General features: G+C 40.5%; 1 protein-coding gene and 1 pseudogene across 5 annotated transcripts; both read right to left on the minus strand.

Annotated features, from left to right (window-relative positions):
- Positions 1–27,947: 27,947 nt before the first annotated feature.
- On the minus strand, positions 27,948–136,060 carry ZNF608 (zinc finger protein 608). 5 transcript variants are annotated; one of them, XM_055429067.2, is made up of 10 exons: positions 135,795–136,060; positions 131,373–132,467; positions 88,089–88,344; positions 39,988–40,075; positions 37,075–39,514; positions 34,723–35,140; positions 33,838–34,010; positions 32,321–32,474; positions 30,104–30,185; positions 27,948–29,530 (listed from the first exon to the last, which is right to left on the minus strand). In XM_055429067.2, the coding sequence occupies exons 2-10, from the start codon at positions 132,279–132,281 to the stop codon at positions 29,524–29,526; spliced, it is 4,527 nt and encodes a 1,508-aa protein (XP_055285042.1). In that variant the 5' UTR covers positions 132,282–132,467; positions 135,795–136,060; the 3' UTR covers positions 27,948–29,523. The 5 variants fall into 5 exon arrangements, with proteins under 5 accessions (XP_055285042.1, XP_055285043.1, XP_055285041.1 ...); XM_055429068.2 differs by lacking the exon at positions 135,795–136,060 and adding an exon at positions 133,466–134,400; XM_055429066.2 differs by lacking the exon at positions 135,795–136,060 and having other exon boundaries at positions 131,373–132,998.
- Positions 136,061–222,411: 86,351 nt separating this feature from the next.
- LOC129559302 (protein BTG3 pseudogene) lies at positions 222,412–223,713 on the minus strand (annotated as a pseudogene).
- Positions 223,714–288,358: the final 64,645 nt, after the last annotated feature.

Raw genomic sequence — 288,358 nt, forward strand, 5'->3', positions numbered from 1 at the left:
TATTACAGATGAATGGGATTTGACAAGTTCACAAACACTATGACAGACAATATGATAAATGCTTTAAGAGTACTCCACTCAATACTGTCTAATGGCCTATATGGGAAAAGCATCTAGAAAAGAGTAGATATATGTATAACTGAGTCACTTTGCTGTACACCTGAAATTAACTTAACATCGTGAATCAACTATACCCCAATAAATTAAAAAAAAAAAAAGTAAGAAGTAAAATTTTTACCACAATCCAGGTAACTATATGAGGTGATGGATGTATGAATTAGCTTCAACATGGTAATCATTTCACCATGTATATGACTATCAAATCATCATGTTGTATACCTTAATATATATAATTTTAATGTTTCAATTATACCTCAATAAAAGTGATGGGAAACTCCAAACATATAGCTCAATAGGTAAAGTAAACCATGGACTGAAATAAATTTTGAAAAGCAACAACAGCAAGAGTTTGACTGTGATCCAGAGTTGGAAGAAATTTCAAGCATTTGGGAGGAGAAGTCTGCCCAGGAATCAGGGGAGATTATAGGAGGGTTTGACTCTAAACATCTTGAAATCCCAGTAGAGTTTCGGTGGGATGATGAAGCAGGGGGTGGGGAGGAGGGAGCTGGACACAGTGTGAGCAAGGACACTGAAGAATATTTGGGGATCAAATCAGTATCACTAACTGGCATATAGAGAACTTGTCATAAAAGATAAGGATGGGAGAAAGTCTGGGGCCAGGGAATGAAGGACTTGAAATGTCATGATAAAGAATTTGGAATTTATTTTGTAAGTAATAAAGTCTAGAGAGGTTTTGATCAGGGAATGATATAATCAGCCAAGTCGGAGTCTGACACATGCTTCCACACTTCAATACCTTTTCTATAAAAATATGACTTTATCAAAATATCTTTATAAATAAAATAGCACATACTTAGAAAATGGGAATAAGCAATAGAAACACAATAAAGACTGAGAATTTAAATAGTACAACATCAACGCATAATATGGTCTCCAATTTGCCTTATCAGTGAGAGATGTCAATTTTCTCTCCTAAAAATCACAATATTTTTTCTTCACAGAGCACAGAACCAGCTAGTTCCATTTGTCTGTTTCTTTCCTGAGGCTACAGCATAGAGCAGACACAAGAATGTGAGGTAGACTGCACCAAAAACTGAAATTTTCATCCATAACTCCTGCAGTATCAATTGCCACAGCCTGGGGGAGGGATGGATTGGGAATTTGGGGTTAGTAGATGCAAATTATTACACACGGAAAAACAAACCGCAAGGTCTTACTGTATAGCATAGGGGACTATTCAAAGTCCTGTGATAAACCGTCATGGAAAGGAATGTGAAAGAGAATGTACATAACCATATAAATGAGTCACTCTGCTGCACATCAGAACTTGACACTGTAAATCAACTATGCTTCAATAAGAAATAAAAACAAAAATAAACTGGCACAGGTCCTTTGGAGATCAATTTGGCGTGTGTATTAAGAGCTATAGAATTCATATCCATTGACCCCAGTACACTCACTCTGGGTTTCTAGTCTAAGGACATTTTAAAAAATAAACAGAAAGTGTTATGGATTGATAGGCTTATTACAGTATTATATACATAGGTGAAAGAAAATAAACAGAAACAAATTTTTTAAAGAATAGGAAGAATCCTTACATGATAATGATGAAGACTGTAGGAACATCCAACAATGTTTCTGTGTTAAGTGTAAAACAATTAGACCCAACATATACATCATGATTACCAACTATGTAAAAAAAAATCATAAAAGAGATTGGGTGACAATAGATTTTAAAAAGCTAGGATACCAATTTGTGTTGGGATAATTTTATGAAAGATGTTTTTCCCCTCTATTTTGTCTTTCAAGGCACAGTTATGTTGTTGCAATTAACAAAGAGTAAAGGGGGGAGAAAAGGTTAAAAACAGAGCCATAAGAGAAAGCTAGTAGTGCCTTTAAGATCAGATGTTAAACAAGTAGCTGCTGCTAAGTCACTTCAGTCGTGTCCCCACAGACGGAAGCCCCCTAGGCTCCCCCATCCCCGGGATTCTCCAGGCAAGAACACTGGAGTGGGTTGCCATTTCCTTCTCCAATGTGTGAAAGTAGCAAGTGGCCCTAAATAGCTACTTTCCTGACAGAGCCCAGGGGGGCTCAGAGTGCTGTGCACATTCCCAGGAGGCTGCCAAAGCCACATAGCATAGGGTGAAAAAAGACTTTTACAAGGATTTTGTCCTCCTGGGTTCCTGCATGATAGAGCAATAAGAAGAGCAAGAACGGGAAGAAAGAGGTTGTGTGTGACATTTCACTGAGCAGTAGTTCTAATATACAGATCATCAAACAATGCCCTCTACATTCTATTCTCAAATGCTTATATAGTGTATAGTTTCTTTCTTCTTCCTCCCTGGGGAAGGAGAACTAGGAAGTTTAATAACAGGATACCCCTGATTTAGCACCATACATTTAGAAATAGAGCTATTTCACTCTCCTCGTAAGCAAATCAGCAAAAACAAAATGTTTTCTAATCACAACTGAGATCACGATAAAGACCTGCTTAAACATCTCATGTGGCATCATAGAATGTGCATTTAATTGTTGGCTACAGATAGTCAATGTTTTATCTCTACATGTCTCAGAATAATCTTATTTACAGAATTATTCATAATTCTACAAAATGTACAGCAACTGAAAGAACGAAAAAAAAAATAGAGCACCAACATATAAAACAAGGCAAATTAAATTCTTACTTCACAAAGATTTAAATATTATTCAATAATTAAAGAGATGCTTGGATTAAAACAATTTTAAAGGGAAAGGCTGACTCAAAGGCAATTAGTACTGTTAAATAAAAGTTTTGCTTTTGGGGACTTTCATTATTTACAAGATCTTTTTATCATTAATTTAAATTAGACATTTGACTAGCTTGCTACCATGTATGTTGTATAAGACAGAAACTAACATTTTTCTCTGCACCTATTTTTATGTGGAACCTATTCCCATCGGTGGGTGGCTCTTCTGATCTGGCCCTGGGTGCTGGAGTTATTTTGGGGATGTACAAACATCTTTAACCCTGTTCCTCCTGACTATTGTGAGGAAGCTATACAGGAAGAATGCAGGGTTTTGGCAGTATTTCACACTCTGTTCCAAGGAGAATGGAAAGGTTAAGAATGAAGAAAATTAAGCAGACAACCGTGTGTGGCCAAAAGAAAGGCTTGCTTTTCTGCAGAGGCGGCTTCCCTGACACAAATAGGAGAAAGGCCCGTGAATGAGACCATGTCAACTTCCTCTGCTTGCATAGGAATGCCAGCCTTCTTCCCTTTCGGAGAAATAAGTCATCCGTGCACCCGAGTTCAAGGCTGCTTTGTCAAATGATTCCGAAGTTCCAATGACAGCACGGTGACACAGGTCCAAGGGAAAGGGCCAAGCTGGCTTTTCGGGGCCTAGTCTGAGGGAATTCATAGGGTCCACTCTGCATGGAAATGAAGTCTGAACGTCACATTATCTACTAGTCAATAAACCTCTGGAAATGTGTGGCTGGATTTGGGAAGGGGAGCACTTTTTCAGGAATCTCAAGATGGTGTTCGGCTGGCTTTGGGGCTTATGGATACATTGTTAAATGTTCAAGGGAAGTGATCCTGGGTTTTGGCAGCGCCAGTATTCACAGTGGATGAGACTCAAGTCAAACTGTTTCACAGATGAAGTCTAAGTCAGAAAGAGTTTGCTAAATTGTACTTTAATCCATGGATTAGTACACTCGATTTCTTTTATGATTGCTTTTTCTCATAAATTATTTTGCTCTCCAGAAGTGATTCCAGTTAGGGAATACGACATCAATTCCCAGGGTAGGCATTAGCTCATGGTAGATGGAAAGGCTCAAGAACTTGATATTTTATAAACGAACGGGGCTCCTATAATCCGGATCTGAACATTACTCAATTGTTATATGGGCAAATAGGCCTCTAAGTTACTCAATATTAAACAATGAGCAATACGTTGCTATAGAAATTCCATATTAAAATCAGATGTGTATAAAAGTCCTCATTTTTATTTTTTTTTTCAGTGGGGGTGGTTATTGTTGCATGTGTGAAGTTTTTTTAAAGTCTCTTCAAAATAGAAAAACTTTAAAAGACCCTTAGCTGGTTGGCAGACTTGTAGCCATCTCTGTCAATGGCAGAAGTTATTCATAGGGTGATAGGGTATTATTCCAACAACACTCTCCCCACCTCAAAGGAAGGTTCTCAAGAAGTCAGGTATCTTTACAGATTGTTAATGGTATTCTTTAGGATTTCAGAACATAGAAATCTCAGTCCAGGTAATCTAATGATACAGTAGATGCTCTGTTAGTGTGTGTGGTGTTAGCCGCTCTTTATGATCCTATGGACTATAAGCCCACCAGACTCCTCCATCCATGGGATCTCCCAGGCAAGAATACTGGAGTGGGTTGCCATGATCCCTAAACAGCCAAATTCCCAGACTAGTTGATCTTTTCCAGCCCTGATTCTTGACACTGCACATAGATGGCCAACACAGCTCATCACTAATAGGCTCGTCTTAGACAAAATATCTGAGCACTTCTGCTCCAATCAGTTGTATAGTTATCAAGAGCATTTGGTCGTCAACCAGTGGACACAAATTACCTTTGTTATTATGATTATGTCATTTATTTACTATTTAGAATACACTGATAAAAGTGCCCAAAGAAAGAGATCTGTACTTTCTCGGAGTTTTCTTTTTTTTTTTAATGTCATCATTTATTTTAGTAAAACAAGAAGGAATGAGAATTTGAACAACAGCGATGGCAAAAGTGAGAGGCGTGTAGAGAGAAACTATGGAGCAGAAGTAAGAAACTCCTAAACATTTAGAAGCAGTTAACGAGACTCCAGAGTTTCAGTGTCGGTGGTAGGTAGCACTTGAAAAAGACACAGGGGAGTCTGAAAAAGAAGCTGGTGGAGTGGGAGGAAAGGGATTTAGGTTTCTGATTCCTCAAAGTTAGGACAGACAAAGACATCCAGGTCATTATGTGAAGGTCATTAGAAGGTAGTTAGAAATACAGGTGAGGGGTCATTAATAAAAGTACGGGTTTGGAAGTGGTAATGCAGACAGTAGTTAAAGTCCTGAGGATGGAATAAACCTGAAAGACAAAAGAGAAGAGTGACCTGAGCAGGGAATAAATCTAAGTTTTCAGGCAAAAGGAGGAGAAGAGCCACACAGGAGATAGAGGAATTCAAAAAAACAAGGATAAGAATTGTAAGGGGACAGGTCTTAGACTCCAAGGGAGTAGAAAGTTGGGGATGGACGAGACTGTCAAGGACAGATGCTTCAGAGAAATGCCATTTAACCTGTCAATCACCAGACTCTGCTCAAGGAAGCACCCTCAGGGGAAAGGTGAGGGCTGCAACTGGGATTTTTACACCTGGTTTCAAAATGTGAAGGACGGAGTATCTGGTGAGGAAGAAGGGGCAAGGGCAGTAGGAAGCTCAAGAAGTCTGAACAGAAGAGGGAGAAGCATTATGTCATAGGGCCTAAGATGGTTGAGTGGCTGAGATTTTTTTAGCTGATGGTGTTTATGGGAAGAAGGATGGTCGCATTAAAGACAATAAAGCTGGCAATATAAACCTGAGCGGAAGGTCCCCAAGGAGGCAGGAGAGAGAAGAGCAAGAGAGCAATAAAGGGCAGATTTGGCAAAAAAAACTGACCTTCTTTCTTGAAGGCAGGAGAGAGGCTTAAAGAGAGAGGGTGAAGAGAGGAGGAAAATGAAAATGAGGATTCACCACGGAAAGAAACTAATACTACAAAACATTGTTGGTTAATTTTTTTTCCACCTGGAGAAACATTAAACAGACAATCATGCTGTGCCATGCTAAGTCACTTCAGGCAGCCCACCAGGCTCCTCTGTCCAGGGGATTGTCCAGGCAAGAATACTGGAGTGGGTTGCCATTCCCTTCTCCAGGGGATCTTTCAGGCCCAGGGATCAAACCCCCATCTCTTAATTCTCCTGCATTGGCACGTGGGTTCTTAACCACTTAGCACCGCCTGGGAAGTCTGCAGACAATCTGGCAGACCCAAGAACAGACTGAATTAACAGTTTGAGTTTTTCTTCATGCTCTCGAGTCATGACTGCGTACAACAGACAGCCTTGATAGAGGTAAGGCATAGTCTTTTTGGGAATCCACTTTTCTGAACAGTTCCTCCCTCTATAATGCTCACGGCACCAGCCTGAATCCTTCAGCATACAGATTTTTCTATAGCAATGGTTGGTATTTCTAACTGAAGCCCCATCACATTATTTGAGTATTTGCTTCTCAAAAGCAAAGCCTTGTGATGAAGGGAAGACATTCCCAGCCCCCGATCAGAGGGGTTCCCCCGCAGGCCTTTCCTACCTGTTCACAGCCTCTTAAAAAGGTGCCATATTGAAACATGAAGCAGTTGGACTGGCTTTTTCTTTCTAGAAAAAGCTGAACAGCTTTTGAACAGCTGAGGCATTTAGAATTTAATGTGATAGGAATCAGTCTGGGTTATTTCAATCTTAGGCCGAAACATTTCAACTGCCTTGAGTAATCATATGAGTGGAGAGACTTTCTCCATTTCTGTTGAACATGAACACTTGTCCACACTAATCTTAGTGTGGTGGCAGGTAAATGCCTTGTATGATTCAAAGCGGGGTCTCCCAATGCCTTGCTATCTCATGATACAGCCACCATGTGGCTGCTCAAGGCCCAGATCCTCCCATTTCATTCTGCTGACAGGGCCATCGCAGTTTTACAAGTCACCTTTAGGTTGAAAATAATCCTCAGAGGAGATAACCACTAACACTTTATAAATGGATTGTATCAAATCTGTCTGCCTGTCTAGAACAATGAAGGACAGAAAGGCAAACGGTCTAGCCTTAGATAGGCCAGTGGGGAGTGCAGGCCTGGGAAGAAGCATCTCTAGATGGAGGAGCCTGGGTAGCCAGCCTGGTCTCCTGGAGCAGGCATAGGAGAATAACTACATGGGACAAGTGGGGCAAAGCTTCCTTAACTTACCAAGGGACCCCCAAAGACTTGTACCTCAGGCCCATTTAGAAGAAACATACTTAAGGTCACCTGGGTTGTAACCCACCATGGTGCTCCAATCTGGCGACACCCTACCCCCGATTCCTGCTAGTGTTCTGTTCTCTGTGTAAGTTCAGACAGGACCAAGTCATGAGATAAAGGGGATTAGAATACTAGGTGGACAATCAGACTAGATGAGGCTTTTAAAACTCTTCTAATATCAAGATCTGTGAGTCTATAAAACACTGCTGGAAGTATGTTGTCTGAAGCTTAGAATTCAAGGGTGTTTGATTAGATACTAAGCAGAGTGTTTCTGAGACCAAATCTCACGTTCCTTCTACTATGCCTACAGCCTGTCTCATGTGGTGTGGTTTCCTCGCTAAGTCGTGTCTGACTCTTGTGACCCCATGGATTATAGCCCACCAGGCTCCTCCGTCCATGGGATTCTCCAAACAAGAATACTGGAGTGGGTTGCCATTTCCTCCTCCAGGGGGATCTTCCTGACCCAGGGATCGAACCCGGGTGTCCTGCATTGCAGGCAGACGCTTTACTGATTGAGCTACATAGTAGCCCTGCCTATCTCATATTCTGAGTTAAATATCGACACTTCTTGATTGATTCCACCAAGTCATTCACTTTCAGTAGTGAAAGTCATGAGCTATGTGACAAGGACATTTTAGCCCTTAGTAAACAATCTTTTATCAAATAAGGACATTTTTATGTCCATTCTATTCATAGAAAGAATTTCAACTGATTAAAATGTGATAAATTCTTAAAGCATTTTAAATACCAAATATTGAAATACAGTACTGTTTGTTTTATATGTTAAAACAGATTTAAAAGCAAAAATACAATGGGTTTTCTTAAAAACGAATTTGATACTCTAAAATATGACCAACAGGATTAATCTTATATATTCAAATAGGATCCTTAAAAAAATATTAACTCTACAATAGTTAGAATTCCTATTCATGTCACCGCTGCAGATCTTTTTTTACTCTGGTGTTTAAATGTTTATGAAAGTAAAATAGATTCCAATGAAATATGGTGATAGACTTGCTAGCAATTATATGATCATATATTTTTCAAAAATCATATTCTCTGATTCAGAGCAAGCTAAGTAGGCTGACTGTTACTCTTTCCTTAGAGTAAGAGGAAAAAAGTAGATGTTTACTCCTACATCAATTGAAACTATTTATAAGAAATCTGTCGGAGAAGGCAATGGCAAGCCACTCCAGTACTCTTGCCTAGAAAATCCCATGTACGGAGGAGCCTGGTGGGCTGCAGTCCGTGGGGTCGCTACGAGTCAGACATGACTGAGCGACTTCACTTTCACTTTTCACTTTCACACATTGGAGAAGGAAATGGCAACCCACTCCAGTGTTCTTGCCTGGAGAATCCCAGGGACGGGGGAGCCTGGTGGGCTTCCGTCTATGGGGTCACACAGAGTCGGACACAACTGAAGTGACTTAGCAGCAGCAGCGTAAGAAATCTATAGGAAAAAAAAAACAAACTGAACTTCATGAAACTATTTGGCTATTTTTCTCCATGAGGTTTGAGTCCCACAAGCATGCTTCTCCAATTGTATGAGTCTTCCTGCAAAAAGAGGCTAATTATGAGTTATGTGAGGTTTTAATGGCTCCTCTGTAGGAACTGCTAAGAATAACAAGGCTCTGCCCTGCCTTTAGTTCTTGGATCACGTCCTGCTCTGGAACCTCGCAGACCTTCAGTGCCTCAGGCTGCGGCTGTGGCATTCAGACTGGACCACCTATAGGTAGCGCACAGGTGGTGTCCAGCTCTATCTAGCCTTTTATAAATAAGCTCAATATGCTGAGCTTTTAGATTAAGAAAGTGATAACACTTTTGACCTGTCATTACCTCCTCCAACAGTTAAGGAAGTATACTGCTTTGCATGCTAAACTACACCATCCATTAGCAACACATATTATTATAAGCTGGGTCCATGGACTATATAAACATCTACACCAGAGAAGGAGGGGAGCTTAGTTCCTAAAGCTGTTCATTTCTTTCAGTTATTCACCAACCTTTTCTGCAAAGATAGGTTCCAGATGAATCCCAGAGTTGGGAAAATCATGCCAAACACTTCAAAATTCTGAACACGCTTCAAAGTAACTACTGCTGTCCTGTGATATTTTTTGACTTAGTATCTTGGGAAATTCTTTTCCGTGGACCTACATTTGATTTTATAACAGACATCAATAGGGAAATGGAATTTGCTTTGCAGAATTCACTTTATAGCCAAATTTACCGGCATGCACCTACGTCATAAACTGAGATATGAAATTTGTTTAATGTTCGTTTCTATCATCTCTATATCTACTCACCTCTCTGGGGCTTCCTCCATGTAGAATCTGACAGGAGAAAACCGAGTAGAGGAGAACCTGGTTAATTCAACAAATATGACCGAACTTGCAGGAGAGAGCTCAACATAACATTTAAAACCATCTCGAAGAACTTTCCAGAAAGACTGAATCACTTAGTTGCCGTCCCGTTCCTAACCTTTCCCACCTAAAAAATTAAACTACCTAATTAAGAAAGTACTGTTCTCATTGTGCCATTCTCATCCCTGTCTTACAGATTGGGAGACAATGGCTTTGCGCTGCTCCTTGATTTTCACAAGATCACAAAGTTAACAGGTGTGGTAATAATCTTAAAAGAACGGTTCTTTCATGTCTTTAATCCCAAATTCCACTTTTTGTCCCCCCACTAAACTGCACGGTCTTATTTGCTCAGTCTAACAATACAGTGATCATTTTCTTTCTTGTGGTTCCATTTTCCTTCTTATGGAATTTTTTTTTCTCATTTCTTCACCCAACTGAACATAAAATAGTTTAATGAATTCAAAATCTTCAAAATTGAGCTATCTTTTCCGTAATTGTCTCTAAATTCTCCGATTAGAAATAAGATGCTGACCTATCATTATTTCAGGTCAGAGCAGTCTTTAAGCCAAACTGCAAAACTCAGGCTGTACGCGTGGTGGGGGGCAGAGAGAGAAATAATGAGGGAACTAACCAGACATCCAGGTGGGATCTTTAGGGAGGACTCGGCACAACATCTCCTCTTGAGGGGCAGGGAGGAGACCATGAGCAACAGAGTCATTTATTTGAGCTTCAGATTATTCACTTTTCTAACTAATCAATAATTGTTATAATTAAAATTGATAGCTGCAAATAACATGACAGAGGGCTGCTGCCAGAATACTGATTGTGTCTTTGGCTTGGAAAGATAGGCAGCAGCGTGGAACACTTATTTTCCAATTTGCTTTTAGCTGTGTGCAAATTGCTTTCGCTGTATCCAGCTGATTTAGACCTTGCCTGGAGGTGCACTAGATTAATTGGGAGCCTCACATTCATTGCTTACAGAATGGACTCTGTAATTGGCGAAATTTGTTAGTGCCAGTTATAAAATAACTATATAGTTCTGCTTTTAGCTGTCCTCTCCTTACTCCTTCCATGAGAGGGGAGGGAAAACAATTAGAAACCCTCTGACGATAAACATGGGCATTTTTACATAAGGACTAAAAGGCATGGATCTACAGTCAATATTTTATACAAGCAAACATTAATGTGAATACGATATTGATTTTTTCAAACCCTGAAAAAGTACTTGAGCATATGAAATAATTTTTTTAATCTTTGTTGTGTCTGAACCTTAGATAAGAGAACCCACTTTGTTCAAACTATGAGCAGATTTTTCAAATTGCCTCTTTGTTCTCTCTCCTCACTTCACTAAGTTAAAAAGCAGCAGCACTTTTTCTTACTCACTGCCAAATGGAAGAAATAAGAAAGATCCAGGCCACAGCTGGGTGCCCTCCAGGTTATCTTGTTTCTTCTACTCTCCTCTTCAGGTCCCAGGGTACCAAAAGGGCATCTCCACTGCCCAGTGCAAATATCAGAAAAAACTCCATGCACATGAGAGTCATTTTGGGCAGGAAGGCAATTTTTTCCTTCTTTTTTTCCAGAGCAAAGCTTGGTAGGCCAAGAACAAAGTAGAAACTATAATACCTGTTAGAAAAACAAACATTTTTTAGCCCTTAAAAATATTTTATGTCACCCAGACTTAAGCATGCAAAACCGTCCCTTCCACTTCTTAAATGACATTCAGTTTATTGCTATACATGCCAAATTGTGGGCTTCCCAGGTGGCTCACTGGTAAAGAATCTGCCTGCCAATGCAGGAGATTGGGTCAGGAAGATCCCCTGGAGGAGGAAATGGCAACCTACTCCAGAATTCTCGCCTTGGAAATCCCAGGGACAGAGGAGCCTGGTGGGCTACAGTCCATGGGGGTCGAAAAGAGTTGGACACGACTGAGCAAACACACACGCATGCACACTAAATTGTACAAAGTCCATTCCCACACATACTCAAAAACCATATACATATCCATAAAGCAGAGATGTCAGCCAGGACTCTGCCACCCAGGTGACAAAATCCCGACTTCAACTGCTGCTGCTGCTACTAAGTCTCTCCAGTCGTGTCTGACTCTGTGCGACCCCATAGACGGCAGCCCACCAGGCTCCCCCGTCCCTGGGATTCTCCAGGCAAGAACACTGGAGTGGCTTGTCATTTCCTTTTCCATTGCATGAGAGTGAAAAGGGAAAGTGAAGTCACTCAATCATCAGCGACCCCATGGACTGCAGCCCACCAGGCTCCTCCGTCCATGGGATTTCCCAGGCAAGAGTACTGGAGTGGGTTGCCATTTCCTTCTCCCCCGATTTCAACAGATTGGGGGGAGGGGTGTTTATTGTTTCAGATAAATGAAGAAGTACAGAAGAAGGCTGCTTTAGATACTGCTAGATTCAGGGGCTCAAAAAGGTATCATGACTGTTTACCTCCATCCCAAGGCTCAACTTTACTTCCTGTCAGCTGCACTTCCAGGAGAGCCCTCACCACATGGAAGACCCTGTCCGACTCAGATTTATATTCTATCTATTCAGCAACTACCGAAAAGAAAGGGCTTCTTGCCCAGTAGTTCTGGCATATTCTCAGGCCTAAATTTCACTGGCCCATTGTTGAGGAACCTGCTCATTCCTGAACCAGTCACGATGGCCTGGTGGGCTACAGTCCATGGGGCCACAAAGAGTCGGAGCTGACTGAGCGACTAACACACACACACACACACACACAACACACACACACAACACACACACACACCACACACACACACACACACACCACACACACACACACACACCACACACACACACACACACACACCACACACACACACACACACCACACACACACACACACCACACACACACACACACAACACACACACACACACACACACACAATGGCCAAGAGGGCAGAATATGCTGATTAGCCACACCTGAGCCCCGGGCTCTGCCTACAGAGTGAGGGCTCCCCAAAGGGAAGAGGTAAAGGGCCCAAAGCAGGGGAAATGGATGCCAGGCAGAAACAACAAATGACTGCAATACTCAACAGACAAAGTGGTCGTGAACTATGAGTGTTTCTACTAACGCATCTTAAACTTCGTTCATTTATATCTTTGGGATTTAACTAAAACTAAAGATCTTTTCCTTCAGAAAAAGGTCTAACGTGATCACGTTAAGCAAAATGTTGCCTGCTACTTCAGGAGGGTTCATGCACCCCTAGAGCTTAGCTGATAGCATGGAAATGAGAACATCTTTCTGAGGTTAACCGGCACTTCCAGAAGTAGATGCATTTCATAGATAAGTACCATTTAAGGCTTTCTTTTCCCTTCCAAGTCTGTTGTTGTTTTTTCTTTCCAAGCAATTTTGTTTGTGCAGAATTCCCCTTATGCAGCTATTCGTTATCTTTGTTGTGGATAAACTCTGAAAATCCAAACTGTGCCAAATGACTATTTTGTCCAGATGATAGACTGTCAAGGACCAAGCTTTCAGTCAGATGACGCACACAGTGGCCACAAGAGTGACGGCAGCCCTTCTTAATTTGGCACAAGAAAATGAGTGTTCCAAGCTAAGGCTGTGCAGGGAGTCTAATTTAAGGGCTCAGCATGAAGACATGGGCTGCCAAAAATAAAAATGTTCTTTCATCTTCTTTTATCGTGTAGGCCTATATGTGACTACCAAGGAGGAAACATTACACATAACCAGGCAACTTTTTTCATGATTATGATTAGAGAGAGAAGTTGTCTAAACATTAAAGTGACCACTCAAAACAAAATAATTCATAAAGTTCACCTCACAAATGTGAATTTGAATATTTAAACTAAAATAATTCTCACAGTCTAAAAAATTAGTTAACTTCACATTAGAGGGGGAAAAAAAGACACTTTGAGCAAAGACAAAAAAGATTTTCCAAGCAAATGAAAAATTTTAAAAATGCAAGTTTACCTCTATTGACATAGAAATATGTACTAATATATGAGATGGAAATACGACAAGATTGTTTACTCTAAGAGCTATTCTAGGACTTTCCTGGTAGTACAATGGATAATGAATAAGAATCTGCCTGCTGATGCAGGGGACACGGGTTTGATCCCTGGTCTGGGAAGATTCCACATGCTGCGGAGCAACTAAGCCCACGCTCTAGGGCCACAGGCCACAGCTACGGAGCCCGTGTGCCTTGACTACTGAAGCCCATGCACCCTAGAGCCCGTGTTCCTCAAAAAAAGAAGCCACCGCAATGAGAAGCCTGCCCATTGCAAGGAAGAGTAGCCCCAGCTCACCGAAACTAGGGAAAACCAGCACATAGCAACGAAGACCCAGAACAGCCAAAAATAAATAAAAAGAAACTGCTTATGGGATATAATTGGGAAAACAAAGAACTATTCTAAATCTGCTGGTAGTTTCTGGATCCATCAGTTACTGCCTGTCCCGAGATGCTGAGCAGGAAAAAAAAAGAGCCTTTCTATTACTCTGGGCGTTCACTAAACCTAACTTCTCATTAAATTCATTTCTTGCTAAATATATAAATCACTGTATGTCCTCTGTCTCTGAGGGTCCTGAGTTACTTTTCCACAATGACAGCCATAATGCAGATGAGCCCATTGTTTATTTCCACATGACCATCACAATTGAGTTTCCTAAAATGATGAAACTATGATTGCAAAAGGAAATAAAACCTTTACTGAAAGCTTTACATCACAATTGATATGTCCTATTTTTAACTCAGAAATATGAAGCACCATGGGACAGTACTTGGCCTATCATTAATAAAGACGTTTGTTTCCTACTCCATTTGAGCATTTTCCTCATTAAATATATAAGAAGATGCACATGATGTTATGCTAAAATAAAATATTAGACACAAATAACTAACGACAAACATTGTATAATAAATTTGAAAGCAGTTAACATCACTGTGAATACTGTATAACTAGCTAATAAACATTCTCCCTTAATGTTCTATATATTAAATTAACTAGAGATGAATCGTGTAGAGATAGTGAAGTGAAGGCAAGAGAAGTAGAAATAGACAGACACCATACCACAAATTCTTGGTAAGAGAAATGACAGCTTATGTTTAAAGTGATTCATGTCCATCACTTTAAAAATGTCATGGTTCACAATTATATTAATTAAAAATACAGTCCCTTCCTCCTCTAGGCCACTTCTCCCCACTTCCCGTTCATCCCACTGTTAGCAATGTGAGAGCCTGCTTTCCAGATGTTCTATCCAAATACAAACACACTGCACAGAAATGCACACGTACATACGCACAAATACACAACACACAGATACAGAAACATCTACTCGCTTATTTACGAAAGAGCTTGTACTCCTACAATCCTATATATAACATCCAGCAAAGTAATTTAACAAACATGCTGTGGCCATCATAGCATGTGGATACATACAGACTTCATTCTTTTCAAGGTACCATGTTGCGGTTCTACCATTACTAGACCACAGGGATGGATGTTTAAATAGTTTTCGGTCATTTAAAACGATACAGTGAACACATTCATATAGTGTCTTCGTGCAACCAAGTGAGAATGGCTGTAGGCTAAATTCCCCCAAAGGAAGTTACTATGTGCATTTTCAATTTTGACAAACAGTGCCAGATTGGCCCCAAATATTTCTCACTACCAGTGCAGGAACTCTGACCCACACACTCACCAACATTTAACCTTTGCTGTATTAATTGTAAAAAATAATCTGTCGTCCCTGTAATGTGCTATATGACCATCTTTTGATATATCTATTAGTCATTTTGTTCCTTTTCTGTCAACAGGTTGCTTATATCTTTTGTCCATCTTTTCTATGAGGTTTTTGGCTGAATGCTTTTAAAAATACACTGAGTAAAAAATTGGCCCTCTTATATATAAAACAGATAATCAACAAGGACTTACTATACAGTACAGGGAACTCAATATTCTGTAATAACTTATATGGGGAAGAATCTGAAAAGAATGGATATATATAGATGTAAACTGAATCACTTTGCTGTACACCTGAAACTAACGTAATATTGTAAACCAACTATACTCCAATATAAAATAAAAAACTGAATTAAAAAATAAAATTAAATTAAACCAAGACAAGTGCTATAGGACCTTTAAAAAATTGGCCCTTTGCCTGAGGTATATATTGGAAATATTTCCTCAGTCTCTTTTTTGTTATTTGACTTTATATATGATGTTATTCCCCAAATGGAACTTAAAATTTTTAATGTAACCAAATTATCAATCTTTCCCTTTATGGCTTCTGAATTTGATGTTATATACAGAAGCATCACTCCCACTCCAAAAATATAAATCAATTATCCATGTTTTCTTTTAGTACCATGATGCTTTCACTAAATGTTTGATCCTTCTGGAATTTATTTTGTTATAAAAAGTTATATTGGATTTCTGGCTATTTTTCCATACAGCCAACCTGTCATTCTGAGGTATATTTAAGGCAGTAACATAGAACGTTTGCTGGTCAAACAATGTTTGACTACAAATAAAGATGAAATTACTTGTATGTGTTCATGTATTAATCTTACTTTTAAAAATATTAATAGTATACTAATTTCATGTTTTATGTTTCTTTAAGAAACTGCAATTTACAAATAAACAACATCCAATTGTACATCCTGTGTTACAGAAACATGAGAAAGAAATAACCTCCAAATTCTCTTCAGCAAGAGACTCCTTACATACTACTCCACAAAAACATTTTTAAATGACTTTTTCGGTAGAGCTAAAATTGCCATTTTAGGGTTATAGACCAATTGAAACTGCTGTACTCTTTTTGCTTTACTAAGAAACACTGCAATATTTTCATCCAAGTGGTAAATATATGAGTATTCTGCCCCGGCTATAATCCAGATCACAGAAATGGCGCAATTAAAGTGCCTTACATCATCCCACCCAAAATTCATTCAAACAGGCAGAAGGAAATACATGAAGAATGATTGAGTAGGACATCTTTGGGAGTTAAGTCAGGCTTATGGCAAAGACTGAATGATGAGTCAAAAGCAGCGACGCCTCTAAACAATCCTAAAGGTACTGCTTTATCTCCTCCTACCTTGCAAACTTTCCCCATTCAACCACCAACTAGAGCCTGACTGTATCTGTTCTCCAAGAGGATTCTCGTCCATTCTGTGCCCAGCACGTCCCTTTGCATCCTGGGGTGGCTGTCTCACCCTGCATGTTCTTGTCCCCCTTGTCACCAGGACGAGATGGACATAGCTGGTAGACGAACAAGTGAAATTAATATCTATGAGCCACCTCACCCAATAACCCGGTTCTCAGCATTTTCATACTATACACATATACAAAGAATCTGATGGCCCCTGCTTCTATATTTCCTATCTCCTTTCTTTCTTAAAATCCTCCATGCATATGATGAAGTTGTAAGCACAAGTAAACAGACAGCTCCTCCTAGTCCAGAGTAAAAAGCAACTGCCTACAGTAGCTTATAAGACTGTTACAGTAAACCCCCTCCCCACCCAAACACACACACAGCCACCTCTTGGACTTACTGGGATGAGCATTTGCCTTATTGAGAATATTCAGTTCTGCGGTAGAAGACAAGAAAACAAATGAGGTGGATGCAAATCATTAGGTGTGTTAAGCATAGATAATTAAATTATTATCTAACATACCTGGGAGATATGTTAGATAAAGCAAGTGGAGCATATATGTGTGAACCTAGATAGAAAGGAATGTAAGAACCAAATGAGTAATAAATATTTATGATACACTACATATACCTAAGGCACAGGAGGCACTGAATAGTCACGGTATCCTAAATATACATGAGGACATAAAAGCACCCAATATCTGTGAGGTCCGACTTGAGCCACTTGTTGGTGATGCCTGTGCAAGGCCCTACCTGCCCTCTATCCTGGCCGTGAGATAAAGCCCTTAAGTGCTCCTCAGGCTAACGCTACAGATCTCAGCCAGGATCTCCAACAGAGCAAGCTGTGCCAACTGCAGGCATTCTCCTCCTCACCCCCAACCTGGGGTCCTCGTAACAGCACAGTGGCGGAGATGGACATTGCACAGAAACAGGACAAAGCAACGTTGTGTAACATGGGATTCAGGAAATGCGGCCCTTCCTCTGCCTGTACCCCAGCCTGTGTAGCAATCCACTCCATTCTCTTCCACTTACTGTACGGTTTGGTTTAAATTGCTCTCATAAACTGTGTGATTTGTGTATCTTAAATCTGTTAGCTTTCAACAGAAAGCTAGGGGATAGCTTGCCGGACTGTGTACTAGGGGGCTACCATTGCAAAGCTGTATCCATACAATGTGGTTGACCACTGTGCTCATTTGAGCACTGGCCATGCTGTTCTCCTTCCTTTCCCTTAAATACCCCAAGCACATTCGGACCCCAGGACCATTGCATGTGCTCTTCCCACTGCCTGAAACACTATTCTACAGACAACATGACTAGGTCCCTTGTTTCCTTTATGTGTCTCTTCCCTGAAACTCCCACATAAAATCACATTTTCTGGCAACAATTCGCGAACACCAACTGGGTCCTACGATTTGATTTTGACACTGACTGGAGTCAGGGCAAACACAATGGGTTAAGGGCTCAGTCCCACAAAACTGCTCCCACACCAGATGCCAGCTGTACATGGGGTCCCTAAGCTCCCTGCGTTTCTGCCCAGTCAACTATGAATTTAGGGGTTCCCGTGAAAATTTTCCCCAACAAGTGGGTTCAATGATTTGCTGGAATGAGTCACAGAACTTGGGAAAGCATTACACTTATGATTACAGTTTTATCATAAAGGATAGAAGGAACAGTCAAATGGGAGAGAGGCACAGAAAAAGATACGGGGGGGAGACAGATGGTCCAGAGCTCCCATTTCCTCCAGGCACGCCACCTCCTCGGACAGAGATGTGTTAACCAACCAAGTAGCTCCCTGGACCCTGTGTTGAAGAGTTTCTATTTATTACATGAAAGTGTTAGTCACTCAGTTGTGTCCAACTGTTTGTGATCCCATGGACTGTACCCCACCAAGCTCCTCTGTCCATGGGATTCTCCAGGCAAGAATACTGGAGTAGGTTGCTATTCCCTTCTTCAGGGGATCTTCCCAACCCAGGGACTGAACCCAGGTCTCCTGCATTGCAGGCAGATTCTTTACTGCCTGAGCCACCAGGGAAGCCCTAAGTTTATTACATACTCATGACTTAACCAAGTTCTAGCAAATCATTGGCCATTGTGATTGAACGCAATCTCTGGTCCTTCTTCCCTCTAAAGGTTCCAACCCTCTAACCACACAGTTGGGTCCTCTGCTGACCAGCCCCATTGCCAAAGCTAACTCAGGGCCTGCCAAGAGTCACTTCATTAATGTAAATTCAGGTGTAGTCAAAATGGGCTCTTTATGAATAACAAAACACACTCCTAGCACAGGAAATTCCAAGGGTTTTAGGAGCTCTGTGCCAGGAACCTGGGCAAAAACAAAAACGTCTATTTTTCTTATACCACAAAATTAGAAATATCCTTCTTCCTAGGTCCTCCCTGTGCTCGTTGCCCTATTTATCATTAGCAGCAGCAGCAGCACCCAACATGTGGGATATATCCGTTTGTGTATTTGTACATGGTCATGTCCTCCCACTGGAATGTAAACTCCACGAGGGCAGGATTTGCTCTTTTTTCCCTGCTGTTCTATCTCCAGCATCCGGAACAGTTTTTAGGCTAAAACAGGCACATGGGTGAGTGGATGTCATGTCAGGATAGAGTAGAGATGCCATCACCTCATCTTCTTCCTTGAGAACGTGCTTGAGCCACAGGAAAGCTGGGAAGGACAGTCCTGGGTTCAGTACGACTCTGCCCTGCCTCTCGCAAGTCTGGCCAGCCACATTTGGCTGTGAAAGAAACAGAAATCCATTGCACCTGGCATAGGACTCTGGAGTGGGAACCGAAAGGCTGTCTTCATTAAATGGTGGTGAAAAGTGGGCCAATGAGGTCCCCACTAGTCACAAGTCACATTCAGTAACAGGAGCAGGGAAGCCGCAAGGAGGTGGAGACAGTCAGTCTGTCAACAGAGGCAGGAGAACAGGACAGCTGCGCCCAGAGAAGCAGGGGGGAGAGATGACGCGACACTGGAGAGAGGCTTAGGGGTTTTCTAGACATCACTGTGACCTGCCAATTCCCTCCCTATCCTTGGGCATTATGAGAGTTGTCAGCTTTCAATAAACCCTCTTTGTAACTAAGCTGGTTTGAATGGTTCTTGGCCACAAATGTTCCTTGGCCACAGGGCGAAGATGGCACAGGTGTAGGGCTGGCCCAGAGAAGCCGAACCTAGGAGCCAGCTTAGCCATCTGTTCCCCTTCCCGTCCCATTAGCAGGGCAAGTTATCCTAACTGCAGTACCTTCCTGACCCTACCCAAGTCGGGCCACATTGATCCTCTCTCCTGGGAACCTGGACTTAGAACAGAGATGCCAGACAGGACTGCCAGCAAGGCAAGCCCTGTGTTTGGAGAACCGCAGATAGCCAGTGGGCAGCGGGAGAAAGAATGAGATAAAGAAAGAGCAGAGCGAGAGTGGTGATGAGAGAGACAGCAGGGGGACGGGGGTGGGTGGGGTGTGGGGAGGGGAAGGGACAGAGAGGGAGGCGAGAGAAAGGGAGAAGTTGCCCAGGTGCCTGAAGATGGTCCACGCCCCAGCGCCAGCCCCCATGACACCTGTATATCCCTTCCACCCTTCCCCCACAAGACCTCTCTGCCCTACATTACATTTGCCTATTTTGCTTGTTAGCTTGAACAAGTTTGTACTACTTGCAGCTTACAAATCCTTGACTAAGGCAAGGTGGCATTAGTCGGCAGGGGTACCCAGGTGAGCCTGCCAAGCATGGAGGGAGCCTCAGGCCCTCGGAGCCCTCACAAGGAGTGGGACAGACATGCGTGGCCTTCTGGGAGAACATTGCATTTATGTTCAGCGCAAGTTCATCGGCTTCCATCACTAGACGACGAGAGGGAAGTCCCTTCAGCTGACCCTGGGGACGCTGCTTGGTTGCCTACATGACTTGAGCCTGCCTCCTCCACCAGAGTCAGTCACAGGAACACTGCTGGGCCCCAAGACTACCACACGGGGATTTTAGAAGTCGCCTGGGGCCCCTTGAGATACTTACCATTACAGGTAGCGGGGCTCTCTTGGGCTGCAGGGCACTTTCTGCCTCTGACCCTGTCACTCAATGACTGGACAACCAAAGCTCCAGGTGAGGGGCAGAAATGAGTCGCCCCAACTCCCCACCTCTGGGCACGTCTGGTTGTGTGGTCAGAGGGCCTCCTGAAGCTGGGGGCCTCTCATCCTGCTTCAGCCCCAGCCTGGGGGCAGCACGGACCAGGAGACAGTCTGGTCCCCCAGGTGCTGCCATCCTTTATTATTTGTCCCTGTATCTCATCACCAAGGGTACAGTGGGGGTTCTGGGGTGGGCGGCAGATACACAGGTACCTGGGGACTTCTGAGGCTGAGCACAACACACTGGAAGGTTTACGAGCTTCGGTCAGAGTCCCCAGAGCAAACGCTCGTCTGTGTACCAGATCTTCGCAGTTGGCCAAAGGTCCATAGGGCCCTCTGTGCCCAGCTCCGTAGACTCCTGGCTGATGCACAGAAGGAAGGGCTGTGCCACGCTGCTGAAGGGCTGAGAGCCCAGCGTCTGAGCCTTCAACTGCCTGGGAAACACCAGGCCCTTAGGAGGAGCTCAGAAGATGTTTCCCAAATGAATTCTACCTCCTATACTGTTCAGCCACTTTCAAAATGCCTTCTCTGGAAGGAATTTAGTCACTAGATCTGCGAGTGCAGCTAGCCCATCCCCCATCAAGTCAGGGTGTCCATCCTCCAAGGGTAAGCCGGTTAGCTCATGCACACTGGAGCTCAGGGAGGGTTGGTGGCGGGTCAGAACACTGAGGCTATTCCTTTGTCTTCTTCCTCACCAAGCATTCTACTCTCTGCAAGAGGAGAGGTGGGCGGAGGCAAAGAGGATCATGCCTCATGCAGTACCTGACCACCTAGGACCACTGGACCACCTCGGAGTTACCACCTACTCCTGCCCTCCCAGCAAGCACAGGACTCTCTTCAGAAGCAGACAAGGCTCCTTCTCAACCTAAATTCTTCAGTAACCCTAAGTCAAAGACTCCAAGCTCCAGCCTGATTTCTCTTTCTCAAAGAACCTTCCTTTTTCTTGGAAGGGTTAAAAGTCACCCTGTGTCAGGGGGCTAATGAGCTTTCCCTTGGAACACCAGTGCCTGAGGCATGCCCTTTCTAACCCGCCAGTTCCCTTACCATCTCTCTCTCCACCCTCACTGTGTCCCTGTTCCAGTAAGAATGGTCCTGAGCTCCTCATTTCTCTCTGGCGTACAGTCGGCTTGCCTGGGGACAAAGTAGGTCCCTGTCCCCAAGGAACTTGGGCAGGAAAAAAGGACAACGTAACTCTGTGTGTGTGTGTGTGTTAGGGGTGTGTGTGTGTGTGTGTTAGGGGTGTGTGTGTGTGTGTGTGTGTGTGTGTGTGTTAGGGGTGGCAGTGAAGACAGGCACCTATTTTTGCCACCAGTAGAGCCCTAACTTGGCAGGTTTCTAAGTCCTTTTTCTTGTTTGGGATGTTTAGTGTAGCCCGTAACCCGAGTTCCTCAATTCTGTCCAACCACCAGACTCTCTAGGGGAGATTCAGTTACTCCCAAGGGTGCCTCTGAGTTCTGCTTAAGTACAAACAACCACCTGCCTCATCCTGCCCACCCGCACCCATCCTGTATGCAGACCCACACCTTGGAAGAGCCAGAGAGGATGCCAGGAGAACTTATCAAGTGCCACTGGGGCTCAGGAAACGTTCATTCTCAGACAACACATTTACCCCCTCCTCCTTTCCCCTCACAGAACTCCGGTTCTAAACCATATCACCCCACCGTGCCCATGCATGATCCCAGGGCCCATTCTAACCCTTCTTAGCCTCAGAAGGTTTTGACAATCTCATCTTCTTGTCCATGATGATTTAGGAGAATGTGACCCAGTTCTGTCCAAGGAGACATGGGGGGATGTCTGTCAGAGGCATTCAGAAAAGGTTTCTTCCCTCCTAAGAGAGAGACAGACTCAGTCGTGTCCCCTGGACATTGTTGCCTCTGGATGGGGCTCCTCGAACTCTCAAGGCCATCAGAGGAGGGACAAAACAGGACAAAGCAAAGAGTGGTGCAGAGAAGCAGAACCAGCAGTATGGAGGGCTCTGCTTGGAGCTCACCCCGCTCTCTGCTTCAAGTTATGGAAAAAAAAAAGAAAAACTTGTGGTTTAAAGGCCGTCTGAGCCATGGTTTCTATCACACGAAGCTGAAAATATCCAACTTCACAACCATTCTACTAGAGATGCCCTCCTCTCCACGACTGTGCTAAGAGGTCACCCCTGCTAGGCGAGGGACTGGACCTCTCTTCCACTGGCTAATAATCAGTCTAGAAATAGATCCTGCAAAATTTGAGATCTGATCTAGAAGCAGGGGGTGGGTGGTTGGACTACCTTCTCTGGAGAGTGAAGGGGAGATGGGACCACCTTCTGTTTCCAACCTGTGGCCCTTTAATGACTGTATGGTGCCCAGGGTGCCCTTGGGCCCCTGACCCCTGCCACCCTTATTAGGAAGAATTTTTGAATCAAATAGCATGACCAGCTCCCAGCACATACCATTTGGAATAAAGGCCTGCTGAGGCCAAGAAAAATTCTAAGCAGTTTTTTTTAAGGCTTCTACAACATTAAAATAAAGTAATTCCAATAAAGGATTACAGAAATTATAGTTAAATGTTTACATTCTGCAAATGTAAATATGTTTCACATATCCCCACTCCCTAATAAAATGTACTAGAAAAGGATCTGGTTATGGGAAGTGAGTTTAAAAGTTGTGGTTTTAAGGTCTTCCTTTTCTAATCTTTCAAAAGCCCTCTGGGACAGTAAGTACATCATTTGGAGCTGATTAAAGGTCTGAATTGGAGATCCTTCATGAGACTCTATGATGGTCTCTTCCAGAATCAAAAAATCATCCACGTTCCCCGGCAACCAGTCAGCCAAGCACCCATTGCCGCCAAGCCCAGCTCTTTCATTCTGAGCTTCTAGTTACCAGATGTAGGTGGCAGAGGATTCAAGGTGGCAAAGGCCATCATGACAGCCAGAAAAAAGATAAGATTTTTGACAATTTCTGCCAGCTGTGTGCTGAGGACCCTGCAGGCTTCCAGGATTTGGGTCTGGGTTGCCTCCCTGGCTCCAGAAGACTCCATAGGCATTTGTCTCATAGCAAACTAGAGACAAAGGCTGTGCTTCTCTCACTGGGCTCTCTGAAAGTAATACATAGGCTAGCTTTTGTTAAGGGCTTCCCTGATAGCTCAGTTGGTAAAGAATCCACCTGTAACGCAGGAGACCCCAGTTCAATTCCTGGGTCAGAAAGGTCTGCTGGAGAAGGGATAGGCTACCCACTCCAGTATTCTTGGGCTTCCTTTGTGACTCAGTTGGTAAAGAATCTGCCTGCAATGTGGGAGACCTGGGTTTGACCCCTGGGTTGGGAAGATCCCCTGTAGAAGGGAAAGGTTACCCACTCCAGAATTCTGGCTTGGATAATTCCACAGACTGTACAGTCCATGTGGTCGAAAGAGTCGGACATGACTGAGCGACTTTTTACAGCTTTTGTTAATTACATAGGGACTTTAGGATCCCTTTTCTGAAGCAGCACAACACAGTGGTCACAAAGCCAGATCATCGCTTACACAGTGATTTCTATCACAAGTTTTATGTCTGTGCCTAAATTTCTAGTAATTGGTTGTCATGAGCATTAAGTGAATTGTTTTATGTGATGTGTTTAGGAACAGTGTCTAACGCACACTAAATCCCACGTAAATGCTAGCTGCTATTATTCACTGTGTTACGACTTCTACCCAGGCGTAAAGGAAATTGCGTAGGGTGGATGGCAGGGAGAACAATCACCTTGCAGAGAAGTCTACTTCCTAATCCTTACAACCTGTGACTATGTTGAGTCACATGGCAAAGGGAAAACTAAGACTGCAAATGGAATTAAGGCTGCTAATCCACTGACCTCGAAATGAGGAGATTATCCTGGATTATCTGGGTGGACCCAATTTAATCAGGGATCCTTATAAGAGGGAGGCAGGAGAGGAATCAAAGCTGTGATGACACAAAGTTAAAAAAAAACTCCATAAATCAAAAGAAAGATGAGTCAATAAATAATGATTCTGGTTTCTCAACTTTTCTGACTAAAGGAATAATGGTTGCTTTAAAATACTGAAGGTAAATAAAATAACTTCTAAATTTTCTAATAATGGGAAGCACAGTTCCATGTTAAGTCTCCTGGCTTGACAATGAGGGGTTTCTGACACCCTTGAAAGATACAAGGTCATGGATCTCAGTTCCTCAGAGGGATGCCAAACTTACTTTGTGTGTTAACTTTGACCCATTTTTAGCAGCTGCCTGGAGAGCCTGGGCTGAGAATTCGGTGGGATCTGACCCATGTGAAGCTGGGGAGCTGGAATGATTAGTCATTTTTGCTATGGACTCGGGTAAGGAGTCTGGCCCCATGTGTGCCTGCTGCTCATGGTTCCATGAGAATGACCACAGGTGGGTCAGGCCACCACACGCCTGACCATAAACTTGGACTGTGAACAGGACCACATTCGTGGGCATCGTCTGGGTCTTGTGTTCATGATGGCCCTGGAGAGCTTTATTCCCTCTCAATTTCCAGGTCTGTCATGTTTCCTTTCATTTTATTTTCAAATGTCTAAGTTAAAAAAAAAAATCTTCACCAAAATGTATAGTGCATCTGGAAAGCTCCCTAAGTTTATTTTTGTACATGAATCAAATGGCACTCCTTGTGGGAAGGAAATCTGAGTTCAATCCCAGCAACCACTTAAGAATGACTCCTTTCTCCAGATTTTCTAACTGGAATGTCTTCATTCCAGGGTAAAATAATATGTATTTTAGAGAGCTAGTGTGAGGATTTTTAACAACATACATAAAGTGCATTTTCCAATTTGAGGTGCTGTGAGTCAAATTCAGCCCTCAGACATGGGTTTTAGATGGAATTCATTTTTAGTCTATAAAATCTACTAATTATTAGGTTAACACCTAGATTATCCAACTCTGTTTTTAGAAGATCGGGCCCATGTTAGTCAAATGAGCACCCCCACTACACTTCCATGAGATTACCAGGCATCACAGCTGGCTTTTATATCTTCTAAAGAAACAAAAAACAAGAAAGCACAGTTGTCTATCTGTGGGACAGGAGGTGGGCAGGAGATCTGAATTTCACATGACCAGCTGGCTGTCACAGCCTGGGGAAGGGTGGTTAGAAGTTGCTACTGGCATCCGGTGGGTAGAGCCTAGCTCAACACCCTACAATGTACACAGTTCAGCCCCTACCCTCAGCCCCTAACAAAGAACATGTCCCCTAACTGTCCAAAATGTCCATAGTGCCAAGGCTGGGAACCCCTGCTTTAGAGAGTGATTCCATTAAGAAAAATAAAAAAGAAACTATGATGGAGGCATTGCTAATAGTGGGTTTCACTCTGTTTTCTCTCCTAAAGTTAACTGAAAGCAAACAACATTTATGACTCAAGCTGCACCAGGAAGCAGGGAATGGATGACTGTGGTTAGTGACAAAAACAGTAATAAATGGCTTTGCCTGTCTTGTCTCTTTCAGAGTCAGGGAGGGAATGAAATGACCAGTAATTATCATTTAAACTGCTGTTTTATCCTGTATCAATCAGAGCTATTCATTCTGGTTACTCTCAGACCCTTGGGCTGAAACCACACTAAATCAGGGTCACAGTCAGGGTGAATACATAAGGCCAGCCTTTTTACTCAGTAAGTGCTAATGACCTGGGCTGAACATCAATGGCAAGTTTCCATGAAAAAGCCATCTGAGATCCTAATCTAGGAACAAATGGTTCTATACAGAGCCTATTACCTTGTTTTTAATATTCTGTATTCGCTGGGACCACAGCTGTAAACAACTCTTCAGTCTCATTTCTCCATGAAGTTAATTTGCACTGTGTTAGCACTGAAGGCTTTTTGCATATGTTCAGGACAAGTTGATATGAGCAGGCCTGGAATGAATAATGTTTAGTAAAATCAATAAACCCTATTATTAGTCACTAAGGGGAATGATTTTATGTCTATAAAAGTAAAACAATTAGAACCGTATTAATGGCAGATTCATCATAGTAATATAATAGAGCCAAGTAGGCTTGTCTTTTGGGAATCTTTAATTTACCACTCAGTACTGACTATGTACTCAGCCAGAGAAATGGCACACATAATATAAACAAGCTCTGGCCTTTGGCGATTCATGGTGTCGTCAGCCCGGACAACACTGTAACAGTAAAGGGAAAAAACAAAACTTCATTCAGTGATTAATGGAAACCAGTCACCAATAATGCTCCGGTAAGAGCCTGGGGGGAGAGTCTATTCAAGTTGCAATGTGCCTTTGGTCATATACCTCTTTGTATTTATCAGGACTCCTCAGCACTCGTGTTTATTACAGTAGAAGAGTTAAGTATGGTCTGATGTCCATGTTTATATCCTATCTATTTAGGCACCTAACTAGAAGTATAACTAAAAGCCTATGTAAGAAGCATATAATATCTACTCCTGTGTAGCTCAGGTGAGATGAGCGTCCGTATGATTTTTATTATTACTAAAGGCAGGAAAATCACCAGGAATCCACAGTATTCCCCAGCCACCACCACGGGGAACATCATAATGCAGCTGGTGAAGATGTAAGTTGACCTTAGTTCTGGTTCTATGTCGACAGTGAACTGTTCAGTCAGTTCCAGAACTGAGGCAACATGTATGCAACCAAAAGTCACACTTCAAATGATATTGTGAACAGAGAAAACATACTTGTTTAACTGAAATAAGACAGATTACATTAGGTCTTCAAGGATGCTTCAAGATGTGGTCTAAGAACTGAAAAAATTTGATAACTTTAGAGAATGAGGAAAAATAGGTGAAATCCTCTGAAGCATAGGGAAAAACACCCATAAAAAATACTGGATAATATGCATTACAAAAACCATTTTCAGGTGACTTCTAAAAATAGAGCAAGTATTTTTGATTGCAAATATCTATTCATTTGTGAAGCAAAGGCCCTTCGGTAGAACTAACCGAAATACACCAAGACAAAATCTGTCAGCTGAGGAATCCAAGGGATAGAACCATCATTAGCAATTACAGTAGAATCATTAAAACTTACAGCTGGGATGAAGCATCAACCAATCCAAACACATGATGCACAACCCCACTTTTAGGGCTCCGGCTTCGCTTTTGCATCTCACTGCAGTGCTTTCCCCCGGAGATGCACATGGCTGCTTCCTCATCTCCTTGAGAGAGACTCTCCCAATCACTCTATCTGTAAACACCCACAGATCCCTCATGCCCACTCCCAGACTTTGTTTTTCTCCAGGGCATTTATCAACCATCTAACATACTCCGCATATTACTTACATACTTTATTATGCTTACCCGGACCTACTAGAAAATACAAATAGGAATTTTTGTCTGCTTTGTTCATGGCTGTAACCCAGCACCTGTACAGTGCCTGGGATAAGGTAGGTGCTCAGACAATATTTGCTGAGAAGAAGGGAGAGAGAAAGGGAAGGAGGGAAGCAAAGAAAGGGAAAAAGGTGAGGAGGCAGTCAATTCTGTATATTCAGCATAATGTATGCCAGCAAAACAATTTAATGACAAGTCAAGCAAATGGCTAGCTGACTAACTTTTCATACATTTTACCTACTGTCCACATGTCCACAAGACTAACATCTTTGGAATTATCATTCCATACCACAGAAACCTGAAATTTGTAGTGATTCTACATATCATGTTTAGAGTCAATACCCAATAAAGATACATATACACACTGAATTAAATCCACTGTTTGGCTGTTAAACTTGGGTATCATATAAGAAAAGTTAGTATCTCTGTACTCTATCTTAACACACTGGACCTTCATAGATATTAAGGAACTGTTTTTTGAAAATAAGAATTATTATCAGCCAGCTAGAAATAATATGAGACAGACAAGAAGCCATTATATATATATAAAAAAAAACCTTTTTAATTCTGATTGCCAAATTATTTAAGGCAGGTATAAAAAAGGAAAGCATTCAATATACATTTTACATAAAATAAACTAGATTACAGCATAAAACAAGTAACCAGGCAATGGCGTTAAAGTCTCTCTCTTCTAAAACTGGATAATTGTAAACATTAAAAAAAAAAAAACAAAAACAAAACTGCAGGACTATTCAAGTAATAGAACAATCACAGATGTCTCTGGTATGCAGGCTATTGGGTTATTTGCCATTCAAGATTATCAAAAATGACACCTCATTATTCACAGATGCTCATTATTTCCCCACTTTAATCTTTACATTATATACAACACAGTTTTTGTGGTACTGGCAACCCCATGCCTTCCAAAAGTATTTTTTCCACAATACACAAGTACAAACAGTGACTACAGGAACATTTTACACTGATGCGTCTTAACAGGAGCCACCATATAGACATCTAAATTGTACCAAAGTGTCATCATCACAGTTAGCCTTTCTGAGGGGTTTATGGGAAGTATATGAAGGATATGCAAGGTTCAGGCACACTGATACATAACATTATTTATTTACAATTGAAAAGCAAAAAAGAAAAGAAAAGAAAGTAAGCAGCCTTCTGAGGCTAACACTTTCCAACTTGACAAATACATTTTTTATCTCCTTTACTGAGTGGTTTGCGACTTGGCAGCAGACCCTGTGTGTGCGAGCCTGGTTACTGATACAAAAAGTAAAGAATATATATATATATATATGTATATATACATATATGTATACGTATATATATATAAAACAGAAGTTTAATTACAGCAACATTTGTTACTCTGTGATAAAATCTGTAATTTACAAAAATGAAATGACTGGTTTTTGCCTGCCATTAAGGCATTTCAAATTAACACCATGGAACTGATGTCTGTATAAAGCGCTTCCCCATGTGATCCAGTCACATGACAACGTACATTTCCAATCTTGTTATTCTCTGCAAGAGAAAAGAAAACCTTAGCAAATGTTCCATCCACATTTGACACTGAAAATAAGAAAACTGTAAGACCAACAGACTTATTTTAATTCTGTTCAATTCAAGGAATTCAATCCCAGAGAAAGTGAATGAACACAAGGGTAATGATATACAACATGAAAAATAAATTATTTTGTTTTAAAACAACCTGAGCAGTAACTGAAAATATCAAAGAACAAACACTGCTTTAGCACTGAGAGTAAATTCCTTCAGTTGCAACTTCATTTTTAAACAAAATAAAACAAAGGGAGTTATAGTGCATTGTTTCAACAAAGCATTGAAGACAACTTAAGAAAGTTTCAACTGTTTAAGAAACAGATCAGTTAATTACTAATGTGCATTACAGCTGTAAAAATGAGGTTCACGGTATAGCAGCTGCATCTGAAACACGGTGACATAATAAGTACATCCACTACAACAATATCAAACCCTGAGGAGCTAAGTTTTTGGTCTAAAAAGAGCCTACACTTGTTTCCTCCCACCCATTACGATGTCTCTATCTAGAAAACTGATTCAAAACATGACGCTATTTACCTTCTTTGTGCAGGAAACATTCCTGATGCAGATGCCTGTGCAGCCACCTGCTGAGAGGCAACGAGGGCAGCAGAGGTCAAGCCTAATGGGGGAAAAATGCAGGGTTTCTGTAATTTTCAGAAAGGTTAAGAGTAGATGCAGGTCCAATGGTGAAAGGTTGCAGACCAGTGAGTAGCAATCTGGCCTTTGTAAACACACACACACATGAAATGTTTCATGTAGCAAGGACAGACTACAAACTGCTCGGTCTAACCAGAATCCATCTCTTCACTGAATACTCTGTGGTTTTCTTAATAGCTATTCAAAGAGAATACAGCATTCCATCTCTCTGGCTCTGCAGGGTGCTAAATGGTTTGCACACATTTCTGAATAGGAAGCCCAGGAGAAATAATAGGTACCAGGTAACAACAGGAATCAAAAGTCACAGTGAATTATAGCAGCGACACGCTATTTGCTTAGAATACAATACTTTCATAATAACTTTTATCACTTTAACGTTTTCCCCAGTGACTGAACACAATGCATCCCATAAGGTACATGGAATCACTGAATGGAACTTAGAAACAGTCTTAACTTTCACCCTGCAAGAGCAGGGGAGCAGTAAGAGAATATAATAGATCCAAATGGCATCAAGTTGCCTAACAGGAAATTCTTTTAAATTCTATAGAAAACAATCATGGAGAAAAGGTAGAGGAAATAAAAGTAAACCCTGAAGAAATGACTCCTTCTATGTTCTCTAGGGTTTCTTTAACACCACTATTTGACACCAATACTGCAAGGAGATCCAACCAGTCCAATCTAAAGGAGATCAATCCTGGATGTTCATTGGAGGGACTGATGCTAAAGCTGAAACTGCAATACTTTGGCCACCTCATGTGACGAGTTGACTCACTGGAAAAGACTGATGCTGGGAAAGGTTGGGGGCGGGAGGAGAAGGGGACGACGGAGAATGAGATGGCTGGATGGCATCACCGACTCTGTGGACATGAGTTTGAGTGAACTCCGGGAGTTGGTGATGGACAGGGAGGCCTGGCGTGCTGTAATTCATGGGGTCGCGGAGAGTAGGACACGACTGAGCGACTGAACTGAACTGAACATGGAATGAATAAATTAAAATGACCCTTTCACATTTGGACAGCACTTCCTACTTTTGGAAATACCTTCAAACGTATCATCCCGTATTCAGACAGCAGAGTAAGAAGGAACCTGGCAAGCAGATACTTGTCCACAGTTCAATCTGTGTCCTTCCAAAATTCCTATGTGGAAGCCTTAACCCCCAAAGTGACTGAATTTGGACCTACACGGGAAGTAATTAAGGTTAAATGAGGTCCTAGGGGTAAGGCCCTGATCTTGTAGGATTAGTGTCCTTTAAGAAGAGATAGTAACTCTCTTCCCCCCACCTCCTGGTCCCCCAAGAAGTCACAGAAACACATAAGCAAGATGGTGACCATCTGCAAGCCAAGAGGAGAGCTCTCTCACCAGAAATCAACCATGCTGGCACCCTGGTATCAGACTATCAGACTCCATGAGGAAATTCATTTCTGTTGTTTAAAGCCATAAAGACTATGGTACTTTGTTACTGCAGTCAAAGCTAAGACAGCAAGGTCCTAGCAAGTGGTCTACTGGTAAAGATATTGCCACTCCTTGCCCAGGCCATGAGCTGACAAAGCTAGGAGAAACAATCTACTAAAACACCACAAAGTGTTCGCGGTTCCTCATGTCAGTGCGATGGTTTTTAAAAATGTTTCTCCTCTTTACTACAAGTCTCAGCAGCAAAGGGCTGGAAGTCTCAGGATTAGGTTATAAAAAGTGTCAACCCTGACCACATGACTCCCATTACTTCCTTGGGAAAAGGGGCAACTTGCAGGCCTGAAGAGATCAAGGGAAGTCATTTCACCAGAGCCTCCCACCATCCCTCCCTGAAGCAGCTATCTGATCTTCTGATATATTCAGTGCCCCAGACACTGCCCACCACCAATAACATCAATAAGGGACAATTATTAAGTGGTAGCCGCTTCACGTCTCATTAGAACACAGAGATGTGGGAATAGCCTTAGCTGTGTCCCAAGGATATACCAGGAAAGAAGTGTTAAAATCCCACCTCAGAGCTAATTAACTCAAAGTTCAACCTTTTCATTTGAAGACAAGAAAGGCAGTTTTGGCAACTGTTTCTCAAAGCAGGATGAACAAAGGCACAAGGAGAATGGAGCTGCTGACCTTGGAAAGGGTCATACTGCCCAGGGATGAGTGGGTACCCCATGCCCACGTGGGTGTGGTGGTGAGTATGCAGGTGTCGCTGGCCAAAGGGGGAGTGGCGGTCCCTCTCCCTCTCAGCTTCCCGCTCCCGCTCAGCTGAGGCCTTTTCCACAGGCTGCAAAAGAAAAGACAGAGATTCCCCTCTTAATCCCTTGAGCAACAATTTGGAGGGGTGTAGTAAACCTCCTTGGTCCCTTCAGCAGTGGGTGCTCCTAATATTAAAAAAGCAAATACACAGACTCTTAGAAAATCTTTATTAATGGCAAATCATTTCAAAAGATGTGCATTTCAATTGGAATTAAGCCTACACTATAGTCCCGCTCTGCGCCAAAGCAATATCAATGTTTTCCTCAAATGACTGAAATAAAAGGGTCTCTCTATTCCTATTCATAATTGCAGGTTTAGAACCGACCCAATTTCTTCCTAAAAACAAGTTTCACATAGGGATTAAGGAGAAAAAGGTATTGCAGAGACTTCTTTAAGGTCAAGTTTTCTGATGACTCTTCTATTTTAACTACATTTTGTGAGGAGAATATATCTCACAATTTTAAACCTATCTCTTTATATTGGGCTCCACTGAAAACATATATCCTAATATTATGTATTACATCAATGTCAAGCACATGAAACTGTTGCCCTGTGCCTCTGGAAGAATTCCAAAATCTCTCCATCTTTGAACACTCAGAGAAGCTCCAGTCCTCTAAAATCGTAATTTGATTGAGGATCCTGTGTTTCTGAGACATTTTTCACCCATTTGAACTTAATCAGCCTTTCACTAAAGCTCTTTTTCTTATTTGAAAAAAAAACTTTATACTAAAAGGAGTGCTCACAGTTAAAGATGCATAAATCTTTTTTTTTTTTTAAGCTTCTTTAGAGTTTCAGGTAGACACACTCAGATACACATCACAAAGCCTATATTTAATCTTTCCAACCTTCTTTTTTCTAGACTAGAACTACCACATCCTTTGTATTTTCTCTCTTCCCAATAGTCTCTGGGACTTTCTTTGCAGGGGGTGGGGAAGCAGAGCCATCTTTCACAAAGATGTATGTCTGAATCACTTTAGCAGTTACAGGGATGTGTGGAGGAGTCAATGTCGAAGCAGAATGGATGCAGTCACCACTCTTTAGCCAAGTGACTCAGCAGAACACGAATGCATCAGAAGTATTTTGCACCGAAGGTTGGTTCCTATGAATTTAAATGTCTGGCTAACTAGCATCCTCCTGGGTAAGCAAGGTAACAGATTTTCCAACAGAAGAGGCTGCTACTACCATACATGCTTTAACATTTTTTCCCCTCGTGTGTGAAAGCATCTTATTTTAAACATGCCATTCTTTCCTTATTAGAAAAAAAAAAAAAAAACAGCAGTCTTAAATTACAGCTGGGTTCCAAAACCATTTATATTTCAAGACTGTTCTCTAGCTTGTCCCCTTTCCCCCTAAAACATAGTGCTTTTAAGTGACAACAAAAGGAAGCTTACAGCAGGAGACTTGCTGCGGTATTGGCTGGCATGCTGCTGGAGCAAATCCAGCGCTTTTGATTCAGGGGCTGTTTTCGCGTTGATGCTAGGGCTGGTATTGACTTTCTCTGCCTCTTCTCTCCCTGACATCTTCCCATAAACAGGATAATGAAATCCTGGAGAGAGATAGGCCCCTGCAGACACACAACAAATGCCACATCAAGTTACGAACGACATCTTTAAATAAAAACAACAAACCATTTGGGTTACATGAATTTGGGACAAGAGTCGGAGATCTTAAAATAGGGACTATTCCATTAAGAATGGGCTGCTGCTGCTGCTAAGTCACTTCAGTCATGTCCGACTCTGTGTGACCCCATAGACGGAAGCCCACCAGGCTCCCCCGTCCCTGGGATTCTCCAGGCAAGAACACTGGAGTGGGTTGCCATTTCCTTCTCCAAAGAATGGGCTATATCGTCTTTAAACTGTATCGAGGTTCTCCGATTCTCTTCTCCCAGTTAACCCATCCTGATGATTGGAGGTTCTAAAAGAGAACGAGCTTACAGCCATTTCATCTGTTTACGTGTGCAATTAAATCAAAAGAACAGTAACTGTAATGATTATGACAGTAAGTGTTCAGAATATATTCTCAGGCCATAAAGTATCTGTCAGTCTCATAGCTACAGCAGACCATCAGATCCTATGGAAACTACAGCTAGTTTGACATTTCATCTGAAAAAAAATCTTCCATTAATTCCGTTTCACCTTAGGGACGTCTTTAAATAGCATTAAAAACAAGCCAAACAATGTCACTCTTGAAGCCTCTAATTTATCCAGAGTTTTAAAACAGCTAGTACTTGAACACAGCCTCTTCCCTCCAATACAGTGAGAACCCACGACACGTACCAGGGTAACTGTGCATTAGGACGGGAGAAACAGCCCGGTATGCAGGGTGGCTGGGGTCATACATCTGCGGGTAAGGATACGCATGCAAGTACTGTATGTAGGACTGATGCTGGCTCATGGGCGAGGAGACAGCCACTCTTGTTCCCCGAGAGTCCTTCCAGTTCACGGGAGTCTTCCGATCATCGTTTTTCAGTTTGCCCTCATCCAAGGACTGAGAATCAGGACGTTTGGCCTCTTTGGGTTCCTCCTTGATGCTTGTTAACGATACAGGAAGGCTGGGCACACCACTCTCTTTGTTGGGGGTTTTTCTGGGACTATCCTCTTTTAATTTCTTTTCTCTATCAAGTTCTTCTGACTTTTGTGGATCCAGGTATTTGGGTTGGTATACATAATGATGCCATGTCCTTGTATCTGGATCCTGGTTTTGGAAAAAAGACTTATTAAAATTAAATTAACATTTTTAAGAAAAACTCATTCATCACCATGACAGCACTATTACTGTTACTTCTAATACTGAGGTAACATTTATTTATATGCTTACACTGTGAGCTTTACTGCCTCCTCTTACGAAGGAATGATGTCTAAGGCGGGCATGATTAATAATCTCTTTCACAGAAGACAAAAGCAAAGCTCTTAAAACTCAAGTAATATCAGGGTCAGACTGTTGCCCAGTTTGTGGAGCTGGGCTTCAAAACTTAGCTTGGCTGGAATTCAGAGCTGGGGTGTTAACGTCAATTCTTAACATTAAATAACACCCTCAGACATACTCAATCTAACTCTCATTTTCCCCTTACTATCTTACATAGGTAAAAAGAATATCAAAAACTCAAGCTGATAATAATAAGTTTTACTTACTGTTTAAGTTTTAATATAGCTTAAGTAATTATATCAATTAACATCATTTAGAGGGGAAAACTCTTGGTTTCCTAATATACTCTCTTTATCTACTGCAGCCAACGCTGAATATACACCAGATCGTTTCATTAATCAAAACAAAATTAAAAATTAATACCACACATTATGGCTTTACTACTAGGAAACAAAGCATCCATAACACACCCCCCCCCCCGAAATTGTACAGTTCTAATGCAGCCCTGTGATATCACAGCCTGATTCGACTCCAGAAGTAGAGAAACTGAGGGTCTTTAAAATGGTTTTTGTGGCTCCCCTGCAACCCATCCCATTCATTCTACAAACCCACTGGGTGCTTAGGGTTAAGGCCCAACTTTGGGGCAGAAATAAGCATGAAGAAAGGATTCTGTTGCTCTGATTCACCAGGACCTCTATATGCTCCCTCTAAGTGAGGGCTGGGGAAGTATCACAATTAATACTTCTAGGACTACAGTTGAGTCAGGATGTCTGAATTGTGACAGAAAATGCTAGCACATGTGTGGTTTCAAGGTGACTGATTTTCAGGTGTTGGCATGTTCAGCCTCAGGCTGGCCCACTGCGGGGCCCTGGGATGACTGCCTGAGGCCCACCCCCCTATCTCCTCACTCACCTCACAAGCAAGAGGCACTGAGCCCTGCTTTGAGGCCCTTAACATAGAGCATAAAACAGAAGTCCAGACACCCCAAGATACTCCAAGCTTCATTAAAAAGAAAAGTAGGAAATGTGAATTTAAGGACCCTGTCTTAATATTCCCAGAAGATGCCAAAATAAATTTGGAAATGTAAAAGAACAATTATTTGAGTTCTCAGACTCAGAATCTTGGAGTTAGAAGGGACCTCAGCCACCACAGGGTAGAATTTCCTCACTCTGGACTCAGTAAGACAATAAGGGACTTCATCAGAGTCAGTTAGTGGCTGCTGCTGCTGCTGCTAAGTCACTTCAGTCGTGTCCGACTCTGTGTGACCCCATAGACGGAAGCCCACCAGGCTCCCCCGTCCCTGGGATTCTCCAGGCAAGAACACTGGAGTGGGTTGCCATTTCCTTCTCCAATGTGTGAAAGGGAAAAGTGAAAGTGAAGTTGCTCAGTCGTGTCCGACCTTTAGCGACCCCACGGACTGCAGCCTACCAGGCTCCTCCATCCATGGGATTTTCTAGGCAAGAGTACTGGAGTGGCTTGCCATTGCCTTCTCCCAGTTAGTGGCAGGGAACATGAATCTGCAAAGCACATGGCCAAGATTCTTTTTACTACACAACATGACAAGGAAATAGTCAGTAATGTACATTTCAAAGGTACATAAGAAATCCTGAGAGAATCACTTAAAACACTTTTCAAGAGAAGAGAAATACAGCCTAAGGAACACTTGGTTGATTTCCTGTGAAGAACTCTAACCAGATCAAGGCCAGCCATGTACAAGTCTCAGGCTGCGCTCTCCCTATGGGGGCCACGCTCCCCAATCTTACTTGTTTAAATCTCGAGGTTGGGTCTACACCTGTCTGCTTCATAGAGTCCATGACAGATTTCATTTCTACAGCCTCCTTAATAAGCTGGTGGTTTTCCATCTGCTTAGCTTTGAAGCTGTCGGCCTGAAGCTGCTGCTGGTGACTGGAGAGAAGCTGCGATTTACCTGTCTCCTCAGTTTTATTAGGCACTGACGGCCCTAGTTTAGAATGGTTTTTGTTAGGCTCCGGAGTAGAGGGAGCTTTTGAGACTGTGGCCGATGGCATGTTTTTCTGTTTACTGTCCTCCTTGCCCAGCTCTTTCAAAGGGAGCTCGTTTTTCCTCTCACAGTCTCCTCTCCCAGTCTGGGCCATTTTCTGCTCTGCGAGCCTCTGGTCCTCATAGTACTTCTCATACTGCTGCCTATAGGCAGGGCTGGTGGCCATCAGAGACTTCTGATCCATATAGAGCCCGTAGGCATACTGGCCGTAATATAGTGATTGAGCCAGGGCCGGGTGTCTCTGGGTGATCACCGACTGGTGCTGAGGCTGTAAGGATGCAGGGTTATGGTCCACTTTCTTAGCCTCGAGCTGCTCTGCCTTGTCTTTCTTATCCGCCTCTTCCTCAGACTCCTTCTTGATCTTCATTCCCTGTGTGCTCCCGCCATTCCCAGCTACAGGGGCGCCCACCTGCCCAGGGTGCATGTAACTGGGAGAATAATAAGGATCGTAGCCATGGTAATAGGGAGAGTGGGACTCTTTCATTTGAGATGATTGTGCTGTCGTTGAAGAATGTCCTTTCACAGCGCCATCCTTACTAGAGAGTATATCTGATGGGGAACTGGTCTTCGACCTCATGCCCTCTGACCTGCTGTCAGAACCACCGTCATCAGCAGCGTCGGAGATGTCTGAGTAGGCAGGGCTGCTCGTCTTGGCAGCAGAACTCTCGGCCCCATTCTGGGTCAGCACGTGCAGCGGGGCCATGGGCGCCTGTCCGTTCACCAAAGTGCTGCATTCCATCCTTGAGGCACTCCCGATGGAAGGGCTGGGAGCGTTGTCTGTAAAAGTGTAAACCTTATCAGCCTCGGCTTTGATACTAGCCATCCTACTCTCTTGAGACTCGGACAGTCCATTTGCCAGCCCTTCATTCTTGCTGAGGTGGTCCTTTAAAAAATGTCCGGATAAATCCTTCCCAGTCCCCTTGGCATCCTCTAGTTTGCCCAGCTTTGCATCCATTTTCGGGCTCCCCGTCTCTTTCCCTTCCTTGTCCTTCAGCTTTCGCTTCTCCTTTTTCTTTTTGTCCTTGAGCGACACGAGGGCTGGGTTCACGGTGATGGGCTCCCCCATAATTGTGGGCTTTGGCTGAATGGGTTTTAACGGAGGACTCTTTGGTGTGGCCTGAACAACTGTGGTCAGTCCGGGTATGGTCCCCGTAGTGGTACTTGGAAAGGCTGCAGTGGGGATAGCGATTAGCTGCGGGGGTGTGGGAGCCGGGGCAGGGGCAATGGGCCGGGCGGTTTTAAGTTTAGAGAGGTTTTTGTCCATTTTGCAATTGTTGGCTTTTTTGCCCTTTTCTTTCTCTCCCAAAGTTTTCTTGTCAACTAATCCTTCTGCTTCCAGTTTGGGCATTTCCACAGTCAAACTGCCGTCCACTGCTGAGCAGCTGTCTAAGGTGGCTGTCATGTTGGAGATGACTGGAAGATTACTGAGGTCATTGTTAAGACCCTTCTTTTTGCCAGTCTTCCCAGCCTTCGACCCAATAACAGAACCTGGGCCGTTGCTCAGGAGCTCTCTCTTTCCCTTGGGAGTGCCGGGGGGGTTCCCTGAGCCAGGGGACACTGGCGCCTTCACCTGCTCGTAAGTTGATACAGTTGTGCTTGGCTCGCTGCATTCCAGCGCCACATTGCTCAAGGCCTCCTCGCAGTCTGAGATCTTGTCCTCACTATCTGGTTCGAACTCCAGCTTGTTCTCCGGGTCTAAGTGGGCATGAGCCTGGTGGTACCTGAGGCCGTTGATGTGCTTGTACTTTTTGTTGCAGTTTGGGTGGGGACAATCAATCAACACGGGAGAAGAACAGCCCTGGTCCAAAAAAGCTGTCTCTGGTTTCCCTTGAGGGGTGGTGGGAGTGCTTCTGGAATTTGTGCGGACACGCTTCCCGGGCTTACTGTCCTCGGAGCTGGAGTTCAGGTCTAGCTCCATCGGAGGCTTGTTCTTCCTTTTGTTGGTGGAGGAGGGGCTGGCTTTGATGTCCTCAGCAGCACAGTTGGGGGGCGTCCTCCGCCCGCTGGCATTGAGGCTGCCCCGCCTCCCCTTCCCATTGGCGCCCCCTCTGTTCTTGCTCTGCAGCCCTCGGGACTCTGTGAAGCTGGCCTCTGAGCCCGGGGCAGCTGCGGTAGACCTCGCTCTTTTCCCTCGGCCTCGGCCCCCTCTCATCTCCAGGTCGCTGGTTGGTGACTCGCAGAACCTAGGGAAGCAAGTAACAGCCATCAAAACGAGCATTTTCAAAGAAGCCAGGTGAAATCACAAGGCATGCAATGTAGTCAACACCCCAGCAGCTTGAGGGCTGGGCCCAGATGAGGAAAAGACACCCAATTCTCCCACTGACTATTTCAATACCTATGACAGATTAGGCTACCAATGGCTTATGTTCTTCCTCAGAAAACCAGCTCAGGTAGCTTAGTTTCCAATGCAGTTCAAATTCCCATGCTGACAAGAAGAAAACAAAGGAGAGAGAGGAGGGGCAGGAAGTAGCAATCACCCTAAAAACAAGCAATGTGGCACCTGCATTTTATTGTGTTCAATCCTGAATTGCTCATTGCTCTTTTGTTTGGTTTCAATTACAAACTGACTTTCAAGTATTATTAATCTCTCTGTAGAGAAGAAGAAGAGGAAGGAGGAGAGAAAGATAGAGGCTGAAATCAAAGGCCCCGTGCCTACCTGGGAGGGGCCCAGTCGTGCTTGGTGCAGTCCAATAAGGTCCCTACGTAAGTCTTGTTCCTCCACGTGACATTGACCACTAGGACACCTGCAGGAGTGGGGAACGAAGAAGGACCAAGGTTAGCACAAATTACCCTATTTCCAGTTCATTTATTATTACTATTCTTTTTACCAGCAAAGCTCTATTCTCACTTGCTTTCAAAAGCTGTGGTTTGCATTCTTCCTCTTTCTGGTTTCAGTGACCTCAAGCAAAAACCCACAGGAAATCGTGAGTGTGTGTGTGTTCATGAGCATACTTGTGTGGTACAAAAGGGTAAGGCTGTGTGTGAGAGGGTAATCAAGATACTGCTGACAGAAGGAAATGGTTTTTGCCATGTCCTGCTGTAAAACAGCAACACTCACCTCTTAATTTTTCTATTATTACACATAATTGCTTTCGTTTGGCAAGCAGCCAACAAAAACTAAGCGCCAGTTACCAGTGCTTAAAACAGAAAGTGACTGAAAGGAATCGGTTTTGTTTCCAATTCAACAATATAAAATAATGGTGATTTTTATTTAGGGAAAAAAATGATGTGCATGCAAGAGGGAGCTTGGAGTTCAGATAGGAGACAATCAGCTATGATTTATTTTTCCTAATCCTCTCCTCTCTGGCTTTGTGAGACAAGAATCAGCCTTAGCATGGTATCTATTTCACTGTTTGGTCTTGTTTCATATTAAGGACTCCTAAAATAGCCCTCTTAAGAAAATATATGTACACAATACGTTTGCTCTTGGGGTTATCTTTAGAATCAACTTTAGTAAGCATTTGCCACAGAGGATAAGGGAAAAAAAAAAACCCCTCAAAACCAACACACTTGTTTCCTGCAAGCCATTCTGCTTTTCCCAACTGCTTTGCAGACAGACAATTTAATTTAGCACTGCATCTGTGAATTACTAAACTTAAGTGCACTTAGTATATACCAAATGTCAGAGGGAAACAAAATATAACATCCTCTTTATTTCTCTAGTGCCTTTAAAAAAAAAAAGCATTTCTTTAAAAGCACACATTAAAAGGAGGTAGATTTTGCTTTTGAGACATATATAAACTATTAGGGTAAAGAAATAAAGTAAGTGTGTCTTAGTTTCTATAAACCACCAGTCTCCCTTCTTCCTTGGAAACACCAAAAGACAATACTCAAAGTCTATTTCTAGCTGGTTTGCACACTTGTTCACTGCCATTTGAATTCTGCAGAGAACTTGAACTCTTTGTGGTAAGGGACACCTCACAAGGTAAGACTCATTTCCTTGGGAATGTCTTTAATAGCAGGTAAAATATTTGGATAGTTGGGACTCAAGTATTGGGGAAGAAAGGATTTCTTTCAAAAGTCCCAAAAATAGATTTAAAAATTGTTTTCCATATGGTCTGTGTTACTATTACTTAGGTGACAGCTGAATTTACTCACTGTATCAATGGGGGGGGGGAGGGGGGAAGTTACCTGAAGGAAAGTAAGCATTTCCTCAAATCATAGTTGATTCCATTCTAATTCCTTCACAGGAGAAAAAAAAAAACACCTCTCAAGTCATTAAGTATAAAAATGTTTATTTAGATGAGAGTCAATGGTAATTAGGCATTTGGTAAAAATGTGCACAAGATGGAACAATTGGAGGAAAGGATTCTTTATGAGCACAGCCCCTCAGGAAAAGGGAGGGGGTGGAGACAAGGAGAAGGGGAAGACGGAGCTGGTTTTCTCATCATCTGCTCTCTGGGGCACTGTGTGTGGTGTCAAAGACCTTTGCAGCTGCTTAAAATTCTTTAGCATGTCAGCTATATTTACAGTGCAGGAATATATCTGTATTGCCAGAAGGTTACTGCATTTTAGCTTTAGATGCAATAGGCTGAATCACTGCGTTCCCGAGTCCCTGATGTAGCACAAATGTATAATTAAAATTGCTTGAAAGGAAACATGAAAGAAACAACAAACCCTCCATTCTTACAGTAATAAAATTAAAAACAGGAAAAGTCTGCACAGACACTTAACATTTGTCTGCAGTGAAAGGCTTTTGTTATTGCTTTTCCCCTAAGGGTTTCGCGTTTCCAGCAAATGCTGGCCGTGGATTGGCCGGCGCCTGCTGGGAACGCCAGCGTCTGATTGGCTGAGCCGAGGGCAGCCGCCTGGAGCGACGGCTGGGGATAAAGGAGTATCGCCGGGGGAAGAGGCGGCGGCCCGGCTGCCGCAGCGCTGGGCCGTCCACGAGGCGGGGGCACGCTCCCCAAGCCAGGGTTCTCCTGGGGACAGAGGGCTGCCCAGCTCCGTAAATCAATGCGGGCTGGTCCGTGTGATGAAAGGCTACTGTCCACGTGACCGCGCTGTTTCCCACCACGACCCACCAGCCTGCACACCACCCTCAGCATCGAATTCCTGGTCTTGGAACAGGACAAAGGGAAACCTGGGAGCCAGAGAGAAGGACGGGACCCCAACATGCAGTAGTTAATCACTGAGTATGTGGGGTTATGGGGTGAAGCTATCACAGGCGAAACAACTTCCACACTGCAAAACTATTCCCATCGCCTGATACTATTTCTAGACACCACACTGATCTAAGTACAATTAACAATCACCATTATTAGCACTTGGTGTGGGAATAAATTTCTTTTTTAAAAATGTCCATTTTCAACCTAAAAGGGCCTCAATAAGTTAGGTTAATTTTCCTAGAATCCCTCCATATTTTAAAAGAGACTCAAAATAAATGCTCTAATCCCAGGAAGATCTGAATAGTTTCTCTAATTAAATACGTGTGTTTGGTCTATTTTTCCCTTATATGCACAATCCACTTCACAATGTCATGGAATATTTATGTCAGCCTAGAATTTACGTGCGGAATACAGGCATGCACATGTTTATGCAGCCCAATCTGCTCTGTATGGGAATGAGGGCTTAAGGAACGCTTCTCATATAAACTACAAAGCGTACTGTTTCTTTGTCAGGAAGTCTATGTTCAGACAACATCCTATTGTGAGGGGCCAAGTACAAAGGTAGTGTTGAGCTCTAAAAAAACATATAAAGGACTTATCTTTTTGAAGTCACGACATCTTGAACACTTTCTAACCCGTGGTGATACAAAACAGACTATACTTTTGTGAAAATGAGTCCTTTTAAAAGTTCAAATTATAAATCTGGGCATGGTTATTTTTCTCACATAAACTAAAAATAAATGTACATTTATTCCAAAAGAGTTAATTTTACTGCACATTTATTCTTTCAAACATCTTGCCAACTTGTCAGGTGCTGGGGACACTGTACAAGTCCTTTTCATCTTTATCTTCTCAAGTATCCCACCAGATTTATCATCTTCCCTTCCTACCCACATAGGGCTACCTTGGTGGGAAAGATGTAAACAATCTGCCTGCAATGCAGGAAACCTGGGTTGGGAAGATCCCCTGGAGAAGGGAATGGCTACAACTCCAGTATTCTTTCCTGGAGAATCCCATAGACAGAGGAACCTGGTGGGCTGCAGTCTATGGAATCCCAAAGAGTTGGACACAACTGAGCAGCTAACACTTTTACTTTCACTTTTCCCACCCACAGACTGTCGGGCATGATTTTTCTCAAAATGCTAATAATGCCTGCCCTGTAATACTTTATATTTGAAAAATATCTTAAGATTATTACCAATGAAGAAAAAATAAAGCTGAAAAGAGCAACTGGTGGTTTGGGTGTGCTTCACACATAGTTTTCTTCCTAGTATTAAAAGTATGTCTTAGGTCCTAATGCACAATCTGAGCTGCCTCCCCCACAAAGCATTACCACTACAAGACACTTTAATAAGAAGGTGATCTGCCTTCTATAACATGAGCCCCTTCCCTACCTCTACAAGCCAAAAAATCCCTGAGATCCCATAAGGATTCCACATTCACGGTGTTCTATTATCTCCTCTTGTCAATACTTAGCAGTTAAGTGATCCCAGAGAGATGGTCAGGCCCATTAAGCATTTATTGTACATCTACAGGGTATATACAAGACTAGGAATCTATTTAGTGCTATGGAATCAGTCACAGACTGCCTGTAACTCCATCCATACTTTATACTTTTAAAAGTCTGCAAACAGAACATAAGCATACCTGCTATTTCAGAAGTGGAAGTATAGTTAGCCAATTACCCATACTAGAAAATAGGTCCCTTAACCGATCTTACTCAGCTAGACCCAGCATGAGACTTTCACAGTAACTGCCCTGCCTAAAGTTCCTGTTCAGAGGGAAGTCTTAGGCAACTAGGCTCCTAGACCAGTAATCCTAACCCTGGCCTCATCTGACTGCTCTAGGTAACTGAAGCAGAGATAACTAAACAAGGACTTGCTTTGGAAATCTGAGCTAGTGATATGGAAAGTGAAGTTGATAATAAGAGTAGAAGCCTATAGGTCACAAGGTACTGAAGGGTGAAAGGCCAATGGGTGGTACAAGGCCCTCATATTTGTGTGTCCCTTTTCCCTCGTGCTTCAACTCTAAAGGGGCAGGGGATAGGAGTTGGAGAAGCTCTGACTGGTATCTAGGGCTGTTCCATTACTTTTTAGTCATCTTGTTAGAAAGACGCTCCTGGTCCTGAACTAAAATCTGTCTTTGAACACCCAGGTCCTGGCTGTGCCTTCTGATACCCTACAGATAGTCCCCTTGGCAGCCTTTCACCCACGCAGGACAATGATCATGTCAACACTCCCTTCAGCTCCTGTTGCCTTCTTTTCTTCCCCTCTAGCATAAACGAGTTTCTTCAATCATTCTTGATACCACATTTTTAACTGCCCTGGGGGGAAAAAATACTTTAACGATGGACTCATCCAAATTCCCAAAGCAAGTTACGGCCTCTAATAAATTAGAACCAGAGATTGGGCTTCCTAGGTAGGGCTGGTGGTAAAGAACCCACCTGCCAGAGAAAGAAACATAAGAGACACAGGTTCGGTCCTTACGTTGAGAAGATCCCCTGGAGGAGGGCATGGCAATCCACTCCAGGTGAATCCCATGGACAGCGGGGACTGGCTACAGTTCACAGGGTCGCAAAGAGTCAGACACTACTGAAGTGACTCAACACACAGAGACCAAGTCTAACGTTAGCTCTTCCATGAATTCTCTCCAGACACAAAGGCCTTGCACACCATTAAAAAATGGCTACTTCCTCCTGAGTCCCCACTACGTTCCATCCAAATGCTCTCCCCAGTGGATGCCCCCACCCCAGAATCCATGGTTTCCCTCTGTGTCCACAGCTGGCAGCTTTTTCAGCCTCCCTATGGGTTAGATAGAGCCCTGTCCTTCAGTTCTGTAAAAGGCAAAGGAACTGATAGTTGCCACTGCCAGGATTAGCCCAGAAGAATCTCCCACGCACATTCTTCTGATTTCTTCACCTTCCTGGCTGGCTGGGACAGGCACCACGGTGACTCTGAAGGTCGCAAGAGGATGGTAGAGTCTGGTTTAGCCAGGAGCCTATGGCAAGAAGAACCCCCGTCCAATACAAACACTGAATTCAGCCCACACTAGATGAGCGGCAAATAAACTCTTACTGTTTGAATACTGCTGAGACGGTTTTAACTACATGGTCCCATTAACGACTTACTCCACTCATATACACAAGAGGCCTGTCTCTTCCAACCAGACTCCATTCCCTGAAAACAGGGGCAGTGTCCTGCACCTACCGTACCCGTGGGCACAGTGCCCAGCACGTGGAGGGAGTTCATTCAAGTCCCAGAGACTACTAGATGATGACTGAAGAAAATCTAGATCTGAATGCTACCCAGTGTCTTCTTTTCACAATTCCCATACTTTCTCAATAAGCATCATCTCCCACTAGTTTAAAGATGATGGGAACCCTCTGTGGAGACATTTTGCTCAGAAGATGTTATAAATATGGTTTATGAATTACTGTTTCTGGTATTTGTGAAGATGTTTCAAGAACTGGGCAAATGCCTGATTTCCCAGTGGATCAGCCAAAGTCTGTTTATATTACAATTTAAAGACTCTTGCAGAGTCTTTAAAGTCCCTCATCCCTGGGACAGAAGTCTGTTCCAAGCAGCACAAATGGCAAATTTGGTCTCTGACATCGTTTCTTGGCCCTCTTATTCTGAATGCCACATCTGGACAACCAGGGTGTGCACTGTGCCGAAAACAGAAATGTCACTGCAGTAACACCAAAGTGGAACCCTTTATGGCACCATCTTTTTAAGTTTATACACTTCTTTGCTTCTGTGTGTGTATGTATATGTGTGTGCGCGCATATATATATATATATATATATATATGTTTTTTTCTCCCCTAGGAGAAAACATGAGTGACAATAAAAATGTCACAATATGCTGTTTCCTAAGTTCAGAATAAAGTAAGTTCACATGTTCAGGATATGACATTACTCTTTTCAGACAGCGTGACTCCTGCACAAGGTAACATTTATCACCTCTCCTCTGTACTGAGTCCCCTCCCTCTCGTATTTTGTTGCGCTGGTTTTACTGTGTCCAACACGGGTACCATTTAAAAAGCTGAGTCTTGTCTAGTACACTTATTCGTTTTTCCAGCTTCAGAGCTCCCAGCCTTAGAGACAGGTCTTCTTCAAAGGTCGAAGTGGAGTTTATCACTCTTGGAAAGAAAGAAAGATAGCACTAAGTCATGTCCGACTCTTGTGATCCCATGAACTATGACCTGCCAGGCTCCTCTGTCCATGGGATTCTCCAGGCAAGAATACTGGAGTGGGTTGCCATTTCCTTCTTCAGGGGATCTTCCCAACCCCAGGAATTGAACCCAGGTCTCCCACACTGCAGGCAGATGCTTTACCAACTGAGCTACACAGGAAAGCAGACTTTGGGGGGGATTTTAAATTCACAGTAGGATTGCCAATGAGGCACCCAACAAAGAGCAGAGGGACTTTTTCCTATTACCTCTGCTAAGGATACACAGAGCATCAGGACCAGGAAAGTAAGTGTCATGTGGCCAGAAAATTCATTTTTTTTTTTTTAAAGAGCTCTACTGCTGGGCTGAATGTTTGAAGAGTCACTTTAACCACATCCTGTAATCAAACCATCTGGAACACAGTGCTGCGATTAGTCACCCTGAACACTGGGCTTTATCTGAACAAATAGTGGAGGCAATGGAGTTGGGAGATAGGGCAGCACTAACAAGGGGAAGTGTAATGAAACACTTTATACCCTAGTGTGCCGCCACCCCTGTCATAAACCCCAGAGACACACTGCTCTGGTGTTAACGTCCAGCTTTATGAAAGCACAGTGAGCTTAAAGATTAAAGGACTGAAGGGCTAAAAATTGCTGGTCTGGATAAATGTTCTCTGTTGAGGACTGGAAAATGTTGGCACCACTCTATCTATGTTAATTATAACCTCTCCGATGACAGTTCAGCATTCCTAGCAGGGTTTGGTGTTATTTTCAGGACATTAAGAACAAGGTTCATTTAGGGAAGAGACTTATGATTCTTTATTTGCCACAGGTTAATCTGAACACTGAGACAGTTCTTCTTGGTTCATCTAAAGCCCATCCATAAATAACAAGAAAAAAAATCCAAGACCTTAATCCAAATAAATATACTGAACCAATACCAAGAAGCAATTGCAAAATGCTGTTTCTAACCTACATTTTTAAAGACGGTATCTTCCTTACTTGACTAGCTTATCTCTTTAAAAAGTCCATTTGATCATCAGGATACAATCTATGGAAATCTTAAAAAAAAAAAACCTGAAAGGACTCCCCCCCACCCCCCGCCACCCAAAATACATATAATAAGCTCTAAAAAGAAGGGGGAAAAAAAAAACACTGGCTAGAGAAACCTTGTTTCCCCATGGGTCTTATGGTTTAATACACAAAAGAACACAGAGCCATTTCCATCACTGTCGCCTCCCCTGCAGCCTTTGTTCTGAGGCCTGATGAGCTGTATTGATTTGGGAAAATCATTGAGCTTCTTGGAAAACTAGACTCTCGCTTATTCACTGCCATCTATTTCTTTCCCGTGAAGACAGGTGGTCGATATCCAGTTGACTGGTCAGCGCAAAGAAGCTCTCACTGCTTTTCTTTTCTCGCTTCCCTAGAAACATTATCCTTCTCTACTTCTAGAAAACACAATGGCCTGTGAATAAGTCTTGTGGGTACAATGAGGGAGCAGGAATAAAGCTTTTGCAAGGCACCCCTGGTGAACACAGAAATACCACCCCACATATTTGCATGGAAGCTTGCACTGACTACGGATGATGACGGTATTTTCACTACCAAGAATTATGCAAGTTTCAGCACTCACGAAAATTTTTGAGAGCCCAAAATGTAATTCAAAAAAAAAAAAAATTCAAGATCAGTAGATCATTAGAGCTCAAATAATATTTACTCAAGAGGTGCTTTACTTCTTTTAATAATTAGTGCTTATGTTTCAGCAAGTTTCATAGTTTATAGGTGTCATTTTAAATATGATCAGTAACAACTACAAAAAAAATTACTTTTAAGTTAGGCAGACACACACATCCTAAAGTAACATTGCTAGTTTTAAATGTGTGTACACACACACACACTTAGATCAAACACAGCAGTCATTAACACCACAATATATAGCCTGTGCTCCTTAGGCAGTTTCGCTACTAGTTTCTGTGCCAAGTCCCAGCTTGGGGACAGACAGCAGGACAGGTTATGATGACACTGCTGGGACTGTGGGGGTGGGGAGAGGACAGATCCCTTAGCTTGCTTCAACAAGGACAGCAAGTCACAAACACTTAAGGAGGCTGTGTCAAAAATCACCCTTCATGTCCCAAGAAGATGCTTTTCAGACTGTGATCCATTAAGGCTCAGCCAAAACACAACAGGTAAAAGATAAAAGATGAAGGAGGGGGAGAGGCAGAAGGAGAAAGAAGAGATGGAACAGAAAAAACAGCCTCTGAGACAGACATTTAGAGCAATTTAAATGCACTAACTGAACAGGTACATGTGCAGAGTACATGCACACACTTACACACATATGTACACATTTGTACAAAGAGGTTTCCTTTCTCATCTTTGATGGAATGTTTCAGTAAGGTATCCCTCGAGGCTTGGTAACATGGAGGTAAGCAATAGCACCACTCTTTGAGTTTCTGGGGCAAAGTTCTTAACTTGAACTTCTCCTGCTCCTTTGCAGGCAGGCATTGGTTTATGTGAAATCAAGATGCACTTAAATGAATGACATCAAGTGCAAGCAGGTTTCTCGCACCCTCTCCTTTTCCGAGGCACAATTTCCTCATTAGAATAGGAGAATGATGTCTCATCTCTCCTCAGGCCTCCCCCTCCCTCTCTTTCTCCCTGGGAAGATGACGGTTCAATGCCAACGGTAACAGAATAGCCTTCCCTCCCCCAATCCAGTCTCACAAGCCTCAATTATTAGCTCATTGGGAAATAATTTCTTTTCTTTCTTTAAATAAAAGCATTTCAAAGTTTGAGGAAGGTATTTGATAAGTATTTACTGAAGGAGGCCTACAATAAGCCATGATAAGGATATGGTTGTTATTTTATTACCTCTTAAACACATCATTCCTTTAAGAGGGTTATTTTCGGAGACAGCTGTGCAGGAGGGGCCCTGGGCAGACAGCACACGGCCAGCATCCCCCACAGGAGGAGAAGGAAATAGCCTCTACACACTCCCACTTGCAGCCTCTCGGACCACTGAAGATAAGCAACTGAAAGAATGCAGGCCTTTCAAATCATCAGGCCCAGTCGTTTCCTGTACTTAATACTAATTACAGGATCTTTTCAGCCAACAACTTCTACAGCTAGGATCTCCACAATGCTGTTTCTGCAACTTGAAAAGTAGGGAGACAGACCAGCAAAACCAGACCAAAGACAGACTATCCTGAAGGCAGAACATTCCCCTCAACACTACTGCCCCTAAAGAGAGGTCTCTGGGGCTAAAGGGGAAGAAAGGGGCAGGAAGCCAGGAATTCAAAGGAGACCAGCCCGGTCCCCTGGCTCCTGATGCAGGCTGCAGTCTGTCTCTTACCCAGTGTTCCCCTGAGGCAGGAGCAGGAGAAGAAGGAGCAAGAGGGGAGGCAAAGTAATCACTGAGATGGATGAAACAGAAAGATGCAAAGGAAATAAAATCTAAGACTGAAAACACTCACATATTTGGGGAAGGGGGTAGGCTGGCCCAGGAAAGGGTTATGGAGGCATCAGTTCTCTCAAACCTTTCATCATCTGCCTACCTCCCAAACCTCTTGCAGATCAATCTTGGTGGGTGATGAGCAGATTTAAATGCTAGTGGATTGCTTGGCAGAATCTGTGTAACAACTGCAGATTTGGGGGCTGTATTTTAAAATACTTTCTTACCATCCCCAGTCTTTGAGATACAAGGAGATGGTGGGAACCAAGTGACAATTACACTCACATCAAAAAGCTGCTACTGATGCATGCATCTCCCTGGGACTGAAGAGCCAGTCTTCATATAAATTATGATGCTTTATTTAAAGCCAGAGCACTTATTTGCTTTTGTGCCAGCTCTGGGCCCTTTTCATCTGCAGCTCTACTGGGCCCAGGAGAGCACACATTCCTACAGCTCTGCTGGCTACCAGCTGTGTCCCCGTAAATCATAAAACCTCTGAACAAGCCATTCTTTACAAAGGCCAACAGCATTTACTGGAAATGATCACTCTGCTATTATTCCACTTGCTGAAATTTAAAATAGCAATTTACAACAGCAGCTGAAAAACAGGGAACTGCCTCTCTCAACTCTGTGTGTGTGTGTGTGTAAGTAAACAGGAAGGCTGTGTGTGTGTGTGTGTGTATAAGTAAACGGGAAGGCTCTGTGTAAGCAAATAGGAAGGCTCTGATTAATGTGTATGGCACACAAAGGGGTACTTTGAGTATTACCTAAAATTCACCATCTTTGCACAAATAAAAAGGAAACAAGGGATGTAGACGTCAGAGAAGGTAGAATCCACACCCTCACAATGAAAGGCAATGGGTGAGTGAGGACTCCGTCACCAGTGACCCTCCCTGTTCTCACCTGGACCTGGCCCTGCCCAGCAGGCAGCGTTGGAGGTAATTCACACCCTCTGCTAAGTAAAGCCACATAATTATGGCTCCGGTTCACAATGTAATTAAAAAAAAAAAAAAAGAAACCGAAGGAATTAAGTCTAATCAAGCTCAGAATGCAGTCAGTTTTACTGCAAGGACTGGACAAGGGGAAAAGAAAGAAAGGATAAGAGTCACTGGGGATCGAATAGAATAGCCTGAACTTCTGAAGAGATGGCTCTGGAGACAGACTCACCGGGCTCAAAGCTGCTTCGCCTTGAACTATACCTCTCAGAGCCTCCATTTCCCCATCTACAGAGTAGGAATAATATGAGTATCAAAGAACGTGTAATTTATAGAAAGCAGTTAACACGCTCACTGACACAAAACAGTCACACAGCAAATGAACTCTGGCTTCCTCACCTCTGGACTATTCCTGTAATTCAGGTGGAGGGAGATGTGAACATACTAAGCATCTCCCCAGAAATATAGCCAGCATCAAGCATGGCCTCTTGTGTCTCTTCCAGAGAAAGCGTTGTCAGACTCAGGCACCTGCACCAATTACCCTGTATTCCTGGTGACCAGGCTTATTGTACATGTGTTGTAGCTGTCTCTTAGAATCTTAGAGGCTGCAAGTTCCAATATTAAAGACTTGTATTATTTTTGATCAACAACAAGGTCCTACTGTATGGCACAGAGAACTATATTCAATATCATATGATAAATCATAATGGAAAAGAATATTTTTTTAAAAAAGAATGTATATATACGTAAACCAATCACTTTGCTGTGTAGCAGAAATTAACACAGCATTGTAAATCAACTGCACTTCATTTGTTTTAAAAAAGGAGTTTTATTATTTCTAGACCCGCCACCAATTTCAACCAGTAAAAAGTCATCCTTCCTACCATATCCATTATTTAAAGCAAACATTTCCTCATTTCACCACCCAACAATAATGCCACTACGAAATGCAATCTAAATCACTGAAGCCTCATCTCTGGACTGGGGGTAAGGAAACCTCACATCAAGTTTTCAAGAACAGTGAACTGAATCCCTGGACATCTGTCTAAATTATTAAAAATAAAAATCCTAGGTCCCCACCACCTGACAACAGAAACCAGGCCCAGCAGCAAGGTTCTTGGGGATGCAGAGAGAGGTTAAATGCAAACTCATCTTTCCGACCCCAGCTGAAAAGACCAGTTTTCACGATAATGGTCAGAGACTGTCTTCCCACCCTCCCCCACCCCACATTCCAAAGTTCTTATCTCTCAGGGAAGAAAACAGCCCCACAGAGTTACAAGTATTTCAATAACGTGCTTAGAGACCAGCTCTTTTCTGTAAACAAGCCTAATGAAGCGTGACTAATAGTGCTCTCCGAGAGCTGAGCACGGGAAAAGCGCCTTTGTTAGCACTTACTGGAGCAAGTCATCGTTTTGCTGGAGCAGAACAAAACTTGGCTGGTTATTGATTGACCAGCCTCGCTGGTGTCACTGCTTGGCTGTATGCTTCTATGTACCGTGTGTATAAACACACGTGTTAATGTGGATGCAGATGCTCTATACACACACTCATGCATACAGTCACACGCAGCCATCTCAGCTAACTTTGGGTGACATATCTTCTGCAAACCTGATGAAAGAGCCAAGGCATCTGACTGCAACCTAATTCCTGTATCCCTTCTAGCCCTTGATATTCCCTAACATTTTCTCTCCATGCAGTCAGTACCACAGACCTCAGGTTTACAGTCTGTAAACCAACACGCCCATGGACACTGTGCTGGTTTCCAAAGTTCTATGATTATATCCTAGAGGTGGTTCTCTTTTGCTTTTTAATAAATTCCAAATTACCAGTGTTTCCTTCCCCAATTCACCTACAGATTCTGAAATTTAGCCTCACATGATAAACGGTAAAGAAATATCCCATGAGGATTTGAATTCTCTTCTTTAGTTAAGTTTACCATTAAGCGTTATTCATACACACAGCAGTGATGTCAGCAGGATGATCTGACGTTGACCTGGACTTCTTTTTAGGACCAATAAGAATTTGTGTCAAAACGTGCTTTCCTTGTGACTCTGAGCACAAGTCTCCGTATAAATTATTGACTGCACTTTGGCCTCATCTGAAACATTAGCCCCGCAGGCTGATAAGTTCTGACCCCAGGTGGCACATCAAGCCTCTCTGAAGAGGCAGGAACGTTCCTGCTTTGCACTGGGGACTAAAGCGTGAGAGCCAATCCATCAAACGCTCTGACAGCCTTTACAGCCTCCGAGCATTAAGCCCAAGTCAACCTCCAAGACTCCCATTGTTCGCATTATTCTCCTCTTCTCCAGTCTGATGAAGTTAGGGTTAAGTCCAAGGCTTCAGCAAGAGAGAAAGGCTATTGTTAGTAACTCAGTCTTTATTGACTCTGACCTGCAGGGCAGCCAGTTTGAAGTCTTTTCCAGAAAGTAATGCACTGTTAATTGCTGCTCATCATCAGGGTGTGTTTTATACACCTCTTTCCACGGAAAGAAGACCTGACTCAACATTTCAACATCTTTCCAGGCTTCCTTGTAATTCTCCTGAGTGAAAACACTCTCTCTCTCTGTGTCTCTCCCTCCTTCCCCCTCTCCACCAAAATCTGATTTGTACCCACCTCATATCCTGAATCTCTAATTCTAATAACTGAAGCAAACATAGAATGTTTGGTGGGACAATGCTAACACTTGGGAGTTGGCATATGGAACGTTTTTTCTTTTTTTTTTTCACAGCAAGTATCTGTGGGAATTAGTACATAGGGCAGGAAAATGCTTAATGCAGAAATGAGGTGGAAACACATTATTTCCTTCTGATGTCCTTTGCTTAAGATAAAGATCTTTTCCAGCTAAAATGGGAAGTTGGATTTGTTAGCAGCTAGCAACTGCGTGGATGAGGGTGAAGGTACCGGATTCCACTCAGGTTCTAGGTTCTGTTTGAGGAATGTCGCACTCTAAAGCAGTTGCAGAATTACTGGTCCAAAGGCTTTCTCAGTTTTCTCTGAAAGAAAAACCAGGCAGATAAAAATAGGCCTCCCAGAAGAGAGGGGCCTGGTAAAAGGTAAGCACCAGGGTACCCAGGACTGTCCCTCAAATGCAATGGGTGCCCAGACCAGGCCAGCCACACAGCAAAGTCCCCTCAGACCTGCTAAAACTGTTGACCGACAGCCTGAGTCTGACTGGTGCCAGGAAGAAAATTACACGTTGACACTGAGGAAATCAAACTTCTTGAATACAGAGGAAAAAAAAAAAAAGCAGAAAATCCAAACAGCTTAGTGTTTTACTGAGCTTTTGATTTAGAGGTTCTGGGTCATGAAGTCTGACAACATTTAGCCACGAGACCGATTATGCTACTTTATTTCGTATATCCCAGTGTATGAATTAGTAACAGAAATTAGTGCGTGTTTTTCCAAATGAGTGAACAGAAAGCCATTTTTCATTGTGTGTTTGATAGTGTACTGACTCCAAGGTATGTGAATGTAATACCAGATTTGATAAGGTTTCCCAAGGGGTGCTAGTTAAGAAAACAAAGTTTCTTGGTGCTGCGGATTACATTTTCTGATGCCATTCAAGTTTAATATTAAAGAAAAAGAGAATTTGCTAATTCAACCAAGAATGCATGGTCAAAGCATTCGAGTATCAAATGATACTCAAAAGTATCATGGGCTACAAGGACCAAACATTTTATTTTGTAATGTACTCAAGACAAAACTGCATGTGTACCCTGTTCTTATATAAAAGGTCTTTCTATGTCTCAATGCCCAGAAATTAAGAGAAAAGATTCTGAGAGAAATCAACTAAAATATTCAAGTAGCTGCTATATATAAAAACAGACTCTGTCTTAAGAGTCAATAATATTAAAGCTGCAAAGGGGCCAAAATGAATTTGAGATTTGTTCACTGAATCTTGGTATAGTTGCATTTGGGGTCTCCTCTGAAGCTGCAAAGATGGCAATCCAAAACTATTAAAAGCAGCATTATTTTACACAACAGGCAGTTAACATTTGCGTACTGTCCCCAGGGGGTAAAGACAGAACATAAATATAAGAACATTGATTGAATGCTTTACTATGTGTAAATGACAAGAAGAAATGTTTTTTTACATAGAGTATCTCATTTATTTCTCAGCACCAGGTTCTTTTATTATCACTATTTTACTGATGAACAAATTAATAAGAAAATTTAACTGAATGACTTGCCCCCAGTCAGAGATTTGAAGACAGGCAGGTTGACTTTTGATACCATGCTTCTAAATGCATTGTATAAGTTTAAATAAACATAAGTTTATGAACAACACAATTTCATGAAGGAACTACACATGCATGGATGGGAATCCACAAGGTCACTGCACTGTAAGTGACAATCAGCAGTGGGCCTTCAGGCCTGCACATGCATCTTTTCCCAGCTCCACAGGAGACACCAGTCTTGGAAGCTTGAAAGTGACCATGGTGAGAATATGCAGCACAAAAAACAGCAAAGAATACACATGGGTGTTCTCTTCCTCCCAGCCCCCAACTCCCACCCCAGTAGTTAACTATTTATCAGTACCTCCCCCTGTTTGTCGCTCAGTCACATCCAACTCTTTGAGACCCCACAGACTGCAGCCCACCAGGTTCCTCTGTCCATGGGATCCTCCAGGCAAGAATACTGGAGTGGGTTGTCATTTCCTTCTCCAGGGGATCTTCCCGACCCAGGGATAGAACCTGGGTCTCTAGAATTGCAGGCATATTCTTTACCGTCTGGGCTACAGGGAAGTCCCATTTATCAGCACATCAATGCTTAAATGCTTAATTTGTTAAATTACTCATCTCTCTTATAAAGTACCTTGTCAGAGAAAATACTGGTCTGGGAAAAGCACAGAATCTGGAAACACTTCTATATTCAACCTATGTTTAACCGCTTAGATGGATCTATCCATAGTATAAAACTAGAACTCACTATAGACTACACTTCTAACTTCTTAGGATTTTAGACATCTTTAAAAGGAATTGCAATTCACACCCCCAGACTTCTACTTCTATTTAAGCACTCATATCTCATCAGTCATCAAGTCACGCCTACTTTGACTCCTATTCCCTCCCTTTCATCCATACCACAGTCCAGGCAGGCCTTGGTTACCGCCCCCACCCTGCCCCACTCACCACTTACTTCTCCCCTGCCTCACACCACAGAACACATTTAAACATCCCTGGCACACAATAATAAGTCACTTCATGCTTTGTTCCTATCTTTTGCCTAGGGAACCTGGACTTGCCTTAATCTTGGGAGTCCAAGTTCAGGCGCCTGAACTCAAGGAAGCCCTGAGGCTGCCTGACTGCATCTGAGAATACTTCTATCACAGAACTTACTGTCACATTTCAGATGCCTGATTTTTACCTGCCAACCTTTCAGAAAGGCCAAGCACTAGCTCTTTCAAAGTGCCTGGCAAAGAACAGGTACTCAATTAAGTGAGTTTTTGTTTTAAGGCAAGTGAAACAACAAAATGAATAAAAGCACAGAAGAACCCTCCTACACTGTAGGTGGGAATGTAAGTTTGTGGAGCCACTCCGGAAGTTCCTAAAAAACTAAAATACAGTTGCCATATGATCCAGCAGTCTGACTCCTAGGCATGTATCTGGACAAAACTCTAATTAAAAAAGGTACATGCAAGCCCTATGTTCATAGCAACATTATTCAAAATAGCCAAGACATGATAACAATCTTAATGTCCATTGACAGACGAACAGAAAAAGCAGATGTGGTACATATACACAGTGGAATACTACTCAGCCATAAAAAAGAATGAAATGGTGCCATTTGCAGCAACACGGATGCAACTAGAGATTATCGTACTAAGTGAAGAGAAAGACAAATACCATACGATACTACTTACATGTGGAATCTAAAATATGACACAAATGAACCTATCTATGAAACAGAAACAGAATCATGTACATAGAGAACAGATTAAAGGTTGTCCAGGGGGAGGGGGTTGGGGGAAGGCTGAGTGGGAGGTTGAGGTTAGCAGATATAGGCTGTTACATATGGAATGGATAAACCACAAGGTCCTACTATATAGTGCAGGGAACTATATTCAATATACTATAATAGACCATAACAAAAAAGAATATAAAAAAGAATGTATGTATATACATACATATGTATAACTGAATCATTTTGCTGTACAGCAGAAATTAACACAACATTGTAAATCAACTACACTTCAACAAAAAAAAAAATGAATAAAAGCATAAAGCAACCACTACATTATAACTATATACACAAATCAAAATATAAAAGTGAAAAACCATGAAACTGAGTATTCATCACCTGATTCTGATAATTACTAATTAAGGGAGCCCATTTCAGTTGATTTTTTCCATTTTTAAAATAACTTGATGATAATATAGATGTAAACAATTTGGCTTTATTTATCTATTTTTCATTAGAAAATTTTGTGAGCTAAGTATTCTTGTAAGTTAAACCAGGAACTTTCCTCTGTGATTTCAAAAGCCATTCACTTCTAATGAACTATTACAAAAGCAATTGATGAGGTACATTTGTTGCTCACATGATGCAGACACTCTCAACACGGACCATAACCCACCCAGTCCTGGCAGATCTAGATCTGCTAACCTCTCCCCTCGCTTCTTCAATTTAATGAACAGTCAGATCCAACAAATCTCCTCTCAGTAGCCTGCCACTGGTTCTTCTCCCAGACTCGGCTCCAAAGAGAGATTTGTCATTGCTTAAATAAATTTTACAGATGTAATAGATAAAGTAATAAAGAAAACAGAGCTTTTATAAAACAAAGTTGACAGAGCAGAAAGCTCTGTCTCTATAATGGGACGTACATTGGTGTGTTCTAGGCGGCTTGTGTGTACCAAAGGGAAACAGACAATGAAGCTTAGGAAGCATGAAATGACAGCCTTCTTTGCCTTTCAGGGAACATAAATTTTATTTGCTGAATGTAAATCTTAAAGCTGTGGCTTTCAATCTGCATGTGTGATCACTAGAAACTGATTTCAAGGAAATATACAATTATTTAACTTACTGCTCAGCAATGCAAATCCAGGGTCACACATTCATGGAAGACTCGGGTAATGTTTTGAGTGATGTTTTTCCAGGTGTGATCCTTGTTGGCACAGATGACATCACCTGCCCCTTGGTTAGCGTTACTGGAAGTGGTACAAGCATCATTTGTCCTCAACAAGGAGCCTATGACTTCTAATAGGGACTTGCCTGGTGCCAACTGAAACACAGAATGATGGTTTTCTTTCCCAGTGAACATATCCCTGTTTCCCCAATAACACAAATAGTTTCTTTTAAAGTGTTACGTCTTTAGGCAGTTTGGGAGATGTGCCTGCTTCTTCATACAAGGCAGATGGATACCAACCTCTTCCATATTCCTCACAATATAGTAAAGGCAGTTCCCTCTGCCCCAGAAGATTGGTAACTCACTTTGACTAGTCTCTACAATTCAAATGATCAACATATAAACTGGGTGTGCTCTGTGTGCTTTAATGGGCTTATCAGATTGTGGTGTTTAATACTGAATTCTAGTTAGTTAATTAAAGTAGCCTGATTTTATGTGAAGGCATATTTTTAATAGAAATCTTGTAAGCATATGTAAATCATGGTATGCAGGCAAATATTCTACGAAGTAGAACAACCAAAACAACTTATAAAAACTGCTATTCTAAAAAATGGACATAACAGCAACAATAGAAATGCTAGTGATTGACACATGAGTAAATACGGTCAAGGCAGATGCACAGGGTGTCATGAGGGGAGAGGCACGCAAACTTTTATTTACTTTAATATGAATCAGCAATTCAACTGAGAATGCATGTTACTTATAATCAATCCTTCAGGATCATTTTTCCTTAGGGTCCACTCACAATCCCCTCAGAAACTAAAAAAAGAAATTTACTGACGTGAGTTTGGGGGCTGGAAAGGGGGCAGTAAATCTTTACCCACGAAGCACTGTTCCCAATGACACCGGTTCTACCCCTCTTCCTGTAGGTTAAATTGCATACGACCCACAGGAAAGCTGTCTGACAAGCACTCAAAGTGGCCCCCTGGGAACGGGTGTTCATTCACTGCAGATCCCAAGAGCATGCACTCCCTGACCACGGCATCTCTCTCTGCTCATGGTCACCCAAGCGTGCTGGAAGGTCTTGCTGTCAAGACACCTGCTAGCCTGACGCAACTATCAGAAAGGACACTGATAACATTGACACTGCTCTCAGAAACGGTAAGAGACCCCACCGGAATGGGGGTCTTCCTATCTTCTAGGGAGAATCCCACGTTTTAGAGAATATGCTGGCAGGCTAATGAAGAACTCTACTGTCTTTGCCTACAACAAACATTACAACGCTCGGGACTGTACTTTTGTTTGCCTATACATTTAACAAGTGCACTTTGTGCTGAATAAATTTCAGGCACTATTCAAAATATCTTATAGAACCATATGACTCAGCAATCCCACTACTGGGCATATACCTTGTGAAAATCGTAACTCAAAAAAAAGATACATGTACCCCAATGTTCACTGCAGCACTATCTATAATAGCCAGGACATGGAAACAACCTACATCAATCAGCAGATGAATGGATAAAGATGATGTGGTGTACATATATAATGAAACAGTACTCAGCCATAAAAAGGAACAAAACTGAGGCATTTGTCGAGATACGGGTGGACCGAGAGTCTGTCATACAGAGTGAGGTAAGTCAAAAGGAAATACATACAGTATATTGATGTGTATATATGCTAAGTCGCTTCAGTCGTGTCCAAATCTGTGTGACCCCATAAACGGCAGCCCACCAGGCTCCCCCGTCCCTGGGATTCTCCAGGCAAGAACACTGGAGTGGGTTGCCATTTCCTTCTCCAATGCATGAAAGTGAAAAGTGAAAGCGAAGTCGTTCAGTTGTGTCCGACTCTTAGCGACCCCATGGACTGCAGCCCACCAGGCTCCTCCATCAATGGGATTTTCCAGACAAGAGTATTGGAGTGGGGTGCCATTGCCTTCTCCCATGGAATCTAGAAAAATGGTGCAAATGAACCTATTTGCAGGGCAGAAACAGGTGCAGCTGTAGAGAATGGACTCATGGACACAGGGGGAGGCGGGGTAGACAAATTGAAAGGGTGGAGAAGGAAATGGCAACCCACTCCAGTGTTCTTGCCTGGAGAATCCCAGGGAGGGGGGAGCCTGGTGGGCTTCCGTCTATGGGGTCGCACAGAGTCGGACACGACTGAAGTGACTTAGCAGCAGCAGCAGCAGCACTGACCTATATACACTGCTGCTGCTGCTAAGTCACTTCAGTTGTGTCCAACTCTGTGCAACCCCATAGACGGCAGCCCACCAGACTCCCCCGTCCCTGGGATTCTCCAGGCAAGAACACTGGAGTGGGTTGCCATTTCCTTCTCCAATGTGTGAAAGTGAAAACTGAAAGTGACTACAACATGTAAAACAAGATAGCTAGTGGGAAGCTGCTAAAAGCAGAGGGACCTCAGCTCAGTGATAACCTAGAGGGGCGGAATGGGGAGGGGGGTTCAAGAGGGAGGGCCAGTATATATATACTTATAGCTGATTCAATCTGTTGTACAGCAGAAACTAACACGACATTGTAAAGCAATTACACTACAATAAAACAAGAAAATGTCTTATGGATACTTAGTCATTTAAACCTCCTATAAAACACAATATGTTGGGGGGGAGGGCACGAGGGGGAGAGGCAGAGTATATTCATCTCCACTTGACAAAGGACAGACTGGGGCATAAAGCAGGCAGTGAGTTACTGCTCAAGGTCACGCAGGCAGTAAGCTGTGGAACTGAGAATTGGAACCCAGGGGGTCTGGCTCAGTTTGTGACAATGACCCAATGTCCCCATAAACACTGGGACAGAGGATGAACACCGACTCTCGAGTCAAGGGGTTTACCTTTTGCTCTAGTTTATTTTGGGCTTCCCTGCTGGCTCAAATGGTAAAGAATCTGCCTGCAATGCAGGAGACCCAGGTTCAATACCTGGGTTGGGAACGTCCCCTGAAGAAGGGAACGGTAACCCACTCCAGTAGTCTTGCCTGGAGAATCCCATGGACAGAGAAGCCTGGCGGGAGATAGTTCATGAGTCGCAAAGGGTTGGACGTGACTGAGCAACTGATACTTTCACTTCCCTTATTTATTTTATACAATAAGTATCATGATAGCATATCCTGAATTCTCGTAAAATAAGCAAATCAAAAAGTCATGCAATTTTCAAGCACAAAAGAAATCTTGAAGATCACTTATTCCAAACTTGCCCTCTGTATGGAGAAGGAAACTGAGACTCCAGAGACATTACATGTCTGATCCCAGCTTCCAGGACAAAGGAGAACAGAGCCAAAACCGTAACTGAGTCTCCACCATCCTTCCCTCCCAGTAATCCTCTGCATCTGCACACAAGCACTCAAGGTGAGCAGCAACAGGATGCCAGTCAACAGGCTCTCAGCGCTTCTCAAGTGAGCAAAGGCTCCCTTCAGGGCCCTCACACAGCTGAGTGGTCTGACCACCAGCCAAGAGCCACTGCAGGATTTTGCTCCAGTAAGACTAACACTCATCCAAGAGATTAGAAATTGCTTTGGAGGAGTGGGACAATCAAGAAAAGGACTCTGAAGTTTGGGCAAAGAAAAACCTGGAGCATGAGCAATAACCAGAGTCTTGTGGTAAGAGACTCCCCTTCTCATTTAATGAAGCCTAAACACATGTGCACACATGCTACCTGTTGAGTGAATGATGTCAAATATAACATTACAAAATAGAGTTTATCTAAACTTGTACTAAGAACCTTTTGTTCTACTTGCTTTATCACAGGGTTCAAAAGTAGCCAATGAAGACTGAAAGCCTGGTGCTGCATCCCAAGCATTTGCTGTCTTTGCTTTAGAAAAGGAGGTGTTCTCAGGATGGCTGGCAATCAGTCACTACACCTTCCTGGCCTGTGGAGATGGTATGCGGCCAAGACGTCTAGCAAGAATGGGTGGGCAACACACGGTACCTAAACCAGAGTGTTAGCGACAGTTAACTCCACAGAGCAGCACCATTCACAATAGCCAGGATACAGAAGCAACTCAAACGCCCCTGATCAGTCAGCCATAAAAAAAGACCAAAATTCTGCCCTCTGCAGCAACGTGGATGGACCTAAAGAATATTATGCTTAGTGAAATAAGGCAGACAAATTACTGTATGATATCACTTAAATGAGTGGATATGCAAAACAGAAACAGACTCACGAAAACTAGTGGTTACCCAAGAGGAGGGGGTAGAGTCTGGGTATGGGATTAAGAGACACCAACCACTGCACATAAAACACACAGGCAACAAAGATATGCTGTATAACACAGGGAATTACAGCCATTATCTTTTTGTAATAAGTTTTAATGGAGTATAATCTATAAAAACACTGAATCACTATGCTGTATACCTGAAACTAATGTAATGTTGTAAATCAACTACACCTCAGGTTTTTTGTTTTTTTTTTTTTAAAAAAAAAAGAATCAAGGTTCCAATTTTGGAGGAAATATAGGGCAAGTTTCTGATTGCACTACAGAGAAATCCGTCAATCTCTTCACACACACACACACCCACACACACCCAGCAAGATGATAGATATGGGTTTCAAACCCAGGCTAATCACATTCTATTCCCCTCCTCCCCTACCAGACTCCAAGGACAATACAAATCCCCTTGAGTGCTTATTAAAAATACTGATTCTTACCACTACTCATGCTCTAAGCATGTGAGGTGATTCTTACCAGGAAAACTAGGCTAACAGACTTTAAAGAAAAACGTTCATCAAACAAAAAAAGATATACATAAACCATGTTGAGTTTTACTAGGAAAGAAATGGGGCATAATGATTTTGATTAATTACTTTCTGACATTCTGAGGCAGGAGGTATTATGTTATTCCTTTGGGAAAAGTCACCAAGGAGCTTGGAATGAGGCTGAGAACTTTTTATCTGCCTGAGCCCTTTGACAGGAGTATTAATACAACAGCTTAACTCGGTTTAAAGCAAGAATTATTTCACCATCCACACTAATCTCTTCTGGCAAGAGGCAGAATTCTGCTATGGCTACTCACAAAGGATGATGGAGCCCAGCAATCCTTTCTTCACTGAGGGGAATTTGGGGCTTTTCAAAATATTAATATAAGCTCACTTATTAAGATAAAACGATGTGCTAAAAGTCCTGGAAATTCTCACACTGGAGCAGCTATCTACTTTTTTCTTTTCTTTTCTTCATAAAAACAATCTATAATTAAGGGTATCCATTTTCACTTCCTAGCCTCAAATATTAACATCATGATATGCTAATGCTACATACTGTATGCTCTTTAATCAGAGGTCAAAAAAGTGGACAGGTACTGTGCAGCTCAAAAATAAACTGCAGTTTAGAGGCAATGCCAAAAGCATTGTTATAGGCAGGATGCTTCTGCCAGAGATACAGTGTTAGTCGCTCAGTCGTGTCTGACTCTTTGCAATCCCATGGACTGTAGCCCGCCAGTCTCCTCAGTCCATGGGATTCTCCAGGCAAGAATACTGGAGTGGGCTGCCATTCCCTTCTCCAGGGGATCTTCCCAACCCAGGGATCGAACCCAGAGATATAGGCTTACCTGAGGTAGGTTTGACTGAGTGCAGCTTCGAACTCCCACCTACTCTCCCAACCTCAGAATTAGAGTTAAGCAGTACCCTTTTCATTAAGTATATCAAAGTCCTTTTCTTTGAAAAGGATGAGAGAGAGAGGGAGGGAGGGAAGAAAAGAGAATAGAGCAGGAAAGAAAGGAAAAAAGGCGGGGGGTGGGATGAAAAAAGAGAAAAGCAGCAAACAGGCTTGCCTTTCTATACTGCTCCACCACAAAAACCTCTTGTGAGGTCTTCAAAAATAACAATTCAGCAAAAAGTGACAGCAGAGCAACCACTGAGGCAACCCTTATAAGTCCTTTTCAAAAGGCTGCTTTCAGTGAATCAATTTTCAATGTTGTTTCAGTTATTCTCAGATAGAAAACTTTCTCCCTCCTCCTCTTCTCCTTTGGAAATTTGGTAACCATAGTTTCTGTATCCTGCTGAGACTTGATATGTAGAGCTGTATTCTACCTGCTATTAAGCTGCTGATAGCAGTGTTTCTGTTGCAATTTATGAGCAATGTCAGTTGAAGGCAGAGAGTATTGTACACACTATATTTTCCCAGCTGGAGATCTCCGTGAATGGAAAGCAAAAACATGAATACACATGCATTGTGAGCTTGAGGGAATAAAAAGGCAGGGGAAAAAAGTCAGCAGGCTAAAATCAGGTGGGTGGTCCTGATTATAAACCAAGTAGATAATAAAATATTCAAAGGAAGCTCTAACTAAACAGTCAGGAAATGGAGACACACAACATAGTGAGAAACCCCAAAAAAGTCTTTTTTTCTGCCTGTACGTCTCCCACTCGCTTCTTAGAATTGGTGATGCACCAAGACTCACCTGACTACCTGGGGTTTTCAAACAACCTGCCATAACCAAAAGGTCATTTGAAACCACGGAGACAAATCCCACTCTCACATCTGAGAACGACTTTAGCCTGTAGCTCGTACAATGGATCCAATTCCCAACCTTCTCTTCTAAATGCCTCAACTCACATGGTACCTCAAGAGTCAAACTTATCTCTTTCCCCTTAACCAAAAATATTTCAGAAGAAAACAGAAATTGGGTTTTATTTTTGTGATTAAGCAACAGACACGTTGGGCTTTTCTATCATGGAGCACACAATAAAGATAACAGAGCTCCTGAAGGCTCAATTCTACAGAGAAAGAAAGGATCCAATAATGATTCCAGACATTACCCAGGAAAATTATTTTTAAAAAACAGGAAAATACTTTTTTCCCTAAATGCTCTAGAGAAATACAACTTGAAATATTAATAATTAGCACCTTGATAGATAAACTTGATTGGCTTATATCAGTTGTTCCCATTAGAACTATGGGGGGAAAGTATTTATAATAACCATACTGTGCTCTGACCCCTAAATATCGTGATTCAGTTCATCTGTGTTCCAGGAATAGCACTTTTTAAAAAACACAATTCTAAGGACTTCCCTGGTAGTCCAGTGACTGATTCCGCAATCCTAATTCAGGGGACCCAGGGTTCAATCCTTGGTCAGGGAACTAGATCCCATGTGCCGCATCTAAGAGTTCACACGCCAAAACTAAAGATCTTGCAGGCTGCAACTAAGACCCAGCACAGCCTAATTAATTAATGGGGGAAAAAAAAACCCAACCAAACACGATTCTAGTATCCTTCCTTACATGAAAACAATCAATCTCAGAGGAATAAATCCAACTATGCCCTCAGTAACATTAGTAGGTGAGAATGACTTATAAAATAGGAAAAAATGCATACAAAATAAATAACCACGAAAAGCAAAAGGATCATTCACTTATTTTCACTGGAACATAGCTTAAGCTAACACTGGAGCAGATCTTCAATCAAGGTATTCAATCGTCTTCCTAATCAGAATTTAGTGTTTTTGATTGAAACATCTCTCTGTACCAACAATATAAAAATACCAAGTCTGTTGAATTTATCAAGCCCAGAGCTAAACCAGAAGAAGAGTAATTACCATTTAAATAGCAACATGAAGTTCTTTGAAGAACAGCCTTTTGATGTTAGCATCTTGAATACTAAATGGCAAAAAAATTTCAGATCTTAATGTTGTTCAGAGGAAACCCCCCTCCTGCACTAAATATATTTCCTAGAAGTTCTTTCATCAGAAAAAAGCGAGAACCCAACTCATTTATCATAGGCTCGTACTCAGTTCATGGTGACAGCAGGAAAGTCCTACTAAATTAAGGTGACTTTAAGAAGAAAAAAAAGGAAGGGGAAGTACAATGGACTGACTTCTAAAACGGCAGAAAAAATTTTAATGAGAGAGACTAGGCACAAGCAGCTAATAAATTTCTGGAGCCCCAATATCCAACAAAGGGGAACTGACTGTAGTATCTATATCCACACATCGTCTCACACCCCACCATCAACGTGAGTGAGCCCTCCTGTGCATCTTTCAAGTGGATTCTGCACAAAGTTGAGAATACTTGTCATTATTAAATTCTGTCTCTTAATTCACACGGGGAGGGATATCTTTTTCTACAAATGTATTGCAAATCTCTTACAAATGACTAGAAACACTAGGCAGTATGATGTATTACATACATCTCTCACTCTTAATTATTGTGCAATTGATTAAACAGTTGGTAGATAAAACAGGCTGCACATTATTCAGACATTGCGAAACATTCATATTTATCCTCCAACCAAAAGAGATGTTCATTTCCAGTGGCTCACACAATGCTAAGCAGGCAACAGATTTTAAGCAATTCTATTGAAGATTCTTCGCTTTTCATCTTTGCTTATTTGTTTTTAATATAATAGTATATTTGTGTTCAGCACTCAGTCGTGTCTGACTCTGCAACTCCATGGACTGTAGCCCACCAGGCTCCTCTGTCCATGGGATTCTCCAGGCAAAAATACTGGAGTGGGTTGTCATGCCCTCACCTGCCAGGGGATCTTCCCAATCCAGGGATTGAACCCAGGTCTCCTGAATTCAGGTCTCCTGGATTCTTTACTGTCTGAGCCACCAGGGAGGCCCAAGAGTATATTTGATTATCTCCAAAAGACCAAATCATATAAGTGAAATGGACATAACACAAACCAGACAACAGCACCAAACTTTAAAAAGATAGGGTGGGGCAGGGAGGAGAAGGTCATCACCTACAATCAGATTTTTCCCTTAGCTTTGGCTTTATTTATCCATGACATCCCTACTCATTATAATCAACACTTAAGAATCTGCCATATTCCTATGATCAAACATTCATCTCTGAAGAGGTTCTTTATTTCAGACTTATACAGCATCTAGTTTCTGGTTATTTAACTAAAAAAGGAGAGCAACTGTTCAATTAAATTACAAAACTGACACTTTTTCCTGCTTACATACATTTTCCTAAATCTTACAAACCTTTGCTTTCATTCTTCATAAGACAGTGAGTGCCTACAAAGCAGGTTTTACTGAGAGGCAAACCAAATCGATTATAAGCAAATCCATTCAGAACTATAATATGGTAATAGGCCATGTTTCCCAAACTTGCCTGATCATAATACCACCTGGGGAGCTTAGGGTTCCCAACCATTGCTCTGGAGATTCTGGGTGGAGGGGGTCTGCATTTTCTTATACAATCCAGGTACATCTTATTATCAAGCAAAGTTGCATAGATCTTTCTGGGTTTCGTGCTGTTCAGTGCTGAAGATTCCAAAATGCTGCACATTAGAATCAACTGAGTGGTCTTTTACACCACCACCCCCAAAGCCCACCCCAATTTAAATGAGAACCTCTGAGAGTGGGCTTCAAGCACAAGCATATTCAAATTTCCCCAGGTGATTCCAGTGGACAGCCATTTTTGTGAACTAATGATCTATTCTAGTTTACTGCTTCTCAGCAGCCAGCACTGATCAGAAAAACCTGTGGAAAGTTATAAATTAACAAAAAAAAAAAAAAAAACAATGCCTAGACTCCATCTTAAACCAACCGAGTCAGAATCTCTGGACAGGAGACGTGAGCCATGGCATTTCCCCAAAATTCCTAAGATGATTTTAATGTGCAGTCTAGGCTGAGAAAAACGGGTCTAGTAGATTCTAAAGTTAATAAAAAAAAAAAAATTTAAACAACTTAATAAAAGCTTGTATCCAAACACCTTTTCTCTGCGAAGCACATGACTTTGTTTGTCCAAGAGAACAACAAATTCCAAAGAAAACAGTCTCTCTTTTGAAGGAGAGCACAACTCAGCTGGTCAGATAAATAATACACTAAGTGAACAAACAAGAGAATATTATGAACTATTAGTAAGGGTAGCATTTCTAAAACTCTGAATATATAAAACTGTTGGGAGAGGGAAATAAAAATGTTTTTTGGAAGTGTCAGGTCATGTCAGCTACGTGCCCATGCCATTTAAAAGGCAGACTCTTGATGAGAATTACTAAGGCTGATCTGGAGTTATGCGTTTGAGATAAACAAGTCTTATGGTACCTTTCAACTCGGCTGGTCCTTTTGTCTTTAAAGAGCGTTTTTCTACAGGAAAATTCTGAAAACGTTCCCAATTCAAGTTCGAATATGACTATGGCAGTTTATATAATGTCAGCAATACATACAATAATAACACATCTTTTCCATTTTAAAAAAAGCAATTTTATATCTATTAATATTTTTATACTTGCTACATCTATAATCCCATTTTACAGATGAGAAAAATAAGTCCTAAGGAGCTTGCTGACTTGCTCAGAAGTCTCTTATCTCTACTAGAATATACTACATGCGACTATAACCATGCTTTACTCACAAATATCCTTAGTCGATCTGTTATTTAAGGAAAATTCATTTACTCAACCCAATTTTATGCCCCCCTTACATGTGCTGGGCACTACTTGGTGCTTGGAATACAGCAGTGAGCAAGACAGACTCCATCCACATACCAAGTGGGACAAAACACAGAATAACCAAACAAGCAGCTACAAGTTTAGGTACGAAGTCCCTGAAGATATAACGCAGTACAAGGGTTTAAGATGTGACAGCAGAGAAGTTAAGTTTAGGGATGGGAGTCAAGGAATGTTATTCTAGGAGTAAAATCTGAGCCAAAACCAGAAGGGCATTGAGAGCTGGCCATGCATGCTGCTGCTGCTAAGTCGCTTCAGTGGTGTCCAACTCTGTGCAACCCCATAGACGGCAGCCCATCAGGCTCCGCCATCCCTGGGATTCTCCAGGCAAGAATACTGGAGTGGGTTGCCATTTCCTTCTCCAATGAATAAAAGTGAAAAGTGAAAGTGAAGTCACTCAGTCATGTCTGACTCTTAGCGACCCCATGGACTGCAGCCTACCAGGCTCCTCCGTCCCTGGGATTTTCCAGGCAAGAGTACTGGAGTGGGGTGCCATTGCCTTGCATAAGACCTGGGAAAAGAAGGCTTTGGGCAAAGGAAAGCAAGGCCCCTGGGCAGCAAGATGAGGCTACAGAAGACACCCAGAGTTCTTTCTATTCAACACAGCATCTCTGGGAATACACACTTGAAGAGCGGTGCATATTTATGGAGGACCGAGTATGTTCTCAATTTTATGCGAAGTAGAAGAGATGCCATCAGAGGCCTTTGGTGAGGTCACTAGAGACTCATAACCAGAACACCTAGTGGCAAGTGCTAACAATAAATGCCCCACGATTCCAGGAAAGGGAGGTGAAGATAGCGCCCATAAATGAAGCAGGTATTTCTTGTTGGTTTTCTTCTCTTAACATTTGTCTTTCTGATCTTAAAATTCCATTTGACTCTTCAAGCTGCAGTTTTAACAAACATTAATGAAAGGCCTTTTGTAGCAACAAGGACTTTTATCTGGACCACTTTTAAGAGCATAGAAATAAAGCTACTGTTCTTTCATAATGTTGGGTAAATACAGGTCTTTCTTTGAAGTGTGTAATAAATGGTCATTTTATAATCTATAATACCCGGAATATTTTGTAGCATACCCTCTTAGCAAAACAAATCTTAAAAAAAAAATGAGCATACTGTATAAAGTTTGTTTTAAAACTGGCTTAGATACTAGGAGACATGTACAAGAAATGTTCACATGGAGAACATTTGAAACAGCAAAGAACGGGCCACAATCCAAAAGCCCATGGGCACAGGAATGGTTAAATAATAATGGTATATTCAAACAACTCGATATAGCAGTGAAAATGAACTAAATCTTAACGTTGAATGAAAACAGTAAGCTGAAAAAATATACTGTACATGATCCCACTTATATGAAGTTCGAAAACATGAAGAACAATGTATTAGCTAGAAGTTCAGAGGGATGAAGGAAGATGTAGGCATAAAAAACAAAATATTCAGAAAAGTGGTTTTGTATAGAGAAGCAGCAGCTGAGTGGGATAAAGGAAGGGGCCATCAGGGGTTTCCAAAATTCAAGGAGACCCTGATGCTGGGAAAGACTGAGGGCAGAAGGGGAAGGGGAGCGACAGAGAAAGACATGGTTGGATGGCATCACTGACTCAATGGACAGGAGTTTGAGCAAATTCCGAGAGATACTGAAGGACAGGGAAGCCTGGTATGCTGCAGTCCATGGGGCTGCAAGGAGTCAGACATGTTTCAGCAACTTAACAACAACAAAACTACATTCTATTTCTTCATCTCAGTGGCAGGACATATGATTTCATGTTGTTCTTTATACCTTACATATACATTTAAAACAGTATTTCCTATATATTTAACAAAACAAGTTTTTAAAATTGATTGAGCAAGGACTCAGGTCATCTTTGCCCAAATGCAGCTCTGGCTTATTTCACATTTGTATATAAACGCCTTGTTGGAAGTGTTAAGTTTAATATCCCTTCTTGAGTTATTCAGTGTGTTGATGAACATAGCCTGAAGAAAAGGAAAACACCTGAAAACCCAAGGCAAACAGTGAGTGGAAGCAGTTTTCCCTGAAAAGCCGTGGGACACTGGGGCCAGTCCCCCCTGACAACACAGGGCCGGTGTCCTGATCTACCCCAACCTGGCCCAGAAACTGTGTGGTCCACCTCAGTAACAAGCGCTACCAAAGGGGCCTTCAACAGGAAACCAAGGATTAATTTCCCTGAGGCTCAGAGGCAAGAACTTCCAAAAAAGGGAAAAATCAAACTATTACATATCCATGCAAATCAAAATTCACAGGCTGGTGGCAGGCAGCCAACCCTACTATTTCAGGTCTGCTCGCCCATCTGCTTGGCCTGTTAACTGTCGGAAAATACAAGCAAATCGCTTCTTCTGCAACTAATTCTCAATAGGGCTCCTAAAAACCAGACTCCATGATGCAAGTTTAATAAGACAGAACAGCTTATTATGATCAATAAAGCACAGCCTTCCCTCAGTCCCGGAGCCAAAACCGGCTCCAATGCCTCTTCACTGGACACGGAGTATGAACACCATCCCTCCCTAGCATCGTGGAAGGCCTGGTGCCAGACAAGGTTCCCACACCAGGAAGCAGCTCTGTCCTGATTCTCCTCCACACAAGAACCCAAAGGCCTTCTCATCCTGCAGATTTTATTAGCCCCAATATCGGGTAATTAATTTACTGCAGCCTCTTAATTCATAAATGGATCAAATAGAGCCCCACATGGCTTTTGGCAGCTAACCCTTACTAAATTATGGTGACTAGAAGTTTGTTCAAATGCAGCCCATAAGTCCAACGCAGCCCCCTCAGCTTGTAAAGTTCAATTAGAGAGTTCTTAGCTCATTGTGTGCCTTCGAGCTTCAAAGAAGGCATTATTCACACATTTTCCATTGCCAAAAAAGGAAAGCTGGCAATGAAGCAATTCCTAGAATGTTGATCCCAGTGTTACCAGGAAATGTTAAAAACGTCAACTCTCAGTACCCAAATGCCTCCACTTGAGGACAAAATCTCAGTGAACTGTGAAAGACTAAAATTAATCAAATTAACTACAGAAATCCATATAATAATGAAAGTTCTGACCAAGAGTGTACAAACATAACCATCCACTGGAGTTTCTTTTTCTATGGTCTCCTATTAATTACCACTGGTGTGTTCCTGTAAAAGCCTAAACAGGCTGAAGGCTTAACCAAGGGCCAGAAAGGACATCTTGAAAGTGCCACCCCTACCACAATGGGCTGTCATGTCAGTTCTAATGCTCGTATTTCCAACTGGGGGACAAAACCAGGCTGCAACCTGGTCAAGTTTGAATCTGACTCCGTTTGCTGAAGTTGCACCGTGATTGCCGGATGCGGGGGTTCTGGGATGCTGTCTACTTCAGGCAGGGCTGACAACAGCTCTACCCAGGAGAGTGGGCAACAACTTTCGCTCTGATGGTTCCCTTCCCAGCAGGTAAGTGACCGGACGCCAGCTGGCCTTCCCATGGGAGGTTCTGTGGTTGCCCTCAGATATGAAAACAGATTGGTGTGTTTTCCCAAGAGCACACCATTAACTCAGAAAAGTCCCAGGCAACAAATCTCCATAACTGTCTGCAAAAGAAGAATCTGGTGCTGCCAGCTCTGTAAACATCCAGCCTTTCCTATGGCCAAGCAGGAGACTTAGATGAAGGAGCAGGAAAACAATTCCACAGTGAGCTACTGCCATGGAGGCCAAGGCACTAAATCTTGACACTGAAAAAAAATTTGCAGCTTTGTCTGCATCAAGCTGACCCTCTGAAAAGAGGTTTCTTTTCACTCCAGTATTACAAACTATGCTCCTCGAAGATAACACTTTTAAGGATATAAAAATGTGTCCTGCAGCTTACCTCCTGTCACCTTATTGACTGGACCAGCAGAACCATGCAAAAACCCATACAAGATTTCTCTGAGAGTCAACATGGGCTTGAGCCACAGGAAGAGGGGACGGGGGACAGGGGTGGTTTTAAAGACATAGGCTAAACTCTTCTCAATATTCAGTCATAGCCTAAATGGGAAAAGGATCTAAGAAGGAGTAGATACACAGACATGTATAACTTACACACTCTGCTGTACACTTGAAACTAACACATCGTCATAAGTCAACTATACGCTAATAAAAATTATAAATAAATTTTAAAAAATAAAGTCATAGACTGACTTGACCTCCTTTCTTTTCACCATGCATTCATTCAGAAAACATTTATTTACTGGTTGCTTGCCCATGTGCTGGGAACTCGGGACACATGCACAAACCAGACAGACCAAAAACCTCCTCACAATAAAATACTGATGTAATATTTACAATCAACTTTTACAGTCTTTGTACTCGGTAAGGGAGATAAGTATCCTTCATTATACAAAAGTAGGTAGACTAAAGGGAAAAGCTCCTTTCTAGGCTAAGAAGAGAAACTTGAAAATGCAAGTAATTACATGCGGTGACTCAAGTGAGCAGAGTGCTTCCAGAGACACTTGGGGCCTGGTTCTACCACAGGACATGACCACGGGACCTTAGCTTTCATGCGGTGTCTTCAACACAGCTGTTCTTTGTAGAAGGACATGCTTACCAGGCCTGTCTCAACTTCAGAGTCTTAGAGGTGCAGATGTTAAAGGGTTAGTCAAAACCAGGGGGATAAGAGTTTTGCTACAAACACATGAAAGGAATTTCTGAAAAACCAGCTTGGTGAACAACCCCTGTTGCTAAATATAGATAAAAAGAACAGAGTTCAAGCCCAAAATAATGATCCAGCCAGGACCCATAAGAAGGCGGAAAGAGCTGGGGTTAGGGGAGAATCTGTCCATTCCAAAAGCTACTGAATTTCTTTTGTTTAGATAACAAACAGCAAAACAAAAACGACGGTTTGCTGTTTCATTTATATGCCGCTGTTTTAGGTTTCCAAACTTTGAATCTATCTGAAAACCAAGCATAATTAAAGCCCAGTTTGGGGGGAAAAAATAGACCAAGTAAGCCATGACAATAACAAATTAAATGACGTGATCTCTCTACAGAAGTGATCATTATAATGGCACAATACAAATCAACTGAAATTATCTCAGTTTCAGACCACAAAATAAATGGCAGCTGCCAAGAAATTCAATAAAGGAACTCAAGGCTCTTTAAGAGTTTTCTCATCTGTATGATGGCGCTAATACTGTAGTTACTATTAAAGAAAAAAAAAAACAGGAAGATGAGATTTTTTTTTTTTATACAATGGAGAGTGAAACCGTCACCCATTTTCCCCTGAACTGGGCACCCCAAAACCTAGTAGCCAAAAAATCAGAGAAGGCTTTTTTGGGGAAAATGATCAAATCAAGAGAAAAGGCAGCTGGGGAGTCCCCTAGAGAAACGATACACCCAGGTCTCCCTACACCATCACAAAGGTACACCCGAGCACGTGAAACTTCAAACCAGCTTCTCAGTGTATCATTCAGATGCTGCCAGCCAAGGAACATCAGGCACCCGAGAAAAATTTCCAACACCAAAGAAAGAGGCCAAAACAAACACAAACAAAAATGGAAATTAAATTAGAAACAACGCTAAGAGAAAAAGAGAAAAAAAAAAGAGGGAAAGGGTAATTACTATCTTTAAGGAAAATAAGCAAACACTGCATTCACAAAACTAGAATAAGAAGCTTTTAAATAAACAATTCCAGTAACAAAAAGAGCTTTTAGAAATGAAAATTATATGAGTACGATTTCTTCTTCAATGAAAAAACTGAAAGATAAAGTTGATAAAATCTCCCCAAATCAGAAAACATATAAAAACCTAATAAGCCAGAAATCTGAAAAAGGAGAGAAAAGATCAGAAAAGTAGAAGATTGACATAGGAGCTTCAAACTTTAAATAAAAGGAGCTCCAGAAACAGAAAGCATAGAAACAGATTTTACATCCTCTCCAAAGAAATACATCTACAAAACTTTCAACCCTACAGCGCCTGAGTTTCCAATGACAGGATCAAGTCCAGCACAACACATTAAAGAAGGGTGTCACGGAGAAATGTCAGAACGCTGGGGACAAAGAGAAGATGAAGGCTTGGAGTGTGGGAGAACGAACAGGTGTCACGCAGAAGGTCTCAAACAAGGATGGCGTGGAACATGTCAAAGACAACACTCAAAGTGATGGAACCACACCTTAACAGTCTTGAGAGAAAATTATTTTAACCAATTCTTCATTGAACCACTATATCAATCAGGTGAGGGAGAACGAAAACACGCTCAAACATCAAGTTGCAAAAATTTTACTTCCCATGAACCCTCTCTTAGGAAGCTATTGGGAGATGCGCTTCTCCAAGATGAAGGGACAAAAACAAGAGAAAAGGGTACAAAGACCCAGGAAACAGACTGTTTAACACAAGAGGTAAATGGGATAAATCCGCAGGAGGTACAAGAGAAAGCTCTGACTTGCCTACCTCTGCACAAGGCGTGAGCTATCAATCCAGAATGGAGCACAGCAGAAGACTCTACAGAGAGACTACTCCGAAAGATAAAACGTCTAGAAATGCTTGCTGTATGTCAACAAACTGAGAAGCAGTTTATAATTCTGGCATGATAGTTTGTGACGAATTAGTGAAGGGCACATAGAACGTTAAGCAAACAAAAAATAAGGTAATTATTACCCCAGGGAGAAAACTGGATAAGGAAAGAGAATCATACTACATGGCTCTGTTCTGATTAACATATACATAGCCATGATAACATTAACCCTGGCTACTGACCTAACCCAAAATTACTGTGGAGGGCCACTCCAAAAACTCTTGAGCACTCTGCATCAATACATTTTTAAGAATCTGCTAAACAGATAGGTATTAGAACCATTGCAGCCAAGAGAATAAAGGAGAATTTTTAATAAGAATATTACAGATGTTTCTTGATTTAGGCAACTGAGCCTTCCAGAAAATCTTAATAAGCACAGTATTTTGTATGAAGTATAAAATATTCTTTCCGTTTAGTTATCTTTGGGGGATTAAAAAGGCACACAGTAGCTCAACATGCATTTTTTCAGTCAGGTACTCTCACTCAAAATACTTTTCACTATTCAAGCAACCAAAACACAAAAAGAAGTTCACGTGCAACAGAAAAGGCTTTGGCTGTCTTCTTTGAAAACTGACCCTCTTTTGGGTTCTAACTAATCACATTATGCTTACCAATAGGCCCGGCACTTCTGCTATTCCTCGTCACTTTCCATTCATAATCAGAATGAAATAAACAGGGCAATGACATCAAACACGGAACCATAACAAGTTGAAGCCCCCATAATTTGTGGAGGGAATGAACAACACAAATTTCAGCTCCCGGACAAGTCCCTAATATTCCTTTTTGAACACCAGGCTTCTCGTTCTACTTTCCAAATACACAAAGGTTTACAGTAAGCAAATATACCCAAGATGAAGGTGGCTACTGCTTGGGCAAAAAAGCCTGATCACAAGTGGTCAGGGTGGGAGTCAAATGTGAAGAATGAGGGGCTTATCAATGAGCCAGAACCCAGACCCCAAGATTTTGGGTAAGCTAAATGACTCCTCAGAGGAGGAACCCATATGGTCCAGTCCACATCCTTCTGAAACCTTACACTCCTCCCACGCCATCACTGAAGCTACTGGAACTCTGGCCCTTTATCCTCCTTTTGACCCTGCCTTGATTTCCACCACAGTCGTAACTTTGCAGACTCTATTTCCCTCACTTTGAGAATATGAGGATAATGATGCTAACCACAGCTTCAAATACTTAATGGTCACATTCACTATATGTCATGCTTTGTTGAAATTCCATCCTTGGAAACGTGCTACTACAAGAAAAATGCAAGGTAGGCTGCATGATATTTAAGAAAGTACTTAATTCAAAAACCATATATAAAGTTGGAGAAGACTCTTACGAGTCCCTTGGACTGCAAGGAGATCAAATCAGTCAATCCTAAAGGAAATCAGTCATTAATATTCAATGGAAGGACTGATGCTGAAAATGAAACTCCAATACTTTGGCCACATGATGCAAAGAACTGAGTCCTTGGAAAAGACCCAGATGCTGGGAAAGATTGAGGGCAGGAGGAAAAGGGAACGACAGAGGATGAGATGGTTGGATGGCATCACCGACTTGATGGACATGAGTCTGAACAAGCTCCAGGAGTTGGTGATGGACAGGGAAGCCTGGCATGCTACAGTCCATGCGGTCACAGAGTTGAACATGACTGAGCGACTGAACTGACTGATATATAAAGTAAGATGTCCTAAAGGGTATACACTCCAGAAATTCTCCAGTAACTGGCTGAGGGTCTGAGGTTAATAGTCTCCTTCTGAACCACTGAAGATAAATGCGCAGTCAATATAATTTCAACTGGCTCACTGCATTTTGCTTCTTTGAAAACTAACCGCCCCTCCCCAACCAACTCTGTTCCTCTAATCCCCTAATTGGGTCATTTGTTCCACTACCAACTCAAAACTTCCTATTTTTTAGAACTCTCACTGAATGTATAATGCCTTTTAGTCACCCTACCGACCAGAGGTCTCAGCGAAGAAATGGAAACATGGCACTAGTGCTTTTGCAAAGAAGCCTGTCACAGCTCCGGTTTATGGCCTCCCAACCTGTCTGCCCTTGAGTATTCAAAGACTTCTTGAACTCAAACCACCTTTTGCATGCTTGTTTATTGCAGTCACCCCAGTTCCAGGTTCAGAGAGAACCCAGTGGATGCCACTGATCTCAATGCTGGTTCATCTGCTCTTACAGCATTCACCCTGTACAGGTTTGTCTTAACTAGAAAGCTTTTCATATTCTAAAGAACTACTGGGTCTTCTCCTGAAGCTGTAGAAAGTGGTGGAAAGCAGTCTTCCTTGGCTCTGTTCAAACGAGTCGGTCTCTGCTGCTACTCAGGAGAAATAAGACACATTCAGTGTTCTCCGCTGTCGGCTTGGGACTTCCTTCAAAAGTTGCCTGTCAACGTGGATATCAAGAAGACATCAACATGACAACATACAAACGGTGCAGATGTACAAGTGAGCCCCTGAAGGGCTGGCAGGAATAGGCTGCCCACTGAGCCAGAAGAACATGTGGTACCGCCTCTGACGCACCGCAAGTGCTGGGACTTTTTTTTTTTCCTTGTTAAGAAATATGGAGTTGAAAATGACATTTGGGGGTATTTTTGTAAAAATATTTGGTGAATATTAAATTCTTTAAAAACATTTCCCGCTATAAGCCGAACTGAGTTCCCACATTTCAGTCAAAACCTCAAACTGACAAGCAAATGTTTATTTTCCTTTTAGCATATTTTTAAAATAATTGGTTATATTCATGCAGACACACATCAACAAACACACACACAGACATAAAACTAGGCAAGGCTGATCATTTTAGGTAAGACTCTCTGGAAATCCAGAAAGAACCTACAGTCACTTTATTTAAACTGGACCTCAGGTTCTCTAGAAGTATAATAGGACTAATTATAGGAGTTTTCCACATAAATGAGATGCTAATTATATGTTGGCAGAGCAATATAAAGTTCCCTGGGCAAAAGTGTTTAATTGTTCAGGCTTGCCAAACATGTCATGTGTCATGTAGAGGAAACCATACTTCTTGCACCTGAGGACTGCAATACTACGAAAGTGTCTCAAAAATATATTTGAGTCAGAAGGCATCATTAGGAAATGAATATATATATATATATACACACACACACACACATACATATATATGTGTGTGTGTGTGTGTGTGTGTGTATATATATAGGTGTGGTGAGTATGTAATTGCTCGATTTACAACCCAGTTATAAGCAATTATCAAATGAGCAATAAGGGTCTTGCCTACCTAGCATCACTTTTTATCCACCCTCGCCTCGGGTCTACCCACTGTTACATCAGACTTTGCTGGATACCCTGCAGTTGTGCCCATGAGCTTAATTCCCCCAACTCTGCTGAGAAAGGCTTTTTTTTTTTTTGCAACCTACGCTATTCCTTCTCCCTACAGCTTATTTTGCTTTTGCCTGGGAAATATTAACCAAACTTATTTGAGAACAGAAGGCCTGGGTACATATGGGAATGCTTTTGTAGATATTACTTTTAAAAACTACCTCAATAGTTCTTCCTCCTGCAGCCTCTATACACAGAGGTGGCCAAGGGAAGAGGCCATGGGATGCCTGGAGATAGAGGGCAGGGCAGAGTCAGGGTGTGCCACAGAGAAATCCACAAACTGCTGGGATACAACATATGACAAATGTTAACATGTTACCAACAAACCATGCAGTACAAAGCTTTCTCTATAAAGACCCTATCCTTTGTCGATCTTTATTCTGAAGGATCAGAACCCAAAAGAAAGATGTTTGCAGAGACAGAAACACGAGTGATTTAAATTCCTCTCAGTTCAGAATGGATGCTTGACAGACTAATTTTCTCCCCTGGGTGTTTGAATTCCTCAGATCTAAAAGTCTCTTTAACTTCTTTCACTGGGGGAAAAAAAAGCTGTAAAATGTCATGCTAGACATAAGCAGGAGTGAAATCTAAAGCTCGGTACATCCAGAGAAAAGTCCGCCACCAGGCAGAGCTTCAGCTGCAAGCTCTCTTGGGAACACCACTTCACTTGCACACCTGCCTTCTCAGGCTGGACCATTTCAATATCTACTACATGAAGAAGGTCCTATTCTCTTTTCTGTGTACGACAGGACCCTGGATTATTGGCACTGCAAGCTACGCATTTTACTTAAAATATCATGCCTTTTGTCATCAAAATGTCACTGAGCCCAAAGTTGGGACAGGTAACCAAGGAGGGGCTCCACTGGGCTGTGAGCCAGTACCACCTGTTGGGAAAGTGGTTAAGCAGTTACTATCTGCTAGTGTATTAAAAATGCGTGTGTGCCTGGACTCAGCAATTCTCCTTGAAAACTGCTGCTAGCCCAGTAACCGCAAATCCATAAAGCAATACAAAAACTTCATGCACAAAGATGACAGTTATCTAAGGAGTTGAAGGCAGTGTAAATAGTTACCATGAGAGAAATTTAGATATTTTGTGTCCATTCCACATATTTTGTAGCAGTGAAAAATGCATTTTAGAAAGACGCATCTTAATAACATCAGAAATGCTTATCTTGTAATGTTAAGATTAAAAGAAGAGAAAGGAATATTCAAAAGTGTACTACTGAATGACCTCCATTTTGACATTTAACATTTTAACATTTAATAAAAGTGTTTATTAAAAAAACTAATCAACAAACTGAAGTCTTGTCTGAACAATGAGATCATAGATGACTTTTCTGTCTGTATTTTTTCTCCCCCAAATGTCTTAAAATGTATTTCTTTTAAAATAATAAAATCAAAACCATATTGAAGATATAAATGACTGAAGGGAAGAAGCACACCAAGTAGTTTGCTTCTCCTTTTTTGTGGAGATTAGTCTAATAATAGCAAAGCTGGAAGCTGAAATATAATAAAATATTGTCAGATTTTATAACAGCTTAAAAAAGTCACGAAGTAGATTTCTAGAATTTTATTTTCCAGATTGTGTAGGCCAAACTTAATTTAAAAGTAACATATTCCTAAGTAGAAAGCGACACTATTCAAACTTTAAACAGGTATCAAGACCAGATCACTTTGTTCTGTGAATTTATTCAACATTCAACAAATATGTATGGTGTATTACTCTGTGCCAGGCGCTGGGGATCCAACAGTGAACAAAACAGATGGGGTTTGTGCACGAAGGAAGCTTATGGCATAGTGGGGCTGAAAGGGATGGTTTGTATACAGCAATCCAGCTAAGGCTGATTCAATGACTCCTGCCAAAATGAGATGCTAGACCTACAGAGCATCTCCTATCACTCCATGCTTAAAAATAAAAACTTCAGCTATTATTATCAAATTTAATCCTTCTCTCCAAAGAGAATTTTATAAGATACACAGGAACTTTTGGGGCAGTGACAGAAATCCAGAACACCCAGGAGGTTTGAAGAGGCAAGGGCTCAAAGTCCAATCGCTGTGGGTTCAGATTCCCCCGCCAGGTGAATTCCCTTTCTAAGCCTCCTCTTTTAAAATATAATGAGTTAGGTCACTTTGGATTTTGTCCTAAGCACTGAAGGAAATCACTGGGAAAGCATGCCCAGGATGATGTCTGGCATAGAAAAAAGTGCTCAACAAAAAAGCCTTCCTCTTCTCCATGAAAGAGACATATTTACACATTAAAGACAACAAAAAATCAGGTACGGACAAAGAAGTAAAAGTCAGCAAAACAAGGGACTGGAGTAAGTGGGAGAGACTGCTAATGGGCATGGGGTTTCTTGGAGAGTAAAGAAAACATTCTAGAATTAACTGTGATAGCTGCACAACACTGCATACGCTAAAAAACCACTAACTTGTACACTTTAAATGGATGGATTGTACATTATGTGAATTATATCTCAATGAAACGGTTTTAAATCTATTTTTAAAAAGTCAATGGAACCTTTTAATACATATGCCCAGATGGGCCAACAGCTATTCTTTGCAACCCATGAGACTGAGTGAATTTTGTAATTAGAAAACAATATCTTCAGTTCCAAGTCACTATAAAGTTAAGACTCACATTTTCTTACCAACTCCTTCACAGGGAAAAGATACACAAGCATACTGGATAATACCACACACACAACTCTTGAAAGACAACTTCTTAAATCTTTTACTGTATATACCTCAGTCCTAAGAAAAGCTCAGTTTAAAATATTTTACATTCTGTATTTACATACAAGACTAAACTTAGATACAATATCAACCAATCAAAAGGGGAAAGAAAATGCCTTCAATACAGTGAGTTTGAAACTTACCACTTCATTACTTAACACCTAATGTCACCACCAAAATACATACTAAAATAACACAAAAGAACAAATGTTTGGTCCAAAGACATTATGTTAAATCTTACCTAATAGCCGCTTATTTGTCACACTGACACAAGGTGAACTGACTGTGTTATGGCTTTCCAGCAACACACAATCACTCATCATATCCAAATTTTCTCATTATATCATCAAGAAAGCATAAAGCAAAAAACCCAGGAAAATGGCCCACACAAGGCTTCCCTGCTCCCATCCTTACTCCCTCCTTCTGTCAGAACATCTCTACTGAGCATCTACTATGTGAAGACTTCGTCACCATCTTTACCTTCTGCAATTTTCTAAAAATATTAGTTTTAGTAATCTTTAAAAAAAAATGTGATATGAGCTTTGCAGTTGTTTACAATATACCCTATCAAACAATTTCACTTTATTAAAAATTTTTTCACCACTGTAAACAGAATAATCAGAGAAAATAAAGATGGTGTATGGTTCACCAAGGGTTTCCCCAGGTGGCTCAGCGATAGAGTGTGCATGCCAAGCAGGAGATCCAGGTTTGATCCCTGGGTTGGGAAGATCCCCTGGAGAAGGAAATGGCAATCCACTCCAGTATTCTTGCCTGGGAAATCCCATGGTCATAACCTGGCAGGCTACAAGTCCATGGTGTTGCAAAGAGTCGAACATGACTTAGCAACTAAACCACCACCATCATGATAAAGCAAATATATGGATGTGATTTTCTATTTGGGTGACCTTGTGCATGTGAAAATGAGCAGCGCTTGTACATTTTGGAAAGCGCATCCTTTGAGCTGCTCTACCACCAATGGTGACGTGTCTTAAGAAACAATCCACACTTTCATCAGCAACCCCTACAGCGAGATGGCCCGGGAAGGTGAGGGTATAAGTGGAAGTAACTAGTAGGTCTTTCAGCCCTCTGAGAAGTTTATGCTGAGGATCACATTTAGACCCTTTTTCTCATTTAGTGATTAAACAGCTATGCTCACCTACCAAACTCACACCCTGGGAGCTGTTTTACCTCCACTGAGAACAGTACTGACAGGGAACATGGCCGTCAGCCATCTTAAAGTTCCCCCTCACTGCACAGCTATAATCATCAACTGATACGGCAGGTAACGAAATGAAGAAGTGAGAGTGGCATCTTACTCCGCTTGTAAGTGAAAAACTGAATTTATAAAATCGCTGGGAACTATCTCAATAAACAGTAATGTTTCAACCATTAAGGTACTAGACCAACTCTATGTTCAGTTACTAAAAATACAAAGTAAGCTTGCATTAATACTTCATCTCATGAGTCAAAATTTAAAAAGAAGTGTTCTCTTTTCAAAAAGGTTGGTAAGTAAATACTTCAGAATACAAATAACAAGAGCAAACATTAGCTCCGTCGTCAATTATGTGGGATCATCTGCTTTTTAATAAATTAGACGGGATGGGAAGGGAGGAAGGTTCAGGATGGGAAACACATGTACACCCATGGCGGATTCACGTCAATGTATGGCAAAACCAATACAATATTGGAAAGTAAAAAAATAATTAATTAATTAAAAAAAAAAAAGAATTTCAAAGGAAAAAAAAAATTAGCTTGAGACCCCCTCCCCTGCACATAAAAATACTATCTTTTTTTGTGACTTAGGAGATGCAGAAAAAGCAGAAGAATTTAAGAACATCTCTGATGGTTTAAAAGAGAATCATTTACTTCTCTAATTAAAACATTAATTCCCAAGATCACTTTTCTTTCTTCAGAAAACACACAGAACATCAGGTGAAGGACCGGATATAAACAAGCATTCTTCCTCTCACACTAGGTGTTTTCTCATAAAAGAAAAGAAACTGAAGTCGCTCAGTCATGTCCGACTCTTTGTGACCCCGACCAGGCTCCCCCGTCCATGGAATTTTCCAGGCAAGAATACTGGAGTGGGTTGTCATTTCCTTCCTCAGGAGATCTTCCTGACCCAGGGATTGAACCCGGGTCTCCCACAGATGCTTTACCATCTGAGCCACCAGGGAAGTCTCTTTTCTCATAAGTCATAATTTTTATTCCTATTATCCCCTCTGAAAACTCCCAATGTTTTCTGAGTACAATCTTTCATTTGCTACTTTTTTTCAACTTTCCTTAACACTCTGGGTTTCTGAACTATTTCAAAAGTAACTCAGCAGACCACACAGAAATGAAGTCACAGAATCTGGCTTACTGGAGAAAGAAACTAAGGTCTGCCTCACTGTATTAATGACTTAGGATGAGTGATACACCAGCTAATTGTTCATTAAGCCCCTCAGAACCTCTGTGGGGTTCATGTTCAGGATCAAAGCTGGGCCCTCTTTCTCATTAGCACAGTCATTAAACAGCTATGCTCACCGGTCACTACAGCATCTTGATAGACATTATCCACCCTGTGAGGTACATGGGGCAGGTGTTTCTGTCCATTTCATACCTGAGAAAATGAGGTAATGATACATGTGACTTCCTTAAAGGGAAAAAAATCAAGCAGCGTGCAAAGGGCCAGGACATCCCCTCTTTCCCCCGAGACAATGGTTCTCATAATTGTTTACACATTAGAAACCCCTGGAGAGAGTTGGAAAAAAATACCAGTGGCAGGTCACCAAATTACCAGCCCAGACTAAGGAGATGCCTGGGCGTCAGTGTGGTTTAAAAGCTCTCCAGGTGATTCACAGGCACAAAGTTGAGAACCACTGATCTATAACCTACAGATGTTTAAAAGGCCTTCACTGACATCCAGTTTGCTTTCTCTCACTTCCTTTTTTTCAGGACAGAATGACAGAGCCATGGTAAACGACAGTCATAACAATGAACAGTGGACCCAACTGAACCAAGTATGTTCTCAGGGAGGGGGAAAAAAAAACAACAATCAGAAACAGGATTCAATAAGAATCAAAAGGAAAATACAGTCTCGGAATCTAAAAAAACCAAGCTCAACACACATGTATTTATACAAAATGCTGTACACACCATATTTTCTTTGTCCCCCCACCCCCCGCAACCCAAAAGAGCAAATTTTCAAACAAATAACTACACATTGGCACGTGTGTCCCAAATGTCAGGAATGAATGCTAAGGAAATTCTTTCTAACATCTGCGAGTGATTTTGTAGACCACGTCATTGCTCCTATGCATTCACCTTAAAGAAGAAAGATCAGAGTAGAGTAACTATACATCCAAATGCAGTAATAATTTTTCTCTCCTATTAAGCATGATCTGAAACCCACTAATTATTTCCAGAGGGAACTTCTCTCCTAACACTTTACTCCTGAGTACAGTTTCTGGCAGTAACACAAGCGGGAAAGTCTATGATTAAAAGAACCCTCCTCAAATGAAGAATTCCAAGCATAAGAAACCATAAGGTACCGAGTGGGGATGTCATATTTCAGTTCTGCTGCTCCAACCATCTTCCAATGAAATCACAAGAACACTAGATATTCCCCCAAAGCCTGCAAATGGGGCCTTTTAAAATTTCTAGGATCTTAGAACAAGCACATACAAACTTCACACATGGGTGAATGCACATAAGTTGGGGTTGTGAAAAACACTACCAGTGATACAGTATCTTCAAAATAAAAATACCAAGGAAGAGATTTTATTCAACTCAATCTATAACATTAGTCAAAGGCAACTGACAGTTTTACAAGTGCTTGACCTGAAGCTCTTTGTTAGTGAAACCTAGTACTAGAAAAAAATGAGGCTTACTTTCCCTTCACTTCTTCCCAAATCCATCTCTTTTAGCTCTGTCAAATAACTGGCTCCAAATGTGTTTGTTCTGCTTCTCTCTTTGTTTTTCCCAAAAGGGAAAAATTAATGGTCAAGTGGGTTTAATTTTTAAATTGGTACAAGAGTTTTAAACACACCGTACCAAAAAAAAAAAAAAGTGCAAATGGAATGCTCTTGAAAATAGTTACACATTAAACACACATCTTATGACCCAGGCCTCTACTAAGGCAAGTTCTTAAGTTCTATGGAGGTCAGAAGTTTAGTTTATTCAGCAAGAATAACTCTATTAACAGCTCCGTCTCCTTCTTGTCACCACAGTAAACATCCACACATTCCAAATCCTGGAAAATGTGAGGCAATTCAGAGGAGGCTGGAGCTGTGGAAGACTCCACTACTCTGCCTGAGAAGCTTCTAAAACTATCTCTCTGCCATCTGAAGGAAGTCACCCATGGGGATTCAGAGATCACAGAGGATCAGAGAAGGCACACTGGACTCAGGAGACGGATTTTCAGAGAACAGCAAGGAACTGGGGAGGCTTTATGCATATGACTTCTAAATAATGATGATGATGAAAGCCCTTTAAACGTATGCCCAGAGCATCAGAATTTCTAATTAACATATATACTATTGTTTTCAAACGCAGATTTTATTTTTTCTAAATAATCCCATCTTTTACTAAAGTGAAAGTGAAGTCACTCAGTTGTGTCCGACTTTTTGTGACCCCATGGACTGTAGTCTATCAGGCTTCTCCGTCCATGGGATTTTCCAGGCAAGGGCACCGGAGTGGGTTGCCATTTCCTTCTCCAGGGGATCTTCCCAACTCAGGGATCAAACCCAGGTCTCCCGCATTGCAGGCAGCCGGTTTACCCTCTGAGCCACCAGGGAAGCCCATCTTTTACTAAAAGCCAAGGTTAAAAGTAAAAAATCAGCAGACTCCTAAGCAAAGTGAGGGGGAAAAAAAAAACAAACCTAAACTTAGAGCTGTTTCAGAACCACAAAAACCTTCTGGATTTTTAATTTAATTTTACAGCATCTACCATGCAGGACAGTCACACTGCAGGAACCTGTCCTATCCCACATTGAAATAAATAAAATCATGACGCACTATAAACTGACAGGCGCTAAGTCACAGCTAGGAAAATGGAAAACAGTGCTTCACCCTAAGGAGTCAGTTATCCAAGTACAAGACAATCTGACTTTCAACTTGATGTAAATTAATCCTTACTCTTTTCAAATCGTTTTATACCTGAAAATCAGCACCTCCGTTAATTAATCTTAATAATGTCTTGAAGTCTTTTCTATGTTTTCTCATAGAGATGCCAGTCTGAAGCCCTTATCCATCACTTCTGCTCTAGGAGAAAAAAATCTAAGGGAAGATGAACCGAGCACAACCCAGAGGCAACGAAGGAGAAGCCAGCTCCCCACGTGGACCCCCTGCACTGGGCGGGGTCTGAACAGACAAGCAACATGACAGAGGTTTAATTCCAGCTCCTCTGACACCAATTCCTACCAATGTGGTGGCGCAGTACTGATTTAAGTCGCTTTCCAGCTTAAGGTACAGAGGGAGAAGACGCAAAACCTCCCACATTTCTAAAACCAAGAGTAAATTTTAACTGTCAGTTCTATTTGAGCAAATAAGACAGCTCTCCAGATCTGCTGCTTTCATTCCCTCTCACGGCTGCTTCCTACAGAATTCAATCTTGATTTTTCCTTACTGATACTATCTACCAATTTTTCTATCTAATGATGAAATCCATCCTACAAGAAGAGTAACTTCAATGTAATATGTAGAATTCAAAGATTTTCCTTAGAAGTTTTGTTTTTCCATCTTGAAACAGCCTGAGATATTTTTTGCCTTCTCACAGCTATGCTTACACCTGTCGCCTGATTTTCAGTCATTTTTACTCTCATTCCCTAGTTTGTCACCATTCTTAACCATTTTCTCCCAACCATTTCTTTCCCAACAATTACCCCCAATATATTGTCCTTTCCCATCCACTCAGCCTCTTCTGCATGTATTTTACTTCTCCTCCTTTGAGTTTCAGCCCCCAATTCGCCCCCTTGATACAAAGGAATCTACTGATTTTGCATCTCAGGTCCTTCTTGTTACCTTTATCCTTGCTCTGAACTCCTCTCCTGAAAGACAATGATACTGATAAGTGTCATCTCCTCACTCTTGACCAATCTAACTCAGAGGAAAACCGTTTCCCCTACGTTTTTTACTTTCCTCTGGTCCCCTGGTGTACCCTGGGGCATGCTTCTTCCCCATGGCAAGAAGCACTCCGCAATGGAGCAGTGGAGCTCTCTCCTTCATATTTAGTTTGTATTAATTATCTAGTGGCCTCTGTCAAGGACACTGGCCATATGAAACATACTATACTTGATGATCATGTACTATGAGATGTGGCCAGCCATGTCTGGATCCACTGTCAGTATGACACACATCTGATGTGTATTTCCAATAGGAATGAGAGATTCACCCAATCTATTTCTCTTGCACCTTGGGTCTCATGACTAATGGACAGCACTTGCCAGAAGCCCTGATGAATTAGGGGACCAGGAAGGTGCTAGGTCTCCAGCCACAGAAAAGAACTGACTGACTCAACTGCAGCTTACACCTTGGACCTTGGCTTCATTAACTCTGAGCAACAACAGGCCACCGTCAAATCACAGCAATGGCCCTTGCTAAATGTAGGAACACTGGCTCGATTCAGAAGGTAAATATAAGCCTTAACAACACAAAAACAACCACCTCAAGACAGATCAGTTGGCAAACCAAGAATAAAATGAACTTGAGATCTGTTGCCCGTTCTAATTTTCATGATACCTCCTAGGAGAAAGGGTGACCTTCAGCCTGCTTCTCAGAGTCCTTCCAAGTTAAAGCACTGAAAGCGGAGAACTACTTAGACACCAGACTGCTCCTGAATGAATGTAAAAGCAGCCATGAACCAAAAAGAGAAACACAGCTCTTATTTCAACAAAAATCAAGAGCGCATAGAAGCCACTTTTCTTTCCTCTCTGAATACCACAAAGCAAACTCCCATCACAAGTAGACACAGAGACATCACAGGGGAGAGGACACGGGGGAATAGATAAAAATAAATTGTATTTACCTTCTTCTGTTTCGTGCCACACGATCCCTTCCAAATTCACACTGGTTCCAGGTTCACAGGGCCCAAGACACTCTGGCTCTGTCACTACTCCAACTTCACACGTATTGACACCCACGGAACGAGTCCGAACCAAAAGCTGCTCAACCGGTGCTGCAATATTGGATGAAGATGGGGAAAAGTAGGAGGGCAGAAGCTGAGGTGTGAGGCTGCTGGCAATCGGCGGCGGTGGCGCTGGCACTGTAAACAGGGGGTCAACCTGAAAGACAGACAGGCTTACTGCAGTGGTGCTACGCGCTTGGAGCTCTCTTCAATGCAATCTGTTTACATCACTTCCAGAATACATCACCATTCCAAATTCTATTTGCAATTATAATACGCTTTGAGTGTTTTAATGGTGCCAAAATACAAAGTAGAAGAGAAATAAGCATTTTCATTTTTCACGACACACAAAGTAAACACTGGAGCTCTAACTTCTTGGGTTACAGACAGGCCTTTGGGGTCCTTATAAATTCACCAATTGATAATCTTTAGCCTCAGGAGATGTGAAGGAAATATGCTTTGCAAAATGAAGACTATTTCCCACTTGTCATGAAACTGTATTTTCAACATGACAACATTTTCCAATGGAGAAACTCTAATAAATATCCATACAGGCATCACTGGACAGTTAAGCATAAGAGATGGATTAAAATTATTTTCAAAGTACTTAACCATACATTAAACCATAATGAATTCAATCACTCCTAAAATAGATTTAACTTACTCTGCCGAACATATAAAATCATAAACTTGATTACACACACAGAAACTCAGAAACTGGATATTATTAGCATGTATTAGGCATCAACTTTTAACTAAGTGTTCTACTGCAAAGTTTGACAGCGTCCATAGAAATGAAGAAGTACCCATAAATGCATGTGCTCAACAGAATCTGAGCTCCTCCATGCACAAGTCCTTTAGTGCTTCAACTTGTAAAGATCCCTGAGGAGTTTGATCAGGACTCAGCAAGTCTATGTTCAGGAAAGAGAAATGCCAGCCAAAACGAGACCCTGTGGTGCAACTGCTCCCTCGCACCCCAATCCTGAGGACAACAGCAAAGGTGTCCTTCACCACAGAAAATGTAGGAGTCAGGCCATTAATGAAACCAAAAGCTACGTATGTACTAAGTAGGTAGGTCACCAACAGACTGATCCACTCCTTCCACCCATTGTAACAACTCTTATGACTGCTACACAATAGCTCTGGCCCTGCTGACCAGTTGTCACATGTGAAAAAGCCAAACGCACAGCATCTCTGCACAGGATTCCAGATCACCCGTGACCTCAGGCTGCACAGAGACGCCACTGACATACACGAGATGATGTCTTTATACGTCTTATCAGTTGGGCTGACACAGGAGATGTGTAAAAAGGACACAGAGAAAGCTCTTCTGGTAAAATTCCATCATAGTCTGTTCACATATTCTCAGTTAACATTTGCAAGAAATCAACATTTGATACAGACATAATAGTGCATAGTCTTTGTTCTTTTTTAAAAAAAACACACACAGAGTATTTTTCAAGAGAAGTCATATGAGGAAGTGAGCTTCTCCTTCAACAGCTGAAGCAGTCATCTGTGTGGGCTTCTTGTTCATATGACTGGAGGAACTATTTCTACAGTTTGCATTTCACTAAAATGATACAGCGACGTTTACTTGCCTGAGTGATCCAAGATGCGACAGAACAGCCCTTCATCCAACTGCACACTAAAGAAAGTTAATTTCCTGCTCTCCAAGCTGCCATAAAACTCCTTTTGCTCCATGCTTTTTATTGTTCTTCATTCTTGATCACAGAGCCCGAGAAAGGGAAGCATTTAACAGCCCCAAGCCCCAGATCTGGTGATTTATGCTTTTGTGTAAATGCAGCTTAATGTGGATCAAAGTTCACACTGATAGTTTCTATTTTAAAACTGAGCTGACAAATGAAGAAAGGGGTTCAGAGGAAGAAAATTTAAGGGAGGTGGGGGAAGCCAGTGCAAGCCTGTAGTCTTTATTACAACTAAAGGATTGAATGAGACTGAAGTCACTTTCTAGAATTTAAAAGAGGAAAAGAAAAAAAAAAAAGACCAAAGAAAATTATAAACCAGCTACTGCACATTTTTTTGCATGATTCCCAACAAACTCTTAATTTGTATAGTTAGTTGTAAATTGACTGTAATTTGGTGCGACACATACAAACGGAAAAAACAAAATGGAACAACATTCTCAAAATAGTCTTCATATCCTTGATCGACAGCACACATTAATTCTAAAAGAACAATTATAGCTTCAGTTAGATAAACAAGAAGACTGAATAAAATAAAAGAGGTGAGGTGTCTTGGAGAGTACCAACTCTCTAATTTTGAAGCTTAGGATGCTGTGGGAAAACATGCCCACAAGAAGTTGTAGGGATGGGGTGAGCGGACAACAGGACTTTGGCCCCACCTCCCACACTAAGTAAGCCTATGACTTGTAAGAGTCATTTAACCTCACTGAGGCCCATGTTCCTGAACTGGAAAATTTATTTTCTTGCCTTCTAATAGTGATGATGAATGCTATCACAACAGAATTTCTAGATTAAATCTCTATTTCAGGATAACTCTGCTTATGAATATATTTGCATGGAGATACATACATACTCACATACTTTTTAGGATATTTATGTAATTCCAAAGATGAAGTTTCTAAAGAATCTAGATGGCTTGATGGGAGAGGCCATGGTATCCTAGGCCTACTGGCAAGTTAACTGTGTTTATTTCCATTAACACAATTCAAAAGCAATGACAAGAGTTCAGCTGATGATATATATAGAAGGGACCTTGGAGCCCTGTGCACATTTGTTTTAAAATGAGAAAACTAAGATTCAGAGAAGTTTGACTATAAATATGAACAATAATCATAAAAAGTCCCCCAATGTAATAACAGTCTAAAACTCTTAAACTTGATATGGTTTTATAGGTTAAGCTCTTTGACTTACACAAGTGAATTTCTCTTCGTTTTTACACTGAACACGCTTCCTCAATGCAGTTCAAAACCCCCATTCCTTTAGGTCTCGATTATCATTATGAGAGTAGAAAACCAAACTTTTCTCCCTTGGGATTTCAGGATTTGGAGTGGAAAACAAACAAAGACCATCCATGAGGTATATACCGAGCGCCCTCCTCTCCCAGAGCTTACCAACTGGAAAAGGGGTGGGGAATTACGGCCACTCTCAGAGGAGTTTTAGTTGGCAGGTATGCCAGTTTTAAAAACATATTTTTTTTTTTTGCCAACACAAAAAATTAGAGGAAAGTCTGAATTTCCACTCTCTCGTAGGACAGATCATGCGCTATGTCGAGCCCACGTTGCTCATGGCATCAACTGACAGGGCTGAGCGTCCCTCAGCCTGCAGTGACCTGCCCAGGCATAAGTCACTGAGTTTGCATTTCCAGCTTTTCAAGACAACCACAGAATGTTCTAGCTAGGAGGTCATCTAACCCAGCTTACTCATTCTAGAGAAAACCAGGGCCCGTATCTGTGCAAGGGCAATAATTTATCTCTAGTGGCAGCCCAGGTAAACATAGAAGAGCAGCATCCTCTAAAAAGGACCTTTATAAAGGAGTTCAATATACACTGGGAGGTAAAAGAGGAATGGGGGAAATAATTTAGAGTTTGGTCATTTCTTTGCACTAGTGAACACTCCCAGTGTGACGTGTTCTTCCAAAAAAGAAATTGGTTCTTCTGTATTTCATGGTGTCTAATACACAACCACGTGACACTACAGACAAGGCAGGGTTTTGAAAGTTGCTTTTGCCTTATACAAAAGGCCAACTTCCACTGTCCCCTGATTTCTCAGGTCATTCGCTCCTACACTGAAACACAATTTCTTCACCCAGCGAGGCTCTTTAAGAGCAGCAACAGTTCCTACAAGAGTATCTGGAAAGGAGGCAATGTACACTTGGACTTGGGTAGTGACAAACCTCAGGTTGTTCTGGTTCAAATCCTGACCCTGGAGGTATTTGCTTGTGTGGGATTCTGAGCAAATGACCTGGCTATTCTAAGGTTCAGTGTCCGGATCTAAGAAATGGGAGTAAGAATAATGATTATCCGCATGGGGTTGCAGTGAAGACTCAGTGAGATAACTCATGCCCAGTGAAAGCTTGGTATAGCACTTAACTCAGTAAACAACGGCTTAGGAAAAGAAAAAAAAAGTCCCTAGTCTGATATTACAGTTCTCTAACCCTGCATGCACTCTTATAAAGCTCCTTTTTATATCCTACTATGTTTAACATAAATCTATAATCCTCTCCAAATGCATGGTTAAGTGCGGTTAAAGTGTGTTAAAAGTATAAGAAAAAGGGCTTAACCCTGAGAAGCTCAGCCTGAGGAAATACTGCTCCTTTCATACACTGGCATCTGGCAGTCGTCCACTGGCTTAATCCAGCCCCGTTTTACAGCAGGCCCTGATGAGTCCTCCACTTCTGCAGAATCTCCTTCCACTCATCTCTTGCTGGACCTCTTTTTTTTTGTGCTATGCTCCCCTCAAAGTTTCCTTTAATTCACCTCAAATTGATCACATGTCCACCCGATAAATAATTACTAACATACCTGCTATGTGCCAGGTGCGACTAGCAATAGAGTCGGCAAGACTGCAGCAATAATCAAATGGTCATACAAATCCAGCAACATTGCAAGTGTCGCTGAAGCACTTCGTGTAAGGGGCTATCCAGGGTGACCTGAGTGTGAAAACCAGCACGTGGAAGACAGTGCGGGGCAGAGATCAGCCTCTGTAGCTAGAGTCCGTGTCAACCTCTACCAACAGAACCCTGGGCATGCTGCCTGATCTTTCTGGGACTCAGTAGCTTCATCTGTAAAATGGAAACAACACCTGACTACTAAGGTGACTACTACCCAAGATCACGCAAAACGACATTAGCACAGGGCATGCGGTACAGAAGAGCCCTCAATAAATAAACACTACTGCCATCATCAATATGATTATTATTATCACAAACATACCTGAGACCTGAACTGAAAAGAAAATGCTAGGTGGTTTAGCCCTTTAAAAGCCAAATGCTAGGATTTGCTACTAAGAGTAGCAGTTATAGATACCTTTTGGGAGGGACATACCCTAAAAGAGTATTCATACCATCTTCCATTTAAAAATCGGTGGGGAATTATTAGTCAAATGACACCAATAACTGGAATAAAAGAGCAGGAGGGAGAACTGGCCGGTTTTAGCGATGGTTCCTTTGTCAAAGTTCTTTTCTGTTATCCTGACGGAACGCTGACGGGACCCTGATGTAATCTACTAGAGCCTGAAAGAGGAAAGCAGCCATCTCCAGTGGAAGAAAAAAAAAGACCCATAAGTCTAACAGCTGGTGGTGGCAGCCTGTCAAACTGAGGAAAGTTAATGTCAAGAACAGACGCGCGGCAGTCTCTCACTGTTATTTTTGCATGATTATTCCCAGGTGTTGTGCACGCTGAGCAGTAGCCTGGCTATTTATTACTCGAGAGAGCCTAAGAGCATGGGAGTGGGGGAGCAGAGAGGGGAGAGAGGGGCGGGGAAGAAACGGTTATTTACACAGATAGCGGCACTTAGGGTGAGTAATCAGAGGACCAGGGGGGAAAAACAGTCTGCAGAGAGATCCTGGCAATATTTTCTCTGTTCACCTTATTTCAAGAGCTTCCAGAGTGCCGACAAGCAAGGAAGGCCACAATGCTGGAGCGTGGCGGGCAGCAGCTTTGCACCACTTGGGCACGGACTGTGGCCCCTGGTGATCGTTTCCAGCACCTGGAAACTGACTAGTGAGGAGAGGTCGGCGAGGAGAGGTCGGCTGGGCAGGGCTGACCGGACAAAGGGACAGTCAGGTTGGCTCTACTGCGGGGACGGCTAGCACTGCCAGGCAGATGGGAAGTTCACCACCAGGAAACAGGCAAGCCTCAAGGAAAGATTCCTTCCTTCACCCCGGGGCAGGTCTGAACCTTCACTAGGGAACTTGCCTGGGTTTCTTCCATCTGTTGTCACAAATCTCCATGCTCATCTTGCTCTTAACCCCTCAATCCTGGGATTCTCGGGTCGCCAACAACCAAAGCGGGAATGGTGTTTTATTTTGTTCAGAGTCAATATTTTTACATTCTGTGAGCACACCAGGGCACGATTACTTAATGTTCACGTTTTCTCCATATACTGGTATTTGGCTGTTTTATGAGATTGCCCACAGTCACCTCTTTAATTTAAAAAGCATTAGACAGAGACGGCACTCCATGTAAGGGAAATCACAGCTCTTTAAAGGTGACCACTGGCGCAGTCCATCACTTTGCATTTTAACTATCCTTTCTGCCAGACATCGTTGCTTCATTAGTAAAGCAAGGGAAGCTTAAAAAATGGTTTCCTTAAGCACCAATCTTTTCCCCAAAATGATTCGTCAAGGGTGAATTTTCATCCTTGTCGGACAGAATTGGAACAACTGAATTTCAGTATTCCTAATTCTGTCTTTCCTACATGTAGTGCAGGCTTTTCCTTCTAGAAACTGTGATCAGGGCAAAGCACACTCTACAGCTTGCTGCCAAACAACAGGGGCAAACTCCTTCTAAGGGCCTACTGTACACCAGGCCCCAGATGTTTTCTATCTCCTCTGACACTCATAACATCCCCATTTTATAGAAACAGAAACTGAAGATCTCAGCGAATGAGCTACTTACCCAGACAGCTGAAATTCAAAGCCAAACCATTCTGACTTCAGAGTGTGTGGGCTTTCTTGTAAAACTAGTAACAATATCAGTCACTACTGTTTAACACTTATTACACAGGAGGGATGATACTGTGCATTCTCTCATTCAGTCTTCACAAGGTTGTGACTGAAAGTACTTAACAGATGAGGAATAAGGAACTTAAACTGAAAAGGTCACTTAGGGTCAGTGGCTGAGCCAGAATTTGAACTCACATTGATCAAACAGCAAAGAAACTCTTCTCAATGTAAAAGAGAACACAAGGTAGAAAGAAACCTACCTCCCCAGGTAATTTCTGACCCTTTTCTGCATGTTAAAAGCCATGCATCTGATTATTTTCTCAAGTCCTAGTTCAGGATGGTGCATCTTGGTGTGCCCAAGCAAATACCGCAATTCCTTCAGAAACCTCAACTACAAAACCTTGCAGAAACCATAGCTCAGGTTTTGTTTTTGCTGTTTTTATTGTTTTAAATTATCTGACTCCAAAAGCAACAACTATATACAATGACTGGGAATCATACTATTATTTTCACTTTCTCATTTCTAGGTATAAAGACCAGAGACCAAATAATAAGCCAAAGTTCTAGCTGCTCGCACACTTTTAAAGGCTTAGCCACTGAATAGGTAGGACTGGACCAGGGCTCCAGTTCCAAGGCCAGTGGGGTCAAGATGGATGCTTCCATTTCCAACCAGGACTCCAGCCCTGCTGAAGTCGCAGAATGCCAGCCCAGGGTCTCTGTGATGCTGCATGGGGGTGGTAGTCAAGGGAAGGTCACTAACTATTAAGTGTATTATTCAAGAAGCAACTCCATGTGCAGGTCACAAGGCAGAGGCACAGACAGGCCAGCCACAGGTGTAAACTATATTTTAAACAACAGTGACGATTTTAAACTTCATGCTCTAGCCATGACAATTTTTCAAAGCAAAAGACAAGGTACTGAGTATGGAAAGAGACAGTATAATTAAACTACCCTGGACTTGGTGTCTTAAGCTTTCTGGTTGTTTTGAAGCCAAACCAAAATCTCCCCTAGAAGGCCCTTCCCTAGCTGTGCCAGGTCCCATGGGAAAATGAAGCTGGTGGAGGTAGAGGGGACATAGGGACTCAGCCTTGGGTACTTTCCACCAACCACAGCAGTCGTTACACACTCAGCCTCATCTGTGTTCTTTGTGGGGGGAGGGCGGGGAACCATTCCTGTCTTATTCCTGAGCCATAGATTCTTCATCTGTTTTAAAAGTGTCGGTGACACTACTCAGCAACCGATTCCATTCCATTCCATTCCGTCGCTCAGTCGTGTCCAACTCTATGCGACCCCGTGGACTGTAGCCTACCAGGCTTCTCCGTCCATGGGATTCTCCAGGCAAGAATACTGGATTGGGTTACCGTTTCCTTCTCCAGGGGATCTTCCTGACCCAGAGATCGAACCCGGGTCTCCCGCATTGGAGGCAGACGCTTTAACCTCTGAGCCACCAGGGAAGCCCTAAGCATGCTTTAAATAACAGTAAATGACCAGTGTTTTCCTATCTTGTTCATAAGGCTTCTCTGATTTCCTCTCATCCTGCCTACTTCCAAATACACCTTTAAAAACAAAATTAAGCCACAAAGAAAGGAGGAGGTGGTAAAAGTACTTAAAAAAAAAAAAGTCTTCTTGGATTAATCCTTTCCCCTTTTTTTTGTACAAAACTAAACCCCTGTGTATACCTCAGATATGCAGATGACACGACCCTTATGGCAGAAAGAGAAGAAGAACTAAAGAGCCTCTTGATGAAAGTGAAAGAGTAAAGTGAAAAAGTTGACTTGAAGCTCAACATTCAGAAAATGAAGATCATGGCATCGGGTCCCATCACTTCATGGCAAATAGATGGGCAAACAGTGGAAACAGTGGCTGACTTTATTTTTGGGGGGCTCCAGAAATCACTGCAGATGGTGACTGCAGCCATGAAATTAAAAGACACTACTCCTTGGAAGAAAAGTTATGACCAACCTAGACAACATATTAAAAAGCAGAGACATTACTTTGCTGACAAGGGTTCATCTAGTCAAAGCTCTGGTTTTTCCCGTGGTCATGTATGGATATGAGAGTTGGACTATAAAGAAAGCTGAGCACCAAAGAATTGATGCTTTTGAACTGTGGTGTTGGAGAAGACTCTTGAGAGGCCCTTGGACTGCAAGGAGATCCAACCAGTCAATCCTAAAGGAAATTGGTCCTGAATATTCGTTGGAAGGACTGATGGTGAAGCTCAAACTCCAACACTCTGGCCACCTGATGCTAAGAACTGACTCATTTGAAAAGACCCTGATGCTGGGAAAGACTGAAGGCAGGAGAAGGGGATGACAGAGGATGAGATGGTTGAATGGGATCACCGACTCAATGGACATAAGTTTGTGTAAGCTCCAGGGGTTGGTGATGGACAAGGAAGCCTGGCATGCTGCAATCCACGGGGTCGCAAAGAGTCAGACATGAACGAGCAACTGAACTGAACTGAACTGAAACCCCTGTAAAGTTCCACATCAATCCCATTTCTTGCAATTAGATTTGGCCCTTGGTCCTGAAGAGTGGAATTTTTAAAAAAGAAGCCCTGAGGTAAAACTCTGGATTTTGCTTCACGTGGGTATACCTGCATCAGCGAGGAAATAAATTTCAAAACCCCTGATTATTGAGCATCTCCGCAGATAACTGGCCATTGAAGCACTGCCTGTTTTGCATGACCCCAATTTCTCCTCGAAATTAATAAAAGGTTGGAGGTGGTGGCTCAGTGGTAAAAAATTTGCCCATCAGTGCAGGAGATGTGGGTTCGATCCCCGGGTTGGGAAGATCCTCTGAAGGAGGAAATGGCAACCTGCTCCAGTATTCTTGCCTGGAAAATTCCATGGACAGAGAAGTCTGGTGGGCCACAGTCCATGGGGGTCACAAAGATTCAGACACGACAGCACAGCAGCACACAGCAACGTCAGGAGTCAAACAAGAGGCCACAGGTTATCCCAGTGAGGGCTGCTGTGCCCTCCACCAAGCTCTGTACCGTAACTCAGACTTCCAAAGTTCTCTCCTCACAGAACCTTCCCCACCCCCCCCAAAAAAGTTTCCCACAAGCCCAGAATTCCATTTTCCCTCCTGAGAACAGAGCAGACTTTAAAAGTCCAACAGGTCATTCTCCAGGGAGAACCTCTCTTCTAACAGTTTCCTACGTATGCATCCTTCTAGAAATTTAATCTATATAATAAAAAAATGCAGGGTGATGGGGAGGAGTCGGTTTTCATTTTATAGCCTCTGTGTTTGCATGAATTTTATCATGAACGTGTACTACTCTCACAAATTAAAAAAAAAAATTAATAAAAAGATGTTAAGCCATTCCACTCAGAATAAAAGGAAACACATGCTAATACAGAAGGGAGAAGGCACAGGATTGAGTCTATGATTTCAACTCCTTGCACAGAGGTCCTGAAATTAACACGCCAAGGTGGCACTGGGACCAACTCCGTGTAAAGGGAGGTGGTGGATTGACCCTGTGTCCTCCGCTTTACAAGGGTTGCTGACTGAAGCCCCCTCACCACTGGGGATGTTGTTTCCTCATCTAAAAAGTTTTTGCCAGATGCTGCCATTTGCCAAGTGTTTCTCCATGAGCCCTGGAGGGCCCTCGAGGCTGCGGGGGAGACTAGCAGTGGCCACAGAGCAGCTTGCGCTCAGCCTGGGTGGTCAGTTAGGCTCAGGGCATCGTGGGAGCGCCAAGGGGTGCGGTAGGGAGAGTGGAAGCTGGATCTGAAGGAACTGCAGGAGCGAGGCGGCTGGGTAAGGGTGGGAGACATGGACAGAGCTGAGCCACACTGGACAGTACAGTCAGTGTAGGAGCTTCGGGGGTCAGGAGGAAGACAGAACATTAAGGCTGGAGAAACAGAGGGCTCATGAAGAGCGCAGGTCAGACTGAGAATGTTGGGGGATGACTGCAAAGGTAGAAGAGCGTGCTGAGGATATTAAAGCAGGGGCATGGGAGGAGGGATCACACTGAAGCTGTGGGGGAATAGATATGAGACGGTTGAAACTGGAGGAAGGTGGGATGGAGGGCAGCTGAAGCCACCGGAGTCCTTCACAGAAGAGGCGGCAGATGTGGTGGGGGTGGGGAAGAGAGGAGCCTCAAATACCAGTCCCAGGTTTCTGTGTGAGCGGTCGAGGGCGTCGTTCCCTGGAATGGAGAGGATGGGTGGAGGGTGGTGGGCGATGTCTATCATGCGGATGGACAGAACGGTATACAGCTCAAGAGAATTATCCAGACTAGAGAGGGGTCACTGGTGGAGAGAAAGCGGTGAAGCCAGCAGAGGGGACAAGATGGCACAGGGAACCTGTGAAAAGTACGAATAGAAGGGGCCACAACATTTCTCCCTGACATCAATGTGGAGTAAGAGAGGAGGCGGCGTGGCTGTCGAGGTCGCAGCAAACCAGGAGAGCTGAGCGACCGCAGCTAAAGGAGAGAGGCTCCGAGGCCATGGTGGTCCCGGAGATCAGTCAAGGGAAGATATACTGTGGATCTCTGGGGAGCCGGTTGAGGGTCCCTCCCTTCCCTCTACCCACCAGAAGAGCAAGACTGCTAGCCTTTTAAAGGCAAGCCCTGAATTTCACCCTGACAGCTACCGGCAGCCCCAGAGAGTGGCCCCTACACCCTCTGGAACCTTCTGTTTCAATCCAAGTGAAGAAATAATGATGCGACACCATGGCTGCAGCCACCTTTCTTCCATCAGATGACTTGATCCGTGAGAACGCATAACCCCCACCCCTCCAAATGCCAGTTCCTGCAGCCCTTCTGTGTCACCAGCAGCCAAGAAAGCAATGAGGCCTGCACTTCAGGAGACTATCACAAAACCAGTAGTCATCTTGAATATGCTTTTTCAGACTGCCTCCACCTGATGTTTCCCTACCCAGAGTGATGTCCTACAGGGTCCAAGGCTCATTCCCTTGAGAATCGGTGCTGGACCCTAAATAGAGATAAACTCGCTCGTATTCCCTTCTATCTTCCTACACTGGTACCCTAAAATCATGTCCCCCTCATGCTGTGTTCCTGTTCCCAACCTGCAAATCCCGATTCCTCCCTTCCTCCCATGTGAATGCTTTGCCTTTCCAGTCTCCAGGGAATGAGCCTCTACAAAGGGAAGAATATCAGCAGTTTACCCTGCTTGGGATGGCTTTGGTCCACAGTCTAGTTCAAGGGTCAGCAAACAAAGGCCAGAGGGCCAAATGCAGCCCAACTGCCTATATCTTGTACACCCCCACAAACTAAGCACGTTTCTTACAAATGATATTTTACAATCAGTTTAATGATAGCAACCACCAACTCTGAAGCCACAGTAAGTGAAATGTTATCACCATCCCCCATAAAAAGAGAATTCCATTCTTCTAATCAGTAGACCTGTATTACAAAGTGCACTCAATTACTATCATTAGATTTTAATTTTTATCAACTGAAAAAAATCTGCAGAGACTGTTTCTTCTCCCTGGTCATTTCAGGACCTACATATTTGCATCTGGTTCCACAAAGTTAAAATATGTACTATGGACTCTCTACAGAAAAAGTTGGCTGGTCCCTGCTCTAGATTAATGGGAAATGCTGATCCTTCAAGTAGCTCGTTTAGGTTCACCAGTGGACTCCAATCAATGTTACCAGGGAGAGGAAGAGAGGACGGGATGGGAGGTGGGGGGGCGTTGAAAAAGAGCAGAAAGGAAGAGAAAAAAGAAAGCAGGAAAAAGTATAGGAATACGATGAAGTAAGCACACAGATTCATTTATGAATGAGGCAAAAAGAAAAAAAAAAAATTTAATGCACTACTAGGCTCAGCTCTCCCACCAAAAATCAGGAATCACAGCCCACAAAAGAGACAGGAGGTATACTTCACTTCTAACTTAAGCAGTCATGACTTTAAAAACTCAATAAATATTTATTGAGTATTTCTCTAATATGACAGCTTGGCACTAATATAAGGATAAGCAAGACAGCTAAGATTCCTACCTAGACAGAGCTTGCACACAAGTCAAGTTTTTTTGAAATAACATCATTGTTGATAAATTATACCTCTCTATTCCTATAAGAATGGAGGAATGTTAAAAATCCCACATAACTGTAACGTGGTTTTGATCACATTTTTAATCTTAAAAGCTAGGATATTTTAGCTTAACTTCCTCTTAAATGAATGAATGAGATGAAATTATCATTCTCAAATACATTTGGTTGGGAGCTAGAAATGAATCAAGCAATCCCAGAAATCTGAGTTCTCTATGCAAAAGCCTAGTAATGAATGGTTCAACTAAGACTGTCAGTTCCAGAAGCTATTTCTCAGAGTATCACAACAGACATGCCAAGCATCCCACTAACACTTCTAGACTCGGTAAGAGCTTACATATTACAGATAAGTCTCTGTGTTTAACTCTCAGATCATTTACAAACTAGTAGCATCATCTTTCATGCATTGGAGAAGGAAATGGCAACCCACTCCAGTGTTCTTGCCTGGAGAATCCCAGGGACGGGGGAGCCTGGTGGGCTGCCATCTATGGGGTTGCACATAGTCGGACACGACTGAAGTGACTTAGCAGCGGCAGCATCTTACAATTTCACTAAACTCTCCTAAGCCTCAGTTTCCTTACCTATAAAGCAGGAGTCATAGTATATAATGTTACCAACTTGTATTTAATATAATGGACACATGAAATGAGGTCACTCAAATCAAGCCCTTATCATCCCCATCTTGTAGTAAGCCTGCACACAGTATGAGCGGTCCCTGCCATCCTCATACACAGTTTCCATCAAAACCTCGAAAGCAATGTTTTCAGAACATGTTTAATGTGTCACATGCCTAAACCTACACATTAAAAACCTGCTCTTATGGTTTCTGGAAACCAAAGGATGGTTTTTCAAATAAAATGAAAAACTTCAAAACATCTGGAGATAAATCTATAGTTGAACATTTATAGTTACTTAGAATCAGGTATATGATTTGATTTTACTGGGGAGGAACAATGATTTTTCCTCTTCCAGAAAGTGGTGTCCTGGGAGGAATCTTAAGTCTAATAATGAAATCAGGATCAGTATTCACAAAATGGCATTAAGAATGCTTGCCTTAGGTATTTCACAGAGGGACTTCAAGAATCAAAATAAACTGAAAATGATCTCAAAAGAAAGAACACACACAAATAAGTATGGTCATCTATGTATACTCACTAACCCAGTTAACTCTATAGCCCCGAAAATGGAATGAAGGCTAGTGGGTCATGAGTGATAGGGTCACATTATCTTAGCATCCAACATCTGCCTCTTCAGAATATTTAATTTTACTGTGTGTTTTTATTTTGGGCGGGATTTTTTTTAATTTATTTATTTTAATTGGAGGCTAATTACTTTACAATATTGTGTTGGTTTTGCCATACATTGACATGAATCTGTCCCAGGTGTACATTTGTTCCCCATCTTGAACCCCCCTCCCCATCCCATCCCTCTGGTTCATCCCAGTGCACCAGCCACGAGCATCCTGTATCATGCGTCGAACCTGAACTGGCGATTCGTTTCACATATGATAATATACATGTTTCAATGCCATTCTCCCAAATCATCCCACCTTCCCCCTCTCCCACAGAGTCCAAAAGACTGCTCGATACATCTGTGTCTCTTTTGCTGTCTCGTATACAGGGTTATCGTTACCTTCTTTCTAAATCACATATATATGCATTAGTATACTGTATTCCCTGGAGAAGGAAACGGTAACCCACTCCAGTATTCTTGCCTGGATAATCCCATGGACGGAGAAGCCTGGTAGGCTACAGTCCACGGGGTCGCAAAGAGTCGGACATGACTGAGCGACGGAACGGAACGGAACGGATACTGTATTGGTGTTCTTCTTTCTGGCTTACTTCACTCTGTATAATAGGCTCCAGTTTCATCCACCTCATTAGAACTGATTCAAATGTATTCTTTTTAGTGGTTGAGTAAATAAATACTCCATTGTGTGTATGTACCACAGCTTCCTTATCCATTCGTCTGTAGGTGGACATCTAGGTTGCTTCCATGTCCTGGCTATTATAAACAGGGCTGCGATGAACATTGGACTACATATGTGTTCTATTCTTTACTGTCAGACCCCGTTCTTCCCATTTAGAAACACGGTGCGGAGTGCATCTCTTCCTCTCCTGCTAGTGCACAGGATACTCCTGCACAGTCCACTTGCAGTGCCCACCAGCCCTGCTCGAGGACATGATTTTTCCTGGTTCTGTTCTTTACTTACTTCATATCCTGTGCTTGATGGGAGTTTGTGAAATGCTGCTCCGACACTATTCAATTAGCATTTGTCTTTATAATGATGCCCTTGCTTACTGCATATGTCATATACAGCAGTAGTTTAAGGGGCTCTGTGGGACTGGAGAAACCACGCATTCAGGAGGCCTGTGTGCAGTTGGTAAGAGACCAGTTACATGCCTCATGAAGGCAGTCAGGAGACAGATCTGTAGGTTTGCTTCTCCACATTCTGACACCATGAGCTAATGGGAATAAGGGCTGCTGCTGCTGCTGCTGCTAAGTCACTTCAGTCGTGTCCGACTCTGTGTGATCCCATAGATGGAAGCCCACCAGGCTCCCCCATCCCTGGGATTCTCCAGGCAAGAACACTGGAGTGGGTTGCCATTTCCTTCTCCAATGTGTGAAAGTGAAAAATGAAAGTGAATCGCTCAGTCGTGTCCGACTCTTAGCGACCCCATGGACTGCAGCCCACCAGGCTCCTCCGTCCATGGGATTTTCCAGGCAAGAGTACTGGAGTGGCTTGGGTTAGGGGGTCTTATTGTGCTAATGGGCTTCCCAGGTGGCTCAATGGGTAAAGCAACTGCCTACAACACGGGAGACGCCAGAGATACGAGTTCGATTCCTGGGTTGGGAAGATCCCCTGGGGGACGGCATGGCAACCCACTCCGGTCTTCTTGCCTGGAGAATCCCATGGACAGAGGAGCCTGGCAGGTCACAAAGAGTCGCACACGACTGAAGCAACTGGGCACATGTGTTTTATTTCAGGATAGATTTCAGATGACTATAAGAAATTGCTAAGACTAATTTTCAGAGGCAATTTACTCTATCTCATACCTATCAAATAATACCTGCTTTAAATCTTGTTCACATAGAACTGTAAGGAATCAGTTTCAAAAAAAAAGAAAAAAAAAGACACATTTTTAGTGGATATGAAGCCAGTGAATAATAAATTCTTGTATGATGTATTCCCAAACAAATGATGGAGGACATGTACTATAACACAAATATCAAACTATAAGCACTCTGTGGGTGACAGAGCTTTCTATATTTATATTAAAATGTATATTTCTAGTATGCTATCCCTTCATAGTACAGTAAATTTCAGTCAGTTGCTGCTGCTGCTGCGTCACTTCAGTCGTGTCCGACTCTGTGTGACCCCATAGACATAAGCCCACCAGGGTCCCCCATCCCTGGGATTCTTCAGGCAAGAACACTGGAGTGGGTTGCCATTTCCTTCTCCAATGTGTGAAAGTGAAAAGTGAAAGTGAAGTCGCTCAGTCATGTCTGACCCTTAGCGACTCCACGGACTGCAGCCTACCAGGCTCCTCCATCCATGGGATTTTCTAGGCAACAGTACTGGAGTGGCTTGCCATTGCCTTCTCCGAGTCAGTTGCTAAACACCTGCAAAGAGTTAGCATTAGCCTAAGCTAAATTTAAATCTAGTTGATTTGAATTATGATTTAAATCATCAGTCAAGAAGAACTGGTATCTTTTTAAAATTAAAAAATGCATACTTATTTTTGCCATAATGGCAATAAGCATCATAAAACTCAAAGATAACATACATAAACTACTTATTTTAAAAGTTATTTAAATATATTAAAAAATCTTTTAAAATATTCTAATTATTTTAATTTTTAATATTACCATCCAGCTTACATATGCATACATATTTTATATGCTCAAAGACAGATCCAATACCTCTTAATAGATTGTTTTACATTTTACAGCTACATTATAAACTGTAATACTATTCCTTTACATATCAAAACTGAACGGAAGCATCTGTTTACATCACTGAACAACTATCTTCTCTAAGTTAATCATGAATTTATATCCACAGTGCATTCAAATCTAATAATCATAAGGAGTTCTCTAGCAGTCCAGTGGTTAGGACTCTGCACTTCCACTTCAGGGGGCACAGGTTCGCTCCCTGATCAGGGAACTGAGATCCTGTATGCCACGCAGAATGCACCCCCCAAAAAAAAAAGAATTAGAAAATCTAATAATCATAACCAAAACAACTTAAACTGCTTTGTTTAACTTTTTTAAAAGGGCATTTTCCGTAAAACAAAGTCAACAAGAACCTGCTACAGAGCACAGGAAATTCTATTCAATAATCTGTAATAAGCTATACATGAAAAGAATCTGAAAAAGGATAAATGTATAACAGAATCACTTTGCTGTATATCTGAAACACAACATAGTAAATCAACTATACTTCAGTATAAAATTTTAAAAAGAAAAAGGATATTTCCTTCAACCACAAATCATTTTAAGATAAGCAACCTTGGCTCTTTTTAAGTACCTTTGTTCTTCAATGTTGTGCCAAGTCACTTCAGTCACGTCTGACTCTTTGAGACCCCATGGACTGTAGCCCTGCCAGGCTCCTCTGTCCATGGGGCTTCTCCAGGCAAGAATACTGGAGTGGGTTGCCATACCCTTCTCCAGGGGATCTTTCTAACCCAGGGATTGAACCCGAGTCTCCTGTGGCTCCTGCAAGGAAGGCGGATTCTTTACTGCTGACAAAAGTGAGGACTAGAGAAAAGTTTTATGTATATAAAATATCAAATAGTATGTAAAAAGCACATCTATCAAGCAGTTGCTTTAACCAACAACTTTAAATATCTTTTTAATGATAACTCTGAAGCACTCTGATATCTTATGTGACTTCTGTTTTGTTTTGTTCTAATGGGATGGCGTTGGGGGAATCTGTTTTGGGTAGGCTTGGTACTGTGTGTTCTTCAACCTTATATTCTAGAATTCTGGTAACTCTTTAAACTCTAACAATTTATTAACAAAACCTGTACTCCCAGTTTTCGCCACACAATTTTATTCTGAATACAAATGGTATAATTTGAAAAAATATTTAACCTCCTGACACACCATAACCGATATAAATGTCTCTCAAAAGCAATGTGGTTTTTAAAACCAGTTTTTAAAAATCCAGTTCTTAAAATCAATTATAAATACTCCTTTGAAATCTAATAATTGCTCTCAAGATTTAAGTGAAGATTAATTAACTAATGTTTTAGCAAAAAGACTTTAAGGGGCTCTGGAATAACTCAGCACCCCCCCCCGCAAGAATATGCAAGACAATGGTAGAAATTAGTCTTTCTTTTTTTTTTAGTTTCACAGATGAGCAAAGTTAGCTCAAGGACACAGGAGTTTACAGCGAAATAAGGGTCCAAGTCTCAGCAGAGGCTCCCAATCTAAGCACCGTGTGTGTGCAATGTGCAACCTGGTTTCATCTCCGAAGAGCCCAGGGTTCTGGGCTGAATGGGCGCTTTGGAGTGTGTGTGTGGCCAGTGAATGTCTCCATACAGGTAGTGAAGGACAACAGATTGGACTCCTGTGGTTGTTACCTCTTCCTCTTGTAAACCTTCTTGCTTTCTTGTGCCCTTGTGCAGAGCGGAGTCATACTGCAAGGCGTGGGGTTAGCGACAGCGAAACCTCGCAGTTCTAGCGAGCCAGCCCCAGCCAAGTCACAATTGGAGACAGGCCCGTATGCTGTAGACTTCCTCCCCAGCACCCGTCCCTTCCTTCAGAGCGCTCCGAGTGGCATGGCCCCAAGCCATGCACCTAAGCGTGAATATCCAAGGCGAAAACACAACCTGGGACCCCCAACCTGTACCTCTTCCCACCGAGAGCAGGTACTCCTTCTCTGCCTATCGTTCTCCAAGTGCCTAGTTAGAGGAACAAACACTTTCTCTTTCAAGTGCGTTAGGAAGTCTAATATTTTGTTAAACAGAAATAAAAAATAAACCTAATCTGTCACAGAATTGTGAGATGCCACTGGCAGTTCTATCAAAGTATGGAGACACGTTGGAACTCTTTGAAGAAATGAAACTGCAGTTTATCAAGTGTGATTTATAAGCAACACTGATGTAGCTGGTAGATAACACTGCTGTCTAATCATTAGTAGTCAGACAACAGCCATGTGAACACATCAATTATGGGCCACGGCCAAAAGCCCTTGAGATCTTGGAGATTAACAGCCAATCCTCTGTTTTACAAGCTCACATCAAAAAGAATATTAATAAGAGGAGGGGCAATGTGAAAGCTTGTCAGAGTAATTCAGCCACTAAAACAAGGCATTTTTTCCCCCTTCTCCTCTCTGTTGAATTGGCCCAAGGAAGTAGCTGGCATCAGCTACAAAGTGCAATGCTGCCAATTTCTTGGGAAATGTTTTTCACTAACATATGGGAACTTGTAAGGGTCTGCAAAACTGCTATTTGGTGAAGACAGGCAAAACTTCATGTTCCTTTTTTAAATACTGGTAAAAAAACAAACAGGGTCATTATGGAATTAGTGAATTATTTTTAAATTAATATGCATGGAGAAGTAGCCATTGACTTTGACTCTACCCAAACTATCAGAAATTTTGTAAAACCTCACATCGTTCTTTGATTTCCACCAGTCAACAGAGTTTAATTGAGTAATGACTAGTAACCACTCTGCACGTTAATGAGTTTCTTCAAATCAACATGGTTCTTTGCAAAGTAGGACAAAAATAAAAAAATATGTGGTCTCTTAAGTACTTAAATTCCTTCTTTCCAACTATCTCAGGAAGATAGATACAAACCCCACTAATATTTCCACAGTTAGAATTAAGCCAGCTCTCACAACCCACACATAGAAAGCATTTGCCAAAATATATGCCACAGGCACAGCATATTTTCCACTTATATTGTTGTTAACATACACACCAGTGAGGACTGCTATTTTCTTGCAAATGATCAGGTTAAACCAAACAGCTGGTAACTAAGGGTTTAGTGGGGTTTTGCAACACAAGCCACACTACAGAATACATGGCCTAGGTTTCCCCTGCTACTGAGCGATCTGTTTGCATTTTTATTTATAAAACATTCTGTATTTACAGAAAGTGTTCCTAATATTTCATTTGCTGCTCATCATTTCAAACTCAGCATAGGGTGGTAGGAAAAATCATCAAGGGAGAAAAAAGCAGCATGGGGTTCCTGTCACTTGTCAGCAGTCAAGCTGTTTGGCCCCCAAGTAAGTTACTGAACTCAAAAGCTTGCTGACAAGCAATTGTTAAATGAAAGATTCTTTACCTTGGGTTCAAAGACTTGATGAAGTCTGGGAAACCCTGTAATTACAGAAGCAAAGGTTTATGTTTGCACATAGATGCACTTTCTCCTTCTTTTCTTTTTCCTGGGGAGAGAGTCCATAGATGTTCAATAAAATCATGACCCAGAATAGACTTAAGAAGCAAGAACCAAGTGGTAAAGTCCAGGGCAAGAGCCAAGCTTCTTTTTCATTACAATGCATCCTCAATACACGTTTGCCCAAGAAAAGGCATGGCATGAGTTCTAAACCTTGGTTTCTTCACCTATAAAACCAAAATAGTAACAATAACACGTTCTCTGATGACCTTTGAAGACTATCACAAAAACCTATAGTACTTCAGAAGTACTTAAACACAAGTGAAAGTGTTAATGAAGGAAACATTCCTTGGGCAGCCAGTTGCTAGGCTCTGTACAAAAACTAATAATTATTGATTACATTTTTGATATTCTAAAGGAAATAGCCTTCTGAGTAAACAATGTACCTAGGAAACTTACTGGGGCCCGGGAAGGGTGGGGGCAGGTAGGGGGCCTCAGAAAAAAAAAAAAAACTGTTCCCTGGCTTTGCTGATGTTATATTAGAAACTTACGATAAAAGATGTTTCAGTTATGGGCAACATCATCAGCATCATCTTTCCTTTAACATGTAATTATGAGACTTCTTTTCTCTACCACTTTTCCAGTCAAAGCTCTCATCAGAAATTAGAATTAGTAGTAACTTAGCAGAAACTCTAGAAGAACCACAACTGTGCCCTGGCCACTCGACACAGCAAGAGAAGAAAAGGTCTTTCACAAGAAACACAGGGAGTTTCAATCTATTAAATGTATATTTGCAAGTATCTTTTTTTTTTTGAAAAACATATTTTAATAACACGTTAAGTTTAATGGGCAACTTCAAGGTAAAAAACCAAACCACTGTTCTATTTAACAAGTTATGACTACGAATGACATATGATTATAGTCAATGATTATCCACCAAAGCTGTCAGAATGGGCTGTGCTCCAAGTTCTTAAGACAAACTTCATCAAAGATAAAGGGGTCAAACTCAGCCCTGAAATCCTAAGATCTTATTACACTTCAAACTCCTGAACTGGCTTTTTTCCCCAAAAAATTAGATTAACTTGGTTTAAATAATTTTCCCAAGGTCACGCCTAAGCTGTAAGTTATAATAGACACTCTCTCACGTGAATAATGACTTTTTTTTTTTAGGAGTAGTCTTCTATTTTAGCCCTGAGGGTTTTGTGGGTGACAAAGAAATCATCAGACAAAAATCTGCTGGCAAACAGGATGCCATTGCAATCTGTTATTCTGACACAGCATAACCCTTCTGGGTAAAGCATCTTTATCTTCGTTCTTTAAAATTCAACAGACACGCTCTAGCAGACCCAGGCAAGCAGGTGCAATATAGCCGATTACACACAGATGACGGTGCTTTAGAAAATTAAAAATGCTGCATAAATACAAGATACATCAAAATCCAGATAATTCCCAGCAACACTTTTGCCTGTGATCTCTGCATGGAAGACAGAAGACATGGACTCTCCATGGAGCTGGCTCAAGGCCCTCCTCTCTCTGCAGCTCTACTAAGAGAGAAGCTAGTTCAGCATGTAGTTACTGAGCATTTCCTAGAATCAGGCACAGTGCCAGGTGCTGGGTGGCATCCATGCTCTGCAAGGTCTCATGCTGCAGGAGAAACCGAAGAGGTACAAGTCAAATACACATGTCTCAACGCCTCTTTACACCTCTTTTGAATCTAAAAGGACACTCAGAAAACACAGTCCAAGAGGAAACCACTAAGACACAGCGGTCCCAGAAGAAACCATGCCCAGGGTCATAAAAGAAGTTAGTGTCAAAGCATCGAGTGGGACCCAGTCTCTCAATCCCCGTTCCTAAGCTTCTCCCCTGGATCATGACCCAGGCAGGAATCAGGGTCGAGGACCTGCCACAGGGAACAGTCTACCTGAAGGCTGCATGGGGCCAACATCAGCAGGACTCAATGGCTATGCTCTGCTAGCTAAGAGGGCGCGATAGCAAACTGGCAGTTTTCTGAAGACCAGCTGACCAGCAGAGACGACCTCCACAGATCAGTCCTGTGGCAGTAATACTCAAACTGCACGCTTCAGACACTCCTCAAAACCTATGAGGCAGTTTCCTCCTGCTGCTGCTAGGTCACTTCAGTTGTGTCCGACTCTGTGTGACCCCATAGACGGAAGCCCACCAGGCTCCCCCGTCCCTGGGATTCTCCAGGCAAGAACACTGGAGTGGGTTGCCATTTCCTTCTCCAATGCATGAAAGTGAAAAGTGAAAGTGAAGTCGCTCAGTCGTGTCCAACCCTTAGCGACCCCACGGACTGCAGTTTCCTCCTACACGTTGCTAAACCAAATGGTTAACTAAGGAAAGCCGTGGCCATCTTTACTACTTAGGCATAGACTGTGAGGGTATGCCTTTGCTCTAGGAGTCTAAGAAACATAGCAAGGGTGTTTGCTGCTGCTGCTAAGTCGATTCAGTCGTGTCCGACTCTGTGCGACCCCATAGATGGCAGCCCACCAGGCTCCCCCGTCCCTGGGATTCTCCAGGCAAGAACACTGGAGTGGGTTGCCATTGCCTTCTCCAATGTGTGAAAGTGAAAAGTGAAAGTGAAGTCGCTCAGTCGTGTCCAACCCTTAGCGACCCCACGGACTGCAGCCTACCAGGCTCCTCCACCCATGGGATTTTCTAGGCAAGAGTACTGGAGTGGCTTGCCATTGCCTTCTCCGGCAAGGGTGTTTACCAGGCTCTAAATATTACGAGGGCTGGAGCTGCAAACCATGAGTCCTTCCTGTTCCACCTGCCATGTGACCAAGTATAGTATTTAACCACCTATAATGTAAAACACTTCATGAAGCCTTATTTAAAGCAATATTGTGGTGATTTTTCTATTAAAAAAACCTCAAGACAGTAAGCAAAAACAGAAAATTTTAATAACCATTCCTAACATCTGCCTTTGAGAGAAAGAGATAAAGAAAGATGTCTTCAAATAAGCTATCTGAAGCTTTTTCTAAATGCACACAAAGCAGTCCCCCTACGTGGGTAGAGGATCTGGGACAGGGTGTTTTGGAAAAGGAATAAAATTAAGTACTCTTCAGGTGATCCAATGTAAAGCTCTGATTAAGAAACAATGCTTTTGGTTAAAGGGTTCAGGAATTTTGGATACTGGATCAAATATTATTTATATTCCAATATAAACCCAAAAGCCAGTAACATGAAAATCATGTTCACCTTTGAGTTGGAAACTATAAACACTGCCAACTACCATCAAAATGGTACAAGAAAAAAAATTTTAATAATCTTGGAGAAATATTTTTCTACACCAGTACAAAACCCAGAGTCCACAAAAGGAAATGAATTTAAACAAACCTAACTACACAATTTAAGACATTTACACAGGAAGTAAAAAAAAAAAGCATAAACAGGATCAAAAGACAAATGAAGATATGAGGGAAAAATTATAAGCACATGAAAAAATATTTGTAAAACACAAAGTGTATTTAACTAATAAACACTGAAATACTTGAAAGTTAGTCGGAGGTTATAAACTGCTAACATGTAGTTATACGGGGATACAATCTGCCCTTTACATATATGAAAAGGGCAAATTTTAAAAAGGGCCTTCTCTCTGATTATCATAGATCAGAGCCAAAGAATTAGAATTCAGAGCATTAAACTGTAGAAATACATGTATTTCATGTTCCATTGTTGGTGGGAATGTATCTGATGAAATCAAGTTGGGGGACAATTTTGAAACACATTCAAAGTAAGATTGACCAGAGCCTTTTGTAACTGAAAAAAGATTAGAAAACACCAATGCTATTAGCAGAGGATCAGTTAAATAAATTATGGAATCAAAGGGAGCAAGGGAACATATGATACCTAACACATACAGTGATGTGAAAAGAGCAAGGTACAGATCTGTTTCTTTACTATACTCTGATCTTATAAGGAGATGAGATATATAAATATACATGCTTGAACATACGGAGACTATTTCAAGAAAGACATACAAAACTGTTCCAAATAGTTGACTCTGGGGAGTAGGTCTAAGGGGGAAGTAAAACTTACTTTCCATTATATACTATTTGCATACAGCTTAACAATTTATATACTGCTTTTCAAATTTTAAAGTCAAATTTAAAAGTATTTTAATAAATACAACTCGTTTGTCAGGGTCCTAGATCAGTCTCCAGAGTAGCAGGACAGTTAAGCACCCAGGGAGCATACAAGAAGGCCAATAGGATGCAAGGGGAAAAAATTAGAATTTCTACTTGTACTATGACCATTTTAAATTTCGGTTGTAATTTGAGTAATGATAAACTACCTAATCACCAATTCAGTGGACATGAGCTTGGGCAAACTCTTGGAGACGGTGAGGGACAGGGAAGCCTGGCGTTCTGCAGTCCATGGGGTGGAGCAGAGTCGGACACGACCTGGTGACTGAACAACAAACTACTTAATACTACAGGGTACATGCGTGCATACGTGTGTGTGTGTGTGTACACACAACTGGAGACATCCACCTACTCTTTTCAATATGGTTTGAGGAAAGTACCACTTTGTTCACTCTCTGGGAAAAAAACTTTTTATGATCTTGCACCTGAAATCAATTGATAAAAATCACACAAGATAACTCCCTCCATCTCCCTTAACCACTCAGAAATTACAATGAACTTAAAAAAAAAAAAAAAAAAACCACTTGAGGAATAGAGAAGGAAGTTAAGCTTAGACTAGGTCCCCAGACAATGAGACCCTCTATAGCCTAAGGCACAGCCTGGCCCGCCACTATTCAAACTTCGAATCCACTCCCCCCATCTCTGAATCTTACTTGAATTCTTCATGGCTCCCTGGAGCCTGGCCTGACCCTTCCACTTGAATTTCACCTCCTTGCCCTCTCCCATCTCCCTCACTCAGCTTCAACAACCTTGGTGTCTCCTGGACACACCCTCACAAAACACAAAACACACCCTCTCCTCCAGGCCTTGTACACCTGATGTCCTGCTATGCCCTCCTAAGTTCTCTCCCCAGGGAGTCAAATGGCTCCTCCTCACTGGCTGTCAGGTCCCTACTCAAATGTAAACAAATACTAACTCTCCTTTCCCCACATCCCTCTACTACCTCTTTGCTTGATTTTCACTTACAGCAGTTAACATCAAGCAGAATATCTTTACTTGGCCCAAAGAAACTTAGAGCAGAGACTTTGCAGCCGATCCTATCTCCAGGACTCAGGCTGTGTCTGGCATGTAATCTGTGTTCAGAAACTACGTGCTGCGTGAAGCAATGAATAAAGGGATGAATGAAAGAATAAACAGACCTATAGGGGCTCCTTCCCCTAATATTTCTACTGTCAGAACACAAAACAGTCAAAGCTCTCTAAACTGTAGGAGGAGGCAGAGAACGGCTATCCACAGTATCTGTATCAAAAAGAATCCCTTGACAGAGCAGTAATATCCTGCACACATGACAAAGAATGAAAATATGCTCTCATTTTTCCACCCCAAAACCTACCAACCACCCTCCCTCCGACATCTGTTCTCATTTTCTGACCTTCCTTCTATTACTGTGGAGGACCTGTCCCACTCCAGAGGCCCACAGATGCACCCAGGCAACAGATCTTCCCCACCTCAACCCCGTGCCTCCTCCAGAACACCTTAAGCCCTCTCTCTGGAATGAGCAGCTTTTCTCCCTCTCCTGTACCAGTCCCATCAGCATACAAACAAGCGTCCAACTTCAAAAACTGACAGACAACACATTCCCTGATCGCAGATGCCCCTTATATAAAAGCTAAACTCATCAGCTTCTGACTTTCTCTCACGAAATCCAAGGACGCCAGACTGTTACTCTTCTCATTCCCATCCCTCACCCAGGACTATTTCTCTCAAGATTGATCACCAACAGCCATCATCCTTCCAGGGGCAGGAGTCAATTCTGAGTCTCATCTTAACCTGACTTCTTGGCCTCATTTAACATATCTTGTTGCACAAAGAAGTCTACCCTCTCTTGCTGGGGCCAACAAAAAAGTCTTGTTAACTCATTTCCCTATTTCTCTCTATAGTCATCTCTCCACACAGCAGTCAAGGGCAAGCTTTTAAAAACAAACCAAATTATATCACTCTCTGCATAAAGGTTTCTCATCACATTCAAACTAAAATCCAAACTCTTTACAATGTCCTTCAAGGCCCTCCATGATCTGACCTGTGCCTAACTCCCAACCCAATATGACATGGTCTGCCCAGAATATAGTTCATGTGTACTATCTGGGTGGACTTAACAGCATGTACAGACAACCAAGAGACTAGGAAACACATCCAGAAAAAAAAGGTGCAAATATCAAATCAATCAGGAGAAAAGGCTTTGATATCCCTCCAGTTAGCCCAATTCTCTTTCCCGCAGGTTCAAACTTGACACAGCTCCCTACCCTGTAACTGGGCTTCAAAATCATACCCACATCAGACCCTGCACTTCACATTCATCTCTTACACCCAGTTCCTCGTGTCAAAGACTTAAAGAAATGTCAACAGAAGAGGTCCTTCAACAAGAAGGCAAATCTACTTTTTTTCAGTGAATCTCTTCTCCACTGTGTCCTAAGATATGCCAGGGTTCCAACAGAAAAAATATACAACCGTGGGCTTTGTCAGTCCTAAAACCATCTTCTTTTCCTAAGTCAAGCCTTCAGAGGAAATTAGAGACGAACCTGCTTGCACAAGGCTTCTCTGGTGGCCCAGGCGGTAAAGAATCTGCCTGCAATGCAGGAGACCCAGGTTTGATTCCTGGGTTGGGGAAGATTCCCTGGAGAAGGGAATGGCAACCCACTCCAGTATTCTTGCCTGAGGATTCCAAGGACAGAGGAGCCTGGTGGGTTATAGTCCATGAGGTCACAAAGAGTCAGACATCACTGAGCGACTAACACCGCATGCAGAAACTCTGGGAACTCTGGCCAGTGGTGAGTTGACAGGTACAACTGTTGAGTTTTTTACCCATTATCTTTCTGACCTGTGTCCTTAGAATTCTAGTAGCCTTGACCTTGTGCAGCTGCCTTCATTGATCTTTTTCAGTAACACAGATTATTTCTATTACTTTTATTTTTCAAATCAAATTCATCAGGTAGAGTAGAAATGTGCCTAGAAAACACAACCTATATAAATGAACACACATATAAAAATATATTAACACAAATGAGAAATAGAAAAGTATGACATTTATGCTACTATCAAGTCTGACTCATCCCATAACCTAATGGCAGTATCAATCCTTATCAGGTTCCAACTTGAAGCTCACTCCTTACATTAGTTAGAAAAGTACCTTACAATATCCACTATGAAATCAAGACAAGGGGGGAAAAAAAGCCATGTCCGACTCTGCTTCAAACTCATCACTTACATCACTCATCTACATCACTCATCACTTGTTGTCAGCCTCCAATGTTAAGAAACACCTACAGAAGAGGTTCTCTCCAAAATCAACTTCACAAAAAAGTCAGCTTTGAAAGCCCCCCAGCCTCTCCTCCTACCAGAAAGTCCCCACACTTGAGCTCCATTCTTGGGCCTTTAAATGTCTACTTACAATGGTGACCATCTTAAAATCACTTTAATCACTTATTCATTCAGTAGGTTGCTGTAAGGCAAAGCTCTTGATAAATGGAGGAAAATTAGGCTCTAAGCAGATGGGGAGATATCAGAAGGTAAAGAAAGATATATTTAAAATTAACATAGGCAAAGGAATCAAAGCAAAGACCATCTCTGCTTTAGGGTGGCTGGCCTTCTGTTTATCTTGCTCCCATGCTACCGATAATAGTCTCGAAGATCTACTCTTAACATCTCCTCAGGAAGTACCTTCTTTTGGCCTGTATTACACAGGTTTTCCATGATCTGAAAATCACTAGCCCACACAGCTGGCCTTCTGCTTATCTTCCTTACCATAAAACACAAGCTCAAGCTTGTTCTTCATACCATTCTTAAATGCTGAGGGCTCAATAATCAAATATTAAAGCACCAGACACGTGGTAAATGTGACACATACAAATTTAACTCATCTCTCTACATTTTCTGAATATTGTGAAATCTGTTTATACACACACACACGTATGCATGTATATTTGGGCATGTTTGCACTTCCTTGCCTAGTAGATCACTTTTCCATGAACCCCAGCTATTCTACTTGAACCAAGCAGATCTTATCAATAGCCCCATGGTCTAACCTTCTCCTGCCCCATGATACTTTTCTCTTCTTCCCTCTATCTCGTCTTACAATTCTGGGTAATACAAATCAAGTCCACTCTAAAGCCCTACTAGCCTACAAATTTCAGAGCTAATTTACTGGAGAAAGACTTCAGCTCAGCGGTGTGCCAACAAAAGAAGGGGACCTCTCTATCCTTCTATCCTTTAAGCTCTGATCTGTATAGGAAGCAGCCAGAAGAAGATCCTTACCAGCTTTGAAAGCATCTGCTTAGATGATTGTACTCATGTCAGAGCAAGAGCTATTTAGAATAAATGATGCTGAAAAAGAGGCTGGTCCTTCCATAGCACTAATCATTACCTAATCACCCGTTTCTGCAAGCTTACTCCCTCTTTGAACTTCACAGCTTCAGTGATAGAAGAACGGGCTGGCCCAGGCCTCAGAGAGCACCACAGTGACGGAGCACCCGCCAAGGTCTGAGGAAGACTGTAATTTCCCGAGTGCTTGATGAGGTCATTGGCAACACTCTTTAACCAACAGAGGATGACAGGAAAGTGATATCTTCTTAACACACGTGAGAAGAAACCTATTTTGAGCCCAGAAAACGCCAAACACACACATAGTAGGAAAGACTTGAAAGATAACATACCAAATCCCTAAACAGTAAAAATTACTTCTCTTCTTGATCCCAACTGTTCTTGCTGACTGGTATAATAACTTCTTCAAATTTTTCCTTGACTGTATATACAGACATATATGTGTGTGTACGTGCATGTGTGTTTATAAATGTGTAATATACAAATATGCTGTATTTGGTGACTTATTTCTCCTTCTCTTTTGTTGCTTAGTTGTTGTTTCCTGCACTCCCACAAAGGGAACTTTGAAATCTTTCCAGTTTTTACAATTAAACCTAACCATCTGGACTAAAATCTTCACATTCACTAAATTAGTCACAGATTTTGTGGGTAAGCTGAGAAAGTAAATGCTATGCTCAGTGCTAGGATTTAAACCACATCTACCACAGCAAAACACTCTCTGTCCAATAATGCACGCACATCCAGGCTCAGATAACATGGAGACAACTAGAGTTCGTTGCACAGAATATTTGTACAATGAGTATTACTCTTCAGATTCCTGAGTTTTACAAACAAGCCAAGATGAAATTCTTCAAAAACCCTGCAGAATATATTTTATAGACAAAAGATAAATAGGTGTATTTTTATTCCACCATTTAACTTCCTGCTACTACTAGTGTGTGCTGACCAGCTTTTCACCAAATTCAGAGGCGATTTGAGGAGATCTGTATCTATGTGCTGAACACCAGTGAAAATGTGATTTGAAAACACTGGACATTTTCTAGATCTAGATTTTTTCAAGTATGAAAGTCTACAATCTCTTCAGATTTCACTCTCTGTGTCAGAAAGGAAAGTTTAATGTGTCTAAGTTTTCAGCTGAAATGCAACAATGGCAAGTGATTTTTGTGTCATCAGCCTGTCACGGGTAAAGGACGGTAGATGGTACAGAACTTCATCCACCTAAAGCTGAACAGGAATATCTACAGCTGTGCTAACGCCAGGTAAGTAGAAAACACTGGTTTTACAAGGAAATAAGGTACATGAATTTATAGGAGGCTTATGGATTCATATGCTAGCCTTTCAAAGGCGACATTAAGCCTTTAATATGAGCTATAATAGAAAGTACTAGATTTCTGTGTAAGCAGGTTTATAAAAATCATTTCCAGAGCATCCTAAAAAGGTTAGCGTGTTTCCTTTCACATTTTATATGGGCAACAAAAAGCATCCAATTAAAACAGCATGCAGAACAGGTTAGAGAGAAGGAACCAGACACAAGCGGACCTTGCTGGCAGGAAGCTCAGCACCACTTCCCTGTTCTGTAGGCACATGTGAACACAAACTAAACACATCGAAATACATGGTATGTTTAGATTAAGTGCTTTTTAAAATCCTCAGAAACATTCACATTGTGGAGGCACTAACAATCTGGGGTAGGGGAAGGGTGGGGGAGACTTTCCTTCCAGGAGGGATTAAGACAGCAAAGAGATTTCAATCTTGCAAAGCCTCTAAGCAGTGATAAATATTAACATGAGCTATGCTTTTTTATCTTTGTGCTTTTGTTTTGGTTTCCTAAGTAAACCTAGATTGAGCACAAATATCAGTCAAATCACACCCAAAGAAATCAAATTTAGGTGGGCATTTGCAGGGATTTACCACCTCTTCAGTAAAACATGACTTTTTGGGGAATGATTTTTTAAAATATTTACACAAGCTTAGTCTACTTCGTGACTATGACAGCACTAAATTTTATAAGATTTAAAAATGTGAAGTTTTACAGCACAGGGACTATATTCAACATCCCAAGATAAACCATAATGAAAAAGATAATGGAAAAGTGTGTGTGTGTATATATATATATATGCATAATTAAGCCACTTGGCTATACAGCAGAAATTAACACTATAAATAAACTATGTTTGAATAAAATAATTTTTTTAAAGTTTAAAAATTATGTTGGATGCTCACAGAAATAAAATCCAGTCTCTTTCTTCAATAACATAGAAAATGTCAATCAAAAAACATCAGGAATGAACAACAGCATATTTAAAAGTCACTAGCTTGACAAAGATGAAAATATTGACACCTAAATCTTTATACCCTCCCTGCTTCCCCATTCCTATAACCCTCCTGCTGCTCACCAACCCCCTCAAAAGAAAATTTGTAAAATGACGCTGTCAGCTATGATTTAGACTCAAAAATCCAACCATTTCAAAAGGATCATACCAAAATAAAGGCACTATAACTAAGGAAGATAAAAACAAAACAAGATCATGGTGAGCCAATTTAACACACTTGAGACTTTATCAAATGTGCATCAAGTAACAAGTAATTTTAATGTTACAAAAGGAATGAGTTTTTTCATGGCCAGACAACATACAAAGATATCATGTAGAAACAATACTTGTAAGTAACCAGAGTTATCATGACAGTTTATACACAAAAGAACACTTTGAGATAAAGGGTTTCACTTCCAAGATTAATGTTAAAATAAGAAACAGTGAACTGGGGAGTGTTCAAAATGATACTTCTAGAAAATAGCACTTTACCAGTGATTTCCTTAACCGCATTGTCCACAAATGGATTAGAAGGAATACAACTACAATGGGATAAATGCCATGATTTCTGGTCTTTACTGTTCAATATAATCTGTTTTTGTTGTTGTTTGCTGTTCAGTTCTAAGTTTTTGCAACCTCAAGGACTGTAGCCTGCCAGGCTCCCCTGTCCATAGGATTTCCCAGGCAAAAATATCTAGCCCTAAAAAAAATTAAAGAATACAGAAAGAACGGAAAAGACAACCTGAAATTCTGGTTGCCAGGCAACCCCTCTGCTATACCACTTCGTTGCCCTGGCTGGAAAGTTTCTCTTTATTCATTACCATGTGCTGTGCTGTGCTGTGCTTAGTCGCTCAGTCATATCCGACTCTTTGGGACCCCATGGATTGTAGGCTCCAGACTCCTCTGTTCATGAGGATTTTCCAGGCAAGAATACTGGAGTGGGTTGCCATGCCCTCCTCCAGGGGATCTTCCCAACCCTGGGACGGAAACCAGGTCTCCCGCATTTCAGGTGGATTCTTTACTGTCTGAACCAGCAGGGAAGCATTCAGTATCATGGTCACTAACTAATGAAATAGTAGGAAATTTCTGTAGACCCCCATTATTCAAGAGAATGCACTGCTGATGGCCATTTTGACAAAGGCTCTCCCACCAACCACCACCTTCCCCACCCACCTTCTTCCCACGTTTTACTCCCTGTCTCTACCACCACTATCACCAGCCCATCTCATCTGAACAGGAAATTCAGCAACAGCCACTGTACCCCTCCCAGTTGAAAGAACTTTAAGTTTTTAGTTTCCTGATCAGGCAGCAAAAAAGTGACAACCTGCCTCGGCCTTCCTCCCCTCTCTCTTTATATCTTACAAAGTACACTTGGCTGAGCAGTTCTCACCATTCACTGATTGATTCTTTTGTGAAAAACAACGGTAAAAACGGTTAAGCGTGATCACAAAACAGAACACTGGGCACTCAATTCCTATATCTTACAGCCTCATTCTTTTACCTCCTGGTCCATAGGATTTGGTGACTGAATAAATCTTAATCTGTAAACAAATGGTTTGCTCTACAATTAAATCATTCATTCTTTTTTTTTTTTTTTAATTGCTTGGCTGCTACCCAACTCAAGAGACTTCGAGGTTCTTCCATTATTTAGTGATCTCAATGGTTAAAAGGCAATAAGCTCATTTGGAGTTTATAAAACTATGCACCGTCAACAAAAACATGTAATGTTTCCAAGACGCACAGTGGCTTCTACACACACAATGGGGAGCTGTGTGTAGTCTCCCCCAAAACAAAAATGCCCAGCCCCAATTAAGCGCCCTGGGGGCCTTCAAAGCAGTTATGCTAAGTTGCAAATACAGCAAGATCCACTTGAACTCCAATGGTCTTGTATGCTTTTCCTCCCAAGGTAGGGAAAAGGCTGGGGCAGACCAACATCATTAAAGGGTAATTAGTGAACCCCAGGACTTGAGGGGCTAGCACAATCGTGCCCATTGTAAGCATTTCACCATGGGGCCACTCTTTTCTCTTTTTCTTTTTTTTAAACCCAGGAGGTCTCAACAATCTGAAAGGACCACATTTTAAATTTTTAAGGATTTAATCTGGCTCTTTTTTCCTGCTACCAATCTTAGAGTAAAAAGAAAGGAAGCAAAACAAAGAGCGTTCCTACTTCTTTTGTGGAATTCCAGCATAGCTCAAAGTTTTTCAATAAAGTAACTTGAATAATTCATATTCTACATACAATAAATAATTTAAGTTTAATTTTAAACAGTGAAATAAATGCTTTACCTCCTGGTTATAGAGATTGAAAATAACACATTTAAAAAAAAAGGACATTATAAATCAACCAATACAGGGCTTTTATAATTACATGTGACAACGTAGTGGGAAAATATTGATCTATTTACATGTGAAGGTGTTATTTAGAAACTAATACAGAGTAATGTGATCAACATAACCACTTTACCATCAATAAAATTCTTCACACCGCTTTAAAACCATCATTACTGTTGATATCAATCTGCCAAAATGCTGAAGACCAAACACTACTATAAAATACACCAGTAAATGTGGCTGGTGTAAATACACTCTTTAAGACTACCACCTTTCTGCAAATACTAAACCTGAGAGCCCACTGTCTTGCTACTAAAATTCACAGTACAAGAGAAAGGAGTCTTTTAGGCAAGTAATAAAGCTAAATTTGAACTTCTCAGCAACCAAGATGTAAACAATTCCAATATTTACATATTATATGTAATATAATGGATGGATCAGAATCTTTGTTTAAAAAAAAAGGAGGAAAGAGTTGGGAGTAAGTGACTTCCCTCAGAGTAGAACCACCCCCAAACCCAGAGTTCGAAACCCTTCCTCGCAGTGGATTATGTAGAATAAGGGGAAACTCCAGTCACAAGAAACCATCGACTATGCCCACTGCAGCCCACCAGGTCCAACAGTTTCCAGAGGGTGTGCTCAGGATCTGGGCACAAACTAGGGGGAGAAGGTCAGTGCCCACAGTGATGTCTTTAACCCTGCGCTTGTATTTGTTAACCCCAATTAATCGCCTAAGTCATTTATTTTTTGAGTATCAAAGAATTTAAAAGTGTGTAACAAATCTTTTGTGTTTTTACCGAATATTACATTACAGAGATGATATACTTAGAAGCAAATTTGTGTGTATTTGTGTGGTTAAAACATTGCATCAGGAGGTACCCTCTATTAAAACCTGGGCAAACATTCTTCTTATGTTTATTTTAGAAACACAAAATTGATTTGTGTTAACTTAAACATACACAGTACATTTTGAGTAATGTTCAAAAAGGTGGAAAAAGCTTATTATGAGATGGTGGAAGGACCCCACCATGGTTATTGTGCTTCTTGTTTAAAAAAAAAAAAAAAAATCTTGTGTATAGAAGGCTTCGAGGGGGAAAAAATGCAAATCCTGGAAGTCATTCCCAACAGTTGGAAACTCTGCCTCTTCAAGTAAATCCAAGGGCTCAAAAAATAAATATTCAAGAGCATTAATTTGTTTCTAGATGTGTGCGTGCAAGTAAAACAGCAGTCATAATGTGGAAATTTCAGTCACATTTTGCAACTAATTGGAAGCAGATTAGAATTCCGCCTCAGGGGAACGTTGTCAAACTAGAAGCAAATGACGAAAGAGGTGAAGGCGTTGTGAAGAGCTGACAGATTTACGGCGCTCAGGGCTATAAACGGGTCCACGCGGGGAAGGAGGGCGCGGCCCGGCGGCGCGCCCCCGACACGGCCCCAGCCACGCCCACCATCGGGAGCGCGCAGCCCGGCCACGCCCCCAAGGGCCCTGGGCCCTCCATCTGCTCCCCCAGAGAAACAATAAACCAGGCCTTCCTGAGAAATCCGTGGTCCTGATAAGATAGAAAACCTGCAGGCTGATAAACTCAGGAAAGAAGGGCAAACGTCAGAGGGAGAGAAGGTGTGTTTTTTTTTTACCAGTGGGGGAGGGGAGCGAAAAAGCAAGCAGACTGTGGAGGATAATACAGCCATGGAGTAATGGAAACAGCTGCTCGCTTTCTGCTTCAATGTCTGGCATCTGCTGCGGCATCATGGGAAAGGCTGGTGAAGGATTTGGGCAAGGAATGTAAATGGAGACAATTGACCAAATGGAGTTTGATGCGGAAAAGCTCAATTGCTCTGTCTTCAAATCATGTCGTTCCCTTCGGGGAGCAGAAGCCAACAATATGACTTAACTCACATTCCACTTTCAAAGCAATTGAAAGGTTTGGGAATGTGAACTGCTCTTCAACCAGTTACTTCAGATGTGGAACAATATAAAGGCATAAAGCCTCGTTGTTGGAACAGCCTCCATGTGTCAAAGTGCGCGGTGGCTCGTCTTCTACTGATCTTCATGGAAAAGTTAAGTCGGAGTCCTTTTTTCCCTATGGACTCCACTTTGAGAAAAATGTTTCTTAAATCACCGCTGCTTACTTACTTCTGAACTGGCTCAAGAGACAATTTCTACTTGTGGTGCCTTATTTTCCCCTTGGCTGCAAAGATTCGGTTCTAATTTCATTTCCATCACAAAAGAATTTGCAAAGAAGGAAAATGAAGAAACACATAACTGAAGTGCGGCTGTGCTAGTCATAAGCTTATAATAAAGCACAGATTTGATAGCATTATCCATGTACTGTGGTGAACCACACACAAATAAACATTTCTCCATGAAGAATGAAAACCCGAGGCTTCAGCTCTTCCAATTCAAACATTATTGTTGCTTTTAACATGAGCCATCCATAAATCAGCCGAGGAGGTGACAGGAAATCCAAAAGTAATCTGGTCTGGCTAGGCACACTTTGTTAAAAATAATAATAATAACAATAAGAGATGCTTTCCAATTCATCCTGATGATGTTCTTAGTGAATGGGTAAAACTATAAAATCTAGGCATGGAAACAAACAGTACTTTTATGCCAACTGAATTGAAACACATGGTAGGTATAGCAACCAAAAAAGTACAGCCTTTCAGTAAGGGGAAAGCATGTAACCTACCAGGGAAAGACTTAAGGACCTTTGAACCTGCAGTGACTAATGCAAAAAACAAAAAGGATGGATCTAAAGCAGCCAGAGGACCATATGTGCTTTCCTGAGAAACCAAACCAGGAGTTTTCCTTAATCGAAAGGACACACAGTGACTTCTAGGAGTTCCTGAAAGTGTGACCAATTGGAATTTGGTCATCTATTGCTAATTGAAGCATATAAAAGAGTCTATTTCTTAAAACACACTACACTTTTTTTTTTTTAATTCACTGCCACATGACAAAAACCAGAATCAAGTTGACTGGTAGAAGATCAGTGCAACCAAAGACCAAGCTATTATTTCAAACTGTCAGGGGAAGGCAGTAAAATTGCTACCAGGTCTCCTTAAGTTACCCTTCAATAAAAAGAAGCCATCAGGGAAATAAGAGGAAAAGAAAACACATCAAAACCTTAAAAGTCCCTTTAAGTAAAATTATACGTCTGTGGCACCATGCCATCTGTTCTTTGGTTAACATAATAAGCCAATTCCACGATCTAAATATCTGCTTTCTAAAATCATTATGTACAACACAAAATATAATGAATATATTTTTAAACTGTAAAAGCTGCCTTTTATGGCATTATTGAAATATGCCTAAATGTCCCCATAGGCACGTTTTTCTTAAGGTGCTAGTGAGAATAAGGATTCCCAGGAGCTGCAAAAAGCCAGTGGTTGAGCTAGAACAGTCACAGTGAATAATAAAACTGAGCTGGGAGGTAGGGATGAGAAAGAAGAAAGGGTAGCTTTGAAAAATCAAGAGCAGTGTCTATTCATCACTTCTAACCCATTTGTTTGAGCACTTTTCCCTTTGAGTTCTCTATTACAACCAAAATATGTATTATTAAATTTTCATTTAGCTTCACAGGATGGAATGGGGTCAGGTGGGGTTCCTTCTGAGTACCAGATGAGATCCACGTGGTTTAGGGGTCACTAACCTATCAAAATATAAGAAGTATTTGCTTTGTAATCTCTTCAGTTCTTCAGGCAAAAGCCATAATCTATTTCAATACTTTTTCAAAGGTTATGTCTAACCAAAATTTAGCAGGTATGCAGAACTCAATTCTAGGAACAAGGTGCCAATCTCCCTGTCTTGAGTATCCTTTATACACCCCAAAACAACATTACAGACAGCCCAACTGATGATTAATCTACTATGAATTATTTAACAACCCTTCATTCAGTTGCAAAGGCTTTGTTCCCACTGCAAAACCTGTAAGGTTGAATTAAAAAGAACTTGCAACAGACAGCAAGAAGTCACTAAAGAAACATCACCTGGAAGAGAGACATGGATGGATACAGAGGGGCCAACCACACTGTAGTCGAGTGGAAGAGAAAAATCAACTGTGACTGTTTAAAAAAGAATAAAGCCCACAGTAACTAAAAACTCCCAATCCACTCCCAATCCAACAGCTGTGTGTGAAATTATAACATGTCTATACACATGTCTATGAAATAAATACCAGTCACAGGGTACCAGTCTGATCCCCCTAAGAGCCTGTAATGATGACTAAAGTCATTCCTGAGACAGAGATTTCACCTGTTCTCTTTCCCTGTAACCTTAAATGTACAGATTAAGAGGGTATTATTATTTATTAACAATCGTACTAGTGAAGAGGGGTTATTTCTACTCTGCTGTTGCTAAGGGTCTCTCAGTATTTCCTTAGTTCTGGTTTCTATGTTCTACAAGAATGCAATACAAGTAACTTAAGAATCAACTGTTTAGTATTCAAGCAAAACCCTTGATGTTCAGATCACCGGCAAGTTCAGAGTGCTGGCAATCAAAACTATGTTGTGCTACAGTAATTACTATGAAAAACTTCCAGTGCTTAATATTAAAGAATAGAATAACATGACCATTCCACCTCTTCTGCACGTCTAGAGTGTGTTCAACATGGCAATTATCTCTGTTCAAGAAGCAGAGAGTTTAAAAACTGCATTGAAACTCAATTATAGCCATGACTTTTTAAACATACACTTCAAAAGGCAGGTTTCATCACATTCAAATCACTGAGCAAAATCTCCCCAGCTCAGAAAAAACTAGATTTTATCCTTCTCCCACGAGACCTCTTCAAGAATAAAAATGATTTCCTTTTAGTTTTTGGACCCACTTATTCCTTCATTTATTTAAGCAGGAGGATGATGGAGCCATGGTGAAAGACAAAGAGAGATCCCATCTGAGAAAAGCTTGGGATGTGCAGCCCTCCCAAATGTCATTACCATACCACCTAGAACTGCCACCGTTCTTAAAAACCAGATCACACACTTGTTAACAAAAAACACATTACTTTGCTACTTTGAAGAATGCAAAGGAACTAGGAGTGGTAGATTTATGATTTAAGTGTTCGTGGCTAAAATAGCTTTCCAATTATCAAGAGCCTCTTAGGAAGAGCAGGAATGCATGTGTTAATGACCACAACCAGGGGTTCCTTCTCCACTTTTTTGTCAGAACCCAGGCACATCCTCCCTGCAGCTTCACCATTAACATGTCTGTTTCCTGTCAGCCCACTCAGAGATAATGTCATTTATCTCAGGGAGGCACAAGCCCAGTCATTAGCTTCTATAAAAGACCTCAAACAAAGGCCGGATAATGTTTTACCCAGGGCTCTTACTAAAACCAGAACCCAGAAGCTTGGCGGTCTAAAAGTCAAGGACTCCAAAGTTATCGTCGTTAAAAGAATATTTTCCTCATGATCCACAATCCTAGACTAATAGCTCTGAACCAGAGTAAGGTCTACGGAGAGCAAATACCAGTTCAGGACACTTCCACATACAATGAGATTAACCGATAAACGCTGACCAGAGCTTGCCTGGGAGAGCTTTTGCCCCTCTTGCCTCCAGGGGGAAAATTGACAAAATAATTCAGATACTGACTAAATAGTTAGATCTTTGAAGAACTGACCCCTCATTGTGATTGCCTGCAGGAACTGAATAACCATTATAAAGTGTTCAATGGCTGGGCTTCTGGAAATCTTTTAAATAAAAGTGGAACTGGTTAAAATAAATGTAGGAACATGTGTTTTCACAGTGTTGCTCATATTACTGCAATTCTGAGTTTCTATGAAGTACCAGGTGAACTTTTTTTAAATTAAAAAAAAAAAAAAACCAGGCACACACAGACACAGTCAAAATTGGAGCAAATCTCAGCCATTCAACCCATGTTTTTCATGCTGAAAATGAAGAACAGATGGTTCTTTCCATGTTGTTTGAATCTGGTTATTGAACACCTCTGTGGTTAGGGAGATTTCTGCTTAGCACTCTCGGCATACATTTCATTTACTAACTATAAAATGCTGCTTAGGAAAAATAAGTCTTTATAACACTCTAATTAAAACCATCTTGCAGCCAAGCAATTTTACTTGAAGAGCATTCTTAACCTCATGACATTTTGACAATCAATCCCTCTCGCCCACCCTCCCCTTCTTTTTACAGACTATTTGCAAAGTTATTAAAAGTTGGTAAACATTATTTATCTCTTTTAGCACAATCAGTTGTTGAGTTTTCTTTTTTTTACATCTCTCCAGCAAACCCAGATTTCAGACACTATGCTTAGAACCCAGTGATGTGCCTGGCCATGCAAATATTCCAAGCTTCCATGGGTTCTCACAGAAAACTTCCTTGGGGAAAGGGCAGCCCATCTCAAAAGCCCTGTCACCCTATGAGGAATGCAATAGAAAAGAAAGGAGCTGAATCAATGCTGATTGGGAGCTGCCCTTAGTTACCAACCTTTTTAACAGCTAAGTCCCTTATGTAGCTTTCCAAACAGTTTGCTGTCCAACAACAATGGACTTTGTTCTTTAATTATAGCAAGTGACCTTTCTGCCCTTTTATTTCACAGTAGATAAACTGTGCTCTCTAACTAGAATTTGTAGGGGGCACTGTATTTGGGGGGAAGCCTATCATTCACAAAACTCATTAATCAAAATATGTTCTTCAACTACTCACACTCACTTAGACAACGTGCCAGAATTCCCTAGTGAAGTGTAAAAAGGCTTCTACAAGAGAATAAAATTAATGATATCCTTTATAGACAGGTCCATTTGTAGATACCACATGCAGGCTGTTAAGGACCAGTTTAATGAAAGCAGCACAATATTACTGAAATCTTTCTCTTTGCTAAATGTGCATTGAATAGTTAGAACCCCAGACCCAAACATAAGAGTCCCTGTGATTTTAATGTGTATCTGAAGTCTCAGCTGTTTTTAAGAATTCATCTATGTGTTTTTTAATTTCTCAGTGATCAAATAAACCCATATACTGTACTGAACTTTAGCCTGGCTGATTGCCTGTGTCTGATAAGTTAAGGAGGACATACAGAAGAGCCTCAATGCAGGCTATTATGCTTCAAAAGAAAGGAGGGGGTAGGTGGAGAAGCAGGTTTCAACAACCAAAAGCCAACCTGTCAAATCTACTTATTCAGACACGTCACTGGTGGCTTAACCACAAAATGGGCTATAGAAATACAGCTCAAACATCTTAGAATTATGGCATGTTTTGATTTTGTTCACGTATTAAGGGAGTGGCGACTTTTACAACATACTTGTGGTTTCCACATAAAGGAGTAGAATGCTCATTGATTTAATTAGGTTTCATAAGGTCCAATTTATCATGTTTTACATGACTTTCTGTAGCGAGGAAACAGAATAAACAGACCAAAAATAGACATTTAAGCATGCTGTGAAAATTAACCGGTGACAGCAAGTCTTATGAATCTCCTGTGAACCATCCAACCAGGGAGGAAAAAAAAAAAGCACATACACCACATTACACCCTCCTCTGGCTTTCACATTTGGCCCCTTCATGAGCCACATCCGACTGCTGAAAATTAATCATCTTCACTTTTGAGACACTGACTCTTCACAACCCAGATAATCAAACGAGGCTCTGAAATTAAAACACTGTACAAAAACGTCAAAAAACCTTTCTCAAAGGATGCCTCAGTGTTGGAATTATCTTGTCAGGTAAAGCTTGTCCTACTAAATCTTTCCCTCCTCAAGAGGTCTCCTCCCATCATTAGAAATTGTTTTCTAAATTGAAGTCGAATTTTACACCATCAAGAGTTAGTGGCATTGGAGTTACTTCCCTGGGAGGCATCTGTACAAGGCAGTGCCATTCCTGTGTGCCAAGGAGGAAACATCCTTAAGAAAAGTCCTCCTGGGGTGGGGTGGAAGTAGACAGGAAAGCCTGAAGGAACAAGCTTCCATATCCTGGGCCAGCACTACAGGATCCAAGGCCCTGAGCGCCATCCCTGAAGGGCCGCTGTGCCCACACCAGCAGTGATGGTTGGCAGTGGTATGAATCGAAATACACTCTGCTTGCTCCCCTCCTCCACCCCAGACCTGTCATGACTTTGTTTGCTCTCCATTTAGGTCATTCATATTATCACATTTATACTGCTCTGACTGAAGATGAGTTGCATGTATATGAATAATTTAATTCTTTCATTTTTCATCCAGTTTCCTCTGTGACTGGAAAGTGAAAAGAACACAAAAAACTGGAGAACCAACACCATACTCTAATCTCAGTTGCCATGACAGCAGCCTTTGAGATACTGAAATGTCCCGATTGCCAGCTAAACAAAATTGTTGAATGTGAACATTTGGCTGGAAGATTAAAAGGCTAAGGGGAATGCAAAAGGGCAGTACCTCCCACATTCCAGGCAGCAGTGAATCCAATCAAATGGCTCTGACTCCTTAACCACAGCCATTGTGAGCACTGGATTAGGGCAATTCATCTAGATAGTTAGAGCAGATTAGAACTGCAATTTGAAGACGATTGGCAACAAAAGTAAATGCACTACTGTACTAATAAGACTTCAGAATGCCCTTTAGCAGAAATTGTGCAAAACTCTACATTTCAGCATAAGAATCAAAACCTGGATTTTTAAAAAAATGTATTTAAGTTCATCAGTTCAAAATGCTGTCTGACCAAAGGCTTATGGATTAAAGAAGCAGGCATGCAGAAGGTTTTTTTGACTTTGGCATCATCTACACCTTAATGTACCTTCATCAACTTCTGAAATTATAAAACCAAAACTTCATTCCTGTACTCCCATTTAAATCTTGAACAGAGGAAAACAAAAAGATTTAAACAGCGGTGAGTAATTGGACACAGAAATTGTCACCCTAAAACATTTCACAATTCTGATAATATGAGAAATAGCAAAAATTAAATTATTGAATAAGCATATATATCCAAACAATCACACCACAAACCACATGATACGCACTCTGCTTCCTCAAGGTACAATCTACGGTATTAAGAGTTAACTTTACATAGAGTCAGCACTTCTCCCCCAGCTCACTCTCAACCTGCTCAGTGGACTGAGTGCCTTCAGCTCTGGGACATTACTTAATGCACAGTAATTGCCAGAGCATTAAGTTCTAGGCCTCCAGCACTAAGCAGCACAACACTGGGGGCAATTTTTCACAGGCAGTGTCTCACCAGATTTTCAGACAATGACAAAAGATGGGCAGAAGGGTCCAAATTACCTAAATCAACCCTCCCCACTGCTCAGATGCAACACATTAGAGTATCTTTTGGCTCTGTTTTCACATTTCAGCATGCCAATCCACCAAGTCTATTTCACTTTTCTTACCAACCTTTCAGCTCCCTGGTCAAGCTAGAAATCCAAGCGATAACACTCTTTAAATCTCTAGCTAAGAACTGGGCAAGGGAACAAGGAAAGAGCCCTGGCAGCCACCAAAACCATTCCATTCTTGCTACACAGTTATGAAACCAGTGACCCTAGGATACCAAGGTTTCTGAATGAACACTAACAGGACGATATCCTTTAACAGGATTATTTTGGAGAACATCATGAGAAAATAAATGTGTGGAGTGTCAATTAGAATCCTAGACATACTTCCATGGGGAGGGAACGTGAACCCTGCACCTAAGGACACATTACCAAAAATACTAGGACCTGCACATTGTAACAGAAGACAGTTCTCCTTAGGGGAGAAACCAGGACAAGAGGTACATGGGTCCAGGAGCAGGTTTTCTATTAAAAGCACATCACAACTGGCTGACTGGCCAAGAGCCCTTGGGTAAGGCAAAAGGGACTTAGAGCACTCAGACCCTCCCACCTGAGGACCCAAACACTAGCACCGGAAGCAGCAGTAGCAGCAGAAGCAGAGCTAAACACTGCACCCAAGTAAGCTACCCCAGACCAAACGTTCACAGCAAAGATGCACAGCAGAGAAATCTCACAACGAACCAGAAAGCACGAAGAAGTGCAAGGCACACAGAGGCACCCCCACCCCCCGCCTCCCACACGAATGCACACAAAGAAAAGTAGGAGATCTAAGAAGGCGACTTTATCCTACCTTCTCAGTTTTCAGTTTCTTGATTCGCCTGTGGCTCTCCTCCTCCTCCTCTTCCTTCTTTACCAACATAGAGTTTCCCATGAGCCCTGAATCCGGGGCACTTTTGCTAACTTCCCCAGCAGCCGTGACGCTGCCACTCCCAGTGCCCCCGCAGTGGAAGGGGCTCGCGCCACCTCCATTGCTCTTGGCCCCAAAGCCATAGAGGTGCCCCCCGGAAGGGGCCTGGCTGCCACTGCCATTCTGGTGGCCCTGAAGCAGGTCGTGCTTGTCCTTCCTGGATTTCCCCGCATCCTTATCCCGCTTGGCGCCTCGGCTGCTCTGGCTTTTACCTGGCTTCTCCTCTTTGCTTTTCCCGCAGGAGGCCGCCCCCGCGGTAGCAGCGGAGGTGCCGGTGCTGGTACTATTGCTGTTCGGGTTGCCGCCGCCGCCGCCGCCGCTCACACTTTGACCCAGCGCTGAATTCATGCCAGTTGCCTCTCCAGGGCGCCCTTGGACTTCCTGCCTCTTGCCAGTGCCGCTGATCTCGGGAATCCCATACAAGGCAGCAGAAGGCAGAGATTTATTAGCATCCTTAGAAGTTTTACTCCTTTTCACTTTTGATTTGCTGGTCTCTTTGTGTGAATTCCCCTGGGGAGCAGAGGGCTGAACAGAAGCAAATTTTAGGCCATCAGCTAAGGCTGCGGGAGCACCGGCCCCACTGGAGGCCAGACCTCCACAATCCTTAGAGTTGCTGCTGCTAGGAGTGTTGGTGGGATTATTCATTTCAAATTTCTGTCTGTCTTTCTCCAGATCAGCGTCCAAATCAATTATTAAATTTCCAACCCCGATTTCCCAATCATCGCCACTGTCATAAGTATCAACCGTATTTGGATCCACACCTTTTCCTGCCGTAGAAATGTTCACTGACATCCTGAAGATGAGATCTCTAGAATAAAAATCCGATGAACTTTCCTTTGGAGATGAGGGGACATTCGTTTAGCTCCGCTGGGCTTTCTCTCAAAAAAAAAAAAAAAGTCTTCTAATCTTCCTCTTCTTTTTCCTGCCCCAGGAATGGGTCCAGGGATTTTACACCCTTCAGTCCAGGTCCACCTTTTCCTGTGAAGGGGGAAAAGTCGAATATTTCTTGTCTGGGTGTTACCAGAATAAAAAACGATTAATATTGGGGAGTCAGTAAGGGGTACAGGGAAGGATTGTGAGGAAGGTGGCTCATGTATTGTCTCCACAGTCCAATATCAGGTTTAAAGAAAAATAACCAAACCCAAAAAACATACCCATGGCAGTAAGCATCTTACAGTAGCTAAAAAAGAAAAGCCCTTTATCAACGACACAAAGATAATCACTTTTAAAAGGCATTAAAATATATTAAGGATCTGAGTGAAGTCCAGAAAGGTTTAAGGAAAAAAAAAAAAGTTTATCTTTTTCCCCTAGCACATACACATGATAACAATCCCAGAAACACAGGCTGAACACTCAGACAAGAGGAAGGAACACGTTTTAAACACCCTGAAACATGTCCTAGATCTTGCAATTTAAAAGACCAGACCCTGGAAGTTCTCTGAGGCTAGTTTCAGAATGATGTTGCTAAATTTTCCTCATTTCTAATTTTATTACTTCTTTTTACAAATTGTCTGGGCAATGTTTTTTGTTCCCAGTAAGGAACAGAAAAAAACAACCAATACCCCCCCACATCCCATACACATGCCCCCATCTCCTATCCTCTCTTCCCCAAGTTTATACAATTTTATACACACACGTCTTTAAGATCATTTCTCTATTTTACAAAAGACAGTGCTAAATAAAAGGCTAAATATCTGCCTTTTGAGAAAAAAAATTACATCTAAACAATTCTCCCATATTCCTAGGTCACAGACTGGCTCAATCTGTTAAATAATGGTGCTACTGACTGTACGGGAAACTGATTAAGACATACACTTTAAGTGATCTGCGCCAAGGTGGCCTCAATGACCGCAAATGAGTGTGTGTTTGACAAAGATCAGTTAAAACGGTTTTTAAAGGGATCAGCCCCTTTTTAACAGTTGATTGTCAAGGAAAAAAAATAAATATACATACACACACACACAGACATTGCTTACCTTTAATCCTTTATCATTTTTTAATTAGGCCAGCAAATCAAAATGCCTTTCCCACTCCACTCGGCAAACAAGCCTGTGCCTCATTTTACTTAAACACCAAATGATCAAGAAGGAACGAACCAAATAACACATCTCAGCCAGAATAATCACTCGATAACATTATTCCACCTCCCCACCCCCCCTTTTGGCAAACGGATCAGTCCTTTTCTCCTTAAAAAAATGTGTCACTGTACAGCTGGAAGATAATGTTTCACATTCACAACAGAAGCACCAAAGGGTTTTTTTTCCTCTTAACAAGCATCGAGAATAATAGTTTTAAAAAAGAGAGCGCTTAGAGAAAAAAGTTTTCCCAACTTCTCAATCCGCCTTCAGTTCCAGACTTCAGAGTCACCGTGATCAGTAAGTAATGATCCCATGTAGCAAACCTACAGGCGTCCGCTAGTAACAAGACAGAATGTGCTAACCTCGGGATAAATTAGTGAAAGGGAAGAAAGAATAAGAAGAAAGGACTGAAAATCTGGGCTGGATTCCGCCTGTTAGTCGGGAAGTGGCATTTTTCCGCCCGTCCTGACAGATTTGATTTCTTGAACTAACTTAAGAGGAAAGGAGGGGGGAAGGGGCGGGGGGGAGAGAGGGACAGAGGAGAAGGAGGAAGAGGAGGAGGAAAGGGTGGGATGAGAAGCTGACCCAGAGGAGAAAAAGCAAGGTGCGGAGGGGGAGGGGAGCAGATGATTCAGTGAGCTGATAAACCAGTTGGAACAGCATTCGCTCGGGGCGGCGGGGTGGGGAAAATAACGGCGTTTAAAATTGGTTTAGTCTTCGAAACCTGAAAGGATGTGATGTTTTCCTGTTTTATGTTGTTTTAAGAAAAAGGAACCGAGTTCCTAGTATAGTCCCCGAGGGGGGAAAAAAATCCGCTGTCGCTCAAGCCAATCAGTCATGTGGTAATTCGATAATTAGAGTAAAAATAATTTTTTTTTAAGGCGACCTTTTTCAGGACAGTTTTTCCCATTCATAGTCGCAGCAAACGGTGCGTCTCCTTTTTATTTTTCTCTCCTCCTCCTCCCTCACCCACCACCTCCTGTGTTTAGTCAGATGGCCCCGGAGCTTGGCTTAGTATTTTTAATTAGCTGGCGTTTGGAAGCTAAAAGCAGTAATGAATTGTTGATGGATTGGAAGTGGAGAGTCGCTTTGCTGGAAATGTCGGGGCTGGGAGAGGGGGATGGGCGAGTTAGCAACAACCAACCATCTAAAAGGAGCGATTTTGTTACAGTGCAAGCCTTTCACATCACGTGAGGATCAAGGGCTCAATTGGTTGTCGTGAGAACAAAAATGGTGACAAGCGTATCAAGAAAATACTGATCTGGTCTTTAAAAAAAACCTGAAGGTCTCTCCCCTCCCCCTGCACACTCTCCCCCCACCCCGCCGCCTCCCCCCCAACCCCCGCCCTTGCGGTGGGAGCAGCTACAAGTTATGAATGTGAAACATTTCTCGCAGATCTAGGCTCTCGGAAGTTCGGAAGGAGTGAAATGTAATGAGCACAAGAGCAAAGCAGATGTTTTAAAGAAACACCTTATAAACCTTTCCTCAACTTATCTCCAATTTGTAGGCTTTGCCAAGGGGCCAGGGATGGAGAAGACTAGTCGAGGGGGTAGGGCACCTCCACGCTACTTGGATTTTAGGGAACCCCTCCTCATGTCTTAAACAAAGAAAAACATTTACTAGCTCCAAGCCAGGTCCTGTAATAAACACACCATTGTTACTATTTGTGGGTTTGTTTGGGTTGGGTGGGGCATTTTTCCCCCTTAATGGTGTTTTCGCAGCTTTTTTAAGGAGGTGGAAAATGGTAATTATAACCATTACATGTAGTGGGTGACTATTCCCTTGTTGATTATTAAATTATTGGGCACTGGATGTGACAAGAGACAGAAATCAGCTTGTTCTGCCCTTGCCCCCATTTTCCTGGCTCGGTTTTGAAGAGGGTCCTGCCCAGCTAGGACAGGAGAGGGAGAGGTGAGGTGCGCTAGAGAATGGACACTGCAGATCAGGATTTGTAACTGTGTCACTTTTATTCTCCTTGGGTGAGAGCCCCAAAGGTAATTTACTCTTAAGTTACCCCGAGTGCCCAGTCAAGCTTAATTTGTGTGAAGAAGTTACAAATGCTTCACCCTCCACTGAATAAAAATTCACCCTTCTTGGGTTGTTGTTCTCAATGCAAAAGCCAAACCCTGTAACTAGTTCCTCATTTCAATGCATAAAACTCGCACATTCCCCTGCATGAAGTCCCCGCTAAGTGCTATAGAGAGACACACCACGCAACCGTACTTACGGTCTGTATTGGATCGAGTTGACCTTTTCCTTCTAACTGCATTGAATGTGTTTGGTTGCAGCCGCTTTATTTTGGAAATTATAATCTCTTCAACAAATTTATTATTAAAGAAGGACCATCAAATGTCACAGACTGTCCTGTGTATTTTTTTTTATAAAAGCAAAAATTAAAAGAAAAAAAAAAGGAAAAGAAAAATCCCCCTGGTGCACACACACAAGCTTGTTCTGCAACACTGAAATCAGGACTGAAACACAACACACACACAGGGGGAGTGGAGCAAAAGGAGCTCTCAGCCTCTGTACCTGAAAGGGACTTTTCTTTGTTCCCATTGCCCTTTCTCATCGGGCCAATCAGAGAGCAGCTTTTATGAAACTAGGCTCTCTCATTGGTTAGCTGCTTTCTCTTGGCTACTGTAGGGGGTTGAGATATACACACGTATAAAACACACACAGAGAACGGGTGGGGGTGCGGTGGGGGGTGGTTGTGGAGACAAAGCGTTTTATTTTCCAACCAGATTGGGGTTGAGGAACCTCCTGCAGTAAGATGAAAAAAAAAAAAAAAATGGTGCGCCCGTTTCAATTACTACATCATTCACATAAAACACTTATTTATTAAAACAAATCTCAAAGAGGCTGCGAGGAGAGGATGTCGGTAAATACAAGTTTGATTGTGTTATCTTGGGGGAAATAATGTATGTGATCGCTCGGTGGCAGAGGGAAGCCAAATGAGCCACTAGCGCCTAGCGAGGAGAAAAGGGAGGCTGGCTGTGTGGAAATGACTGCGAGCGTTTTGCTGGCTTCCCTTCCGTGTTGCGAGGACTCGGCAGCGCGAACTCCCAAGACTGATTTTCTGTATTGCAGCTTCTGGCTTTCAACCCTCCCCCACCACTTTGCCCTTCTTCCAATTTTTTTTTTCTTCTTCTTTCCCTGTGTCTCTCATTTTACTCGCTGATTAAATAAGAAAAATCGATCTGGGGGTGAAGGCGGTGGTAGGGAAACAAGTAACCCTTTTGTTCCCAGACTTCTGGTCCACAAGCAATGAAGTGTGAACGAAGCAACCATTTAACCACCACTACGTGAATGGTTCTTCCCTGGAATAGTAACAAAGCTTTTCCACCTGGTCCTAGGCAGCTCCAAAAAAATTAAAAATAGATAAGGTCCCAGCCAACCATATTAACACCTCGGACCAGCCTCATTTTTTAAAAAATCGATTTGTGGGAGATAAATATACTAGGAAGATTAACCCCTTTAAACAGTCCCTGTGCCATTTTTAAGCCGAGGGATTTGTCAGAGTTCCCCTTACTCCAAATATTTAACCCCCTCTTGGGGAAAGCCGGTGTCAGAGTCCTCAGAAGGCAACACCGTGCGATTCACTGAAAACACGAAAATATTTTAGAATGTATTGTAGGACAAATGCCAACAACCAAGTTAATGGAACTCTGATGTCACAGGACAAAAGAGGTTAATATGAAATAACAAGTTCAGTATTGTACTGTAACAGTGAATATACTTAAGCGAATGTATTTATATATATTAAGCTTTTAAAGCACTTTTAGTTTTAATTTTTCATTATTTTCTATCACTCTTAGGAGCTGTAATATGGAAATTTTAAAGTCAAGGGTGACTTTTCAAATTTAATTGAAAGCATCATGATCCTAAGTTTTAAAGATCCAGCACTACTGGGTTTGTAATTTCTGCATGACAGTTACAATTTAAGAATGTGTCTTAACTGAGTCAAACTGGACATATAAAGTGAATTAGAGCTAGCAGAAGATTGCTTATGATGTAAATATTCAGTGATGACCTTGTGGATCAATAAAAATATGTCACATGTTTTAGGTAATGTCTATGACTTGTGTTTGAACTTTCAATATCTTTAGTTCATTTTTTTTAATGCCAATTAGTTGTTTAACTACCCAAGATGAACTTTATTCAAAGCTGCAAATAGTAATAAACAGCAGTTTCCATCCCTTGCTGAGGTACATAAACCAGAGGAATGAATCTATAATAGTCCTTAGATCTGCCTAAAGACATTTATTTTCAAAGCAAAGCTATACATTGACAAATAGGGCAAATGAGATAATCTGATACCCTCTTACCCCCATTTTAACTTTTATATTTGTTGTATATATTTTAATGGATAGGTTTACAATTTGTGTGTGTCCCATTGCTAATAGAGCAGACATACTGATTTTGAACTTTTCTTCTTTTAGAAGAGTGGTTCCTCCAAGGACCAGATCACTCAGGCACTTCCTTTGTCCCTGAAGGATCATCTACTTTTCAGTCTTTAAAAGTTCATGGCTACCCTGCATATTGTATCAGCTTGGAAAAAATCAATAATTAGCTTTTAAAACAACAAGACTCAAAAAGGCACAGAAATAAGACCTGATGAAGTTCAAAAAGGATAGAAGCACTCCTCCAACACACTTGGTTCAGTTCAGTTCAGTTCAGTTGGTTGGTAAAAGCAAATCACAGGGTCTGCAGTGTAGATTTAGTGTAACTAAAACCAAAGTTTAGGCTTCCTAATACTCAAATGATCTGATCTAACCCTAATTTCAAACAATACCTAACCCTAAACGTAATTCTTAAATCCTCACTAATAAACCCCACTTGGTTAAAGATAAGGCTTATGCCAAATTCAATCACATATTTAACCCAAACCATTCTTGATAAACTCAAGCATTTTCCTTCCATTCCAACATTTCCACACTCCGTTCACACCCCACCCCCACCTCCTGCCCTCCAAGTTCTGCCAAGAGGCTTGAATCAACCAGAGTTGTTCTGCTGGCTTTGTGTGTGTTTGTTTTGTTTTGTTTGACAAAGGGGCCAATCAAGAGACATCAGAGGGCTATCAGCTAATTGATGAATGAAACTAAGATAATTAACTACTGCTTAGAAAATAAGAGCTACTCCTCTCACAAATTGGGAAGTTCTACCATATTTTGTGAGAGGAGTAGCTCTTATTTTGAAAAAGAAAATTTTATCTTCCTCTCTTATCAAGATAACAGGAAACACACCAGTTTGTATACTGATAGCCATACACTTAATATTACCAGTACAGTGTTGTATAACATGTACACTTTGTAATTTTACATTTTAGTGCCTGCCTGGTAGAGGGGAGGAGCTGTCTGGAAAGGAGTCCAGGAGAAATGACGACGGGGAAGAGCAGAAGTATAGTGTAAAAGGAGAAGTTAAAGAGTGCTATCCCGTCTCCAGCAACCACAATCACCAACTTTGCCCCTGCAAAGTTACTGCTTCCATTACTAGGTGATCAGAAGATCCTGGCAAAAGACTTCCTCCTTTTTAAGAGGAAGCTCAATGCTGAGGAGGCCAGGAACTTCAGGCAGGAACACAAGAAAACACAGTGATCTTTCTTTGGTGCCTGTTTCCTCAGATTTATGCTATATCACTAAGGATCAGAAATAATTCCTTGAATTTTCATTTAGAAGGGAATCTGAGTCTAACTTTTCTCAATCTATGCTAACCTTGACACTACAAAGGTACTCAAGACCAAGGGGAGAAGATAGAAAGCAAAGCTATTTAAAAGAAAAAAGAAAAAACACTATCTGGAAATGGACTTGTATTATGAGAAAAGAAACTTAATTTAGACACAATAAGAAACTCTCTGGCTGCCCAGGAAGATTATGGGGATAGAGTCTTATCTGTCTGGGCTTAGATATGAACAGACCTGCCTCAAGGCTGTGGGGAGTCAACCTGGTTTCTAGGGAGTATGTGATTCATTGAGACACCCACACAAACACTAGGCATTCTTCACTATACCTATGGGTGACATCCTGCCTTCCTACCTGAAAGGGAAAGGGAAAGTCACTCAGTCTATCAGACTCTTTGAGACCCCATGGCCTATACAATCCATGGAATTCTCCAGTCCAGAATACTGGAGTGGGTAGCCTTTCCCTTCTCCAGGGGATCTTCCCAACCCAGGAATCAAACTGGGGTCCCCTGCATTGCAGGTAGATTCTTTACCAACTGAGTTATCAGGGGCCTAGGAAAGATCTTTTAGAGAAAACTCTTGTCTTTTCACACACGCTTCCTAAATCTAATTCAAGTTTCTGTATTTTCAACAATAACCAGATCTAGACAACTGTCCCCCAAAAGAGGTGAGCACTGTTCTTAATCAAACATTTAATGTTTTTGCAATATCCTGAAACACCACTGAACCAGTAGAAAGTGCCAAGCTGCAAATGTCTAGTGGAGAGAGAGGGTCTGGCATAGAAGTATTTCCCATCCTTCCCTATGGGGGATGGGAGTATGGAAGGAAGGAAGAAAGACACGGATGGTATTCACACTGCCATGGGACAGTCCTCATGAGAGACTCATGGACGTACCCTTAGACATTTGGTGAATATAGACATTTACACACACTGTATAACACAGCTGTGTTAACTTTTCAGGTCATTTCTATGTCCTATTAGTTCACCTTCAATTTAAACTCTTTAGAATAAAACAAAGGGACTCTATCTACATCCAAGGGAAGGAGAATAATGTCTACCTTCCAAAATATTTATAACATGATTCTGTTTAAACAAACTGAAATGATACAAAAGGAACATTTCCGTGCTCTGATTCACAACTACAATGAATTTTAACAGTAAAGAAATGTCAAGTTAAAGGAGGAATTTCTCTCTATATGGGTAGGTATTTCCCCATTCCTTCTCCTAATTCTCAACCTGAAAAGAATAAAGCAGCAAATCTTGTCCCTTTAATGCCAGAGAGTCCTGGGGAACCCAGCAAAATATTGCAAAGCAGCACATTCTTCTAAAGGAAAACATTTGTATACTGCTCACATTCAGAGAACTGCAATGTAGGTCAGTGTTAAGTATCTGAAATCTTACCTCTGTTTGGCTGGCCTTTCTGGTGTGGTGTGTGCTACTATATCTGAACGGGTGCCCAAGTAAGGTCTACAGATCGGTTAGCAAAGGAAGGCAATTTACATCTCATGTAATGAAACCATTTCTGGAAAAGGATTTTTCTTTTATGCCAGTGGAGACTGGGTGCATAAAGAAGATCAAAACACAAGCTACATTTTTTAAACTACTTATTGGAGATTGCTGTTGCTGGTTTTATTACAATATGTATTTTACAGATTTAGGTAATAACCCTGATTTTTCAAATCGACCTCTGTTTAGACACGTTTCACTTTGGGCTGTTTCTTGTCTGCAAAATTACAGTCATTTGCACGTTATTACAGTGAGTAGGAGACAGATTGTATTTAGCGTTGGGTGGGGGAAGGGTTATTATGGGAAGTGATCTGCTACGGTCAGCACATAATTTCAGCCTGAAGAAAATTGCTTCTGAATGGCTGGTCTGTTAGCTAGCCAAGGAATGGTCACTGGGAGAGACTGAAAAATGCTTCTGCTTAATCTGCATTATAGAATTATTCTCATTTCCAGAAAGATGGTTTGTGGAAAAAATGATTGTAAAATCAAGTTTAAAAACATGGAGGTGAAATGTCACTGCTCTATTTGAATCTAAAACAACTACAACAAAATACAAACCCACCAAGCAGGAGAGGGCCAAAAGGCAGCAGGATACAGCCATGTTCTACTCCATCTTTCCTCCTAGCTTCCCTTTTCCTGGCCCCCACTCCATCCCCACTTTGGTTGTTTTCAAAAATCTTTATGATTTAATGACAGTGGATTTTTACATATGTGTAAATATTTGTGAGAGTAACACCAAATACATTGATAAAGGTATAATATCTCTTTCTTTCATACATATATGACAACAAGAAAAAGATTTCCTAATATAGCTTCTTTTTGAAGAGTAGCAGAATCCCCTTAATTGTGAGAGTGTTTCATATCCTTGTGGTGCTAGAACTTAAGGATTTGTCTACACTTTACAAACTACATTGTATTTGTGCATATTTCACAAAGCTGACAGATTAATAAAGCAAGGATGATGCATATCAGAAATTATAGCCCCTAATTTATAATTTAAATTGAACCCATATGAATCACCTAGGAAGTCTTAATACTTGGTTAGAAAAAAATCAGGAGCCTTAGGTTTATTTTAAAGAAAAATAAGAGTATGATTATACTTAGCTCCTTGGCTGCCGAGTATCACTTTTGTTGTGAACAACTGTGCCTCTTTTGTTTTCAAAACAGCTTTCCTAAAGGATGAATCACTACAATCATTTGGAGAATATGCAATAAACAACAGAAAGCCAGAAAGTTGTTTTGCTATTTTCTCAGCAGAGCATTTCTGTCCCATCCTCAGCTCAGCTGAGGCTCCAGTCCACCAGCCAATCATCATTATGGAAATGTGGTTCTCAGCCTGCTGATTGGCTGATTCCTGGGCCAGTATGTTAAGGTTTCTTCAGCTCAATGTGCACTGCATGCCAGCCTGCTCTGTGGACCCTGTTCTTCCAAAAATATTTTAATCGCCTTTCTTTTCTTTCCTTCTGTCTTTTTTCAAGATTCTTAAAATTATCCAGGCAAGAACTTTTTTTTTTTTTTTAAACTCTTTTAAAACATAATGACCATACTGGGGATCTACTAAGAATAAAATTTAATGACCAGGGACATTTCTTCTGACCATATTTTAATGTTTTCTGTTTACTTGGGTTCTTATGGTGTTTCCTTGGATTTTAGAGGAATTCCCACACAAGTTAAATGAACGAATCATTCTAATGTATGCCTTAATTTTTTTTATCTTAAACATTATCTGTCCCAACTAAAATTTTTTTCTCTAAGGTTTTTAAAATTTAAAACATGAGATTAAAACCCTTTTAAGTTAATACTGAAAAGTAATCATATCAAACCATTTTTAGGGGGCTCCCCTGATGGCTCATTGGTAGAGAATCTGCCTGACAATGCAGGAGACACAGGTTCAATCCCTGACCTGGGAAGATCTCACATGCCGTGGAACAACTAAGCCCCTGCTCCACAACTACTGAGTCCATGTGTGGCAACTACTGAAGCCCACGTGCTTGGAGTCCATGCTCGGCAAGGAGGAGCCTGCACCACATCTAGAGAGCAGCCCCTGCTTACTGCAACTAGAGAAAAGCCCGAGCAGCAATGAAGACCCAGCACAGACAAAAATACATAAATAAATAAATAATTGTTTTAAAAAATATTTTTAGGAGCAAAAAGACAATGTATTTTTCTTCATAATTAAGGCATCTTATCTATAATTTTTTAATGGTTTAAAATTTTGCCTCATTATCCCTCCAAACCCACAATGTCTTAAGGATGCACAACTTTTTCAAATTTAAAACAGGTTTGTAATTCATGATAGTGAATAATAATAATAATGGGAAATATACATGTGACCCACCATGTTCCAGAAATTCTTCTTAAAATCTTCATATGTATTGATTCATGTATTCTGCATAGCAGCCTCATGAGATACAATCATCAGATGATGAAACTGAGACAGAGAAAAGATAAGGAACTTTTTCAAATACTGAAGCTAAATCTTGGTGGAAACAAGATTTAATGTAGGAAGCCTAGCCTGGATCTGAGTGCTTAACCACTGCACTTGACTGCCACCAAAACATGGTTCCAGATAACAGTTCCACCCATTCTGTTGAATATAGAAACATTAGCAGGTGACTGGCAACTTCTCTTCCTGAAAGAATAATGGATTCAACTGCTTTTCAATCAAAGAAAAGTCATTGTGTCATTTTTCCAAGACTGTACCAAGCAGAAGTCATAGCACCTAAAACTCAGGATTAAAAAAAAGAAAATCAGTTTCTTGTTATTACACAACTGAAATGTTCTAAACATTAAAAAGAAAAATTACAGTGGGCAGCAGAGTGAGGTTAAAAATGACATAAGACCGGTCATTTTTGAGACTGGTGATGTAAACATTGTGATCATAATATTATTCTTAATGTAATACACACATATATATTTAGAAATTTTATATTAAAAGTGAAAAAAAAGCGCTACTACATCTTCAAGGAGGAAGAGCTATCAGAAACACAATTTATTCCTTGGCTATGGAACATTTTTGGCATTAACCTAAATAGGGTAAAATTGTCTCAAATGACAATGCTGTATATACAAACAAGCAGCAGTAGATTATACTTGCTTCCTACCATTTGTTTACTCGAGTTTTTGTTGGTTTTTTTAGGTCAAACTCATGTGCTGGGCTATATACACTAAAAATCTAATGTTCTATTTATATTTTCAACATGTGCTATGTGAATACTTAGTGACTTTCTATATAAACTATATTTCAATCAAGAAGGAAAAAAAATCAATCCCACATAGAAATATACTCAATAGAAATTAAGAAATGAAGATTCAATGCTTCATTACAGGTATACTATCACTGTGAGAAAGAAAAATGTTATTTGGTGTTTAGATTTCTTCAGTGCATGTTTTCTGTCTTATTCAAAGAAACAGAGTTGTAGAAATGAAATCAACAGTTCAGACACATAATTAAATTCTTTAAACAAAATTATAACATACAGTGAAAGCCACTATATAAGAAACATTGAACAGAATTAGACTAAATGAAGAGAAAATGGTTAATCTTTGTACAAAGAAAACTATGACACTGAGATTAAAAATTGCATTGAAGAAGATGAAATCATGGTAACAGCTACTATTCTTAACAAATACGATATAATTTTGTGAAACAATGAGGTTATAATGCAAGGAGTCACTGATAAAACTGTTACAGCAGAAAATGGATAAATCATTAAATACAATGAAATTTAACTATCACTGTGAGAGAAATGATATGTAATTAGAAAAAGGAATAGAATATAAAAAGAAAGCAATGCTTCTATCTGTGGTTCCACATTACTAAAAGTCTAGTGATAAAAGAGGAAAGTATTTCTGAATCTATTAATAAATGATGAACACAATTATCATTGATTATAATAATAATAGTCAACTCAGATCCAAACTCATGTCCTGTCAACCTTTCATTTTACTTAACAAGCACCTGTATAGCACTTACTCTGTAAAAGTCACCATACAATGTGTGTGTGTGTGTCTGTGTGTGTGTGTGTAACTAAAGAATCAGTACAGATTCTAGGAAAGAAGCAGGTAAAATTGTTGTCCCCATAGGATGGAGCTGGAAGGAAGGTCATGCCAGACCTTTATGCTGCTAAGTTGCTTCAGTCGTGTCCGACTCTATGCGACCCCATAGATGGCAGCCCACCAGGTTCCACCATCCCTGGGATTCTCCAGGCAAGAACACTGGAATGGGCTGCCATTTCCTTCTCCAATGTGTGAAAGTGAAAAGTGAAAGTGAAGTCGCTCAGTCCTGTCCGACTAGTAGCGACCCCATGGACTGTAGCCCACCAGGCTCCTCTGTCCATGGGATTTTCCAGGCAAGAGTACTGGAGTGGCTTGCCATTGCCTTTTTCATCCAGACCTTTATAAATATATATATATTTATAAAGAGAAGGTAGTCAGGTTCAGAAGGTAATAAATGAACTATATCATTTTGGCAGAGTTCTTAGAAATCACAATGTTCAAAAAATTGTTAAATTAATGAACCTATACCAAACTTCTAAAAGTGAGAGGAGTAGAAAGGATTCCCCCCAAATGCAGGGGATCATAATGGTTAATAAGCAGTTCAAAGTGTACTGAGATAATATTCAAGCCAACAAGTATACTCAGTGGACAAATGATAACAACAAACATGTAGTAAACCAACTCTGAACTTAGAGACTCTCAACTTAGAAAGTATAATTCCTACAAGAATATTCTACAGCCAAATTAAATAAACTAACCAGAACAAAGAGAGGTCTTTATGAATGAAAACCTGTTGAAAAATAGATCTTTATGAGTGAAAATATGTCAACTGAATCAAAAGTTAATGTCAACAAATAGAACATAGGGTCAAAAATAGTCCCCCTGGGGAACATCAACATTTAAATTTGGGGCAGGAAATATAACTGCTTGAGTCATGAATGAGTGAGCAGAGAGAATTAAAAATAAAAGCAAAAAACCATCAGGGAAGAGATACCTCTGAGAAGGACAGAGTGATCAACTATTCAAAATACATCAGGAAAATCAAGTAAATGTAAGACTGAAAAGCCTCCATTGGCTTTTACTTGGGAGAAAAACTTAGTGATTGCAGAAGAGCAATATAAGTAAAATAGTAGCAAAACCAATTGGTTCAGGGCTGAAATAGAGGGCAGCAAATCAAATGAAGCCTACTTTTTGGAAGCTTGCTGTTGAAAGAGAATAGAGAAGAGTAGTTTGAAGAGGGTCTGGGAGGAGACTTTTATTGTTAATATGAAACAGCCTCCAACATCCATTTTGAGAGAAAGGAAGTGGTGCAGAAAGGAGTTAAAGTTTTAGAGGTTAATTGGTGAACACAGATCTGAGCTGAAAAAGGAGGGACGGGGAAGGAGACCGCTCAGCTGCATCTGCAGCAAGACCATTCCATCATGAACAAGAATTTTCTAGCACAGAAAACCCAAAGTGGAGGGAGTAGAGACTCGGGGAGCTGCTTGAATGAGGAAAGTGCCCCTCATGCAGCAGGAGCATAAGGACCTCAGTGGAACCCGGAACAGTCTTAGCAGGCAATAGAAGTGAAACTGCTCATACGAATAGAGATCCCCAAATTAGAATTTTTTAGACACCTAGAACTCTTAATAACTTAGTATATCCAGTAATTTCCTGGGACACCTATGAGTTAAGGGAAAAAAAATTTGGGATATTAAAACAGATTGATCTTGTCAAAGTATAAAAAATTTAATGAGTGTATTATTCTAAGTTAGTGTTTCACTTTCTTAACAGTGTTTCAGTTCAGTTCAGTTCAGTTCAGTCGCTCAGTCGTGTCTGACTCCTTGCGACCCCATAAATCACAGCACGCCAGGCCTCCCTGTCCATCACCAACTCCCGGAGTTCACTCAAACTCATGTCCATCGAGTCGGTGATGCCATCCAGCCATCTCATTCTCTGTCGTCCCCTTCTCCTCCCGCCCCCAATCTTTCCCAGCATCAGAGTCTTTTCCAGTGAGTCAACTCTTCGCATGAGGTGGCCAAAGTATTGGAGTTTCAGCTTTAGCATCAGTCCCTCCAATGAACACCCAGGATTGATCTCCTTTAGAATGAACTGGTTGGATCTCCTTGCAGTCCAAGGGACTCTCAAGAGTCTTCTCCAGCACCACAGTTCAAAAGCATCAATTCTTCAGCGATCAGCAGTGTTTAGATGATAAAAATAGGAAGGAACTTCAAGACTTTCTTTACATTCCAACATTATATACCTTTGGGTCACACGTGTTTACGGTAAAAGGCTTCTGTACTTAACAGCTAGTTGTGAACCCAAAGTGAAGGTTTGTCATTAATCCACATTTGAAGTACTTGCCTCAATATAAAATGTAGCTGACCTCACTAAAAGCTCACTGATTTTGCATCATTATTTTACTCATTTATTTAAATATTGTTTATCAAATACCAACTATATTCCAGACACTGTGCTAGATGGTACAAAAAAGAACTTTATTGGTTCATTCTTGAAAAGGACCTATTTTTTATATTTATTTTTTTACAAAAAGTTGGTTGGTCACTTCGGGAGGAACCTAATTCTACAGAGTCATTAACCTTTGCACTCTAGAAACAAGAAACTAATTAATGAACTCCCTGCATCCCTTAGCCAAGGCATAGGTTAGTACCAGTACTAGGATGTCCAGTTCTAGTAGCAAGGTTGTCGAAACCTCAGGTAACACCAGAACATAAACAAAACTTCCAAGACAAGACTGTTTCAAATCTGCAACCTCAGCAGATATCTCAGAAAATTTATTTGCATCAATAGAATAAATACTAAGGAAGAGGAAAGTCCTTAGGATGATAAATATTATTTTACTGCCAACAGAATCAAACTGTATACTAAAAATGATTACTCAAAATATTCTAAAAATATTTCCTAAAACATTCAAAGATGTTCTAATGGAAAAAATAATTGAAAATGGAATCAGAAAAGATTTATGGAAGTCATGAAATAGTGGAGCTCTGAAAAAATATTATAAAAAGGCAAACATGTAGGCACCAGATATTCATGTGATATCTGATAAATCTTAAAACTATTAAATGAATTAAAAGCTGAAAAACAGGTTACCTAGCACTTCTCAGACCTTTAAATATACATTGTCTATTTTTCCATTTGAAAACTTTAGCATATAATTAGTGCCTGACTTTTAAAAAACAATTTTATGGATATATAATTTATATAAGATTCACCCATTTTAAGTGTAGAAGTAAATGATCTTTAGTATATTTATAAAACTGCAACCATCCGTCACATCTAATTTTAGAATATCCCCATTAGCCTAAAAAGAAACCTCTGCCTATATACCATCACTAACGGAGTTTTTAATAATAGTTTTGGAAACAAAATTTAATGCTTTGGTACTCTACAAAATGGTATTCACATAAAAGTTGTGATTGGAAAATGAACTTGCTATTTCATCTAATTTTAGATGGTGATATTTTATCACCATCTAAAATATGCACATTTTAAAAACATCTAGATAATTCTTTCTAGAACTTGATGATAAGTTCAAGACATGATGAAGTAAAATCTTGATGTAGCAATATATTTAATAATAATTATCACAGTTATCTTTTTAGAGCCATTCAGCTCTGAATTCATCCTATTTGTCCACTTGGTAAAAATGGATCTGAGCCTTTTAAATAGTTTTCCTAGACAGGGGGCACAATGTTAAACTTTGTTAGTAGAAGGTGCTAGAGAAACATCGCAGAGGGGAAGGGTTTTGCATCCCAGTTCAGGCATATTCACTCACCTCCTGCAGCATGACTGCTACTCCTGTGGAACATGGTTACCTGCAATCTCCCTTGGCAGCCCAGTGGCTGCTACCATTGCTAAATGCCACTTGTGAGTTACCTCCCTGTGTCCAGCTTTCTCCAATACTCTAGGGCACAGATTTCCTGCAAGTTTTGCTGGCATGGCCCCCAAAGACTTCAGCCAATGAGCCAAGGCCATGTTGTCTTCAAAAGGTCTGGATTTCAGTTCTAGGTGTGACGGAGCAGAGAACTCTTCCTCAGGTGTTTTATCTCAGCACTAGTGGTTATACTCTATAGTATTATTTCTGATACTATATATCTTTTATTCTTACATTTTTTAAAGTTTTCTGAATTTCTCACTAGCCAGTCCCTCATTACTACAGTCCCTGTTATACTTAATAATTATTTATATTAAACTTTTCTTGCTCAAATTATTATTGATTTCTCTTGATAGATGCAGAGTGATATAGATATACTGTGAGCCACAAATATCTGCTTCCTAAAAAATCTTTATAACCATTCCTTTATCAAAAGAGAGTTTATTTTCACATCCACTTACTACAGACCAATAACTGTATCTAATATCTAGAAATCTATGACTGGATTTAGGAAGAGAATCTATAGTAAGTTTGAAAGGAAAAAGAAAAAAAATCACAATGCTGAATTGTGGTAGACAAAACACTGGGCCAGAACTAAAGCGACATGAGAATCTGCAGATAATTTCAGCCACTGTTCTAATTATCTACAGCTATGTAGCAAGCAACCTCCAAACTTAGTGGCTTAAAAACCAATTTTATATACTTCATGATTTTGAGGGTTAGTAATAAGGCCAGGCCTTGATGATGAATCTTTCTGTTCTGTGTGGTGATGAAGAGGCCACTTGGTGATACTTGGATGGAGCATGGGCTGTTCTAGAGGGTCCAAGACAGCTTCCTCACATTTCTGGCACCTTGGGTGAAGGGCTGAGTTCAGATGCAACTGTCAATCAATATACCTACACAGGACCATTCCAACCTGGTAGTCAGACTCCGTACATGACTCCTCAGGGCTCTAAGAATGTGCCCAAGTGAATGAGGTGATAGCTGCCTGGCTTGATTTTCTATCATTTCAGTGAAGTTTAAGGTGTAAGGGCAGTTATATACTATGTGTAGGCCATTATCTTGATATAATCTCTGTTGAGTTTTCAGCTGAAGAAATAAAAGTAATCATGCACATCTTAAAAACCTAAAAAAACAAAAAAGCAAAGAAGAATAAATCATAAATGTATATAAAGTAAAAAGGCAGAAGCTTTTTTACTGATATGTACAGTTTTTTTCTTACTAAATCTGGAATTACACTATTACAATTTTCCTGCAATTACTTTTTCACTTAAGAATAAATGATGGATTCCACATATAAAGGATGTCTTAATGATATTTCTCTAGACAGAGAAGAAGAAATACTGTATGGATATCCCTTATGTGTGGAATCTAAAAGAAACAAAGATACAAAATGAACTAACTTACAAAACAGAAAGAGACTCATGCACTTAGAGAATGGTTATGGTTGCCAGCGGGGAAAATGCAGGGGAAGGGTTAGGTAGAGAGTTTGGGACGGACAAGTACACACTGCTGTATTTATTTACAATGACTAACAAACAAGGACTGACTGTATAGCACATGAAATTCTGCTCAGTGTTATGTGGCACCCTGGATGGGAGAGGAGTTTGGGGGAGCATGGATACATGTATATGTATGGCTGAGCCCCTTCACTGTTCACCTGAAACTATCACAACACTGTTGGTTGGCTATACCGCAATACAAAATAAAAAGTTTTTCTTTTTTTAAAAGAATGAATGATAAACAACTTTTCTGGTCAGTACATGTAAATGATCTCATTCTTTTCATGGCTGCATAATATCTTTAGGATGGAAATACTACCATTTATTATGTCAGTTCTCCATCTGATGAATTGCATGGACTGAATATTTATGTCTCTCCAACCCAAATTTACATGTTGAAATCTTGATGGTTAGTTGATGGTATTTGGAGATGGACTCTTTGGGAGGTGCTTAGGTCAGGAGGAGGAAGGCCTCATGAACGGGATTGGTGCCCTTATAAAAGAGACCCCAAAGAGCCAACTTTCTCCTTCAACTGTGTGAGATTACATTAAGAAGATGGCCATCATCGAGGAAGTCTTTCATTGAGGAAGTGGACTCTCACCAATGGTGACCACTTGATCTTGGACTACTAGTCTCCAGAAGTACGGAATATAAATTTCTCTTCTTTAAAAGCTGCCCAGCCTATGGTATTTTGCTATAGAAGCCAGAGCAGACTAAATGGATATTTAGGTTGTTATCAAAAAGCTTATGGTTTGATATCAACACCTTAGAAAGTTATTATTATTATACAAGTTAGGACTATCAAGTAACATTTTATATTCCTATAGAAAATATTCTTAAACCACTATTAAATATGGAAAATGGAGGCTAAGCCAGAAAAAGTCATTTAGTTGTCTCTTTTATGCTTAGGATTTTTAAATTATGAGATAGAAAAAACTAACAGTGGCCATGGCTGAGCATGAAAGCAAGCAGCTCATCAAATATTTGCTTTACATGGGTCATTTGAAGTTCTGTCAACTCTGAGTACATTGCCTTAAACTGCTGAAAATTCAGAAATAGTTGTGCTACTGCTCTCCTTATTGTTCCTTATTCAGACCACATCAGTTTATTTCTGTTTCATCCTAACATTTATTTAAGGGCTCTCTGTGTGCCAGGTATTGTACTAAATGCCAGCGTATTTAACCAGAGTATTTCATTTAACACATAACCAATCCAGAAAGATAACTTTGTTAGCTGTATGATCTTGTGCAAGTAATATAATTTTGAGCTTTGGTTTCCTTATAAATAAAATAAGGACCATATTCTAGTATTAAGTGATTTAACACACATCTGTTTGTGCTCTTACTATGTGCCAGGCATCTTAACTCAGGCAAAGTTATTTTCAGGATTAAATGAAATAATGAGTATAACGTTCTACCTGATACAAAATAGGCATTCAGATGGTAATTCCTAAGAACTTCCCTTGTGGTCCAGTGGTTAAGATTCTGAGCTTCCAAGCAGGGTATATGCATTCAATCCCTGGTCAGGAAACTTAAGATCCCACATGCCACATGCTGTGGCCTAAAAAAAAAAAAAAAAGACAGATAATAACTCCTTTTATTGTAGCTAGAAAGACACCAAGTTTGACCCAAATCGGCATGAGTTCAAAATACTCCTCCCCTCCTTTTTTTGTGATTCCATGCTATCTTCCTAAAAGCAACATGGTATGACTATACCTGTGATCCACTACTCTTTTCACTGGTTTCTGTAATCCAAGTCACACAATTCTTCCCAGGTTAAAAAGTAAGTCTAAATCCACCATCATTTCTAGTTCAAATGATTTTTCACTTCTGTGATTTCATTATTTTTTTTTTTTTGCATTGTTTACTGCATTATTTAGTTCTCCATAGGTTGTCACATTTTTTTTTTTCTCCAGTTCCTTCTTAAATGTACCTTGTGTTTTGAGACTTCAGGTGGACCCATGGTACTTTCTACTCCTTTTAAAGTTTCTTTTATAAGGTTTAAGCCGTGACTAGACATGTGGTCAATTGTGCAATATACAAATGAAATCTGATTTTACACAATTTACAAATCAAAAGAAATGGAAGGATAACTACTATGATACATGGATTCACTAGAGAAAGAGGTAAGTGAAGAAAGCGTGAAGAAGGGGCAAAATTTTAAAACACTGAGGCTTTCTGAAGTTGAAAGAAATTAGTGCCAATGTCCTTGGTGTTACAGTAATAAAACTGTGAAGGTGAGTGGGAGTCAGCAAGAGCAAACAGCTAACCTAACAGTTCATTCAGAGTTGTAAACAGATGCACTTCACAGTTCAAGTGGTAAGCACTGTTCTATGCTTCTCATAAGCAGCAATGCTACCCATTCTTCACAAGAATATTATAGCTTATTATTTTTAGCTGTTTAAAAGATAACATCCACACTAAGATCCATACCAGAGGAGATAATGGGCCAATAAAGCCATGCATAGCCAAGGTATTTATTATCTCCAGCAACATATCACATCTATAGCTGAAAGCTGGAAATACTTACTTCAGCTTTTCACATATGTGTATGTATATGTGTGTATATGTCTTTTTACTTTTATGTAATAATTGCTTGACTAACTCCGCACAAGTGAAAAATGTGATTATAATAGGAGAGATCTCTTACAGCAGCAGAGAGGATCTGGTGATTTTCACTTGGGGGTATGAGCAAGCTGGCTGCAAACAGGGGCAGACACCATGGAAAGAACCTTGAATTCAGAGATAGAATCCTGAGTTCTTGTCCTAGATGCCACTAATCAACTGTGGTGCCTAGGGCAAGCCACTTAAATTTTCTGCTGTGCCCTAGTTTTTCTTGTTATAAACTGGGACAGTAAGGCTTGTTCTACTTACCTCATTAGTTTGTGAGGGTCATGGGAGTGAGTGTGTATGGATGTATTTTGAAAACATGAAGTCACCTGTAAATGCAATGCATTTTCATTTTTAGATATTGAGTAATGAAACTATCAAATAAGCCTGTAGTTGGATGATACTCCATCTTGGTTGCTATGGGTCATACAAAAAGGAAAAATAAATTTACTAATATTATATACTGAAATTACATTTCCAGTATGAATTGACAGAAAAGTCAAATCAGTTCTATACATATGAACCTAAGAGTATGTTAGAAACTGATAGCTGTTGTGGGGGGTGGATATTGAGATAAAGACATTATAGAAATGTGCATTCTAGATCAGTCAGTTCAATATTTGATCAAATAATAGTGAGGCTGAATGTTTCATTATAGTAGGAATTCTTTGAAAATCTAAGCTTAACAGGTATGGAAGTAAAGAAAGTATTACATAATTAGAATCAAATTATTTTAGCTGGAAAAGATCATATAGAATATTCTACCCTGATTCACTTTCATTTTGCGCCTGAAAACAGGAAAACTCAGCCTCCATATGTTTTGCCCAAGACCACAGTTTGCAGTGGTAGCAAGATTATACTCAGAGGCATCTTTGAAACTATTTTTTAAGTCCAAGTGAGAGACTGGTTCATGGTAGTGGCTGAATTATGAATCTGGGATTCTAGAAATGAGTAAAATGGATAATGCTGGTGTTGCTTGGTTAGGAGACTAAATGAAACTCACCGACAGTCATGAATAAAGGCAGATTTGTTGAATGATCCATTCCAACGAAAGAGCAGAAGCAGGTCAAACAAATTGTAAAAGGAGATCTTGAATTGGAGACAAGGTAGACATAAAGAATATATTTCAGAAGTTAAGGCTAGCTACCAAACTGAACTTGGAAATAATAGTAAGAAGAGAATAATAATACTTCTAGTTCTTAGTGCTTATTGCTAACTTTTATAGAGTGCTATGTGCCAGGCATGGTACTAGGTGTTTTATATAATTTTCTTTAAAATCTCACTCACCCACATGAAATTCAGATGGAAACTATTCTTCCATTTTAGGGAAGAGAAAAGAAAGGTACAGAGGGAGAGGTGGCTTGGCCTGCACAAGTCGAAAGTCTACATGCTTAACTGCTGTGTTCCATGACTTCCAAAGAAGGCAGGAAGAGTAAGAAGACTGGTTTTATCAACACCTGTCCTTGATTCATAGACTGGTTGGTAGCGTTGCAGTGTATGAATTCACAGACTATCCATGAATTTGAATACAATAAACTACCTAAAACCAATATCCAAGCTTCGTTTCAAAATTATTTCACATTGGCATCTTGTACCAATTCTGTGTCACTCATTTGCATGTGACTTTTCATTTTAGTGTTACATATGATAAAGAATCAATAGATGTAGAAAGTTGACATTGGCTTGCAATTAATTCTAGCAGATTGATGTTTACACGAAACAAAAATCAAAGTAATCAGGTTATTTCTATACTAGTTAAATATTTATAGAATCATAGAGTCAGAAATCTATCAAATGTTGATTTTACAAGGAACTATTTCTAGTCACCATATTACCAATGTTCATTCATTCAACAAATATTACTTGAACATCCACTGTGTGCCAAGCTCTCTTAAAGGCACCAAGTGTATGTATCATAAATACCAAAGTCTCTGCTGTCAATGGAGCTTATATTCTAGTGGAATTGAGAAATAATAAGAAAACAGGTTAAAAAAATGATAATTTCAGATATTAAGAAATACTAGAAAGGAAATACAAGGGCATGACATGAGGAATCATGATTGAGGCAGGAGGAAATTTAATTCTTTTACTGCCCCTAACTAGCCAATCTGATCACATGGACCACAGCCGAATGTGGTCCACTGGAGAAGGGAATGGCAAACCACTTCAGTATACTTGCCTTGAGAACCCCATGAACAGTAACAAAGGGCAAAATGATAGGATACTGAATGAGGACATGAGTTTGAGTGAACTCCGGGAGTTGGTGATGGACAGGGAGGCCTGGCGTGCTGTGATTCATGGGGTCGCAGAGAGTCGGACACGACTGAGTGACTGAACTGAACTGAACTGAACTGAACTGAATCCTTCCTTAAAGAATCAGTGATGATCTCCTTTCCTAAATGTAGAATACTCCTCTGAATTGGGTTTAAAATAAGCACCAAAAATGCCTTTAAGGGAATATTAAATAAGCACTGTCCATCTTAAAATAGGTCCAGCCCCAGAAAAATCATGTCCTGGTTCTGTGTGACCAAACAATGCACAGGAGGAGGGCTCACTGGGCATCTTCCACTTCATCCTGACCATTTGCTGCAGCCTCTTTCAGGGCACAGAGTTGAGACACCAGTCATCTGGAATTTGATGATTTGATGAAATCATCAATAAGACTTGATGAAATAACTAACTGCTGTGGTCTCTCTACTTTACAAATAAAGGCATGGGACATCACTTTCCTTTGTTTGATGATAATCACTGATAAAGTCAGGCTAAGTTGATAATACAAGCTGGCATTCAGAAGTTATCAAGAAACTCTCAACACTGGCCAGATCATTTTTATAATGTAGCCATTTCACTGTCATAAGTTAAAAAAGGCTCCAACTGGGAAACAATGCTCATTCTATTAATACTTTATCATGTAAATGCTAACCTTCAGACGTTCGGAAGCCTAAAGCTAGGGAAATGTAGAGCTCTAATCAGATAGATCCACGTGTCTGAATGGATAACACGGAAGTGATGAATGCAAAGTTTATGACTTTTGAGATAAGCTGCAATAAAAATGTGGCTCAAGATACAGTTTTCATGAAAAATTTTTTCAAAAATCCACACTTTAGGGGAATCAGGTGGTGAAAAGGAGCGAGATTGTGAAGTAGAAAGAAGGGAGAATTGTGAAGAGGAAGGAAAAAGTCAGCAAAAAGAGGGGACTGTTAAGAAGAGATGCTGATTGTTCCAACCTGGACCTTGACCATATACACATACATCTCTTACAATAAGAAGCCTCCGTATCAACTTGTGGTTGCAAGGGGGAGGGATGGATTTGGAGTTTGGAATTAGCAGATGCAAACTATATATATAGGATGGATCAACAATAAGGTCCTACCATATAGCATAATATCCTGTGATAAAACATAATGGAAAACAGCACAACATTGTAAATCAACTATACTTCAGTAGAATACATTTTTTTTAAAAGTCTCTGTATCAGATTCACCCGGAAATCCTGATGGGTACCACCGTCTTCAAAGGAAGCTGCTCCTTCTAATCACAAAAACAGAACCAGAAAAAAAAAAGTCCACTTTGAAAGATTTCATTTGGTTTGGGCCCAAATCACATCAGCTCACTCAGGGGTGCTGTCCCCAGTGTTTTCTCTCAGAACCAGCAGAAGGAATGTATTCCCTTTCAGCTGGTCCAGAGTCCCTGCGGCATACAGGCACCATCAAATGCAGATTGACATCTATTTGTAGCACAACTAGAAAAGGCAGTTTCATTCTGAATTATTTAACATGGCAACATTTTGCACATATAAATCATGTCCAGCTTTATTAGATTAGGCCAATTGAAGAAATATATACACCTGCCTGTCTTGTAAAGCCCTTCATCTTGGGGAGTAGACTCCCCAGGGGGATATCCCAGGAGGTAAATTGAATACTGAGTGGTTTATCTTGTGGTGAGGCCTGAACTGAAAATTGAAATTCCTGCATGGACATCGAATTTCACATCAAAAATGAGGACCTAGTTTATCTCTTGGTTACCAGGGTACTAATCACTCTAGAAACTTAGATTTACATGACTATGGCTGTTCCCTGCCCTTTATGTTGGACCTGGGCCCCGTCAATGTGATAATGTTCGTCAAGCCCTTTGAGGTCCTCAGATGAAAGGCATTCTACAAACACAAACTATCACTTGCCTAAATCAGCCAAGTAGCTTGATATTATTTCTCCCCATCTTTGGGTTTGCCAGAACAGCACAGGAGATAGCAAATGGCACAGAGTGGGATGAAAGTCTGGAGATTAACAGGCGACTGTTTCAATCAGATAAGGCAAGAGGGTGCACAGTTGATAGCCTGATTTCTATTATGAGAAAAAACACACCCAGGGTTGTTCTCATTGTGCTCAAAATCTCAGAGGAAAATCACTTTCGTAAAAATAGGCTGTATCTCAAATGCTCTTCCTAATTCAAGTTCAGGAAAAAAAAAAATCACTTCTACCACATACACAGAAGGCACTAAGAAAACGGGATTGGATTCCTTCTTACCCCCTCATTCATTCCCTCTCCTTTTTTTTTTTTTTTAAAAAAAAAAAAAAAAAACCTTGTTAAAAGGAGAAAGTATGCATCTGAAAAGAAAAACACAAGGAGGAGACCCAATGCCATTACTTTGGAGAGCTGAGAGGTGGAGAATGAAAAAGCCATTGGTCTCAGTTTTACTGCCACAATGGCCTTTTATGAGAGGGATTAGACACGCCAGGAGCTGGCGCAGCATTCATTGGTGCCCGACGACAATCTGGAAGAAGGACGATAAAAATCAGTTTGTCGTAAGGTTAAATCGCCAAAGACTTCCTAGATTGGCTTTTCAGATTGTTTCCCTTCGGAAAGAAGATGAAAAAAGGAAAGAAATATGGGTGAAAGCCTGGTTTTTTTTCTTTCCCTTTTCTTCCCCCCTCAGTGCAAGATGTAGCATTCAGAAAACATGTTGAGCGAGCTGAAGCATTAAAAAGATCAGTCTTTGGCTGGTGAATGAAAGGCTGTTGTGCGTGTGACTCACATACTAAATGGAAACCTGCCTTCAAAGCCTATTTTACTGCCTAATTATATATACACAAAATGTAGCTGTCTGTTTCAATCAAATCATAGGAAAAGGAATAAAACTCCTCTAAAGATGCAATTTTCATGGTTTGTCATAACCTTAGAAACACTGCTAATGCAAAAGGAGGAAGCACAGCTGCCTGGTCCAGATAAGGCTTCAGGAATTGTTTTTCTTTTAATTATTACTTTATAAAGACATTATACCTCCTACTCCGAAGAAGGAAAATTAGTGTCCTCTGTCTCCTCTTTTTATCCCCTCCCTGCCCATTTTCACACTATGCTTGTTGATATGCATTTCAGCTGTGGCTAGAAGCCAGCGTAGCTATGGAAATAATATTTAAGTAACCACCCTAACTACAGGCTCTCAGAGGGTTCCAGTGAGGACGTCTTTTTCAAATTTATGTTTTGAATAGAGCAGAGCCTTCCAAAGCACAAAATAGAGTGCCAGGGATCAAGATAACACGCTCAGACCCAAACAACTGTGTGAACTTGGCTTTCATGGAAACAGTTTCTATTCATAATATGAATACATTTATTCTTTTAAATTATGAATTGCATGAGCAATTCCACTGTTGTCATCCCTGTTAAAGATGATGTAATAAAATACACAAAAGACACTTTTCTCTCTAACATTTTATACGTGCAGACCTTTTTTTGTATGATAACCCGAAACTGTAAAGTTTAATAAGCCATTACTAATTTACATATTTTCATAGATTCAAATCATTAAAATGCAATGATATTTTAATGGCTTAATATATATCTAATTGCAAATTAAAACTTTTTAACACTGGAGATGGCACTGAACATACTACCACGGGGTTCCAAGTACCTAATTCAGAAAGCATTGGTAGCTACTAACATTTCTGAGGGAAACGTAAAGTGTATCACTGGGTGAGTAAATTGATTATCTTATAATGTGCATGTTTTTAAAAAAGTCATCATTTTAACTACGCCTACCCCTCTTCTCCTTAATCCCTTCCAGCCTACTCCCTGTTCTGTCTCAAGCCGTATTAAATTTGGAACCTGCTGTATTAATCCATGGAATAAACAACTCAATTAAGAATTATATGATAATTAAGTAGGTATGATCATTAAGCTACTCTCAATGACTCTCAGAAATCCTGGGGCATAAGAAATACAGAGAAAATCACAAACAGGCAAGAACTAAATGAGGCTTATGCTCTAGAAATTACTGTCTACACTCCAAATTCCAAAATGGGATTTGAGACCTATTGAAAACAAATGTGCACAAATGTTCATTGCAGCGCTATTCACAATAGCCAAAAGGTGGAACAAACCCAAATATCCTTACCCAGATGAATGGGTAAACAAATACACAGACACACACTTACATATAGGAGTATTACTCAACTATAATAAAGAACAAAATACTGATATGTTACAGTGTGAATGAGCCTTGAAACATGCTAAGTGGAAGGAGTTAGATACAAAAGGTCACATATACAGGATAGATAATTTCATAAACACAGCAAATTGGTGGTTGTAAGCAAGAGATGACTCTACTTGTGGACATCACCAGATAGTCAATACCAAAATCAGATTGATTATATTCTTTAGAATATATTATATTCTCCATCTTTTGATGGAGAAGCACCATACAGTCAACAAAAACAAGACCTGGAACTGACTGTGGCTCAGATCATCAGCTTCTTATAGCAAAATTCAGGCTTAAACTAAAAAAAGTGGGTAAAACCACTAGGCCATTTGGGTATGACCTAAATCAAATCCCTTATGATTATACAATGGAGGTGACAAATAGATTCAAGGGATTAGATCTGATAGAGTGCCCCAGGAACTATGGACGCAAGTTCATAACATTGTACAAGAGGTAGTGATCAAAACCATCCTAAAGAAAAACAAATGCAAGAAGGCAAAATGGTTGTCTGAAGGCCTTACAAATAACTGAGGGAAAAAAAAAAGAAGTGAAAGGAAAAAGAGAAAGGGAAAGATATACCCAATTGAATGCAGAGTTCCAGAGAATAGCAAAGAGAGATAAGAAGATTTTCACAACAGAACAATGCAAAGAAATAGAGGAAAATAACAGAATAGGAAAGACTAAAGATCTCTTCAAGAAAATTAGAGATACCAAGGAAACATTTCATGTAAATATGGGCACAATAAAGGATGAAATGGCAAGGAGTTAATAGAAGCAGAAGAGATTAAGAAGAGGTGGCAAGAATACACAGAAGAACTGTACAAAAATGATCTTAATGACCTGAGTAACCACGATTGTGTGGTCACTCACCTAGAGCAAGACATCTGGAGTACGAAGTCAAGTGGGCCTTAGGAAGCATTTCAATGAGCAAAGCTAGTGGAGGTGTTGGAATTTCAGCTATTTCAAATCCTAAAAGATGATGCTGTGAAAGTGCTGTACTCAATATGCCAGCAAGTTTGGAAAACTGAGCAATGGCCACAGGACTGGAAAAGGTCGGTTTTTATTCCTATACCAAAGAAGGGCAATGCCAAAGAATGTTCAAACTACCATGCAATTGTGCTCATTTCACATGCTAGCAAGGTAATGCTCAAAATCCTTCAAGCCTGGATTCAGCAGAATGTGAACCAGGAACTTCCAGATATACAAGCTGGATTTAGAATAGGCAGCGGAACTAGAGATCAAATTGCCAACATCCGTTGGATCATTGAAAAAGCAAGAGAGTTTCAGAAAAACACCTACTTCTGTTTCATTGACTATGTTAAAGCCTTTGATTGTGTGGATCACAACGAACTGTGGAAAATTCTTAAAGAGATGGAAATACCAGACCACCTTACCTGCCTCCTAAGAAACCTGTATGCAGGTCAAGAAGCAACAGTTAGAACTGGACATAGAACTGGTTCAAAATTAGGAAAGGAGTACATCAAGGCTAAAAAGCAAAGACATCCCTTTACCGACAAAGGTCCACATAGTCAAAGCTTATGCTCTTTCCAGTAGTCATGTAGGGATATGAGAGCTGGACCATAAAGAAGGCAGAATGCCAAAGAATTAATGCTTTCAAACTGTGGTGCTGGAGAAGACTTCTAAGAATCCCTTGGACAGCAAGGAGATCAAACCAGTCAATCTTAAAAGAAATCAACCCTGAACACTCACTGGAAGGACTGACGCTGAAGCTCTAACACTTTGGCCACCTGATGCAAAGAGCCAACTCATTGGAAAAGACCCTGATGCTGGGGAAAATTAAAGGCAGAAGGAGAAGGGGACGTCAGAGGATGAGATGGTTGGATGGTATCACCAAACCAATGGACACAAACTTGGGCAAACTCCAGCAGATCTTGAGGGACAGGAAAGCCTGGCAAGCTGCAGTCCAAGGGGTCGCAAAAGGTCGGACATGACTTGGCGAGTGAACAACAACAAAAGGCTATATTTTGTCACCCTGCTTGTTTAACTTATATGCAGAGTACATTATACTGTTCATGCTGGGAGAAATATCAACAATCTCAGATATGCAGACGATACCACCCTAATGGCAGAAAGTGAAAAGGAACTAAAGAACCTCTTGATGAAGGTGAAAGAGGAGAGTGAAAAAGCCAGCTTAAAATTCAACAGTCAAAAAACTAAGATCAGGGCATCTGGTCCTATCACTTTACGGCAAATAGATGGGGGAAAAAATGGAAACAGTGGCAGATTTTATTTTCTTGGGCTCCAAAATCACTGCGGACAGAGACTGCAGTCATGAAATTAAGACACTTGCTCCTTGGAAGGAAAGTTATGACAAACCTAGACAGCATATAAAAAGTAGAGACATCACTTTGCCAACAAAGGTCCATACAAAGCTATGGTTTTTCCACTTGTTGTTGTGGTTCAGTCGCCCAGTTGTGTCCGACTCTTTGTGACCCCATGAACTGCAGCATGGCAGATTTCCCTGTCCCTCACCATCTCCCAAAGTTTGCCCAAGTTCTTGTCCATTGCATGGGTGATGCCATCCAACCATCTCATCCTCTGATGCCCTCTTCTCCTTCTGCCCTCAATCTTTCCCCGCATTAGGGACTTTTCAATGAGTTAGCTCTCTGCATCAGATGACCAAAATATTGGAGTTTCAGCTTCAGTATCAGTCCTTCCAACAAGTAAGTATTCAGGGTTGATATCCCTCAAGATTGACTGCTTTGATGTCTTTGTTGTTCAACGGACTCTCAGGAGTCTTCTCCAGCATCACAGTTAGAAGGCATCAATTCTTTGGCATTCCTCCTTCTTTGAGGTCCAGGTCTCACATCCATACATGACCACTGGGAAGACCATAGCCTTGACTATACAGACCTTTATTGGCAGAATAATGTCTCTGCTCTTCAACACATAGTCTAGGTTTGTCATAGCTTTTCTTCTAAGAAGCTTTTTTCCTGCCAAGAAGGTTTTTCCAGTATTTATGTACAAATGTGAGATTTGGACCATAAAGAAGGCTAAGTGCTGAAGAATTGAGGCTTTCAAACTGTGGTTCTGGAGAAGACTCTTGAGAGTACCTTGGACAGCAAGGGGATCAAACCAGTCAATCCTAAAAATTCAATCACCCTTGAATATTCATTGGAAAGTCTGATGCTGAAGCTAAAGCTCCAATACTTTGGCCACCTGATGTGAAGAGCTGACTGGGAAAAGACCCTGATGCTATGAAAGACTGAGGGCAGTAAGAGAAGGAGGCAACAGAGGATGAGATGGTTGGACGGTATCACTGACTTGATGGAAATGAGTTTGAGCAAACTCTGGGAGAGTAGTGAAGGATAGGGAAGTCTGGTGTGCTGAAGTCTGTGGAGTCAGATGGAATGCATCATCAGATCACAAAACAAGAAAATGAACAAATGAAGCAGATAATTTTAAATAGTGATCATTCCCTAAAGAAATTCAGATCATATCATTCAATTTTTGCATGATGTATCAGAAAGACTCCATTGTTATATGAGATAAATATCAACCAATGCCTCAATCAACCATTCAGAACCCTCCATAATGGGATTTGAATTTACCTCATCCCACACGTTTCCATTTCTATGCCCTAATGATCTAACTAACAAAGAGGAGGAAGTACATTTAGTTTTCACAATAATGTTATATTCCATATATTATTATTTCCATTTCACAGTGAGAAAAATGGGGTTTGTTTCCAAGATAGCCATAATAATCCCCTCCCATTCACATACTCATGCTTTTCTGCAAAGTGACTTTGCCTTTCTTCCCAACAGGAGGTAGAGTTCATCTCTCTAGTCTTGGAATTTGGGCTTGGCCATGAGACTTTCTTTGGCAAATGGAACATGACAAACATGAGCAGAGGTTTGAAAGTGCTTGTACATAGCTTGTTTTCTCCGAGTGGTGGTTACAGCCCTGAGTCAACTGCGTGGACAAGTGTGAGCTAGCCTGCCAGAATGGCAATGGGGCTGAGAAAGGAGGTGCCCCAGGTGAATGCGTAAATGAGACCAGCTGAGACTAGGCAGCCCCATTTGAGTCACTGTCTGACTTAACTGAATGGGTGACCCCAAGAGAGACCAAAAAGAACTCCCCAGTGGAACCTGGTCCAAATTTCTGACCCCCTAAAAAAAAAAAGAGCTATTACTTCCAGCCTAATAAATTTTGGACTGCTTTGTTACACAGCAATAACTAAATGATTGCTAGAGACAGGTTCAGAGAACTGCTCATAACCTCACAGGAAGTAGTGTTGGAGCTGGGGTTCCAACTCAGGTCTGCTAACTGCACCATCTAGTCCCTTGCCAGTATGTACACTAATTCTCCCAAAGTGTCCCAAGAGAACTATTGGCAAGGTTAAACTATATGTGAGTGAAAAATGTATGATCACACACTTAGGAGCAATCCACACTTAGGGAGAACAGTTCTCTCAGAGGAACCAGATAAGTGGCAAGGCGGTTTGCTTGTTAAATTGAGCAATGTCTTATAAAGTCCTTAGCCAAAAAATAGGTTTGCCCTAGATTTGGAAAAAGCCTTTGACCCACATTTTTCAGTTTCTAGAGAATGCAATACCTTTTTTCAGAAGTCTGTTTCCACCCTTTTAAAGACACCTGCAGACAATCATGTAAGACTGAGGCTGAACAGCGGTCCCAGTCCTTCTGCTCTTGGACTGATGGGCAGGATTCCTCTGCAGTAGCTAGAATGGTAACACAGAGGGGCAGGGATCTGGAATCATGATCACAGATAATCATGCATTTATTTATGTTTGATAGGGATTAAAATAAGATGAGGAGACTTGGGAATTCCCTGGTGTAAAGTGGTTAGGACTCTGTTCTCACTGCTCGGTGCCCGGGTTTAATCCCTGGTCAGAGAACTATAATCCCATAAGCCATGTGGCATGGCAAGAAGAAGAGGAGGAATAAGAAGGAGGAGGGCCATATTAGGCAAAAGAGGCAGAGATTAATTCTATGTGGCCCTAAAAGTTGGTCTGGTCCTATAGGTTGTTGAAGAATGGTCTGGAGGCATCAGCACTCATGTCTGATGGAGCCTGGATCCTCTCTGGGAAGCCCAGGGTACCACATGTTTAGTGCAAGTGTATTGAGGGGTTAGCATGTGCAAAGCACAGCAGGCGTTCAGACAAATGGGAAGCTGTGTATGTGGGTGTTGGGTGTATAGTGAACCCTGCCTTGGACACAGAAGGTCAGAGTTTTTGGATGACACTTTCTATCCCTCAGTAGGTTTCTGGAGGATGACCTCATGCCAAACATTTCAGTAAACCTCCAAATGGTGTTTCTGAGTTCTACGCATAGTACTAATTTTTCCAATGATTTCTTGATACTGGATGATAACCAATTCTTGAATCTTCAATATTAATAAAGGTGAGGCTGAGCATAGATGAATACAGTTTCAACCCTCTCCTCTACCAGAAGGCAACTTGTCTGTATTTCACATTTGTTATATCCGTGTTGTTAGAAAAATTTAGTCCTTGAAATATGAAACTCCATGAGCAAAAACTAAGCTCTTACCTGAAACTTCTCTCCTTATTCAACACAGGAAAGACAGCCACGAACTCTAATGGTTTTTCGTGAGAGTAGTGGTTAGACTATAAATACTAATTTTGTGTGTATTTTTACGATTTAATTTCTCCTTTTTATAGGAATATAAAGCATTTTAAAAAATAAATCTTTAATGAAAGTGTACAATGGTGACGTGGGAAGTATGTGAATCTGTCACACACAATATAAGAACATGTTTAAATATGCACATTATAAACATTTAAAGTTGCAATGGTTCAAAATAATATTAGGCTCTTACAGGAAACACTTCTTTCTAAATATGAGCCCACTAGCATCTTAAATACAGATTGCATTATATATATATATACGTATATATACACACACACATATGCAACCAGGGGTAAAATATTTTTAACCAAATACTTGTTTTTAAATTTTCTCTCTTAGACATTATTCTGTATGCCAAGTTTACTATTTATTTAGATAGAGAAAAACATAAAAATTCCTCAAGCCTCTCATTTTTTTTCTCAATGTGAGAAATACTTTCTCTCCCAGAAACTTTTTCTTAGACTGTCTTTCCTTCTTTTCCTACTTTCTCCCCTTAGACATTCTCATCTTCTCTTATGACTTAACCTGGTATAAGTTAATGGTACCCAAATCAGCATATCCAGTCCCAATATCACTCATCAATGTTATGTGGTATATACAGCATCCTAATAAAAATCACCATTTTAATGTTTTCATGACCTTGGATGCTTTGGCTAATGACATTACTATCTGCATATTCAACCCAGATAGATCCCTTGGCACCATCTTGGATTCTTTATTCTCCATCATCCATCCTTGGCTCCCTTCAGGAACTCAGGTGACTATTCCTGTCACATCTAGTTTCATAATATATGTCTCTCTTCATTCTATGGCCAAACATAAGCTGTTATCACTTTCATGGATGACTGAATTCTTCTTTGTGAAGACAGTGATTCTAATTTCTTACTAATGAACCTGCCATCCAACCTGCCCTCACCCCAAATTGTATTCAGTTTCTAACTTAATCTGGTTCTTTACATTTTCCTACTTAAAATTCTTCAAAGACTTCTTATTGCTTTTAGAATGAAGTACATTTTCAGAGATTTTGCAGCCGGGCTCTGACTTACTGTACGATCTCATCTTATGCAGCTCCCTTCATCCACTCCACACAAAGCTTCTGCTGCAGTCCCATCAAATGACTAATTAGTCTGGGAACGCTCACCAGGTCTCCCGCCTGGACTTCTTTGCTCACCTTTCTCCCCGTGTAGAGTTAACGTCAGTAAAGTCTTTTCAGTGAATCATTCCTTCCTCTGTACTCCCACAAAATTCTGCTCACACCGTGCACATCTGGTCCTCCTCTCCCTGGGTGGATCATGTAGTTCTTGGAGGGAGCAGAAAAGGGAGGACCATGTCTGGTTTGACTTCGCATGGACAGTTCTGAGCTGGCTGGGACTACCCGCTGGTTCAGTTTTAGCATGTACTAAAAAATTGCTTAGTGAGTGAATCTTCATTTGGAATACTCTGAAAGATCTTAAATTTCACCTGTAAACTTCCAGAAACAGGAAGAAGAATGACTCCCGATTCACAGAGATGGTATTGACCCCATGTAGTAAAAGCAAACGCATTGTAAAGTCAAGCGGCAGTTAGCCCATTTTGCCACAGTTGCTTCTTTTTTAAGAAATGTCTAATTTGAGATCCCTTTCATGTGCTCTCTTTCCAAGGTTTAATGTAGGTGATTAATCTTGACTTGCCTTAATACTGCTAGGAATGTGGCAATGACCTCAGCTGAACACGGCAAAGTGATTAATGTTACATGAACTGGACCAGTATCTTTCTTTCTTTTCTCTTTTTTTTAAACTCTAGATTCTGAATAAACACATTCATGTAAGATTCGGTTGCAGACCTTTGCTCGATAGAAAACGTACTGTGACTCAAAGAGTAATGTTTCAGATACAATAAACAATGTTAACGGAAACATGGCTCTTGTTAAAGAAAATGCTGTTTCAGGCTAAAGTCCCAGTGATCATAAAAGATATATGATGCAATAAACAAAATGAACCACAGGCAGACAGGTCCTTTCTATGACTAACCACTGATTGAATTTTCCAACACTCCTAGACTTTCTGAGAGATAAACTATTCACACAAGGTCCATGTTAAATATAAGACTGTCATTTCTTTTTTGTTGTCTAGTGAGGTCCAAAAACAGTAGAGGATCCCTGACACCTCCCCGCCAACTTCTTTTCTTTTCCATATTGGTTGTTTGTGTTTTTGAATTTTTTATGATGTGGGAAGACTGGCAAACAGTTGCTGTGATTGTCAAATGCCTTAAATCAAGAAGAGAAAATGCAATAAAACACAGTTTCCATGGTAACACATTGTAACCTAGTACCTCTGGATTATGAGCCAGCTTACATCTCTGATCATTACTTGTTGACAGGCATAAATTGAGCTTAAAAGCATTAATTTTGGAGATAAAACTGGAATGTGGAGCTAAGTTATAATAATGTTTAAACATTTCCAAGGTAGTGGTAGCAAATCAACACTGGTTATGTCATTATTTAAATAATGTTAATAAACTTATCATAAACCCTTAAAAAATCTACAAGCTTTTCTCCAGAGATGGTATAACAAATTTGCATATATCCTTGAGGTGCAAGTGGTAACTGACATGTTTTTGGTGGGGTTAAAAGAAATTAAATGGACTGATCAATGGATGGTTTAATGAAGGAATGGTTCCAATATGGAAATGATTCTTAAAAATGTTGATAATAGAAAATCTCCAAAAACTGTTGTAAGACATAAGTATACAATGTTTCTCGATATTTCCAGTAGACATAATTTCCTCTTTTTTAAATTAAAAGAGACTCGAAATACAAATTATCCTATTAGGATGCTTGAAAACATACTTTTTTTTTTATACACTTCCAAGTTCTCATTAGAAGCACTCACACTTCTGTCATATTTTAAAGTTAAAAAAAAGAAAAAAAGATTGTCTTGTGTATATGGCTGCTTCCAACTGACTTCAGCAGTTACCCACCAACCAACATAATCAACCATCAAAAGATAATTTTTTTCAAGACTGCTTGTTACACTTCTAGATATATTTTTATGACAAGATAATTTCATCTGATAGGATTTAATATGATAATAGAGAATTGGTCTATTGTCTCAATATCTAATCTTGATGTAAAAGTCCACTTTATTTCCCTGGTAACTTCTGAGTTCAACTTCACTGCTACCACTTTGAAAATAAGAGTGGGAGAAGCAAGGGAAGACACGTGGCCTTTCCTCAAGGTTTGACTTTTGCTACCTTGAGCCTCAGGCAGACACAGAAACCAATATAGCTTAGTTTCCACTTCTGTACTGCAGGGATTAGACCCACATGGCAAGATTGTTATAAGCACTTACTGAGATGGATGCATGCAGGGAGCTTAGAACAGTATTTGGTGTGTAGGAAGTCCCTCATGAGGAAACCTTATAATCACCAATGCCTCCCCCCCACTCCTTGTAAATCATCATCATCATCATCATAGCATCCACCCCTCCCAGGACCCAGTACTGTGCTTAACATGGCGGGGGAGGGGAGTAGATGTTTGTTAAATTCGGTGAGCCAACTTGTTCAACTTGGGGTTATGAGAGTTTACGATAGCTATTTTTGCTAGAATATGGAACATTTTCAGGAAATTTGACTAGATTTCTTTTATTCATGTGTACTATACCTTTCAGAGATTCATAAAACACCTGTGAAAAGAGTGCGTTGAGTTAGGCAAGAATTCTGTCTCCCAGTGTTGCTAATTTGTAGGATTAAACCCTTGGGAACACTGCAGGGAATCTGAACCCATGTAACACAGGCTTGTGTTTAACCTATTGACCTTGGAAGGGCATGGATTTACCGTACTTTCAAGCACTGGTGCAAAAATATGCGAGTGACTTTGTTTTTCTCTGTTCTTTTTCAGCCTAGCTTTAAAGGATATAACCATTTTAAAAATGAAGAAAACATTTTCCCGCCATTCTAATTGATATATTCACTGGATTATGTTACATGGCATTTAGTTTGTCTAAAAAAATTAAGATCTTGACCTATGCACATCCAGCTCTCAATACTACCTGGCATTCCTTTTTTTCCTTAGTCATTTTCCTTTCATCTTCCTCAATATATACCCTCAAAGGTATCCATCTTTTTTAATCTGATCACAACTTTAAAAAAAAATCATAGCCAGTAACCTTGTCCTGTAGACAGGAGAGAATAAAGGCTGTTACAGGATTTTAGCCTGCTCTCTTTAACAGCCTCTGAACACATGAGAAAGTGCTGAAGCCTCATGCTAAGTTCACGTAAAGCCATCAGTACATGTTAGTTCCTGAGTTTAAAGGAAGGAGTTTTCCAACTTAGAGCAAGATGTTTCCTAGTTTAGAGGAAGAGTCTCTCTCTCTTTTCTTTCTAAAGTTAATCCTTCGACCCCTATGCTGAATTGGTTCCTAACTATCTCCTATGGGTCTGGTTCTATCTGTTGTTCCTGTTTTTCATTTTTAGGATGTTTCTCTTTTCTGAGTCTTCTCCATGATGGTCTTTCTCCTCCAAATACAGTCATCCTGCAGAATTTCTATTTCAATAAAAACACCATCATTCCATCCAGAAATTTGGGAATCAGCTCTGATATGTAATTTTCCATCACTGCCCCTCCTGTCCATATCCAGTCACCTTTGCCAATTTCCCCTCCATTCCCTTCTTTGTCGCCTCTGTCATCGCTCTAACTCATTCCGTCAGTGCGATGGGGATCTGGGGTTGAAAAACAGTGGTACAGTGTTGCTTTGGTTTGTGCATTAGTCTTAATTTGGGATATGTTCTGACAGTTTGGGGAAATGAGTACATTTAGAACATGGGGGTGCAGAGTTGTAAAGCATTCCTTCATAACTGCATTCTCACTTCTATGATTATTGCTATAACATTGTCGCCTTCCAGACAAACAGCCCTGGAAAATATTGTCCCGTTCAGGAGCGACATTTCCTTTGTGGACAGCAATGTTCCACTAAAGAAACATTATTTTCTTGATGAGGCTGTGGCTATCTCATAGTCCCTTTTGCTTTTGGTGGGTGACAAGGCCCAGGGTGTCATTGTCAGCCCAGTGGGTTTCAGTAACAAACAAACTTAATCTCTGTGGGCTGGAATGGGGAAGCGAGAGTGGATTAGTAGCCAGCTCAGAGCTGTGGTGTTTCTGGGTGACCTAGAGCAGAGTAACTTCAAATTTGGTGTGTTTTCACTCACGCTAGAGACCTCATTTATTCCAGGGAAGTACTTGCCCCAAAGGGCAGCAGGCAATAGATGAAAGGGAGCTAAGCCTCCCCAAGTCGGGTCAGCCAACTAGGTACTTCAAACTTACAAGCTACTTCTAAAAAGTGTCCTAGGTCTCTTCATTATGTAAAAATGTTTGAACTTGGTCCCTGTTTTACCTATATCACTGACGTGCTGATCATCATGCTGTTGCTTTCTCACATTTTTCCTAAAAGGACACAATTTTCCTTTTCTAGAGACTTTTTGAAACTTGCAGTAAAGAAAAACAAGGGCCAGGGTAATAGTCTAGTTTTCAGGCCAGGGACTCTCAAACTCAAAAGTCACTGGTCTGTTTTCCACCTCCAGTGCTCACTGCTGGCTTTCTAACCTTGACTTGTCCTAGGGAATACTGAACTGCTGTCCACTGAGCACATTGGGTCATTTACCTAAAGACAGTACCCGATAAGACATCAGCTCCACATGTCTCATTTAACTTACATTTCTATCTTTGTTCCTCTGATGACTCTGCTACTAGTAACATCCCACTACTCTCATCATTAAACATTTCTGTGAATTAAAGCTTTCTATTTTAAAGGACAAGACCTCTGTGTTATTTCCATAGTACCTGGAAAACAGCTGATGCTTATTGAGTGACAGTTGATTTAAACTGCCCTCAACTTATTAACTGACAAGTACATACGAACAGTGGAATAGAACAGCCAGTCAGCACAATGACATCACATTCCTTCTTTGAATAGCACTTAAAAAAAAAAAAAAAGGACTCAATTTGCAGTGTCTTAACCCAGCTTTGGAAAAGACCCCACCATCATCATGAGAGGAAAAAAAAAAAAGAGATGGCTGAAATTCAGATCCATCCAGATTAGGAGAGAAAAGGAAGGGCTGCTCTGCTTTCTTGCCCTTGTGCTGCCTTTCATCATTAGTAATTCTATCCCTCTCTTATCTGATCACGCAGAGACACATTATCTCACTAGCAAATGAATACACTGTGGAAAAACTCCCCAAATGCAAATGAACAGGAAGGACGTGCTGATACTGAAATTAGAGGAGCTCTTCCTTCCTGCCCCCCCCCACCCTCCCCCCACTGTCTGTGGATGGAGAAGTTATGGAGAGTCTGAATCAATTCCACCTCTACTTTATTCAAACTTTGTCAAGATAAACCTTTTATCTCATTGTTCTAATGCTATGCAGAGGAGATAATTTACGTGACAGTAATTGTGTTGCTATATTTAGTGGTGTGCTCTGTGCCCATTTCTGGTAACTTGCTTTTGTATAAAACACTGAATGGGCTTTTCAAAATTTGGAACGGGTGTGTATGATACTATTAAAAACATGACAGATAGAAAGCAATGCAATATGGGTAGATTTTGTACACTTTGTAGCTTTGGGGGAAGATCACAGGAGGAATAATAGCTCTAAAGTTCCTTTTAAACAATGTGTACTATTAGAAGGAAGCCTCACTAAGTTTTATTATTGGCTTTCTCACCTCCCTACAAGCAAAAGAGTATTTTAATTTTTAATATATTGTGTGGAGCTACCAGAAACTTTTTTTTTTAATCTGACATTGATTTATTTTTCTTCATCCCCTAGGTTAAAACAATGAAAAGAAAGAAACTATTCTGTAGGACCAAGCAGTTTATGGGCAACTTTGACTGCAGAGAGGCTTAAGCAGCATTCTTTCATTTGTTCCAGGGTGCTGGTTGGTTTAACCCTTTCTGCCTCATCCAAGCACACTGATCAGCCTGCCAACTGGGAGTTTGCTGGCCCAGCTGCACTGTCATGTCAAAAATCCACGGGCCCTCCTTCCTGGTTTGAGAACTTCCACAGTTCTCAAAGGATTTGGTTAAGATAATGCCACCTCCCATTTTGAGTTAACTTCTTTGAGTGTGAAGGTTACCTAGTTTCTTCAAATTTTATTTCAAGAGTGACTCTGGGATAGTATCTTGGCAGGTTATAAAGCTTTACTAAACAGAAGGTCTAGTGTGCCCTGACCCTAACCCATCTTTCCTCCATTTTAGCTTGAAACAGAGGGTGAAGAGGGGTGCCATACAGGCTCCTGGGCACAGAAACTTTTTTGGGGGGTCCCCCATTTCTTGCAGGTAAGTCTCTAGCCTCCATGACCTTCCCCGAGTTCAAAAGGGAAGATTAGAAGTTTCTCATCAAGGGAAGAGCAGCCAAGAAACCACCTGAGGCAATCCCACACTTAAACCATGCTATAAAACTCCTCATCAAGTTGGGACACAGAGATCTTGCGGGCGGGATCTCTCTGTGTTTCCTTTGCCTGGCAAAGCAATAAAGCTACTTTTTTTTCTACTTCACCCCAAATTCTGTCTCTGAGATTTGATCTGGCACTAGTGTATAGAGGCTGAGATTTTGGCACCAAGCTCTCAATCGCTAGTGATTTTCACAGTCATCCTAGAACCACCATGAAGTTCTCCACATTTAATTTTAGTTGCTGAACTAAAAGCCCAAATTGGCATTTTCACAAATTTTCCTTTCAGAACTAGAAATGACTATATCTCTCTTAATTCAATATATTTACAATACAGTATTGAGTTTTTAAAAATAAAATAAAATGGAAAAAGACTTGCAAGCAATGCGAGATGTGTGACAATTCAGTACCAGTGTGTAGCCAGCCTTGATTTGGCCTGGATGGTCAAGGATAATCATCCAAGCCACAAAGACAGCTGCTTCCACTGGTGGATGACTTTTGCTGTCCCACCAGACAAATCGCCTTGACAAATATCTTTGCCAGACACATTCTTGACATTGAGCACACACTGTCCCCAGGAAGAGCTTTACTCAAAGCTTCATGGTGCATTTCAACAGATTTGACTTCAGTTGACTGGAGCAAAGGTGACTACCATGCTGGGGTTGAGAACACCAATCACTTCCACTCAGCCTACAGGGACAATGCCAACACTCCCAATTTTGTAGATGTCCTAGAGGGGCAGAGGCAAGGGCTCGTCACGTGGATGAGTTGGTAGCAGGATGCAATCCCAAGCCTGAAGCAGCATGGCTCCACTGGCACTGCCATCTCCACAGGTGACTTCACAGGCACGTTAGCATTTTGTTCCAGCACGTTGTCACTATCCCAAAGGAAACTGGCACAAATGCTACTGTACTGGTGTTGAGCCAGGTTTTCTTAATGTGGCTCTGACTTCCTTTACAATGTCCTTGTATCACTTCTGGCCATAGAGTAGCTCAGTGGGATCCATTTTGTTAACATTAACAATTCGTTGTTTTATACCTAGTGCGGGAGCCGGAAAGGCAGACTCTCAGGTCTGCCTGTTCTTGGAGATCCCTGCTACAAATTCACCAACACCAGCAGTGACAATCAGGACAGCACAGTCAGACAGAGATTGCCCCAAATCATGTTTTTGATAAAGTCTCTGTTTTGGGGTATCAGTGATGGTCACAAAATACTTCTTGGGTTTTAATTTCCATAGGGAGGTATCAATGGTGATACCAAGCTCACCTTCAGTTTTTAGGTGAAAAAACTGATTTTAGTCTTATCTAAGACCCACACTTCCTTCAAGGAGCCCTTTCCCTTCTCATCTGAATCCTCAAATTTTCTGATAGTTTTTTTTTTTTTTTTTTGTCAGCCCTACTCATTTATAGATCAGATAGTTCAGTTCAGTTCAGTCACTTAGTCGTGTCCGACTCTTTGTGACCCCATGAATCACAGCACGCCAGGCCTCCCTGTCCATCACCAACTCCCAGAGTTCACTCAGACTCATGTCCACAGAGTTGGTGATGCCATCCAGCCATCTCATTCTCTGTCATCCCTTTCTCCTCCTGCCCCCAATCCTTCCCAGCATCAGAGTCTTTTCCAGTGAGTCAACTCATCGCATGAGGTGGCCAAAGTATTGGAGTTTCAGCTTTAGCATCAGTCCTTCCAATGAACACCCAGGATTGATCTCCCTGAGAATGGACTGGTTGGATCTCCTTGCAGTCCAAGGGACTCTCAAGAGTCTTCTCCAGCACCACAGTTCAAAAGAAGCAACAGTCAGAACTGTACATGGAACAACGAACTGGTTCCAAATAGGAAAAGGAGTGTGTCAAGGCTGTATATTGTCACCTTGCTTATTTAACTTGTATGCAGAGTACATCATGAGGAACGCTGGGCTGGAAGAAGCACAAGCTGGAATCAGGATTGCTGGGAGAAATATCAATAAACTCAGATATGCAGATGACACCACCCTTATGGCAGAAAGTGAAGAGGAACTCAAAAGCCTCTTGATGAAAGTAAAAGAGGAAAGTGAAAAGGTTGGCTTGAAGCTGAATATTCAGAAAACAAAGATCATGGCATCTGGTCCCATCACTTCATGGGAAATAGATGGAAAAACAGTGGAAACAGTGTCAGACTTTATTTTTTTGGGCTCCAAAATCACTGCGGATGCTGATTGCAGCCATGAAATTAAAAGACGCTTACTCCTTGGAAGGAAAGTTATGACCAACCTAGATAGTATATTAAAAAGCAGAGACATTACTTTGCCAACCAAGGTCTGTCTAGTCAAGGCTATGGTTTTTCCAGTGGTCATGTATGGATGTGAGATTTGGACTGTGAAGAAAGCTGATTGTCGAAGATCAGATAGTAGACATCCCCAAATCTGTGTATCCAATGATGATCATGTTGTTATGAGTCTATTCTTTTCCCATTCTGGCTTAGTTTTAGCAGTGGTTTTCATGACATCCGTGTTCTGGCACCAAAGCCAATGGGAAAAAGCTTTCTTCTCTCTTTTTATTTCTTTAATCCCTATTTTCCTCCTTTTGACTTTGCCTTGCCTTCTCTGTTCACATTGGTTCTTAGCCCTTAACTAAACACTTAACAGTTTCATGACCCTTAAACCACATCAAGAAAAGTCACAAAAGGGTCCTCAAAGGAGCAAGAAGAAATACCGCATCTATAAATACTGCACCCAACTGAATTTCTAGGTCTCCTTCAGTTATAACTTCAACCTCAAAAAGCAGTTGAAGAAGCCATCTAATTGTTTAGGACATTTGTTAGACCCCTGGATGCAGTTTGGAGGTATGATTCTGATCTGGAATTTCCTAGGTGACTCTTGTTCACACCCAAGCCCCGACTGAGACCCTTCCCCTGACAGCCATCAAAGAACCAGAATCACAATGAAATGCCATAGTTCACATGAAGCTTTCCACTGTAGGAAAAAAAGTGTGCTTCATGGGAAATTGCATTGTCTGTACCCAGCACACCCTTCCCGTTATCTGATTCTAGCCTTCATCGTCCTTGAGCTATTTTACAACTTGTATGTTATAGGTAACTGACAGACATGCAAATGCTTCCCGGTCTGGTAGAGATTCAATTGATTTCTCTCCACTCCCCCTGGAAAATAACCAGTTTTGTTCTATTTGCATTCTCATTTCAATATTCCTGATCTTGAAATGTGTCTCTTCAGATTCTCTTGAACCTCTTACAACATCGGTCCTGTCTTTGATTAATGAGTAGAACCAAATCTTTAATATGTACTCGTTTTTGTATTTGTATGAGGGTCACGATTTTACCTTTCTTTGAAATTTATCTTTTAACACCACTCTTCTCAGTCTTTTTGCATGATTCTTCTCCTACCTCTGACAGTACTTTCAATGTAAAAATCAGGTGATGCCGACTCAGCAATAGATGGGCATAAATAATTTTATAGGCAAAATGAACCATAATATTTTGAGGTGGGATCTCCCAGAAAATCTGGGATGTGTGCTTGCTGAACACTCTTTCTTATAGAACCACACAGCTGGAAAGGGTCTTAGTACCATCTAGTCTCCCTCACGATAGGAACTAGGCCAACCAAAGCCCAGAAATAGGGAGACTTTTTTTTCCTGACATTGCACAGATTTTGAGTAGTAACAAAATTGATTTTGAACCCAAGTCTGGCTAATTCCAGGCTCCAAAGCCTTTATTACTATAGTAAATCTTCTCTTCCTAAAGTGGGACTGACAATATGAATCTAAAGCTTATTGTAAGACTTAAATGAATGTCAGAATCTAGAAAACCTAACACCAATGTCTCTGTCACTCACAGCAGGGCCTCTGTGCTTTCCCTCAATGAATGAAATGAAATGACAAAGCAAATGGCACCACTTCTGCATTTGATTGGTCGACCATTCTCCTTAATTCATAGGCACATTTTGCATGTCATTTATCCTCCCACTGTGCTGAAGCACATAATAAATGCTTGATAAAATTTTGTTGAATAGAACTGATTGGAGTAGAACTAGCAGAGATGCAAAGGACACACAGGCTTTAACTAGAGAGCTGGAAGGAACCAGCCTGTTGTACCCTAATCCTTCTGTGAACCGTGCATTCTAAAAATAACCCAACTAGGTTGGTAGACAATAATTTATAATCTAGAACAATTACTGTAACTAAATACCCTGACCCACTTTTTGCTGGAAACTCACTGTACATTTTGATTTACATAGGAGTATTATCAGAAATCCTTTGGAGTGAGGGATAGCCTATTTTAGGAAATGAGTAGCTACACTTACATTGCTTGCTTCTTTTTTCCCAGGTCGGTTTTCAGTTCAGGCAGATGATGAGGGGTGGTGTTAGCAAAAGGTGCCCTATAGCATAGATGCCTGAGAGCTCTTTAAACTGTGTGCTGACAATATTTTTATATACTCTGTCTTCCCTTCATCATCTCCCCCACCTCCCCCAACCATTTCCTTTGCTGCTTGAGCTGTTTGGCCGTGTCTGAACTGCGGCTGCTGAAGCCTCTTCTGGCAGGTTGCCCAGGGAGCAGCTCTCCTGTCGATTCCGCCTCTCTCCAGGAGTTGCCTGCCTTCAGTATAATGGGCAACATTGAAAGCCGCAAGGCGCTTGGTCGACAAGGTCAGAGTGCCTTTCATTCCTGCAATAATCAACCAGTGTAGCTCTTCCTCAGACCTGGGGAGAGAGAAGATAGAGGTCAAAAGAGCAATTACATTTCACATTGACTCCAGAAAAGGCTCGGATCACAAGACTGAAAAGCAAAACGGATTCTTGCTTCATTCTGATCCATTCTCTTTCTGGTCATCTTTGTTATTAATGCTGGCCTAAAACCATAACAAGTTTTCGCTTCATGATGTGCAAAACGCATTTTCTGCCTCCAGATGAGATCTTTCTTCTTAGACATTTAGCACTGTCAGCATATTGCAAAAGAATGCAAATGAGCTGCAGGATCTATAACCAGAGACAGTAAGCAAAGGCCATTAATTATGTTTTTAAAAAATGTTAACCCTAGCAGACTGTATAACAAGCAATTGTGCTAATTTCAATCTGTAATCAGTCCCTACATTAGCATAACTTTATTTATTTAGCATTAAGGCAACAATTTAGAGAATATAATTTAGTTGGAAATGTCAGTAATTTTGCAGTGGCAGATTGCTGTTACAAAGCCACCTCTATTTGACCTTACAGCTGCCAGGACTAATTACTTTAATTGCATTAATTGCACTGACCATTCTGGTATTTAGTGTAGTTGCTGCTATTCTTCAGCCATTGAGCAAATCAGCCTGGCTGAATTCTCAGGAAAATGGGCCAATGTTTTCCTCTAAATTTTTCCTTTCTTTTCTACATTTTGAGAACCTAGATAATTCACACATTATTAATGGTCTCACTGAGATCAAGGATTTTGAGGAAAGGCTTTGAAAGGAAAAAAAAATCTGTACTTTTTAACTTTATTGCTCTTTGCTGAGTCGATTAAAATACAGTTACTTTACTAACAGGAAGCATTTAAAAGATGGTTGTGGCGGTTAAAAATCCCTCATTTTACATTTTAGAATGAACGCTTATTAAAAATGCTGTGATCTTTGTTTCTATCTCATTAAACTGAAAACAGTTTTCCCTGAGATTTGACTCAACACATTGAAACACACAGCTATGTCCTAACTGAGGATCAATAGTCTTATGAGCCTAAAGAGAGATATTTGCTCCCGACAAGGAAAGTGCCACAGGACATTTGATCACTTGCTACCAGGAACACATCTATTACTTGAAATGAAGAACTCTTGGGATACCCAGGTCCTACACATGAAACTGTGGAATCTGAAAGTCAGAAAGACCAGATGTTATACAATTTATCTGCCCACTCATGGCAGGTATCAGCTTCTCCTGGTTTCTTCCGGATGATCATCTAATCTCTGGCTAAACACTTTAGGTTTTTTTTTTACCCCAAATAATGCAGTTGACTTTGCTCAACAACTTGGATTGCTACACCATTCTATTATATAATGATATATACCTATACATCATTATATAATATAAATAAGAACTATATAATATAAAATAAAGTGACAAACTTTATTTTCTTGGGCTCCAAAATCACTGGAGATGGCGACTGTGGCCATGAAATTAAAAGATGCTTGCTCCTTGGAAGAAAAACTATGACAAATCTAGACAATATATTAAAAAGTGGAGACATTACTTTGCTAACAAAGATACATACAGTCAAAGCTATGGTTTTTCCAGTAGTCATCTATGGATGTGAGAGTTGGACCATGAAGAAGGTTGAACACTGAAGAGCTGATGCTTTTGAACTGTGGTTCTGGAGAAGACTCTTGAGAGTCCCTTGGACTACAAAGAGATCAAACCAGTCAGTCCTACAGGAAATCAGTCCTGAATATTCATTGGAAGGACCGATGCTGAAGCTCTAATACTTTAGCCCCCTGATGAGAAGAGTTAACTCATTAGAAAAGACCCTGATGCTGGGAAAGATTGAAGGCATGAGAAGGTGGCGACAGAGAATGAGATGGTTGGATGGCATCACTGACTTAATGGACGTGAGTTTGAACAACCGGGAGATAGTGAAGGACAGGGAAGCCTGGCATGCTGCAGTCCATGGGGTCGCAAAGAGTTGGACATGAATGAGCAAGTCAACAACAACAATACCTGTTTAGTGATACTAGTAGCCGATATGTATTGAGTGACTGCTATGTTCTAGGCACTGTTTTAGACCCTTGACATGTGTTTATTCATTTAATCCTCTCAACAGTCTTATGCAATATATGTTATTGTTGCTGTTGTCCATGGCAGAGCCAGGATTCAAATCCAGATATTTATGTCTGGAGCCGCTAAGCTTGACCTTGATGCTAGATTAATTCAGAAACGGAGCAAATTCTTTCTCTGAGGCCACACAGAATTGATAAAACAGCTTTCCTCCTAAGTTGGTGGCTCCTGGCTTGCTGCCTCTGGTTTTTCATATGACAGAGCTTCAGTTTGGCAATATTCCTCTTTAAAGTGAGACAGCCCGATCTAATTGAAGTCTTAACACTCCCAGTGCACGCAATACTTCTTCAGGCTAAGATATACTGTCTGCAAGCTTTCAGCCCATATGTCATGTCCTTGGGGAAGCTTTCCTTGACCCCTTGTTTGCCTTAGGAAGCCTTATTATGAGGCTCTGGTGGGACCACGAAGCTTTCTTTCTTAGAATTAACACTCTTCAATTCAATAATTAATAGCCCCAAGATGACACAATATTGTAAATCAACTATACTTGTAAATCAACTATAAAATACATTAAAATATTAAAAAAATAATCCATAATCCATATTTGCCTTTAATAAGGCAAGGAGGAGTGGTACTGTTCATTTTCAATAGTTTTACTATTAACTGTTCAGTCCCACACAAAAACACAAAGAAATTCACAAAACCCCCTGATTTAGTTAGGTTTGAGCTGTATATCCCAATTACATGGTATCCATGGGGCGAAATACATGAATGACTCCAATAATTTTTTTTTTTAATTCCTCTCCAGCTACTCAATAGATGTGGAGCCCTCATTCGTTTTCTGATAGGTAATAAACCCTTTGGACTTTATCCTTTCCTCCATGTCCACTTTATGTCCAGCTATTTCAATGTATCGCTCTGGAAAATGTGCATTCTCCCTGAATTAAACATACCCCAACTTTCTGCGTCTATGATAGGCTCTTGTGATTGCTCTCCACCCACATTCTCCACTCTCCGCATTCTCTTTTCTGTTTTCACAGAAGATCTGTGAAATCCTCAAGTAGCTAATCCACATCTATTCTAGAGCATCTGCACTGGGTTATTCCATCACTTCTGTCTCTCAGCCTCTCTCCACTAGACCTCCTTTCTCTGACCCTCTACACAGCTTCCCTTCAGTTCATCATCTCTTGAGGAGACTGTTGCAGCAGTGGCCCAGCTTCTGGCTGACCTCATCTCTGGGATCCTTCACATGGCTGCATTTCCTGTGGAAAATCATTCAGGGGCTCCCTGCTTGGCATTTAACACGTTTTGTTTTCAGTCCTCAGGCACATCTGCCAGGCATCTTTACATTTTCAGTCTGAAGGTCATTCTTCTGGTAGAGAAGACAGAGCAAAATAGGAGCTGAGTAATTCTATTTTCTCTTTGTCTTGTTAACATTACATCATAATCTCTTAGAAATGTGACTAACAGTTCCATGTTCTTATTTGCTCCTTACACATTGCGGAAAGTAATTTTTTGTTATCTTTTTTTTTTTTTCCCCTAGTGAAATTGACCTTATTTTTTACTTCATTCTTTATGACACTTTTCTTCTAGGTTTGTGCTATTGCATTGCTTTTGTTCCTGGCTACAAGTTCTTTTAAAAATCTGAGCTCTGTGCCACCATAATTGATTTCTATAGTTTTTCTTCCATATTCAACTTATTTTTTTATTACACTTATAATTTTATTTTCTACTCCTTCTGGACCTATCTACACCCTTTTAGAAAACCCTCTGGTCACGAGACCAAGCATATATGTTCTTTGAACTTTTTGAAATTTGCTTCTCCGTAGTCTTGGATGCCTGTCAGACATGATAAACAGTCCTGGTTTTGGCTCATTTGAGTTCTGAGAAGCTCTCGTTTTCTCCAAAGGTTCGCAACACTTCATTCTAAATCTGCCCTATCTTGAAGACCAGAACCAAGTTTAGAGGAGCTGCGTTCTTCAGATCCAAGCTGACAATCTACATCTCTTGATCCCCTGAGTTGAAGACCTCTGTTCCCAGAGGCAGAGAGACTCCCCAAATCCCACCCTGCCTGATGATGGTGAGTGATCCCATCAAGCTTTGGCTCCTGTGCACAGCCTCTGGGAAAGAATGACAGAGGAGCAGGAGTGGTAGCAGCCTCAGGGGAGACACGTAGCCTCCTTCACAGGAGGGGAAGTCACCAGGTCAGTCCCTCATCTAAAGCCATTGAACTCTATCATCCTTTCCTCTGTGTGTGCCTCTGAAGGTAGAGTGTAGATGGTAAAGCAGAAGCGGTAAGGGATCTAACGTGGGGGAAATGGAAAACAGAGTAGAGTGGGGGAGGTGGGGAGTAACAGCTATTCAAACTCCACTGTGTGCCACCGTGCTAGGCACTTACAGACACCTGTCATTTGTTCCTCCCAGTACCTTCCAGTACATTTATTCATGTGGAAAATGAAACACATTAAAAAAGTTGACTGTCTTCTCTAAGTCCTAGGGCAGGGAATGCAGAAGCCAGGAATTAAACCTAGATCTGAGCATGAGAGGATAATACAACAAAAATAAAAACAGAAAATTAACAATTTATTGCCTATATATATTAAAAAGTAATGTCCTTATAAAGGAGATATATGTACAAATCAATGTCTATTACAGTAAACTTCAAGAAAAATATCTGCTTGGTTGCACATTAGTAATAATTTTGATGGATATAACTTGAATTTTTATTATATCCACTTTCTTGAAAAATGTAACCTTTATTTCAATGTTTTTCCTAGGCAGAGGTTTCTTTTTTGCTTGTTGTTTGTTTTAAAGTCTACTGGTGAAATTTCTTGTCAAAATAAAAGGAAAGTGAAATTACACCACAGTGGTAGTCTCATAATCTGTAGTCCTTAAAGGAACATCAGCTACATATACAAATGTTCTTTGAAAAGTCTCTTTCAGATGTTAATGGAAGTATTGATTTTCACCTCTGTCTCTTTTGTAACGTCTATTTACCACACTGCCCTATCTCCATTCTGTGTTCTGCTCTCTCAAGTGTCAGTGTCAGAGACAAGGGCTAAAACCAAGGTGACTAAGCAGGTGTCAAGCCAGTTGCAGAAACGGAGAGAAGACTTAACAAATGGCACAGGTCTTCTAAGTCAATGGACCCTGTCTCCCCTAATTTCATTATCAATTCACCACAAGAACCCGACAGAGTCAGTATGTTAAGTCAAATTCAAAAGCTCAAGAATGAAAGGGGGGAAAAATCCAATCTCAGAGTCAGGTAGAAACATCATATTTCAGAGAAAAATCTTTAGTATTGATTTATAGCTTCAGACTCTAGTCTAATGGTTTCCTCTTTAAATTAAGACTACTAATGATTTCACATCCTGAAATTAATAATCCAAAAGCTGCACAAAATCAAAAAAGGCACTGACTGTCATACTTCAACCAGGAAGTACGAATAAGTGGATGGCCAGCCTGTTCCCATCAGCGACTGTGGTTGCTGACACGCTATGGCATCTTGAGAGTCATACACATACTTGGGTTGCCAAGAGGCCATAAATTTGAGATGGAATATCCTCTTTGTTGAGGCTTCTGTACATGCAATCCAACTGCTCTCTGATAAACACATTTGTCTGGGAGAGAAATTCCTGCCTAAGTAGTTTAGAGACTTGTGCTCATGGAAGAAGTGACACAGACCCCACATGGAGACGAGTCAGGCAGTCTCAGGCCTGTGCAAGGCATCGAAAGTTCCAGAGGAAACCCTGTCTCCCAGGTTAGCCGCAGTGACTTGAAACAGAATTGAAACCAGAAAAAAAGGAAACAGTTGTTTGTGGGGAACAGGAAATGTATATTGAGAGGAAACTGACATAGATAGAGTCATTTTGGGTACTACTTTAATTTCCCCTGTACTATTGCGTGCACTTTTGTAAACGATGTTAAATTATTTTTAAAAGAATGTGGGAGTATGAATAAATAAGTGAAGTCTCTTTAGAACATTTTAAGATTCAGAAACCTTCTCATTTGTTCCCTAAAAAAAAAAGAGCAGCTTATATTCTAGTTAATTACCTATGTTTTTAGTAAATGGATTGTATCAAACTATCAGAGTTTTTGAAGCTAATTTGGAATTTGTTTTTGGGTGTAGGTCTACCAGTTTCATTATGCATACATTAAAGAAATTTAAATTTTAAAATGCATGCTCCTGCAGTCTTCTGTATATATCTGTTATGGAATCTTTCTGTTTGAATTGTAATGAGTCACTCATGTTGTCTTGCCCACCAGACTATTCCTGGTGGAATCACAAAGTCCCCAGCACCTGCAACAGGGTCCCTCCAATAGAAAAGACATACAATAGGTACTATCTGGGGTTTAATATTAAATAATACAACGTAATCAATTTGCAGAATAGTTACAAGAATTAAATGAGATAACATAAAAATCTAATATGTTTCTAAATCACAATAGGAACCCAACAGTTAATTCTCTACCTGCTTCTTGGGACTAAAGAAAAAATATTCTTTAATTTTTAAATCAGTGTAGAATACTAAATACTAATTTTCACTTAATAAGAAATATGTACTATTTAGAACTTGTTTAGCTCATAAAAATAGCCATATTTTGCATATTTAGAAATTTAAGGCCCATGTGGATGAATGGGAACAGAAAACACTGGGAAACAAAATTTGGCTTCCTTGAGGAAAATGTGCTTCATGAGGAAAATGGCCTTAGCAAACTGATGGGCTCCATTTTTGTACAATCTCTTATCAGTTCCTGGAACTAATTTGGATCTTTTGTCCATCTTGGATGAACCCTTAGGCCCCAAGTCCAGACTAAGTCTGCTGCTGCTGCTGCTAAGTCACGTCAGTCGTGTCCAACTCTCTGCGACCCCATAGACGGCAGCCAACTAGGCTCCCCCGTCCCTGGGATTCTGGTCACTCTAAAAGAATTGCAGGAAATTTGGAGCCAGTAGTTCAGATCAATATTTCCTCAGAATGAGTCACTCATTGTTCTGCACAAATCTTGTGGGTGAGACATCTTCTGGACTCTCCTACCCCAGAATTACCTGGCATTTGCATCTTGCAAACAGACAAGCTCTTTGCTCGAAAGTTGGGCTGCTGAGGAATAGCGTCACAGGTGTTAAATGGAGAGGAAAGCTTTGTGGAAGAAAGTATAGATGGAGGGAGGGATGGGCCCTGTGCACTGAAAAGGTTTTTAGCCAGTTGTTAAGGACAAGCTATGACTTTGGCCTTCTGGAAGAACAATTTCTCATATATAGTGTAAATCAAGATTTGCCAGACAATTTATGCTGGTTAAAAAATATCCTGTATGAAGCAAAGATGAAAGAGAGTAATTCCTATGTCCACAAGTGGTCTGGTTTATTCTTGTGAAAATGACCATTAGGCCACACTGAACTGCCTCTGCGGTTGGTTTCCATCAGACCATTTACTGTCGTTCACTCGCGAAGTCGTGTCTAACTCTTTGTGACCCCACGGACTGCAGCACTTCAGGCTCCTTTGTCTTCCGCTGTTTCCTAGAGTTTGCTTAAACTCAGGTGCATTGAGTCAGTGATGCTATCTAACCATCTCTTCCTCTGTGGCCCACTTCTCCTTTTGCCTTCACTCTTTCCCAGCATCAGGGTCTTTTCCTGATGAGGCAAAGAGTCAGCTCTTCACATCAGCTGGCCAAAGTATTGGAGCTTCAGCTTCATTATCAGTCCTTCCAGTGAATATTCAGGGTTGGTTTCCTTTCGGATTGACTGGTTTGATACCCTTGCAGTCTAAGGGACTCTCAAGAGTCTTCTCCAACACCACAATTTGAAAGCATCAGTTCTTTGGTGCTCAGTCTTCTTTATGATCCAATTCTCACATCTGTACATGACTACAGGAAAAACCATAGCTTTGATTATATGGACCTTTGTTGGCAAAGTGATGTCTCTGCTTTTTTAATACATCATCTAGGTTTATCATAGCTTCCCTTCCAAGGAGCAAGGGACTTTTAACTGTATGGCTGCAGTCACTGTGTGCGGTGATTTTGGAGCCCAGGAAAATAAAATCTGTTACTGCTTCCACTTTGCAATTTGCCATGAAGTGATGGGACCGGATGCCATGATCTTATTTTTTTCAATGTTGAGTTTTAAGCAAGGTTTTTCACTGTCCTCTTTCACCCTCATCAAGAGGCTCTTTAGTTTCTCTTCACTTTCTGCCATCAGACCATAACTGACTACAAAAGAGTGAGCAAAGGATATCCCTCTCTGGGAAAAAAAAAGTCTATCATTTCAGTGATTTCTAAACACATCTTTCTCCATCAACATTTTAACCTCTTTAAATTGCTAGTGAGAAGGTCTTGAGCACATCCAGTTAATGATTCTTACTTCTTGGGTTGTAATTCAAAGAACAGTAGTGCCTCTGATCACTTAGAAGACACTTTGGAAAGAACACCTACAGTATGATTTAAAAATAAACAGCATCTTTTTACTGTGGTCTCTGTCTGATATTGAGACATATCTGTCAGTGGACTGGCTGGTGAGAACAGCATGAAGCTGACTTCTAAAGGGAACTCAACAACTTTCTGTTGAATTCTCCTTTTCTGTGTCAACAAAACTCTCTAGTCATCTACAGTTCTTCATTTCAAGAAATGGGACATATTTGAGACTTTGCGGTTTTTGGAGAAACCAGAGAAGAAATGAGTCTGAGAATGCGAGTCAGGCACTAGCACTGATCCCCTAGTGGGCCTTAGGGTTTCCATTAATGAAACAATGACTCCACAGGACAGTGCTCCACCGTGACTCTGAATAATAGGTTCTAAACACTTTTGGCCTCTGCAGTAGCCAATCCAAAGCCTGATACTGGACCATATTGAAATGAAAGTTTCTCAGCCCCACTCTGCACCTCGGAAACATCAGGAGCCATATAAAAGAAAAAGAGAAAGAAGGGAAAGGAAGAGAATAGCATACATGTGATGAAAAAATGCAAACTAGACAAAAAAGTGCCCAGCGAAGGAACGTTCTCTCCCAACTCAGTCTTCAGTGCTCCAGGCTCCAATTCTCTTTCATCTGGGATTCAAAAATATATAGATACCCAGTCCTGAATCAGTATCTCAGGCAGGTATATGTTTAGTACACTGCTTAGATGATCTTATTGCTCAGTCAGCGTAAGAAACACCCACCTTGACAGAGTGATAACACTTCGAGGATCTCCTGCTATAGTGGTACATGACATGATGCATGGGCTTAGAAATCAACTGAGTACAGAGGACATCAGGATCTTGCATGCACTTGTTAGGGAGAGGAGGTTTTGCACTATTTATTTAAGAGGCAGTATAGTACAGTTCAAACCAAACAACACAACAATAAAGTAAACCTTCTGCCTGGAACTTAAGGAAAAAAATCCAGGACTCCCCTGGTGGTACAGTGGATAAGAATCCACCTGCCAATGCAGGGGACATGGGTTCAATTCCTGGTCCAGAAAGATTCCATATACTGCAGGGCAACTAAGCCCGTGTGCCACAACTACTGAGCCCGCATGTTCCAATTACTAGAGTCCATGCACCTAGAGCCTTGCTTCGTGACAAGAGAAGGCACTGCAATGAAGAATAGCCCCTGCTTGCTGCAATTAGAGAAAGCCCTCTCAAAGCAGTGAAGACCCAGCACAACCAAAAATAAATAAGTTCTTTTTTTTTTTTTTAAAGTCCAGATCTGACTTTGCCAGTAACCCCCTGTGTGACTGGCTCTTAGAAATTTGTACGTTTCACCCTTCTAATTATTTATAGGTTGGTGGCCTACCCTGGACTTATTCATACTTTCTTCTTCTTGATCAAATTTAGTTTTTGTTCAAGTATCTAAGCCCTCAACAAAAGCCGACTCCCGCAGAGCACAGGGCAAAGCCTGACTGGTCCGTCCCTCTTCAGAAATGAGTATGTGACCCAAATCCAGTTCATCTAAAGTGAAGACAGACTGATGAGAGGTTTCTGAACTGTGAGAAGCCTTTTAATAGGTAGGAACAAACCTGACTCCACGCTGGATCTGTTTGTTTTACTTTAACCTGTGCTCTGTGATCTATGCTTAGTCATGCTGTCTCTGCACCTTTCCTAAAAGAATGTTGTCTATAGCCTGAAATACACAGGACAGCCCATTCTTCAGGCTCTGACCTTTAAAAATCCACTCATACAGAGGCAAAAAGTGGCAGAACAGAGAATAACATTTGTTTTGTTGGAAATTTACAGGAACATTGTGATCTGATCTAGGTGATTAACTGCAAGAACAAAGGATTCCAACACCAAGAAGTTTGCAAGAACTAACCATGCCCCTCTCTCATCTTGTTTTTCAATATGCTTTGCTGAGACTCTTTGGGGGAGCTCAGGGTTTGGGGGGGCATAAGCTACTGAGCCACTATCCCTTTGTATGGCCCTGCAATAAACCTTTCTCTGCTCCAAATTCCGGTTTGTTTGGCCTTACTGTTCATCAGGCACAAGGACTTGCATTGGATAATAGCCTCTTCCTCTTTCCCAATAACTGAACATGTTTCTGATGGCTACTATGACCATTCTGTGGAGTGAGCCCTGGTGATGAAATGACACTTAGTCAGCAGAGTAGAAAGGCTAGAAAACATAGATCCAGGTCAATACATTGAACCACAGAATCCAACAATGCTGAAGCTCTCACTCTATCCAGACTTCCTGATATATGAGCCAATAGTTTAAGCAATTTTGAGCTGAGTTTTCTGTTACCTGAAAATTTCCTAAGTAATCCATCTTCTTTCAGTCTAAATCTCTCACTCAAGGCCTTCATTACCTGCTTTCAGATAACTTTCATTAACTTCTTGGCCACTTACCTTGTCTTTATATCTTTTTCAACTTTATGAACGTTAGATAACTTAGTGATTATTAACTTGCCATTTTTACCATTTCTTCTCTGTCTCCTCTTGACCTGTCACAAATCAGCATTTAGAAGCACTGAAGTAAATATATAATATGTAGCCCAGTTCTTGTTCACTGTAGAAGGATACTTTAACCAGTGACAAGTGGACAGGGTACTTATGCTCAGATGGTCACCAGCTTTAGAAATCTAGGGGTGTCTGTAGGAGATATTACCAACATTCCTTTCTAACTTTGACTAAGAAAAGGACCATTTAAATCTTAATTCTAAATGAACAAGTAGATTATTCTCTTCATGTGGAATGTAAAGCTTTTTCGTACTTGGGAAGGTGATTTTATAGGAATTCAGGGCAGAAGGGGAAGGAAGAAAGAAAGGGAGGGAGGAAAGAATAATTTTTTTTCTAATCTTAAATACCAGGATGCTTTCATATACAACTTCAGTTAAATCTTACAACAAGCCTGCAAGGTAGATTTATTTCCACTTTATATATGGGGCAACTGAAGTTTAAAGCAGAAATTTTCTCAAGGCTACTCAAAGGCATGTCAGAACCAGATTCACACCAAAGACTCTACAATTCCAAAGTCATACATTTTCTATACCTTAAACATTTTTAGCCCCTTATCTGTCCCCTAGAAAGGTTTCTGGACTTTTGGAATCCCCTCAGGCCATTTCTTTGCTGAGCAGGTGGTAGGCATCACCTGGGCAGCCTTCTGGCATTGGCTCTCTGGGCTTCCTTCCCTGGATACTTCCTGTGCTCATCCTCAGGCCCCTTGTGTCTGGCTGCCCTTCTCCTAGGTGACCGTAGTAAATTCAAGGTCACTGAATAAATGGCTGATAATGAGGCTGTGCTCCTGTCACATATTTCCCTGGCTTGATTCCTCTGTGACACTTTGGTGGTCTCAGGGTCATCGTATGTGAAATAAGAGCCCCAGCTGTAGCCACCAATTGGTCTTGTGGATCTCTGCTATTTACTGAGCCATTTACAGATACCTACTATGCTGTTTCTATTCTGCATGTGTTCTCTGAAGCAATCTGTCCCAGCTCTCCATGAAGCCTGCCATAGCACCTGGGTCCCTACATTTATAGTTCAGTTCAGTTCAGTTGCTCAGTCGTTTCCTACTCTTTGTGACCCTATGAACCGCAGCACACCAGGCCTCCCTGTCCATCACCAGCTCCCGGAGTTTACCCAAACTCATGTCCATTGAGTCGGTGATGCCATCTAACCATCTCATCCTCTGCCTTGCCCGTCTCCGCCTGCCTTCAATCTTTCCCAACATCAGGGTCTTTTCAAATGAGTCAGCTCTTGCATCAGGTCCCAAAGTATTGGAGTTTCAGCTTCAACATCAGGCTTAGAGTATGAGGACACCTTGATCAGACTGGGACTGCCCCTTTTCCAGCATTATCCCCAATCATTATGTCAGAGCAGCATGATAAAATGCAGAGAGAATGGACGGGAAGAAATACTGCAAGAAGGAAAGAAAAAAAAGAGGGACAGGGAGAGAGGAAGAGCTGGACTGGCTGCGCTGATGGAAATGCTGATAAGATTTGTACAAATTCTACCTGCAAAGAGATTGCTGCGGCTCAGTAATGTTGATATCGACACTTCTAAAAACTACATTTAGAGGAGAATAGCTTACGAAGATCAGAAATTAACCCAAAGACACTGCCAGAGTTCTTCTTTGGTGTGCTGATGGTCATTCTTCTTACTGAAGCAACTAACTGAAGAGAATCCTAATGGCCTAGTCTCTCTTCTCCCATCCCACCACCTCCTGTAATTTGAGGGGAAAGAAGGAAGGAAAAACAGATTTCCACATTTCATAAATGTTTCTTGTCTGTCAGGAATTTTCATATTTAACTTCAGTTGTTCATCACAAAACCTCTTCAGTGAGGGTAGATGGAAATTATTATCTCTGAGTTTTTTTTTATAGGTAACTGAGGTAAAGCTGAAACTCCAATACTTTGGCCACCTCATGCGATGAGTTGACTCACTGGAAAAGACTCTGATGCTGGGAGGGATTGGGGGCGGGAGGAGAAGGGGACGACAGAGAACGAGAAGGCTGGATGGCATCACCGACTCGATGGACATGAGTTTGAGTGAACTCCGGGAGTTCGTGATGGACAGGGAGGCCTGGCGTGCTGTGATTCATGGGGTTGCAAAGAGTTGGACACAACTGAGCGACTGAACTGAACTGAACTGAGGTTTAGACAATTTCAGTCATGTTCCCCATCATCACTAGCGAGTGACTAAGTGGAGATTTGAACTTGCTCTTGTACCAGTTTCTTTACAATTTAATCCACACATCATTTGTACGAAGTATGTACCATTCTCTAACAATTCCAGAGGCCAGACTGTCAAACCAAGGTGTCAGCAGAGTCATGTTCCTTTCAAAGTCTTTGGGGGAGAATCCTTCCTTGCTTCTTCTAGCTCCTGGTGGTTCCTGGTGCTTCTTGGCTGGTGGTAGCATAACTCTAATTTCTGCCTCTGTTTTTCTATGGCTGTCTTCCCTGTGTCTCTGTGTGTCTTTTTCTATCCCTTTAAGGACACTTCCATTGCATTTAGGGCCTACCCTAATCTACTAGAATCGCATTTTGATTCTTCCCTTAACTATTTCTGCAAGGACTTTATTTCCAAATACCACATTCTGAGGTTCTGGGTGGACATGCATTTTTGAGGGACACTACTCAATCCATTATAGCAGGTCAAGAAATAGTATGCTTGAGATCACACAGTGGGACTTCCCTGGTGGTTCAGTGGTTAAGACTTCATACTCTCAGTGCGGGGGGCCCAGGTTTGATCCCTGGTCAGGGAATTAGATCTCACATGCTGCAAACTAAAAAAAAAATCCTGCATGCTGCAACTAAGACCTGGCACAGCCAAAGAAATAAATATTAAAAAAGAAAATCACACAGCTGTATAGGCTTAAGATCTAGTTACCAACTATACTTATTTAATACCAAGTCTTGTTTATAAGAAATTTAGAGGCAATCTTTAGGGGTTCACATCATTAAGTGGTGGGCTTTGTGAGGGGGTCAAGGGCTTGTAATAGCAGGTAGAAAGGAAAGCAGGAGAAACAATTTATTACACTGAATATGGCTCTGTTTGAGGTCCCCTGCCTAATAGGTGTGGTGGTGTAGAAATTACAAAAGCCACATGAACAGTTTTGGTGACCAGCTAGAACAGAAGAATCCTATCTTAAGGGCTCTGTTGGACAAGAATTGATGAAGTGAGAGCATGTCACATGGAATAACATGTGGTGTGAAGAATGACAAGACAGAATAACACAGATGACAGTGACAAGTTCTCTTATGACAGAGAACTTAATGTTCAGATAACAAAAAGAAAAGCACCTAAGAATTCACAGGCTTTTTAAGCGAGAGTAGGAGATTTTTAAATGAATTAATTAAAACTACATTCTTGGATATTCTTAAGTGTTTGAAAAGTATAACAATAAAGATTAGGAATTACTATTTTGGGTGTGCTTTAGTTGAGATACATCTGAAAAAGTGGTCTAAGTCTGGTCATGGATTTATAAACATGATATAAAGATTAAATGGTGTGTGTTCAGTCACTAAGGTGTATCTGACTCTTTGAGACCCCATGGACTGTAGTCTGCCAGGCTCTCTGTCTGTGAAATTATCCGAGGCAAGAATACTGGTGTGGTTTGCCATTTCCTTCTCCACGGGATCTTCCCAACTGAGGGATCGAACCTGTGTCTCCTACATGGGCAGGTGGGTTCTTTACCCCTGAGGCACCAGGGAAGACCCAAAGATAAATTAGTAAAAAATTCTGGACATTATGTTGGAGGTTTTATATCTTCTATATATTACATAATTCTTGAGGCAGGGGAGAGGGGGAGGCATGATTTGAATCAGTTCAGTTCAGTTCAGCCGCTCAGGTGTGTCCGACTTTGCGAGTCGCCTACTCGATGGACATGATTTGAATATTAGGAGGTTAAAAGATTGAGGAAAAGTCAGAAATAGGGGAGAGTTTGGGCACCCAAGTAATCTAGTGAATTAAAAGTGCAGACGAGAAATCTAATAACTTGGAAATTAGATTTACAGTGGTGGGTGAATTAACTCTAAACTTCAAAAGCAGTCTTTAGACTCTCTTGGTAAATAGATTTTTCTTTGACTTCCTCATACATTTCCTTCTCTTGATAAGCTGCAACATTTTTATTATAGAATGCTTAAGTGCTCCATTTGAGGCATCCACTACTAGGCAGGTCATTGAAATCAAACAAAATGAACATTAATACACTTATTTCGAAAGAGGAGATGAGGGCCTCATGGATATGTCTACTTGTGAAGCTAAGAGGGAAAATATGTTTTTCCTTAAGACTGTTTGTTACTTCAACAAAGAAGAAACTAGATTATCAATTGAAAGTCTGAGTTCATCTAAGTAGCATGAAGTAGGAGAATTCATTTTGTCCCTTTTTGTACCCTATCTCTGATTGTGCCCAGCCATTGCTGGAGATTTCTGAGTGTCTTGAAATGTTGTTAGTGTTTTGAAAATGGTGCTGAATTGTTTTCCTTGCAACAGGTTTAACATGTGAAGAATGGAGCATTTTTTTCACTCTCATTTTTAGACATAATCTTGCCATCATGTTTAAAAGAAAGATAAACAAAATGTCAGGAACACTTAAATGTCAGGAACACTAAAGCAGAGAGGCAAAGGGCGGCAGGAAGCAGAGTGCAAGGATGTTGCCATATAGATTGCGGCCACTGCTCCAGTGGCTGATGCGGTGATCCTGAGTTTTCTCAAATGCAATGACTGATATCGAACTCATTTCAAACAGCCCCACAGGGCAGAAGCGGAAAAGAAGTACCTCTCCTTTTTCCCTCTGCCACATGTGGTAAGACACAGAGCCCTTCTCAGTACCACAGTCATCTGTTTGCAGAGAGGTTAAGAATGTGAGTGGGAGAATAAATGCTGAGCATCCCAAATTACCTTGTTCTCTGGGAGACTTCATCAAAACCTAACAGAATCTGTATGGATACTTCAAAATCTGCCTGTTCTAAGCACCCGCAGATGTTTTCTCTTGGCACAGATAATAAGGATCTAGGATTAAATGTTACCATTTAATAATTAATACCATTCAAACTCTGTCCCTTCTGTTGAAAGTTGGCACTAGGGCATAACTGCTGATGTGCTGACATCCTGGGACACCAAGGCTGCTGATTTCCATGTTATTGTAACATTATATTCAGGATAAAAGTACTTTAATTTCCCAAGATGTAATAATTGTAGTTTTCATAAACCAGACCGTATGTTGGATTCTGTTCACATACCCACAGTATGTAATACTTATATATAAAAATTGGCAATTGATTTCCTTCCAAGAAATTAAGGATGTAGATTCTCTAACATCCTCCTGAATATTTTAATTGTGAAATCTCCATGCTTTTTTCATGCATATACGAGCACAGTACACAGAATTATATAAGACAATGCCTGTTTCTGAACTTGGAATTATTTTCCTCTTCCTCTAAATCACACTACAAATCTAGAAGATGGTAACATTTGGGAAATCTGAGTAAGAGGTATCCAGATAATCTCTGTAGTATTCTCTGTCAACTCTCCTGTAATTCTTAAATTATGTCTGTGAAATAGGAAAAAAAAAACAAAACACCAAAAAACTGGAACTATATCTGAACAAGCTCGACACACTCTTTTTAAATATGCTGAATCTTCTGTTTTATCTCCACAGGGAGTAACTGAAGTAAATCCATTCTTCTGTATACAGAAAACATTTAGATTAAAGGTTCTACCCTAGTACCTATTGAAACATAAAGTAACAGATATGTTTGGTGTATAACTAACAAGGTCACAGGCTGTTCAGCTGCTGGAGCAAACTCGATTAAGACCGTGATAATCTTCTGAAAGATTGTAATTTATCTCCATTTGAAGGGCATTATCTTAGTTCTTCAGCTATCACAGAGAGCAAGGTTAACAAATATTCAGTGATGAATTTTTGAAAGCTGTAGTCAGATCTTGTTCTCTTAAACCCTTCTAAAGGGCTGTCAAAAGGCAGTGAAATAAAAATTGTCAAATTTGTACACAGACGTACTTAATAGCTGTTATCTGAGAAAGTGGTTTATGACTCATACAGTCACCACCTTTACTTAAGCAATTTCTCGTTCGCCTTATATCGAAGACAATCTGTTCCCATTGCTCACGTGGGAGAGATCACCACAAAAGGCTCTTGTTTACTTCATTTAAGAAGCTGTGAGACATACAGTCCACCCAGAGGGGATCTGTGCTTTCAGAATAGTCTCATAATTTTGCTAAGGGTCAGCATTACCAAGAATCTTCTTACTAAATATACTTTACTTTAAATATGGATTTTGGAGCCTATAAATGGCCTTGAATATTTCATGTGAGTTTCATTATTTTTAAGAAGGATGGGAGGAAGAACAAAAACCATTGAGCATCACCTATGTGCTAGAGGCACTGCTTGGTAAACAGGTTATTCTCATTGGATTTCCGCAACAACCCCACAAGCTTTGTCGTCTTCACATCTCTCAGATTAGCACATCTAAGCATGGAGAGAGAAAGTTCACAGCACTTTTTCACAGAGAGAGTCACTGGGAACTGAATCAGGAAAAGATTCACTGAAAGGTCACATCTTTCTACTACATTCATACCTACAACTCTTTCTCAAATGTTTTGCATAATTTCTGCCTGGTCATCTGCCAAAGTGATTGGTTTTTTTCCCCTCTAGGTTGGGGCCAGTTTCTCTGAGGTGGAGTATTGCTACGATGTGGACTTGAAATAGGCATGAAAACCCTCAACAATACAGAGTAATATAGCCTCACATAGTTTCAAGAAGGGGGAAGTGGGACAGGGCAGGCAGGGGGAGGAAAAACTGCTAAGCCCTCCCCAGTGTCTCATTTATATAGAATGCATTGAAACATTAGGACTCATTGTAACAGAGAAGAACAAACCTGACTCCATATTGGATCTAGGCCCTTAGCTCTAACCTTTGTGAGCTGCTATCTGTGCTTAGTCATGCTGACTCTGTACTTTTTGTAAAGACTGTTGCCTACACCCTGAAATGTACAGTGATAGTCCATTCTTAAGGCTCTCACCTTCAAAGGTATAACATTTTTCCATTTTTATAGAGATTACAAAGTTGCAGAACACAAAATAACAATTGTCTTCTTGGAGGTTTATAGGAACATTACCACCAGATCTACCAAGACAGCTACAGGAACAAAGGATTCCTGCACCAAGAACTTTGTAACAAACAGTCACATCCCTTCCTTTTAAAGTATAAATTTAGAAGCCTGAATTGCAACCTGGGTAAGATGGTTCTTTGGGACACTGGTCTACCATCTTCTTTGTCTGCTGGCTTTCTGAATGAAGTTGCTATTCCTTGCCCCAACACCTCATCTCTTGATTTATTGAACTGTTATATGGTGAGCAGTATGGGCTTGGCTTGGATTTGATAACACCACTACCTTTCAAATACTACTTTATGAAAGTTAACTTGCCACTGATAGACTTGAAGGTGATAGTAAGAGAAGAGGGATGAAACAAGGATAGTGCAAGAGAAATCCAACTCAACTTTCTATAAGAAGTGTTGTGGGCACATGCTTCATTTCAGCTTCTTAGCTGTCCACAAAGGCTACCACATAATTAGGCCCAGTCCTCTCAGCAGAGGAAAGAGACTAGGAGGGCCTCACTTTTTTGATGGCCCTGGTATAATTTTAAAGATGAAGAAGGGCCAAAACAGGCTTAAAAACCTTAAAGTGTATTTAGAGACTTATATTTAATGCTTTTAATGTTCACATTTAGTGCTTCTGCCTTCAAAATATTAAATGCCTATCCTATTTATGCAACTCACCAGGATTAAAAATATTTTTAGTCACAGGTGGTGTGGTCTAGTAATAGGACATATACTTAAAGTAATGTGATGGTAACAGTCACATAACTGCATGCATTTGTCAAAATTCACTAAATGAACACTTTAAAACAGTGATTTTTAAAAAAATACAAAAACCATCTTAATAGTCTTGACTTTTAAAAGGGTTGCCATCTTGTCAGTGTATTCCTGTGACTATATACCCTTATTTGAAGATATTGCTGAGAGCTTATGTTTGATTCCTTTGAAGAGTGTGAAATCCAGTCAGAGTCTGATTGTTTTTCTGAAATGCAAAGAGGAGGAGGACTCATCTGGCTGATTTGGGATAGAAACCCAGTGCCTAGTACAGTGTCAGGCATGTGCCAGGGCGGGCCTCATTTTTGCTAATTGATGAAATACATGAACATCCCTGCTACTCCAGGAGGGCATAGGCCCTGGTTGGCCCTGTTTGCTCTCTACAAACCTGGGTGCCTCTCAGGGTCCTAAAAGCACTCTACAAACCTGGGTGCTTCTCAGGGTTCTAAATATCTTTCAGGTATTGGTGGCACTGGTCATATATTGCTCAGGGCCACCTGGGGCTGTGCCCTCATGTACTACCAGGGATCTTCCAGACAGTTTAGATCCTCTTTCATCCTAAGAGTAGTCATGGAAATGTTCTAGATGCCCATCTTCTTGCCATCTGAGAATTGGATCATACATTTCACCAAATACAAATCATGTGTACTTTGAGCCTAGCCTGAAAAAATGAGAAGCAAAGTTGATTTACCTTAAAAAACATGTTTATTCCATCATTGTTCCTCCTGTTTAGATAGTGATGAATAATTGCTTTTGGGGTTCATTTTTGGTTTTGTTTTTGTTTTAGGGGGTTCATTTTGTTTTACTTGCAGCGATATAACTTTACAGTTAGTTATTCCTCAAAATAAAGCTCAGGTCTTAAAAACAATGAAAAAATCTTACTATACCTGAAGTCAAGATTTTGACAAAAATAGATAAATCTCCTTTAGATTAGAGAAGTATTTATAGTGTCTCCTTCCTAATTATTTCTATTCCTAGTTATGCATTTATATTACTATGTGAAAGTCATTTGAAGAAACAGCTGTATAAAACTAACAGACTATCACAAACATTAAGGATTTCTCTAGCTATGTATATTTCAGTATGTAGACGTAGCAATATTATAACTAAATCCTTGCACCTATGTACATAAATACTATGAGTTAAACTATATCATCACATTTCTCCAGGAAATTGGCTGAAGTCAGTTTTCATCGGTCAACTAAAATTATGTGGGAATATTGCTTTCCTCTATGAAATTTAGCCAACCTTAGAAATACTTTCATAAATGTTAATTGCCCACCAAATTTCTAAAATCCTCTAAAGTCTCACCTCAGTAATTTTGGCACTTTATCTCTGGAAAATATGTCCTGCTCTTTTTATATATCAGAGAGAGAGATTTGCTCTGAATTTTCTCTGTTTTTAGTCCCAGCATGAAGATGGTGTTGGCCTAAGCCAACTCATTTACTGGTAATTTCTCCATAGGGAGATATCACAGCCACCACACAGGCTGGGAGCATTCCAACCAGTGGAACCGATTGTTTCTAAGTACTGATTGTTTAGTTTTTAGGGTTTTGGTGAGTTGATTGTTAGTCATTCTTAAAAACTGTTATGTAAATTTACAATTCAATGAATTATAATGAAAAGAGGTAATGCATCAAAATACCACTTCTGAATTATTTCCTATTAACTATCTTTTTGAGGTTATTTACAAATGATATGTCTGTAGGATGGAAATATAATGATGTGTTATTTCTTCATCTTCTTAACTCCATGTTCAGTGACATTGCCTGGCTAGCTTAAAATTGGCCACCACTGGAATCAATAAAATTATAATTTAGTAGCTACCTACCCAGTCCCTCCCCCATACACTAATCCTTTCCTGACCCTAAGAGTTGTTAAGCATTTATAAACACATTGCTGCTGCTGCTGCTAAGTCACTTCAGTCGTGTCCGACTCTGTGTGACCCCATAGGCGGCAGCCCACCAGGCTCCGCCATCCCTGGGATTCTCCAGGCAAGAACACTGGAGTGGGTTGCCATTTCCTTCTCCAATGCATGAAAGAGAAAAGTGAAAGTGAAGTCGCTCAGTCGTGTCTGACTCTTAACGACCCCATGGACTGCAGCCTACCAGGCTCCTCTGTCCATGGGATTTTCCAGGCAAGAGCTTTATATTTAAAGTTAATTGAAGCAGGAAAAAATAAGCCCAGTGACTTTAACCTCTCCCACCATAACATAGGCATTATCATTACACAACCACACAGAAATTATCTGCCCATTCATTCAATACACATTTACTTAGTGCTGTTATATACAAAGCACTGTGCTAAACACTGTTGTATGGAAGCAGATATACACTATGCAACTCAACATAGAAATGCTTAGTAATGGAAAGAACATGTGCTTTGTATTCAAAAGGACCTGGGGTCTGAACCCAACTATGTAGAATGACCCAACTCAGGGCTTTCCTGCAACTACTGGTTTTAGCACTGAAAGTCCTGCATTCCAGGAAACATTCTGCCCACCAGGAAGTGAATCCGCCTGGACAAATCAAAACATTTGATGCTAACACTGTGACACTTAATGGTTTTAAAAGCTTAGGCTACATACTTTATCTCTCTGAGCCTCAGTTTTCCCTTATATTATATAGGGAAAAGAAAGCCAATTTTCAAGACTGGTATGAATATTAGAGTCATATGGGCACCCCATATAGGAGTGTGCCCATATATGTAGGCACTTAGGAAGACTTCTCACATGTGTAATATGCTCAGCAAGAGGTTTTTTGTTATTATTATTCATAATAAAATGCAGAATAAAAAAGGTAAAGAACTTTTTTGTAGGAGTTGAGATATAATTGTAAGCTCTAATTGAAGGTTTTAGAATGGTAAGATGAAAAGCACAGTGTCTGATTTTGACCATTAGAATACAAACTATTCTTACCCCATTATCAAACGGTATTCTGCCTTCTGATGCTGCTCCATCATTTTCCAGAATTTGATTTTCAGATCTTCTCCAACCTTATCATGAAAACCAGGCTCCTCCATCACACTTCTGAGATAACTGGCTCAGGGCCTGCTGTCCTTTAATGCCTGCACCCCTCAGAGTAAAGCAGGTATTTAAATTCCGGTCTCTGAAAACCATCAATAAAATGGTGTGTTCAACTTGCATATTGGTGGAATAAAGTTCACTGGGAAAAAGGAAGATATAATACCTACACTGCAGATTTTCAGTGAGGCTTAAAAGGTATGAAAAGTTCCCAAACATTAGTAGATACTCAAGAAATGCTAAATCATATTTCCACTTCTGCTCAATTGTTTTCCAAAGTCTAAATAGCCAATAGCATGTTAAACATTGAGTATATTCTTGATATTGTTAAAATGTGAAAGCGTCTCATGTAATGATGTTATTAGGCTAGAAAACAAAGGTTCGAAATAAAGATCTTGAAAAGGGAAGAAACATAATGTTTTGTTCTAGGGAGATGAAGAACTCCACGGAGAGGCTGATTAGAATACCCACAGTACTTAAAACTATAAAAACTATAAATGGAATGTAAGTAAAGCATCACTGTTGTTTGAAAGCCTCCTGCATATGTGGGTACAGACAAAATTTTGAATAAATGTTGAAGTAAGACACATATGCAAACATTCATCGATCTTACTGCTTCAAAATAAGGTTTTATACTGTTAACCTCCTTCCTTCAAGGGAAATTACTCTTATTATTCTTATTTTGTGCTTGATACTACAAAATTCTGATAATAGATGCTGAAAGATCACTCTTCCTTTGGGGAAAATGTGAGAAAATGGAATGAATCCTTCGAGAAAACCTTTGGTGACAAGTTTGCAGATCTGGTGTCTTAGCTATCCTCCAGGATGGCTTCCAATGATGTTTACCTTCTGGCATTAACATACGTCTTTCTGCAGTCTCCTCCCACTCTGAATCAGATCTGCTCTGTGTGGCCAAGAAGAACTGTATAAATAATGGTGTATGATTTCTGAACCTAAGTCATGCAAGAGGGGTTGCCAGATGAAATACTGTATGCCCCGTTAACTATGAGTTTCAGAAACCAACAAAAAATTATGTAAGTTTCTCCCCAATATTGCATGTACCATATTAACACTAAACAATTACCTACTGCTTATCTGAAATATAAATTTCACTGGGTATCCTGTATCTTTATTTGCTGAGTCTGGCAGCCCTTCTCTGGGGGGCATTTTATCTTCCATCTTCTTCTCTAGCATTGTTCATCATCTTGTGAGCATTTTAAGCAGCCTGTGGGCCCATGTGAAGAGGAACTGAGGCCTCCTACCCCTGGTCAGCACCAACTTGCTGCCCAAGTCAGAGAGTCATCCTGGAACCATATTTTTGCTTCATCTATCTCTTTGCCTCATACTTCTAATTCCTGTATGTCCTTAGCTCTAGATTATGGGTTCCATTAAAATAGAGGCATACTTGTGTTTGATCCTTATTATGTAAATGGACCCAATACAGCACAGCACAGGCACTGGACCATTTTCAGTTTTTTTAAAGAGAGTAAAACAGGGCTCTGAGCCTCACTTTTGATATCTGTAGAATGGGATAAAAACAGCGTTCACCATATAGCATTGGGTGTAGAATGAATGAGTTAATAGTCTTGAAAATGTGCATGGTACGTAAGAAGCTCTCAGCATACATGGGAAGAGTATTCCTTTATATCAACATTTTACTTGTATCATAACTACCTGGAGGATTTGTTAAGACTCTGATTACTAGGCCCCAACCCCCTTAGTTTCTGAGGGTCTTGGTGTGGCTAGATGATGCTGATGCTGCTAATTTGGGGACTGAGTCACTGCTTTGGCTTAATGCTTTCGATGACTGTGGCTATGCTGCATGAGCACCTTCTCATTTCTCTTTATAAATGATTCGTGCTGGTTGGGCACAGACCTCCACCCAGGCAGAGCTGCCAAGAGTGTGGAGCCTGATTTCTCTTAACACAAGGAGGCACAGAAGTCTCTGATTTATTCCTGGCTATAATCAATATCTCTAGACCGAGGGATGCTCTATACCAGCAGGAAGTCTGAAATAGTAGAAAGACAGCGCCTCTGTTCTAAATTCAGAGATTAGTTCTGTTCAAAAACTACCATTTTTGCGGATACCTGGACCTGGTTTCCGTCTGCTGGAAAGCTAAGTGCATACATTCAGCTGAAACCTTCACTATATTCCAACGTGGGAAGAAAATTTATAGTAAATAGTAAACAATGCCGGAGAAGGCAATGGCAAGCCACTCCAGTACTATTGCCTAGAAAATCCCATGGATGGAGGAGCCTGGTAGGCTGCAGTCCAAGGGGTCGCTAAGGGTCGGACATGACTGAGCGACTTCACTTTTCACTTTCACACATTGGAGAAGGAAATGGCAACCCACTCCTGTGTTCTTGCCTGGAGAATCCCAGGGACGGGGGAGCCTGGTGGGCTTCCGTCTATGGGGTCACACAGAGTCGGACACGACTGAAGTGACTTAGCAGCAGCAGCAGCAGCAGTAAACAATGCTGCAGTGAATCAGAAACAAACATTTTTTTTTTGTCTCCTAAGTGGCACAGGTCTAAATCACTAAACAGACAAACCTAAAAGTGTTCCCTTTTCTAAGACACAAACTCATCCACCAAAGCAATATAGGAAAGGAAAAACTTTTCTCTTACTCTCTTAGATTCTTTAAATAGGTCCTGTGAATCAAACTAAGAACGACAGATTAACAGGAGAAAAAGTACACAAATTTTGCCAACATTTTTATATGTATGAGGACGTCACAAAAAAGAAATAAAAACCCAAGAAGGTGGTCAGACTCAGTGACTTTTTTATTTTTTCAGTGACTTATGTATCATTTTAACAAAGGACAATAAATTTTGGAGAATGATAGACAAAGGATAAGAGGGAAGCAGTTTGGGCTTCTAGGGGCAGTAAATTTGGGGAAGGTGACTAGGAATGTTGGTAGATAAGGATTGTTCTATAAGATTTGTTATGCAGACTCGAATTGTCTGCAATGTTAAGAGTCAGAAATTTTTCATTTAAATACACTGCGAATAGCTATCTTTCAACTATTAATGTGTTAGAGCCTTTTCAGTGGTATATGGTCAACAAAATTTTCTTTCATCCTTGATAATTTACACATCCATCTGCCATTCATTCAGACAGCATTTATGAAGCAGGTTCTCTGCGTCTTTGTACACACAGTGATTATTTAATAGTGCCTATTTAATCTAAATTATAACAGGGCTCACTAAATACTTCTTATGACCATCAACTTTAACATTTTGTGTCTCTTGGCTTTAAAAATGTAAGCCTAATTTTCAATATAGTAAGTAATTTCCCTTCATTGCCATCATTTCTTTAAGAAATCAGGGTTAAAAATGAAAATCTTTGTTCTTAGCAATAAATTAGGAACTTCTACAAGGAAAACCAAAAATGTAACAGATGAAAGTAAAGAGAAATCTAAATTACGATTTATACTGTTTATGAAAATGACCGCTTTATGAAATGAAGTTTGGTAATGTCTCAATGAATACAGTAATTTAAGCAAATTTTGCATTAAGAATGAATCATAATAAGAATTTTCTATTGTGACATTGTAAGATTTTAATGGCATTTGTTTTAAAGCAAGTCTGAATAGAATTGGTCAAGTGCCAGAGTTGTTTGTGATGACAAAATGCTCACAAATTGTTTTGAAAGAAAACACTAAGTACCAGTTTTTTGCTTCTGAAACAAGTTTGTGTAAGTATTAGACATAGTCCAGTATCTGTAAGTCATCTTCTCTGATCATAAACTTTTTAAAAATTCACTTTTCTAGTTTATGCTTTTCAGATCTTTCTAAATTTTCCACCTGTGTTCTTTGTGGCCGCAAAGAGTTGAGTCATATATTACTATTTTTTATTTTTTTAGGCTGTAATATGTGGCATCAGTTCAGTTCAGTTCAGTCGCTCAGTCGTGTCCGACTCTCTGCGACCCCATGAATCACAGCACGCCAGGCCTCCCTGTCCATCACCAACTCCCGGAGTTCACTCAAACTCATGTCCACAGAGTCGGTGATGCCATCCAGCCATCTCATTCTCCGTCGTCCCTTTCTCCTCCCGCCCCCAACCTTTCCCAGCATCAGAGTCTTTTCCAGTGAGTCAACTCGTCGCATGAGGTGGCCAAAGTATTGCAGTTTCAGCTTTAGCATCAGTCCCTCCAATGAACATCCAGGATTGATCTCCTTTAGAATGGACTGGTTGGATCTCCTTGCAGTATAAGGGACTCTCAAGAGTCTTCTCCAACACCACAGTTCAAAAGCATCGATTCTTCGGCGATCAGCTTTCTTCACAGTGCAACTCTCACATCCATACATGACCACGGGAAAAACCATTGCCTTGACTAGACGGACCTTGGTTGGCAAAGTAATGTCTCTGCTTTTTAATATACTATCAAGGTTGGTCATAACTATGTGGCATACAGGATATTAATTCCCCAACAAAAAATTGAAACTGTGCTCCCTGCATTGGGACCTGGGAGTCTTAACCACTAGATAGACAGGGAAGCTCAGAGTCATGTATTATTTCTGTTACTGAAACATCACTCCTTCACATGTTTTTGTTATGTAAACATGCAATGCTTTGTTGATTGTTGTTGTGTAGTGGCTAAGTCTTGTCTGACTCTTTGCAACCCCATGGACTGTAGCCTGCAGGCTCCCTTGTCCACAGGATTCTCCAGGCAAGAATATTGGAGTGGGTTGCCATTTCCTTCTCCAACTTTGTTGATTGGTTTAAGCTTTTTAGTTCTTCCCACTGGTAATAAAAATATGATTTTTACTTCCCTGGGCTCCACATTGATTTAACAAAGATAACTGCTGTTAAAATTATAATTGCCTGCATTTCAAGTAATGTTATTTATAACATGATCACATAAAATCAATAAGAATACAAATTAATATTTTCCATTTTCAAAAGTGAGTAAGATGGCTGCCAATTTTCAAATAGCAAAACATGTATCTTCATTTGATTAAGTAGTTCTGGAGTTCCATTTATGGATTGAAAACAAAGTAGAAAACCAAGGGAAGGAATCATTTATTTCTGAGGGCTTTAGTTTTCCTTCTGATTTGTTGACTTACTCATTTTAAACTTGTGAACATGAACCATCTCCAGGGTTAATCCAGGGTCTGATGATTATACAGTCTGGGGACCTTTATAGGAAAAATGCCTAAGAAATATTTTACTTTTTCAAAATTTACAGAAATAGATGATCTCAATCACACAAATTTAGGGCTCCTCACAAGTTGTGGAAGGAGCCCATTCCATCAAGCAAGTGATGAGTTTGGAGTTTAAGCTTCATTCTCTTCAAGTAAATCCACCTCTGGACTCATACATACAGCAGAACCAGGACATCAAAAGTACAATATAGGGACTTCCCTGGTGATCCAGGGCTAAGACTCTGTGCTCCCGAGGGAGGAGCACTGGGTTTGATCCCTGTCCTCATCTAGGGAACTAGATCTCACATGTCGCAATTGAGACCAAGTACAAAAACAAATAAATAGTAAAAAAAAAAAAGTACAATGTGATTGATTGATGTAAAGCTTGTGGAAGTAAGTTTTATTTTCAGTCCTGTGATGAGAAAAAAATCATATATCCATAAGAGGGGATTGGTAAAAGAACTTTGCTAACCATATGGTAGAGAGCTTTGTGGGATCACCACATAACTGATTTGCTTGTATTTACCAAGAGGACTCCTTGGTGACTGACCACTATCATCTTTATTTTTAAAAAAATATAAAAAAATTAAACAGCAGTTAATTTTCATTCTGTTATGTGAACATCATTTAAGATCTTCAAACTTTTTGGTTTCATCACAGAACAAACTATTTGATCACATTTATGGACAAATAAGTAATAATACAAGGTTATCTGTACTGTAGGCAAAGAAGAGAAAAACCAACACTTACTACAATCATGGAGAAAGCAAGAGAGTTCCAGAAAAACATCTATTTCTGCTTCATTGACTATGCCAAAGTCTTTGACTGTGTGGATCACAATAAACTGTGGAAAATTCTGAAAGAGATGTGAATACCAGACCACCAGACCTGCCTCTTGAGAAACCTGTATGCAGGTCAGGAAGCAACAGTTAGAACTGGACACGGAAAAACAGACTGGTTCCAAATAGGAAAAGGAGTACGTCAAGGCTGTATATTGTCACCTTGCTTATTTAACTTATATGCAGAGTACATCATGAGGAACGCTGGGCTGGAAGAAGCACAAGCTGGAATCAAGATTGCTGGGAGAAATATCAATAATCTCAGATATGCAGATAACACCACCCTTATGGCAGAAAGTGAAGAGGAACTCAAAAGCCTCTTGATGAAAGTGAAAGAGGAGAGTGAAAAGGTTGGCTTGAAGCTCAACATTCAGAAAACAAAGATCATGGCATCTGGTCCCATCACTTCATGGGAAATAGATGGGGAAACAGTGTCAGACTTTATCTTTTTGGGCTCCAAAATCACTGCAGATGCTGATTGCAGCCATGAAATTAAAAGATGCTTACTCCTTGGAAGGAAAGTTATGACCAACCTAGATAGTATATTAAAAAGCAGAGACATTACTTTGCCAGGAGATCCAATCAGTCCATTGTAAAGGAGATCAATCCTGGGTGTTCATTGGAAGCACTGATGCTAAAGCTGAAACTCCAATACTTTGGCCACCTCATGCGAAGAGTTGACTCACTAAAGACTCTGATGTTGGGAAAGATTGGGGGCGGGAGGAGAAGGGGACAACAGAGTGAGATGGCTGGATGGCCTCACCGACTCGACGGACATGAGTTTGAGTGAACTCCGGGAGTTGGTGATGGACAGGGAGGCCTGGCATGCTGTGATTCATGGGGTCACGGAGAGTCGGACACGACTGAGCGACTGAACTGAACTGAACTATAATTAAAGATGAAAGAAAACCTTAAATCCTGTGGGATGCAGAGATGTCACGGAAATGGTGGAACTGTTTCATAGCAAGGGTGGGCATCCGTTATAAGCAGCAGAAACCATTTCATTACAGATAGGAACATCAATTTTCTATTCTAACCAGTAGAAAAGTTTCATTAAAATAACATGTTCCTGTGAAGGGACTCATGGGTGACCATTTGAAGAATTAAAGAAAGGTTACATTGTTATAAGAAAAGGCCGAGAAATTCACACTGAAATTTGAGTTTTAATGTCAATGGTTGTCAAAGTGTGGGCTTTAGACCAGTGGTTTCAGCTTCACCCCAGAAAGCTTAGTAAGCTCTCAGGCTCCACCCCAGTCCCCTCGGATCTGGAACTCTGGGATGGGGCCCAGCAATGTGCTTTAATAAGTACCCACTTTCGAGGTAGAGAACCAACTTTCTAAATTACAAGGAGCCACGGAAGGTTTCCAAAAGGAATGAAATGCTTATAATGTGTTTCTGAAGATTAAGCTGGCAACTGTGGGTGAGATAGATTGGACAAAGAAAGGATTGGAGGCAGGAAAGTCTATTTTTTTTTAACATAATGTTTTAATCAGCATAATATATATAAATTATAGTAGCTACTGCTGAATTCCAAAGCTGTTCTTTGTCAGAGTTTTAGCATCTTCATTTTATGGTACAACATATTAAATTGTGGCAGTATACCTTAGTGAGCCCGCTTTAAATTATTTAACAATCAATTAAATGCTTCCATTTTATTATCGTAAAAGCTAATTTAATGACTTGTAGCTAGTAACTGGTAGGAGGAAACTCCATTTTTTACACAAAATACAATAAAAATTCAGCAACCTTATAAACACAAATCAGACAGATAGTAGGACCATTTTTCTGTAATGAATTTGGGCGTTTTAAGGGAGTTTTAAGAGACTCTCCTTCCCTAGACATAATAACTTCAAATAAACACGTGTGAACTTGCAGTATTATAGGATATTTAAGAGAGACCAGGGATGGGGGAGAGGCTGAAGAGGGGAGAGCTAATGGCTATTCTGAGTGGTCAATGAGAAATCGAGGGAGCAGAAGAGTGACAAAAAAGAAGAAAAACGCCGCCAGAAAGCATAAAAGAATGTGCCTCAAAAGTCAGTCAAATCCATCAGCCTGTGACTCAGGACCCGATCCGGCTCTAAGCGCCGGGTAATGAGTACCACCTCTGACAGCCCAGCTGCAGAGAACTTAACGCTCCTGTGCCTCAGGGCAAAAAATGACTCTAATGCTGCTGGACGGCTGCCCTTTAAGTGTTTTCTTAAGTTGGAAATCTTGGCACTTTTTATAGACCCGTCCATAGAAAACCTGCTGTGTGAGAAACACGCAGAAAATGTACTTATGGAACCCCATGTGTGAAGCTATATTGTTTACATAAGGCTTACACAATTTGAGAATAACGCAATTTGACAGAGGAGACAGGTTGATGAAATGTCTGTGGTATCTTCTCTTTCTTTGGCATTATAGTTGAGTGGGTAGAATATAACCATGGGAAAGCTGAGAGCTGGCCCCGATTCCTGGCTCTGTTAACTGACATCCTGTGTGATTCAGGACAAGAGACACAGCTTAAACCCCACATTCATTATCCAGGAGGACCTGAGGGTAGACGGGTGTAAGGGTTGGTACAGGGCTCTCCCATCCTCGTTTTTCATCAGATTAGGAGGTTATCCAGGAGATAACATCCAAACCACATGTGCCCCTGCCAATCACCCCTCAGGTCAGGCAGTAAGAAAGAGAGCTTTTCATCAAGGCCAAACCTTGAATATTGTTAATGTTAGAACTGCATGGAACAGCTGGTCATGGAAACAGGATAGAGGCCTGGGAGAATGTGATAAGAAAGGTTTGGAATGGGTCAGACTGAGCATAAGATCCCTCAAAGAATGAGGCAAGCTGCAAGGGCCTGGAGCCACAGAAGAGACCCAGAATCAGAACACATATGCGGGTTCCATGGAAAAATCAAAGCAGTGAGATAAACTGTGGAGGTTGTCAAGGACCAGAGCCCAAGGTAGATAATAATACTCATTCACATATGTTCAGAGCTCACCATGTCCCAGGGACAGATTTTAGCATCTGGACTATATTAATTCATTTAATCTTGGCAACTCACCTTAGGGGTAATGATTTTGTAACACCCATTTTATAGATGGAGAAACTGAGGCACCCAAAGACATCACTAGGCAGTGGCTCAAAGGTTAGGCATGCAGGCAAGCTGTCTGTATGCTTGAATTTCACAGGAATGAAAGAGGAGCAAGAGGCAGAAATCAAAAATAAAGTACACAGCATAAAGGTTAACTTTCTGTTCCAATCAGATACCTCCTACATGCTTCCTATTAGGGTGCTAACCAATCACAGTTTGGAAAGGCAAACAGCCCAGCAATTTGCCACATCTCACAAGCCTGAGAAAAGCAGTTGCCTCAATCTGTTTTACCACCGCCAGTCTCTTCGATCAGCCCTGATGCTCTGCCAGGCCCGGGAGGCAGGGGGTCAGTGGCCTCTGTGCCAGGACGGGAGAGTGGGCTTGGTCAGATTGCAAAACCACAGCCTTAACATAAGCTTAGTGTTTATTCAACAGAAAATGAAGTGGAAAGTTTGCAATTATGTAGCTTATTTGAACCAAGGAGTCATCCAAACTGGTAATTTGACTCTTAGCCATGAATCAAACCGGGGAAAGAGTTGAAGATGTTCACTGCACAAAATAGAGGAAAACAAAATTCACCCTGGCACCCATGTACAACTCTGTTTGAGTAAACTGTAATTGGAAAAACCTTCACTTGGATAAGAGATTCATTGAGATTCTTGTAGCTAAACTTTTTTAAGAAGAGCTCATCAGTGGACAATTTTGAAAAATAACACTATGATACTCTGCAAATTTTCACAACACTTGCAGTGATATTACAAGTGAAGACATTTTTCTTTTCAGAAAGAATATAACCCACAAGGATAATGCCCAGGAACACTCTTATTTTTCTATTAACTACTACTTCTGAAAAATGCCAGTTGCTTTTCATATGAATGTCTTGTTTTCCCTTCCTTATAAGTGAGAAAAGAAATCTCAAAGCTTAAAAAGAAAACTTAGAAAACAACAAATCCCTTGAACTTCGGATCAGGCCCTGGAGTGTCATGAACTGTCACATAAGTTTTGGTGAGAAGTCTTGAGTTGATTAGAGCATTAAACCAAGGAATTATAGGATGGGAAATGGAGACAGTCACATAATTAGAGGTTACGGATAAGAAAACCAGAGCTCAAATATCTCTCATAAGGTAATTTACTCATGAACCTGGGATGAGTCTACTCACTGAGATGAGTCTATTCTTTCCACTATCCTTTACCCTTACTTCACTATCCACAAGACTGAATTATTTTTGTGAATATTTATGAAGTGTTTTTCTCCTACATATGAAATAACTACCAATACTCACCTTTCCTATTTGAAAATGCATGGAAAACAAAGAATCAAAATCAAAGATTTGTATGCCCATGTTCACAGCAGCATAACTCACAATAACCAAAGTTGGAAACAGCCCAAGTGTTCAGGGACAAATAATAGATAAAAAATGTGGTATATATGGAAAATGGAATATTACTCAGCCTTAAAAAGGAAGGAAATCCTAATGTCTGCTATAACATGGATGAAATTTGAGGATGTGTGTTAAATGAAATAGCTATCACAAAAAGACACGTACTGTATGATTCTAATTATATGAGTTGTTCAGTTCAGTTCAGTCGCTCAGCTGTGTCTGACTCTATGCGACCCCATGAACTACAGCATGCCAGGCCTCCCTACCAATCACCAACTCCCGGAGTCCACCCAAACCCATGTCCATTGAGTCTGTGATGCCATCCAACCATCTCATCCTCTGTTGTCCCCTTCTCCTCCTGCCCTCAATCTTTCCCAGCATCAGGGTCTTTTCAAATGAGTCAGCTCTTTGCATCAGGTGGCCAAAGTATTGGAGTTTCAGCTTCAATATCAGTCCTTCCAATGAACACCCAGGACTGATCTCCTTTAGGATGGACTGGTTGGAACTCCTTGCAGTCCAAGGGACTCTCAAGAGTCTTCTTCAACACCACAGTTCAAAAGCATCAATTCTTCAGTGCTCAGCTTTCTTTATAGTCCAACTCTCACTTCCATACATGACCACTGGGAAAACCACAGCCTTGACTAGACAGACCTTTGTTGGCAAAGTAATGTCTCGGCTTTTTATATGCTGTCTAGGTTGGTCACAACTTTCCTTCCAAGGAGCAAGTGTCTTTTAATTTCATGGCTGCAATCACCATCTGCAGTGATTTTGGAGCCCAGAAAAATAAAGTCAGCCACTGTTTCCACTGTTTTCCCATCTATTTGCCATGAAGTGATGGGATCAGATGCCATGATTTTAGTTTTCTGAATGTTGAGCTTTAAGCCAACTTTTTCACTCTCCTCTTTCACTTTCATCAAGAGGCTCTTTAGCTCTTCTTCACTTTCTGCCATCAGGGTGGTGTCATCTGCATATCTGAGGTTATTGATATTTTCCCCCGCAATCTTGATTCCTTCCAGCTTGTTTCCTCCAGCCCAGCGTTTCTCGTGATGTACTCTGCATGTAAGTTAAATAAGTAGGGTTACAATATACAGCCTTGACGTACTCCTTTTCCTATTTGGAACCAGTCTGTTGTTCCACATCCAGTTCTAACTGTTGCTTCCTGACCTGCATACAGGTTTCTCAAGAGGCAGGTCAGGTGGTCTGGTATTCCCATCTCTTTCAGAATTTTCCACAGTTTATTGTGATCCACACAGGCAAAGACTTTGGCATAGTCAATGAAGCAGAAATAGATGTTTTTCTGCAACTCTCTTGCTTTTTCCATGATCCAGTGGATGTTGGCAATTTGATCTCTGGTTCCTCTGCCTTTTCTAAAATGAGCTGGAACATCTGGAAGTTCATGGTTCACCTATTGCTGAAGCCCGGTTTGGAGAATTTTAAGCATTAATTTACTAGCATGTGAGATGAGTGCAATTGTGTGGTAGTTTGAGCATTCTTTGGCATTGCCTTTCTTTGGGATTGGAAGGAGTCAAAAGCTATGACAAACCTAGACAGCACATTAAATAGCAGAGACATCACATTGTCTACAAAGGTTCGCCTAGTCAAAGCTATAGTTTTTCCAGTAGTCATGTATGGATTTGAGAGTTGGAACATAAAGAAAGCTGAGTGCTGAAGAATTAATGGTTTTAAACTGTAGTGTTGGAGAAGACGGAGATCAAACCAGTCACTCTTAAAGGAAATCAGTCCTGAATATTCATTGGAAGGATGATGCTGAAGCTGAACCTCTGATACTTTGGCTACCTGATGGGAAGAATTTACTCACTGAAAAAGACCCTGATGCTGGGAACGATTAAAGGCAGGAGAATAGGATGACATGAGATGGTTGGATGTCATCATCGACTCAATGGACATGAGTTTGATCAATCTCCGGGAGTTGGCGGACAGGGAAGCCTAGCGTGCTGCAGTCCATGGGGTTGCAAAGTCGGACACAGCTGAGCCACTGAACTGAACCGAACTGGAGGAGTCAAAGTCATAGAGACAGAAAACATTAATAGAATGGTGTTTTTTGCAGGTTCTGCACAGGAGAAAGGAATGTTAAATAGGTACAAAGTTTCAGTTGGAGGAGATGAAAAAGTACTGAAGATACATGATGGTGATTTTTTTTCCACTCAGTATTGTGCCACTCCTGTGACCCCATGATCTGTAGCCCACTAGGCTCCTCTGTCCATGGACTTCTCCAGGCAAGAATATGGTGTGGGTAGCCATTTCCTTCTCCAGGCGATCTTCCCAACATGGCGATCAAAGCTGGGTCTCCTGAATTGCAGATTTTTTATTGTCTGAGCCACCATCATGGTGATAGCTGTAAACAATGCGGATGTACTTAATACCACTGAACTGTACACTTAAAAATGGTTGAAAAAAGTGAATGTTCGTTACAGTCATGTCCGGCTCTTTGCAATCCCATGGACTGTAAGCCCACCAGGCTCCTCTGTCCATGGAATTCTCCAGGCAAGAATGCTGGAGTGGGTGGTCATTTCCTTCTCTAAGGGATCTTCCTGATCCAGGGATTGAACCTGGGTCTCTGGCATTGGAGGCAGATTCTTTACCAACTGAGCTACTAGGGAAGCCCTTAAAAATGGTTAAGATGATAAATTTTATGCTAAGTGTACTTCATCACAATTAAAAATAATTAATTGAAAAAAACTCAAATTACATGGGAAAAAGTGGTTATCTGTGATCTATATGAAAAGACTGACAAGGCTTTTATGATTGAATCAGTTTCAGTCTCTTAAAAATTATGCTTTGTATGCTTTTCAATGTAATATTTTCAGGAAAATAATGCTTTGAGCATAGCAAACTGACCTATAAATAAAAAGTGAATATGTTCTTGACAAACTTCAACATGTACATTGTAGATATATTACATCTATTTAATTAAGGGGGGGAGATTAGGAGAGCATTTGTTTCAGTGAACAGAGAGCATAGAGGTTTCAGAATATGAGGACAGTGTTGGTGCTTGTACTTTAATTGTGTTTGTGTACACTGTGAACAAAGATGGTAAACATCCAGTTGAACAAAGATTCAAGGAATAACATAGCTTATGCTGAGTTTTTCCACTGGCAAATCAGCAGGTAAGGAATTCTAACAGGAAAGCTGGAGACTTCTTACATCTCTGCCATCATGGTAAGAAAATAATACACTTTGTGTGTTGCTTTAATGTGGCAAAACATTGCAGGGGACCCACAGACCAAGAAGAGATGATTCATTTTGCTACCACAAAGGATTACAACATGTAACTTAGTGAACATGTTCAACTATTTTGTCAATTTACTGTAAAAATGATGTAATCTTTGTTTAAGCTTATTTCAAGGGTCATTGTAAATATTAGCTAATTGTCATTTTTATTTTGGTTGGGGAAATATTACATGAAGATAAAGTATTTCTATTGTTTATTTCAGTATTTTGCCTGAAATGGAGATTTTCTGATGATTAATAAAAATTGAAATCTCTTCTTAAGTGCACTTTTAAATTCAGCTTTTCACAATTTTCTAATATGTGGTAGGTTAAGCTCTATTATTCTTTCTTCAGATGCTTAGATCTATACTTATAACATATCCAAAGGTGAATTTGGCATAAAACCAACAACGTTTTACTTTTGTCAGCTCTGCAGAGTCAATATATCATATCCCCAGAAGAGGAGGTGCTTCAAACATCAGTAAAAAAAACCTGACAGCAAAGTGCTAATTCCAGAATTGTTCCAGTTGTTACTGACATGTAGACGGGAAAGGATGGAGACTGATTGTCAGATGTCAAGCCAGTTCCCACTGCTGACAAATGGAAACCTTCACTGTTTGACTTGTGAAGAAGGGCAAACTGATCAGAACACAGAAGGTCAGGAAAAAATATTTTTAAGAAGTGATTATGGCACCTTTTCAGAATTTTTTTAATCATACAAAGGAGAAAACAGACGGCTCAGTTCAGTTCAGTTCAGTTCAGTCGCTCAGTCGTGTCCGACTCTACGCGACCCCATGAATACAAAAAGGATGCTTTAAGGGTAAATGAAAAACAAAGAAAGGTTCAATTAGTAAGAGTTACATTTCAGCCTTCCTTCATCTTTTACTAAAAGAAACACAATATCCTCACATTTGTTATGTTGCTAAAGACAGCTGGACTTCTACAGGGTCATCTTTTCTGGGTCTGTAGGCATTTCCAGACAGGCATAGATTCCAACTCTTTGCTCTGGTTCCAAAGAAAGGTAAGTCCGTATCCCAATGTTATGGGTTGTCTTCTGTGTATGATTTTGATGGCTTCTATGGATACACTCGACTTTCACTTCACATAGATACACTCAGACATGTTTTTCTTTAAAAGAGGCTTTTGGGGTTCTTCAGTTACGATCTTCCTTTACCTTTCTGAACACTTCATGTTAACTGGCAATGCTGCTTACCATGCTGGTTGCTTCAGTTCAGTTCAGTTCAGTCGCTCAGTCGTGTCCGACTCTGCGACCCCATGAATCACAGCATGCCAGGCCTCCCTGTCCATCACCAACTCCTGGGGTTCATTCAAACTCATGTCCATCAAGTCAGTGATGCCATCCAGCCATCTCATTCTCTGTTGTCCCCTTCTCCTCCTGCCCCCAATCCCTCCCGGCATCAGAGTCTTTTCCAGTGAGTCAACTCGTTGCATGAGGTGGCCAAAGTATTGGAGTTTCAGCTTTAGCATCAGTCCTTCCAATGAACACCCAGGATTGATCTCCTTTAGAATGGACTGGTTGGATCTCCTTGCAGTCCAAGGGACTCTCAAGAGTCTTCTCCAGCACCACAGTTCAAAAGCATCAATTCTTCGGCGATCAGCTTTCTTCACAGTCCAATTCTCACATCCATACATGACTACTGGTTGCTTAGTGAAGTTCAATTTTCCCACCTTCCTTCCTAATAGAACCCTGATTTTGTTTGGGGGAAAATTGTCCTGTTGAAAAATGTTCTCATCAGACTTTATTCACACCCTTCTCACCAACACTCTCACTACTTTCCATCCAACCCCACTTTGTAGTTAGAGGTAGCCATGTGATGGTTTGGGCCACCAATATCTAAGTGGGAGTTGCTGGGTAGAGCTTCTAGGCAGACACTTTAGAGATGAACTTAACTCAGCTGGTGGCTGCCCTTGGCCTTCCCATTCTTGTTGGAAATGGGGTATGAAGTTTAGCTATCTTTGCACACTTTGAGGGGTCCTCCCCCGAGGATGTGCTGAATAGAAATAGAAAAGACCCTGGATCCCTATCAGCTGACTGGGACCACGATATCAGCTCAGAACTGCTTACCTCCAGACTTCCGGTTATATTAAAATAATGACAGTAATGATAATCACGCTGCCAATTTGTTTAAGGTCGCTCCTTTCAGATTCCTGTTACTTACAGACAAGCTTACTTTCTATTCATGGGAATATTTTAGAGCAGAAAATTCAAAACCAAAATACACTAGAGCCTTTAATGAATGGTATTTCCCTAGGCTAACTTGCTTAATTATGAGGATATTTAGTTAATATACAAATTATGAAGCTTCAAATAATTGGCTCTGATCAGCATCCTCATTATTACCATTAAAGAGATTTTTATTCAGAACTCATTTGCATGGGAAGCTTGCTCAGCTATTTACCTGGTGAATGGTTTTCCATATTGGAAGCCTCTTACCAGCTTGGAAATCACTGAGGAGTGTCTAGAGTCTTCAGTACAATTACAGCATGAGTTTTATAAATGAGTGACTTTCTTGGAGGTGCCACAGAACGTTGAAGCTGTTTTCATGAGAGTTGGTGCAAATGATCTTTAACTGAGACAAGCTATTTATGAAAACTTGATATGACTTAGTATCTTTTTATATTAAAGGAATTCAAAGTTGTCACATTATTATATGGTTTGTAATAATATGATTCTTATCCCAGTTCGTATATACTTTCTTGAGTGGGATAGAAAATGATGGAGTTACAATGAGCAAGCTGGGAATTTCTTTTCACTCTAGGCATGCCCATGGGTGTTTTCACATTGTGAATATCATCTGTTCTATTTCTTAAAGAAGGAAAAAAAAATGTTGAGAACTGTTTTATACACACAGAACAACCCTCCCTGCCCCCAGTGAGTACCTTTGGCAGCACCCAGGCAGCCGATGGGAGCTCTGTTCTAGTTATTCTCCATAGGCATGGTGTGTGTGTGTGTATGTGGGGGAGTTGGGGAGGGTGGTGGTGGTGGTAATAACCCTTTAGGGATGCATCATTACTTCAAGAGTGAGGGCCTGGAGGTTTATTTTTACCAGAAGTGGTATTAAACTAAAAAGTTGAGAAAAACGACTATAGAGCCTTCATTTAATATCTTTCTCAGCTTATGTCCTGTGTAAAAGTTGGCAGTATTGGCCTGAATCTTTGCTGAATTGAGAAGTTTCATGAGGCTGTGTTCAGCCCAGTGATGGGGTGGGAATTGAATGATTGTCTTCCTGGCCTTTGGGAATGGCACCCCATGTCCATTGGCACCCCCTTACCCTTTTGCTTATGAGGGCAGTTTGGTTGAAGTCATTTCCATTAGCCTGTGTAAACAACCTTGACGAGTTCTTCTGCATTGCCAGCACTTTTGGGCATTCTATGAATCTGTATATATTTCCAATCTGTATTAGCTGGGATTAGTTTCAGCAGTAAACAATAGTGAGGCCTCAAACAGCAGTGGCTTAAACAATACAAAAGTTTAATTCTCTTTTAAGTAAAGTAAATCTGGAAGTAGTGAGTCAATGACTGGCATAGTTCCTTCTAGTTTTCTGGTCCATTTCCTTACGAGGGTTTTTATTTTTATATTCTGTATAGCAGGACAAGGAAAGATGGAAAAAAAAAAGGCTCAGTCCCTGCCTTGTAAGGAAACTTTCTGTAAATATTATATAAGATTTTGATTTTGTATCACTGGCCAGAACCTCCTTACATAGTCACATCTAACTGAAAGGGTGGCTGAATCTGCATTTATAAAGACACTCAGATAAAGTCAGGATTTTGTTACTAAATAATAGGAGAATGATTATTGGGAAGTGATAGCTGTTGTTGCCACCGTTGCAAATAACTGAAACTAATGGTATGGCTATTTGTAAATGCACTGATTTCAACATATGGGCTGTAACCCTTGTCCCATTTAGCACCTGAAATGCTTTCTCCACTTCCAAGGGATTTATGGAAGCCAGATGGTGGCCAGTTACAAGCAATAGGGATTTAAGTTTTCTCCACTGCTTTTGTTTATCTTGATTCTGTAGATCAAACAGCTCTAATTTATCTTTCTTTTTTTTTTCTCCCAGGCCCCATTCCATTTAGTGGAATTGCTTTTCAGATAGAATACACATCTTCATCCCCTGTCACGTTGGATGCCTGCTTATTTCTGAAGATTATTAGGGTGCTCTTCAAGTATAGACTCCTTTGTAGGGGTAGTTCGATTCCAGTAGTTTGATCATGACATGTTCTAAAGAGCTCTGACTTTTAACTAGAGAAGGGAAAAAACAAGCCAAACTAGTGAAAAGTAGTAAAAAATTTGTAATATCTCCTTGCTGGAGAAAGAATACACCTTAGGGATTATTAGTAGCAATTATTAGGCATAGGTGACCCTCTTATTTCAGAAGTAGTGGTGACATCCTCTTTGTTCTTTCTCCAAGAGCCAGAATTCCAGAGTACTTCCCTAGCCAGTGATTCACAGTGGTCCATCAGTGAGAAGTCATAATAGGCTAAACAACTGGACTGTTTAATTCTATATTTCCTGACTTCTAACTGTAGATTTTGGTATTAAAATACTTTTTAGCAGTGATTCTATTTCTAGAAGGAATAGGATTTTAAGAAAAGATTAAGGTTTGAAGGAGTAATAATTCTGAGAGTCAATATGTATACCTATCAAGACAACTTTTAAAAAATTATTTTTCTCTGATTCATTCAACCACTGAGAGAGTCATGGTTGCAACATTTATTTACTTTTGGACATTTTTGATAAAACAGCACATTTTTCATTTGAATGGGACTTTAAGAGATTTTGCTATCTTAGAAGATTAGCAGTCTTTGTGTTTTGTTGTTAAATCCATAAGACTGAGGGCACCATGTTGCCACAAGAGTAGAGACATGTTTAAACAACTGCTCAACAATTTCCATATGGCTCTCTTCAATTCAGTGCAGTTCACTGCAATAAATCAATGAAATTCAATTTAGTTAAATACTTATCATTTCTATGGAGGGGGTAAAAAGGTACCATTTTGTTTAGGACATCCATGTATATGCACCAAGAGAAAATATATGAGACAGGGTACATCTCAATGGGTGCGTCTCAATGTCCTGTCTCATATTTTTTCTCTTGGTGCATATACATGTATACCCTAAATAAAATAGTATCTTTTTACCCCCTCCATAGAATTGATAAGTATTTAAGGCTGGGCTTTCCTGATGGCTCGGATGGTCAAGAATCTGCCTGCAATGCAGGAGACTTGGGTTTGATCCCTGGGTTGAGAAGATCCCCTGGAGAAAGAAATGGCTATCTACTCCAGTATTCTTGCCTAGACAGTTCCACAGACAGAGGAGCCTGGTGGGCTGCAGTCCATGGGGCTGCAAAGAGTCGGACATGGCTGAGTGACTTTCACACACACGTCTCACTGCCAGGATGTTTGTAATAGGACATCATTGCATCTGTATCATAATATTTATTTTCAGTTGGATTTATGGAAAGGAGTCCCTGAAAGACCATCAAACAACTGCACTTGATGGCATACCTACATACATCATATTCCTTTGCAAAGGTGAAAATCTGAGTATAGAGTTATTTACAGAGAAAGAAGTTAGTACACTATCAAAATCTTATTTATACATGCAGAATATTATATATAAGTTAATGTTAATGGTAGCTGTCAATGGGTTAGGAGATTTTAGTGCTTTTATTTTCTCTCTTACACTTTTCTGTACTGTTGGAATTATTTATAATGAAGTTGCATTATTTATCTATTATGAAAGTATAAACGCAGCAGGTGACATTTTCCATCATTGTTAAAGAAATCTGGGTATTAAATTAATGATGTCTTAGAAGTGGGTCACAACGGTCACTTACTATTTAGCTTTGTTCATCCTCTTTTTTCATTATTCTACACAGTTCTCTAAAACAATTGAGAAAAGAACTGCTAAAATAGGTGTAATATGATGAGATGGTAGCATAGGAAGATCCTGAATGTGTTGCCTCCTCCCATGGACACAGGTAATCTATAGCTACATATAGAACATTCTCTCTGAAAAAGATCTGAAAACCGGATGAACAGAGTCTCCACAACAAAGGGTAAAAGGACAGAAATGAGACGGGTAGGAGAATCAGAGACATGGCCGCATCAAGGAAAAAATGACATTTTAGCCACAGCAGTCCACAGTTGGGAACAACCAGCAAGATATGGTTAATTTCCCTGAGGAGCAAGGGATTTGAGCTCTATTTCAGGCAACCCAACTCATAGATCTTGTACAAGAGAGATGAGTCCCTCCAATACCTGGCTTTGAAAGTCAATGGGAAACAGACACAAGAAAACTACAGGACCACAGGGAACCAAAAACCCACTCTTAAAGGGCTCATGTGTAAACTCATTTGACCTGAAAAACAGCACAAAAACGTCATATTGAAAGTGCATGGACCACAGGTGAAGGGGATCTACTTACCAATACTGAAACATCTGCTCGAGAGGCAGAAACCAGCAGGGATGCTCCTGGACACCGAGACACTGGAGGAAGTCATTTTTTTGTGATTGCAGGCTACCTTGCTAATACTAGTGGGCAACATTCTGGAAATCTCCATCTAATTTGTTAGCACCAGGTGGTGAGGCTTGCTGAGAATCCTGTGTACCCCTGCACCGCGGCTTGGCCTCACAGTATGTTGGGTGATGACTCTACCCACTAGTGCCTGGCAGCCACTTAAGCTAGGTCTCACAGCTATTCTGGGGGCCAGCCCCGTCCATCAGTATTCAGGAGTTACCACCCCCTCACCACAAAGCTCACAGGTGGCACTAATAGTAAAGGATATGCTTGCCAATGAAGGAGATGCGAGAGATGTGGGTTCGATCTCTGGGTGGGGAAGATCCCCTGGAGGATGGCACAGAAACCCATTCCAGTATTGTTGCCTGGAGAATCCCATGGAGAGAGGAGCCCGGTGGGCTATAGTTCATAGGGTTGCAGAGTCGGATACGACTGAAGCGACTTAGATTGCATATACAGTATGGAAGAGACAGCTATGAACATTGTTGGGGGGAAACCCGATCCGAGGAATCTAGAAGTGATTGCATTCATACTTCTCCATAAACATGTTTAAGTTTCTCCTGTGGAAAAATTTCAGAAAGAAACCAATGTTCAGGCCCCTGATCTTAGCTTTACATTAGAAAAAAATGGCAAATGAGTTTTAAAACATTTGAGATTAACATGTACAGTTTTTTGGTGATTTCTTGTTTTAACTGATATTCTCAATAATACTGGTTCAACAAACAGTGCATCCAGAGAATAATGTGTTAAGTAAAAGGATTATAATTCATTTGTGACATGTTTTTGTTCTTTTTTTTTTATCACCAAGAATGACATTTTAAGCTTAACAAGTGCCTAACAACAGCAAAACCTGAGGAGGTGTTGATGCAGATTTTGCTGATTCATGCTAAAACAACTTCTCTTCTTACAGCTTTCTCTCATTGAATTTTGTAAAGGTAGGTGTTTTTTCGTTTGATCTTCTCAAGAAAATGGAGAGCAAAAAATAATCATGAAACTTAATGAGAACATGTTTCTTTGGGTGTCCTGCAGAGCAATGAAAGTCAATTTCTTGCTTCTGAGTGCCTACCCTTCCTCTGTACATCTGGGCTTTTTGCACAGTAGGGACGCTTTTCCTAATGAGGTCTTCATTCTTTTGTTCAACTCCTTGCTTCAGTTGTCTGAGGTGGAGGCATCTGTGGTTCTAGACAAATCCTAACGCCACATTGCTGTCAGCTGCTCAGCACATCAAGCTCTCTTCTGTCTCGAGAGTCCCCAAATGCTGTTCCCTCTGCTGTTCCCTCTGGCTTTTCCTCATAGTGTTTGCCCAGTTAGCTCCCTGTTTTCATGAGTGTGCACATTAGTGGGAAGAAACTGTCAGCACCGAAGCCATAGGACTGCAGGGAGGGGAGAGGGGCTGGAAATTAAGTATAATCACCAATGGCCAGTGGCTTAATGAATCATACCTATAATAATGAAGCCTCTCCCCGCCAAAAATTCAGAGAGCTTCCACGTTGGTGAACGTGTGGTGGTGTGGGGAGAGAAGATGTCTAACTCAGAGAGGATGAAATGCCACACCTTTTTCTCATACGCTGCACAATGTGTCTCTTCCTTTTGAGTTATCTCTTTTTATATAGAACTCATAATCTAGTAAGGAAAGTGTTTCTTTGAGTTCTGTGAGCTGCTCTAGAGAATTAATCAAACCCAAGAAGGGTGTGGCTAGAATCTCTGATCTATAACCATTTGGTCAGAAGCACAGGTGACAACCTGGACTTGTGACTGGCATCTGAATTGGGGGGAAGGGGGCAGGCTTCTAGGACTGAGCCCTTAACCTGTGGGATCTACTGCTATTAAGTATCTCCAGGCAGACAGCGTGTGAACTCTGTTGAATTGTAGGATACCCAGATGGTGTCTGAGAACTACCTGATGTGGGGAAAAACCTGTACATCAGAACTGGAGACCAGAATAGTTAGCTGTTAACACCGATACCAGAGAAGATTTCACTTCTGTAACTTCTTCCCTGATAAGAACAAAATAAAAAGTCTCATAGTACTAAAGGAGATCAATCCTGGGTGTTCATTGGAAGGACTTATGCTAAAGCTGAAACTCCAATACTTTGGCCACCTCATGCGACGAGCTGACTCACTGTAAAAGACTCTGATGCTGGGAAGGATTGGGGGCGGGAGGAGATGGGGACGACAGAGAATGAGATGGCTGGATGGCATCACCGACTCGATGGACATGAGTTTGAGTGAACTCTGGGAGTTGGTGATGGATAGGGAGGCCTGGTGTGCTGTGATTCATGGGGTCGCAGAGAGTCGGACACGACTGAGCGACTGAACTGAACTGAACTGATAGTGCTACTTCCCATCATTGCCTCAAAATGTCCCAAGTTTCTCTCATAAATTTTTTATGTGGGCTAGCTAAAAAATTTGAGAAATGAAACTAAGAGCATCTAAAACTGATTCCTGATTGGTCTCATCAGGTGTCACTGCTGAGCCTCTGGGTGTTGCTAACCATCATCTCCGGTCCATTGGCTGTATTTCCCTGCTGCTGCTGCTGCTAAGTCACTTCAGTCGTGTCCGACTCTGTGTGACCCCATAGACGGAAGCCCACCAGGCTCCCCCATCCCTGGGATTCTCCAGGCAAGAACACTGGAGTGGGTTGCCATTTCCTTCTCCAATGTGTGAAAGTGAAAAGTGAAAGTGAAGTCGCTCAGTCGTGTCCGACCCTTAGTGACCCCACGGACTGCAGCCTACCAGGCTCCTCCATCCATGGGATTTTCTAGGCAAGAGCACTGGAGTGGCTTGCCAGTGCCTTCTCCGATGTTTCCCTGGGGGGAGTTCAAGTCTTAGTGTCGATTGGCTTAGTCCCAGTCGGTGATGTGTATGGTAGCAATTCACATCATGCTGTGTTATCCAAAACTTGTTGAAAGTGCACTTTCTATAACAACTCAGTCAGAAAGTCCAGCAACCCTGTGCTTCTCTCAGACCTCTCATGCTCAAGTCTGATCATGCAGAGAAGGATGCACTCATAGAGCAAAAATTTCTGATTGTTACTGGCTCCACCTCTTTGTTTGAAAGGGAGTTTGGCATACTGGCTAATAAAGAGTAGGAAAGTAAAAATAAAAAGCATTACTGCTCACATCTACTACAGGCACAAATCCTGGATATTTATCAGAACTGTAAGTAAAGGGCAATGCCAATCAATTTCAGATTCAGGTCCCTCTCTGTCATTCTTAGTCCTGAAAAATTTCCAGAGGCTTTAACAAAATAGTAACCTTAATGAATTTCAGGAATATGACTTTGTGTGGCTTTTCCTTTCACAGTCTGAAAGGCTCAACAATGGGCTTGTAAACAAACATTCTCAGTAATGGTATGAACTCTGTGGTTTGACTAAAAATTGATGACACTATGCTTTTTTTTTTTTTTTAATGCCTCAAACTACTTTTTATTTGCAACTACATGATTTTATGCAATTCTTCTAAACGACATAAAATAGATTTTCATGTGTATAAATAACTTACATACTTTTCATAAAGTAAATGCTCAAAGGTGCTAGAACAGATCATCCACTCCTACAGTATCCTCATAAGCAATAGAGCTGATGCACAATATATAAATACTCATTTAATATTAAAAACTCAGGCACTTGACTAACTTTATTTATAAAGTTTCTCAAACTATATCAATATATCTAAAGTGCATATATATTTTTAAGAAAAGATTATTCTTAATAACTTCTCTATAAAAATAAGTTTGATGGTTTAGCCCATCTAACTTTACTACTTTAAGTATGAACTTTTAATGTGTAGTCAGGCTTATTCTACCTTCTCTCAACATGACACCAACAGACAAAAGCAGCTAGTGAGGTGCTAACATGTGAGGATTAACCCAGTGATTGCGGTCACAATGCATTCCAGGAGGAGGTACCCATGTTACTGGAATTGGGCGATATGGTTTATTCTTCCGTCCCTGATTTGGATAACCAAATAGAATGGGAGGAGGGTAGTGATTTTGATTGCCATTCCCTCGATAAATTATTGGCTTTTTTCTGGGCAACGGATGCCACATTGGAAGAGGTGGGAATATCAATTCTGAAATCTGGTACACAGGGCTGGGGGTCGCAGCCACAGAATTAGGTTTCACTTCCACTTCCTTACATGTTTCTTCATCTGAAGAAGAGGATCCTGAATGATAATCAGAGGTAACCTTATCAAGAGCCCTGGTAACTTTCTTGGAAATCTCATCCTTGTTCTCATCCTCAAAGCTGGCAACAATGAATGCATTATTTTTCTCTCCATACCTACAGCACACCTCACATGGGTCCACCCACAGAGTGAGTTCCTTTGGCAAGCCCAGGTCACTGTACAAGATGCAGCTGTTCTCACAGGCTTTCAGGACATCAGGATCAACTCTCTGAAACTTATTGACACGAATGCATCTATAGGCTTGTCCTTTTGATGGTTTTTCCGGATACCAGTGATTTTTATATTTTTCTTGAAGTATTAGGGTCAATTTCTCAGCAAACCTCTCGACTGCTTCTTTTTTCAATTTATCATGTTTTCGAACTAGTCTTGTGAAAAAGAATACTACAGCAGCAATTTCGTTCTTCATTTTCTCCGCCTCAGCGGACCGGCGCTCCATGGTAAGGAGCGCCGCAAGCCTCGTCCGGCCGCTGAGGCTCCCGCGTCGTCGGGCTGCCAAGCGCGCAGACACTATGCTTTTAAAGTTAAACATGGGGAATTCTCTGGCACTTCAGTGGTTAGGACTCGGAGTTCTCACTGTCAGATCCCCAAATTTGATCCCTGGTCTAGTAACTAAGATCCTGCAAGATATGTGACATGGTCAAAAAAATAAAGGTACCCATGAAACCAGTCACATCTAATATATGGCCATGCTTAGTGTGAGTGTGATGGTTATGCTGGTGAAGGTAATGATGAATCCTTTAGCTTTGCTAGGTAGGATTCAAATTGTTAACTGGAATTAGAAGAAATTTCAGAATTTTGAAGACAAAAAATGGAGGAAATGGAAGACTCACTGGAAATGTTTAAAAGAAACAGAATTTGCTGCCTTCCAGTTAATGATTTGAATCTTGCCCAGCATCCCTGAGGTCATCAGCATCCTCTTCATCAATGGCATTATCACTGAATTTTTCCACACTCACCTTGCAAATGGCTGTATAGTAGGTGCTTTGGTGCCTTCTATTGCTCTACATGTTGGCTTATTTAGAGCTTGTTAACGGTGTCATCTGGTTTTTAATTGGTCAGCTGTCAAAAACCTGGAGAATACTGAATCATCTCCCTGAGCAAAAATCGGTGCTTCTCAGCTTCAAACTTGAGTTTACTGTGAGAATAAGACAGAGGCACGTCCTACCGGGAGGTGGTGTGGCTGGGACAAGTCAAAGGCCTCCTCAACCCACTTTCAGCTCTTCATCTCATCAGGGTGATTTGCCCGTCACTGTCCATATGGTGCCCGAGGCAAAGGGTTAGTGCTGCTGGTGGTGACATACCCTACACAGCGGCTGCAGCAATTACCTGAGAGTCACATTATATTTGCAGTTTGTTTGGGTGGATGGATGGGAGAAACTGCAGGTCAACATCAAGTTTTCCGGTCAGACTTGTCAAACACAGGAATAAAAATATGACCACAATGGTCACTTAAATACAAGCTTTAATAATCTTATATCTATACACCCCTGAATATGTCCTTCTGTTACTGTTTCTGAAGTTCTTACTGTACAGAACTCCTTCATGACATTATGTTTCCGTGAACCTCACTTTCCTCTAGGTGAAGCAGGTTTTCCTCAAACAGTGACAGGGAGAGAGAAGGAAATAATGATAAAAGGAATATAGTAAAGGGATTTAAGGATAAATATTTATAAAAAATGAACTCAATTAGTAAAAGTAAAAACAGGGAGAAGAAAAAAATGAAAAGGTGTACTGAAAGCAGTAACATGTAACAAAAATAAAAGGAAGAATAGAGAATGATAGAAGCAAAACCTGAACATCTTAAAATATCACAGAAAGGAAAAGGGAGCAATTAAATGCTCCCAAGAGGCAATTACACGTACTGTATTATACCATATGATCTAGCAGTTCCACTCCTTCATATGTGCCCAAGAGAACTGAAAACATGATGTGTCCAAGAAAACATGTCTACACAAATACCTGTAGATAGTGTTTATTCCTAACTGGAAATAATTCAAATGTCCATTAACTGATGAATGGATAAACAAACATGGTATATACATACAATGAGACGTTACTTAATGATAAAATGGGATGAAGTAATGATATATACAACAATATGCGTGAATCTTGAAAACATTACGGTAAGCAAAAAAAGCTAGTCACATATTGTATTTGTTGTATTTTGAACATGTATTTACATGAAATCCAGAACAGGCAAATCAATAGAGACAGAAAGCAGATTGGAAGAATTAGGACTAGAGGGAGAAGGGAAGGGGAGAAGACTGTTAATGGTGTTTTTGGGGCTATAAAAATACTCCAAAATTGGACAGTGGTGATGATTTTACAACTCTGCAAAACTACTTATAATCATTAATTTTACACTTGGAAATATTAAATTTTATGATATGTAAATTATACCTCCATAAAGCTACTATTTAAAAAAAACTTGTATTATTTCTCTTCAATTCTCTAGGATCGTCTTTGGGATGTGTTGTAACAGTATGTCTACGGCATAGATGGTGGGGAAGGAAAGAGGAAACAGAAGGAAAGGGATTTAGAAGGACAAAAAGAGACCTTAGAAGGAGGTGGATATAGGGAGAAAGGAACAGAAGAGACTTTCGGTCAGGCTTGTTAAACAGCAAAAACAGAAATGTACTTTAGTCAACTTGACAAAAGGGTCCACTGGTAAAGAAACACATAGAGAGATCTTAAATAGGACTGAGTTCTGGAGATGGATGGTGGTAAAGGTAACATGACATTATAAATGTACTCAATGCCACTGGATTGTACACATGGTTAAACTGGTCAATTTATGTTATGTGTATTTTATCACATACATATACACACACAAATCCAGGAAGAAGAACAGTAAGTACTATATACTTGGCATGAGAGCTTCTTGGTGAAAATAATTTCGGTTTTCATGAAACCATTGGAAAGCAGTAGTCTCCACTAGATCTTCTTTCAGAGGAGTTGCTACGGAAATCAGAGAGATGGTGCCCCATCCCCACCAGTATTTACTCTGCTGCATACTGAAGGTGGGTGTAAAGCTACATAGAGACCTTTTTATATACATACAGTAACCCTCTTCAGTCTGGTTAAAACAGCAGGCCCTACATGGCATGTTGATAATTACATCACTGTTAAAATATCTCAACTGTTTTATATTGTAACAAGTTTCCTTTAGAAAAAAGTATATTGCTTGTTCCTTCTTTTCTTCGTTTTTTTTTGTTGTTGTTGTTTCCTACTTAATAAGATTTGATTGCCTTACATGAAATTATTCAAGTTACAAACTTTAAGTTATTAAAAGGAGCCATGAGTATCAGGCAGAAAGTAGGGATTTCTGCCCCTCTCCCACATTTTCTGCCATTACTGTCCTTTGAAAAATGAGGTTTTATAAACATGAAATATAACTCTCTTAGACTTCTTTTTAAAGATATGGTTTCTAACTTGTAACTATAGAGGCTGTTTATGGTTAAGAAGCAGTAGTAGTTTAGAAGTTTTAAATGGTGGAAGGGTAGAGGCTGAACCTTTTCTGTACAAGGTTTGTCCACTACCCTTCCCAGAAGTGCTGCGCCACAGGTGCTTTTATAGTTTTTGAGAACAAGGACGTGTACCCTCTTTGAGGATTGTCCAATCAGCAAAAATCTAATGCTTCTGCTAGCAGAAGAGCTGAAACACTTACAATTTGCTTTTAATTTTAATGGTGGTTATTTTTATTTGTGCATGCATTTTTATTTTGCTGCTTTGTTCTTATGTGAAATGAAGTTTTAGTAATCCAACACCTTTTTATCTTTCGCTTTCTTTCTCTCTGGCTCACTCCTCCTGCTTCTCTTTTCTTTCCATCATGCCTGCAGCCAGATAACACTTTCCTGCTGAGACATTTTTAAAGTCACTGCACAGCTCTAGCAAATGAGGGCTGTCATAGTTTTTGGATGAGAAAATCTACTGCAGTTCACGCAGATCTAGGAGTTGATAGTGGTTAATTGACAGCCAGAAGGACTTGGTCTCCTGGCAGAGTTAGAGGGAGGGTGAGCCCTGTGGGTTTTATTTGGGCAGAGATAAAACAGGTTTTTATTCAGTACTCATAGAGAGAGCATAATTAACCTTTTAGAAGTTTAAGGATGATCAAATTGTTATTCATTTTGCAAATGAGAAGAGAGAGTTCCCCTTCCTGCCAGCAAAATGCCAGTGCAGATTTCAAGGTCACTGGATGATCTCTTTGAGGGAAAAGAAAGCAGTAAACACACACACACACACACACACACACACACACACACACAGAGTCACTCCTAAACCCGTGGATTGAGAAATGTCACCATGAAAACATTCGGGAATGAAAAGGAACAAATGTTCTTTTCTATCAAACTCCACAATAAAAATTGAAGCTAATGTTTGTCTCACATTCACATGGGTCTGTTGGATTTTAATGGCACTACCCCTGTCAGAGAAAACAGATATATGACTCCAGCTGGTAACTCCTAAGCTCTGGTATGTCCTGATGTTTTTAGAGGATGGGGGAAGGGCTTTTTGAGATCTAAGCATGTTTGAATGATGGCATGCATAACATTGCTATCATCTGAGAATGCTTGTTGTGTAAATAATAAACTCAAAAAATTTAAAAAGGATTCAAAAAATTCTAAAAAGGATTTAGCCAAGTCTATGTATGAAAAAGAATGGTTTTCACTAGGTGTCCTTACAGTTGATGATGTTTGTTATGGGAATGACCTTACTTTACAGCTATGTGCTTTGCCATATCACAAACAATACTTCATTCACTATTGGTTAGGAGACTATTATAAGGCTCTTCTCTTAAAAACAACAACAAACTTTATATTGTGTGATAATTTCAAATATGCAAAAAAGCTGCAATAATAATTCAAAGAATAAGTAATAGTACAAAGTATACCCTTCATCCAGATTCAGGAGTTTCTCTCTGATAAAACATTTTTATCTCATTCACTTTAATATTCTCTCTATGTATATCTTCAGATAGACAGATATTAACTTTATATAGATAGATATAAGGATATATATATATTTGCTGCAAAATGAATATGGGTTAAAATGACACATATTACATACATATATATATATAATAATTATATGATTTTTCTGAACCTTTTGAGAGTAAGTTGCAGACACTGTCTCCTTTTTTTTTTTTATCTTTCACATTTATTTATTTATATTTTCTACTTTTAGTGTTCACTTTCTTTCATGACTATTTTACTGATTTTTTTAAAATGGTTATGTAGTTTTTTTTTTTAATTTATTTTATTGGAGGCAAATTATCTTACATTAATATATTGGTTGGTTTTGCCATACACTGACATGAATCCGCCCCGGGTGTACATGTGTTCTCTTTCTTGAACCCCCCTCCCACCTCCCTGTTCACAGTGTCTCCTTATTCCTAAATAGTTCAGTGTGTATTTCCTAAGAAGAGGGATATTCATTCAGATAACAATGGTACAATGATCAAAAGAGGAAGTTAAACACAGATATAGTAATATTATTTAATCTACAGATCTTTATTCAAATGTTGCCAATGGTCCTAAAGATATCCTTTAGAGTAATTTTGTCTCTGGTTCAGAATCCAATTTAGGATCTTGCATTTCATTTAGTTTTTATGACTTTTATTCTACCCTATTCTGGAATGTGTCCTTAACCTTTCTTCATCTTTATGATATTGTTTTGAAGAGTATATAGTTCATTAATTTTGTTGAATATCACTGCTTGATTTGATGTTTCATCACAAATTCAGGATATCTATCTATCTATCTGTCTTTGGCAGGGGCGGGGTGCTGGTGGTGGTGGTGGTAAGAAATACAAGGCAAATGAAAAGTGGTACTGTGTCCCTGTGTACTTTTTCAATGATGCTGCTAATCTCACTGCTGCTGATGCTAAGTTGGATAGCTGTGGCACCCGCCAGAGTTCTCCACTGTTAAGCTGCTATTTTTCCTTTTACAATTTTTCAGCGAATTTTGGGGAGAGTCTCCCTTTCTTTGTTGGCTTTGCCCTAAGAAAGACACAGTTGAACGGCAAGCTGCTAGAAGGTATTCTCACATATTTTAAAAGGAAGCTAGATAAGATTTCTTAAATGGTTTAAACTAAACGTATTTGGATTTTTTTTTCCCTTACTCTGTGGTATATAGTCTTGCATATAATCAAGCAGTGCCCTTCCCTTCTACCAACTTAACTCAAGGCTATTATTTGTTGACAAAATAATCTAGGAACTCCCTGCCCACCATTTCTGTGAGGGGAAGGCGACAGGGATGTAAAGAACTCTTACCTTCAAGGGGAAGAGGCATGAGAGAAGGACGCAGAGAGCACATGCATTCTGAAAGCACGGTGATGACAGTTTACAAAGCCTTCTCAGTAAATCGCATATGCACAGATCCTCTTTGGCCCTTTGAACATATATGGGTCCTAAGGCATTTGTTTCTCCCCTCACAGTTACTCCAACTTCCTGTCATTGTTCACCATTTCAGTGGGAACAGCAGCATCTTCCTGCAGGAAATAAGCTCAACTAAGCTGACACGAAGTTTATCAGTTTCCTCAAATTGTCTGAGTCATGTTCATTGTGGAGAGCATGAGAGCATTCCAGAAAGTAAATATTATTATGTAGATGTTGGAAGAAGAAAAAGTAAAGCCAAAAGAGGACATGCTTGGATACATGATTGACATGGTCTGTAGCTCAAACCCAGGGGTAAGGAGGAACAACTTGTTCTGGAGTGAAGAGCCAAGAGAAGTTTCTCCAGCAGGTCCTCACAAAGAAGACGCTTTGTAGCGTATAGTGAAGTAAATAATGTCCTTGACAACATCCTTACAGGAAAGCAGCAAATGAGCTACAGGGTGGTTTCTCATAAGGTCTCTCAACGTAGCTGATTGCCTTATGCCGAGCACAGCGGATAAAAAGAGATCAGTCAGCTGGTGACAATGCTCTCTGTGGACTGGTTTATTCCAAGGTTAACTTGCAGAGTATCTAAAGCAGTATTTCCAAATGTCCTCTTTTTATCTCTCTCAGCCACATCCTCAGATCTGTCAGATGGGAATTATAAAGATTCCTCACTGATTGCAGTCAAGGTTGAATGAGGTAAGCTGATGGGATCGACGCAATGCAGAGCCAGTAATAGTGTAAGAAGAAGTGAACAAATGGAAGTTATTAGCATTTTTGTTTTTCAGGAAACAAAAAGGAATGAATGGATAATCAAGGCTCCAAATAGGGAATGTCCACAATAACATAGCTGGAAAAATTTTGAAGCAGTTTTAGACCCACGCCATTAGAAATGATCTCTGTAAGTCATCTAGTGAACGTCTGGTTTTATGTAATTTATCTTTCTTGTAAACCAGGAAGAGCAGGATATAAAATATGTCCCCAAGTGACTTAGTAGGTTTGCCATGCTTAGTAGGTTTGCTATTGTTAGCTATGACTCCAGTTATCTCCCCACTTGGGTGCAGGAAAAGCACACAGTTTAAGCGACTCTCAAAATGTGGAGTTGCAACCTGCAGCATCAGCACCATCTGAGCACTTGCTAGAAATGCGAATTCTCAGCCCTAAGCCTCATCCACTGAATCAGAAACGCTGGGAGTGGGACACAGCAATCTGTGTTTTAACAGCCCTGAAGGTGATTCTGATGCTGGCTTAAGTTTGAGAATCACTGTATGTGTGTCGTAATTAAATAAGAGGGCGAATCATCTATTAAGGCCCTTCCCAGGATATGACTGCCCCACCTCAAAGAAAACAAACATTTTCATATAGAAGGATGCCTATTTTTTCTTGCCTACAGAGAAGGAGGAAGTAGAACGTCCATTTTATGGTTTATGTGACATCATATTAATATTATTAAGGTCAAAGTTAATATGAAAGGGGATTGAACTATATTCGTCTCTAATTTAACCCAATGGAAAAGTTTAAATTTGACCAACACTGTACCTCCTGACTTTAATAGTGGCTTAGCCTAGAACTAGTTTCTATTCACAGAGTTAAAGGCTGTGGGACAATCAATGAATGTTACAAATGATGCTGTGAAAAGAGCCTTATTGTACATTAAACCAGTGCTACTAATTGACTTTCTTCTGTTGCATAAGGCAAATAACACCGAGATACAGAGTATGTGTTCATAGGAGCAGAGGGAAGTTAGAGGATGAGTTGTGTGTACTTCTGGCGTTTGAGCTGTAACTGGGCTCCTTTCTCTTTTAATAAGCAAAACATATTGAAATGCAGTGATGAGTGTGATGGGGTATGGGAAAATTCATAAATGCCATCTCATTTCCATTTTTATTAATTGCTTCCTCTGTAACCTTTGGTACTTCACAAAGAGTAACAAATTTCTAATGGCACCCACATAACCAATCTGACTATTTAGAACTGTACTAGTGCATTAAGCAGTATGTGGGCAAAATGCATTCTGAGCAGTAACATTCAGACCCAATTCTGAGTGAACCATGCTTATTAAGTTTTTTGTTTTTTTAAGTAGGCTGCTCGTTCTTGAACTGCATACTCAGACTGCATCATTGGAGGTGATTTAGAATTCAGATTCCCAAGTAGAGTTAAGGGAGGAAAATGAACATTTTTTTCTCCTGTGAAGTAAATATTTAAAAGGAAGAGAAAGCTAACCAGAAAAAAAAGAAAAGTAGATAAAAAAGGAAGGGGGGGAGATTTTCAATTTTTGCAATGGTGCAATCATTTCGTCACACTGGGGGAAGTGACCTGGCTTCACTACTACCCTTAAAGCCTTGGCCAGACTGCCTGGAGTCCAGAATACAAACACAGATGGCAATTACCACATAGACCAGGATAGCTTGTCAGGTACACGCTTTAAAGACAGATCTTTAGCCATAATCTTGTGCAATATGGGGGAAAAAAAGTGGGGAACTTTGTAAATATAATTGCTTTTCAGCTTAGGCTAAATGTTCAATAGTAAATTTTAGAAAAAACAAATTACATTTAATTCTAAAATTGGCTCATTTTGGCTAAATGTCATATCTGTGTCAAAAAGGAAGAATGAATGCATTGATGTCTTCAAACTTGTAGCAGGCTTTTAGGTTTTCCATTTTTAAAAACTTATTTAGTTTTTACAATATAAAAATTATAGACAGAGTGACATTTAAACCTTTGCTTTTCATAGCATTTCACACTTACACCATTTTAAAAGACAGCTATTAACATTTACAAAAATCTTTCAGAAACCAAATGTTCTAACATGCAGAATTCCAATTATACTGTGTAAGAGGGTTATCAACCATTCTTCTACAAGAATACTTTGAAGTGTCTGGTATTAAACCAAGAGCTAAAATGTCAGTTGCACATAGACAATAAATTAGGGTTTATAAAATCTTGTAAGATTAATTTAATATTACAATTTTGACCTTTACGCTGTCCTTACCATAGCTTACTTAAGTTTCTTTCTCTCTTCCCATCCTCCACCGCCACCCTCCCCCTCCCCCCATCCCTGTAATTTTACTTGAATGTTAAACAAAGCCTGTGTGGCAAGTTATACAAAGTGATATAACCCATTCACGCTCTGAGTGAATGCTCCCCAAGCCTGCCCAGACCCTCCTGCTTGGGGTGAAGGAGTCCACAAAACATTTCCCAGTCCCCTACAGAGAGCACTTGTGGGGTTATCAGTGGAATGCTAACCTCTTCTTGGAATGCTAACAGAATACAGCCTGTTCCTGGAGCAGGAAGGCCGTCTACCTCTTCTAGGACCAACTTTTGAAGACAAGCCTGGAGATGTAAGGACCAATCTCAGACTCCTTAACTATTTCACAAGAGAGATAAAAGATGGTATTTGCTTACAATCTGGGATGAGATTTGCTGAAATTTCCAGAAAAATTATTAAAAGAAATTTTGATCATTCCCACTGAGTTGAGGAAGACTCAGGGCATTTCCCTTGAAGAATGAAATTCAGACCAGTCACCATCTCTTAAATATCTTGTGGGAGGCTCCTGCAAACAAATTGTTCTCCCCATTGGGCGCTTTTCCCAGAAATGTGGGAAATGTGGAGGGGAGAGAGGAAATATGAGAATAGAGAAATGAGTAGTCCATCATCCTGGTCTTCTCCAGCTGTTGGCAACATCAAGGAATGCTCCTTCTCTTCCACATGTTGGAAAGCAGCTAGAACCACTGTAATTTTTAGGAACACTCTCTCAACCTCTAAATAAATCTTAATAACACCAGCCAATTGTTATATAGAATTTCTGTATACCACACTTCATTTTGAGCCCTTTACATATTCACAACTCACAAGGACTTGGGGATTTTCTGATGAGTAACTGAGACATGGCAAGCTTTAAGAAATTTGCTCAGGGTCAAACAGCTTGGAGACGGTGAAGCCATGATTTGTACCCAGGCAGTCTATCTTTAAGTATCGCAAGGGTCTTTTTGAGAACCACCCTGTACAGGTGGGTTAGGAAAACTCCACCAGCCTATGAATGCTCTTATGTTTTTTAGCAACAATCTGTAAAGTTACAAATGACCTGAAATAAGGTCATAGACTTGAGCCTTTATAGAACTCATTTTGTCACCTGCTTTTGAAAGCAGCTTTGCACTGGAGCCAAAAGCAACAAGCAGAATATAATCGTGAGGAATTGCTTAAGTGGTTCTCTTCAGCCAACTGCCAAGTCAGAAGCCGTGAACAACTTGCAGCTGATGCACTACTGACACTTTTCATTTGTGGCAGATATGACTTTTTTTCTATATTTTTGTTAAACAACATATTGTGACATATTGCATGAGCACATTTCCGAATGTTAGCTTCTGAGATAGTTCTATGTAAAAAATAGATCAGTATTCATGAACCCATAGAAGGGTGTCTTGCTCTGCTAGACTACATTTTATGATTGTAGTACAAATCAAATTCCATTCCAATGGAATAGATTCAAAGATTTCTTACTTTCACCTGACAGCCCACTTTGAGCAATATTCCATACAACAAAATTCTAACATAACCATAGAATGGGGTCATTTTCTTGGAGTTCACTGAAAGGGATTTGGCATGCTGCCATAATATTGGCACTGTAAACAGCCATCCATTTATATTGATATGTATCTACAGTGGTTTTAACCCTTTATCCACTTCTGCTGTGTCTTCTATGCACTTAAGACATAGGAACAAATACTCTACGTCTGAATAGAAAAGCTTTGTGAAAAGGAATTATTTACCTATTTCCATTTCATATAAAGTAGATATCTTTTTTTGTGTGTGTGGTAACTCCTGATAAAATGGAAACAACTGGGACTGTTTTTCTGCCACCTGACATGATGTGGCTTTTTTTCCAAGAAATTGCAAGAGATTGCACAATGCCTTTGTTATTTCGTTTGTACTTAACTTTCAAAACATTGACCTTTGTACTTGGCAAGTGGCCCCTTTAAAGTAAATTCTATCATCTACTAGAAATTTACCTCTAGTGTTAAGCCACCAACCTGGATAATAGAAATAAGTCATTCATCTACATTTGGAGCTTTAGTTTCAAGGTTCCATTTACAAAAAAAGAAATGATGGCTGTTAAAATTGGTCTTGAAAAAATTAAATCTCAGTCTTAATACAGATTTCAATAGAAACACAGTTAAAGACTTTATTTACTTCATTAATGAGGAGGTAAATGAGCTATTTCAACCAGTTCAAGGAAGAATTTTTTTTTAAGGCTACATTTTTAGGTCAGAAATGTTGACATGAACACACAAATCAGGCAAAATTGGCCTCATTCACAAAGGGAAGAAAGTCAGCTAAACTTCCACAAGGCAGAATTTATTCATCTGCAGGCAAGTACTGCTATCAGTTGTGTACAAATTAGAGTTGTAAAAGAGCTCAAAGACAATGAAAGACTAGAATCAGATAACCTGGAAGGTATGATCTAGAGAATGCATTTTCCATTGAAGTATACTTTTTCCCTTACTAAACTCTCTGTGAAAAACCAAGAAGGGAATCAGAAACAGACTTCTGTTTGCCTACCATCTGAGCAGTTATAAATCTCCTAGTTCAGCCCCTCATTACTGCAGTATTTTTCACCTGTATAGATGCGAAAACTTCTTACCTCGTCTTCTCTTCCAGACTTTTCTTTCTCCAGTTTGTGCTACACACTGCTGACAGCTTGGTCTTCTTAGAGCACTTCTGTCATTGCCACAATCCCCTTAAAACTTATAAACGGTTTCCTGCTGCCTGCAGCTAAAATTGGAAAGTTCTAACCCAGTCCCCCAGGATTTAGTTCTCTATCAGTCAGGGTTCCGCATTGTAAGTTATAGAAACTGACTCTGGTTGATTTAACCAAAAAAGGAATTTCTAAAAAAGGACACTGGGCAGCTCACAGAATTGCTAAGTTAGGGCTAGAGAACCAGACTCAGACGTACATACTGCAAAAGCATATTCTCAAAATCATGCTGAGGAACAGTTTGGATAAGGACATCACTGCTGTTGCTACCAAAAGCTAGAAGAGCGGCTCCCACCACTGATGTTGCCATGGGCACTAGCTTCTGCTACAGCCATCACCCTACTATTGTCCCAAGCACAAAATTGTGCAGCTCTCACTGATGCCACTATAGATTTTTTCCTGTTTCTGTTACTTATAATATAACCTACCTATTCAAAAAACAGGGGGGTGGGTGGAACTTAGGTCACAGGCCCATGCCCTAGCTGCAAGGCATGCTGGGAAAGAACAGTTGGCAAACTGGCCATCTTTAATGGTAGGTGGATCTGCCTCCTTCTGTGATTCAAAAGTGGTGGATTTCATAAAGGAATCTGAGGAATCCTCAAAAGAAAAGGAGTTGGGGTTAGATTCTGGGTAAATGATAACTGTTCACTACAGGTTTCCCCTGTCTTCCCAATTGATTCTGCTACTAATACTCCTATATCCTACCCTCCGACAAAACCCAACAACAAATCATCTAATCACTGTCTCATTTAGCAAGCATTTGATGATACCTATATGCTCAGCACTGTGCTGGGTAATGAAAATAGAGAAACAGTAGTTATTTCAAAGAGATTATATAGTCCAGGCAGGGGCACATATGGGTAAGCAGGCAGTGACAATCTTACGCTGTGAGACAGATAAACTCAAGATGCTTTGGGAATGTCCATGCAGGAGAAATTATTCTGGAGGGAAAAAAATCATTGCCTAGTTGTAGTGATTTCTTCCTTCAGTGAAGACCAAGTCAGGACAAGTAGTCCTATTTGTGCCTTTGTGCTTCTTCTGGTCATCCACGAAACTATCCTACTGACTCTTCTATATGCCATAGCACTATTTAGGACTGGCTACCAGCATCTTCACTAGGACCCTCAGCTTTGTAAGTTACCTTCAGAATCTGACCTGAGCATGCTCCAGCAGAATGGAAGGAACTCAGCCCTAGTCCTCTCTTGTGGTTCTGTGGAGGTAATCATTTTCCTACTCACAACCCTCTCCACTATCTGGGCCTCTACTTTTCAGCTGCCCTGCGGCAGCTCAGTTTATTCAGAAAGAAGCTGCCCATCCTCATTAGCTTGATCATCAAAGCTCTGCTCAGGCATATTGCAGAATGGCGTTGACCTGCCCCTGACCTCTAAAGTCCCCTTGTGATGTTCTGTCTTTCCGCCTGCCTCTTGACACACTGATATTTTTGCCTACCTCTGGATTAGTGGATGACTTTCACTGATCCCAGTTAAGACAGTCTTAATGCTCTCTTCATCCAAGGAGCTGCTGTGATTTTAACTAATTTTTCTAAACATGATAAAGTTGGGAGGGGGTGGGGAGTAGGGTGTGATATTTCAAATTCTTGGAGCACAGTTTCAGAACACCTAAACTATATTGAGTGTCATGGGCCAGCTTGGCAATTGGATGCTGGCCCGGAAAAACTGGTTCTCAGCTCACAGCCATATCTTACTGCACTTTTTTTTTTTTTTTACCATCCCTGAACTTTGTTGCCAGTGAGAAATCAAAAAAAAAAAAAAAAAGTCAATGGGTTGTTTAAACTCTGTTATTATGAAATTTGTGTTGTATGGCACGTAACACTGCTGCCCTGTATTAGCCTTTCGAGTCTATTTCCCTTATAGGGAGTGGGTCCTCAGAGAACAGGGCCTCTGACTCATTTTGGTAAGACTCAAAATCTCTATCAAACTACCTTGAACTCCAAAAATAGATGTCAAATATATGAATAATTGAATAAATGGTCTTCTTACTAATAAAGAAGTTGGCAGCCTACACTTCATGGGATGATTTGACCTACTTAATATTTTCAAACAACCTGCAGTATCTTCACAACCAGTAATTTGTCTGACTCACATCCAAGGGCTAGAGTGAATGCCAGTTCTGGGCCTTGGCCCAGGGGTTTGCTGGCTTATTGGCTTTCTGAGCAGGTGAGGAGTGAAATGTGCTGGTGATGAGTGATGGGATTGGAAAGAGTGCATAGTATTCTATTCCTTCCCTTCTTTGCATTCACAAAACTAGGTGACCTCCAAGGAAATCAAAAAAGGAAATGACTTCAGAGCAGCTAGTCCTTGAAACCATGTTCTTTTCGTATAAATCTTTATAAAGTGATTGTTTCTCTGTTTGCCAGTCCCTTACATTTAAAATATTTAGTGTCTTTTACATATTCAGATGCACAGAGCAAGCACATTAGACATTGTTAGCTCTCTGCTTGAATTATTTTGGAGAAGGTACCATGTTCTGCTGATTCAGCCTTTGTGCTACTGACTCAGGCATCAGCTTTTCTTCCCCCTCCCACTGCCTCCATCCCAGCTGAGGCTTTATGAGATCTCATCTGGAGGTGCAGTATCCTTCCAGCTGTTCACCCTGCCGTTTACTCATACTACCGTTTATCTATTGCATGAGTTTAGATGTCACTAAATACATTGTGGGAGGCCTAAAGTTCTGTTTATTTGCTCATACACTCCATTGCTCAAAAATTCCTCCATCATGTTTACAATATGAATGAAACACCTTTGAGATGGGGAGGGCCCCGTCTGCACAACTGTAATGGTGGTTGTGTAGTCAGACTCTAAAATGGCCCTGGATGATCCCCAATTTCTGGTATCCACAGCCCTGTGTAGTCCTATACACATGGCAGGAGGGTTGGGCTGTGTGGCCAGTAGAATATGGTGGAAGTAATGATAGTCATTTCCAAGATTAAGGTACAAAAGGCACCAGAGCTTCTGATCTGGTCTTCTTCTCTATGCCTCTCATTATTCTTGGGGAAACCAGCTGCCATGGAGAGGTCCCCATGGAGGTGGAGCGAGACTGACAGCCATGTGAGCTGAGAAATGGAACCTCTGGCCCCAGATAAGTCTTATGTGAATATAGCCCAGACTCATGGACACAGTGACTACAGCCTCATTAGAGACTCTGAGCCTGAATCACGCAGCTTAGCTGCATTGGAATTCCTGACCTATAGAAACTGTGATGTAGCAATTATTTTTTGCCTGAAGCTGCTAAATTTTGGGTAATTTGTTATGCAACAAAGGCAACTAAGTAGTCCAGAGGCTCTTTTCCATCTCTTTTCCCATTCCCCTTATATCTTCATATATATTTTAAGCTCCAGGCAAACTGAACAGATCTTCTTTCCCCAAACAGCACCAGATAATACAGACTTTTCCATCCACAGCTTATACTCGAGATGCTCTTCCAGCCAAACTACCCTTCCCTGCTATCCCTACTTGCTGATGTCCTCCTCATGTTCATTGAGATGCAGTTCATGTCACATCTCCTTCTTAAAGCCTGTCTGATCACATCTACTGAATGGAGAGTACTTGCTCCATTCAAACTACAGAACTACTTTTGTTCCTCTTGCATCATTTAGCTCTTGGTGTCTTACGTTTTCACCTGAATATGTCTTTCTTGCCATATGAACTGAGTTACACAGAGTAGGGAAGGTATAAATATATGTCCAATGAACAAATTACTCCTAATACATGAAAACAAACCTGGCTAGTCTGTCTTTAGTCATTTTCACTTCACCAAAGTCTCCTCGACTGTGCCAAGCATTGGAGACATTTAAGCTTCATCACAATGACCAGGTTGGCTTTTTCTATTTCAGAGAGACAGGTCTCTGGGAGATGAAGTTTTCAAAGGCAACACTGTTACCGGGCCAATAGTGGTTTCCACTGTTCTGGGATTTCCACTGTCACCCGAAATGAGCAGGAGTTCTTGCAAATAACTCTATATGTCTGATCCACAAACAACCTCAAAAACGCAGAACTATGATACTGTGCTTTAAGTTTAGGCTTCAGTTTTTCAAGCTACTTGAAAATCTAAATAAATGTCCTTATGCAGGACATTCCATCCATTTCCTTACATTATTTATCAATAAGTATGGTGCTAATGCTGGAAAATGATGACACAAATGTGCAAATGAATTTGCTTTGCTGCTGGCCCTAGCACTGTTTTCTACATGAAAACAACCATGTTCAATTTGTTGTCCCCTTTGGTTGTGAAATTAAGGTACATTTTTATTTTATAGAAATAGGAGAACTATTGCAGCAAATAGGAAGCAACTTCAAGGAAAGGAAATTAAACAGAGAATATAGGTTGGGTATCAGTGAAGAGTGTTTATGTCAGACATCCTCTGTGTTTATATCAGACATCCAAGGCTCAAAGGGCAACATATATGAGATCTGTTCTTACGTGGGAAACCTGGTTGCCCAGACTTTTAGAGAAGTAAGTATGACATGACTCTAGAAAATTTAAGGAATTAAGGTAGAGAGAAGGAATGGAGAATGGGAATAGCAAACTCTAGTTTATATGTAAAGAAGAAAATGGGATCTTATGATAGAAATAAAAAAATTTTCCAGTTGATTTGTCACTTCAGTGAACCAAATTCCTTGAACTTAAAAAATAAACAGGCTTAAGAGAATGAGAAGACAAGTTAGAGACTGGGTGAAAATATCTGCAGAATAGATATCTAATAAATGCCTCTTATCTACAAAACACACCCCAAAAAACACTTAAAATCAGAAATAAGAAAATCAACAATCCAATTTAAAAAATGGGCCAAAGACCTGAACAAATACCTCACCAAAGCAAGTATCAGTTCAGTTCAGTCGCTCAGTCATGTCCGACTCTTTGCGACCCCATGAATCACAGCACGCCAGGCCTCCCTGTCCATCACCAACTCCCAGAGTTCACTCAAACTCATGTCCATCGAGTCGGTGATGCCATCCAGCCATCTCATTCTCTGTCGTCCCCTTCTCCTTCCGCCCCCAATCCTTCCCATCATCAGAGTCTTTTCCAGTAAGTCAACTCATCACATGAGGTGGCCAAAGTATTGGAGTTTCAGCTTTAGCATCAGTCCTTCCAATGAACACCCAGGGTTGATCTCCTTTAGAATGGACTGGTTGGATCTCCTTGCAGGTATACAGATGGCAAATAAACATGAAGTGATGTGCAACATCATATGCTATCAGGAAATTACAAACTAAAACAATGGGATCCACTATACGCCTATTAGAATGACACTGACAATACCAAAATGCCAATGAGAATGGGGAGTAACAGGAACTCTCATTTATTGCTACCAGGAGAACAAAATGGCAGGGCAACTTTGAAAGATAGTGTCTTAGTCAATGTGGGCTGCTATAACGAAGTATAATAGACCACCCATGGTTTATACACAGAAATTTATTTCTTTCAGTTCTGAAGGTTGGAAGTCCCATAACAGGGTGCTAGCTTGGTTAGGTTCTGGTGAGAACCCTCTTCTGGACTGAAAACTGTCAACTTAGTGTATCCTCAAATGCAAAGAACAGAGAGGGGAAGCAAGCTCTCTCATAAACAGTTCTTATGAGAGCAGTAATACCATTCTTGAGAGTTCCATCTATAGACATCTAGTCCTTACCACCTCCCAGAGGCCGCCACGCCACCCCCACCCCCCCACTCCTCGCAATGTCATCACAGAGGGGAACAGGGTACGGATAGGGTTTCAGTGTATGAATTTGGGGAGGATACAATCATTTTGTCCATAACTGAGTTTGGCGGTTTCTTACAAACTTAAATATAATCTTACCACACAATCCAGTAATAATGCTGATGTGATTTGGTACATGCTATCTCAAAGTATAGCACCTTGGCATAATCAATATTTCAAACTGAAGGAATTTGAGAAATGGCAAGTGTAGGAAGGACTTTTTGATCTTCCCCTGAGGCAGGTCATAAAACCCTTTCCTGAGAGGCACCCTCCCTATACTGGGAGGAAAGGAGCATCCTTTATCACTGTAGAGGAGAGGACACAGAGAAGAATCTGAAGGAATAGACCATGTCAATTTCCCTAGTTTACTACACTTGTCCTATTATATTTTTCTACAACTCTCTGTTCTTCCTCAAAACTAACATACAAACACTCAAGTTTAGCCATTTTTGGGGGTTAAACTTTCCTTGGTCGTGAAGATCTTTTTTGTAGAGTTCTTCTGTGTATTCTTGCCACCTCTTCTTAATATCTTCTGCTTCTGTTAGGTCCACACCATTTCTGTCCTTTATCGAGCCCATCTTTGCATGAAATGTTCCCTTGGTATCTCTAATTTTCTTGAAGAGATCACTTGTTTTTCCTATTCTGTTGTTTTCCTCTATTTCTTTGCATTGGTCACTGAGGAAGGCTTTCTTATCTCTCCTTGCTATTCTTTGGAACTCTGCATTCAGATGCTTATATTTTTCCTTTTCTCCTTTGCTTTTCACTTCTCTTCTTTTCACAGCTATTTGTAAGGCCTCCTCAGACAGCCATTTTGCTTTTTTGCATTTCTTTTCCATGGGGATGGTCTTGTTCCCTGTCTCCTGTACAATGTCACGAACCTCCGTCCATTGTTCATCAGGCACTCTATCTATCAGATCTAGTCCCTTAAATCTATTTCTCACTTCCACTGTATAATCATAAGGGATTTGATTTAGGTCATATCTGAATGGTTTTCCGACTTTCTTCAATTCAAGTCTGAATTTGGCAATAAGGAGTTCATGATCTGAGCCACAGTCAGCTCCTGGTCTTGTTTTTGCTAACTGTAAGCTTCTCCATCTTTGGCTGCAAAGAATATAATCAATCTGATTTCAGTGTTGGCCATCTGGTGATGTCCATGTGTAGAGTCTTCTCTTGTGTTGTTGGAAGAGGGTGTTTGCTATGACCAGTGCGTTCTCTTGGCAAAACTCTATTAGCCTTTGCTCTGCTTCATTCCGTGTTCCAAGGCCAAATTTGCTGTTACTCCAGGTGTTTCTTGACTTCCTACTTTTGCATTCCAGTCCCCTTAAATGAAAAGGACATCTTTTTTGGGTGTTAGTTCTAAAAGGTCTTGTAGGTCTTCATAGAACCGTTCAACTTCGACTTCTTCTGCATTAATTGTTGGGGCATAGGCTTGGATTACTGTCATATTGAATTCAATATTGAATATTGAATTTGCCTTGGAAACAAACAGAGATCATTCTGTTGTTTTTGAGATTGCATCCAAGTACTGCATTTCGGACTCTTTTGTTGACCATGATGGCTACTCCATTTCTTCTAAGGGATTCCTGCCCACAGTAGTAGATATAATGGTCATCTGAGTTAAATTTACCCATTCCAGTCCATTTTAATTCACTGATTCCTAGAATGTCTACGTTCACTCTTGCCATCTCCTGTTTGACCACTTCCAATTTGACTTGATTCATGGACCTAACATTCCAGGTTCCTATGCAATATTGCTCTTTACAGCATTGGACCTGGATTCTATCACCAGTCACATCCACAACTGGGTATTGGTTTTGCTTTGGCTCCATCCCTTCTTTCCTTCTAGAGTTATTTCTCCACTGATCTCCAGTAGCATACTGGGCACCTACCGACCTGGGGAATTCCTCATTCAGTATCCTATCATTTTGCCTTTTGATACTGTTCATGGGGTTCTCAAGGCAAGTATACTGAAGTGGTTTGCCATTCCCTTCTCCAGTGGACCACGTTCTGTCAAACCTCTCCACCATGACCCACCCATCTTGGGTGGCCCCACACGGCATGGCTTAGTTTCATTTCACAGAAGAACTGTACAAAAAAGTTCTTCACGACCAAGATAATCACGATGACGTAATCACTCACCTAGAGCCAGACATCTTGGAATGTGAAATCAAGTGGGCCTTAGAAAGCATCACCATGAACAAAGCTAGTGGAGGTGATGGAATTCCAATTGAGCTATTTCAAATCCTGAAAGATGATGCTGTGAAAGTGCTGCACTCAATATGCCAGCAAATTTGGAAAACTCATCAGTGGCCACAGGACTGGAAAAGGTCAGTCTTCATTCCAATCCCAAAGAAAGGCAATGCCAAAGAATGCTCAAACTACTGCACAATTGCACTCATCTCACACGCTAGTAAAGTCATGCTCAAAATTCTCCAAGCCAGGCTTCAGCAATATGTGAACCATGAACTTCCAGATGTTCAAGCAGGTTTTAGAAAAGGCAGAGGCACCAGAGATCAAATTGCCAACATCCGCTGGATCATGGAGAAAGCAAGAGAATTCCAGAAAAACATCTATTTCTGCTTCATTGACTATGCCAAAGCCTTTGACTGTGTGGATCACTATAAACTGTGGAAAATTCTGAAAGAGATGTGAATACCAGACCACCTGACCTGCCTCTTGAGAAACCTGTATGCAAGTCAGGAAGCAAGAGTTAGAACTGGACATGGAACAACAGACTGGTTCCAAATAGGAAAAGGAGTACGTCAAGGTTGTATACTCTCACCCTGCTTATTTAACTTATATGCAGAGTACATCATGAGGAACGCTGGGCTGGAAGAAGCACAAGCTGGAATCAAGATTGCCGGGAGAAATATCAATAACCTCAGATATGTAGATATGGCAGAAAGTGAAGAGGAACTCAAAGGCCTCTTGATGAAAGTGAAAGAGGAGAGTAAAAATGTTGGCTTGAAGCTCAACATTCAGAAAACAAAGATCATGGCATCTGGTCCCATCACTTCATGGGAAATAGATGGGAAAACAGTGGAAACAGTGTCAGACTTTATTTTGGGGCGCTCCAAAATCACCGCGGGTGCTGATTGCAGCCCTGAAATTAAAGGACGCTTACTCCTTGGAAGGAAAGTTATGAACAACCTGATAGTATATTAAAAAGCAGAGACATTACTTTGCCAACAAAGGTCCGTCTAGTCAAGGCTATGGTTTTTCCCGTGGTCATGTATGGATGTGAGAGTTGGACTGTGAAGAAAGCTAATCGCCGAAGAATTGATGCTTTTGAACTGTGGTGCTGGAGAAGACTCTTGAGAGTCCCTTGGACTGCAAGGAGTTCCAACCGGTCCATTCTGAAGGAGATCAATCCTGGGTGTTCATTGGAAGGACTGATGCTAAAGCTGAAACTCCAATACTTTGGCCATCTCATGCGATGAGTTGACTCACTGGAAGAGACTCTGATGCTGGGAGGGATTGGGGGTGGGAGGAGAAGGGGACGACGGAGAATGAGATGGCTGGATGGCATCACCGACTCGATGGACATGAGTTTGAGTGAACTCCGGGAGTTGGTGATGGACAGGGAGGCCTGGCGTGCTGTGATTCATGGGGTCGCAAAGAGTCAGACACGACTGAGGGACTGAACTGAACTGAACTGAAACTTTCCTTATGAATGGGGTTAACCATTTCCTTATGAAGGCTCCTGTGCCACATACAATTTTATCTTAAAGAAATTTGTAAGCTTTTCTCCCTTTAATCTGTCCTATGATACCTAATTTTAGGCCCAGCCAGGGACCCTAAGAGCATTGAGAAAAACTTTCCTGCCCTATAGCACTCCTTGGTATTTCCCCAAAGGATCTAAAAATTTATGTCCACACAGAAACTTGCACACAGATGTTTATATAGCAGTTTTGTACCAAAGCTTAGAAGCAACCAAGACATCCTTTAGTAGGTGAATGGATAAACTATGGTACATTCAGATAATAGAGTATTACTCAGCATTCAAAAGAAATAAGCTATCAGGCCATGAAAAGACATGGAGGAAACTTGAAAGCATTTTATTAAAGTGAAAGTAGTTAAGCTGAGAAGGTTACACACTGTACGATTACAACCATATCACATTCTGGAAAAGGCAAAATTATGGAGGCAGTAAAAAACTAAGTGTTTTCCAGGGATTAGGGGAGAGGGATAGATAAATAAGAAGAGCACAGAGGATTTTTAAGGCAGTGAGACAATCCTATATGATACTATAATGGTGGATACATGTCAATATATTTATGTCAAAACTCATGAATATACAAAACCAAAAAGGAAAAATAATGTAAACTATGGACTTTGAATGCTAATGATGTGTCAGTGTAGGTTAACCACTTGTGCCACTCTGGTGTGAGGTTTCAGTAATGGGAGAGATTGTGTATGTGAGTGGACAGGCAGTATATGGGAACTCTGTATTTTCCACTCAATTTTAGTATCGACCTAGGAGTGCTCCCAAAAATAAAGTCTATTGAAAAAGAGAGACAAATAACTCATCATAAAATGCCATGAAGAACTTAATTCATCATTAAATTTAAAATTATTTGAATTTTTCAAAAGTTAACTTTACCTCTATAATTTTAAGTTTATGATGTGGTCTTGAACACTGGAATATATTCTTATATATTTTGTTTTATAACCTGATTCTATTAAATAGACATTTTCCAATAAGTTGTGTGACTATTGAATATTTGAAAATACTCTCCTATTTTTCTTACATTTGTGAAATGATACTTCAAACATTTTTATTGCATTGTAAAATATCCCTTTATATCTCATGTAACACTTGAATACAGGCTCATAAAAAGATCAATAAGAACAAAACACTAAAATATAGTTATCCCTGTTGGGGGGAGAGGGAAATTCAGTATTTTGCTTCATAGCTTTCATATAACTTGAAGTTTTTAAAATGGTTTACTTTTGTAAACATGAATTATAAATATTAAAAAAAATGCTCTAATATAGTGGTATTGTTAAGTCTTTTAGTCATTGAGTTTCCTTTGGTACAGAATTTTTTCATGTGCTGTGTACTTAGATTGGTTTCTTTTGATTAGTCACTTTGATTATGACATAATTAATGTTCTAGCTATAATTTATCACTTCAATTTGATTTTTTTCCTTCACTCTCCCCAACCCCATCCCAATCAAATAAAGCATCTCAGTAAATGTAAACATATTTTGGATAATTCAAGTCAAAAAATTTTAGTCATTCTTAACTCCTTTTCTTTCCTTTCACATCTAAAATTATGTCAGCCCAATCTCCAAAATTTCTCAGTTTCTCTCTCAAAATATATCCCAACTCTTTCTACCACCTCTACTACCAGCACTTTGATCCAGGTCGCCATTATTTTGCCTTAATTATTGAAATAGCTTCTCAATTGGTCTCACTGTTTCTTTTCTTACCCACCTATTACCTATTATCAATATAACAGATGGCATTACCCTTTTAAAAAAAAATCATGTCCTGCCAGTTCTTTGTCTGACTCCTCTAATGATTTCTAATGTCATCTAAAATAAAACACAAAGTCCTTACTGTGTTCTACATACAATATAGAGAGTCCTCCAATTCAGCTCATTAGAAAGGCCTTTAGTGACTGCCCTTTATAAAATGATACCTTACCATGTTCTTGCCCTATTATTCTCTAACGTCATATTTTTCTTCTTTGGCACTTATCACTACCTGACATATCATTATCCCTGCTAGAAGGTAAGTATCAAGAAGGCAAGGATTTTATCTGTATAGCTTACTACATTAAAAACCAGCCTTTGCTGTTCAATCACTATGTTGTATCTGACTCTCTGCGACCCCATGGATTGCAGCACACCAGGCTTCCCTGTCCTTCACCATCTCCTGGAGTTTGTTCAAACTCATGTCCATTGAGTCGGTGATGCCATCCAACCATCTCATCCTTTGTCGTCCCCTTCTCCTCCCACATTCAATCTTTCCCAGCATCAGGGTCTTTTCAAATGAGTCAGCTCTTCACGTCAGATGGCCAATGTATTGGAGCATCAGCTTCAGCATCAGTCCCTCCAATGAATATTCAGGGTTGATTTCCTTTAGGATTGACTAGTTTGATCTTGCAGTCCAAGGGACTCTCAAGAGTCTTCTCCAGCACCAAAATTCAAGAGCATCAATTCTTCAGCACTCAGCCTTTTTTATGGTCCAGTTCTCACATCTGTACACGACTACTGGAGATACCATAGCTTTGAACATATGGACCTTTGTTGGCAAAGTGATGTCTCTGCTTTTTAATATGCTATCTAGGTTTGTCATAGCTTTTTTTCTAAAGAGCAAGAATCTTTTAATTTCATGGCTGCAGTCACTGTCTGCAGTGATTTTAGAGCTGAAGAAAGTGAAATCTGTCATTGTTTTCACTTTCCCCCCATCTGTTTGCCATGATGCTGGGAAAGATTAAAGGCAGGAGGAGAAGGGAATGACAGAGGATGAGATGGGTGGATGGCATCACTGACTCAATGGACATGAGTTTGAGCAAGCCCCAGGAGATGATGGACAGGGAAGCCTGGCGTGCTATAGTCCATGGGGTCGCAAAGAGTCGGACATGGCTAAGTGACTGAATAACATTTTCCATGAAGTTAATGTTGAAACCAGCTTTATTTAGATATAATTTACATATTATTTTATTCACCCATTTAAAGTGCACAGTTAAAAGACTTCTAGTATAGTAATGGAGCTGTGCACCCATCATCACAAATTTAGATCCCTACCATTACACCTCAAAGAAATCTCATCGATCCTAGCTAATATCCCCATTCTTTCTGTTTCCTCCAGCCGGAGGCAACCACTCCACTCTCTATCTCTATAGATCTGCCTATTGTGAATATTTCTTGTAAATGGAATCATATATGGCTCTTGCAGACTAGCTTCTTTGACTTAACATACTGTTTTCAAATTTCATCTATGTCACAGCATGTATCAGTACATCATTCTTTTTGTATGTCTGCCAAACAATATTCCACTGTAAGGATATACCATATTATGTTTATTCATCAGCTGATGAATATTTGGGTTGTTTTTCCCCACACCTCCGCTTTTTTTTTGCTATTTTGAATAGAGCTGCTATGAACATTCCTGTACCAGTTTTTGTGTAGATATTGCTTTTAATTCTTATAGGTATATATCTAGGAGTCAAATTGCTGGATCATATGGAAACTCTATACTTAATCATTTGAGAAACTGATAGACTGTTTTCCAAAGCAGTGGCAGCATTTTTCATTTCCAACAGAACTGTAGGAGAGTTCTGATTTCTTCTCATCCTTGCCAACATATTTTTAAAAATTCTCACCATACTAATAAGTGTGCAATGGTAAATCACTGTGGTTTTGATTTGCATATCCTTGATGGGTAATCATGTTGAGCATTTTTTTCAGGAGCTTATCCACCACTTGAGTGTCTTTTTCAGAGGAATGTCTATCCAGATCACTTACTTCTTTTAACTGGGTTGTCTTTTTATTAGTGAGTTGTAAGAGTTCCTTATATTTATATTCTAGATATAAATTTTTTATCATAAATATGATTTTCAAATATCTATAATCTATTTTAGGTTAATTTTTGTATGTGGTATAAAGTGTGAGGTAGGGTCCAACTTTATTCTTTCACATGTGGGTATCCAGTTATCCTGGCGCCAATTTTTGGAAAGACCATTCTTTCTTCAGTGAATTGTCTTGGTACCCTCTTGAAAAATCAGTTGACCGTAATTATGAGGGTACATTTCTATATCTCAAGCCTGTTCCACTGCTGTATTCATATGCCTATCCTTATGCCAGTTCCACTCTTGTTAACTGTAGGTTTGTAGTTAAGTTCTGACATCAAGAAGTGTGTCTTCCAACACTGCTCTTTCTCAAGATTGTTTTGAGATAGTTTGGAGAGTATTTTTTTTTACTTAAACATCATTACCTGTATATATTTTTATTTATTTTATTTATTTTTTTAGGTTTTCAATTCTTTTTTAAAAAATATATATTTATTTTAATTGGAGGCTAATTACTTTACAATATTGTAGTGGTTTTGCCATACATTGACATGAATCCGCCACGGGTGTACATGTATTCCCCATCCTGAAACCCCTTCCCACCTCCCTCCCCAACCCATCCCTCTGGGTCATTCTAGTGCACCAGCCCTGAGCACCCTGTTTGGAGAGTATTATAGAGATTATATTAAAATACCATCTTGGCTTGGCTAACACTCTAAAACTGTTGCAAACCTTTACTTTGGTTTAGAATACAAAATTAAGGAAAAATAATGGTTGAAATAGAGAATCAGTCATATCAGTATTACCCCTCAAGGGGAATTTCAGTTAGAAATGAATGAATCAACACACATGAACACCAGAAAGCATGGGATTTTAGATTTACATCTCTTCTAATAAGATGTTTAATATAAGGAGACTGCAGAAATAGGTGGTGTGAATGTCTTGTCTACCGTAGATATTGCTCAATCCATTTCAAATTCTTTGGAACTCCTTATTTAACATCCCATAAGAAAAAAAAGCTCCTTACTTGACATCCCTTAAGAAAGAGGCAAGGAGTGGTATGTTCATGCTCAGCCACTTCAGTTGTGTTCGACTCTTTGTGACTCTATGAACTGTAGCCTGCCAGGCTCCTCAGTCCATGGGATTTTCCCGACCCAAGGATCGAATCCACGTCTCCTGCACTGCAGGTGGATTCTTTACCACTGAGCCAAGAAGGAAGCCCAAGAGGTGGTATAGTATACTAGTTAAGAGGATCAACTCTAGGCTAATATTTCCTGAATTCAAGTCCTAACTCCGTTTCTTATTAGTTCTATAAGTTTTATGGCCCTGTTCATCCCTTTTAAGGATAAGTGATAATACCCATTTCATAGAGCTGTTTGTTTGGTGTATTTATAAACTGCCTAGAATAGTGCCTAATGCTATATTTTTGTATTAAATGAAATAAAATTCAATAAAAACTGTAAAGTAAATGCAAGTCATGTCATTACAAAATACCCAACTTTTCTAGCTTTCTTTACACTTTTCATCATCTCTCTTCAATCTCAGCCTGTTATCAATCAGTAATCATGGTTTTACCACACCAAAGAATGTTCAAACTACCATACAACTGTGCTGATTTCACACGTTAGCAAGGTAATGCTCAAAACCCTCAAACTAGGCTTCAACAGCACGTGAATCAAGAACTTTCAGATGTACAAGCTGGATTTAGGAAAGTCAGAAGAACCAGAGATCAAATTGCCAACATGTGTTGGATCATAGAGAAAGCAAGAGAATTCTAGAAAAACATCTACTTCTGTTTCATTGACTAAACTAAAGCCTTTGACTGTGTGGATCACAAGAAACTGTGGAAAATTCTTAAAGTGATGGGAATACCAGAGCACCTTACCTGCCTCCTAATAAACCTGTATGCAGGTCAAGAAGCAACAGTTAGAACTGGACATGGAACAATAGACTGGTTCCAAATCAGGAAAGGAGTATGTCAAGGCTGTATGTTGTCACCTGATTATTTAACTTCTATGCAGAGTATATCATGGAAAATGCTGGGCTGGAAGAAGCAAAAACTAGAATCAAGATTGCTGAGACAAATATCAACAATCTCAGATATGCAGATGATACTACCCTAATGGCAGAAAGTGAACAGGAACTAAAGAGCCTCTTGATGAAAGTGAAAGAGGAGAGTGAAAAAGCTGGGTTAAAAACTTCACATTCAAAAAATGAAGATAATGCATCTGGTCCCATCACTTTATGGCAAATAGGTGGGGAAAGAATGGAAACAGTGACAGACTTTATTTTCCTGGGCTCCCAAATCACTGCAGATGGTGACTGCAGCCATGAAATTAAAAGATGTTTGCTCCTTGAAAGAAAAGCAAACCTAGATGACAAACCTAGATAGCATATTAGAAAGCAGAGACATCACTTTGCTGACAAAGGTTCCTATAGTCAAAGCTATGGTTTTCCAGTAGTCATGTATGGATGTGAGAGTTGGAACAAAAGGAAGACTGAACAGTGAAGCACTGATGCTTTTGAACTGTGGTGCTGGAGAAGACTCATCAGAGTCTCTTGGACAAGATCAAACCAGTCAATCCCAAAGGAAATCAGTCCTGAATATTCACTGGAAGAACTCATACTTAAGCTCCAATACTTTGGCCACCTGATGGGAAGAACAGACTCATTGGAAAAGATCCTGATGCTGGGAAAGATTAAAGGTAGGAGAAGGGGATGAGAGAGGATGAGAGGGTTGGATGGCATCACCAACTTGATGGAGGTTATCACCAACTTGAGTTTGAGCAAACTCCAGGAGATAGTGAAGGACAGAGAAGCCTGGTGTACTGTACTCCGTGGGGTCAGAAAGAGTTGAAAATGACTTAGCAACTGCAAAAGAGCAACCCAGAGAAGTCCTAATTAGATTGTTACTGAAAAATTGCCAGATGGACATATACTTATTCTGCAGTGTACCCAGTACAAGCAAGGAAAATGTGTAAACAATCCAGACTTAAGTGTGTTTCAGTTTGGTGCCATCTATTTTAAAAATAAGAGCTCTTTGCTTTTGTTTCAATTTATAGCCTCAGTGGTGAATCAGCTCATTTAATGAGCTATAGCTGAGAGCAAGTACTCAGGGAACATCAAGTGCTTAAAGTTCGGAGGATTTGATTTTTTTCAGTCCAGTAACCAAAAGCATTTGATCTTTTATTGACTGAATATGGTTGCTGTAAAAAGAAATGAAATGTCCTAAGTATTCAGGGTTGAATAACTACAAATGCTTTCTATTTCCACTGTTCAAACACCCTTAACTTTATGCTGTGTATAATAATATATTATCCTGTTCAGGCTTTATAAAGAAAATAGACTTCTTTTTCGACAGTATTAAAATGGCCTCTTTAAAATGTAGATTTCAAAGAAAGGAAAGTCTCTCCAGGTCGTAGTGTTTTGTATTAACAATTATTTTTCCAGATTAGTCTTCTGCTTTACCTAGGTAAAAGATATCAAGGGAGAGTAACACAGAGGGATGTTTCTCATTTGAAAGTCTAAAGAATGTGGTTTTCTTCCAAATTGTGATTTCCTTTGATAAATGTGCTGTAACTAGATCCTGGGGGCTACTCAAAGTGCACTAAGGAACAACACACAGCTTGGTAGGCAAATCCTCCCAGGAGGCCCTGGAGACAGTTCCACTCTGCTCGAATAACAGTTCCATTATTCAGCCTGGCAAGTCTATCACCCTACTTATTAGCATAGTTTGGAGGTTAAACAGTGGTATCTCCTCCTACTTAAATTCATTATCAAATTACTTCACAGTGTTTATTTAGACTGCTATCACTGAATCAACGGCACCAGTTATAAAAACATGACTTTCTGAGAAGACTTCATTAAAGGGAACACTCCATCAGGAAAGGTCTCTGGGTAGAAACTCAGGAAATGTGTCCCTTTGCACTCAAGGAAAACAATTCTAACATTAAGTTTTAACTATCTTAAAATTGCAATATGTGACATATAAGTTACTTTAATAAAAACCAGTAATAGAATAAATATTAATATAATTAATGCTGCATCATAGTTGAAAATCACTGACACTTGTAAATAGTAAATGTAACAATACACTTTTACAGCCAAAGTCAGCAAGTAAAATGCATATTTTGCACATGGCAGTTTAGAAGTACATAAGCAAACCAAGGTGTGTCAGTTTTTAGTGGGGAAGACTGAGCTGGTCTCTTTCACATTTATATTGGGAAGCAACATTCATTTAACTTTTTAAAAGGTCTTTGTGAGTGATTCAAAGGAGGATGGGTGATCTGTGGGGTGACCTGGGGGTTCAGAACAGAGAATTCACTTTTCACTTTCAGTCACTGAAAAACTGATTGACTTGGTTAATCTTTTACTAGGAAAATGTCCACTGATTAGGTAATTTGGAAACATGCTCATATTTCCTAGCTAGGAGGATAGATCTGCCAGGTCAATTTACATGTTAAGTCTGGGAAGTAGATGTTGATCCTGGATATCGGACTACCAGAAGGTCTTTGGTGTCCTGCCCTCCTCCTTTTGCCCCCAGACATGGTTTTCCTAGAGGAAGCAATGGCTGGGGCGGGTATGTGAGCTAGTGTCCTGCTGCCCAGTACACACAGACAGTCAGCTATTTCAGCATCCTTTAATAGTGAAATGAGCACCCAGGCATGCCTAGATCCTGAGCAAATTTTGTTTGAAAGGCAAGCAGCTGTGTAATCATTTATCTAGTCTTGAGAGGGAATGGCTTATTTTACGTCATGTTTTCAAAAGCAAATTTGAAGTTCTAGTTGTAATGTGACACCATGTCTATCCTCAAAGTGAAGCGAGGAAAGGAAAATTTAATACGGGAGTCAGTTTTCCCCTTCCCCTTTTACTAATAGCATGCTAAAATTTGGGAAAAGCTGAAATCACCTCTTTTGGGGTATTTTCATTTTACAGGTGGCTGTCAGTGCCAAACTGAGTTGCAGTAAAAGTCCATGAAGTTAATGAAGGTAAGAATTGTGTTAACTGCGGAATAAACCAACCATTAGATTGGTGACAGTGAAAAGGACCCTCAATTTTTTAACAGACCTTTGATTTCTATAGCCTTCCAACCATCCACCTCTTCCAGTTATAAATGTTAAGGCGATTTCAAAATCAGAAGGACTAAGTCAATCAGTGAATTTAGGAAGAGAATAAAGTCTTTACATGGTTACTTTGCATTTCAAGTCTTCCAGAAAGAAGGCTCAGGAATACATATCTGAAAATATCTTAGGAGTTACTTATGCAAAGGTATGCAAGGCATCAGATTCATCTTCAGCATCTCTGCCATTTATTTAGAAGCTTCACACAAACAGAATTCGTCCTATCCCGGGCAGCCCTTGCATCACACTAGGAATACATCAGCGTGTTTCTGTTTCATATGCAGGCTTAGCAGAGGGACAGATTTGATCTGGTTATACTTTTATAGCCTCCAGTTTACAGTTGAGCACTATGCCTTTTTAGGGCTGGCTAGGAAATCAGATTGGATGAATCTGGGAACACTGCTTCACAATGTGCACAATCCTGGCTCTGGACGGAGGAAAATCAATGAGGGGAAGCATTGATCTCCTTGCAGAGTGCAATGCAGTTAGTTCAGAAACACTCTGCCCAGGGATTTTGTTATTCAAGTCATTCTGTTGCACATGTTTTCAAACCAAGCTCTTATCATATAGCAGCTCTCTGGATGCAGCTTAGATCCAGTTGCACATGCATAAAAAGCACATCTTTGAGAAGGAGACGGAATTCTGAGTATCCACAGTTCAGCTTCTGTGTTTGCTCAAGGCTAAACGAAATAGCCTTCACTTCAGTGACATTTCTCTTTGTCACTGTGTCACTGGGTGGAGAAAACTCCTGCAGGAAGGTGAGAGTATGAATCACTTCAGAAAAATATTATCTTCAGCTATGATGAATTTGATGTGTGTCTGGGCTGCTTGGCCAATATGTTTTCCTTCTTTTATTAAAGAAGTAAATGTGACCAAAACATTACCCGGAGGGCCCACTATAGACATGCACGTGTGTACAGATATGTAGAAAAATGAAACATATAGCCAAATGTAGTATGTATAAAAATATATTTTGCAATATTTCATACTTGTTAGTGAAAGTATTTTTACAACATAGTGCCTCCCAAGTGCAGGAAATAAATCAAGCCTTTTAAAAGTGATTGTAGATGATGAATTTAGTGCTGTCATAATATAGTGTTTTCCTTAATGAAAATTTATATCATTTTTTTCCTAGACTCAGTGGAATAAATTTATACTGAAAGGTGGAAGAGATCGATGTATTCAGTATTAAACACACCCAATTCTTGACAGTAAACAGGAGCTTGATCAAGTGAGGTATAGATAGACATTACTTAAATGTACCTTTTCTGACCTAAGCTTTTCCACATCAAAATCCTCATATAAATACAGTAGCAATCAGTGGATTTTGGCATTGAGACACTGCATTTTCAGATTAACCTTGGGCTGATATCACAGTAAACTACCAACAGACTTTAGATTCAGATAATGGATTTATGTTTAAAGCAACTTGCAATTGTGAACAACTGCAATTAGAAAGAACATTAGCAGCTCTAGCTTAGAGCATTTAAAAATGCAGACAGACATAAGATATAGAAAAGGATGACCAATATAAAATTAGCAGGAAAACAATTGAAAGATTCATATACACACATACCTTGTTTAACTGCACATACTGCTTTTATTTTTTTCTATAAATTGAAGGTTTGTGGCAACCCTGGGTGGAGCAAGTCTATTGGTTCCATTTTTCTAATAGCATTTGCTCACTTTGTGTCTCTGTCTCACATATTGATAATTCTCCCAATATTTCAAATCTTCTCATTATTATTTGTTAATGGTGACCTGTGATCAGTGATCTTTGATGTTACTATAGCAAAAAGGTTACAACTCGCTGAAAGTTCAGATAACGGTTAGTATTTTTTAGCAATAAAATACTTTTTAATTAAGATACATACACTGTCTTTTTCCATGTTTTTACAATTGTAGTGTGCAATTGCTCTTGTACATTAATAGAATACAGTATAGTGTAAATAGAGTGTTCATAAGCATTGGGAAAGCAAAAAGTTTGTGTGACTTTATTTTCTTTATTGGTGTGATCTGGAACCAAACCTACAATATCTCTCGGCCTGTGTGTCTGTATTTATACGTGTACATGTATAATTTTAGAGTCCTAGAATATGATGCAGGGACTCATAATTAACAAAGAGTGGAGGCCACAAATAAAACTGAGGAAAAAAAATCCTTTCTGTATAGTGAAGATAATCACAGAAATGAATGGAGTTCAGGAGACAACAGTCTTTTCAAGTTTTAATCATGAAATAAAAGATTCTCCTGGCTGAGAGTCGGGACAGGGATGGGGGAGCTGGGGTAAGTGGGAAGGTGGAGCAAAGGTATGAATGAACCATTAGGACTGGGATCTCATCTCAGTGTTAATGAGCATCAACCTCATAAACAATGTGAGATGTGGTCCACCTTGGATACCAGCGTGTGCTACAGAGTACAGAAAACAAGCCAGGCAAGGAACTGTGGTCCTGTGCTAATAATCTCCAGGATTACCAATATGAGAGGGAGGATGATTTTTATTGCCCTTGAAGTGAAAAGTGATGTTATGATGTGATTCTTGCTCTTATGACAATCTAACTCAGAACATCAAACAAATCCTTATGTACTGTATCAGTCAGGGTCCAATCAGGAGAAAGAAATCACTTAAAAATCAGAACAGGGAAAGTTTAATATAAAAACTATTAATATATTACATGTATATAATGTGTGGCAATATATGTATAATATGCAGTAATATATATAATATGTAGTAATATATGTATATATAATATGTAGTAATATAATGTAAAACATAGAACATAATATAATATGTTACTACCTCTATGGCTGAGACAGAAAAATCAAGGAAAGCCCCCCCCAGATCTAAGATTTATAACTTGTTGGAGAGGGTGTGGCCATGGCTCATTTGCTAGATGGAAGAAAAGTTGTTAGTGAAATTTTCTGGAAATTCACCCTCTAGGAGGCCTGGAAAAGTCATTCACAGGAAAGGGTCTAACAGCAGGTACCCTGGTGCAGAACCTCTAGGCAGATGCTGGAGGAGGTTGTGAAAAGTGTGCACCAGAGAATCAGTGAGCATATCAGCTGTCTGGTGCTGGAAAAGCCAGCACTGCTGCAGGGGTTGCGCACTGAGGGAGCAGGGCACTGCAGGTGCTGGACTGGAGGCTCCACCTGTACTGCAGTTGCCAGATGCTGAGAATATATCTGGAGAAAATGTCTGTGCTCAGGAGTGTGAGGAACAAAAATAGACGAACAAGGAAGCAAAACCTTCTCTTCCTGCAGTGTTTCTCCAATGCTCTCTATTGACAAAGATTAATATAACACACGTCACCAAAGAGAACATACTTAAAGGGCCCAGATCCATTTTTGAAAGAGCAGGCAAAAAGGTTGAATTTGGAACTGAGAAGCAAAAAACCATAACTGGCACAAGTATGCATTTAGAATTATCTTAGTCCTTTAGATTGAAAATCTGAACACATTGAGGGTCTTTGTATAGAGATGATCTTCTTTTTCACCATGCCTCGTGACATGTGGGAATCTTAGTTCAACAACCAGAGACTGAGCCCTTGCCCCCTGCAAGGAAGCACAGAGTCTTAACTACTGGGTCGCCCGTGAAGTACCAGTGAGGTGATTTTTATACCATGAGTTACTTTTTGTTCTCTTTTACATCTTCATGAGATGAATAGCACAAAAATTTGCTGTGTAGGCAAAATAAATCACCTGACTTACAAAAGTCTAAATCAGTCCTCCTACATCATTAACATCATATTTTGACTACAGACAATGACATAATAGAGAATTATTGATGCTTTTTTTTTAAATCCTTATATATTGCAGAGCTAAATACACAAATAAATTAATTGGGCTTAGGTCAGTTCCTTTTTCTTTTTTTAATGTTGCTGTTTCAACACAGGGGACACAAATCCAGCACTTTTAAATTAACATGTATGTGTGTGTCTGTGTGTGTGAGTCACTTAGTCATGTCCAACTCTTTGTGACCCCATGGACTACAGTCTCCCAGGTTGACCATCCATGGGGTTTTCCAGGTAAGAATGCTGGAGTGAGTTGCCATTTTTTTCTCAGGGGATTTTCCCAAACCAGGGATCGAACCCAGATCTCCCACATTACAGGCAGACTCTTTACCACCTGAGTCACCAGGGAAGCCCTGTAGTGAGTTATCATTCACCTAGAGCCAGACATCCTGGAATGCAAAGTCAAGTGGGCCTTAGGAAGCATCACTATGAACAAAGCTAGTGAAGGTGATGGAATTCCAGTGGAGCTATTTCAAATCCTAAAAGATGATGCTGTGAAAGTGCTGCACTCAATATGCAAGAAAATTTGGAAAGCTCAACAGTGGCCACAGGACTGGAAAAGGTCAGTTTTCATTCCAATTCCAAAGAAAAGAAATGCCAAAGGATGCTCAAACTACCACACAATTGCACTCATCTCACACACTAGTAAATTAACACTCAAAATTCTCCAAGCCGGGCTTCAATAGTAAGTGAACCATGAACTTCCAGATGTTCATGCTGGTTTTAGAAAAGGCAGAAAACCAGAGATTAAATTGCCAATATCTGTTGTATTATCGAAAAAGCAAGGGAGTTCAAGAAAAACATCTATTTCTGCTTTATTTCCTATGCCAAAGCCTTTGACTGTGTAGATCACCACAAAGTATGGAAAATTCTTCAAGAGATGGGAATACCAGACCACCTGACCTGCCTCTTGAGAAATCTGTATGCAGGTCAGGAAGCAACAGTTAGAACTGGACATAGAAATACAGACTGGTTCCAAATAGGGAAAGCAGTATGTCAAGGCTGTATATTGTCACCTTGCTTATTTAACTTATATGCAGAGTACATCATGAGAAACGCTGGGTTGGATGAAGCACAAGCTGGAATCAAGATTGCCAAGAGAAATACCAATAACCTCAGATATGCAGATGACACCACCCTTATGGCAAAAAGAGAAGAACTAAAGAGCCTCTTGATGAAAATGAAAGAGGAGAGTAAAATTTGGCTTAAGGCTCAATATTCAGAAAACTAAGAACATGGCATCTGGTCCTATCACTTCATGGCAAATAGATGAGGAAACAGTGGAAACAGTGACAGGCGTTTTTTTGGGCTCCAAGATCACTGCTGATGGTGATTGCAGCCATGAAATTAAAAGACACTTACTCCTTGGAAGGAAAGTTATGACCAACCTAGATAGCATATTAAAAAGCAGAGACATTACGTTGCCAACAAAGGTCTGTCTAGTCAAGGCTGTTTTTCCAGTAGTCATGTTTGGATGTGAGAGTTGGACTATAAAGAAAGCTGAAAGCCGAAGAATTGATGCTTTTGAACTGTGGTGTTGGAGAAGACTCTTGAGGGTCCCTTGGACTGCAAGGAGATCCAACCAGTCCATCCTAGGGGAGATCAATACTGAATATTCATTGGAAGGTCTGATGCTGAAACTCCAACACTTTGGCCACATGATGCGATGGGCTGACTCATTTGGAAAGACCCTGATGCTGGGAAAGATTGAAGGCAGGAGGAGAAGGGGATGACGGAGGATGAGATGGTTGGATGGTATCACCAACTCAATGGACATGAATTTGAGCGGACTCTGGGGGTTGGTGATGGACAGGGAGGCCTGGCGTGCTTCCTCCAGCCCAGCGTTCCTCATGATGTACTCTGCATATAAGTTAAATAAGCAGGGTGACAATATATAGCCTTGACGTACTCCTTTTCTTATTTGGAACCAGTTTGTTGTTCCATGTCCAGTTTTAACTGTTGCTTCCTGACTTGCATGCAGGTTTCTCAAGAGGCAGGTCAGGTGGTCTGGTATTCCCGTCTTTTTCAGAATTGAACTGAACTAAACTGAACTGAATGTGGCTGCTAAACAAATGTTCTTCATTTCTTGTCTGTTAGCCTCAGAGAATGGCATATTAGGTTGCTAGGGATGCCTGAGATTTCTTTCCTAACCATTTCTGTAAGTTCTCTAGAAGATCAAGGCATCAGCAGGATTGGTTTCTTCTGAGGTTTTTCTCTTCGGCTTGTGGATATCTGTCATCTCTCTGTGTCGTCACAAGGTCTTCCCTCTGTGTGTGAAGGCTTTTGTGTCTGAATTTCCTCTTTTTTATAAGGACAACAGTCATATTGGACTAGGGCCCACACAATGTCTTCATTTTCACATAATCACCTCTTTAAAATCTCTATTTCCCAATACAGTTAGATTCTCAGATACTGGTTGTTAGAGCCTCAACACACGAGTTTTGGGAGAAACGAAGTTAGTCCACAACAGGTGGTTAACTATGAGGGTTTTTAACTTCAGGAAGCCTGGGTTCAGATTCTAGATCAGCAGTTTAATACATCAACTGTGTAACATAAGGCAACTTACTCACCCACCTTAAATCTCAGCTCCCTCATCTACTTTGTAAGGCTGTTGTGAGAATTAAATAAGGTAACATAGGCAAAGTATGTAGATTCTGGAAAATACTAAGAGCAAAAGATGTTAACTATTATTAATGATGATATTGAGGCTTTCCTGGTGGCTCAGTGGTAAAGAATCTGCCAATGCAGGAGACAAAGGCTCAATCCCTGGGTTGGGAAGATCCACTGGAGAAGGAAATGTCAATCTACTCCAGTATTCTTGCCTGGAAAATTCATGGACAGAAGAGCCTGGCAGGTTACAATCCATGGATCACAAAGAGTCAGACATGACTGAGTGCACACACACACACACACACACACACACACTTATTTGCTTATAAACACATAATGGCGAGACTTACCTGGTGGTCCAGTGGCCAAGGCTCCATGCTCCCAATGGAGTGGGCCCAGGTTCCATCCCTGGTCAGGGAACTAGATCCCACATGCTGTAACTAAGACCCAGCACAGTCAAATAAATAAATAATTAAAAACAAACAAACAAACGCATAATGGCTATTGCCCAGATGACATAATACCTCTGCTGGTAATATGATAAAGTGAAGTCGCTCAGTTATGTCCGAGTCTTTGTGACTCCATGGACTGTTGCCTACCAGGCTCCTCAGGTGACAGTCCATGGAGATTTTCAGGCAAGAGTACTGGAGTGGGTTGCCATTTCCTTCTCCAGGGGATCTTCCTGACCCAGGGTAATATGATAAGGAAACACACAAACTAATGATTAACAGGTTACATTTACACTTTCCTCAGGACCTTTGCACTTGCTGTTCCTGATGCCTGGACCTCTGCTTTGCTGGCTTCTTCCAGCCTCTGCCCAGATGGTACCCAACCGGAGAGGCCTCCATGACAACTCTGTGTAAAGTAAATTCTCACTCTTTTTCTTTTCATCCTATTGCCTTCTCTCCTTTGTTTCATAGCCCTGAGTGCAATCTCGATTGCTCATTTATTGTCCTATTTGTTCTTTCTCTTCCATCATAGTGTAAACTGTCTAAGGCATTGCTACATTTCAACTTCCTAGTGCACTGAATCTGGCACACAGAAATCATTAAAAAATGTTGTTTAAATGAAAAAAAAAAATCCTGTGCAACACCCTATTTTGTGGTAAGTACAGGGTGAATAAAAATATACAACCATGTGCTCAAGATCATAAGTAAAAAAAAATCTCAAAAAGGAGAAAGGGATGTATTAAACATATTTTGAATACTTCTATTTTTTTAATTCAGTGATACAATATTAATTACTTTTGTTGTTCAAAAACCTTTTATTCTTTTCCCAGACACTAGCATTCATGTTACCATAATAATAAGTTGGTATCTTAGAATGTTAACTTTTAAACCTATGAATGGAGAGCTAGAACTCTTTCAACAATCATTGTCATCCACTGAGAATGTTTTAAAAATGTGAGCACTTAATGAGCTCTCTTCTCCTCTCCTTCCCAACCCACTTCAATGCATCTGTTCTGATCTTAGGGTTAGCACAGACTTCAAAGGAGGCTAGGGTCAGCTTGGCAGGGCCCAGAGGAAGAAGAAAAGTCCCAGTAAACACAAAGGCCATCAAGTCTGAATACACATTTCTTTGACTGAGTCCACAATGCATGAGTATTGGGACAGTGATTGGTTTTGGCTGAGGACTGTTTTGTCAGGCCTGTATGGTCACACAGGCCATTTAAATGGTCATATTTTATTCTGCTAGCACCAAATACTCAGTTATGATCAAGTCAAATATACTTTGTGCATGCACAAATGAGCCTCTGTATACCATTTTTGTGTTCTAATCTGAATTCAATCCTTATCAAAAAATCTCAGTAAATTATTAAATGAATTAAATTAGGAAACATCACACTTAAATGGGCCTTTGTCTGCCATGAGCTTCTTGTGTGTTGCACTTTCAGTATCACTATTTTAATGATATGGATGGAAATTTAAGCCTGTCCAAATTTGAGGCCACATCTTTATGGTCCTTTTCAAATATAAACTGAAATAATATGAGTTTGTTAATATAATATGGTCAATGAAAACTTTGACCTTTAAAAATTAACTTTAAAGTGAATAAAAAATAAGAGAAATTCTCTGCAATCAGCATGGTACAACAAAGTCCACAGTCTAGCATGAATCACTGTGGGGCATGGATCAGTAGGGAACGCAGAGGGATCATGGGGCAGCCAACGAACAAGATTGCTGCTGCTGCTAAGTCACTTTAATCGTGTCCGACTCTGTGTGACCCCATAGACGGAAGCCCACCAGGCTCCCCCGTCCCTGGGATTCTCCAGGCAAGAACACTGGAGTGGGTTGCCATTTCCTTCTCCAATGTGTGAAAGTGAAAAGTGAAAGTGAAGTCGCTCAGTTGTATCCAACCCTTAGCGACCCCACAGACTGCAGCCAAGATTATTTACCCCCTAAACCATAGGTGGTTAGGGATTTCATCATTTTACTAGTGAAATACTGAATTTAACACTAAAACCACCTGGTATAGACTAATAGTTGAGTCAACTATGTTTAGTTTATTTCACATAATGAAATCAATATTTTTCAACTTCTAAGTTTTGCTGCCCTTTAAAAGATATTTGTAAGGAATAATCTCAAAGGCATACTAAGGGAACTAACTCTATTTGAATGAGCTGGACTCAGATGGATACTGCAATCATGATTCTGATGTCCAGAAATACAAATTCATTAGTTGCTGAAATATAATTTTTAGTTATTGAATCTTTGCTGCTGGTTACTCAGAAAGCACAGACTTGAGGTGCCATATATAAGCTTTTTTGCTATTATGCAATGCATGTGTTCCTGAAAGATTTTGTGTTCTAAAAAATCATGCACTGAAATAATAGGATTCTTTGACTAAATAGAGTTGGGTCAGATCATTATGCAACTTTGTAACCAGAGTACCAAGAACACAACAATAATCCTAAAATACTAAGGTACTTAAAAATACATTCTAAATTCCTAATAAATAAGTATATTAGCAAATATAGGATTTTATCTTTAAAAAAAAAGTAGACTATGGAGGAGCATACAAAGAAGACCCAAGGTTGCTAAATTACAATGATAAGGAAACATGTACAAAGACTGAAAAAGAACCGAGTTCAAAGAACCTTACATGAAGTTCAGAATGAACTTGGCCAAGAGGAAGACCTTGCAGCAAACATGAATCATGGGGCTCAGTGCTTGGCTGCATTCAGTGCCTACTGCGCGGTGACACAAAACAGTCATGTGAGGAACGATTACTTTTGTGTGTCAACTCAGCTAGGCTAAGTGAAAGTCACTCAGTAGTGTCTAACTCTGCAACCCAGGCCAGAATACTGGAGTGAGCAGCCTTTCCCTTCTCCAGGGGATCTTCCCAACCCAGGGATTGAACCCAGGTCTCCCGCATTGCAGGTGGATTCTTTACCAGCTGAGCCATCAGGGAAGCCCCAACTAGGCTAAGCCATGCCCAGATAACTGGTAAAATGTTATTTCTGGGTGTGTCTATGAGAGTTTCTGGATGAGATTAGCATTTGAATCAGTAGAGGAAGAAGGAAGGCAGCCCTCACCCATTTGGGTGGGCATCATCCAATCAATTAAGGGCCTGAATAGAACAAGAAAAATAGTGGGAAAAACAGAGGAAGCATGGATTCATTCTCTGCCCTAGCTGAGATATCTATCGTCCACCTGCTCTCTGACATCACACTCCTTGTTTCAGGGCTTTGGACTTGAACTGAATTATACCACTGGCTCTCCTGGGTCTCCAGTTTGTACATGGCAGACTGTGGGATTTCTCATCCTCCATAATGACATGAGCCAATTCCTATAACAAATCTCTCTCTACATATATGTATAAATTAAATATATACTTCCTATTGGTTCTGTTTCTCTGGAGAACACTGATGAACAGAATACACTAGGAAAAACTAGTTGTTGATGGCTGTTGACTGATCAGGTGATAGTTGCTAAAGGTGGGAGTGGCAATTTCTTAAATATGTCAACAATGAAGTTTGCAAAATCAAAGTACTCCTCCTTTCACAGATGATTTCTCTGCAGCATGCCATGGTCTCTGATGGCATTTTATCCATAGTAGTTTCAAAACTAGTGCTAATCCTTTCAAATCTTGCTTTATCAACTAAGTTTATGTGTTATTCTAAATCCTTTGTTGTCATTTCAATAATCTTCATAGTATCTTCACCAGTAGTAAATTCCATCTCAAGAAGTCAGTTTCGGAAGCTCATCCATGAGACACAACTGCTCATCTTATTAAAGTTTTTATCGTCATTGAAGCACTTCAGTCACATCTTTAGGCTCCACTTTTAATTCTAGTTCTCTTGCTATTTCCACCACATCTGCAGTGACTTCCTCCACTGACATCTTTAACCCCTCAACATCATCCATGACGGTTGGAATCAATTTCTCTTCCAAACTCCTGTTAAGTTTGATATTTGCACTTCTTCCCATAAATCACTAATGTTCTTAATGGCATTTAGAATGGTAAATCTTTTCCATAAGGTTTTCAATTTATTTTGCCAGATTCATCAGAGGATTCACCATCTGTGGTAACTATATAACTATAGGCTTTTGAAGTGTGTTTCTTAAAGAGTGAGACTTAAAAGTTGAAACAACTCCTTGATCCTCAGATACTGTGTCAGAAGTCATGAAAACAACATGAATCTCATTGTACACCTCCATCAGAGCCCCTTGGTGACCATGTGATTATCAATGAGCAGTAATATTTTGAAAGGATTCGTTTTCTGAGCCATAGGTCTCAACAATGAACTAAAAATATTCAGCAAGTCATTTTGTCAACAGATATACTATCATCCAAGTTTTGTTGTTCCATTTAGAAAACACAGGTGGAGTGATTTAGCATAATTCTTAAGGGCCCAGGAAGAATAGTAAATGAACACTAGCTTCAACTTGAAATCACCAGCTGCATTATCTCCTTATAAGAGAGTCAGCTTGTCCTTTGAAGATTTGGAGCCAGGCATTGACTTCTTCTCTTTAGCTATGGAACTCTTAGATGGCATCTTATTTGAGATAAGGCTATTTTGTCTACATTGAAACTCTGTTGTTCAGCTGCCACCTTCATTCATCACCTTAGCTAGATCTTCCAGATAACTTTATTACAGCTTCAATGTCAGCCCTTGTTGCTTCACTTCATATTTTGATATCATGGAGACAACTTCTTTCCTTAAACCTAGTGAACCAATCTCTGCTAGCTTCACACATTTCCCCACATCTTCTTCATGTCTCTCAGCCTTCCCAAAATTGAAGAGAGCTAGGGCTTTGTTCTGTACTGGTTTGACTTAGGGAATGTTATGGGTGATGGTCTTTCCAGACCATTAAAAGTTTCTCCATCTCAGCAATAAAGCTGTTTTCCTTTCTTAGTATTTGCATATTCACTGGAGTTGCACTTTTAATTTCCTTCCAGGATTTTTCCTTTGCATTTACAACTTGACTAACTATTTGGTGCAAGAGGCCCAGCTTTCAACTTGTCTCAGATTTATACCTGCCTTCGTCACTATGCTTAATTATTTCTAACTTTTGATTTAAAGTGAGAGACGTGGCCATCCCTGGTGGTCCAGTGATTAAGAATCTGTCTGCCAATCCTGGGGACATGGGTATGATCCCTGGTCCGGGAAGATCACACATGTTAAGTGGAGCAATGAAGCCTGTGCATCACAAATACTGAGCCTATGTTCTAGGGCTTGTGAGCTGTGACTACTGAAGCCCATATGCCTAGAGCCTGTGCTCTACCACATGAGAAGCCATGGCAATGAGAAGTCTATTCACCACACGGAGAGAGCAGCCCCTGCTTGCTGCAACTAGAGAAAGCCTTCTCACAGCAGCAAAGACTTAGCACAGCCAAAAATAAAAATAAATAAATAAAGGGAAAGACATACAACTCTTCCTCTCACTTTAGCACCTAGAGCCCATTGTAGTGTTATTAATCTGTACAATTTCAATATTATTGTGTCTCAGGGAATAGGAAGGCCCAAGGAGAGGGAGAGAGATAGGGGAACAGCTGGACAGTGGAACAGTCAGAACACATGCAGCATTTGTGGATTACAAGAGCTGTCTTACATGGGTGTGGTACATTTTGCCCTGAAACAATTACAAAAGTAACATCAAAGATCACTGATCATCATGGCAAACATAATAATAATGAAAAAGTTCAAAATATTGTGAGAATTACCAAAAGGTAAAAGACACAAAGTGAGCAAATGGTGTTGGAAAAATGGCACTGACAAACTTGCTCAATGTGGGGTCTCCACAAACCTTTAATTGATAAGAAATCTGCAAAATGCAATAAAGTGAACCAGAAGAAAACATGTCTAGATAGTATTATTTAAGCAACTTTTGGTTTTAGTCATAGAATGATGATGGTAGATTTTACTTAATTGTTGATAATCTCTTGGAAACAACTGGCTTGGTTAGAACTGTGGACAGTGGCTGGAAGAGTTTCGCTCTGCTTGAAGTTAACTTATTTTTATTGAAACCATGACCTTGGCTGTGTTATTTGAGAAAGTGCTTTGATTACACAGGCATGTTCAGGGAAAAAATGACCCAAAAAGCCCTACAGTATTAATGTCGGCTCTCCCTCACAGGCAGTGTAACTCTTAACAGGTCAATTGCTTTACAGGAACCAGAGTATGAGATCATTCATAAATTATACAAATTCTCATAGTGGCAAAGTGAAATTTAACTTCAGGGAAAAATAGACGTGTAAAAATGTTTCCTGTAGTCTAATTTTCTGTTTGCAGCAAGAGAGAATGATTGCCCTCACCTTCTACTCCACCATACAACCCTTAAGACACATACACACACACACACACACATACACTATACTTTGACAAAATACCCAAAGAGATTTCAAGCAGCTCACAATGTATGGATTCAGTAAGCAGTAATTAAGAGCAATGAATTTATTTCCTCCTTTTATTACATTCTAGACTCTGTTTTTAACTTTTCAATATCATTCACTTAACTAAGAAAAATGACTCATTATTTGTAAGTTGATTCAGCAAATATAAGGGGATCTTGGCATAAAAGCCTATTGTTTTTCTTTTCACTTATCCTTTTCTTTAGAACCAAGGAAGATGAATCACAATTGTCCACTAAAAAAGTAAGGTTTAAGTCAGTATCTTTATGCATAGGGCTACGTGAGGGTTTTAGATTACTAGATAAAACTAAATGTATGACTTAAAAAATAACTGAGTTTATAGATACTACCAGAATTTTACTTACATTTCTGTTTATCTGCAGTTGAAAAAAAAAAATTACTACTAAGACTTCTGGTGAAGTATAGATGACCCTTCATAGACCAGAGTCAATGTCAAATATCTTGTTTTCTCTGGAGCTTCTTGTGTGGTCAAATAATTGCTATTCCTAGACTGACAGGGCAGGCTTCCAGGTCCAAAATGTATACATTCTACAGTTTGACCCTTCAAGGTATTATAAAAAACATAAAATACATTTCTGTGGAGAAAACTCTCTGCTACAGCATGGTCCCTTGAAACTGTCCAATTTGATCTGTGATTCCTGGTAAGATATGCATTACATCATGGTCTATTTTCAGTTTGTTACATTAATCAAAACCTATGCCATTTATTAAACAGCTTCCTGCAGCTCAGGCATTTGAAATGCAGAGTGCCAGCAAGCAGCTGCCAAACACCGTGAAGGAAAGAGGTGGGCTGGATTTGAGTAATGTACAAATTGAATTTCAAGTGACTGAGCAGCCTCTTTATCTCTTGGTGACACAACCAGGGACTGTAGCAGCGTTCTTGAGGAAATGAAACCCAGAGCCATGGTTCAATCATGGGGTGGTTACCAGGGCCCTGCCCAGCAGTCTTTCCGGAACTGCTGATGAATGTGACCTTTGCAAAAATGCACAAAGCCTTGATTTCTGCACGGTTAACCTTTACAAGCCGGAACCCCTCTGTGAAACCTACATACAGCAGAGGGAAGCCTCAGAATCAAAACAGACACATACACATTTCATGAAAGAGCAACTACAAACACGCACATGCTCACATGTATTCTCAGAGGATGAAGACATTGAACCCATTTTCAATTATTCTCTCGACTGTCTATTTCCAAGTATTTGCATTACTCTTCCTTATGAGTAGGGAAGTACTCATTGCACTGTCAACCCAGCACTTAAATGTATTCACTCCATTTCAGAACTGCCTCGACTGGAATTGGTGGTGAGAGGGAAATTATATGTGTTCAAGTTTGCCAAGAGTCACTCAGACCATTTGGTCACCATTAAATAATGATCACATGCATATGTTAAGGAGAAGGGAATGGGTATTAAATGGACAGCTTAGATTTCTACCATTGATCTAACTAGAAAAACCATTTTGATTTGATAGCTTCTCCCCATGTTGTTTATTCTAAATGTATTGGATATTCACTGCGAGGATGGGGAACACAGAACGCTGTGAGAGTGACTATGGCAACATTCTTAACCTGTTACTGCAATGAATCAAACTTTCTATGACTCCTTCCTGCTCTTAATACAACAGCATTTTGTTTTTAAGCAAATTTAATTTTTCTCATTATTTGTAAGTTGATTCAGATGACATTAATCATTAAGAAAAAGTAAGTTACACTAGCTTACTTAGTCTTTTAATGTCTAGTTCTAATATTTTTTGTGTCATACTTCTCTCTTGACTAAGTTCTTTGCCTCGCTTATTGTGTGATTTGCCTAGCAAGCCTATGAAGTAATTAGAATAGTGTAAGCTATTATTGTTGATGAGAAAACTAAAGTCTAAAGAGGTTAAAGAGCATGCCAAAGGTTAACATGGCAAATCACTAGTAATCCTGAAATGTTAATTTCTCTTTTTTGTGATTTCTATGAACCATGAGGGATATGGCAATAAGGATATGGAGAAAACAGTGACTTCAAAAGACACTTTGATTCATCTTTATAGGGTCTCAACCTGCATCTTCCTATCTACTATGTTCACTTTAGAATCTTTGTCAAAGTTCAGGAAACCCCTGATCTGCAAACAGCCAGATTAGAAACAATCTAGCCATCCAAACAGCTGCCTTCTGGCTGTCTTTTTACTGTCAACTGTTCAACCGTGGGGAAATAGTGGGGAGGGGGGTTGAGCAAACTTCTAGAGACTTCGTTTAGAAGTAAAGAAAAAAAAAGTGGGAGGGAAGATACACGATAAAAGAATAAAGAAAGAGCGGGTGACCTCCAAAATCCTTCATTCATTCACCCACCATGGGTTGTCATCCAACCATCTTATCCTCTCAACGGACATGAGTTTGAACAAACTGTGGGAGATAGTGAAGGGCAGGGAAGCTGGTGTGCTACAGTCCATGGGGTTGCAGAGTCAGACACAGCTTACCCACTGAACAACAACAACAATAATCATCGGTTAGGTAGGAAAAATTAGAGTTCATGAAATTCATGAACTCCTTTTAGTACTTGTGTTTGAGGCACTACATCAAGTACTGGGAACACAGATCCAAGACCCATCTACAAATTACTCTAAGCAAAGAATGAGTGTGAAGAATGGTATTTGAAAAGTACAAAGCAAATTAGAATACAGAGGTTGGAAGGTTTATTTCTGCCTGAGGTAACTGGGAAAGGCCTTGTGTCCAATGAGAGTCATGATGGATGAGCTGGACTCAGTCAAAGCCCAGTTCTCAGAAGTCAGGCTAATATTTTATTACTCCCTTGAGTCTCATTTTCAACCCAAAAGGTTTTTGTGGGGGTGTTTCAGGATTCTCCTCACCTTCATGAAACACAAAAACACATAAAGCAATGGGCACTGTGTAAAGGCAAAATTGTACTAGTCATACTAGACCTTTCTGTACATCAGGTGTATATTATCACTCATCTTTACAACTATTTCTCAAAGCAGATATTACAGTATCATTTTACAGACGGGAAAACTGAGACTCAGAAAGGCTGTCACTGGCTATCACCAGTGAATGGGAAATGATGTAGTTATTTTCAAGCAAAGTACCAAACACACAAGTGGTACCTATAGTCCTAATGTGTGCAGTCCTACTGGTTATTTAGCTGGGTGTAAGAACTGATGCTTTTGAACTGTGGTGCTGGAGAAGACTGTTGAGAGTCCGTTGGACTGCAAGGAGATCCAATCAGTCCATTCTAAAGGAGATCAATCCTGGGTGTTCATTGGAAGGACTGATGCTAAAGCTGAAACTCCCAATACTTTGGCCACCTCATGCGACTAGTTGACTCACTGGAAAAGACTCTGATGCTGGGAGGGACTGGGGGTGGGAGGAGAAGGGGACGGCAGAGAATGAGATGTCTGGATGGCATCACCGACTCTATGGACATGAGTTTGAGTGAACTCTGGGAGTTGGTGATGGACAGGGAGGCCTGGCCTCCCTGATTCATGGGGTCGCAAAGGGTCGGACACGACAGAGTGACTGAACTGAACTGAACTGAATGTACTGAATCTTTCACAAAAATATTATGAGATGGTGAGCTAGTGTCATTGTGTGTGTGTGTTAGTCGCTCAGTCGTGTCCGACTCTTTATGACCCCATGGACTGTAGTGTCAGTGTATTTGCCCCTTTAAAGGGGCATCCATATGTAATGTAAACCTTTCCAAAATACATATTCTTTCCTATAAGACAAAGTCCCTCTTATTTTGGCTAATATGGTTTCCCTCCCTTCCTGTTCATTGTGGTGGTATCTGTCTCAAAGACAGAATTTAGCCGAAGTTAAAAATAAGGAGGGGAAAGGGTGACATTGTGAAAGCTGATTGTATGAGAGCTGATCGTCGCAGGGAAAGTGGGCAATTCTCTTTATTTTATGCTATCAACTCTGGCCTATGTCTTTAGAGGCACCTTAATGCCTCAGTGTATTAGCTGTTCAGACTTCTGATTCCAGAAGATTACTTCTTCTGAAAGGCTCACCCAGGGCTTGGCTGTGTTGCGTTAAATTCAGGTCTCTAAGAAACTGGTCTGAGCAACTTAGAGCCTTCAAAGTAAAGCCAAACGCTCCGTCCTCAGCGGGAAAGTGACTTTAATTAATTCTGGACGACCTTTCCATTGAAAAGCAAAACACTGCCCCGAGGCTTTTTAGAAAGGTTAGGTTGTACCTTTTCCCTCTTATTGTGATGAGAAAGATATATGAGTGTTTCTTACACAAGTATCTGACTCCTTCGTTCTTGTGGATGAGCATGCTCTTTAATAAAGGCAAAAACAAAAATAAACAAGCAAGCCAAAAAGCCCTTTTTGTAGCCAATTAACTTCTCAATTCTAGCAAGAACTAAACTACTGTATAAAATCTTCCATCACAATAAAACATGACTAAGACCTCATCAATTCTCATTTAGCAAATGCTTCATACTGGACCATCTTTTTCTAATACTTAGGAATTCCATTATTTCTTATTTCAGTGAACATGTTAGGGAAAAAAATTAAGTGAAATGGGATTAGGTTTGCCATTTGTCATTTACTCAGAGTAGAATTCCGGTCTGACATGTGGGCAACTCATACCCAGAGCTTAATGCTTTTAGTAATTATAAGGATCATGTAGAGTATGTTGATTGGTGGGGGAAAAAATCTTTATTAACTGCTCAGAAATAGTTAATTCTTCATTAGTCAGAGCACTGCACTAGACGCTGCTGCCTGTGAACCATGGATTAGAGTTTATGATAGTAATAACGTCACTGAAAAAACATTTGTTACTATACTTAATGACCAGATTTTAGTGCATTAACCTTTCTTGGGAGGTCAACTAACAAAATGGATGTTAACTGCTTGTAACAACCAATTCCTCTGAAATTAATATTTAGATGCCTTTGGTGTCAAAAAACCTTCCTTCCATATCAGGGCATTAAAAACACTTCTAAATTATTAATATCAGGCAGGATTCAATGCCTCAAAGATTTCCACGCCAATGCTCTTTACCCTCAGCCTCTTCCTATTTTTTTCAAACAGAGTTCTCTTCTGCAGGAACAAGGAAGGCATTCAGGGAAATTAGGTCTCAGAAATGCATGTGGGTCAACAATGCATTGCAGTTTGGAAAAGGTCACTCTTTAAGTTCAACAGAAATAAACATAACAGGAGTGTGAAAGGCGATGCTGAGAGCACTGGGAACCTGACGGGGACAAACTCCCCACCAGGGACAAACTCCACACCAGGCTGGAGCTCCTGAGCCATGGCCCTCTCACCACCTGTCAGGAACTCCTTAGCGACACATTTTTGCATCCTTTGTGCAACTGACCTCCTGCCTCATTTCTCCAGCCCTTCCCCCTGCCTTCAAATTGGAAACAAACCACACTGTGTCAAAACAACTTCTGAACTATTTCCTTCCTTAGCAACCCCAGAATATAAAACATGTTCTGAAAGGCTGCACCATTCCCTGGAGAAATTTTATGATTTGGTTACTGCAGCGCGTGCTGCTCCTTGGCCGGGGTAGCCTTGGGTTCTTGCCAAACAATGAAGCAATGCTATTATTAGCCTTCCTATTCACTGGCCACAAAACAGTCTCTGTTGCTATTTTCAGACTATGCTCTTCTGGTGCAATAGGGACAGCAGTGTACCAGGAGAGCAGAATAGCCACCTATTACTAAAACCTGCGCAGCGACATGAACATGAAAATGTTTTCATGGTGGTATTTTTTGGGCAGAGAGGAAATAACAGCTTGCAGAGCCCTGCCTGCTGAAATCTCTGCTAGCATCCACAGAGACATACCTGCTGGAGTTGGGAAAGCACCCCCGGGATCTCAGTGATGAAGCTGCTGTGTTTAATAATTTCCTCAAATCACACGAAGGCAGTAACAGTCCTCACTCAGTTGTTTACATCAGCCCAGGTACAGGCATAAAATGATAAACCAGCTTCATACAGAGCATGACAGGGACGATAAGGGTGATATAAAATGCACGTATAGTATAAAAGGGCCTTTTCCTCACGGCATGATCAGTTAGAAAACCCAGCAGCAGTGTTTCCAGAGGAGCCAGGCAACGTGTGGGCACTCATTTTCTAAAAAAAATGAGCTATAACTGACATAATGCTACATTAGTGTCAGTGATACTCTGGGAGGTAGCGGAGGCTAGAGGGGCCAGGCGTGGTGCAGTTCATGGGGTCGCAGAGTCAGCCACGACTAAGTGACTGAGCACACACACAGTACAATGTGAAACATAATGATTTGATATGTATTGTGAAATTATCACCACAATAAGTCTGGTTAACATCCATCGCTGTACAGGGTTACAGTTTTTTCCCCTGGGATAAGGATTTTAAGATTGATTCTCTTAGCAACCCACTTCACCCATTCTGCTCACCACCCCCACCTCTGCCTCTGACAACCACTAATCTATTTTCTATGTCTATGAGCTTTATTTTCTTTTTTAAGGATGACACATATAAACGTGATACACAATATTTGTCTATCTCTGCCTTATTTCACTTAGCACAGTTCTTTCAAGATCCATCCGTGTTTTTGCAAATAACACTACTTTATTCATTGTTTTATGGTTGAATTATGTGCGTGCATGCTAAGTGGCTTCAGTTGTGTCTGACTCCTTGTGACCCCATGGAGTGTAGCCTGCCAGGCTCCTCTGCCCATGGGATTCTTCAGGCAAGAATACTGGAATGGGTTTCCATGCCCTTCTCCAGGAGATTTCCTGACCCAGGGATTGAACCTGTGTCTCCTGCATTGCCAGGTGGATTCTTTAGTGCTGAGCCACCAGGGCTGAATCACATATATATGTAGATAGATAAGTATAGGTGTATATATATGTATCTCACCCCTGGTTTCTAAAACTGAATAGAGTTGATATGCTATGCTGTGCCAATCTCTGCTGTACAGCAAAGTGACTCAGTTCTATATACATATACAGTCCTTTCTAATATTCTTTTCCATTATGGTTTATTCCAGTATCTCACAGTTTCTTTATCCATTCATGCATCAGTGAATACTTGGGCTGTTTCCATGTTGGGCCTGTTGTAAAGAGTGCTGCAGTTAAGACGGGGATGCATTCATCTTTCCAAGTTAGTGTTTTCATTTTTCTTTGGATTGATACCTAGAAGTGGGATTGCTGGATCATATGGCAATCCTATTTTTAGTTTTATCCACGGTGGTTGCTTCCCACCAACAGTGCATAAGGGTTACCTTTTCTCTGTATCCTTGCCAACGTGTGTTATTTCTTGTCTTTTCAACAATAGCCATTCAAACAGGTATGGGGAGATACCCCACTGGTTTAACTTACCTTTCTGTGATGACTGGTGAGGCTGAGCATCTTTTCATTTTAGTTGGTTACCTGTATGTCTGCTTTGGGAAAGTGTCTCTTCAGATCCTCTTCTTACATTTTAATTGGTTTTTGTTGTTGTTGTTGTTGAGTTGTGTGAGTTCTTTATACGTTTTGGATATTAGCCCCTTATTCAATACAAGATTTGCAAGACTTCCCTGGTGATGCATTGTATAGGAATCTGCCTACCAATGCAGGGGTCATGGGTTTTATCCCTGGTTTGGAAAGATTCCACATGCCGTGGAGCAACTAAGCCCATGTACCACAACTACTGAGCCCATGCTCTAGGGTCTGCAAGCCATAACTACTGAGAATGTATGCTGCAGCTTCCAAAGCCTGCGTGCCGAGAACCTGTGCTCTACAGTAAGAGAAGCCACCATAATGAGAAGCCCGTGCAATGCAACAGAGAGTAGCCCCAACTGGCTGCAACTAGACAAAGCCTGCACCAAACAACAAAACACCAGCACAACTAAAAATAAACAAACAAACAAAAGATTTGCAAACATTTTCTCCCATTCCACAGGTTGCATTTTCATTTTGTTGATGGTTTCCTATGCTGTACAAAAAGTTTTTTAGTTTTGATGTCTTTTCACTTGTTTATTTTTACTTTTGTTGCCTTTGCTTTTGGAGTCAGATACAAAAAAATCTTCCCACGACTGATGTCAAGGAGCTTGCCACCCATGTTTTCTTCAGAATTTATGGTTTCAGGTCTTATATTCAAGTCTCTAATACATTTTGAGTTCACTGCTGTCTATGGTATAAGATAGTGGTCCAGTTTCATTATTTTTGTATATGGCCATCCAGCTTTTCCAACACAATTTATTGAAGAGACTGTCTTTCCCTCATTGTATATTCTTGGCTTCTTTGTTGTAGATTAACTGACCACATAAGCATAGGCTTATTTCTGTTTTTTCTGTTGATCTGGGTATCTGTTTTTGTGCCCAAATAACACTGTTTTGATTATTATAGCTTTGTAATATAATTTGAAATCAGGGAGCATGATGACTCCAGCCATCTTTATCATGATTTCTTTGGCTACATGGGGTCTTCTTTGGTTCCATACACATTTTAGGATTGTTTGTTCTATTTCTGTGAAAATGCCATCGACATTTTGTTAGGGATTATACTGAATCTGTGGATTGCTTTGGATAGCATGGACAGGCCATTCTTGTTTCTTTGTGATGAATACTTTACTAATATTGAGAATTTAGTACAGACATAGTGTGAAAGCTGATCAGTTGTGTCTGACTCTTTGCAACTTCGTGGACTGTAGCCTGCCAGGCTCCTCTTTCCAAGGAATTCTCCAGGCAAGATTGTAACAGGAGGGAAAGGGGCAGGGCACAACTTTGGAAAGAATGACATAGCCCAAGAACACAACATAATGCTGATTAGAATCAAATGGGACCAAGATGGAAGACAAGACTAGACCTTGATCCTCAATCAGCAAGTCAAATGACACACCCAGAGGTGCCTTGACAGTTCCAGGGCATTGTTAAAAGACCAAGGAGTGGGTGGCCCATATCCTGGAAATCTCCGCTCTTTCCCAAAAATAGTTGGAATAATCCTCCCACTCATTAGCATATGTAATTACCCAGCCTATAAAATCCAACCATGCCAACTTTCCGGGCCACATTCACTCTCTGCGATGGCCCAGACCCTGTCTGTGGAATGTGCTGCTCTCTGTATCTGAATAAATCCACTTCTTTCCTATCACTTTGTCTCTCACTGAATTCTTTCTGTGATGAGGCATCAAGAACCTGAGCTTCATTAGGTCCTGAAACCAGGTTCTGTGGGTTTTGGCTGGGTTTGAGTCCTAGCCACATGGGTTCAAGTCCCAAGCAGGGTTTTGGCTGGGTTTGAGTCCCAGCCATGTGGGCTTAAGTCCCAAACTGGGTTTTGGCTGGGTTTGAGTTCCTGCCATGTGGGTTTGAGTCCCAATCTAAGGTAAACCATTTCAAGATTACTGGAACAGGTAGCCATTCCCTTCTCCAGGAGATCTTCCCAACCCAGGGATCCAACTCAGTTCTCCTGCATTGCAGGTGGATTCTTTACTGTCTGAACCATCACGGAAGCCTGAGAACAGACAGGGATCTATTAAAATTTTCAGCCTGTTTTCATTTGACTAGGACAAGTTGTGTATAACAGCAATTTTAACTTAATAGCTTTGGGAATAATTTCCAATTGAAAGGTTGCCATGCCATTGCATATATTATTCCCCTTTTCTAGCGTAGCTGCTTTTCACTTTAAGTTGTATTAGGAAAGAACTATTTGCAAACAGTAAATAAGCAGTTCTTTCTTTTAAACTCTGACAGAGTTTGCAGATTTAACTGTTAAAATTTTGGATTATGGTATCTCTCTCTGTTAAGGTTGGTGCTTAATTTTTGCATTTAAAAATAAATAACTAGACTTTTTGTTAATTCAATGAAAAAAACAAGATGATATCTTGGCTTTTAAAATTTCTTTCGCTACACTTTTTTTTTTTTAAACAGAGGCATTTAGAAAAAGATCTCTTTCCAAATATAAAACTGAAATATGAACTGCTGACATTCTCTCCCCCTCCACCCCCCCCCCTTTTTTTTCCTACGAAAATATCAGTTAAAAGCTACAGGGAGCCAATTTTCAGACATAGTGTTCTGAACGGTAGGAATGATCAAAATACAGTTATTGTAGTCTGCTTTATCTCTAAACTGATAAGGTTTCTGAAAGCTATCTAATTGTCCTGTGAACCATTAACTTCATAATGTTTACAGAGAATATGTTATCTCTCCTGTTTCTTGGGAACTGTGGATCCTTCATCAGTGACCTGGAATGGTTGCTAAGTGCGATGCAAGTAATGTACCTGTGCAATTTATTAGTGCCAGGTAGAGGTTTAAATCAGCATGTTGATTGTAGTGTTGTTCACTTAATGAACTTCCATGCACTGCTTCCTGAAAACCCTTTTATGGTTTCTGTTGGCTCCATATGGCATTCTGATGAGCTTACACTTCTCCTTAAGTGCTTCTCTATCACAAAACAAGAGCAAAGCTAAAACAAAGTGAGTCATCTGGTTTTGTCTTTGCTTTCACTGCATGAGATAATGTGGAGGTGTTAATTACAAGACTTCACTGAGTCTTGACTAATAACAGTGTGCAAACAAATGTATGTCAGGCTCAGCCACAGAAATGCTTCTACTAATAAGGTAAAGCTAGCAATTAGAGCTGACAATGAAGTAATACTTTCCGTTGAATATTCATTAATGAAGTTCTTGTTTGGGAAAAGGGAGGCTTCTGATTGTCCAGATGGAAACCTAGAATAGGAACCCTGGTCATTCCTTTTAAATGAATTAACCACCGTTTGGTGAGCCGGCACACTGGATTAATTCCCTTTTGTACTAATGCAGTGACCCTTTGCTTCAAAGGCATAGCCCTGATGGCCACTAAGATCCTTCAATCCGTGACCTTGGCACAATAGGGACAAATTGAATTCCCAGAAGGAGAAAAATGATGGTGACCACAGAACATCACTAACAGCAGGCTGGAGACACAGCATGTTTTATTTAAATTCTTCACTACAACCCCTAGGGTTTCAGGGAGAAAGAGTGTGATTAGCTTACCTAACCCAGTCATGCTACTTTGATGTTTTCCTTTTCCCTTTCTTTCCCTCTTTTTCTCTTTTTCAAGGAGCAGTTCTGACATGCTTTTTTAAGTGCATGAGATCCACTGATTTCATGCCAAAAAGACACCTCCCAGAAAAGAGAGCACTAGGCATTGATGGCTCTTTCACACACTGCACTGTTATTTCTGTTAATATTTCTGTTACTCAGTCGCAAAATCTTCCATTGCAATAAACTATCAATGTATCAAATTTTTAGAATGGTTCATGACCTAGGTGAACTAAAAGAACCTTTTGTTTTGACTTTCTTCACAGCCCAGATCCTAATTTGGTGGAAGAACTCCGTGCCTGGATTAGAAAGCCACAGTCCCTGCCTCCTTTGCAGTTAAAAATGATCCCATAATGCACATCTGGCCAATAGTATGTAAGAAAAAATTACTCATAACTACTTAAAGTAGGACAGAAGCTGCTAGGAGGCACACATTTTGTTCTGTGTTTTCTGTAGTTGCTGGAATCAACAACCAGTCTGCACTAGGCTACGAGGTAAAAGGGAAAAGAATCAGAGACCAGGAATACTGGTGCTCTGAAATTCTCCCTATGTGAGGCATACCTCCTTCCTCCTCCACATGAAGCCACTAATTTTCAGTTCTCTGATTAGCGCTGCTGCTGCTGCTAAGTCACTTCAGTCGTGTCCGACTCTGTGTGACCCCACAGACGGCAGCCCACCAGGCTCCCCCGTCCCTGGGATTCTCCAGGCAAGAACACTGGAGTGGGTTGCCATTTCCTTCTCCAATGTGTGAAAGTGAAGTTGCTCAGTCATGTCTGACTCATAGTGACCCCATGGACTGCAGCCCACCAGCCTCCTCCATCCATGGGATTTTCTAGGCAAGAGTACTGGAGTGGCTTGCCATTGCACAGCCGAATGTAATTCCTCACTAAAACAGAATATGGTATCAGAGGTGGCAGGTGTCGTGAGGAGGAAAGGTTGCTTCAACTAACAGAACCTAACATGTTTAATTTGCTCAATGGAAGAGGTGGGATGGTGAAGGAACTATTTCAGGGAGTAAAGCGGGATGATCCATATTAAATGCAGCAAAATGTCTTTTCAGACTCTAGGAATGCTGTCTACTGACTCCTAAGTAATACAGAATGTTGGCATGTGTTGGAACCTCTTGTTGCTTTTAGCAAAGCCCTAAGGGAGTGATGAACTAATTCAAGAGACACACAGTCTACAAACAGATGCAGAGGAAAATCCAGCACTGCTAAGAGATGTGCTTTACTCAAGACCTTCAATCGAAGTTGGTGAGACTCTCAAAAGTTGGAACTTTTTGATAGGTAGGATATGTTTGATGACTGGAAAAGAAACTCAAAATATAATGGAAAAGAAAGACAGAACCTTAGCTCTCTCTCCTGCAAAAGCCTGAGTGTAAGTAGGAAAGCTGTAAGTGCATGGCTGGCTCCTTGATGCCTTTCTATCTCACTGTTTTTTTAAGTTGCTTGTCACAGGGACCCAAGATGACTCTCAACTACTTGTACATTTCAACAGATAAGAAGGGAAAAGAGGGGATCCTCTTTCTTTAAAGGTAAACTCTGGAAGCTGCACACATTATTTCTGCACATAACTGATTAGACAGAATTTAGTTATATGTCCACCCTCAACCATGGCATGAGGTCTTTAACCTGGACCACCATGTGCTCAGCTAAAAGCCATGGATTCCATGACTATGGAAGAGGGGGAAGAACTGATAGAGTCTCCAGTGCAGGGATGAACATCTAGCTTCTCCTCTACCTTAGTAGAAACCTTTCTTCTTGTTGTTGCTGTTTATTTTTATTTATTTTTAGGGCATCTCATGGGGCATGTGGGATTTTAGTTCCCCCACCAGGGATTGAACCCATGCCTCCTGCACTGGGAGCATGGAATCTTAACCACTGGATCACCAGGGAAGTCCTTCAGGTAGAAACCATTCTAAGCTGAAGACCCCAGTTTTGTTTTCCTCCTCTGAACTCCTGAAAATCTAGCTTTGAAAAGCTGCCTACACCAATCTTAAATTTTTCATGCTCCACATTAAAAAAAAAAAGTAATGTAGCTTTAATAAGATATTAATACTTTATATTTAATTCTTCCATTAGGCCAAAGAGTTATACTGTTGGTATGTTCTTTGGCAATTGTAATCAGGAAAAATAAAATCTAAAAACCCTTTTGAAAGTCTCTAGGATAGTGGAAATGTCTCAAGATTTAGTTCTAATTAGCCTCTGAAATAATGTTCCTGGCGACTCTATTGCATTGACTGAGTTCAGATCAGGCATCCTGAGACATTTCCTCCTGTTTTGAAAGAGGTGCATTGCTAATTCTCTAATCAATGAATGAACACTCCATTTGTCACACACACACACAAAAGGAATAATTTGCTGTGATTTGACTAGGTTTTAATTGTATTCTTTGAAGTATGAGAACATCTTATAAAATAGTGGAAAAATCTTTTTTAAAACTATATTTTGGAGGAAAACTTGGCAGTATCTTTTAAAACTCACATATGGGATGGATTGATTCAAATATTATATGAACAAATACGCTGCTCTAAGGATGCACATTGAAGCATTCTTTACAAAACTAAAAAATTTTGAGCAACTTACATATCTATCTATAGGGGAATAAAGAAAATACAGTATATCTATGCTAAAAAACAAAAAAAAAACCCCTTATGCAACCCTTAAAATAAGGAGATAGATCTATGGGGAAAAATATCCAAGATACAACATTAATATTTATAAAATATAAATTATACATATAAAATATGTATAGTTCAAGTTCATCTGTATAACACAGAACAAATCAGGAAGCATACACATATAATTGTATATGCATGGAGGTTTCTGGAAACATATACAAGCAGCTATTAATAATGTTTACAATTAAATAGTAGATTGGTTGTTTTGATAGGAGGCATGAAAGACTCTTACTTTACAAATCTTCTGTATTTGTTGAAGTTTTTTTACCTTAAATATGCATTTTTCTAAATTAAAAAAAATTATTAAAACCTCTAAAATAATTTTATTTCAATTTATATGGTCTTTAAACATTCCATGAAATATACAGCATAAGGAATTATTGAATGAATGTCTCAATAGAATTCTGCTTCCCTTTGTTTTATATTAAGAGCCTGCTTCCAGACAATTACTATTTGTTGAGATAACATAAAGTTTAATACTGACTTGTCTCATTTACTCTCGTGCCCAGGAAGCAAAACCACTGTAAAGGAGCACGGTAAGATCGTTCAGTAATTTATTTAATATCTGGCAAATTATTTTTTTTTCTAAATTTTACTTTCACAAAGGGTTACAAAATTGTGAAGTTTGCCTTATTCAGTAGTTGAAATTCACTAGATAAAGATGAGAAATATTCTTTTTCTCAAACTAAGTTTAATCCTCTTCCTTATAATGAGGCTGCCCTGGCCAGCACCTGGCAAGAAGATATCATCAGTAATATTCCACCTTATCTACAGGGTGAAGAACAGATTAAAGGAGCTGGTACTCATTTTGACAACCTAGAAATTTATTTTAAAAATTTTCTCATTTATCAAAACGAAAAGTGGTCCATCAACTGGACCTCAAAATTTCAAGCAAGTATGTGGTAAGTACAATTTCTACTCATTTGAAGAAAGAAAGAGTGCATTCCTTTTATGGGAACACAAGGCTGAAGTCTGTAGGAGCATGAATTTGAATCTGATTGTTGTATAGAATCAATCAGAGGGCCTGACTTCTCTAGCTTCTTTATGCTTCAGAGGGTCATAGGTCCAGCAGAGAACTGTTTATTTTGTAGGAGCTTACATAACAACCACACTTATCATTGTGGTAAAAAAACCCAATGACTGTGGTTATGTCGTCCTATGAGCTACTGTGTCCTAGGCCCTCTGCCTGCAAAGGGCGAAGATATAAGCCCTCAATTTCTGAAGTTCAGAAATGAGTGTTATGGTACAGCAACATAAAACTTCTCATTATAAAGGATTTCCATAACAAATACCAGGTCTCTTCCAACTAGATAATAAAGTCTCATCTGCTATGGAAATCCTTTACAATGAGAAGTTTTATGTTGCTGTACCATAATATTCATTTCTGAACTTCAGAAATTGAAAACTTAGCTCTGTTACAGAAAGACATTTCCACACAAGTGTGATAGTTTTTTAATCTAATTTGCAAACAGAAAGGGTAAGAATGGTTGAACGATAATAGCACTTATCACTGATAGGCACCTACTCTGGTTCCACCCTTCACAGACATTCTCTTTAAACTTCACATGGATCTTGCAAAAATGGATACTATTAGTGTCATTTTTCAGAGAAAGAAACTGAGGTTATGCACTGGTTAGCCACTGAGTCAGGAATTAAACACCAAGCACAGGTTCTTTGAACCTCTGAGCTCTAATGCTTTGTACTCCTAATGAAGGGAAGTGGAGATGGGAGGGGGTAGGGAAAACCTTTACATTCTCTCTTTTTTTTTTTCCTCCTGCAACCCTTTAGAAAGAGAGACAGGACAAAAGAAGAATGTGTGTTCTATATGCACAATTCTTTGCAGGCCTCTGACGAAGTACCTCAAAAGCTAAGCTCCCATCAATCCTGGAGAGATAGAATCAGCGGAGCATAGTGATGGAATGAATGGTTGAAAAGAACAGCGGTGACCAAAGAACTTTTTATGCAGAGAAAACCCCAAATCTGGGGCAAAGCCCTCCTGTTCATTTTATCTCACAAAAGGTAGGTAGTGCTGCCTGTCAAGGTAATGCGTTACTACACTATTTGGAAAAACTACAGTTCTAATTAGATGAGCAAATAAATGTTCATTTCAATCTATTAATATAGCTGTAGGCCTTGTTACAATTTATCTCTTGGTTCTGAGACCAATCCATCTCGAGCTGGGAATCATTGTGGAGAAGTAACGGGTTTTAATAATGGATACAGGCGGTGAATTATTCAGGCAGATGGGAGCAAGCCTTGATGCCTTCACTCACTTCTTTAATTAACTGTGAGAATCTGACGAGTCTGGGCTGTCTCGAGGCTTTCTAAGTTTATCTCCATCAGAACTGTGAATTTTTCTTAAGCCATGGATATGTTGTGTTCCAGCTCATCCTTATTCGAGGAAAAAAGGAACGCCCGTTCCTCTGTCACCATTTTGTCTTATTGTCTGAATTTCTTTGTCTACTTCAATATTATTTTCATGCAACTCTTTGAGTAATTAACATTTTTCTTGATAAAACCCACACGTTCATTCCATTGTACCTATGGATACGACTAGCAAAAGAGAATCCAAAATAGTTCAAATCTGATTTAAGTTTGGGAACTAACTCATAAACAAAACAAAATCCAGTTCTGGTCACTGAAGCCTATTTGCTTGACTTAAAGCCATTTGTTTTAGTGGCTTAGAAAGAAATGAACTGCTAGAGAAGAATTTTTAGAGTCTCCATTTGACAGACCATCAAGCAAACAAAACTAACTCTTATGAGATACAGATTGCATAATTTGCATGGAACAGGGTTTATTAGTTATGGAGCTTTGCAATGTGTCCTAGTGGTTCCTATAAATGAAAGTCTATCAGGGCTTGGCATTAAAAAAATAACAGGACATGGTCTTGTCCAGTGAATTTTCTCTTGTGCTTAACAGCGATTTTCTCAGTGGGAAATGCATCTAACTTGCAGATCTTTGCCCCAGTGTAAATCAACGGTTTTGCTCTGAGCACATTAATAACATACTTAGATAACTGATTGCCCTTATTTGAGCAATCTACTTTGCTATTACCTTTTACTATGAAATCTTTTTTTTCCCCAAAAGTTCATGTAAGCTGCTACACAACCACTTATAAATGCCGTGACAAGAGAGTTCCTCTTTCAATTTTGTCACAGCAGAGAGAAAGTAAGAATCTGGGGGAGGTCTGAGCTCACCACTTCTCAGTAGAAATTGAATCACGATTTCTATAAATCAAAAGTCATGTTAAAAGCACTGTGAAGTAAACAATGATGTATATGAATTAGCAGCCCAACTGTAGTCAATACAAATCAAAGTGGCTTTATGAAGGTATTGATGTTTTCAGCTCTTCTAAGGTTGAATACATTTAAGTGTTTATCCCCCAGGGCACTGTTGCTCTAAATGAATCTATTCACTCTGAGACCAGACCATACTCCCTGGTGGAGACGCAACTATCCCTGCTGACCCAAAAGTGGTTCTGTCCCAACTCGAGTAATGCCATCTGTGGCCAGATGCTTATGCTAAACTGAAATTAAATGAATGACATTTGGGACAAAGGCACTCTTAAGCATAATTTAAGTTAAATCCTGATAAAGGATTCACATCTGGATAAGTGTTATTGGGCAAATCCTTAGAAAAAACTTCTATGTTGCATTCGAGGAGATTCCAAACTTTGAAATTAATGTATAAGGAAACTGAACACAAATGTAGCCTCTTTTTTATACAAATATCTTTGTTCCAAGTGTCAGGTGATGCTAGTGGTAAAGAACCCAGCTGCCAATCCAGGAGACGCAAGAGATGAGGGTTCCGTCCCTGGGTTGGGAAGATCCCCTGGGGGTGTAAATGGCAACCCATTCCAGTATTCTTGCCAGGAGAATCCCATGGACAGAGGAGCATGGCGGGCTACAGTCCATGGGATCTTAAGAGTTGTACACGACTGAAGCAACTTAGCACACAAACACACGTGTTCTTAAGAGGCTGATTCTGTATCTTCAAGTTGTATCAATACATCCTGTTAATGGATACTATCTCAGTAGATGCTATAAGCATGCCTTGCTTGTCTGAAAGGAAAGTTTATTTTTATAGCCAAATGCCATATTTAAAAAATCAGATAATGCCGGCATCCTGTTAGGATTTACTAGATTAGCTAAAGAACACGAAACATCAGATTGCAATTAGATGACTACAGAGAAAAAAACACAGGATGCATATTTCTACAAAATATCTGGCATCCTTTAGCATATTCAAAGTAAAGATAAGTCATCAGTTTTAGTCTTCCTGTGGTTTGGAAAATGATTCTTTACACAAAGGACATACATTGGAATTCATTTTGCTTTTCTTATAATATTACAGCATCTAACTTTGTCTCTAAAAAGACCAGCGTCAAATTATCCGACTGAGGACACTTACATTCAGACCAGCAGTTAGAAAGAACACTGAGAAATGAAACATAGACTGATAAGTGGGTGGAAGTCATTCATCTTTTAAAGGCCATTTAAGAAAAAGTGAATTGTAAATTAAAATGTCTACAATAGGTTCAACACCTCTCTCTCAGCCCCGCCCCTCCCTTTGTCATGGAACAGCATTCAAGTGTGGGAATGTTTCTCTTAAACATGTGTAAATCACACATTTAGTCATGCTCCAGGCAGAAGCCCCTACCAAGGGGTCCAGGGGGAGGGAGGCAAAGGATATTAAATACTAGTCCAGCAGTTTGTTAATGAAACATTTACACAAGCATTTTGTGTGTTTGTAATAAAAAAAAGGGGGGGACCTCTTTTCATCGCACCCTTTCATTACTTAGCACAATCTTTAAGAGGATTACTGTTGGGGGAGGTGCGGGGGAAGAATGTGCTTATCAGTTGAGTCTCAGGATCTGTGATGCTGAGTTGTTAATAGATTGCCTCTGGATTTGGGATTACTGCCGTGCAAATTCTTCCAGGCTTTCAATAGAATAGAAAGCAGTTTGTTTTCTCCCCTTCAATGAGAAGAGCTATTGACTTTGTGATGAAATGACCTGGGACTCAGTTTATTCATACTACTCCCTTCTCCTTCTGTCACTTCAAACAAAGAGACTTATTTAATTTATTTATTTAGGCTCCTGGTGGCCAAGGCATCAATATATGCATTCAGGCCACTGTTCCTTGGATTTAGAAGCAGCTGAGGAAACAAGTTTTATAACCAGCAACTGACTTTTATGACATTCATATCAAGTGTTATATCAAGAAAAAGAAGTTACCGAGAAGACATCTACATGTGTATCTCATTTTCTGAAAGATTCTCAAACAGCTCAGATAAACTACATATTTGGGAGGACACTGAAGCTAGTAAATGATTCTCTTATTTTTCTGGGGAGTTAGAGGCAGCTTTTGTTGGCAGTCTCACGAAAGAGTACAGTACTGACGGATCACGCTGCCTGATGTCCTGTGGCTTCTCACTATTTTTAGCACAAGGGAGATGTTAGTTGAAACACTGTACAATGGGCTAATCAGCCATAATAGAACTCACACTGTTTTTTTACTTCACATTGCACTTATTATGTGCCTTGAATGTAAACAGCTCTTTACTCTGACAAAGATGGCAGCTTGCCATGGTGGGATTCAGTCTTCTCTAAAGCTCAGCAAACACTGAATAGAAACAAGCCTGAGGACTCTGAAAAAGCAATTGTTTGAATGTATGTCACTTGCAGTCTTAGACAAAATTATTTTTGTTCTTTCCATCCTTTATTCCCCACCTCCCTCCTCGAATTAGCAAGCATTTCACATATGCCAGTTATCTGTGTATGAAAAATTATTTCCATTATTTCTCTACCCACCTACAAAGAACCAAAAAAAAAAAAAATCACATTTTACATAAAGCCTTGAATGATGACATCCTGTACAGTTTACACTCATTGTGAAATATTTGGAATTTAATGTAATAATGGAGCTTGATCATGTAAGTAGATTGATGTCACTTTAAAGCAGGATGAGAAAGATTCTATTTAAAATTACACCCAACCCCAAAAAGAAGTTTATTGTTTTGTACCATCTGTATCTACCATTAGCAGATTCAATAGTTTGCTCTCAAAACAGATTTAGAGTTATTCACTATAAAGCAAATTGTTGTTGGCTAGCCTACCTACAGAATCCCAGGGACGGTGGAGCCTGGTGGGCTGCCATCTATGGGGTTGCACAGAGTCGGATACGACTGAAGCGACTTAGCAGCAGCAGCAGCAGCAGCCTACCTACATTGTTATCATCCCATGTTTTTCTAGAAACGTTGGCTTATTTAAAGATATTTTAAATTATGATCACAGTAACATATGCCCATGATGAAAACAATCAAATAGTGGAAGAAGGTTTATAAAGAAAAGTATCCTTTTCCCATGTAGCCTTTTCCATGCTCAGGCCCTTTTCCAGCAACAATTTTTAACCTTTTTAGTGAAACTCTAGGAGAAGGAAATGGCAACCCACTCCAGTGTTCTTGCCTGGAGAATCCCAGGGACGGGGGAGCCTGGTGGGCTTCCATCTATGGGGTCACACAGAGTCGGACACGACTGAGGTGACTTAGCAGCAGCAGCAGCAGGCTTATAATGCTTTATATTTATAATGCTTGAATGTGAAAACCTTACTAGTAAGTAATACCAGGCAAGGGGACGAAGTAGGCGGGCAATGTGGCCCTAAATGGAGCCAGTTAGCCACATGGGGAGCTCCGAACCCAAGACTCCCCATGAGTGCAGTGCCAGGGTGGGGGACCAACTCGGCCCATGAACCAGTTTCTTGCTACATATTTGGATAGAGTTGCCCTGAGGACAAGAGCAGCTTGGTTGAAAGCTGAGGATTGTGAAGGAACTGATAGCTGGAGGTTGTCTGCCAGCTATACCTTTTAACCGGGCAGCGAGTATATTTCTGAAGGACGATGTGAGCTGAGCACCTAGGTCTCCGTCCCAGTCCACCCCTTGCTGCATTTTGATACAGCGCTTCAAACAGCAGTGCAGACCAGCTCCTCAGGGCTCCAATGGGTCTCTCTTCCTGAGGAGAAACTGCCCTCAGGCTCCAGCTCTAAACAAAAAAAAATACCCATCAGAGGGATCACATCTTGGGCAGAAATGGCCAGGCTTCACTGCTCCCTCATTGGCTGAATATCATCCTGAAAATAGTACACCCTCAGCTCAAAAGCTGAGGCAAAACCTGGAAGGACGAACCGCTAGAGGTTGCAACACACACCTGGTCACTGGGCAGCCCTGCTCTTTTCTAGAAGGGCAGTCTGAGCTACAGACAATCGTAAATGAATATATCAAAACAAGTTTTTACTTCCGCAAAACAATTCTGAATCTTCAAATATATAAAACATAATAGGAAAAACCCTGAGACATGTTAATATAATTTCATAAAAGGCTAACGGCCTATCAGAACATCAGTCTTCAGTAAAAATCTATACTGTATACTATATATGCTATATTTAACACATAATATATAACACTGTATATGGTATATTTAACAAACATAAATACTCAAGACCTAAGTAAATGCTTGGAACGAAGCTCTCAAACACAGAAAGAAGAACTAATAGATATGAAAAAATATTCAGCTGATCTCACAAGTATTCAAGTGAAAGCATATTAAAGCAACAAAATAAGTTTTGGTAGCCAATAAAATTTCCATTTTTTAGTAAAATGGTTTAGTTTTGGTAATGAGCTTTAAGTTAGACATTTGAAAATGCCTGGA

The sequence above is a fragment of the Moschus berezovskii genome, chromosome 8 (assembly GCF_049115385.1).
Source record: "Moschus berezovskii isolate FMDL1 chromosome 8, NW_MosBer_1.0, whole genome shotgun sequence".
Classification (NCBI taxonomy): Eukaryota; Metazoa; Chordata; class Mammalia; order Artiodactyla; family Moschidae; genus Moschus; species Moschus berezovskii.

Excerpts from the sequence above, each read along its gene's own strand:
- ZNF608 (XM_055429067.2), bottom strand. The coding sequence starts at position 132,281 with ATGTCAGTGAACATTTCTACGGCAGGAAAAGGTGTGGATCCAAATACG. Across the intron at positions 40,076-88,088 it reads GTGGCACGAAACAGAAGAAG|GTGTCCTAGTGGTCAATGTC; the intron begins GTAAATACAATT and ends CCACTCCTGCAG. Across the intron at positions 30,186-32,320 it reads GCAGTATGACCCTTTCCAAG|GCTTGACCTCTGCTGCCCTC; the intron begins GTCAGCAGCTCC and ends TTCCCCCATTAG.